Consider the following 288,358-nt stretch of genomic DNA (forward strand, 5'->3'; position numbering starts at 1 on the left):
AAAAACCGACATTGTGTAAACGATCTTACCGCGGTTGAAGATGAGTGAAAGCAAATCTCTAAAACTTTATATAAATTAATTAAAAATAATAAAACCCAAGATGATGGGTTGCATTAGTAATGGCGTGCTCTAGTAAAATACCTGTAAATAATTGTTGTGAAAGTGTAGTGACACGGACCCACAACAGGGGGCGCAAATGAACGGACAATAGGAGAAGTTAAATTTGAACACTTTACTGTTGTGAATGCCACAACTACACACAGCAGATTATAGAATGAATACAAAGTCGATTAATAAAGGTGTCGTGTGGGCAGGCTCGACGATAGGAGACGTCCGTCTGGAGAAGAACCGAAACCACACGATTTCCTCCGCCACCGAACCAGGAGGATACTGGAGCCGCCAGGTCCCGAGTCCCCCAGGTGGCCACCGTCTCCGCGTGTCGGATCTGGTACTGCTGGCGAAGAGCAAAAACAGTCAGGTGTGGGTGTGTGTACACCCCGTAACAAGGATGGTGGTTATTCCACCTCCACCTCTAATCACACGCTTGTGCAGCTCCTGTCTAATTACTTATCTTTTGGAATGCAGAGCGAAGCAGTCACAGCATACGCCGGTCCTTCGGGAAGACAGCTGCAACAATGTATCGACTGAAAACAACGTTAGGAATTCTCAGGCTGAGAGAGTTACCTCCTTGGAAGAATGATATCTCGGCGACGTGGTGGAGGTGTCGTCCTGCTTTTATTTGGGGTGAGGCGCAGATGATTGGTGACAGCTGTCATAGCCGATGAGTGACTGAAGCCCGCACTTCAGACAGGGCGCCCTCTGGTGGTGGGCCAGCAGTACCTCCTCTTCTGGCGGCCCACACAACAAATAATAATCAGTTTTATTGCCAGTTTTCTTCAGACAAGTCAGGGGATGGAAACATGAACATTTCCAAGTCACTGAATATGTCTTGGACTTTATTTACAACAATTATGAAGAAATGCAACATTTTCCTTCACCAAACATCAAATCTAGGCTTGCATCTCAGATGTACTTTCTGGCAAATTGTAGTTGAACTTTCAGGTCTTGTTTTTAAGAAAATCCTCCTCTACACCACTTCATCAGGAAGCTGGATTTTATATTTTTAATTAATTTATATGAAGTTGTGGAGATTTGCTTTCAGTTTGAGTTTAAGGAAGATAATTTTAAAATTTTATGTTTGAAACGGCATAAACACATTAAAATGTGTGAAATACCAAGTGTTCCAATACTGTTGAGTACAGCTGAGAAACACTGAGGGTCATGTGTATTTTTAAGTGAAATGCATCATCCTGGTGTCGCTCAGAGAGGAAAATTAAGAGGTTATTTAAAAAAGTCCTTCCAGTCCTTTTTGGACTTCAACTAAATTCAACTGAACATATGCTTCTTGATCATGTTTCTTCAAATAACTAAACTAACTGCCTTATCAATACAAGACTCAAACTGTAGATGTCTTGTGCTGTTGAACACAACCGCTGTTAATCATTAAATAAGGTGTTACTGATGTAACTCACAGGCTTTTGTTCTCCACTCTCATAACACAACAGCACCGTGTTGAAGTCCAGAGCTTTTATGCAGAACAGAGGAGTAAAGTAGCTGTATTTTACTCAGCCCAAGCATCTTACATCTCATATAAGCAAACAGAGCATGAATCAGCTGATGTCTGCTAGTTTTATTCATCTAAAATCACCAGAGAAACGTGTATATATAAGGCAACCCAAGTTAAAGGAAAAATGCCGCTGTTAACAACCTGGACCTCATTTCTGGCATAAAATACGGTCATTTACTAACTGATATAACTTTGGTGGATGTGTTTGGATGCATTAGGATTTCAGCAATACATTCAGGATTTGATGCACATTAGTGGAAATACCCTGGAATTGGTTCTTGCACATGGTATTGCTGTCACGAATATTGACATCATGCCTCTTGCATCGGTGGTCTCTGATCACTCACATATTACGTTTACAGCTTCGCTGCTGTGTTTAGTGGAACAACAACCTTATTTATCAATGCGGTGATGCATTAACTCTTCAATTACAACTGAACTTGAAGCTTCACGTTTGGACACACAAGATTTCTTGGATTATGTTGAGAAGAAAATAGAAGACATCAGGTTAAACATATCCCAGCATGCCTTAACCCAGCCACTACACCCTGCTATTGAGGTGGGCGCCATTACTAAGGTATTACCTGCATTTATAGAATTTGATAGTATCTCACTTGGCGTGGTTGACGAAACTCGTAATGACTGCAAAAAGCACAACCTGTTTATTTGATCCTATACCAACAAAACTGTTTAAGGACCTGTGGCCCACTCATGGGCCGACTGTGCTGGAAATGATTAATCTCTCATTAACTTCTGGATCTGTTCCTAAATGTTTCAAATCTGCAGTGATTAAATAATTTCTTAAGAAATCTAATCTTGACCCTAGTGTATTGAAAAACTATAGGCCGATATTAAATCTATGACTTTGCTCTAAAATTCTGGAAAAAGTGGTTTCACGGCAGCTCGTGGACCACCTTACTGAGAATAACCATTTTAAGCCACTGCAGTCTGCTTTTAGAAAATATCATTCCACAGAGACGGCTCTCACTAAAGTGGTGAATGATCCTCTGCTTGCAGTGAATTCAGACACCACTATGGTTCTGGTGCTGTTAGATCTTAGTGCTGCGTTTGATACCATGGATCATCATATTCTACTCGATAGGGTGGAGAATCATTTTAGGATTACTGGGAGTGCCCTTGCATGGTTGACATCATACCTGACCAGTTGTTATCACTGTTTTGTACAATAACACTACCTCTAACCTTAGTGACATGAAATTTGGGGTTCCACACGAGTCCGTCTTAAGCCCCCTGCTTTTCTCCCTTTTAGGGATGGTTATTGATAAGATTTTATCTATCAATTCCGCTTATCAATTCGATTCTTTATCAATTCCCTTATTGATACCGCTTGTGAATTTTCTGTGTACTAAAAGTAGGCTTTACCGGTTTTCTATGTCAATAACATTTTAAATTGTTCACTGGATCCTTGATCTCTAGACATAAATAAAAATAAATAAAATCTGTAGTTTTTGTCAAAAGCATTTCCTTTCAGACATTTTTGCATGAATGTCTCTCCATGCCTCTGAGCTGAGCTCAGCCGGCTGGTGCACATCAGCGCAGGACGTCTCATTTTGGGAGGAAAAATGTTTTGATTGATTGCATTTTGTTTGTATTACAACATTTGGAAATAGGTGTCATTTGATTCAAGCGATGTTTTGTTATTAATTCTGACTGGACTCTATCATTCTAACTTCAATCGGCAGAGAGCTGCATAGTGTTTGGAGCTGTGTGAACAGAACGGAGGACGATTCTCGTGAGTCATGAGTGACTCACGGTTGACATATTCTGGGATGAAAGTGGTGATGTTGTATGGCTGGGGTGCCTGGCTGCCTTTTGTTTCTGTCTTCTGTTCTCTGTCTTTTGTTTTTCCTTCCAGGTGGCATGCGTTCAGGACTGAGTGGCTGTGTGGCTGAGTTATCAGGACCTCACCCTGATCACCTGAAGCTTGTCATGTGCAGCTCGTCAGGACTCACAGCTGTGGTGCATCTTTATGGATTGGGGTGTTAAGGATTTTATATATATATATATATGTTATCACTGTTAAACATTTGTACCTTTGTCTTCTTTCTTATGAAAACGTTATTGTGCTGTTATGCACCTGTCTTAAAAGTAACCCTGAGAATGTATTTGTTATTCAACCTTGTTTTTAGCATGCTGGGGTCAATCTGAACTGGGAATGAAGAGCTGGATGTACTTATTATTATTATACAACTTGTTTTTGTAGCCGCTAACGACTGGGAGTGAAGCATGACGGGGTCAGGCTGAACTGGGAGTAAAAGAACTGAAGGTTGTTTTGACTGTTGTGATGTGATGCTTAGTGTGAAGACCAGGACACTCCAGGCAGATGCACAACAGCTGATAACTGCAACAGACGAACGGGATGTGCTGACCTTCGACGATAAGAGTAAAAGAAAGAAACTGTTTTTCCTTACAGCTGCACTTATTGACGTATGTGTTTATGTTACGGGAAGAAACTTGTCTCGCGTCGTCCCCCCCCCCTTAGGACAAGTTTTATGATGTAATGAGGGCTTCTCTAATAAAAAGAGCGGGAGCACAGGCCAGACTTTAGTGTAGCCTTGGTGTACAGTCTGGCCGCACTCCGCGCGTGATTAATTTGACTTTCTGTCTCACTGGTGTTTCTTGACTCTGTTTGTCTTATCAAAGGTTTTAAGAATGTTTGGAGGAGAAAATACCCAACATTGACTGGGGGCTACGTCCGGGATCTCAACAACACCGGAGGTGTCCGGCGGGGGTCGCCAAGTCCAGACGTAAATCCTTGGCCAAGGTCCGATCGATTGATCGTGTCTGCAATTGTCGACCACCGTTGGCATCGTCTGGTTGACGAGATTTTCCCGAAGAAGACAGACAGGAGGTCGAGTCAGTGAGTAGAATTTCTTTGTAACAGTACTGAGTGAGTGGTGATCAGATCACATAAAACAGTTAAACTCCGTAAGCGATGGCGTGGAATCGTCTGTTAATGTAAAGCAGTTAAAATCCGCGAGGAGGGCGGACTCCTCTACGGTTGCGAGGGACGCCCGTAGTTAAATTCCGGAAGGAGGGTACGGACTCCTCTGTTTTAATACGTAAAGGAAATCCCGGGTAGAAATACGTGCACTGTAAAAAAGCAGTTAAATCTAGCAGGGACGGCGGAGTCCCCTAATGCAGGACATTAGTTAAATTTCACGGGAGGGCGAGCTCCCCTGGCCTAAGAATACGCGTACGGTTATTAAAAGTGTTTCTATGTATTTGTGTAAATAAAATAACTGTGTGTGAGTGTAATAAAGGTGACTGAGTGAGAGTGTGGAGTCACTTCGACTCCCCTCTATGAAAATCTCACAGGAAAGTAAGTAGTAAGTTTTGAGAAGAAGCAAAGGCAAGGCCTTCCCGTGCCCTCCGGGGTGGCGAAAGGGAACGCACTTCTCAGAATAGTTGATTACTACCCTGTGATTGTAACAACACCAGTGGATTAGGACCCTGTAGGGGCAAAACCATCACTGGTCTAAAACGTTCTGAAAACACAAAATGGGTAAATCTAACAGTAAAAATGAGAGACCTAAGTCCCGGGACGATCTAAAAACAAAAAATTGGATATACATGAATAAAATTGATCCAAATTCAACAAAACACTTAGATAAGTGGATAAAAGATCATGGATTTGATGGACGCCTGCAGAAAGAGTCATTAACTAAACTAAAGAACAGTATTGAGAAAAAGTGTGGAACAAGTAAAAAAAAAAAATTGAAAAAAAAAAAGAAGGTCAAGGTGAAATTGTAGCATGGGAAAGAGAAGTTGAGAAACGAAAGAAGGGCCTTAGAGAAGCAAAGGAAAGACAGAAAGAAACAGTAAATGATAAGAAGGAGCAGGGGAACGTGATGTTTCACAGACAAGAAGATAATGAGACAGGGCCTGTGGCTCCAAAAGTAGAAATGGTAGTAAAATTGGATACTACAAAACACAGTCAGCCAGAAGCTGAAATAAAGGAGAATAAACTCTATCCAGATTTACCACAGGGACAACCCCCATCATATGTAGACCCTACACAACACGTCATGAGAACACGATCCAAAACACCAAAAGATGAAGAAAAACAACCTGGACCATCAGCCCCACCGGCTGATCAGGAACCAGGTGGATCAGGAGTCTATCCAATGATTCATGTGGCAAATCCACATACGTCAGGACCAAGAACTATTCTTGTGTACCGAACTTGGACACAAGCAGACGTTAAGGCAGCTGTGGAAGGTGTAACTCCCCCACGAGAAGATGTAGCCCAGTACATTATTGACGTAACCGCTTTGGTTAAATCCTACAATCTTAGAGGGGATGAAGTTCAACAAGTCATAATGGCAACTGTGACAAAGGATTGGGCCGATGTAAAAGGAGATTGGGATCCTGCAGAGGCAGACCACACTCCATTAGCCCATGATAGTCAGGAATTGGAAGATCGATTGGCCGCACTATTGCTGAGAATTAAGCAGAAATACCAGCAGAAGTCAAATTACACAGAAATAAATCGCACAAAACAGAAAGATGATGAACCATTCGAAGACTATCGATATCAAATGGAAAAAGTTTTTAAAGTGCACAGTGGTCTTCTACCACTGAAAAATGATAGCGTGTATGAACAACAATTGAAAAATGCACTCCATGCCAACTCCAGATCAGATATCCGAGCATGGGTAGACAAACACATGATAACGTTCCCAACAGCTGGGTTACAAGAGTATGTAGACCACGCCATACACGCAGAAAGAAATCTGAAAACAAAAAAGGCAGCCCGCTACTGTATATACAAATTTGGCCCAGGCCTGGCAGCGCTCTTTGGATCTGTCGGAATTGAGACAAACTGAACAATTATTGGAGGAAGGTCTGATGACCTGTGAAAACAGAGAACATGTAGTAATGATGTCACCTAAAGATCTACACATAACTATACTATTCACTCCACAAACGGATGAAAGGTATGGAGCAGGATTTCTGAAAATTCCATCAGAATTACAGACAGTAGCACACCTATACACAGACAGAAAAACCACCTCTGTGTGTAGTGTAGTGCTGACCCAAAGTGCAGACAAATGGTACAGAGGAAAACCTGAGGCTGTGCCGCATATTTCACTGATAAGGGCAGACACTCAGTCCTGGAAGGACCTTGGAGGAATTGTTAAGATAGCTGAGGAAGCAACTGATTGGCATGAAGCAGATGCAATGTCGGTGTGGGATTTCAGTCCATCCACAGGCTTGTATCGGAAATACAAGTTTGTAAGTGCTTGAACGACACCGGTGATACATGAAGTAGATCTGGATGATTGAAATTTAACAACATCTGTGTTGTTGACACAGGAAGATGAGACTTTATTGGCCAAACTGCCTCCTCATCTCTGGGTGAAAGCACCCACAGATGTAGGACTGTTGAAAAATATTCCGCCAGTCAAAATTAAGCCACGATCTGATTGGAGACCACGGATCAAACAATATCCGTTAAAACCTGAAGCAGAAAAAGGAAATGATGACTTTTCTAGGTATCTGTAATTATTGCAGAGCCTGGATTCCATGTTATGCAGAGATGGTGCAGAAATTGCAGGATTTAATACACTCTATACCAATGGATATGACTGACAAAATACAGTGGAATAAAGAAGCTGAAGAACAGTTTACAGCTCTTAAACAAGAACTTGTGAGTTCCACAGTATTATCTCTGCCCAATTATGCCAAGCCATTCACTCTCATGGTGGACACAAAACGGGGATTCTTGTGTGCAGTCTTGCTACAACAACATGGTAAAAAAATAAACCAGTTGGCTATTATTCCAAACGTTTGGATACATTCTTATCGCCTGCCAGACAGACAATGAACCATTAATAGATTCTGACCTTTTATTGGATATGCAAAAACAGGCACCAGCGCAGGAACGACATTTGTGGTTGAAAAATGGGGCAACCCCAAACCCCAAAGGACTTTATTGTATACATAACAAACCCATCCTAACCAAAAGCTTATTCAAAGCAGCTGCAATTGCGACACATGGGTGTGTCGACAGGGGGGATGGTATATATGGTAGACCAATACTTTACTACCTATGGATTTAATTTATACTCAAAAAATTTTTGTAAAGCCTGTGTTACCTGATTGAAACACAACCCACAGGGAAGTATAAGACCCCGGAGAGGGCAATTCCCAAAACCACAGTATCCTTTTCAAATTGTTCATATGGACTTTATTGAACTAAATCGATGTGGACCTTATCAATACAGTCTAGTATTAATTGATGCCTTTTCAAAATGGGTAGAAATTGTTCCATCACAAAAAGCAGATGCTTTAACAGTAGCAAAAGCACTGTGTAAGACAATTATTCCGTATTATGGAATACCAGAGACATTGTACAGTGATAATGGAACACATTTTGTAAATGAAGTTGTACAAAGAGTAGCAGAACACATGAAAATTAAGTTAAAACATCATTGTGCTTATCATCCACACAGTGCAGGATTAGTGGAAAGGACAAAGGGCACAATAAAAATAAGATTAAGGAAATGTATAGAAGAGACAAAACGAACCTGGATTGAATGTTTGGACCTAGTAAAATTGTATATGAGAATAACACCAACACCATCAGGGTTAACACCATTTGAGATACTTTATGGACGACCATATCGTCTACCAATTTTGACATGGATACTAAAACAGCAGATGAGGAACAAACATTAGCAAATTTTATGAAAAAGACATTAACACAGAAAGAGATAACTTAAACACATTTACTGCCGAATAATTTTGATCTTCCACAGGACGGCCTTCCAGTAGTCTAGCCAGGAGACTGGGTGTTCATCAGAGTGATTAAGAGGAAGAACTGGTCCAGTCCTCGTTGGGAAGGTCTATACCAAGTGCTGTTAACAACACCAACTGCAGTAAAGATAGCGGAGAGATCAACGTGGATACATCACTGTAAGATACAGCGTGTGTTGGCTGCCTCCACAGTGTAAGGGGAAGTCTGGCTACAAAGGGAGTCTATTTAATTAGCAATAGATTGTCTCAATGCCAGTGAAGCAGGGAGATCCTTGCACTATTAGGTGAGGTGGTTAACAACACTGTATCCTAGCAATCATGACTGAACTACAGCAGACCCCGGAGCGGCATGCTCAGCGCCGCCGCTGCCGGACTGTTGGTAGGGCAGCCGGTTGCGTTGTGATCTTAGTGTGTTTCGTGCTCCTCTGATTCCTGGCCTGGTGGTTGACCCAAGAATTGCAGCTCACTGTGGACCGAGCCAGAGAACAACGCAAGCAACGTCAGAAGAGGTTTATTCATAATGTGAATGAGACAGATGGACACCCTCATATATACCATACTAATATGTGGTACAGATATGTTCATTTATTGGCTATGGAATTACGTTACTAATTGTTATGTTTGTTCGCAAATACCTATATCCTCAACACACCCAGCTCTGACGGCTAAACCGTACCCTGCTAGGGTGACAGAATGTCTTATCATACGGATGCATAATCAAACTGTATTTCGGGGGCAGCAGTTCTCAGCAAATCTGATAAGATGTAACACCACTTGCCTCAGTGCAACCACTTATATGATAGGGATTTCAACAGAGGACGTACAAGCGTGCCCAAGTGCTGCTCCATTGACTAGACTGAAGGGAAACGCAAAAATATCATCACGTTAACTTGTCATCACAACGGCCATTCCCAATTTGCTTTTACGGGACAGGGAATAAAACTGTAGGTAAAATTAAGAAACGTCTGTGTACCCAAACGTATGTTTTATCAAATAATTTAAGCCTAACCAAAACATAATATGTGGATGGTACTTATCTTCTTCACATTGGATGGGGATGTAATTATACAGGCTCCTGTCCATGGGGAACGGATGAATCATGTGCTTATGTTAGTAAGTTTTTGCTACCACCTGTAAATGGTACTCCGGTGTATGATGACATCTATTGGCTTTGTGGTTCCAGACTGTACATGAGTCTCCCACCAAATTGGGGTGGTGTGTGTGCACCTACCCAGGTGACTGACCATACATATGTGGTAGTGCCAAGGACCTCCACAGAGAAGAATGGCAGCACCAGACGGAGGAGATTGATATACCCAGATGTGTTACCACATGATCACATGTGGGGCTCGGATGTACCAAAGGACCAAAAATTGTGGTCTGTAGGAGATAAAATAGCACATTCATTGTTCCCCTGGATAGGAGTGGGGAAAAAAAAAAAAAATTCATTAATGATTGAAACACTGGATTATCGATTGGGTCTGTTCATGAATGTAACTGAAAAAAATAGTAGCAGCTCAAAACACTGAAATAGATGCTTTACGTACCATGATGAACCTCTTAGTGAAAATCTCAAGAAAGAAGTGCTAAGCTAGGTGATAACTACTACTATATGTTTAACAGGCAATAAACAGGTGGGAAATGTTAAGGATTTTATATATATATATATATGTTATCACTGTTAAACATTTGTACCTTTGTCTTCTTTCTTATGAAAACGTTATTGTGCTGTTATGCACCTGTCTTAAAAGTAACCCTGAGAATGTATTTGTTATTCAACCTTGTTTTTAGCATGCTGGGGTCAATCTGAACTGGGAATGAAGAGCTGGATGTACTTATTATTATTATACAACTTGCTTTTGTAGCCGCTAACGACTGGGAGTGAAGCATGACGGGGTCAGGCTGAACTGGGAGTAAAAGAACTGAAGGTTGTTTTGACTGTTGTGATGTGATGCTTAGTGTGAAGACCAGGACACTCCAGGCAGATGCACAACAGCTGATAACTGCAACAGACGAACGGGATGTGCTGACCTTCGACGATAAGAGTAAAAGAAAGAAACTGTTTTTCCTTACAGCTGCACTTATTGACGTATGTGTTTATGTTACGGGAAGAAACTTGTCTCGCGTCGTCCCCCCCCCCCCCCCCCTTAGGACAAGTTTTATGATGTAATGAGGGCTTCTCTAATAAAAAGAGCGGGAGCACAGGCCAGACTTTAGTGTAGCCTTGGTGTACAGCCTGGCCGCACTCCGCGCGTGATTAATTTGACTTTCTGTCTCACTGGTGTTTCTTGACTCTGTTTGTCTTATCAAAGGTTTTAAGAATGTTTGGAGGAGAAAATACCCATGGTTGCATTTAAGTCTGGAGTACACAGTGTGTATTGGCCAGAGACTCGACCTTGTGACCAGACGGGTGAGATCGTCGTCTAGAGAGCCATCTCATCATCATGGATGCAGAGACCGTACCAGGTTTGATGCCATGGTCTGTGAAAGAGGAGGGGGTGAGGTCTCACGCTCGTCAGCACACTTCCTGAGGTACTTTAGGTTTTGTGACTAACATGAGTACAGTCAGTAAATGTGGTGTCCCTCACACCTTATTATATTGAGCTGTTATGTTAGTCGTTTAATCAGCTTCCACTGCAGTGGAGAATTGAACTGGGTGTTCCATGCCTGCAGGGTGGGAAGCTGATTGGTGATTAAGCCAGGAAGTGTTTGCTGTTTATGTACACCTTTGAGTGGTCTCTCTGTGTGTGGAGTGGTGGACTCACATGATGGTTTCTTCTTTCACAGACTCGGTTGGTCGCGGCCACCTGGGGGGTGTCAGCGGGGTCCTTGGGTCCGAACTGTTCTGGCTCCGGACCGTTTGTGCTGCTGGGAGCGCACCGTCTTTCCACCTCGCCAGACCGCGCACTTATTTGTTTGTAATTCAACACTCACTGTTATGTTATTAAATTCTGTTATCCTTTGAACCGTGCTCTGCTTATTTTATACTGGGTCCTTCAAACGCTGGTCGGTCCTCCGCCTGCGTCCGACACATAACAGGTGAAAAACTAAAAAAGCTGAAACCCAACATTACCCCCCGCCACCACTTGCATGAAAATTTTTTAATTCTTGAAGCTCTGAAATGCAATCTGGGGCTTTTCCAGACAATAAACTGCAGTGAGTGCAGCATCCATTTTGGTGAGAAAAAAAACAGCTTTCCTTATTCACATTCATTCCAGTAGTATTCTGCTCTTACTAGGATGCAGCGGTTTTCTAGCTTGGCAGATAGTTCTGGAGGAAATCATTGAAGAAATTAGCAAATTGAAAATATGGTTTGACCAAAACAAATTGTCATTAAACTTAAATAAAACAGGGATGAAGTGGAGGTGTACGAGCCACTAGGTGTTCACAGGAAACAGTTATTTATTTCTATATTCATTTATTTATGGGTGATTCTTAGACTACGGGCACTTATTATGTCCTTTGATCATATTGTATGAAAAACAGAAAAAAGGGGAAATTTCACACTTTTATAGTTATCTTTACAATGAACGTGTGTTAAGAAATTTGTTCTAGTAGTCTATGATGACTTTTTCACCTTTTTTCAGCATCATTATATGCAAATATTGCCGTTTTGTGCTTGTCCCACACCCAGACTTTTGATCTTCAATGATAAAAATGAATGGTAAAGAAACGTTTTTTCTAATGTTTTAAAATATCTCTGAATAACATATCAGTAAAATAATCAAAACATAATCGGGGTATTCAATGTCATACAACTGTTGTGATTTTTTTAAACACAATGTAGTTGTCCCACACTATTGCCATAATTTCCACCACAACACTGTAATGTCCCTTTAAACAGTTTGTATGAAAGATTGTTTGGGTAGTTTCTATGGAGATAAACAGTGACATCAGAGCACATGTACTGTATATAGCGCCAAATCACAACAAACAGTTGCCCCAAGGCGCTTTATATTGTAAGGCAATGGTGTGGTGGAAATTACATTTACAAGGCCAATAGTGCCCGTAGTTAAAGAATCACCCTTATGTTCATTGTTAGTTGGTTTTATCTTTTCTGTTGTATTGTTTTATCAGGGTCTTTTTGCCTCTTTCTCTAAAATTGTATTGTAGCATTATTAGTCTATTATTATTGACTATTCTTGTCTATTATGTAGACTATTATTAGCAGGGGTGGTGGCCAAGTGGTTAATGCGCCTGGTTTCAGTTCAGAAGGTTCCGGGTTCAAATCCTACCCCTGCCACATTTCTCTATGTAATGTGGAGTTGCGTCAGGAAGGGCATCCGGCGTAAAACTTGTGCCAATTCAACATGCAGATCCACCTTGGATTTGCTGTGGCGACCCCAAGTGCAAACAAGGGAGCAGCCGAAGGGACTTACTATGTAGACTATTATTGTTGTTGCTATTATTATTAATATATAAATAAAAATACATTTAAAAAATATTACAATTTGTAATACATTTAACTCTTTTACAGCAACAAATGCTGAACCATTAATTATTATACAGAAAACAAATGCACACAAATGTATAGAGATGTGAACAGCTTAATGCTAACTTTAACATTGAAAACGCCATAGACATGCTAATGCGTTAGCATCTGTCCCGTTTTTAAGTTATAAAATACATCTATCAACTGTTTCAGAAGACCATAACAGGTCGGTTTGGCATAAAAAAGTAAATTTTACTCGCAGATATATGCTCTTTGGGGTTTTAGCGGGGGAAAATTAAGATAAAGTGAAATAAAACAAAGAACCAACGAAGCAGCATATCGAAGCACTGCTTCATTGCTTCAAGGTTCAAAGCAAAGTTGCGCTGCAGAAACGGTTGATTACAGACCTGCTGCAGAGAAATGATCATTTTCCTGACGAACACCCCCAAAAACAACGGCATTGATGGCGATGGATCGAATCATTTCTTAATGATACCCGAAAAGAACCAGTTCCCGATACCCATCCCTACAGCCTTTATATAGTACCCCTTTGGCACATATTGTGGCGTTTTGGGATTACCTTTCATTGCTATGCTGAAGATACTCAGCTATACATGCCGATAACTGCTGGAAATCTCATCCACATAAAATCCTTAGAAGATTGCCTTGCATCAGTGAGAAGTTGGATATCTGGCACTTAACTACTTTTAAACTCTGACAAGACTGAAATGATGGTTCTTGGTCTAGTGAGACATCGGCATCAATTTGACCAGTTAACACTTCGCGTAGGCTTGTGTGTCATACATCACACTGACAAAGTGAGGAACCTTGGGGTCATTTTTGATCCTACATTGTCCTTTGACCTACACATTAGAAATGTTACAAGGACTGCTTTCTTCCGCCTGTGAAATATACCAAAGATTCGTCCCATCCTGTCTATGGCTGATGCTGAGACCCTGATCCATGCGTTTATCTCTTCTAGATTGGACTACTGCAATGTCCTATTTTCTGGTTTACCGCAGTCCAGCATAGGGGTCTTCAACTGGTTCAAAATGCTGCTGCCAGACTTTTGACACGAAGCAGAAAGTTTGACCACATTACACCCATTTTGGCATCCCTTCACTGGCTTCCTGTCCCTAAGAGGTCAGAGGGAGTTTTTCCTTACCACTGTTGCTCTGGGGGTTGGTAAGGTTAGACCTTACTTGTCTGAAGCGCATTGAGGCAACCTTGTTGTGATTTTGCAATTGTGTCCCTTAAAAGTGGGAAAGCACCCGGTCCCAATGGCTTACCGGTGGAACTTTACAAAAAATTTTGTAGTATTCTTACACCATTTCTTCATAGAATGTATGAACAAGCTCAACTGGATGGTACACTGCCACCAACACTAACTCAAGCAACAATCACAGTTCTTCATAAAAAGGTAAAGATGAATTAAATGTAGGCTCATACCATCCAATTTCCCTATTAAATATAGATTATAAAATATATACAACAATCCTAGCAAATAGGTTAAACTCTTTAATGAATACATTCATCCACTGCGACCAAACTGGCTTTATAACAAACAGAAACTCAACATTTAATCTACGCCAACTGTTTAATAGTTTATATACCAACAGAAAAAGGCATAATGATCTAGCTATTTTGACTCTTGATGTGGAAAAGGCGTTTGATCAGATAGAGTGGGAATATTTGAAGTACTTAAGCGATTTAACTTGGGTGATAGGTTTATAAATTGGGTAAGGCTCTTGTATACAAATCCTAAAGCACAAATTCACACAAAGCCTGTCTACATCTTTTGTTTAGAGGAATGCGCCAATAAGCAAAGTGCACATCTCGGGCCGCACAGTGTATTATGGGTACGCCAAATTTTTTGGCTACCAGTCCACATGCTATAATGGTGGAAAGCAGCGAGGAGTGCTATGATTTGGATCATTTCAACCGCTGGAAAGTTGACGATTTAAAGCGTTTTTGTAAGCTCCGCGGATTGCCTGTTACAACCAGGACTACATACGGCAGTGGACAGAAACGGAAAGAATTGCTGGCTGCGCTTGTGTATGCTGCATTGTTACAGAAACTACAGTTGGTGCCGACAAAGGAGGAAGAGAGAGCTACTGTAGAAAATGACCAGTCCTCCTTGATAGTTGGAGACAAACAAATTTATGATCCCTTGGAGGCAACTGACGGATGGTTAGACGAAGTCCAGAGTCTGAAACTGTGGATACTGCAGAATATTTGCTAAGCAGGGATGAGAAATCGCTACTCCGCCGGCTTCATAATGACTACAAGGAAGGTGGGTCTCACATATAACCTCTTTGGTGTCACGTCTGTTTTGATAAGTTGACAGACATATGATATGTGCATGCATACAGTTCGTTTATAGAACATGTCAATATTACAAAATTACGCGCCACGTCATTCATGGCGTGACATTACAGTCATAAACCAATGCACAAAAATGGCGTCATCAGCCACATTATAATTTGGCACAGTTTCAGGATAGTGACAAAATAAATGTGTGCAAGAAACTTACAATTTTAGTCCATCTTTTACATCCGTCTGGATATTTCTTTTCTGTGGGGAAATTGTGTAGAATGAACGGAGGTTTACAACCACATTTCTTCTTTCCATCTTTGGGTGGACTCGGCGGAGCCTTGCAATCGTGTGTTTTCCGCACTTTCAAGCCTATAAATTCCGTTTGAGCATTTGAAAACAGCACAATGTGCACCTGTCATTATTGTATGCGTCGCTTAAGGCTTAAAGCCTTTGAAACAATCCCTGTAAGCCTTAACTTTTACAGTCCGCTAATGCTACTGTATACGAAATTCAATGGGAGCGGTGTGAGTTTGGTAGCTGGAATTTTTGCCCCCGTTTGACCCATGCATGCACAGATGCATTGCGCACTTCGCTTATTCTGCCTTTTGTCGAACCACTTGCGCAAAGTATCCACTTAGATCCCCAAATACACGGTTATCAAAGTAAGACAACAACTGCTAAAATAACATTACTGGATAAACTTAGAAATAAAATTCAGTTTTGGAAAACTCTGCCAATATCATTACTCGGGAGAATAAATGCAATCAAAATAATTTTTCTGCCACAAATATTATATTTTTTGAAAATATTCCTGTATTTCTAACAAAATCCTTTTTTAAGAAAATTGACTCGATTATCCAACCTGTCCTGTGGAATTATAAGACTCAGAGAATCACCAAAAAACAGTTAACTACAAACTTCATAATGTATTACTGGGCATGTGCCTTTAAAAGTTCCAATTTTTTAACTATCATTCCTAACACCATCCCTACCTATTACAGACTGTGATCCATATTCACCTGCTGCCTTTGTACTTTCACCAACCTCTCCTGACAAATCAAAATATAGGCAAAATCCAATAATATATAACTTAATCTGCATTTGGAAGCAAATTAAATCATACTTCACTTGCAAATCAATGCCCCTCTGTTTACCAATCGCGAATAATCCATCTTTTGCCCCTTCTAAACTCAATTTGACATTTTGTGTTTGGAGCAGACCAGGAATACATTGCATTCGCGACCTGTATAATGAGAGTAAATGTGCTACTTTTGCACAACTACAGACAAAATTTAAACTCCACAGTAATATTTTTTTTTAGATACTTGCAAGTTAGGGATTATATACGAAAATGTCATTTTGAAACAGAACCACAGACTATATGATTAAGCACACCCCCACATAAAGATAAATTTATCTCTAATATATACAATAATCTACGAACGACTGCCCCCCCCCCAATTAATATAAAGACAGTTGGGAGAAGGATATGGGCATCCAAATTCCTGATGATATTTGGGAAGAATCACTTGAACACATACACTCCTGTTCCAATAACACCAGACACTGTCTTGCACCACAGACTAAAACAGTTAAATGTGGTCTATTAAACATTAGGTCTCTTTCTTCTAAGTCCCTGTTGGTAAATGATATAATAATTGATCAACGTATTGATTTATTCTGCCTAACAGAAACTTGGTTACAGCAGGATGAATATGTTAGTTTAAATGAGTCAACACCCCCGAGTCACACTAACTGTCAGAATGCTCGTAGCACGGGCTGGGGCGGAGGATTAGCAGCAATCTTCCATTCCAGCTTATTAATTAATCAAAAACCTAGACAGAGCTTTAATTCATTTGAAAGCTTGTCTCTTAGTCTTGTCCATCCAAATTGGAAGTCCCAAAAACCAGTTTTATTTGTTATTATCTATCGTCCACCTGGTCGTTACTGTGAGTTTCTCTGTGAATTTTCAGACCTTTTGTCTGACTTAGTGCTTAGCTCAGATAAGATAATTATAGTGGGCGATTTTAACATCCACACAGATGCTGAGAATGACAGCCTCAACACTGCATTTAATCTATTATTAGACTCTATCGGCTTTGCTCAAAAAGTAAATGAGTCCACCCACCACTTGAATCATATTTTAGATCTTGTTCTGACTTATGGTATGGAAATAGAAGACTTAACAGTATTCCCTGAAAACTCCCTTTTGTCTGATCATTTTTTAATAACATTTACATTTACCCTGATGGACTACCCTGCAGTGGGGAATAAGTTTCATTACACTAGAAGTCTTTCAGAAAGCGCTGTAACTAGGTTTAAGGATATGATTCCTTCTTTATGTTCTCTAATGTCATATACCAACACAGAGCAGAGTAGCTACCTAAACTCTGTAAGGGAGTTAGAGTATCTTGTCAATAGTTTTACATCCTCATTGAAGACAACTTTGGATGCTGTAGCTCCTCTGAAAAAGAGAGCTTTAAATCAGAAGTGTCTGACTCCGTGGTATAACTCACAAACTCGTAGCTTAAAGCAGATAACCCGTAAGTTGGAGAGGAAATGGCGTCTCACTAATTTAGAAGATCTTCACTTAGCCTGGAAAAAGAGTTTGTTGCTCTATAAGAAAGCCCTTCGTGAAGCTAGGACATCTTTCTACTCATCACTAATTGAAGAAAATAAGAACAACCCCAGGTTTCTTTTCAGCACTGTAGCCAGGCTGACAAAGAGTCAGAGCTCTATTGAGCTGAGTATTCCATTAACTTTAACTAGTAATGACTTCATGACTTTCTTTGCTAACAAAATTTGACTATTAGAGAAAAAATTACTTATAACCATCCCAAAGATGTATCGTTATCTTTGGCTGCTTTCAGTGATGCCGGTATTTGGTTAGACTCTTTCTCTCCGATTGTTCTGTCTGAGTTATTTTCATTAGTTACTTCATCCAAACCATCAACATGCTTATTAGACCCCATTCCTGCCAGGCTGCTCAAGGAAGTCCTACCATTATTTAATGCTTCAATCTTAAATATGATCAATCTATCTTTGTTAGTTGGTTATGTACCACAGGCCTTTAAGGTGGCAGTAATTAAACCATTACTTAAAAAGCCATCACTTGACCCAGCTATCTTAGCTAATTATAGGCCAATCTCCAACCTTCCTTTTCTCTCAAAGATTCTTGAGAGGGTAGTTGTAAAACAGCTAACTGATCACCTGCAGAGGAATGGTCTATTTGAAGAGTTTCAGTCAGGTTTTAGAATTCATCATAGTACAGAAACAGCATTAGTGAAGGTTACAAATGATCTTCTTATGGCTTCGGACAGTGGACTTATCTCTGTGCTTGTTCTGTTGGACCTCAGTGCTGCTTTTGATACTGTTGACCATAAAATTTTATTACAGAGATTAGAGCATGTCATAGGTATTAAAGGCATTGCGCTGCGGTGGTTTGAATCATATTTGTCTAATAGATTACAGTTTGTTCATGTAAATGGGGAATCTTCTTCACAGACTAAAGTTAATTATGGAGTTCCACAAGGTTCTGTGCTAGGACCAATTTTATTCACTTTATACATGCTTCCCTTGGGCAGTATTATTAGACGGTATTGCTTAAATTTTCATTGTTACGCAGATGATACCCAGCTTTATCTATCCATGAAGCCAGAGGATACACACCAATTAGCTAAACTGCAGGATTGTCTTACAGACATAAAGACATGGATGACCTCTAATTTCCTGCTTTTAAACTCAGATAAAACTGAAGTTATTGTACTTGGCCCCACAAATCTTAGAAGCATGGTGTCTAACCAGATCGTTACTCTGGATGGCATTTCCCTGATCTCTGGTAATACTGTGAGAAATCTTGGAGTTATTTTTGATCAGGATATGTCATTCAAAGCGCATATTAAACAAATATGTAGGACTGCCTTTTTGCATTTACGCAATATCTCTAAAATCAGAAAGGTCTTGTCTCAGAGTGATGCTGAAAAACTAATTCATGCATTTATTTCCTCTAGGCTGGACTATTGTAATTCATTATTATCAGGTTGTCCTAAAAGTTCCCTAAAAAGCCTTCAGTTGGTTCAGAATGCTGCAGCTAGAGTACTGACGGGGACTAGCAGGAGAGAGCATATCTCACCCGTGTTGGCCTCCCTTCATTGGCTTCCTGTTAATGCTAGAATAGAATTTAAAATTCTTCTTCTTACTTATAAGGTTTTGAATAATCAGGTCCCATCTTATCTTAGGGACCTCGTAGTACCATATTACCCCATTAGAGCGCTTCGCTCTCAGACTGCGGGCTTACTTGTAGTTCCTAGGGTTTGTAAGAGTAGAATGGGAGGCAGAGCCTTCAGCTTTCAGGCTCCTCTCCTGTGGAACCAGCTCCCAATTCAGATCAGGGAGACAGATACCCTCTCTACTTTTAAGATTAGGCTTAAAACTTTCCTTTTCGCTAAGGCTTATAGTTAGGGCTGGATCGGGTGACCCTGGACCATCCCTTGGTTATGTTGCTTTAGACGTAGACTGTGGGGGGGTTCCCATGATGCACTGTTTCTTTCTCTTTTTGCTCCGTATGCATCACACTGCATTTAATCATTAGTGATCGATCTCTTTTTCCTGGTTCTTTCCCTCAGCCCCAACCAGTCTCAGCAGAAGACTGCCCCTCCCTGAGCCTGGTTCTGCTGGAGGTTTCTTCCTGTTAAAAGGGAGTTTTTCCTTCCCACTGTGGCCAAGTGCTTGCTCATAGGGGGTCGTTTTGACCGTTGGGGTTTTTCATAATTATTGTATGGCCTTGCCTTGCAATGTGGAGCGCCTTGGGGCAACTGTTTGTTGTGATTTGGCGCTATATAAGAAACAAGTTGATTGATTGATTGACTGTCTAATTAAATTCAAAATAATACATAGACTTCACTACTCTAAAGTAAAGATTCATAATATTTTTTGACATTTAGCACCAATTTGTGATAAATGTCAGTCCTTTAATGCAGCGCGCTTTCATGCCTTTTTTCCCTGGCCCAAAGTTGCCACCTACTGGTCAGATGTGTTCAAAACACTGTCAAGCATTTTTAATACTACACTGTCACCAGAACCTTTATTAATCATTCTGGGCACATCTCAGATATCCAGAAAACTCAAAATCCAGAAAAGCTCATTTCCTATTGTCTCATCACCACAAAAAAAGTTACTTCTGACATCATGGAAAGGACCAGCAGTACCCAACGATAAAATGTGGCTATGTTCAACACCTTACATATCGAAAAAATAAGGTATCTGTTGAAAGACAATCTGTCATTGTTTCAGAATATTTGGCAACCCTTTATAGGTTTCTTACAATCGGTGTCTATATGAAAACCTAACTTATTTGTGGACTATATTATTAATATTATTATTATCTCCGCATCGTTTCTATTTTTGCAGTTTGTTCATTTTTTTGCTTTTATTCTGTGTTTTCTTAATTTTTATTATTATTATGCTTATACAAAAAAGTATTGAGCCATACTCTGACTTAACCCTCTGGGGCCAGTGCCCTCGTATACGACGGCTAAGACCAAGCTTTACTAAATTAGAAATAACTTTTTAATGACATGAGATAGAAACGTATTTTTTTTTATTATTTTTTTGCTGAAACGTTAACTCCGCGGACCTTCGAACCACCGTCCACCATCTTTGTACTCCTCATAGTAGCTGTGTGATGACGTGACCAATGTGAGTGTCCAATCGGAATTGGTTCACCATCACATGGTTTTCCAAAATCCAATCATGGGCAGATTCACCTCACGTGACACCCCAAAGATTGTTTTTAGGAGTGATGTGTTACTAGTTGGCCTGTTTGAATAGCCCCCTGGCTGCTCCAATGCGCCCTGCAGCCATTACGTACAGCGAAAGTGAAAGTGAGCAGACAGAGAGCCTCTCATACAATCTCACGTGCTCAAACTGTGTGTGAGTATCAGGATTGCTCGACTAGTTTGCCTGTGAATGTTACTGGATAATTCTGTGGCAAGCTCTCTCACTCCGGCATAAAGCACTGTTTACCATATCAATGGAGCGAGGGGGAGGGGCCGCTCCTCAAACTGAATGAGCCTTGAAATGTGAATGTTGCTTTCAGAGCAGGAGAGAACAAAGACACAGTCAACTTCATAGTAGAAGTTTGTGATGTGACCTTTGTGTAATAGCAGACAGAAATTATTTTGAGATGAAGACAAACAAAACGCAGAGACCATTTTGTATATATTGTTCAAAATGTGCATTTGTGTTTATTGTTTGAACCTTTTTGTGGTCACACGACGGTCCCACATCACCACAGCGTTCACTATGGAATGATCTGGTCATTTCAGCATGTTGATGGCCGCCTGGAGTGCGGCGTGCTCGCCATCGTTGTGAGGCCGTCTTTAAACCGGTTGTACCACTCCTTAATCTGTGTGATGCCCATAGGATCGTCACTGAAAGCCGTCTGAATAATCCGAATGGTTTCCACCCAGCTGTTGCCCAGTTTCTGGCAAAATTTGATGCAGTCGCGCTGCTCCAGTCATTCCGCCATTTCCTTGCAAAGCAAAAACGACGAGAGACTCCACCCATCCTCACACAAAGGCTGCTTACAAGCAAATGACGCAACCGACAGGCGTGAAAAAAATCACGCATGCGCACGATGGTTCAAGGTTGGCTAATGCAAGCACACGTGATTCAAATCTATCAGGTTTTTGAAAAAAATAAAAAGGTTAGATACTTTTCTAACAGACCTCGTATATTTTGAAAGTACAGGTTGCCCTGAAAAAAAAACAGACATAAAATTTGATTGTGGGATGCAGGGAGAGCTGTTAACTGCAAGAATAAAACATTTATGCCAGGCGAGTGAACTGTCCAAAAAATGCCCTCGGACCCCAGAGGGCATTTAAAGTGCTCAATAAAAATGTTGTGATTAAATAATAATCCGTTTTATTGCCAGTTTTCTTCAGACAAGTCAGGGGATGGATACATAAACATTTCTTCTGTGTCTTGGACTTTATTTACATCAGTTATGAAGAAATGCAAACAGTATGGCACTCTATGGTAAATCTGCATGGAGTAAGTTCTCAAAACCTGAGTGACTATACAAGAAGGAGAATAGTGAGAAAAGCCACCCAGACAACCCAGAAGAAGTTATTGGCTTCTGGAGCTGTGATTGCAGAAATTGTGCACAGTGCATGGTTTGCATTTTGTATCCCCAGTTATACAGCTTCATGATGAAATGGTATAGAGGGTTTTCTTTCACCAAAACATCACATCTAGGCTTGAATCTCAGATGTACCATCTGGCAAATTGTGAAAATCCTCTGATATATATACACACACAGCTGTATGCAAAGGTTTGGGCACCCCTGATAATTTTCATGATTTTCCTTTATATTATTGGTTGTCTGGTATTTGAGAAGGTAAATTAAGTTTCTAGTATTTACATCTCTTCTAATGAGTGGCAACATGAGAGCCTCTAAACAACTCTCAAATGACCTGAAAACAAAGATTGTTCAACATCATGGTTTAGGGTAAGAATACAAACAGCTATCTCAGAGATTTTAGCTGTCAGTTTCCACTGTGAGGAACATCGTGAGGAAATGGAAGACCACAGGCACAGTACTAGTTAAGGCCGGAAGTGGCAGGACAAGAAAAATCTCAGATAAGCTGAAGCAAAGGATGGTGAGAACAGTCATAGTCAACCCACAGACCTGCTCCAAAGACCTACAACATGACCGTGCTGCAGATAGTGTTTCTGTGCATCGTTCAACTATACAGCGCACTTTGCACATGGAGATGCTGTAATGTGGAGGAAGCCTTTTCTGCGTACATGCCGCTTGAGGTATGCTAAAGCACATTTAGACAAGCCAGCTTCCTTTTGGAATAAGGTGCTGTGGACTGATGAAACTAAAATTGAGTTATTTGGACATAACAAGGGGTGGTATGCATGGCTGAAAAAGAACACAGCATTCCAAGAAAAACACTTGCTACCTACAGTAAAATTTGGAGGTGGTACCATAATGCTGTGGGGCTGTGTGGCCAGTGCAGGTACTGGGAATCTTGTTAAAGTTGAGGGCCACATGGATTCCAGTCAATATCAGCAGATTCTTGAGAACAATGTTCATGAATCAGTGACAAAGTTGAAGTTGCGCCGAGGCTGGATCTTTCAATGATACAACGACCCTAAATACTGCTCCAAATCTACTAAGGCTTTCATGGAGAGGAACAAGTACAATATTCTGGAATGGCCATCTCAGTCCCCAGACCTGAATATTATTGAAAATCTGTGGTGTGTTTTTAAGCGGGCTGTCCATGCTTGGAAACCAACAAACCTGAGATGTTTTGTAAAGAAGAATGGTCCAAAATACCTTCAACCAGAATCCAGACTATCATTGGAAGCTATAGGGACTGTTTAGAAGCTGTTATTTTTGCAAAAGGAGGATCTACTAAATATTGATGTATTTTTTCTGTTGGGGTGCCCAAATTTATGCACTTGCTTAATTTTGTTTAAAGAATTATTGCACACTTGCTGTAAATCCTGTGTTTGTCTGCTATATGATATATGTAACTGAAATTGCTGATCCAAACAACCAATGATTTATAAAGGAAAATCATGGAAATCATCAGGGGAGTCCAAACTTTTACATTCAACTGTATATATAGTGAGGCAAAAAAGTATTTGATCCACTATTGATTTTGTGTCTTTTGTGTACATTTTCTATATACACAAAAGACCTATTTGACAGGCAGGTTACTCACGGATGTTTGGACACAAATGTGAGGCTCACACAAACAGCTCTTGTTGTAGAAAGACTTTAGTGAGGTGGATAGCAGTGGTTGGTACATGAGAAGGCAGTCCAAAAAACATGGCAGCAGTCCAATAATCATCAGGCTTAGGGGAGGTCAGAAAAAAAAGGCAGTAGGAGGTTGAAAACACAACAAGACAGGCAGGACTATGGAACATGAGATCAAGAGCTGGAGAGAAAACACAAGGCACATCAATCTGGCTAGGAGCAACAGCACCCAGTGATCTTATATAACCCCAGGTGATGAGCTGCAAATTAGGAACGTGTGCATGGAAAGCACCACAATAAAGGCGTGGCCAGAGAGAGAGAAACGCCCACCGCAAAGAACCCAGGGACAGACAAGAGAGACAGAGACAAACCCAAGCAGAAAAACCCAGCAAGAGAATTAACACACAGAAAACCAATGAATCAAATAAAACAACAAAACACACCAAACAAAAATAAAACAGACAAGCAAACAAAATCTCAAACCCTGACACTATTTCTCTCAAATATTGTTGACAGATCTGTTGAAATCTGTGTAAATGCAGCAGTGGTGGGCACAGATAACCAAAAAATTAACTTCAGTAACAGATAATCAGATAACTGAAAAGTTATCTTCAATAAAGCTACAAGGTCTGTCCAAAAAGTACGAGGTCTATTAGAAAAGTATCCAACCTTATTATTTTTTCAAAAACCATAAGGATTTGAATCACATGTGATTGCGTCAGACAAGCTTGAACCCTCGTGCGCATGCGTGAGTTTTTCCACGCCTGTCGGTTGCGTCATTCGCCTGTGAGCAGGCTTTGAGTGAGGAGTGGTCCACCCCCTCAGCGGATTTTCATTGTCAGGAAATGGCGGAATGATGTGGGCTTTTTTTCCATCAGAATTTTTTCAGAAATTGTTAGAGACTGGCAGCTGGAAACCATTCAAAAAATGTATCTGGCTTTCGGTGAAAATTTTACGGGCTTCACAGAGAATAAGGACTGTTACTACAGCTTTAAGGACAGCTTTAAGGACGGCTTTAAGGATGCTCGGCACACCGCGCTCCGTGCCGCCATCGAGAGCCACAAACCACCGGACGCACGGAATTCCTCCGCACGTCTGTCTCAATGTGCCGAAAAAGTGCTGATGTCCACGTCTTTTCACAATTCCTGTACTAGTCAGACGACGTCCCGGATAAAACACAGCGTCCAGTTTGGAAATGAATGGCACATTCTACTGTTACAGGAGTTTTTGTCATGGAAAGAGGAGCGGAGGCTTTGTGCGTCGCGGCGGTGCCGCATGGCGCACAGCAACGCCGTGATGAAGCTTCACGGGACATGTTCTGGCATGTCCAGGCACTTCCACAATTTCTCGGATAATCACTCGATTGAAAAACCACCGACAGCTGTCTGAACGCCATCTCAAAGCCGTCCTGTGAGACCAAAACGGAGGTGTTCCTTTGTCTCGCTCCATCAGCAAATCGGTCGTGACGCACGAAGCCTCCGCTCGGCTTTCCATGACAAAATCTCTTGTTAAAAGTGAAATCTGCCGGAAAATGGCTGATGTCCAGCTCTTGTGATAACCAGAGAAAGTGCACATGACGGTCTCGGATCCACAGAGCCATCCGTTTAGAAATGATCCGGTGGTTTGTGGCTCTCGATGGCGGCACGGAGCGCGGCGCGCCGAGCGTCCTTAAAGCTGTAGTAACAACCCTTATTCTCTGTGAAGCCCGTAAAATTTTCACCGAAAGCCAGATAATTTTTTCGAATGGTTTCCAGCTGCCAGTCTCTAACAGTTTCTGAAAAAATTCTGATGGAAAAAAGTCCAAATCATTCCGCCATTTCCTGACAATGAAAATCCGCCGAGGGGCTGGACCACTCCTCACTCAAAGCCTGCTCACAGGCGAATGACGCAACCGACAGGCGTGGAAAAACTCACACATGCGCACGTGGGTTCAAGCTTGTCTGACGCAATCACACGTGATTCAAATCCATATAGTTTTTGAAAAAAATAAAAAGGTACTATACGAGGTCTATTAGAAAAGTATCTAACACAGACAGAACCTTCGTGCGCATGCGTGAGTTTTTCCACGCCTGTCGGTTGCGTCATTCGTCTGTGGGCAGGCTTTGAGTGAGCACTGGTCCACCCCTCCTGTCGGATTTCTTTTGTCTGAGAACTTGCTGAGAGACTGCCGCTTTGCTCCATGAAATTTTTTTTCAGAAACTGTTAGAGACAGGCAGTTGGAAACCATTCGATAGATTCAGTTGGATATCGGTGAAGATTCTGTCGGCGTCACGCAGATTATGGACTGTTAAAACCTTTTTAAAGATGGCCCACAGCGGCGGAGGGCGCGCGGCGCACCGAGCGGCCATCGACAGGCTGGATCGACCAGATCATTTCTAAACTGAACGCTGTGTTGATCCGGGACATCATGTGACTACCACAGAAATGGCAACAGAGCTGGACATAGCACTTTTGCGGCACATTCCGCTGTTACAGAAGAGACGTGCGGAGAATTTCGCGTGTCGTCACGAAGCAGCTCAGGATGCACAGCAAAAAAACACCTCCATCTTGGAAGTCTCACAGGACATGTTGGGGCATGTCCAGCTGTTACACAATTTCTCGGATACTCACTCGACTGAAAGCCATCGAAAGCCGTCTGAATCTTCTGAATGGTTTCCAACACGGAGGTGTTTTTTTTTTTTCAAGCTTGGCTGATGCAATCACATGTGATTCAAATCCATATAGTTTTTGAAAAAAATAAAAAGGTCCGTTACTTTTTGGACAGACCTCGTAAAACGATAAACCACCCAAAAATGTATCAGAAGTTACAGATAACCGATAACTTCTAGTATTGTCTCAGGTACACTTGCAACTACTAAACAAGCTGATTTTGAGTTTTAACACAACAATCGCTTTTGGAAGCATCAAAAGCAACAACAGACCCAAACAATGAGTCAGCACTTCTGTCTTTGAACATCCTCCCCCCTGCTGGAAGCTTTGGTTTACTACATGGCTTCCATCACAAAAGCAACAAAGAGGAGCCACAAAGCTCAACTCTCTACCCAATCACAACGCTGCCGTCAGGCCGAGGTCTTGGAAAATAAAGCAGTGCTGAGTTATGTTTGGTGTCTAAATAAAATGAATACTGATAGAATTAATGCCAATTCTGTCATTTGTGCAAAGTTAAGATATAACATATAACTTTTAATGTTGAATAATGCACTAATTCTGAAGTTTTGTAACTAACACAGACAGATGGCATTCTGGGTAAAATGTGCCTCTTCTCACACTGATTGGTTGATTCATTCTAAGTAAACCAACACATTAATGTGAGGTGTGTCATGTGCTGGTGTTTACAGATAAATGTGCTTTTGTAAAATATGCCATTTTTATTTGTAAAAAAAAAGGCATTTAAAAAAAAGCCACGTTGTAATTAGATAACTGTCTGATATAACCGGTGTCAAAATAAATAGGACACTGCCATGATCTACTGTTGCCAGTGCGAGTTTTGGCCCTTTTTCAGCTGATTTTTGATTTGTGCGAGAATTTTTTGGATCGCACAGTTTCAGGTTAATCGCGCGTCCTACATTGTTTAGTATACATGGAGTAACGAGCTACGTTTAACATCTCACGACCACCTCCTGATCGGCGATCGTATGGTCAGATGAAAATCAAACCTGTTTGTTATTCTGGTCGGCCTTCTTGAGGATATCCCGCTGCTGAAGCGCTACAAGCATCCAACCTCTTGCACTGTGCCTGTGCAAACACCGCAGACCTGTCTTGTAATGTTTTTTTTGTTTTTTGTTTTTTTAAACTTTGATGTCTCCCATCGAGAGTTTTTGTAAATTAAATTTGAAAAAAAAGGTTCTGCTTACGTTTTGCTTCTGGAAACACGAGTCTGATGTGTGGTTTTTGAACGTACAATGTGTGTGAGAACATAAATCGGGCGCTCTGAACTTTTACACCATGCGGTTCTGTGGTACAGTGTCTGCCCAGCTTCAGTCTGAATACTGCCATGAACACTACTAGCCAGTAGATGGCAGTAGAGACCTTGAAAACTTGCAAACACAAAATTGTAGATCATCTGTGTTGGTACTTGCTACATTTAAAATGCGTGGAATTTAATAAAAGCAAACACAATAGCAACGTCTATAAACCCAGAGAATATATTCACGAGAGTTTAATGCTGTTGTCCTGATCAGAGTGTCTCAAATGCATTCTCCTCTCGTGAACGTACTGAGATTACCCTATCACCCATAATGCACCTGGACACAGCATGCCCACACTAAAACCTTAAAAATTAGCGCATTACTTTAAAACTAAATCATATATCTGATATTTTCACTTTATAAAACTTCAGAAGTGACGTTAATTTAAATAACTTGTCCGAAATAAGTTTGGTTAAAATTTGAACCATAAGTTAAAAATGTATGCCTCTGGATGACTTGGGTGATATTGTCTGTTTATCAGTATGGGGTTAAAAGAAATTAGTTTTTTGTGTGACCAGTTCTCCTTTGCCTGTAGAGTGGTTTCGTCTAGAAGCAGCTCTCCTCTGTTTGCAGAGGGTAGAACTACACATCTGTTCACCTTTGTTTACCACGTTAACGGTCTAAAAATTATCAGACACAAATTTATTGGAAGATAATTAGTTTGATAATGGTTTTCAACGTTATCTGAAAAGATAATCCGATAATGAAAACTTTATCTTCGATAATTATCGGATTATCAGAACTGTGCCCACCACTGAAATGCAGCCATTAATCCAGATAATTTTGTAAATTCCTTTCATTATATACACAAATTGTACCATGCTTCTTATGCTTTCAAGGTTTAAATAGGCTATTTTATTTGTTTACCCTGCTTCTATACACATTGCAAGAATGACAGTTAAAATTGTTTCTTTGGTGCAATTACAGCATTTGGCCACCTGTCTGGGGGGGTGCTGTAATTTCTTTGTAAATATCTGTTAAAAAGGAAGTTATACAGGATTTTTGGGAAAATGGTGGGAAACGACAGCAGGATGTCACTAGCACAGTCATTAGCAGGTGTGTTGAAAACTCTTTCTTAAACACAGAATGTTTGTGTGTGACTGTAAATTTATTCTGCTTTCTTTTGAGTTGTGATGATTTTGAACATAATTCTGCAGGCAAGCTTGGACTTATAGGGTAGCTGTACAGTATATTATGTTTTTATGGGATTGTAATTTTGCATGAGTTTAAAAGCCCAACTAGGGACAGGAGTTGGAAATTAGCTATAGCTAATACTCTATATGCAGTATGTGTGTGCATACTGTATGAGGGCTGTTTCACAGTCAGGGTACACAAATATGTGCCACTGGCACTAAAAAAATCTAAGTGGTTACTTTGGTCAAGTTATTCATCCATATCTAACTGCTGACTTAACTGCCCAAAGTTTCAGACCTGTCAGATGTTTGAATATATATTTATTTCAAGATTGAAAATAACAAGTGCACCCTTTCCGGACATTGTTTGACTAAGATAGAGGTGATGGTCGAGTGGATAAGCGTTGGGCTTCAGACCAGAGGATCCTCTGTTCAAACCCCAGCCTGACTGGAAAATCACTAAGGGCCCTTGAGGAAGGTCCTTAATCCCTGAGTTGCTCCCCTTTTGTGTAGTGAGTACTTTGTAAGGCAGCATGTTGACATCGGTGTGTGAGTGTGTCTGTGTGAATGTGGGGCATCATTGTAAAGCACTTTGAGCGTCTGATGCAGATGGAAAAGAACTATATAAATGCCGTCCATTTAAGATAATTGTTGTGTAAATTATACAGACTGACATTAGTGCAATCTACCCATACAGCTCATGGTATGTACTCAGAGTATACAACTGCTATTGTGTTTCTGCATTCTCACATAGTGATGGTCAATAAGCATTTCTGGAGAAGACAGTTTTGACGAACCGAGAATTACACCCCAATATTAAAGACATTTGAGTGACTTAGGTCCACATCATTTTGTGGCATCACAGATAATGATATTTTCTTTCAAACAAACAATTCCTGACATGCATCCGTCTGCGAGAGACAGTGGTGTAGCATCCAGTTTGTTTGTTTGCTTTTTTTGTTTGTTTGTTTTATACACTTTTTTCAATTCAATTTCAACTTATTTCATTTATATAGCACCAAATCACAACAAAGTTGTCAAGGTGTTTCACACACAAGTAAAGTCTAACCCTACCAACCCCCAGAGAAAGCACACAGGTGACAGTGGTAAGGGAAAAACTCCCTCTGATGATTTGAGGAAGAAACCTCAAGCAACCAACACAGCAGTGACGTGCAGTGAGGTTGATTGCTGGTGAGGCACTGACTTCATTATATCAGATTTGCAAACATATGAACAGTCACCGTTTGATTGGCAGCAGTTAACATGTTATGTGTAAAATCTCATATCAGCATTCTTTACACATACAAACTGTAGCACACAAAAACCCACATTTAATTAAAAAACATTGTTATGGTCTTTCGTTTACTTATAAATGAAGTCCACATGTGCCGCTCCTTCTGAACAAAAGCATCAATGACTTGTTTGTAAGTGTTCCTTATTTTCCTTCAGTTTTAAAGTCTCTCTGTCTCAGTGGAGATCACTGCCAGGGAAGAAAGTCCATCTTTCTGGCTTTGAATGTGAGTGGTTGACCACTCATGTTTGATGGGAAAATTCTTCAGGTCACAATATCCCATTTGAGTCCAGACAGTCACAAGTTGAAAAAAGAAGGTAGCAGAAAAGGCTTTTTCTTGCTGGTTGTCGACACAGCCAGACTTTACATGTCCCACTCCATTTGAAAAGAGCAGGTCTTCTGTCCCGCAGCCCTTCCTTTAATTATTACGTCCTGCTTTGATTTGAAAGTCCAGTTTTAAAAAATGTTTCAGTTTGGATATGTAATCCTCCATTCTGAAAGTAAAATAAATAGGCAGTGGCTCTTAACTGCTAACTGTAAATTGTAGCCTGCTGTCACTTACTCTGGAGCTGAGGAGTTGCTGCAAGAAGAATCCCTGGGATCACTAGTGCCCCCTAACATGAGGCAGGAGAACTGCGTGCCTCACCTGGTGCCTTTTTGCATCCGTTTTGTGATCGCTCAGCACATGAAACACATTACACAAACATACAGTTGTTGACAATAAACACTGTACATTATGTACATCAGCTAAACTATGGAATTTAAGCAGTGGTGGGCACAGTTCCGATAATCCGATAACAGATAATTATTGAAGATAATGTTTTCATTATCGGATTATCTTTTTAGATAACTTTTAAAACCATTATCCGACCAGTCTGACTGCACAGCATGCCAGCAGTTAGCCCAGTGATTGTGCAATCCAAGATGAGGCACGGCTGGCTGCTGCCTCACTGCACATCTCTGCTCAGTATTTGAACAGCAAATGGGAAAATTCAGCAATTATAAATAAAAAATAATCTAAATCTGGTGAAGTTAAAAGGAAAATAACTTTATAGTTCAAATCACTGGATAAATGTAACCATTTAATTTATGTTTTCATCTTACATTTTATCTTTCCAGGTGAAGCACAGCCTCATCTGCTTTCCCTGACCACACATCACTGCGACACAGTTTACAATACAAATAAACAGGAAATTTTTGTCTTTTGTTTCTATCTGCACCTGCATGAATGACTTATGAGTCCAATGTGTACTATGATGCCTGCTGAGGCTGCTGCTGTCACGCCTTCCTCCTACGTAACTCATTGCTCAGTAAGGCCTTGGTTCCTCTCATGCTCAGCGACAAACAGATAATTATTATTCACATAACACTGATGCTTGAGTTTGAAGTGCACTCAATGTCTGGAGAGGACATTTTTGACAGGCAACTCATTTTATTTTTGAATGCCTGTTTCAAGTTGTTTCCCCACTGCGAATAATCCTGGGAGTTAGATTGTTATACAGTAGGCTTTGATCTGAAAATTTGCATTTCTGGCAGCCCATCAAAATTAGACATGGAAATGACACTTTGGTAAAAACCGATATAATTAGAGTTCTGATGGTAAACAAATGGTGAAATCAAACCAAGTGACCGTTGCTGCTGGCAGACCAGTCTTAGTTATCCATTTACGGAAAACTAAACTTTGTTGGTCATTTCCACCTTGTCATTAAACCAAACTTTATCTTTGAAATCGACTTATGTACCCTGATTGTAAAACAGCTCTTATACACAGACACCATGTAATTATATTCATTCATTAAAGGGCTGTTGCTGAAAGCTGCTGAGATGAAGGGATTCTTTTACATATTAAAGATAGAGACTGCGTGAAAACACTAATGTGGAGCAAGAGTCAATAACGTGGAGTCAGAAAACACAAACGCGGAGCGCGAGTCAATAACGTGGAGTCAGAAAACACAAACGCGGAGCGCGAGTCAATAACGTGGAGTCAGAAAACACAAACACGGAGCGCGAGTCAATAACGTGGAGTCAGAAAACACTAACGCGGAGCGAGAGTCGATAACGTGGAGTCAGAAAACACTAACGCGGAGCGAGAGTCGATAACGTGGAGTCAGAAAACACTAACGCGGAGCGAGAGTCGATAACGTGGAGTCAGAAAACACTAACGCGGAGCGAGAGTTGATAACGTGGAGTCAGAAAACACTAACGCGGAGCGAGAGTCAATAACATGGAGTCAGAAAACACTAACGTGGAGCGAGAGTCGATAACGTGGAGTCAGAAAACACTAACGTGGAGCGAGAGTCAGACTGCTCTTGATTCTGTTTTGTGTAAACATCCCTCATGGAAAAATTAAAGAGGAAGAGCAGCTGAAAGTGAAAACATTTATTCATGTTTGTTCATCACATTAGCAACAAAACTGACATTTTCTTAGTGTTACAACAAAATGATGACAGCAGCTGACACACAACCATCGTCTGATTCAGTGATTTTTTTTTTCTTTTTTTCAGTGAGTTTTCTCATCAAAATTTGCTTAGGGGAGCACATGAGCTATGGGGGAAATCACCACTGTATGGCCCAAAGCAAAATACTATTATACACACACACGTCCACACAGACAAACACACACACACACACACACACACACATACACACAAACATAGAAACACACTCTCTTTCACACACACACACACACACACACACACACACACACACACACACACACACACACACACACACACACACACACACACACACACACACACACACACACACACACACACACACACAGACAGGCACCCTAACCCGTTTTCCTGGTTTTTATCTCAACATTTTCCGCTATACAGGAAACATCCGAAACGAACAAACATACAGGCCGCAGTATGAAACCTGACCACTAGATGTCATTAAAACCACCTTCAACTTGACAAAATGTCCCTTTTTAAAACAAGAAAAATGTTCCAGCTCTCCATTTCACCTACTTTTTGTTTAAATAAAAAATATGAATAAATAAATAAATAAATTTATATGTCAAAACACTGAATCTGTCCACAGACACCACAACTCAGGACAGGAATCTGTCCACATTCATCCGTGTGTGTGTGTGTAGCATTTATTTTGAGGTGGGGGGATGAAGGTCTGCCTACAAAAACATCTCCACTAGAAACTGATGAATCACTTTTGGATTCCATTTGTGATGTGACATTTTCACTTGTGTGGTCTTTTCTATGTCCACAGGTGAACGTTGGTTTTGAAATCACACTCCTGGATTGAGGAAACGTTTCAAAATCTGAACACACGGTTCAGCTTCCAAAGATCCTTGAGGTTTTGTCTGATTGGTGGACATCAGACCACAGTCTTGTGGACCATTTATCTCGACCCCAACAAACCTGATCACTCTTATTCTCAGTCTTTGTGCGCACAGAGTTATTTCAACACCAGTCAGTGAGTGTCATGTCATTATTCATGGACAAGCAAACACACACACACAGGATAGGGGGCCCAAAGTCACGGGGAGCCCAAAGTCACAAGGAGCCCAAAGTCACAGGGGACCCTAAGTCACAAGGGGCCCAAAGTCACAGGGGACCCTAAGTCACAAGGGGCCCAAAGTCACAAGGGGCCCAAAGTCACAAGGGGCCCAAAGTCACAGGGGGCTTGAAGTCACAATGGGCCCAAAGCCGTAGGGAACCCAAAGTCACAAGGGGCCCAAAGTCACAAGCGCCCCAAAGCCACAGGGGGCCCAAGTCACAAAGAGCCCAAAGTCACAAGGTGCTCAAAGTCACAGGGGACCCGAAGTCACAAGGGGCTCAAAGTCACAGGGGACCCGAAATCACAGGGGGCCCAAAGCCACAAGGAGCCCAAAGCCACGAGGGGCCCGGAGTCACATGGGGCCCGGAGTCACAAGGGGCCTGAAGTCACAAGGAGACCAAAGTCACAGGAGCCCAAAGTCACACACACACAGGACTGAAAACACTCCGGCATGCACACAGCCATAAATATCTGGGATTTATTGACTTTCAGTGATTTCGCAAAACCTTCAGATTTTCTGCACCAAGATCATCATCATCACTCATCTTCAACCGCTTTCCCGGGTTAAGGTCGCAGGGGCAACAGCTCCAGCAGGTGACCCCAGAACTGCCTGGAACACCTCCCTTGGGAGGCGCCCAGGAGGCATCCTTACCAGATGCACAAACCACCTCAGCTGGCTCCTTTCAATGCGAAGGAGCAGCGACTCTACTCCGAGCTCCCCACGGATGACTGAACTTCTAACCCTATCTCTAAGGGAGACACCAGCCACCCCCCTGAGGAAGCCCATTTCGGCTGCTTGTACCCACGATCTAGTTCTTTCGGTCATGACCCAACACTCATGACCATAGGTGAGAGGAGGAATGAAGATTGACCAGCAGATCGAGAGCTTCACTTTTTGGCTCAGCTCCCTTTTCGTCACAACAGCACGGTAGAGCGAATGCAATACCGCCCCTGCTGCGCAGATTCTCCAGCCAATTTCACGCTCCATCGTCCCCTCACTCGTGAACAAGACCCCGATGTACTTGAACTCCTTCACTTGGGGCAAGGCCGTATTCCCTACCTGGAGTAGGCAATCCATCGGTTTCCTGCTGAGAACCATGGCCTCAGATTTAGAGGTGCTGATCCTCATCCCAGCCACTTCACACTCGACTGCGAACCAATCCAGCGAGTGTTGGAGGTCACCGGCCAATGAAGCCAACAGGGCCACATCATCTGCAAAAAGCAGTGATGAGACCCTGAGCCCACCAAACTGGAACACCCCCCCCCCCCCCCCGACTACGCCTCGATATCCTGTCCATGAATATCACAAACAGGATTGGTGACAAGGCGCAGCCCTGGCGGAGGCCAATCTCCACCGGAAAAGAGTTTGACTTACTGCCGATCACCCAAACACAGCTCTCGCTTTGCGAGTACAGAGATTGGATGGCCCTGAGAAGGGACCCCCTCACTCCATACTCCTGCAGCACCTCCCACAGTGTCTCCCGGGGTACCCGATCATACGCCTTCTCCAAGTCCACAAAACACATGTAGACTGGGTGGGCATACTCCCAGGCACCCTCCAGGATCCTTGTGAAAGTAAAGAGCTGGTTGGTTGTTCCATGACCAGGACGGAATCCACATTGTTCCTCTTCAATCCGAGGTTCGACTATCGGTCAAACCCTCCTTTCCAGCACCCTGGAGTAGACTTTTACCAGGAAGGCTGAGTAGTGTGATGCACCTATAGTTGGCACACACTCTCTGGTCCCCCTTTTAAAATATGGGGACCACTACCCCAGTTTGCCACTCCTTAGGCACTGTCCCAGACCTCAACGCAATGTTGAAGAGACGTCTTATCCAAGACAATCCCTCCACACGCAGAGCCTTCAGCATTTCTGGATGGATCTCATCAACCCCCGGGGCCTTGCCACTGCGGAGTTGTTTGACTACCTCAGTGACTTCCACCAGGGAAATTGATAAAAAATAAAAATCCTCCACCAGCTTCCAGCTCTGCCCCAACTATAGAGGGCGCTCCAGTCTGATGCAGGAGATGCTCAAAGTGTTCCTTCCAGCGCCGGATTACATCCTCAGTTGAGGTCAACAGAGTCCCATCCTTACTGTACTGCACCAAGATATAAGTGTGTAATAACTCTGATCATGTGACAGGATTGAGTGATTGAGTGTGTGCACGCTGAAGGTGTAAAGTGATGTTTTGTCTGATGATGGACACAGAAGTAGTAGATTGAGTAAGGTCACCAGATATGATCTGACCTCGTTTATGTACACAGGAAGTGGTAAGATGGCTGCTGACGGCAAAGGCCAATACGAGCTGCGTGGAGGGGGTGTCTCCCAGCAGATGTCACAAAAGCAGCAGCTGAACATGTCCTTGCCACTGTGTGACATCAACCAATCAGAGCGGCAGCTGGAGTGTAGCAGATGCATGGCGTTGCAGTGTCAGGGATGCAAAGACATCAGCACTGACCCATCACGGAATGCGTCGACACCCAAGCTCCCTGAGGTGAAGCAAACTGCAGGGTGAGGGGTGTTTACACATATGATGTCACCTCTCTCAGGGAGTGAGACAGACAGAGCAGCCACAGTCCACTGTCATGTTAATGGACCACTGCTGCAGGTGTGTGTGTGTGTGTGTGTGTGATGTTTGGTGGCTCCCTGGACACTGGACACTACGTCTCAAGTTAGGAAGTTCGAATTTCACAGAGGCAGGCGTTGGGTGTAAAATGAGGACTGCATCAGTGACACTCTGAAATTTGCACTGCTTTAGGCCAAGACTGATCCAGGAGGAGACAACAGCTGGTCCACCCCTCAGACAAACAATACAAACAATGGTGTGGGCTGGGCTATCCACTGTGACAGCTGATTCACAAAAAACCTTTTTCTATTCATCAGACCTTCAAAACACCATTTGATAAAAGTGAACACAAACAAGCAAGTCTAAAAGGACAAATAAATCTGGTGTGTGCATGTGTCTCCTCATATACATTCACACCCACAGCAAGATTTGGACATGCTTCCCATGATGCTCTGTGTTTGTCTCAAAAGGTCAGTGACACTAGCATGAGGTGGACACACACTGATGACTACACAGAGCTCATCCAGAGACGTGACGGTGGGTAAAGTGGACACTGACTGGGTGTCTGTGTGTTGTCCTGCTGTCTCTTTGTTTTGCAGCAGGTGTGAATTTTTCTCACAATATTGTGATTTGAAGTGTAAAAAGTGGCAGTTTTGTTGGTCCTGAACTTGGAGCATGTGGGCGTGGCTACAGTGCTCCCAGCATGTGCAGGTAGGGGGTGTTTCAAGACGACGACAGACTGCAACATTTGGGATGAAGAGAAATGGTTGCCTGTACAGCTGGTTCCAGCAGATGGCGCTAATATCAATGGATGTAACTGAACTCACTCTGTGCATGCTTTAGTGCTGATATCAGTACAAACAGTGTCTGTTTAAAGGTTAGCACTCAGCACAGTGGAGCACAGAGGCATTAACACTGTTACCCTGGTAACATGTTAGCATTAAGCGACCAAATCTATGTTCAGTTTATAAAAAAGGAACAAAGTTCTACTTGGATGTTGTGAAACGTTCAACATCATTCTCAGAAAGCACTACAGAGTGTACTGTTTCCTGTTTATACAGCACTTTATGCTAACATGGTCATGTACAGGCGGTATGTGAGTGTAATGAACATATTAATAATGCAGCCATGGGCGCGTCAGTAGTAACAAGGAAAACAGCATCTTGTGGACTTTTACAGCTACACAATCCTTCAGAAGACAAACAATTGAACAAGCAAGGTGTCTGTCTCAAAGCCAACACCGGGACTTTAGCACGATGCAGAGATATGTTTATGCTCAGACGTCATCAATACAAACGTCGTCGGTGTATCCTAATGCTAGTGCTAGTGTATTAGCTATCCCAGAGAAAAGTCCAAACCTGTGTGTGGCGGCTGCACTCTGCGTTGTGTTGTTATGACTCCGCCCATTTGCTCCCCTCGGGACGCGAACTCACGATCCTCGGCATGGAAGTCGGACTCTCTAACCAGAAGGCTAAAACCCAGGGCTCTGGCCTTGTGACCAGAGAATCCTTTTGAGCTGTTGGGACTGAGATTTACTAACTACATCTGCACAGCAACACCTGCTGGTCTCTGTTATGCCAACGTCATTGCGATGTCCTAATGCTAGTGCTAGTGTGTTAGCTATCCCAGAGAAAAGTCCAAACCTGTGCACCACTCTGTCAAAGGTGACACAACCAATACAACCAATCACAGTCAGGGGAAGGGGTGTAACATAAAAAATACGAGCTGTTCATAGTATGACACATCAGAAGAAAGGCGTGGCCCGTGTGCTGACTGTTCCACCTTCACGTCCACTGTGACCACAGTCAGGACCCGTCAGATGGATGAGTTGGCAGAACAAACATTTGGATGGGACCAAGCTGTGATGCCCTGCCTAATTCCTTAGGCCCACATGTATTTGGACACTGACAAAGCTGTCAATCACACAAAGCATAAAGTAAGTAAACAAAGTGACCCCGACCCTGCCCCAAAACAGGTGACCCTAGTCCCACCCCAAAACAGGTGACCCTATCCCTTCCCCAAAACAGGTGGCCCTATCTCTGCTCCAAAACAAGTGACTCTAACCCCACCCCAAAACAGGTAATGCTATCTCAACCCCAAAACAGGTGACCCTATCCCCACCCCAAAACAGGTGACCTTATCTCTGCCCCAAAACAGGTGACCCTATCCCCGCTCCAAAACAGGAGACCCTAACCCCCCCCCCCAAAACAGGTGACCTTATCTCTACCCCAATACAGGTGACCCTATCCCCACCCTAAAACAGGAGACCTTATCTCCACCCCAAAACAGGTGACCTTATCTCTGCCCCAAAACACAAGACCCTATCCCCACCCCAAAACAGGTGACCGTCTCTCTGCCCCCAAAACAGGTGACCCTATCCCTACCCCAAAACAGGTGACCCTATCACTGCCCCAAAGCAGGTGATCCTAACCCCACCACAAAAACAGGTGCCCCCAGCCCTGCCCCCAAAACAGGTGACCCTGTCTCTGAGCTGCTTTCTATCTAGGTCATATTGAACTTTTGTCTAACCTTTACCGGAAAATTTGTCCAGACCTGTTGTCTGTGGACCTGACAGTGAAATCATACTTTGTCAGTGTCCAAACATACAGCATACCTCTCTAATCTACTAGGAACAGGTGGGCTGAGGGACCCAGTTCCCTGATGGATGTCAAGGTTCCTGCTCACTTCTTCATGAAGGCACACATTATGTGAAAACCTTGAGAGTCCGGTTTTTGTCATGTTCACATAGTGGACTGAGCTGTTTGGAAACCAGCTGTGTGGTTGACGAACTAAAAATGAGGCAGGTTGTGTTAGTTCCACAAACATGTTGGGCCCGGCTCGGCAGCTCAGGTGCTTTGGACTGGATGGATGGAGCAAGCAAAGGATAAAGGTCATGTCGAAATGGATTGTGTTTATGTTTTGGGCGGGGCTATAGAATTCCATCCATGAAGCTTGTGTCCAACCGCTGGATCAGCACCCGGATGAAAGACATCTCCTTGCGTGTGTTTTCAAAGATAACCCTGGGGTCATCGGACTGGCAGCGTAGGCAGTTTGGCGCCATCACCATGGCCAGGTTATTCACGTCCATCTTGGTGATCACCACGCTGGCAGGCTGAGCGAACACCTGCACAAACAAAACAGATTCTTTACTTAAAGCGACCATCACTGGTTGGGTTAGGGTTAAACCAATATATATATATTTTTTTATATTTTTTATTCTGTAACTGTGAAGCACATTGGGAAGCTTTGCTTGTTATAAACATGCTATATAAATAAACTTGACTAAACATTTTGAAATGATCTTTCTGGTCTGTTGTGGAATTAAACTCAGGTTCACCTGCCTTGCTCATATAAATAATGTGCTGACATTGAGCAACCATGTTAAAAACCCGGTGGTTTAGAACATTTGATATAAAGGCTGAGTGGATCCTTGTCATTTGATTGGTGGGTTGTACGTCACGTGACATGGATTATTCATCCCATTTGTGTTGCATTGCATTTAGAGTGCAATTTGTTTCCATTTAGCACGCAAAGTGCTGTATTTGTGGCACTGTTGGCTTGCCATACTAGTGGGGGTGCGGCATTTAGCTAAACATGCAGAGTTTGTGTTGCTGACGGATGATGGTTTGAAGGAGCTACGAGCTCCTTTGTAGCTCCTACGGTACTAATTCTTCTAAATCACACACAAAAAACAAATCCACTACGCTGTTAACCGTCTGGAGGCATGAAAAGGTGTTAGGATGAAAAGGTGGACTAATTTCTGATGTTTTTTGTTTTGTTTTTTTCGCTGCACCAAGTATACAGTCCTTTTTCCACTCTTTTTTTCTTATTTTTGGAAGTACACGAAGTCGGTGCACGGCGTCACAGATGACTGTTTTCCAATTTGACTGAGAACAATTGTGGACTCCTATTTAAGGTTTGCGTTGGACTATTAAGCAGCAGTGACACACTAAAATGTAAGTCCCTTTTCTGTTGTCTATAAATGAATAAAATATCAAATGACAAGGATCCATTTTAGCCATTATATAAAACCAATAATGAATGTTTTTACACTCTTTCAATGGTATGAATATTTCATGAGGTGAAAGCTGAAATGTTCCATTCAACGAGGCAAATAAACATTCATTATTTGTATAGTAAGACTCTGGTCTGGGTGTCAGCACAATTAGAAATGCTCTCAAAGACCTTTTTTTTTATAAACAATTCATCTGTTCTTTTTGATAATTTAAAGTAGTGTGAGTGGCTCACTGCGGCGTTTACCGAGCATGCAGACTGAGTAAGCGCATCGGAGGCAGTGAGAGCAAGGCGTCGGGGAAGAATGTCACCCGCTGTCGATGTCGCCGCTGATCTGAGCATGCAGAGTTGTATCTCGCATTCACTGCGGCTTACTTTTGGATGTTGAAACCAGGATGTGTATAACAGTAACATTACTAACAGATAAAATCAATTTCAATGCGGGATCGGACTGAAGGCGCGAGTGCTCCGTCTTCTCCCTCACGTCACATCAATGTCCCGGATGTACAAACAGTTTTCACAGAGGGCCAAATTTTAGCTGCAAATTTGTCATTTTTAAATGAAGATTTCTCCACTGAATTGTTTACTGGAACAAAAAAGAACAAATAAAAAAAAAAAAAAATTAACACAGACTATACAAAAGTTCCATGTGTCTGACATCTGGGGTGGGGGCGCAGGTCACACACCCCGGTCACGCATCGCGTGCACCCATGCCAAGATATGCCTGATTAAATGCAGCTTCCACCACCGTTACTTCCTCAAGGATCAGTCGGATGCTGTAACACCGCTGTGACTATTTAAAAATGGTGGGTTTGATTCTCGTCTTGGAGAATTCGACATTCTCTGACCAATCAGTGGCCGGCAGCCTGTTGACGTCACATTTTAGTATCGGCTCGGCTCGCTTGGAACCACTCCTGAGCAGGTACCAAAAAAAGCACCCGGTACCAGGTACTAACCCTAATGGAAAAGCAAAAAAAAACCCCCAAAAACGAGTAGAGTCGAGCTGAGTAATGCCGAGTAGTGCTACTTTTGTGTAGTAGAAAAACGCCTTAATTGTTGAAGCTTTGTAGGTGGAATTCTTTCCCATTATTGCTTGATGTACGACTTCAGTTGTTCAACAGTCCGAGGTTTCCGTTGTATTTTGCGCTTCATACTGCACCACACATTTTCAATGGGCGCAGGTCTGGACTGCAGACAGACCAGTCTACAGGGCTTGACATAGCCATATGCCTGCTGACCTGGCGCAGATTTGGCCCACTTTCGGGCCACGACGGGCCAGTACAATTTATCAAATAATGGCCCGCTCAGACCACTACACAAAATTCTATTTATTTTACCATATTTTGCGGTGGCAAAGTCAAATTTCTTCATATCTCCATGTCATCAAACTTCAGTGAGTCCGCCATGTTTGTTTTGGTCTTCTTCTTCTTTGTTTGTTTTGGCCTCGCACCACGGACCACATTTCGCATCTTGATCGCATCAGAAATGATTCGATCCACCGATATCAATAGTCTTTTTGCTTAACAATTCCCTTATCGGTCCTTCAGAGCGGCCGTTGTTTTGGAGAGTCTTTGTCAGGAAAATGATCATTTCTCTACGTTGATTGCAGACCCTGCAGTAGGTCTGTAATTAACCGCTTCTGCAGAGCGAATGCACTTTGAAGCATGAAGCAATGGTTCGATCCGCTGGGTCGTTGGGCTTTATCTTAATTTTTCCCCGCTAAAACCCTAAAGAGCATATCTCTGTGAGTAATATATACCCTTTTATGTTAAACCAACCTGTTATGGTCTTCTGAAACAGCTGATAGATGTATTTTATAACTTAAAAACAGGACCGATGTTAACGCGTTAGCATGTCTATGGTGTTTTCGATGTTAAAGTTAGCATTAGCTGTTGGCATTTCAGCACATTTGTGTGCAATTGTGTTCTGTATAATAATTAATGGCTCAGTGCTTGTTGTCGTAAAAGAGTCAAATGTATTAAAAATTGTAATATTTTTTCATTTATTTTTATTTATATATTAATAATAATAGCAACAACAACAACAGCAATAATAGTAATAATAACTCTTCAGAAGTGGCAAGTCCGCTTTTTAACTCCTCTCAAAGCCATTAAAATATGTCAATCGTGAGTGACTGTGAGTCACTTTTGTGCAGATTAAAGTCATTAAGTGGGATCTTGTCTTGTGGCAGTCAAGAAACGAGAATCGTCCTCCGTTCTATTGGCACAGCTTCAAATGCTGCACGGCTCTCTGCAGAGACAGAGTCCGGTCTGAATTAATAACTTCAAAACGAAATGCCCCTTTAAATAAAATGACACCTCTTTCCAAACGCTGTAATACAGAAAATAAACTACAATCGACTAAAACATCCTGCATTCTTTATGAATTAAACTGATGCTGATGTGAAACACAGCCAGCTGCAAGAGTTCAGCTCAGAGGTATGGAAAGACATTCATGCCAGTAATGTCTGAAAGTGTCAGGATCTGCCCCAGCCTGGGGTTCATGTCTGGGTTTTCCCCTTATTTAGTCTAGGCTTCCACTGAGGGTTTTATAGTTTTACTTTTCATATTATTATATATGGTCATGTAAGTCTTGGTTTGGTTCTGTTCGTTTCGTTACTTTGTGTAATGCTTCTGTTACCGGTTTTATTCTGTGTATCATTTATTTATGGTTTAGTCATTCATTGCATTACCTAGTTCCTGGTTTTGATTTGTTCATCATTTATTTCCTATTCTGTCAGTAGTTTGTTTTGTCATGTTTAGTGTATTCACTTCCTGTGTCACGTCCTCTCGTTTTAGTTATCACTGGTTTTTCACTCCTCGACTCGCCACCTTAGTTTTAGTTTCACCCCCTCTGTTTTGTTCGTGTTTATTATGGTTAGTCAAGCACGTTGCATTTTGCACCGTTGGTTTTTCTGTCATTTAATTATCTTGCCCCAGTTCACGTTGCTTTTGCCTTACTGCATTCTCTTGCACTTACCTTTGTCTTCCCTGGTCACGCCTCCTTCCAGCACTCTCTGCACACCTGTTCCTCATTTCACACTCTGATTCTTCCACTAGTATTTAAGCCCTCACAGTCTCACAGTCGCTCGCCAGATTGTTGCATGTTGCACTTTCCAGCCTCACGCCTTTGTCCTGTTTTGCCTCGTAATATTTCTGACCTTGCCTATGTTACCGACTTCCGCCTTGTTTTATCCCTGAACTCTGCTCGTTTTTGACTTTGCCTCTGCCCTGTGAACTCCTGTCGCCGTGTATTTGGAACTGTGCTTGTTTTTTGGACTCCGCCTCAGCTTGCTACCTGCCTGTACCTCCACTACGTTGACTGATTTCCTGTGTACTGAACCTATTGCCAGCTTACCAGATAAAGTTATTTTTTCTTACTCCAACACCTGTGTCTGTGAGTCTGCATTTGCCTCCTACAACTTCCAGGGTCAAGCCACCACGAACCATGACAGAAAGGAAATGCTTTTGACAAAAACTACAGATTTTGTTTATTTCTATTTATATTCAGAGATCAAGGAGCCACCATGTAGAGTTTATTTAGGTCCAGAGTTTAAGGATCCAGTGACCAGTTTCATATTTATTTACTTTAAGACTCAAAAAATGTTGTTGACATAGAAAACCTTTAAAGCCTACTTTTATTATACAGAAAATTCACAATAGGTATCGATAAGGAATCAGATCGATAAGCGGAATCGATAATGGTATCGATATCGATAAAATTTTATCAATGCCCATCCCTAACCACGTTCCATGCTCCCGCAGAATCTCACGCATACTGAAATGTATGTTGTCGATGCGTGGAGTGTGTGATTGGCCGTTTCCGTCACAGATCTTCGGCAATGTTAGCTGACATCTTTAAATGCGCGGGAAGCTGCATGAAACAAAGATGAACAAGACGCAAATCTAACAGAACGCTTTGAAATTTGAACTGAAATATGTTTAAACAAGTAAGTAAAGTATATGCTTGGTCCTGGTAGACCCTGGCTGTTTTGAAGCTAGTTTAAAAGTCTAACTAGCTTGCCTTTGTGGAAACCCCACGGTGACAACATTAGCAAAGGAGCCAAGCATTTTTTTTTTTTTTTTTTTTTAGATCTATAACTCCAATCCAGACAAGGCATACTTTTTAGTTTTGATATGGACCTACATCTGCATTTTACATTTCTGACTGTGAGTTAGTCAACTCTGAGGGTTGCTTAAAAAATGCCCCCTAAATTTTATGGGAGTCACTTTATTTTTTTACACTTGAGAATGCCCTCTGATAAATTCTATTTATAACCTGTTATGGTTTTTCCTAAAGGAACTAGAAAATGAGTTCCTATAACCTAGCTTTTTGAACTTTGCATGTTCCTCTTGTGAAAGATGAGTCTCTTGCAGGAAAATAACCCGTGTCTTCCCTCTTCTAAACTTTGCTAAGGCTTTATCTCTTTTTTGATTTTGTTTATACGCGTACATTAACATTCAGTGACACCACCATAATGTCATTATGTTGCATTGTTAACGTCCTGTAAAATGGTTAGTAGCCCCCCCGGCTGCAGTGCTTCCCACCAGTATCTTCCTATAAACACAACAAATACACACAAAAACAAACTGAACTTCCCAGCCAATGTGGTCCTGCTCTCTGCAGGCCCATTCTCCCTGTTGCTGGGAGTGAGGGATAACCTTTTCTGGACAAAAGGCCCCCCTAGTGGTCTGGGGTACACCTGAATTAGGCTTTCTCATTCAACTAGATAGTCCAACAGTTGCTGGTTTAATAGCTCCTCCTGTCGATTCCATTTTAAGCTATATAAGTGTTAAGTAAATGGAGGTACAAACAAGGTTCTCTGCTTTAAGTAGCTGAGGGACTACATCTCTCGGCTGGCTTGGGAACGCCTTGGGGTTCCCCCGGAGGAGCTGGGGGAGGTGTGTGTGGATCGGAGGATCTGGGCGGCTTTGCTTGAGCTGCTGCCCCCATGACCCAACTCCGGATAAAGCGGAAAAGGATGGATGGATGGATGGATGTTACATTAAATTTAGTGGGGAGATAGGGAGAAGGGGAGAAAAAAATTCTCACTGTATGGTAAGGGCGAGGTGGAACATGGGAGCTACGTTCTTTGGCATTGTGGTGATCAAAATTAATCCCCCAACCCTTTTTATTCTTTAGCTTATTAAATAAAAAAAAAACCCTCTTTTTCTTTTCTCTTCCTTCCCCCCTCCCCCCTTCCTTTTTTGAGGGGGGCTCACTTTCTCTTTACCTCCTTGTCACCTTTTGTCCATTGACCTGATTGTCCATAGTCTCTTCATCTTTTAAACTCCTGCAGCCTTTCCTTTCGCTCAGTTAGCTGCATTTTGATTCACATCTTCGGGTGCGACAGCTCCTCTGTTTATCGCCTGCCTCCCTCCGGCACGGCACCACAATCCCCGGATCTGCTCCTCCAATGAGGGGCCGCCACCGCCTGAGCCGTTGTGCCATCCGCCGATCTCCAACCCTCTTTTCCTCATGTCTTGCTCTGCATCTTCAGCGCTGTTGTAGATCTTGGGCCCGTCTAACCAGTGGATCCGTATCCTGCTCAGAGGTGTCTGAAAGCGTATCTTTTTGTCTTTGAGAGCTTTTTTGATCTTGGAATATGATTTGCGTTTCATCATTACCTTGGTGGGATAATCATGATAAAAAAAAATCCGTCTCCCCTCGACTTGGATTTTTTCTTTCCAGGCTTTGGTCAGAATTTTCTCTTTGGTTTCATATTTCAGAAAGTTGACAACAATACAATAGGTGCTCCCGGCGGAGGCTTTCTTCCGAGACTTCTATGTGGTCGCTGGACGTGTAGATTGGTACCCTCTGGTATTCTGAGCTCCCAGCAGAGGAGATCCTCCACCAGCTCCAGGACAGATTCATTGTCCTTTTCGGTCACGTTGTAGATTCTCAAGTTACAGCGTCTTCCATGTCCTTCCACTTCAGTCAGCTTGTCTTGTAGTTTTGTTTGTTGCTTTAGTAGGGCGAGGATTGCTTCTCTTGCCTCCGTGCTCCATTCTTCTAGCTCCGCCATCCTCACCTGTGCTTCAGCTGTGTCCTTCCGCTGTTGTTGGATATCGGTGGCATTTTGGGCTACTTTTCACTTCATTTCGTCCTTAAATACAACAAACTCTTGTCTCTTCTCCTCCTTAAAGTCATCCTTGAATTTTGAGAGATCCTCCTTCAGCTGCCTTTTGAGGTCTCGTATCTCTGTCGTAATTGCGGCGAGTCCCTCCAACAGCGAGCTGGTTTTTCCGCAGTCGCCGTTATCCTGGTCTGCCGCCCTGTCTTCAAAATCGCATTCTTCTTGGTCTTTGGACATGTTTTTCTTCCTTATACTTCTTTGTCCTCGTCCCCCGCTGATTTCTTGTCAGTTTAGTTTCACATTTTCAATCTTTCCATGTTTTTTTTGGGGGGGGGGGGGGTTGCTCTCAAATCAGCTCAGGAGCTCAGCATTATGCTGCTATCTTGTTCCTCGCTGCCTCGGAAGTCTCGCTTGTTGGTATTTTGACCTTGCCTGTTTTTGACCTCGAGTTTGTCTTGCCTCTGATAGCCCAAACACTGTGCATTTTGACCTGTGCCTGTTTATTGACTACGCCTCAGCCTCTCGTCTGTCTGCTACCTCTGCCACGCTGCTGGCTCACACATGTACCGACCACCTGCCTGTTGTACCCATTAAACCTCTTTTGAACTTTATCAGTTGTGTGAGTTTGCAGTTGTGTCCATACCATTTGTGCCACACCTGATAAATAGGGAATAAAAAGGGAAACAAATCGTTGTTCCCCTGAACTTCATGAACCCTTTGTGGGTGAAAGAGATCCGGGAACCACTGCAAATAACATTTGATTGCTGTGTTCACCTGTTCATTCATTACACTGTGATATCATGACGTTTTTAAATGGAAAATGGAAAAATAATGTTGAATAAAACAAGAAAGCTGCTGAATCGATACAGGTCAACATTAAATCTCACATTTTTACAGTCTGATTGCACCACAAAAAAGGAGGAATTATTTATCTAATTTATAGTGGTTTACGGCCTCAAGACAATTAATGCCAAAAAAGATATCAAGAGAAAAACAATTTCCAAACAAAAAGTTCAAAAGTAACTATCAAATGTCAAAGGTTTGCTGACTGTGCCACCAAAAAAGTAAAATAATAAAATAGCAAAGATGTATTTCCAGGTTCAGGCGGTGGAGGACTGCCACAGATTTTTCAAAATTTCATCCATATGTAGACAGAAAAATCACAAACTCTAACATCCAAAATCCTCTGGCACCTCTAGAAGGGTCAATTTCTTGAGAGCTAAAATTGGACTCAAAGATTCAAAACTTCAAAAATTAGCTGTTGAAGTTGAAATATCTCATTACACCAAAGACTGCTCATCTTAATTTTGACAAATGCCAATCTGTGATTGGTGGAGTTCCAGAAAACAGCTCATTCTCTGTGGGTGGATGAGGATTCAGTGACAAGGGGCGCTGAAAAGACTGCTTTTTGCTGACATGACACTTACTGTATGTTGGAGGTGCCTCGGAACAACTCCCTCAACAAGCACTGAGGTAAGTTGATGGAAAATATGAGACCAAAAGCAAGCAAATACTACGACATTTGAAGTTATTGTGTGAAACAGAAGGTGGGAGAACATTGCTGACACTGAAGTGAGGGCTTTTTGAGGGCACAGAGTGGAGAGGCTGAGCCAAATTAATAAAACTGTCCATGCGACTCATCTCCACATGACAAGCCAATTTGGAAGAGTGCCCCCAATGGACCCAATGCCCCTCAAGGACAAATAGGTGAGGCAGGCAGCCATGAGGGATGTCCATCAAACCTGCTGACTGATTTTCCAGGAGACAGATCCCCCTACACAGATGGGGAACAGGGTGTGGACTTCTTGGGGGGGGTTGAAAACTGATGGAAGAGAGTATCTAATATAATATTGTTAGAGCTATGGCAACAAAACAAGGTACAACTGAAACATAAAGAACAAACCCACTGGGACTGTCTGGAGTTTTAAGTGCTTGGCTGTTCTGATGTATTCAAGGTTTGTGTGAACAATCCACATCTGGAAGGGCTTTGGCCCTCACAACCACTGTCTTTACTCTCTGAGAGCTAATTTAATGTCTATCAGCTCTCAGATGCGAGTGTCATAGTTAAGTGCCTCTGGTGATAGCTTCCTAGAGAAGAAAGCACAGGTGTGCACCTTGTCATCTCCAGAGGAGTGGTGAGAAAGAACTACCCCCACTCACATTAGGCTAGGCATGGAAAGAATGGGAGAAGAGGACAAATGGTGCTTCATGTCTGCAAAGTGGGACTCAGCCTGCTTGTTCTAATGGAACCCAGAACTAGAGGACATCATTGCATGTGGGGAAGTGGTAATATTACTGTATTTGTGAATGAATCACCTGTAAAAATGGGTGAACCCCAAGAACCGTTGCAATGAAATACTGCAGTAACCTTGTCTGGATCCAACCTTATGCTTCCTGGCAGGATACAGAAGCCGCCCACCAAAAAAAAAAAAAAAAAATTGAGGACCTGTGAAATTCACATTTCTCTATCTTCATGAAAAACTGGAATGTCCAGTAACCATTATAACACCCAATATACATGTCCCATATGGTCGTTGAAGTTCCCAGAAAAACATAAAATATTCTCCAGATATGCAAACACAAAAACATTTAATATATCCCTGAGAATGTAATTTATCAGACAGTGGAATACTACTGAAGCATTAATTACTCCAAAAGGCATCACAAGGTTCTCATAATGTCCACTAGCGATCTTTGAATTGGTCTTTCACTCATTCTCCCTTATCATAGCAATGTGGTAAACATTTCTAAAGTAAAGCTGAGTACAAATCATAGCAAGTTGTAGAAGTTGGAAAGCAGAGGAGAGGAGGTGAAGAGAGCACTTATTTTTCATTGTGATCATGTGTATTTTTCATTGCTCCTGGTGTGTAATGAGCAGTGGTGGGCACACTTCCGATAATTCGATAACAGATAATTATCGAAGATAATGTTTTCATTATCGGATTATCTTTTTAGATAAATTTAAAAACCATCATCGGACTAATTATCTTCCGATGAATTGCCGTTCGATAACTTTTAGACCGATAACGTAGCAAACTAAGCTGAACAGTGAAAAACAATTTTGAAATTATTAAAGCAGTTGAGACCTACCTGTTGAAAGTTTCCTAATAGATACGTCATTGTAGCCTCTGTAAGCAAAGGAGAACTGGAGACCAAAAAAAAAAAAAATTTCCTTTAATACCATACTGATATAATCGCAATATCACCAAGTCATCCAGAGGCATACATTTTTAACTTATGGTTCAAATTTTAACCTACTCATTTTGGACAAGTTATTTAAAATTACTGTCATGTCTGAAGCTTTATAAAGTGAAAATATCAGATATATGTTTTCGTTTTAAAGTAATGTGCTAATTTTTAAGGTTTTGTGAGCACATGCTGTGCCAGGCAGCAATGCATTATAGGTGGCATAGGGTAATCTCAGACATTCACGACAGGACAAATGCATTTCAGACACTCTGTTCAGGCTCCACGGATAACAGCATTAAACTCTAGTGCATAAAACTCTCGTGAATATATTCTCTGGGTTTATAGACGTTAGTGTATTTGTGTTTGTTAAATTCCACGCATCTTAAAAGTTAAATGTAGCAGACGGATTATCTGGAATTTTGTTTGGCAAGTTTTCAAGGCCGCTACTGCCATCTACTGGCCAGTAGTGTTCATGGCAGTATTCGCCCCAAGAAGTACTAAGCATCTGGGACCAGTAGATGGCAGTGTTCTATTTATTTTAACCCGGTTATATCAGATGGTGGTCAAATCAACTTTTTGGCTTTTTTTTTCTACAAATTAAGTTTAAAAACAAAACAACAACAAAACATTACAAGACAGCTCTGCGGTTGGATGCATGAAGCTCTTCAGCAGCAGCAGGTGGTCGTGAGATGTTAAAGCTTGTTACTCCACTACACGATGCAGGACGCGCGATTAACCTGAAACTCGGTCCAAAAAATTCTCACACGAATGAAAAATCATCTGAAAAATGGCCAAAACACGCACAGTGTAAAGCCAACATTTATGTGTCAAGATAAGGCTTTTCAGAACTGACCAATTGTTAACCTTGTCCTTTGTTTTATCTGTTTTCATTATTTATCATTGCATTTTAACCTGTGAAGTGCTTTGTGACTTATGTCTGTGAAAGTGCATGTTTTACAACATCATAAAAGTTTTAAAACATGCACACATCATCAAACGTGTGCACGGCATTAATAAAACATGCGCACATTCTCTCCACACGCAAAACATTTTGCGATGACACTTCCAGGGCTCCGTAAAAATGCCTGTTTTTACAAATAAAATGGAATATTTTACAAACCCACATTTATCTTTAAACCAACACACGACACACGTCACATTAACGTGTTGGTTTACATAATGAATGACTGAACCAATCAGTGTTTAGCAGAGGCACGTTTACCCAGAATGCTTTGTGGTCTGTGTTTGTTACAAAACCTCAGAATTAGTGCCTTATTCAACATTAAAAGATATATGTTATATTTTAACTTTGTACAAATGACAGAATTGACATTAATGGAGTTATTCTATCAGTATTTTCATAAAACCATACGTTAGTATGACTTTATTTTTCAGTGTTGTTGAGTGTTGTAATTGATAGAGAGCTGGCCTTATGGCTGCTCTCTGGATGCCTCTGTGTTGGGAGTGATGTAATAAACAAGTGCTTCCAGCAGGGGCAGAATGTTGAAAGAAAAATGATAATGATTAGTAGTAGAAAGCTGATTTTGTGGGTGCTCTCAGGATTAGTCTATGCTGTGTTCTACAGGGGGCAGCATAGTCAAACATTCTGGCTCATTCTTTGGGTCTTTGTTAAAAGATTGTGTTAAAAATTAATTTCAGCTTCTTAATAATTGCAAATGTACCAGAGACAACACCGGAATTTATCGATTATCTGTAACGTCCGATACATTTTTGGGTGGTTTATCGGTTTATCTTTATCAAAGATAACTTTTCAGTTATCTTATTATCTGTTATCAAAGTTAATTTTGTGGTTATCTGTGCCCACCACTGGTAATGAGTGCCTTGTATGGCAGCACCCTCACATCGGGGTGAATGTGAGGTATTATTTGTAAAGCGCTTTGAGCGTCTGATGCAGATGAAAAAGTGCTATATAAATGCAGTCCATTTACCATTTATCTCATCAAGACCATGATAATCAAAGCAGGAGCATAGAGCTTGCCTCTTTTGTCCACAAACCTGAAACCAGCCCCCAGCAAGGGATAGCAATATACGGGTGATCCCTGTTGCCCACCTCTCTTGTTGGAAGGAAGCATTCACATCATATAGCTTAGGGGCTAAAGCCCCTGTCACAGTGGCGTATTCGTAGAGCTGCTCATTACAGCGTATTGTCTATGCTGTAATGAGCAGCTCTCTGTCCACTTCACGTGGAGTTTTTTCTCAATACGCAGCAGTATGTTGAGGGCTACGCTCGTAGGTTGGAAGAAATTAAACATGTTTAATTTTCTTCGGCGTACAGCACAGCATGGAGCCTTCACGCGAGTACACGCAGCGCCGTGCTACTGTCAGCTATTGTGAACCCGCCCACGCTTCAACGCGGTACTGTACACCATTTCACATCTCCCTGTTGTTCTTCTGGAGCTATAAATACTGCAAGATCATTGCTTCACTTTATCATACTGGATTAATTATATGAGGACTGTTCACAGTGTTGTTGTTTCATAAAAGCTCTCTCTCTCTCTTTCTCTCTCTCTCTATGTGTGTGTGTGTGTCTAATCAGAGCTGTGACTCTTTAAAATAAACACACACACGCTGCATGTCGGTGCGCTCATCAAACCCCCTGATCGGTCAGTCTGATCAAAGCTGAAAAGAGCTGTGACTCTTTAAAATAAACGCGCATTCGCTGCATGTCGGTGCGCTCATCAAATGCCCTGATCGATCAGTCTGATCAAAGCTGAAAAGAGGGGGGAAGCTTCCGGTGACTCCATGTTGGCTGCAGCCTAGAAGACACGCTCCGTCCAGATTAGTTTATTTCCTAACTAAATCAGCAAATTACTCGGCATTTCTTTTCTCTTTTTACTAAATAGACATGGCATCATCTTTGAGAGTTAAAGGACAAACTAGGCAGGATTCTGCCAAGGAGAAAGGTGACAATTTGAAACAGCTCACGCTGATGCAAACACCGAGCGAGCCTACAGTTGCTAATGCTAACATCCGTGACTCTGAGTCAAAAATACTGGCTGAACTTGAGAAACTAAGGAAAGACAACCAAGAGGGCCACACGCAGACACAACTTTCCTTGACAAGACTGGAGACGTCATTTTCCGATCTAAAAGATTTCACAGAATTGCAGAAGCGAACTGCAGAAGCGGAGGACCGCATTAGCGCCCAGGAAGCCACTGCTAAACGCCATGAGCGAGCACTTCATTATCTGCTGCACAGAGAAATGGATTTGACTGCAAGATATGATGAGATGCAAAATCGACTGAGGCGTAATAATATAAGAATTTATCAAGTGGCTGAAGACAGTGAGGGAAGAGACATCAAGCTTTTCATACATGAGCTGCTTAAATCCGCTCTTTGCCTCCCCCCTGACCTTAACATTGTCATAGAGAGGGCCCACAGGGCCCCTGCCGGTAAGCCATGGAGCCCTGAAGCTGCCCCGCGCTCTCTGGTTGTCAGATTTTTGGACTTCTCAGTCAAAGAAACCGTGTTACGACAGGCCTGGGAGCAGAGAAAAGTCATGTACAATGGAAGACAAATCTACTTTGACCACGATTTCTCTCCCGAGTTGCAGAAAAAGAGAGTGCTGGTGCGGGTCACAGTAAAGCAGCTAAAACTGAAGAACATCAGAGCAAAGTGTATTTTCCCCACACAGCTCAGAGTATTCATGGAGGACGGCGTGAAGACCTACCCCACACTGACTGATGCTTTGCTGGCACTTGAGAAGCTGGGGATACACGCACGAGGGAATGAACGGGAGCTGCTGGAAACGGAGCTGTCCCGAGACGGGTGGAGCACCGCAGGAAGGAGAGCAAGTCGGGGCCCAGTGGTTCTCTCCCACACCGAGATCAAGACTTTCTTTAATACTGAGGGCTGATTTACACTCCGGCCGCGTTCATCTGACTGATTTAACCAGTACACATTAGGAGAGAAAAGTGAATATTTTCAGCATGGACGGGACGTGAGAAACAGAGAGTGGAGTGCCACCAATCCACAGGTAAAGTCGCTCCAAAATACTCTGGAAGCGACAGCGACAGCGCACACGTTGTGCCTTTTCTCCTCGGAGGACCAGTCACCATCCTCCGCCCAGGATAGGTCGGGGGTTGGGTCTTTTCTGACTTAATCAGGTTTGAGCGCTAGAGTTTGTATATATTAATAATTCAGGTTGATCCAGTCGGGTATGTGGAAGCACATACTGTTCATTTTGTCCTGAGACTCAAATTGGGCCATTATTCTGTTATAAGCAATGATTCTTTATGTGAATTGTTTGTGTATGGGTGGGTGAAACAAGATAGGGTACAAATTACAAAATATTTGGCATAACATTTAATGACTGATATAATCTGTGTTACTTATAACGTTAAGGGCTTGGGTAACCCAATTAAAAGAAAAAAAGTGTTAAATCAGCTAAGAAAACTTAATTGTGCTGTGGCGATGCTCCAGGAAACACACCTTTCAGAAAAAGAACATATAAAGTTGAGAAGAGAGTGGGTAGACCAGCAATACAGCTCATCATATCAAAGCGGGAGGAAAAGGGGTGTCGCAATACTTTTCAACAAGTCCATATATTTTTGTCATGAGGAAACCTTCAGTGACAAGGAGGGGAGATATGTAATGGTGACTGGCTGTGTGGGGGGCATTAAAATTACACTACTTAATCTGTATGCTCCAAATGAGGATTGCCCAAATTTCTTTAAAAATATTGCATCCTTTATAGCAGATAAAGCAGAGGGAATTATTCTTATAGGGGGTGATTTCAACTGCGTTTTGCAAGCGTCTATAGACCGACTACCTGCTGACTTTGGTCCAAAGTCCAGAAAATCTCACACACTTTGCGCACTGAAGGATGAGTTGGGTTTGGTAGATGTGTGGCGCCATCTGCATGCCAGGGAAAAAGATTTTAGTTTTTTCTCACAGGTTCATGGCAGCCACTCAAGGTTAGACATGTTTCTGATGTCAGGAGCGGACTTCTACAGAGCAACCCAATGTGATATAGAAGCAATTACCATCTCAGATCATGCTCCAGTCTCCTTAAAAATAAGGATGGGTTCAAATAATATTTTTAAATACTGGAGAGCAAATGTATCTATTCTAAATAATGAAATGGTTTTACAGACAATTAAAAAGGGGTTAATAGAGTATATTCAATTTAATGACAAATGATATGGGAGGGGGCTAAAAGTGTTCTAAGGGGAAATATAATTTCAATCTCATCTAAAATAAAAAGAGAGAGGCTTGCAGAGCAGTTAAAATTGGAAAGTAAAATTAAAAACTTAGAGGTAATATACCAAATAACACAAAACAAAGACACACTTAATATGCTAAAAGAAAATAGACAGAAATTAAACGATTTACTAACATATAAAGTAGAGGGACAGCTCCGAATCACAAACCAAAAATATTCTGAGTTTGATAACAGGGCCAGTCAGTTGTTGGCATTTCAGCTGCGAAAATCGCAATCAAGCAGAGCAGTTCATAAAGTTAAATGCCCAAAGTCTGGGGATATGATATTTCAGCCCAAGGATGTGGCAAATGCGTTTGCCATGTACTATCAAGAACTGTACAAGGAAGAAAGCTGTCAAAATAAAGGGGATAAAGTTGAGACCTTCCTAAATTCAATAAATCTTAACAAACTGACCGAGGAGGAGGCTAATGCAATAACAGGTCCAAATGCAAGAGAAGAAATTAAAAATTCTATTCTAAAACTTAAGAACAATAAATCCTCAGGGGTGGACGGTTTTCCAGGAGAATATTACAAAGTACTGGTCCAAGAGCTTGTCCCACTTTTGGATAAAGTGTATAAATATGCACTTTCAGAGGGTGATCCTCCTCAGTCATGGTCTGAAGCTATTATAAGCGTCATCCACAAAGATGGTAAAGACCCGACTCTGTGTACATCTTATCGACCCATCAGCCTCCTGTGCGTGGACCTTAAAATACTTACTGCCATTATCGCAAACAGAATACAAAAGTATATTAGGAAGCTTGTGAAACCTGATCAAACTGGCTTTATCGCCCAGAGACATGGAACTGATAATGTTCGAAGAGCTTTAAACGTCCAAATAGTTGCACAGAAAAGAAACACCCCATCAATGCTTCTCAGCTTGGATGCTGAGAAGGCATTTGATCGGGTAGACTGGGACTTTCTACAGCAGACACTAAGATACATGGGCTTCAATGAGGTGTTCATAAAATGGGTCCAGACTTTTTATAAGAATCCAAGGTCACGAGTGAGGGTCAATGGTCATTGCTTTGATTTTTTTTTCATTGGGACGCGGCACTAGGCAGGGTGAAATTCTCCCTCTTTATTTGCTCTGTATATAGAGCCATTAGCCGAACTTATAAGATCCATAAACTGTCGCTTTTTGCAGATGACATTTTGTTATTCCTGGAGAATCCTATCATTTCTGTTCCTGCTCTGCTCCATAGTCTTGAAGAGTATAGGTTGGTATCAGGTTATAAAATCAATACTAACAAGTCGGAAGCTTTAATGATTTCAGGGGATTGGCCATCATAATTGAATAATCTGGTTTCATTTAGACACTCCAAAGAAGGGTTCAGATACTTAGGAGTAATTCTCACATCTAAGACCATACAGTTATTCTCATCTAACTATGATAAATTGCTGAAAGAAATTAAGATGGACTTAAACAGATGGGATGTACTACTGCTCTCTCTCCTGTGGAGAATTGAATGTATAAGAATGAATATTCTTCCTAGACTATTATTTCTGTTCCAAAACTTCCCTGTTTTAATCCCACAATCCACTTTTAAATTATTGAATAAATTAATTTTAAAATTTATTTGGCAGAACAAAAGACCACGAGTACGTCTTAAAATTTTAATGACTCCTAAGGAAAATGGAGGATTAAATCTGCCTAACTTCAGACTGTATTAAATTAAAGCTATGGTGGTGTTGTGAAAGTGTAGGAACACAGACCCACAACAGGGGGCGCAAATGAACGGACAATGGAGAAGATAAATAACAAGTTTTACTATTGTGAAACGAGCACAACCAATACAACAATCAATAATTTGGGGTTAAGCCGAATTCTGCTGGTGTCGTGTGGGCAGGCTCGAAGGTAGGGGGACGTTCGTCCAGGTCGAACCGGAACCATCCAGATCTCCTCTGCCACCGAACCCTGGAAGTACTGGAACCGCCAAGTCCCGAATTCCCAGGTGGCCACTGCCTCCGCTCGTCGGATCCGGTACTGCTGGCAAGAGAGAGCAACAACACACAGGTGTGGATGCGGCTGCACCCAATAACACGGAGAGGGGAGAAGCTGCCTCCACCTCTCGTCCCAAAAAAGCAGGAAGGTGAGTACTTATCTAATCACTCGGCCTGCGGTAGTCAGCTGTCCTGAAAGGTTTAACAAGTTTATCAATTTAACACAGAATATGCTGCAGAGAATGTTACCTCTATCTCAAGGCGATATCTCGGCACTGAGGTGGAGACGCCGTCCTGATGATATACCTCCGTGCTGAGTGGAGCCAGCTGTGTCCAGTAATGGGTGACAGCTGTCACCCTAGCTGCTCTCATCAGGCGGCAGCGCCCTCTGGTGCCTGGAGCCCGCACTCCAGGCAGGGCGCCCTCTGGTGGTGGTGGGCCAGCAGTACCTCCTCTTCAGCGGCCCACACAACAGGACCCCCCCCTCAATGGGCGCCTCCTGGCGCACGACCGGGCTTGTCCGGATGGCGACGGTAGAAGTCGGCCAGGAGGGCCGGGTCCAGGATGAAGCCCTTCTTCACCCAGGAGCGTTCTTCGGGGCCGTACCCCTCCCAGTCCACCAGGTACTGAAAACCCCGGCCCATTCGACGGACATCGAGGAGCCGGCGCACGGTCCAAGCCGGTTCCCCGTCGACGATCCGGGCAGGAGGTGGTGCCAGACCCGGGGTGCAGAGGGGTGAGGTGTGATGGGGTTTTATCCGGGAGACATGAAACACTGGGTGAATCCGCAGCGAGGCCGGAAGCTGAAGCCTCACTGCGGCGGGATTGATGACTTTGAGGATCTTGAAGGGACCGATGTATCGTTCTTGGAGCTTGGGGGAGTCCACTTGAAGGGGAATGTCCTTGGTGGACAACCACACTTCCTGCCCAGGACGATACGTGGGGGCCGGGGCCCGCCACCGGTCTGCATGTGTCTTCGCCCTCGTCCGGGCCTTCAACAAAGCAGAGCGGGCGGCACGCCACACCCGACGGCACTTCCGTAGGTGGGCCTGGACCGAGGGCACACCGACCTCTCCCTCGACCACCGGAAACAAGGGGGGCTGATACCCCAAGCACACCTCAAACGGGGAGAGGCCGTGGCTGATGACACTTGGCTGTTGTGGGCGTACTCGATCCAGGCCAGGTGGGTACTCCAGGCCATCGGGTGCGCGGCAGTCACACAGCGTAGTGTCTGCTCCAATTCTTGGTTGGCCCGCTCTGCTTGCCCGTTGGTCTGGGGGTGATACCCGGACGAAAGGCTGACCGTGGCCCCCAGTTCCCGGCAGAAGCTCCTCCAAACGTGTGAGGTAAACTGGGGACCGCGATCGGAGACGATGTCTGATGGTATACCATGCAGACGGACGACGTGGTGGACCAGGAGGTCCGCTGTCTCCTGGGCCGTTGGGAGCTTCGGGAGGGCCACGAAGTGGGCCGCCTTGGAGAAACGGTCCACTATCGTGAAGACGACGGTGTTTCCCTGGGACGGCGGGAGACCCGTGACAAAGTCCAGGCCGATGTGGGACCAGGGGCGATGAGGCATGGGCAGTGGCTGTAGCAGCCCTGAGGTCTTTCTGTGGTCGGCCTTGCCCCTGGCGCAGGTGGTACAGGCCTGGACGTAGTCCCGGACGTCGGCCTCCAGGGATGCCCACCAGAAGCGTTGCCGGACGACTGTCACGGTCCTTCGCACCCCAGGGTGACAGGAGAGTTTAGAACCGTGACAGAAGTCCAGGACTGCAGCCCTAACTTCTGGTGGGACGTATAGTCTGTTCTTTGGTCCGTTTCCGGGGTCCGGGTCACGGGTCAGGGCCTCCCGGACGGTCTTCTCCACGTCCCAGGTGAGGGCGGCCACGATAGCGGACTCCGGGATGATGGGATCCGGGGGATCCGACGGTTCCGTTTTGACTTCGTCTTCGTGCACCCGGGACAATGCATCCGATCTTTGATTCTTGGTCCCGGGACGGTAGGTAATCCGGAAGTCAAAACGGCCAAAGAACAGTGACCAGCGGGCTTGCCTGGGGTTCAGCCGCTTGGCGGTCCTGATGTACTCCAGGTTCCGATGGTCAGTGAAAACCGTGAATGGCACGGCTGTTCCCTCCAACAGATGTCTCCACTCTTCGAGGGCCTCTTTCACAGCTAGGAGTTCCCGATTGCCGACGTCATAGTTCCGTTCAGCGGGGGTCAACCTGCGGGAAAAATAGGCACACGGGTGAAGAACCTTATCGGTCTTCCCGCTCTGGGAGAGCACCGCTCCTATCCCTGAGTCCGAGGCATCCACTTCAACCACTAACTGGCGGCTAGGATCGGGCTGCACCAGAACTGGTGCAGACGAGAAGCGCCGTTTCAACTCCTTGAACGCGGCTTCGCACCGATCCGACCAGGTGAAGGGGACTTTTGGTGAGGTCAGGGCTGTCAGGGGGCTAACTACCTGACTGTAGCCCTTAATGAACCTCCTGTAGAAATTAGCAAAGCCGAGGAACTGTTGCAGCTTCCTACGGCTTGTGGGTTGGGGCCAATCTCTCACCGCCGCAACCTTGGCCGGATCAGGGGCGACGGAGTTGGAGGAGATGATAAACCCCAGGAAGGACAAAGAAGTGCGGTGGAATTCACACTTCTCGCCCTTCACAAACAGGCGGTTCTCCAACAACCGCTGCAGGACCTGACGGACATGCCGGACATGAGTCTCAGGATCCGGGGAAAAAATGAGTATATCGTCCAGATACACGAAGACGAACCGGTGCAGGAAGTCCCGCAAGACATCGTTTACTAACGCTTGGAAAGTCGCGGGAGCATTAGTGAGACCGAACGGCATGACCAGGTACTCAAAATGACCTAACGGGGTGTTAAATGCCGTCTTCCATTCGTCTCCCTTCCGGATCCGAACCAAATGATACGCATTCCTAAGATCAAGCTTGGTGAAGATTTTGGCTCCATGCAAGGGGGTGAACACTGAATCCAACAAGGGCAACGGGTATCGATTGCGAACCGTGATTTCGTTCAACCCCCTATAATCAATGCATGGACGAAGCCCGCCATCCTTTTTTCCCACAAAAAAGAAACCAGCACCCATCGGAGAGGTGGAATTCCGGATCAACCCGGCAGCTAATGAGTCCCGGATGTAGGTCTCCATTGATTCACGCTCCGGCCGTGAGAGGTTGTACAGCCTACTGGACGGGAACTCACTGCCTGGAACCAAATCAATGGCACAATCATATGGGCGGTGGGGAGGAAGCGTGAGAGCCAGATCCTTGCTGAACACGTCAGCGAGGTCATGGTACTCCGCCGGCACCGCCTTCAGATTGGGCGGGACTCGGACCTCCTCCTTAGCTTGGGAGCCGGGAGGAACCGAGGAACCTAGACACTCCCGATGGCAGGTTTCGCTCCACTGAACCACTACCCCGGACGGCCAATCGATCCGGGGATTGTGTTTTAGCATCCAGGGAAAACCCAAAACCACACGGGAGGTGGCCTGAGTCACAAAGAACTCGATCACCTCCCGGTGGTTACCTGACACCACCAGAGTTACTGGAGGTGTCTTATGCGTGATTGGTGGGAGTAGGGAGCCATCTAGTGCCCGAACCTGCACCGGCGAGGTAAGAGCCACCAGAGGGAGCCCTATCTCCCTGGCCCATCTACTGTCTAGCAGATTCCCCTCAGAGCCCGTGTCCACCAGTGCTGGGGCCTTCAGGGTTGAATCCTCAAACAGGATCGTGACTGGGAGTCGTGTAGCAATGTGGGTGTGTCCCACGTGAATGTTTCGGCCCACCCCTGGCCCAGTCTCTAGGGGCGGGCGTTGGAGTTTAACCGCTCGGGGCAGTCGTTTGCGAGATGCTCACTCGAGCCACAAACAAAACAAGCTCCATAGGCCCGCCTCCTTTGTGCTCCAGGTGCCCTAAATGTTGCCCTGCTCGTGTCCATAGCTTCGTCAGCAGGGGGAGCCGTAGGCGCACGGAGCGCAGGAACAGAGGAGCGTGGGGAGGGCGGAGCTCGGTCGGAACCGGAAGGGAGAGGGACGACGCGTGCCTGGCCACGCCCTTCGCCTTGTTCCCGACGGCGTTCCTCTAGCCGGTTGTCGAGTCGTATGACTAGATCGATGAGCCCATCTAAATCCCGCGGTTCGTCCTTCGCCACCAGGTGCTCTTTTAGGACCAGTGACAGTCCGTTTACAAAGGCGGCGCGGAGGGCAGTGCTATTCCAGCCGGATCTCGCCGCCGCGATGCGGAAGGCGACTGCATAGGCAGCTGCGCTCCGACGCCCCTGTCTTATTGACAGTAGCGCGGTTGAAGCGGTCTCTCCTCTGTTGGGATGATCGAACACCGTTCTGAGCTCCCGCACAAACCCATCGTATGTATGAAGGAGCCGTGAGTTCTGCTCCCAGAGCGCTGTAGCCCAAGCGCGTGCCTCCCCGCGAAGCAGGTTTATTACATAAGCTACTTTGCTAGCGTCAGTCGCGTACATCATGGGACACTGTGCGAAGACGAGCAAACACTGCATCAAAAAATCCGCGCACGTCTCCACACAGCCTCCGTACGGTTCTGGAGGGCTTATGTATGCTTCTGGGGACGGAGGGAGGGGCCGTTGAACGACCAGTGGAACGTCACTATTACGCGCAGGGTCATCGGGAGGGAGAGCCGCAGCGGCGCCCGAAGGGCGTGCTTCCACTTGTGCGGCGAGAGCCTCCACCCTGCGGTTTAGGAGAACGTTCTGCTCGGTCATTAAATCCATCCGAGTGGTGAAAGCGGTGAGGATCCGCTGCAACTCACCGATTACCCCTCCCGAAGACGCCGACGCTCCCTGTTCTTCCATTGGCCGTTCAACAGCCGGTTGACGCCCCTCGGGATCCATGACGCTGGCCGAGATATCCTGTTGTGAAAGTGTAGGAACACGGACCCACAACAGGGGGCGCAAATGAACGGACAATGGAGAAGATAAATAACAAGTTTTACTATTGTGAAACGAGCACAACCAATACAACAATCAATAATTTGGGGTTAAGCCGAATTCTGCTGGTGTCGTGTGGGCAGGCTCGAAGGTAGGGGACGTCCGTCCAGGTCGAACCGGAACCATCCAGATCTCCTCTGCCACCGAACCCTGGAAGTACTGGAACCGCCAAGTCCCGAATTCCCAGGTGGCCACTGCCTCCGCTCGTCGGATCCGGTACTGCTGGCAAGAGAGAGCAACAACACACAGGTGTGGATGCGGCTGCACCCAATAACACGGAGAGGGGAGAAGCTGCCTCCACCTCTCGTCCCAAAAAAGCAGGAAGGTGAGTACTTATCTAATCACTCGGCCTGCGGTAGTCAGCTGTCCTGAAAGGTTTAACAAGTTTATCAATTTAACACAGAATATGCTGCAGAGAATGTTACCTCTATCTCAAGGCGATATCTCGGCACTGAGGTGGAGACGCCGTCCTGATGATATACCTCCGTGCTGAGTGGAGTCAGCTGTGTCCAGTAATGGGTGACAGCTGTCACCCTAGCTGCTCTCATCAGGCGGCAGCGCCCTCTGGTGCCTGGAGCCCGCACTCCAGGCAGGGCGCCCTCTGGTGGTGGTGGGCCAGCAGTACCTCCTCTTCAGCGGCCCACACAACAGGTGGCATGGATCATTAGTGATCCAGAGAAGCAATGGGTCTCTATGGAAGAATATTCTGTACCAGGATTTTCCCTCGCACAACTTCCATTTCTCAGCATGCAGGCAATGTAAAAAATTAAAATTACAAATATTTGGGTCAAACATACCTTAAGAATTTGGAATAGGATTCAAATGCAGTTAAAGGGAAAGGTTGTCCTCTCATGAGCTATGCCCATTAGTGGAAATATTGAGTTTTTTTCCTTCCTTATTAGATAGTGGTTTTCGTGGGTGGGCCAAGAGGGGACTCATCACACTGAATCAGTTATTTGATGGAAATGTTATGAAAAGTTTTGCACAACTAAAAGCTAAATTTGAGTTACCAACAAGCGATTTTTATAGGTATTTACAAATAAGAAGTTACATCACAAAACATACAGACTGGAAGATGAAAATTTGATTTTTCAGAACACCATTGAAGTCCTTCCACTTCCAAGTAAATGTCAATAACAAGTGCTGGAGAAATTGTGGGTTTGTGGGTGACCAAACTCACATCTTCTAGGACTGTCCCAATATACAGAACTACTGGAAAAATATTAAAAGCAATGTGGAGAATTTAATGAAAGTGAGCATCTCTCTGGACCCTATTATTTTCTTATTGGATGTTTTTCCAGACAACTTTTCTCAGGATCAAAAACTTCTGCTTCACCTTCTTTTGATGACCGCAAGAAAAATGATCACAATTTATTGGTTGAAACCGGAATCTCCCACAGTTGAACAATGGACTCAAAAAATCAAACATATGTATATGATGGAGCGGTTGACAGCTCAACTTCATTTAAAGGCTCCGGTCTTCGATAGAAGATGGGGGCCGATTATTGACTTTCTTAAATAGAGCATAAGCCTACACCTTTGTTTTCGATTTTTAATTGTATGTATTTTTATGTGATGCCCAGTCTCAGGACAATGTTATTGTTATCGTCTTTGAAATGACAATAAAGTTCAAAAAAAAAAAAAAGCTGAAAAGAGCTGTGACTCTTTAAAATAAACTCGCACTCGCTGCATTAAAAAAATTTAAAAAAAAAAATAATAATGTTAAACTAGAAGCACTCAGAGAGTGCAAACCTCCGCCAAGGCCATGGGGTCACTGACACCATAACATCTACTACACGTCGTGGAATCATTGAACCTAAGAAAGTCTAATGATGTTTGCTCAGTAGTAAAAAAAGTTTCATCTGCTGTGACTGGATAGCATGTATTCTTAGCGCTTGGCATCACAGTTTATTGCAACTTGCACCTTTCCCAGAAGCTACTGTCATCTGAGCACTGATATTGATATTGCATGTGCTTATAGACAAAAACAAATAAGAGACAAAATTCAATTTATTATTCAACTAAACTGCAAATATATGAATTTTTTAACATTTATGAAACACTTTTCTAAACAAGGCCATAGGGTCACTGACCCTAAAGAGATTCCCTCCTTGGCACAGTGATCTATTTCTTTTTGTCTCTTTCTCTAAAATTGTATATAATAATCATTAGATTATTAATATATAAACAAAAATAAATTTAAGAAATATTACAATTTGAAAACAAATGCACCCGAACGTGATGAGAGCTGCAACTGCTTAATGCTAACTTTTAACATTGAAAATGCCGTAGACATGCTAACATGTTAGCATCGTGATTCGGATCACCACTAAAATTGAATCACTTGTTCCTCTTGTCATTTCCAACCACTCCACAAAATTTCATCAAAATCCGTTCAAAACTTTTTGAGTTATCCTGCTGAAAGACAGACAAACAAACAAACAAACGCAACCGAAAACATAACCTCCTTGGCGGAGGTAATGACTCTGTTTTTGAGCCGCACCACACCATGCAGTAGAGAACAGAGCGCACTTCCACGGAGGCAGAAAATAGCACTGAACTGGTTTAATAGCGGTATGGTACACGCGACTGTGTGCACACATTAAAACGTGAACACACGTAGCTGCAAGTATGAACAAACACTGAAAAAGGCTGAGTACGCGCGCATTTCGGGCGTATTTAAATGAAACACAACGCCGCAATGAGCAGCTCTACGAATATGTCACTGTGACAGGGGCTTAACAGCAAATAAAGCCATCCCCTGGGGAGTGTTGTATTAGAAAGTAGTCAATGGCCCAATTGCAGTAACAGTGAAGTGTCAAGGATGTGGCTTGACTTTTACATACGAGGGCTGTCCATAAAGTATAGGTCCGGCGGCACAGGAAAAACACCTCCGTGTTGGTAACCATTTGTAAAATCCAGGCGGCTTTTGATGGCTTTCAGTGGAGTGAGTATATGAGAAATTGTTTAACAGCTGGACATGTTCCAACTTGTCCTTAAGGCTTCCAACAGAGGTGTTTGTCCTGTGGCGGAGCGTCGCAGCGGCTGTGAGCCGACGCGCGGACCCGTCCGCATGTCTTTCATTAAAAAAATCTCCTTTAACAGTGGAATATCCGGATAAAATGCTGAAACCGACTTCTTCTGAAACTTCTCTGTTCTCTCACGATGTCCTGGATCAATAGAGCCTGAAATGTGGAGGTTTTCAGCTTGAAACAGGCTGATGACGCCGCCTGAGAGCGCTGTGCGACGTCTCGCACAGTGGGAAGTCCTTAAAGCGACAGTGTCACCTCAAAATCTCTCATCAGCCGTTAAAATTTTCACTGAAAACCAGCTTAATTTTTCGAACCATGTCCACTTCGATGTGTCTCACAGGTTTAGAAAAAATTTTGATCAAACAAAGCGCCAGTCTCTCAGCAACTTCTCAGACAAAGGAATTCCGTCGAGGGGCTGGACGACTCCTCCCACAAGGAGTGCTCACAGGCGAATGACGTCACCGACAGGCGTGGAAAAACTCACGCATGCGCACGAGGGTTCAAGCATGTCTGACGTAAAAACATATGAATGAAATCCATATAGTTTTTGAAAAAAATAAAAAGGACCTATACTTTATGGACAGACCTCGTATTTAGATGGAATGCCTGAGAAAATGGTGCGGCTGCTTGGGTCAAGTACGCTCAGATGAAGAAGCAAAGGACAGATATGACACACCATACTGTGACCCTCACCCAATGATACAAAAGGACAATTCAATTTATGCATCATGTCTCTGAAGATGGACACACTCCAGGATTACTGGATGAGTCAATCACGAGGAGCTGTCGGAGATCACTGTGTTACCTGCAATTTGAAGCTGAACAGATGCAATCTGGTGGGTGACAAGACAAAGTAAACCATCTAAATCTCTAGCCAGCAGTGGTTCTTAGAGAGTCTTCACTGGTATGACCAACTGCTGGAACAGAGCCCATTCTATGAAGCACTCATCTGCCTTAGAGTCTACAAGGACAGCCACTTCCAGTGGCCCATAGAAAGCCAGCATTTGTGACAGAATCAAAGGACCTGTGGGAGAGGACAATGCAGGGGAATGACTTATCATGCATTCTGCATTCCCTGAGGAGTGGTTTACCAGGCAGGCTGCAATGAAAAGCCCTTGCCTGCTACAGTAGATACAGAGTCTATCCCGAAGATGATGCTGATGTTCCTACGAGAGACACAGGAGTCCTCCACCTGCATTGGCTCCTCCCCGGAGCAAGAGGGTGCTGTGGGATTCACTTGAGGTAGGAAGGAATGGGATGAGGGCTCTGAGGGACCATGTATGAAGGTGTCAATAAGAGAAGCCGTTTGGGGAATGCCCATAGGTGAGAGGTTAAGGTACGCACCACATGCTGCATGGGTACAGAAGCTGATGAACCAATCCAATACACTAACTTCATTGCACCACCTCTCTTCCTGGGGTGTTGAATATGACACCTTCCTTATAGCTGATGAAAAGTCCTTTGTGATCCGGCAGATGGGAGAATGACGGTCCTACTCCACAGAGAAGTGGATGATTGTTAAAGCCACATGGGCAGCATGGTAAGGGAATGAACTTGTCTGCAAACTGAAAGTCATAAACATGGAAATAAAGGACTTACAAGTTGCAATACTATGGACATATGGTGAGGAAATCAAATATAAAGCTCCACTTGCACCACAATACCATTCTAAGTTAACACTGATGCTCAGAAATTAGAAGTGGATGATAAGACTGCTATTGGCTGCTGACCAGACAACTGTCTTCCTTGTGTCTCATATAAAGGGTAGAGCTAAAGCAGAACCTTGAAAATGTTGTCAAGATGTGGGTTGTGGTTCAGACAGCCCTCAGCCTAGGTGCCAGAGAGCACTACGCACCTCTTCCTACTCCAGAAGGTCACACATGGCCAGTACATCCTGAAACAGAACTGGATTTACAAATGACATCAATGTAAACAACAAATATCAAGGTGAGTCCAAAGTTCTTTAACCTCAGTTCTTAAAATCCTTGTTAGACGGGGGCGGAGTCTGTTCTGCATTCCTTGTGCCAGCACAAAATCACTGAGAACACCAGAGGATGCTGAAGATGCCAGTACACCGCCAGCTGAGGGCAGGTGCATGTATAATGCCTGCAGCAGGTGTGTGTATAATGCCTAAAGCAGGTGCATGTATAATGCCTGAGGACAGTTGAGTGTATAATGCCTGCAGGCAGGGGTGTGTATAATGCCTGAGGGCAGGTGAGTGTTTAATGCCTGAGGGCAGGTGAGTGTATAATGCCTGAGGGCAGGTGAGTGTATAATGCCTGAGGGCAGGTGCGTGTATAATGCCTGAGGGCAGGTGCGTGTATAATGCTTGAGGGCAGGTGAGTGTATAATGCCTGAGGGCAGGTGAGTGTATAATGCCTGAGGGCAGGTGCGTGTATAATGCTTGAGGGCAGGTGCGTGTATAATGCTTGAGGGCAGGTGAGTGTATAATGCCTGAGGGCAGCTGAGCATATAATGCCTGAGGGCAGGTGAGTGTATAATGCCTGAGGGCAGCTGAGCATATAATGCTTGAGGGCAGGTGAGTGTATAATGCTTGAGGGCAGGTGCGTGTATAATGCTTGAGGGCAGGTGAGTGTATAATGCCTGAGGGCAGCTGAGCATATAATGCCTGAGGGCAGGTGAGTGTATAATACCTGAGGCCAGGTGCGTGTATAATGCCTGAGGGCAGGTGCGTGTATAATGCCTGTGGGCAGGTGAGCATATAATGCCTGAGGGCAGGTGAGTGTATAATGCCTGAGGGCAGCTGAGCATATAATGCTTGAGGGCAGGTGCGTGTATAATGCTTGAGGGCAGGTGAGTGTATAATGCCTGAGGGCAGGTGCGTGTATAATGCCTGAGGGCAGGTGCGTGTATAATGCCTGAGGGCAGCTGAGCATATAATGCCTGAGGGCAGGTGAGTGTATAATGCCTGAGGGCAGCTGAGCATATAATGCTTGAGGGCAGGTGAGTGTATAATGCTTGAGGGCAGGTGCGTGTATAATGCTTGAGGGCAGGTGAGTGTATAATGCCTGAGGGCAGCTGAGCATATAATGCCTGAGGGCAGGTGAGTGTATAATACCTGAGGCCAGGTGCGTGTATAATGCCTGAGGACAGAAAATGAAATCAAGCTGGTCTGAACATGAGGTGAATCTGACTAGTCGGGTTCCAAATCGGCAGGGAGTTGCTGGGAACCAGGAACTACAAATTGCATCACTGTAAAACTGATATTTAGTTTTAAAACAACAAACAAAACAGCTGTAGCTTTGAATGTGTCTGCCAGTTGCACCTTCATGTCTCTTTTCTTTCCCATGTTGTTTCTGTGGGGGGTTTTGTCCTGGAGGACATTAGTTACTTGTGGCTGGGTTGAAAGGACGCTGAAGCTGTGCTGAATACTGAGTTGTGAGTGTGTACCTGGAGGAAGCGGATGAGGTAGCAGAGCACCAACTTGTTGATGTGTGGCAGGCCCAGAACAACACTGACAGCAGCCTCGGGGTCGTCATAGTGACTGATACACTGCTCATAATACTCATGAGGGATCAGTGGCTCCTCCAGCTCCCTGTACCAGAACTTCAGGAGAGATGCTGCAGGACAATGAGGAACACAAAACAAGCAGGTTGTGGCTTCTGAAGTCTCATTTCAGAATCAGAATCTTTTTTAACATTATATAAAAAGTGTAACAAAATTGTATGCAGTCCCATTCAGTGCAAGACAGCCATCAGACGATCTTCACCAAACAATTTTCCTATGTACAAAGATTACAAAATATACTAGTGCATTGTCCGTGGGGATCCACGGACTCTAGATTGGGCCGTGTTTATAAAATAGGTAGCTGACATTTTTCAAGGGTGGTAATAAATAAAGTAATGAGTTGGAATGGTGTGTGAGTCCAGAATGTTTTCAGAACCTGTTAGAAATTGTAAATACGAGGGCTGTCCATAAAGTATAGATCCTGTTTATTTTTTTCAAAAACTATATGGATTTCATTCATATGTTTTTACGTCAGACATGCTTGAACCCTCGTGCGCATGCGTGAGTTTTTCGATGCCTGTCCGCGCGTCGGGATGCAGCCGGTGCGGTGCGGCGGCACAGGAAAAACACCTCCGTGTTGATAACCATTTGTAAAATCCAGGCGGCTTTTGATGGCTTTCAGTGGAGTGAGCATATGAGAAATTGTTTAACAGCTGGACATGTTCCAACTTGTCCTTAAGGCTTCCAACGGAGGTGCTTTTCCTGTGGCGGAGCGTCGTGGCGGCTGCGAGCCGATGCTGCAATCCGCCCGCACGTCTTTCATTAAAAAAATCTCCTTTAACAGTGGAATATCCGGATAAAATGCTGAAACCGACTTCTTCTGAAACTTCTCTGTTCTCTCACGACGTCCTGGATCAATACAGCCTGAAATGTGGAGGTTTTCAGCTTGAAACAGGCTGACGATGGCGCCTGGGAGTGCTGCACGACGTCTCGCTCCGTGGGAAGTCCTTAAAGCGACAGTATCACCTCAAAATCTCTCATCAGCCGTTAAAATTTTCACTTAATTTTTCGAACCGTGTCCACTTCGATGTGTCTCACAGGTGTAGAAAAATTTTTGATCAAACAAAGCGCCAGTCTCTCAGCAACTTCTCAGACAAAGGAATTCCGACGAGGGGCTGGACGACTCCTCCCACAAGGAGTGCTCACAGGCGAATGACGTCACCGATCACGCATGTGCACGAGGGTTCAAGCATGTCTGACGTAAAAACATATAAATGAAATCCATATAGTTTTAGAAAAAAATAAAAAGGACCTATACTTTACTGACAGACCTCGTATATGTTACCAATGATAATGTCTCTATCCTGATTTTTCATATACATTGTATGTTTGTGTGAATTTTGTGTAAAATTGTAAAAATTGTAAAATGCCCTCTTGCTGCCTTGAGAAATGTCTGAGAGCATAAATCTTGTTTACTGAGCACAGTAGTACGTTTAATTAGCTGACTTTCCTTGAACAGGAACATTGCGCCCTGTGAAAGCCAGCCGGAGCCGGTCCTGTTTTGACTCTGTAGAAAAAAAACATAATAATGTTATATCTGTATGAGAACAGACTTTGAGACTCCAAGATGTTTTTATGCTATTTTTCTGTATGTGTCTTTGCCTCAATAAAAGCAGGAGAGTTGGGGGCGGGCCCTTCAGAGCTGAGTGGTGAAACGGTGAGGGAGGGGTTCTCGCCAATGGCTCTCCTTGTGCAGGCAAGAAATTCAGTGTTTCTGTGTGGTCATTTTCTGTGATACAACCCCTGGCAATAATTATGGAATCACCGGCCTCGGAGGATGTTCATTCAGTTGTTTAATTTAAAAAAACAGGAAAACGGGTTAGGGTGCCTGTCTGTGTGTGTGTGTGTGTGTGTGTGTGTGTGTGTGTGTGTGTGTGTGTGTGTGTGTGTGTGTGTGTGTGTGTGTGAAAGAGAGCGTGTTTCTATGTTTGTGTGTATGTGTGTGTGTATGTGTGTGTGTGTGAGCGTTTATCTGTGTGGACGTGTGTGTGTATACAACCCCTGGTAATAATTATGGAATCACCGGCCTCGGAGGATGTTCATTCAGTTGTTTAATTTTGTAGAAAAAAAGCAGATCACAGACATGACACAAAACTAAAGTCATTTCAAATGGCAACTTTCTGGCTTTAATAAATTCTATAAGAAATCAGGAAAAATAATTGTGGCAGTCAGTAACGGTTACTTTTTTAGACCAAGCAGAGGGAAAAAAATATGGACTCACTTAATTCTGAGGAATAAATTATGGAATCACCCTGTAAATTTTCATCCCCAAAACTAATACCTGCATCAAATCAGATCTGCTCGTTAGTCTGCATCTAAAAAGGAGTGATCACACCTTGGAGAGCTGTTGCACCAAATGGACTGACATGAATCATGGCTCCAACACGAGAGATGTCAATTGAAACAAAGGAGAGGATTATCAAACTCTTAAAAGAGGGTAAATCATCATGCAATGTTGCAAAAGATGTTGGTTGTTCAGTCAGCTGTGTCTAAACTCTGGACCAAATACAAACAACATGGGAAGGTTGTTAAAGGCAAACATACTGGTAGACCAAGGAAGACATCAAAGCGTCAAGACAGAAAACTTAAAGCAATATGTCTCAAAAATCGAAAATGCACAACAAAACAAATGAGGAATGAATGGGAGGAAACTGGAGTCAACGTCTGTGACCGAACTGTAAGAAACCACCTAAAGGAAATGGGATTTACATACAGAAAAGCTAAACGAAAGCCATCATTAACAGCTAAACAGAAAAAAACAAGGTTACAATGGGCTAAGGAAAAGCAATCGTGGACTGTGGATGACTGGATGAAAGTCATATTCAGTGATGAATCTCAAATCTGCATTGGGCAAGGTGATGATGCTGGAACTTTTGTTTGGTGCCGTTCCAATGACATTTATAAAGATGACTGCCTGAAGAGAACATGTAAATTTCCACAGTCATTGATGATATGGGGCTGCATGTCAGGTAAAGGCACTGGGGAGATGGCTGTCATTACATCATCAATAAATGCACAAGTTCACATTGATATTTTGGACACTTTTCTTATCCCATCAATTGAAAGGATGTTTGGGGATGATAAAAATCATTTTTCAAGATGATAATGCATCTTGCCATAGAGCAAAAACTGTGAAAACATTCCTTGCAAAAAGACACATAGGGTCAATGTCATGGCCTGCAAATAGTCCGGGTCTTAATCCAATTGAAAATCTTTGGTGGAAGTTGAAGAAAATGGTCCATGACAAGGCTCCAACCTGCATAGCTGATCTGGCAACAGCAATCAGAGAAAGCTGGAGCCAGATTGATGAAGAGTATTGTAACAAAATACTAGTGATGTGTTGGAGTGTTCTGTTTTTCATGATTCCATAATTGTTTCCTCAGAATTGAGTGATTCCATATTTTTTCCCTCTGCTTGGTCTAAAAAAGTAACCGTTACTGACTGCCACAATTTTTTTTTCCTGATTTCTTATAGTGTTTCTTAAAGCCAGAAAGTTGCCATTTGAAATGACTTCAGTTTTGTGTCATGTCTGTGATCTGCTTTTTTTCTACAAAATTAAACAACTGAATGAACATCCTCCGAGGCCGGTGATTCCATAATTTTTGCCAGTGGTTGTATGTATGTTTGAGTTATGTTTCCTTTCAACAGGTTCAACGCTGACATTTTCTTGGTCCTTCGAGCCGGATGCCAATAAACCTGGGAGTCATCAGCCCAAGAAGGAGGACTCTGTGGCAGACTACAGCCGCGACTACATCCCGCTGAAGACCCTTTCCGGGGCGGACTCCTCCCTGACAGGTCGGCATTCATCAGGGTGAAGGCATTCGAATTTCAGCAACAGAGATGGACCACGGGTGAGAACTGTTTTTCTTGGTACAAGCTTGGGTGTGTGACTGGGAGTCACCACGTGAAAAAACCCTATAATGTATTTTGACTTGTGTAGTGACTGTAAGATCGTCACACTTGTCTTTTGGCTGTAAGGTGTGAGAAAAAAAGTCCTCTTACCGGTCCGGATCAGCGTGTAAAATCTGTACAGTGTCGGGTCGGTAAAACCTTTGGTGGGCGGGCCATAAAATTCTGGGATAAACGCGTTCCCTCAGTGTTGTCCACTGGAAACACTGAAAAACGGTTGGTGGAAGTTATTAAAGTGTGGTAAAAACAGGTGTGAATGTGTTTGTGTGTGTTTTGTGTGGATGAGAGTGCTCACAACCGAATCACGGGTGCCCTGACATCTGTCTAACCAGCAGACAAAAATAAAGCCACTGTTCTGTGAAGTAGGTTGTGAACATTCTATACTGTACCACACCTGTCTGGAAACCCACGAACCTGGAAGGATGCCTTAAGCAAAGTACACCCACCTCTCAGAGGTAGAAGTGGTGACACTTTTCAGGTTGATCGGTGACCAGACAGTAAAAAAGGAAACAACAACCCGTTCGTTTAGATCTCCCTATGAGATAACCCCACAAACAGCTAAAATGGGAAATTGTTGTTGTTCCTGCTGCACAGACGACACACAGCTGCAGTCTACTGATTACAGATTCATGGAGGTCAAATACCCAGGGTCGTCCAAACATCTAAAAATGTGGCAAAAGAAGTTTAACTTCTCGGGAAAATTACAGCCAGACGCAACAACAGAATTGGTTGATAATATAAAAGATAAAACTAAAGATTCTGCAAAAAAGCAAAAAAATATGGGTCAGAAAATGCACAGAAGTGGAAAAATGAAGCCCACAAATGACGGGAGGCTGAGAATAGGGCTAAAGAGAAATTAAGACAGGAACAAGATAAAATCAAAGAAATCTTCTTTAATAAAAAAGAAGCCGATAATGAAACACTGGGGAGATCCAAAGACCACCCTTAAAAAATCCGGATGCGGTTCTCTATCCACCTTTAGATGATGTTGGGGCTGCAGCGAGTGAACTGCTCTGCCTTTTCCACCCCCCATACTCTCATCAGATAACAGATGATGGACTACCACCTGTGTTAAAACATTACACTGAAGAGCACCCTTCTCTGACCCCTCCAATAAAGTTGAGGGACGGTAAAGTTTTACCTCCACTCCTGCTTCCTTAGAACCCACCGAAAAGATGAAAGCCTAATCTCAACATCATCAATGATCTGAAACTCCTTAGAAAGTTGTAGCACCATGGCCTCGATTCATCCTGATTAAATAAATATATTAATGCTGTCTCAACAAAAACCTGAGTTTTCAACTGGAGACAGACTGTGCTTCCACTCTCAGTTGAGAAATTCCTAAGTCATCTGGTCATCTTCAGATAAGTTTGGAAACATTCCCCAATGGTCCAACACTGCTTCACAGAGGAAAAACAAAACTGTATTTCAAAGTTCTTCAAAGGGGAGCCCTTGCCTTTTTATCGGTTAAACTCTGGTCATTATGAATTACATGACATTATAATGGCTTCACGTCAGAATCTGAAATTGCCCATGCCCGAAGAACCCACTTTTATGGTCCCACACTAAGGCCAGAATCTCTCAAGACTGCAAAACTTCCCCCACGACAAGATGTGGTCATAAACTTTGTCTTGACAATCAGCTTTTATCCCGAGGTTTAAAGCAAAGGAAAAGACCTTGGGTTTGAAATAAAAATTAGATTAGTATTTCTTTAATTTATATCTAAAGACCTATAATGTTTGTTTGTACTGATTATTCAAACAAAATGCTTTGCATGTAGTCATTCCATTTATCGATATGTGGTCTTGCCATTGATGTTGTTTAAGTGTGATTCTGCCCCACCATCAATATGTTGATGAAGTATTCTGTTTTAACCAAATGAAGTGTTTAAGTGTCCATTAATAATGTGTGTCCATTTGAGTGTCTTAGAATAATAGTATACCACGACAGTTAATATGTTTAAATAATTGAATCATTTGTCTGCACTGTGACCACATGAAGTTTCTGTGAAGTTACACATCCTAAATGGGCGGAGTTTGGTGATGTCAGTCCCCCTTTAAAAAGTTAGAACCAAGTTTTGCTCACTCTCTTGGAGCGCTCTACAACTCTCTTTGCTTCTCTCTCTTTCCTTAACGTTTCATTTTTTTCTTGGGCCAAGGCCCCATAGCTAAGATAAGCTAAGCTACCACGTGGCATTCATTCATTCATTCTTTACTTTTGACAAACTTAAAGTTTAACCTGACGCTTTAAGGTGCGTCAAGTCTTTTGAATTTTTAAGAGAACTTCCGAGCTGAGCTTTTCAAATTAAGAGCGAATTTACAGAAAAGTGACTTTTCCTTTTCATTATCATTTTTCAACGCTCTTAAAGTTTTACCTTTTTTCTAAATTCACAAAGACTTTTAATCTGGCTCCAACAAACTTTTTTAAAAGCTACCAGAAACCATTTTCAACAAACACCTTCTACCTCGGGGTTCCTGCAAGTTGACGACGGAGCTGATTTCAAACCAGCAGCTAACCTGTCGGTAAAGCCAGCTGACACCAGCCTTGGGATCCGACGGGGAGACCGCTAGGTTAACCCCTTGACCCAAGTGAGCTCACGCTGCCCAGAGCATGAACATCCATGACAGACGGATTGGACCGTCCAAAACAACTCTTCAACAGCAGCTAAGTGACCCAGTTGAAGGTTCCAGGAAAAAAATTTGTTGTCAGTGGATACAGGTGGCTCCTTTGGCTCCTTTTTAAACATATTCATGTTTGTTTAATAATTTCTTAAAATTAATTGGCTTCAAAATTCATCACTAAATTCCAATCAGATTTATTTACTTAAAGTTTTAAGCTTTATCTCTCTTTCTTCCAACGTCTCATGAGTTAGTAAGAATTATGCCCATAAATGAACTTATTTAATCACTGTCCATAAAATGCCAGTAAAATGTTAATTTCTTGTAGAAATTGTAAATAAATTGTAAATATTTCTGCTGTGGCTCATTCTGTGTTCAGAAGGAAACCCTTAGTCAACCATATCGTGTGAATTCAGACTTCAGATCAGAGACCGATTAAATTAAATTGAGACTGAGTAATTAATTTGAGACTGATCAATTAATGAATGTATAATTAAAGTACCTATGCTTCAAATAGGTGGTGCCCCGAGTGAGAGCTCAACAAAGGATCAGATGGTGGAAGCTGAAGGAGGAAGACTGTTGTGTGAAATTTAGCGAGCAGGTGAGAGAAGCACTGGTTGGAGGGGAAGCAATTTTGGACAACTGGAAAAGTACTGCAGATGTGGTGAGGGAGACAGCTAGGACAGTACTGGGTATGACATCTGGACAGTGGAAGGAAGACAAGGAGACTTGGTGGTGGAATGAAGAGGTCCAGGAAAGCATAAGGAGAAAGAGGTTGGCGAAAAGGTTTTGGGATAGTCTGAGAGATGAAGAAAGTAAACAGGAACACAAGGAGATGCGGCGTAAGGCAAAAGGGAAGTGGCAAAAGCAAAGGAAAAGGCATATTGCGAGCTGTACAAGAAGTTGAATAGTAAGGAAGGAGAAAAGGACTTGTACCGATTGGCCAGACAAAGGGACAGAGCTGGAAAGGATGTGCAGCAGGTTAGGGTGGTAAAAGATGCACATGGTAATGTGTTGACAAGTGAGGAGTGTGTGCTGAGAAGGTGGAGGGAATATTTTGCAGAGTTGATGAATAAAGAAAATGAGCAAGAGAAAAGGCTGGATGATGTGGTGAGAGTAAATCAGGAAGTACAAGAGATTAGCAAGGAAGAAGTGAGGGCTGCTATGAAGAGGATGAAGAGTGGAAAGGCAGTCGGTCCAGATGACATTCCAGTGGAGGCATGGAAATGTCTAGGAGAGATGGCAGTAGAGTTTCTAACCAGATAACAGATGTGCCTCTGGATGCGAAGCTGTGTTCTACAGACCAGACAGTTCTGCTGTCACTCTTCCCCTGGTTGGGTGTGGGCAAGGTGATGTTACGGGTGGAGACTCTAAATTATCGATTTAGTTATTTTGTGAACTCCACTGTTGAGGCTCTTAGGGGCATAAAGGCGGAGTTGACAGCTCTAAGGATCATGGAAATGCAAAATCAGATGGTTTTGGATCAATTAACTGCAGCCTCAGGTGGTGTGTGTGCCATGGTGGGAGAAAGTTGTATGTTCATCCCTGACAACGATGATGATGGAGGTTCAATAGGGCTGGCCATCCAGAATTTAACAATGTTAAGAAACACTGTGAGTAAGGATTTCATTACAGATAATAGTTGGTCCTCATGGTTTTTTCTGGACCGTGGTATCAAATCCTGTTAAAACTGCTTACCCCAATTATGGTAATACTAAGCCTGCTGAGTGTTATGGTATGCTGCATAATCCCGCTCATCCGATCATTAATTCTGCAAATGATTTCGAGCACAGTAAAGGGCTTGTTACTAGATCATGATTATATGGCTCTGTTGCAGTCTGATCCTGATTCTTGTCACACCACTTAGGTGGAAAATATGATTGTTGTGACATTTGGAGAAAACATTGCTTCCTCCGAGTGTAAGATTTCGATGTTTCTATGAACATGATCAGACTACAGAAAATCCAGTGCTGGAAGTGGTGGCTCTGTGATAATGAGAATATAGACATTAAAATTGATAAACAGGGCGGAAAAATGTTAGAAATTGTAAATACGAGGGCTGTCAATAAAGTATAGGTCCTTTTTATTTTTTTCAAAAACTATATGGATTTCATTCATATGTTTTTACGTCAGACATGCTTGAACCCTCGTGCGCATGCGTGAGTTTTTCCATGCCTGTCGGTGACGTCATTTGCCTGTGAGCACTCCTTGTGGGAGGAGTCATCCAGCCCCTCGTCGGAATTCCTTTGTCTGAGAAGTTGCTGAGAGACTGGCGCTTTGTTTGATCAAAATTTTTTCTAAACCTGTGAGACACATCGAAGTGGACACGGTTCGAAAAATTAAGCTGGTTTTCAGTGAAAATTTTAACAGCTGATGAGAGATTTTGAGGTGATACTGTCGCTTTAAGGACTTCCCACGGTGCGAGACGTCGTGCAGCGCTCTCAGGCGCCGTCGTCAGCCTGTTTCGAGCTGAAAACCTCCACATTTCAGGCTCTATTGATCCAGGACGTCGTGAGAGAACAGAGAAGTTTCAGAAGAAGTCGGTTTCAGCATTTTATCCGGATATTCCACTGTTAAAGGAGATTTTTTTAATGAAAGACATGCGGACGGGTCCGTGCGTCGGGACGCAGCCGACGCGGTGCGGCGGCACAGGAAAAACACATCCGTGTTGATAACCATTTGTAAAATCCAGGCGGCTTTTGATGGCTTTCAGTGGAGTGAGTATATGAGAAATTGTTTAACAGCAGGACATGTTCCAACTTGTCCTTAAGGCTTCCAACAGAGGTGTTTTTCCTGTGGCGGAGCGTCGCGGCGGCTGCGAGCTGACGCTGCAATCCGTCCGCACGTCTTTCATTAAAAAAATCTCCTTTAACAGTGGAATATCTGGATAAAATGTTGAAACCGACTTCTTCTGAAATTTCTCTGTTCTCTCACGACGTCCTGGATCAATAGAGCCTGAAATGTGGAGGTTTTCAGCTTGAAACAGGCTGACGACGGCGCCTGAGAGCGCTGCGCGACGTATCGCACCGTGGGAAGTCCTTAAAGCGACAGTATCACCTCAAAATCTCTCATCAGCCGTTAAAATTTTAACTGAAAACCAGCTTAATTTTTCGAACCGTGTCCACTTCGATGTGTCTCACAGGTTTAGAAAAAATTTTGATCAAACAAAGCGCCAGTCTCTCAGCAACTTCTCAGACAAAGGAATTCCGACGAGGGGCTGGATGACTCCTCCCACAAGGAGTGCTCACAGGCGAATGACGTCACCGACAGGCGTGGAAAAACTCACGCATGCGCACGAGGGTTCAAGCATGTCTGACGTAAAAACATATGAATGAAATCCATATAGTTTTTGGAAAAAAAAAAAGGACCTATACTATATTGACAGACCTCGTATATGTTACCAATTATAATGTCTCTATCCTGATTTTTCATATACATTGTATGTTTGTGTGATTTTGCTTTCTAAATGAACCATTGAGCATTTCACACGGTAAAATGTCCTCTTGCTGCCTTGAGAAATGTCTGAGAGTGTAAATCTTGTTTACTGAGCACAGTAGTACGTTTAATTAGCTGACTGTCCTTGAAGAGGAACATTGTGCCCTGTGAAAGCCAGCCGGAGCCGGTCCTTGTTTGACTCTGATAAAAAAAAAAACATAATAATGTTATATCTGTATGAGAACAGACTTTGAGACTCCAAGATGTTTTTATGCTATTTTTCTGTATTATTCTCTATTTATTTTTAAAAGAAGAAATCAACCTTTTTATTTTCTGATAATTACATAATTTTTAATGTTAATTTGATGTCCTAATGTATTTATACATTGTTTAGGTTCCTGTTACTATATACACACTATTATTATTGTCATTATTATATTTATAATTATTATTATTAATACGTATATGTCGCGGACATGAACGAGTGAAGCTCTTCTGCATCTCAACATGTCATTTAGGTCCTTCAGACTTTTTTCAGTAAATGCTTCTGGGGAGCATTGGCATGACTCAAAACCTTCACCTTCACCTCCCAGACCCCCCTAACTGCAGTCCTCTTAACCCCCTGCCACTTAAAGCATTTCTTTAATGTAGATGTAAATTAATATTCAAACTTTTCTGCTAGTTGACAGTACGGCTGCACAGTTTATTGTATCTATCAATTTATTGTATTGTATCAAATTATTGCATCTCAACATTGAAGCAAATATTATATCTCTACTGATGTGATATACGATATGACTAAGATCTCACACAAAGTGCAGCAACACTGAAAATTAAACATTCATGAACAAAACAATAATAATGCCACACTCATTTTGCACTCATCACAAGCTTAGGATACTGTGCCCTCCAAAAATATTGGAACACTTGGTATTTCACAGATTTTACTTTGTTTATGCCATTTCAAATACAAGAAATACAAAAAATATAAAAAATAAAACTTTCTAAAATTATCTAAAATGATGTGGCCCGGGAAAGGGAAGTCTGGGGTCCCCTGCTAGGGCTGTTACCCCATGACCCGATCCCGGATTAGCGGTTGAAGATGAGTGAAAGCAAATCTCTAAAACTTTATATAAATTAATTAAAAATAATAAAACCCAAGATGATGGGCTGCATTAGTAATGGCGCGCTCTAGTAAAATACCTGTAAATAATCAGTTTTATTGCCAGTTTTCTTCAGACAAGTCAGGGGATGGAAACATGAACATTTCCAAGTCACTGAATATGTCTTGGACTTTATTTACAACAATTATGAAGAAATACAACATTTTCCTTCACCAAACATCAAATCTAGGCTTGCATCTCAGATGTACTTTCTGGCAAATTGTAGCTGAACTTTCAGGTCTTGTTTTTAAGAAAATCCTCCTCTACACCACTTCATCAGGAAGCTGGATTTTATATTTTTAATTAATTTATATGAAGTTGTAGAGATTTGCTTTCATTTTGAGTTTAAGGAAGATCATTTTAGAATTTTTGTGTTTGAAATAGCATAAACACATTCAAATGTGTTAAATACCAAGTGTTTCAATACTTTTGAGGGCAATTGAGAAACACTGAGGGGCAGGTGTATTTTTGAGTGAAATGCATAATCTTGGTGTCACTCAGAGAGCAAAATTAGGTTAATTTTAAAAAGCCTTCTTAAAAAAAAGTCCTTCAGAGAGTGAAATTAAGAGGGTTTTATATATATTTGCGTTCATTGTATGTGTGTTTCTCAAGCTCGGGTCCTCTACAGAGGTCTGGGAGTTTGAGGGTTCGGCGCAGTACCTTAGCTGTTCCTAGACTGCACCCTTCTGGACAGGAATCTCAAATATTGTGCCTGGAATCTGCTGGAGCCACTGTTCCAATCTGGGGGTTACCACTCACAGTGCTCCTATTATCACTGGTAGAACTTTGGACTTTACCTTCTACATCTGCTCCAGTTGTTCCTTCGCTGGTCTCTTGGGCCTTCCTGCTTCATCGCTGTGCCTGGCACAAGCAAACTGCCGCCTACCAGCCGCACCTGAGCTCAAAGCTTCACTCACTGTCAAACAAATCAACTGAAGCTAAAGCGTCACTCTGTGACAGACCAAAACTAAGCCACATCTCTCCAGCAGGAGATGGACCGTATCACTGTAAGATTCAAAGATTTTGTGACAAAAAGAACTGTTTTTGAACTGAGGACATTATAAGGAACTAAACTAACCGATTTCCACTTTGTACTCATTTACATATTTTCACAGCTCGGTTTCCTGTCGATTGACTTTGTGTGTTTTCTTCAATAACTTACTGCTAAATTACTTTAAACATTTATTCAGAATTTCTTCCTTTTCTTATAAATGTTTATATAATTCCCAGCATCTGCTCCTCTATATAGATTTAAATTTTCACTTTGGCCCATTTTGAACTGCCCTACAATGGGGCATGGGGGTTCGTACCTGGGATGTGTGGGTCTTCCAGTCCAGTCGGGATTTTCCATTGGTCAACTTGCAGCTTCAATGCATTGACAGCATCGATGTCCCCTGGTACCCTGGAAGTCAAGGGTAACAGGTCAGTCAGACGTGATGTAATCTAACCCTGCTGTGTATGTGGGATGATGCATGAATGTCTGTTGGGCTGTTGTTTGTCTAAATATCGTGGATGGAAGCATAAGTAAGGCTCAGAAAAAGGAGAAAATAATCATGTTAGGTAAACTTGCAATGCAATTCCATGTTTCAAAACTGTTTTGCAGTACATTTGTAAGGGCCCCTTCACACATACTAGGAATTAGTACAACTCAGGGTGACTCAAGGCAGAACAGCTTGTATGAGCGAACCACGAAAACATTGAGCCGACGGGCAGGTGTGCATGATGCTGCCGCAGCGGTTTGTGAGCAGCTGTACGATGTGGTTACACATTGCGCACCTGCTGCGAAGAAAAATAAATAAAAAATACATGCTGCGATGGTTTCACGTACGCGGGAACACACTACGATGTGTAACCACATCATGCAGCTGCTGTGAAATTAAAAAAAAAAAAAAAAGAAGCAGGATGCTCTCATCATGTCCACATCTGCTGGTGGTGTGTCCAGCCAGCCCCGCGCGCATGTCCTGCCCGACACGCATGTCTTGTGGACGGCGCGCCACAGGACCAGTGGCGCTTTATTAATCTTTCTTTCAGGGAGGAACAATCAGCTCCTTGGTTACTGCCTCAAATTCGATGCTTGGCACACTTTTAGATTTCTCCCCTCCACCCAAAAAAAATAACAGAAATTTATGTTTACACTAGCCATTATGTTTGTAACTAATTTATGTCACAATGTCTCATAAAGAATTTACTATTACTATTATTATTATTATTATTATTATTAATAGTAGTAGTAGTAGTAGTAGTAGTGCATTCATCTGAAAAAGTCCAGTTTATGCCATTTAGCAGTGTGTAAAATAATAATTGTAAAAAGCCTAACAATTTCTGTGTCAGGATGTGAGGTTTTGTCTTGTTTTATTTTGATGTTTTGGTTGATTTTGTATTGTTCGGTTGCTTCTCTTGCTGGGGTTTTTCCTGCTTGGGTTTATCTGCCCCTGTCCCTCTTGTCTGTCTCTCCTGTCGCTTGGTAGTGGGTGTTTCCCTCTCTCTGGCCACACCATCATTCTGGTGCGTTCTATGCACACCTGCTCCCAATCTGCACCTCACCTGGGTGTACTTAAGCTCCTAATTTTGCCCTGCTCCCTCGCCAGATTGATGCGCCTTGTGCTTTCTCTCGAGCTGTTTTTGTGTATTCCTGACCTGCTTGCCTGTTGTGTGTTATGACCACCTGCCTGTATCATTGTCCACACCTAAGCCTGATGTTCCATGTACTTCTGCTCTTGTTGGACTGCCTTATTGTGTACCGGACCACGTTAACTGCTTCAGTAAACTGTTTTTACTCACAGAGCTCTGTTGTTGAGTCCCGCATTTGTGTCCAGCCTTTCTGTGGAACCAGACCTGATACTCTGACCATTTTGAGTACAATTTTATGGTGAAATTAAATCTTGTCTTTGTTAAGACTGAATTATTGTAATATAAGCAAACATCATAGCAAGAAGGCAAACAAACCACCACCACCACCAAGACCACTTCAGTGAGCTAATTCCACCCCCCCACCCCAATTACAGCAGGGGTGGAGAGCCTTTTTTGAACCAAGATCTACTTTTTAAAGTTGACAGTGTATCGAGATCTTCCAAGCCATATCAAACTTTTTTTTTTTTTGCTTTAGTTTTCTTAAGTCTGGTATTTATTTTTGACAAAGACCACTATTTGTTTTTTATTTTTTATAATTTTTTGCCTTTGTTTACTTAAGTCTGGTATTTAGTGCAGTGATTTATTTTTGACAAAGAAAAAACTGCCCAGAATTGACATGACACGCAGTTAGGGCATTTATTTATTATTTTGCTGTTGTGGTTTAATTTTGCGGGTCAATGAAAAAATACAGCACTTGGGCCAAGAACAATTTATGAATAGAATTTTAAGTGCTGAAAAATAAACATGTACAGTTGCTACGATTTTACACGTATTGCATACGCATGCAATCTTCATGCGCATCTGTGAAGGGGCCTTAAAAGATGATAAACTCGCACTATTGTTCTGTTTTTGCGCAGGACTCATAAAAGAGCTGTCCTTGTTCTTTCACATAGTCCAAATAGGTTTTCTTCTTTTGTTTTATTCAAGAGTGTGGTCTTCCAATTTAAGAGTAACTCATTATTTCTTATGACCAAAGAACATTGTTTTTCTTCTTCCTCCTTCTACACACTATGTGTTTAGAAGAAGAAGGTAGCCTTTGGTAGTATATTAACACAAGTATTTGGGACATGTCTGTTTCGTGATGGGACTAAAGACTGAAGACTGGATTTGATCTGAGTCTCTTTGCACAGCGTGGACTCTGCCGTTTGCGAATATTCTGGTAGGTCTTTTAATAACTGGCGATGGATTATCAAACGTGAATCATTATGAATAGTTTCAGTTGTGGATTTCTTTTGTATGTGAAGCATTTCCATATGGACACAAGCAGTATTGCTGTATTTTTTCTGTAAAGCCAAAACGTACATGGGTTTTCTTTGGTGGAGAAGCTAAACGCGACTGATGAGGTGTAGATTTCACCAGTCGCATTGAACGCAACACAGGTGAGCGGTTCGTGAATTGTTGTGCTGCTGCTGCAATGCATTATGGGAGTTTGGGGTTTGTTTGTTTTTCTTATTGTTATTGTAGTTCATGTTGGTTTAGTGGTGTTGTTAGTGTTCTAGATTTGTTGTGTTTTTATAGTTCAAGTAGTGTCGTCCATTTGGTGAAGAGTTATGCTGTCACCATGAGTGAAAAGTGCCTTGCGTTTGATGTCTTCTGCTACCGTCTGTGTTGTTGTGTGTGAAAAGTAAATGACACTTCTTTGAGACAGCTGGCCTGCCTCCTTCTGCTGGGGGAGGGCTGAGCTCTTCACAGCGGCCTGACTGTTGCAGACACACAATGTCTAAGAACTAACATATTTGACTTCAGGGTTTACAAATGTTTTTGATCGTTAAGCTTTACTCACTTTGCCGGAAAAAAAATGTTAGCGGACTGAAAGTTAATGGAACTAAATTTAGCAGAAGGTAATTGGTCCATTGATGGTTTTCAAAGTTAGCTGAAAAGCTAATCCACTAACGAAAAAGTTAGTTTTGCTAGTTAGCAGATTAGCGGAACTGTGCCCACCACTGTTCCACATTAAATTCCTCATCAACGAATAGATCAGTCAGATTAATCCACTTCTTTTTGTTTTTTGATTGTCAGTATGAGACAAGTTAAACCTGATTCTGGTCTGGTTGTCCTCTCGCTTAATTTCATGTGTGCATTGTTGGTGTTGGTGAAGCGAACAGCCAGTCTATGCTCAGCACAGAGCGCAGTGCATGTGTTAAAAGTGTATTAACACACTGTTTCACTTTAATTTAAATATTCTATAACTCTATTTTATTGACACAAATCATTAACAGCGCACTTCAGTCTCACTGGTTCATAGCGCTGACAGACTGTGCAGCCAGAGCAGTGAGTGGTGGAGATATGCCCCCCCCCCCCCAAAAAAAAACCACCTTCCAGGAAAAGTCCACTTTTGAAATCATTTATTAAAAGACATCTTTGGCACATAATAATAATAATCATCATCATCTTTTTGTTTTTTGGCTACTCCCGTTAGGGGGCACCACTGCAGATCAATCGTTTCCATCTCACCCTGTCTACTGTAACTTCCTCTGTCCAGTGGCGGTTCTACACTGAATTACTCCACAGGTGAGACCCCCTCCAAGTGCCCCCCACCACCACCACCAAAAAAGCAGCCATTTTCTCTTATTTTATTAATATTTTTAAATATTTTAGAAGTGCCCCTGAAATTGCAACTGACATGAAAAGACAACAGGCTACAATATAACTCTTATATAAAATATCCATGGATTGCAATTTTTAAGAAACACACCCTCACATGCTAAATGTCTGTCATTAGACACTTTATTAATCAGTCTTTCAGGAAGGAACAATTAGCTCATTTATTAAGGTGCATATCTGTCTCAACACTTAGCTTGATGTTTGTAAAGCCACCTAAAACAGTTCTGCATTTTTAAAGGTGAAAAGTGGTCTCACCATTTTCTTACTTATTTCTATCTGTTGTCAGCCATCAGTCATATTGACTCTGCTGTAGCACCAGAACCATCATCTTGTATGACTGTGTGGATCAATCTTAGATTTATGTCCTCTGTGACATTTCTAACGTATACAGATGCCTGTTGTAGATGCCAGTAATTCTGCAGCGCTGGATTCATCGTTAGTTTCTGATGACAGTCCGTCCATTTCTGAGTCGTAGTGATATTTGTTCCTGAATCTTTTTTGTTTTACAATTAATTGTATATTTTGTTAAATTAATTATATATTTTGTTCAACAGCCAGGTTATGTGGTGAGGGTTAACAAAAAATTATATTAAGCACATATAAGTTGTAATTTGTTAAAGTGTACACTGCATCACGCAAGCACACACAAAAAAGGTCAGATTCAAGTCACTTCAGCTAGTAATGTGAACGCAGCTCAATTTCTAAATCCTCAACAGGCAGGCTCTCCTTTCTCTAAACCTTTTTCCATGAGTGGGGGGTTTGTCCTCTCTGGTGAAATTCGAACCTGTTCTTACACTCTGTCTGTCTGCTTTCAAACGCCTTTTCTGGTTTTATGCTCCGTCCTCAGTGGACTTTTCCTGGCTGCCTGTGGAGCCAGACAGCAGAATCCTGCTGAGCGAAACAGCGGAGAAACAGGAGCACTGCAGGATGTTCCGTCCGAAGTGAGAGCGGAGCAGAGCGCATGCGAGGACAGTACCTGTCTGAGGGGACAATGCAGGAGACAACTGCCGAACCGGTTACACTGGTTCTGTTCTGTGTACCTCAGCAAGCAGGGGCACGTACAGCTGCAAGGAGGGAGCACCAATTTGCGAATTCCCCACACAGTGATATAATAATGCTTTGCGGCAGAGATGATTATTGATTTTTTCTTAAATGTTTGTGCTCATGAAAAAAGCGCCCCAGGCGGCTGCCAGTTTGCCCGTATCAAAAACTGCATCTGCCTCTGTCTCACCAGTCACCTGCATGTTCTCCGTCAGCACATCCACATACCACAAACATCCTCCCTCCCACATCCTCCCTCTTCTCCTCCTGCCTGGTGGCTGCATCCTCAGCATCCTTCTCCCTATATACACTGGGTCCCTACTCTGCACATGTCCAAACCATCTCAATCTCACCTCTCTGATGTTGTCTCTGTTGGGGGTGGATTTTCCCAATTTTTCAAAAGCTGATAGGAAACGGACTTTAATTTTAGATGTTGTGAAAGATGTTGGGGTTTGGTCTGTGGCTAGGGTTTTTTTTAGTTGTCCGTGTCTTACTTCTCTGATCTGATGTCCTGTTCCCTCATCACTCATGTCTTTCTGTGAGTCCTTGTGTCATGTCTGACTCACCTCTGGTTTGCACACCAGTGCATGTGGAATTGTGCTACACATCCCTTTTCCACTCTGTCACTGTGAGTGTGGTGGGCATGGATGTCTTTCTGTCACATCTGGTCTGTTTCCTGTGTGCACCTTAGTCTGTCATCTGTGGGTGTGTGTGACGTTATTTGGATGAATGCACTGCTGTTTTATCATTGTGTGTGCATGCTTGTCTTTTGTTCCGTCTGCCAGTGGTCTGTGTGCCTGCTTTCAGGTGTACTCTTTTCTTATTCAGTTTTAGTGTAGTCTAGTCTTTATGTCTCATTATGTTCATTTTCATTACATTGCATTTCCCTTATGTAGGATTTTTCCTGTGTGCATTTTCATGAGGTTTGGTCAGCTTCATGTTTGGTTGTTTCTTAATCTCTGCTGCACTCTGGTGTTCTCTTTTGTTACTACATGTTCTGCCATGTAATCAGCACACTTGTGTTCAATCAGTGCAGCTGGTTATTTAAGGTCACAGTTTGGGGTTGGTCTTTGGAGGTCCATTGTTGTGTTGAGCAGTCTTGTTCTTATGTGTCTTCCAGAGCTCCTGTCTCAGTGAGTAGTAAGTTTTGGATTTTTATTGCACTCCCTTTTTGTACTGACTGAGTTCTGGATTTTTGCATTCCCCTTTGGTGTTGGTTGTCTTAAGAGTTTTTCCTCACTTCTTCATGTCCCAGATTTCCCTCGCCCTTTCTGGGTTGAGTTTGTATTTTTGTTGAACTCCAGTCCTCACCTTTTTGTATTTTTGGGGGGTAACCTTCACTTCAATGAATATTGACTGTTTTTGTTCAGACCTCCTCACCTTTGGATGGAGTGCTTTGTTAATAAAACACTGTCTTTTGGAATTCACCTTTTGTGTCCTTGCTGTCCTGCATACTGAGGTTTGATTTTTGATTAGTTCCTTGTTCCCACATTATAACAGAAAGATGTCTTCACAAAACAGAAAGTGGCTACCTCAGCTTGCAAGCTGAACACACATCACTCTGCCTCCTCCTCTTCTGCCTGCTCTCCAGTCGGCACCCAGATGGGCAGGCCGTTGCCCTCAGCATGGATCAGTAAAGGCATGTGATTGGTTGAAAGATGTTGCATTTATGTGGTGACTGCTCACACTGTATTATTTAAAAAGGTATATGTAAAAGTAAAACTGTTTTGTCTGTGTAGTGTGGTAAGCAAAAAAAACAGTATGCATCATGGTGTTCCAGAGGAGATATGAAGTTAGCAAAGCAGCAAATTGGCCATGAGACATACAGCCCAACAACTTCAAGCCACCATCTCTAAGCTGTCCAACATAGTTGTTCTCACTACTGTCTTGTAGACTTTCCCCTTCACTCTTGCTGATATTCTTCAGTCACAAATCACGCCCGCCACCTTTCCCCACCCACTCCACCCTGCCTGCACTCTTCTTCACCTCTCTACCACACTCGCCATTACTTTGGACAGTTTTAAGTATTTAAACTCATCTAGTTTCACCACTTCTACTCCTTGTAACTGCACTATTCCAATGGGCTCTCTCTTTCACACACATGGACTTAGTCTTGTTCCTACTGACTTTCATTCTCCTGCTCTCCAGAGCGTATCTCCACCTCTCCAGGCTAGACTCAACCTGCTCTCTACTCTCACTACAGATCACAATGTCATCTGCAAACATCATAGCCCATGGAGACTCCTGTCTGATCTCATCAGTCAACCTGTCCATCACCATTGCGAACAAGAAAGGACTTAGAGCTGATCCTTGGTGTAATCCCACCTCCACCTTGAATGAGTCTGTTATTCCTACTGCACATCTCACACTATCCTTGTACATGTCCTGCACCACCCTCACATACTTGTACTTCTCTGCCACTCCAGAATTCCTCATACAATACCACAACTCTTCTCTTGGCACCCTGTCATAAACTTTCTCCAAATCAAAACACACAATGTAACTCCTTCTGGCCTTCTCTATACGTCTCCATCAGTACTACTTAGAGCAAACATTGCATCTGTAGTGCTCTTTCTCAGCATGAAACCATATTGCTGCTCACATCTTCACCTGTTTTCTAAGCCGACCTTCTACTACTTTTCCCCATAACTTCATGCAGTGGCTAATCAACTTTATGCCTCTGTAGTTACTGCAGCTATGTACATCATGATTGTTCTTAAAAATAGGAACCAGCACATGTCGTCTCCACTCCTCAGGCATCCTCTCACTTTACAAGATTTTATTAAACATTTTGGTTAGAAACTCCACTGCCATGTCTCTAAGACATTTACATGCCTCTTCTGGACCAACTGTCTTCCCGGTCTTCATCCTTGCTAATCTCTTGCACTTCCTGATTTACTCTCTCCACATCATCCAGCCTTTTTGCTCTCATTTTTTCATTCATCAGCTCCTCAAAATATTCTCTCCACCTTCTCAACACATTCTCCTCACTTGTCAGCACATTACCATCTGCAACTTTTACCACCCTGACCTGCTGCACATCCTTTCCAGCTCTGTCCCTTTTTCTGGTCAGTCGGTACAAGTCCTTTTCTCCTTCCTTACTATTCATCTTCTTGCCTTTACACATTACACCGTATCTCCTTGTACTCCTGTCTTCTTTCTTCATCTCTCCAACTATCCCAATTCTTTTTCACCTACCTCGTCGTCGACATCTTCGTCCCACCACCAGATCTCTGTCTTCCTTCCACTGTCCAGATGTCTCACCCAGTACCTTTCTGTCTCGCTCTCAACAACACATCTGCAGCTGTCCAAAACTGCTTCCTCTCCATCCAGTGCCTCTCACCTGCTCACTGAATTTCACACAAGTCTTCCTCCTTCAGCTTCCACCATCGGATCCTTTGTTGAGCTCTCACTCTCCTCTTTTTCTTTACCTCTAAAGTCAATCTACAAACCACCATCCTATGTTGTCTAGCTACACTCTCACCTATCACCACCTTACAGTCTCCAGTTTCTTTTAACTTGCATCTCCTACACAGAATGTAGTGCACCTGCCTCCACTCTTGTCACCCTGTGCTCCTTCTTTTCTTAGTGTTCACCACAGACATTTCCATCCTTTTTTCAAAATAATAACCAGGATTCTACTTCTTTGAAAAAAATATATAATTTTTTTTCTGCTATTGGTGAATGTGCCGCCTCACACAATTATTTCATTTTATTATTTACAGTGCTTTTCCTGTGCACAGCCCTGTGGAGAGCCGGTACTCAGTGTGCGAGTAGAGGAGAGGTGGGGGCCAAGTCTCACGGGCTGGGGCGGGTTGGTAAGGAAATCCTTAATCCATGCACATGTGAGAGATGGAAGGCCAAGGGTGACCAGTTTTGAAATGAGTACGTCTGGAATAATGGTGTTGAAAGCTGAGCTACTGTCTATAAAGAGCATCTGGACGTAGCTCTGCTGCTGCTCCAGATGGCTCAGTGGAGAGCTACAGCGATGGCACCCTCAGTGGATCTGTTCTCCCGGTAAGCGAACTGGTGGGAGTTGAATTCTGGTGTGTTAGAGGACCAGTCTCTCAAAACATGGGGTAAGAGCCACTGGACAGTAGTTGTTCAAGCTTATGATGGGAGCTTTCTTTGGCACTGGAATTATTATGGCAGATTTGAGGCAGGGTGGGATAACTGCCTGGGCCAGGGAGAGGTTGAAAATCCTGGTGAAGGTGTATGTGAGCTGATTGGCGCATGCTCTAAGCACCTTCCCTGGTATTCCATCTGGACCAGCAGCTTTCCTAGGATTCACTGACAACAGCACTCTTCTGACATCAGGCTCCTGAACAGTGAATGGTGAGGTGCAGGAGCCTGGTGGGGGGGGGGGGGGGGGGATGTCTTTATTTTTTAAATGTATTTCTGTATTTTATTGTGACAACCGAATGGAGACGACAAAACCTGGTTGCAGCACGGGCGAATTAAGGGAATGACGAAACTACAGTTATCAATTTCATAGTCTACAACGATCACACCACATGAAGTTAAGCTCAGCGCTGCTCTGGCTCCAGGCTCGAAGTCTGGAGAAAAATGCGAGCAGCGCTTTCTTTGCAGTAATGCTGTGGCCACGGATCATGCTCCATAACAATCCCGCAAAGGCAGGATTTGTATTGATTATTGTGTAGTATAATCAGGAAAGTGTTATTTATGTAACATGCATTGATTTGTATAAGGGCACTGTTTATCATGTTGATCATCTTCATTTTTATGTGGATTCCAGCGCTGGTTCATTTTGGTGTATAATTTACGCCACCTCTCGACCTGGTGTATATTTTCAGCGCAGCGTACACTAACGACCACATTGATAAATGCCAAGTAGCGCAGCCGTTTTGGCGTACACGCTCAAATATCGCAGTACGCAAAGTTGATACATGAGGCCCAATGTCTCACAACCATGCAGTTGATCAAGTTAACGTGGATGAGTGTGACTAGCACTTGGAGTGTACAGCTGTGGTCAGAGGTTTACATACACTTATCGCGGTAATTTTTTGCTTTTAATGATGTGTTTGAGCTGTTCTTTTGTCAGGGTGGAATGATGGTGCAGCAGCACACATCATAAATGACTAAACAAAAACTGGGTGCACAAGTTTGAATTCATTTTGGATCTCCTCTAATCCAGACAGGACCAAAATTATATATACAGGTTCAAATACAGTTGTGCTCAAACGTTTACATACCCTGGCAGAGTTTTTGATTTTTTTTTTGGCCATTTTTCAGAGAATATGAATGATAACAAACTTTTTTTCCACTCATGGTTAGTGGTTGTGTGAAGCCATTTATTGTCAAACAACTGTTTCCTCTTTTTTTTTTTTTTTTTTTTTAAACCATAATGACAAAAACAACCCAATTGACCCTGATCAAAAGTTTACATACCCTGGTGATTTTGGCCTGATAACATACACACAAGTTGCGGACATTGGCATGAAAGCAAGGCTGCTTAGAAAACGGCAAAATTCATTCAGTCTGGGTCACAAGGTTTTTATCAAACTAAAGGATGCAACTGAAAATGCCAGAGGTCTGTGCATTAGGAATATGTCAGAACGCTTTGAAGAAGGATGTTTCATCCTGTGTTAAGGGATAAATCTTAAAAAATTCTGCACCATGTTTAGCTTCACATTGTGAAGCTAGTTTTTTCTAAGTTACATTTCTTGGACTGTGGATTACATTTCTTTTTTTATAATGACAACTGAGTTTTCACAATTTACTCCTGCACAGGAGCTCAATTTAAAAAAATTTTGAAGACACCGAACATAGATTTCACAACACTGAAAATAATATTGATCTGGATTGTTTCTTTCTAAAAAAAAAAAAAAATCGTAATTATTTTACTGAGGAACAATTTAGGCACTATTCCTTCAGAAACGGGGCATTCTCTATTATACGTTTTAATAGCAGAAGCCTTTCTATGAATTGTTTCAAAATTCAGGACTACTTAAAAATGTTTCAGTTACTGCAGTTACTGACTGATTCTGTCCAGTTTGAGGGTTATGGCTTTTTTTTTTTTTTTTTTTGCCAGAAAGAGGACAAACGGGGTGGTAGCATAGCTCTTCATGTCCGATCTAATTATCGGTGTGAAATTGCTCCAAATGTCATTTTCTTTGGATGGTGTTATGGAATGTCACTGTGGAGATTACATGTGGAAAAATAAAAAAGCATACAACCCCAATTCCAATGAAGTTGGGACATTGTGTGAAATGTAAATTAAAACAGAATACAATGATTTGCAAATCCTCTTCAACCTACATTCAATTGAATACAGAACAAAGACAACATATTTAATGTTCAAACTGATAAACTTGTTTTTATGCAAATATTTGCTCATTTTGAAATGGATGCCTGCAACACTTTTCAAAAAAAGCTGGGACAGTGGCAACAAAAGACTGGGAAAGTTGATGAATGCTCAAATAGCACCTGTTTAGAACATTCCACAGGTGAACAGGTTAATTGGAAACAGGTGAGTGTCATGATTGGGTGTAAAGGAGCATCCCCAAAAGGCTCAGCCGTTCACAAGCAAAGACGGGGCGAGGATGGCAGATTGCAGTCGATCACCTTCTCTGCTGTGTGGATGATACGCTGCAGTCTGCTCCTGTCCTTAGCAGTGGCAGCAGCGTACCAGATGGTGATGAAAGAGGAGTTGATGGACTCAATAATGGCAGTGTAGAAGTTTACCATCATTGTTTTTGACAGGTTGAACTTCTTCAGCTGCCTCAGCAACTACATTATCTGTTTTGCTCTCTTGACGATAGAGCTGACGTACAATTCCCGATGGTGATCACCAGGTAGCAGAAGGACTCTACAATGGTGACTGGGGAGCCACACAGGGTGATGGGGTTGGCCAGGACTGGGTTCTTTCTGAAGTCTTGAGGGTGTTGAGCTCCAGATTGTTCTGTCTGCACCAGGACTCCAGGTGGTCGTTCTCCTGTCTGTAGGCAGACTCATCCCCATCAGAGAGTCCGATGAGGCTCATATCAGCCGCGATCTTCAGGAGCTTCACAAACTGGTGACTGGAGGTGCAGCTGTTGTGCATCATGTGCACTGCCATCTTCTATACCAATTATCTTCACTTCATGTTGTCTGTATGTTTGCTGCCCTCTGGTGTTTCATTAGATCCATTACATCTCCTTAGCCTCTGACTGATTCCACCTGTTTGGGTCTACACCTGCAACTGATGAGGGTGTCTATATATAGTGACTCCTGCTTGCCTCTAGTTGCTGGCCCATTGTAGGCATTTTTGTTTGTACATTGTTGGTTGATGGCGTCATGCATCTGGGGCCACTTTGGCCACTTTGGTTTGTGAGTATAGAATTATTTTTATGCATTTTTTTTTTTTTTGCATTTGCACTTCCTTCTGCAGCCTCAGCTGTGTGAGTTTAGGACTCAACCAGCGTTTGTCATTGCTAAACCTCACTGTGGTGCATGATGGTATGCGCCAGTCCTCACAGAAGCTGATGTATGAGGTCACAGCATCTGTGTACTCATCCAACCTGTTTCTCCACAGTCTTACTGCTCCACTGTTTAGATGTCCTCACGACAGGTTTGCAGAGCTTTAGTTTCTGCTTGTAGGAAGGAATCAGGTGCACCATGGCGTGGTCAGAGTGGCCCAGTGCGGCCCGGGGGTTTGGCATAATAAGTATTGTTCATAGTTGTGTAACTGTGATCCAGAGTTCTGTCCTCTCCGGTTCTCATCCTGCTCCATGGGTCGTATCCTCGACCGACCGATCTTCCACCTCCAGCCATCCTGGAGTCCACGCCTCCTCCTATGCTGCCGAAGAACCCATGCAAGAGGGTCGCTGTGTGGAAGGGCTTTGCTTTTACTGTGGACAATCAGGTCATGTAATCACACTCTGTCATGTTAGGGGTGCCCCAGTGCGGCCGAGATTGGTAATGCGGGTGAGTCAGAACACAATCTCGTCCTCCTCTCAAAATGGGCTAACAGCAGAACTTAAGTCTGATTATACTACGCTGTTCTGTCCTGTGTTTATTGATTCAGGAGGCGATTCTAATCTTATGTTATCCTCTCTTGCCAGGTCCCTCCACTTTCATGGCCCTTGGTGGTTCTTGCAGTGGATGGTCGCAAATTGGTCCAAATTATGTTCCGCACACAGTCTGTGCATAAGACCATTCCGGATAATCATTCTGAAAACACTGTTTCCATATTTCTGATAAAATGACTCACTCTGTAATTCTGGGGTGCCCCTGGCTACAATGCCACAAACCCAACCTAGACTAGCCTCAGGGAAGGATAGAGTCGTGGGGACCTGCATGTAACAATTCCTGTCTGACAAAGCCTGTTGTCTCATCTAGTGTTAATGTCAGATCTGGAAGGGGTCCCAATCTGCTACCATGATCTCGCTGAAGTCCCCGGAAAGGTGTTTATTCTATGTGCACCTGAACGAGTGGCAATGAACAGATATATTCAGGAGTCTCTTGTGGCCAGCTTAATTCGTACCTCGTCTTTGCCCGCAGGGGCGGGGTTTTATTCACTGAGAAAAAGGATAAATCCCTCCTCCCTGTATTGATTACAGAGGTCTCAATGACGTCACGGTTAAGAATCGGTACCCTCTGCCACTATTCTCTTCCACTTTCGAGCTCTGAGAGGGGGCAAAGATTTTTACTAAGCTGGATTTGCGCAGCACATACCCTTTGGTGAGGATTCGCCTAGGTGACAAATGGCCACTATGAGTATCTTGTGATGCCGTTCGGACTCACAAATGTGCCTGGTGTTTTTTTTAGATCCCAGTGAACTGGGATCTGAAAAACTGTCTTAAGAGAGTACCTCAACAAGTGTGTTTTTGTATATTTAAATGACATTCTCTTTTTTTCGCCTAATGTTGAGACCCACACCCAGCATCTCCGTGCCATGCTTAAAACATTGCTTCAAAATGATCTTTATGCGAAAGTGGAGAAATGTGAAATTCACCAATCCTCTGTATCCTTTTTGTGTTTTGTACAACCCCAATTCCAATGAAGTTGGGGCGTTGTGTGAAATGTAAATAATATATATATATATATATAATGACTTGCAAATCCTCTTCAACCTATATTCAATTGAAAAGACAAAAGACAAAGCTATTTAATGTTCAACCTGATAGACGTTTTTGTTTTTTGTGCAAATACTTGCTCCTTTTGAAATGGATGCCTGCAACACGTTTCAAAAAAGCTGGAACAGGCATAACAAAAGACTAGGAAAGTTGATGAATGCTCAAAGAACACCTGTTTGGAACATTCCACAGGTGAACAGGTTAATTGGAAACAGGTGAGTGTCATGATTAGCACAAAATTAAATCTGCTAAAAAAGATTGCCCAGCGGGTCAGTCGCGCGTTAAGCCGCTTAGCTGAAGGGAGATATGCCAGGTTTTTGTGGTATGTCCAAACAAGGAAAGGCACCTGTGCCCCCTCCAACCAATGGCGCCACTCCTCCAAGGACACTTTAACTGCGAGCAGCTCGCGGTCTCCGATGCTGTAATTACGCTTGGCAGCCGAACGTTTTTCAAACAGAGCACAATGCAATTTATTGTCACTGGCCTTGATTTGGGAGAGAACGGCCCCAACGCCAATGTCAGATGCATCAACTTCAACCACAAACTGCCGGACGGGGTCAGGAAGGAGCAGCATGAGGGCCATAGTGAAATTATTCTTTAGGTTCCGAAAAGCGTCCTCACACTCTGGTCCAAACAAAGGACCGGCGCAAGAAGGTGAGGTCATGTAAGGGCGCCGCAATGGCACTAAAGTTGCAAATAAATTCACAGTAAAAATGAGCAAAACCGAGGAACCTCTGGACATCCTTCCGGCAAATGGGAACCTCCCAGTCCCGGACCGCAGCAATTTTAGTGGGATCCATGCGGCTCTCTCCCTCAGAAATTACAATCCCAATTCCAATGAAATTGAGACGTTATGTAAAATGTAAATAAAAACAGAATACAATGATTTGCAAATCTTCTTTAACCTAAATTCAAATGAATACACCACAAAGACCAGATATTTAATGTTCAAACAGATAAACTTTATTGTTTTTGTGAAATTATTTGCTCATTTTGAAATGATGGCTGCAACACATTTCAAAAAAGCTGGGACAGTGGCAACAAAAGACTGGGAAAGTTGATGAATGCTCAAATAGCACCTGTTTGGAACATTCCACAGGTGAACAGGTTAATTAGAAACAGGTGAGTGTTGTGATTGGGTGTAAAAGGAGCACGCCCAAAAGGCTCAGCCGTTCACAAGCAAAGATGGGGCGAGGATGGTGGTACATTTACCACTGTGTTACATCACCTTTCCTTCTAATAACACCCAATAAGCATTTGGGAACTTAGGACACTAATTGGTGAAGCTTTGTAGGTGGAATTCTTTCCCATTCTTGATGTACGACTTCAGTTGTTCAACAGTCCGGGATCTCCGTTGTCGTATTTTGCACTTCAGTGGGCAACAGGTCTGGACTGCAGGCAGGCCAGTCTAGTACCTGCACTCTTTTACTACGAAGCCACGCTGTTGTAACACGTGCAGAATGTGGCTTGGCATTGTCTTGCTGAAACAAGCTGGGACATCCCTGAAAAAGACGTTGCTTGGATGGCAGCATGTGTTGCTCCAAAACCTGTATGTACCTTTCAGCACTGATGGTGCCATCACAGATGTGTAAGTTGCCTATACCATGGGCACTAACACACCCCCAAACCATCACAGATGCTGGCTTTTGAACTTTGCGCTGGTAACAATCTGGATGGTCTTTTTCCTCTTTTGTCCGGAGGACACGACATCCATGATTTCCAAAAACAATTTAAAATGTGGACTCATCAGACCACAGCACACTTTTCCACTTTGCATCTGTCCATTTCAAATGAGCTTGGGCCCAGAGAAGGCGGCAGCATTTCCGGATGTTGTTGATGTATGGCTTTCGCTTTGCAGTTTTAGCTTGCACTTGTAGATGTAGTGAAGAACTGTGTTAACTGACAATGGTTTTCTGAAGTGTTCCTGAGCCCATGCGGTAAGATCCTTTACACAGTGATGTCTGTTTTTAATGGAGTGCTGCCTGAGGGATCGAAGTCACAGGCATTCAGTGTTGGTTTTCGACCTTGCCCCTTACGTGTAGAAAGTTCTCCAGATTCTCTGACTCTTCCGATTATATTATGGACTGTAGATGATGGAATCCCTAAATTCATGGCAACTGAATGTTGAGAAACATTGTTCTTAAACTGGTGGACTATTTTTCACATAGTTGTTCACAAAGTGGTGATCCTCGCCCCACCTTTGCTTGTGAACGGCTCAGCCTTTTGGGGATGCTACTTTTATACCCAATCATGACACTAACCTGTTCACCTGTGGAATGTTCCAAACAAGTGTTCTTTGAGCATTCATCAACTTTCCCAGTCTTTTGTTATCCCTGTCTCAGCTTTTTTGAAATGTGTTGCAGGCATCCAATTCAAAATGAACAAACATTTGCACAAAAACAATAAAGTTTATCAGTTTGAACAATAAATATCTTGTCTTTGTGGTGTATTCAATTGAATATAGGTTGAAGAGGATTTGCAAATCATTGTATTCTGTTTTTATTTACATTTCACACAACGTCCCATCTTCAATGGAACTGGGCTTGTACATGTCTGTTGTGTGTGAACACAGGAGAACTCAGCTGGATCCATCTCTGAGGGTTTGGATTTACAGTAGTGTTCAGAATAATAGTAGTGCTATGTGACTAAAAAGATTAATGTTTTGAGTATATTTCTTATTGTTACATGGGAAACAAGGTACCAGTAGATTCTCACAAATCTAACAAGACCAGCATTCATGATATACACACACTTAAGGCTATGAAATTGGGCTTTTAGTTAAAAAAAAAAAAAAAAAAAAAAAAAAAAAAAAAGTTGAAAAGGGGTGTTCACAATAATACAACCAACCCCTGGCAAAAATTATGGAATCACCGGCCTCGGAGGATGTTCATTCAGTTGTTTAATTTTGTAGGAAAAAAAGCAGATCACAGACATGACACAAAACTAAAGTCATTTCAAATGGCAACTTTCTGGCTTTAAGAAACACTATAAGAAATCAAGAAAAATAGATTGTGGCAGTCAGTAACGGTTACTTTTTTAGACCAAGCAGAGGAAAAAAATATGGACTCACTCAATTCTGAGAAATAAATTATGGAATCACCCTGTAAATTTTCATCCCCAAAACTAACACCTGCATCAAATCACATCTGCTTGTTAGTCTGCATCTAAAAAGGAGTGATCACACCTTGGAGAGCTGTTGCACCAAGTGGACTGACATGAATCATGGCTCCAACACGAGAGATGTCAGTTGAAACAAAGGAGAGCATTATCAAACTCTTAAAAGAGGGCAAATCATCACACAATGTTGCAAAAGATGTTGGTTGTTCACAGTCAGCTGTGTCTAAACTCTGGACCAAATACAAACAACATGGGAAGGTTGTTAAAGGCAAACATACTGGTAGACCAAGGAAGACATCAAAGCGTCAAGACAGAAAACTTAAAGCAATATGTCTCAAAAATCGGAAATGCACAACAAAACAAATGAGGAACGAATGGGAGGAAACTGGAGTCAACGTCTGTGACCGAACTGTAAGAAACCGCCTAAAGGAAATGGGATTTACATACAGAAAAGCTAAACGAAAGCCATCATTAACAGCTAAACAGAAAAAAACAAGGTTACAATGGGCTAAAGAAAAGCAATCGTGGACTGTGGATGACTGGATGAAAGTCATATTCAGTGATGAATCTCGAATCTGCATTGGGCAAGGTGATGATGCTGGAACTTTTGTTTGGTGTCGTTCCAATGAGATTTATAAAGATGACTGCCTGAAGACAACATGTAAATTTCCACAGTCATTGATGACATGGGGCTGCATGTCATGTAAAGGCACTGGGGAGATGGCTGTCATTACATCATCAATAAATGCACAAGTTTACATTGATATTTTGGACACTTTTCTGATGTTTAAGGATGATGAAATCATTTTTCAAGAAGATGATGCATCTTGCCATAGAGCAAAAACTGAAAACATTCCTTGCAAAAAGACACAGGGTCAATTTCATGACATAGGGTTAATGTCAACGAGCAGATGTGATTTGATGCAGGTGTTAGTTTTGGGGATGGAAATTTACAGGGTGATTCCATAATTTATTCCTCAGAATTGAGTGAGTCCATATTTTTTTCCTCTGCTTGGTCTAAAAAAGTAACCGTTACTGACTGCCACAATCTTTTTTTCTTGATTTCTTATAGTGTTTCTTAAAGCCAGAAAGTTGCCATTTGAAATGACTATTTTTGTGTCTTGTCTGTGATCTGCTTTTTTTCTACAAAATTAAACAACAGAATGAACATCCTCCAAGGCCGGTGATTCCATAATTTTTGCCAGGGGTTGTAGTAGCATCTACTGTTGACGCTACAAACTCAAAACTATTATGTTCAAACTGCTTTTTGAGCAATCCTGTGAATCACTAAACTAGTATTTAGTTGTATAACCAGTTTTTCATGATTTCTGCGAGGCATTAATTTTGTTGGTTTGGAACCAAGATTTTGCTCGTTTACTAGTGTGCTCATTGTCTTGTTGAAACATCCATTTCAAGGGCATGTCCTCTTCAGCATAAGGCAACATGACCTCTTCAAGTATTTTGACATATCCAAACTGATCCATGATACCTGGTATGCGATATATAGGCCCAACACCATAGTAGGAGAAACATGCTCATATCATGATGCTTGCACCATCATGCTTCACTGTCTTCACTGTGAACTGTGGCTTGAATTCAGAGTTTGGGGGTCGTCTCACAAACTGTCTACAGTCCTTGGACCCAAAAAGAACAATTTTACTCTCATGAGTCCACAAAATATTCCTCCATTTCTCTTTGGGCCAGTTGATGTGTTCTCTGGCAAATTGTAACCTCTTCTGCACATCTGTTATTTAACAGAGGGACTTTGCGGGGGATTCTTGCAAATAAATTAGCTTCATACAGGCGTCTTCTAACTGTCACAGCACTTACAGGTAACTCCAGACTGTCTTTGATCATCCTGGAGCTGATCAATGGGTGAGCTTTGCCATTCTGGTTATTCTTCTATCCATTTTGATGGTTGGTTTCCGTTTTCTTCCACGCGTCTCCATTTTTTTTTTTTTTTTGTCCATTTTAAAGCATTGGAGATCATTGTAGATGAACAGCCTATAATTTTTTGCACCTGCGTGTACATTTTCCCCTCTCCAATCAACTTTTTAATGAAACTACGCTGTTCTTCTGAACAATGTCTTGAACGTCCCATTTTCCTCAAGCTTTCAAAGAGAAAACCATGTTCAACAGGTGCTGGCTTCATCCTTACATAGGAGACACCTGATTCACACCTGTTTGTTCCACAAAACTGATGAACTCACTGACTGAATGCCACACTATTATTGTGAACACCCCCTTTTCTACTTTTTTTTTTTTTTTTTACTAATAGCCCAATTTCACAGCCTTAAGAGTGTGCATATCATGAATGCTTGGTCTTGTTGGATTTGTGAGAATCTACTGGTACCTTGTTTCTCATGTAACAATAAGAAATATACTCAAAACCTGGATTAATCTTTTTAGTCACATAGCACTACTATTATTCTGAACACTACTGTATTACTTTGTGCTTCTCAATTTTATTTACATGATGTCAGGTTTTTCTGAAAACAAAAAGTAACCAGAATTGATATGCTGTTGTAAATCTGAGCATCAAATTAAATGACTCAAATTCAGTGAAGTGACCTTCAGCTCTCTAAAAGCAATGCACCAGTATCCCAGTGTGGGTACTGATGCACTGCACAAAGTGGATGGAATAATGAAGGAGGACAACTATCTCCAAATTCTTTGTCACCTCAAATCAACAGGTGGACTGCTGAAACAGCCACAATTGGGTGTTCCAACAGGACAATGACTACAAACAAACATCAAAACTGGTTTTAGGTTGGATAAGGCAGGCTCACATTAAGTTTCCAGAATGGCCTTCCCAAAGCCCTATTGGAAATTTGTGGACTACATTTAAAAGTCGGGTCCCTGCCAGGAAGCCAACCAATTTAAATGAACCCTGCCAAGAAGAGTGGTCAAATGCCAGCCAGAATAATTCCGGAAGCTTGTTGATGGTGACTAAAAGTGTCTTGTCAAGGTGCAGCTTGCTAAGGGACATTCAACCAAATATTGGTGGGGGTGTATGTATAACCTTGACCCTGTGTGGATTAGAGAAGTTGCAAAATGAATTCAAATATGTGCACCCAGTTCTTCTTAAAGTCATTGCAGATGTCTGCTGTACAACCATTAAACCCTGACAAAAGAAAAGTCCAAAACTACCATGATTGCATGCAAATGTCCAACCACAAGTATAATTGTGTATCCTCACTCTGGACTTACAACTGGCGGGGGGTACCAGACCAAGGCTTTGAGAATGACAACACTGACCAGTAAATTCATTTCAAGCAGCACATAACTTTGTCACCTGCTCCTAATTTCCAACTGCACGTGATGATAAGAGTATTCCCTGCAAACAGTGTATAGCAGGAGACACAGATTTTTAATGTATGACACAAGCAAACTAACTTGCTTTTTACACTCGTGGTGTGCCAAAGGTCGCCAACATCTGTTCAGTTAGGCATCAAAGATTTGGAAAATTACAAGATAGCATTTATTGTTTCTGAATTGCAGATTCAACAAACAGGAGGTGACTCCTTTAACAGGACAGATCATTCAATCGCTCACTGACTTTTAGAGTTACATGCTGAAGAAGGATTAGAATAAGGGTGAGATGATGAGCACATGAATAGTGCAGTCGTGGGAAGTGATTAACACTCCAACCACAGGTTGACTCAAAAGCAGAAAGTTTCATGAATCCACCAGCCTCCCAACCAAAAGGTTTCTGGTTCAGGACCAGCTGTGCCCCTCCCATCCCATGTTAATCTGGTCCCCACTAATCCCAAGAACAGGGGAACCCAAAAGAAATGAGTTTACCAGCAGAATGGGGAGAATGTCTTCAAATAGCACCTGAGCATTACTCACCTGAAGATTCCTTCTGTTTGATCTCCGTTGAGGCACAGAACCTCTTCTGAGAGGCGAGTCTGTACCCAGGGCAGCTGGTGGTCTGGATATCGTTCCTTTTGGAGGATCATCACCTCCTCCAGGGAGGAGCCAAACATAGAGACGCTGAAGATGGCATTTCTGGCATATGTGATCTCCTCTAGGCAGGGTTTCTGCAAGCCCTAAAGCCAGCAAGAGACCAAGCAGGTAACAAGACAGGCTGCAGAACACTGAATGCTACAAACCTGAAGTGGTCAGTCCCTGTCCTAGTACACAGTAAAATCACCAGTGTAAAACTAACACTGCCATATGTACACTGTCAGTGTACATATGGTCCCTCTCTGACCAGAGTAGGGCCATATGTACACTATCAGTGTTAATTTAACACTGGTGACATTACTGTGTATAGGCATTTAGTGACAAAAAGGAGGTGAACCTAGGAAAAGTTGCAACAGAAACTCTTTAAACTTTTTTTAGCCTCATAAACATGTTGGTTATAACAAAAGTCCTAAGAAATCCCAGTGGTGGAAAGTATTGAAAAATGCTGAAATAAGCGATGTCCCAATTTCCCTTTGAAGCCCATGTTAAAAACATGATTTATGCATGTTTTCTTGTCTTATGTCCTCGGAAAAGGTTCAGTACTGTTCACAATTGCCCAGAAACAGTGTTGGGTGCAGTATAGTGCAAAAGGAAATTACTAATAGTATAGGCATTTTATGAGAAAAAAGGGGTGAACCTCACACAAATTAAACAGAAAATTGGACACATTTGTTCCTCCTTATAATTGTTTTTATTGCTGACAAACACAATGTCACAGAATGTTGTATTTTCAATTTTATTGTAGTCACGTACTGTTATTGTAGTAGAAAGTACACTGTCCATGGCCCTGAAGGAGTGGCACTGTCCAATGGTACTGAAGGTCTGGCCCTGTCTGGGTTACTGAAGCTGTGGCCCTGTCCGTGTTACTTAAGGTGTGGCACTGTCCATGGAACTAAAGGTGTGACACTGTCCATGTTACTGAAGGTGTGGCACTGTCCACGCTACTAAAGGTGTGACACTCTCCATGCTACTGAAGGTGTGGCCCTGTCCATGGCACTGAAGGTGTGACACTGTCCATATTAGTGAAGGTGTGGCACTGTCCATGCCACTGAAGGTGTGACACTGTACATGGCACTGAAGGTGTGGCACTGTCCATGGTACTGACGGTGTGGCACTATCCATATTACTGAAAGTGTGGCACTGTCCATGGTACTGAAGCTGTGGCCCTTTCTGGGTTACAGAAGGTGTGACACTGTCCATGGCACTGAAGGTGTGACACTGTCCATGGAACTGAAGGTTTGGCCCTGTCCGTGTTACTGAAGGTGTGACACTGCCCATATTATTGAAGATGTGGCACTATCCATATTACTGAAGGTGTGACACTGTCCATGGTACTGAAGGTGTGGCACTGTCCATGTTACTGACGTTGTGGCACTGTCCATGTTACTAGAGGTGTGGGACTGTCCATGGCACTGAAGGTGTGACACTGTCCATGTTACTCACGTTGTGGCCCTGTCCATGTTATTGAAGGTGTGGCCCTGTCCATGTTACTGAAGGTGTGGCCCTGTTAGGGTGGTCCATAACAATGGTCTCACCCTCTAAATTTGTTGTACCTAACATAAAAACACATCATGTACAATTTCATAAAACTCTAATAATTTTTACTGGTAGCACACAGCCCTTAAAGATTTTGCTCGCAATAACTTTGTCATATAGTATGGTCATTTCCAGATATTTCCAAATTATTTCTGTCAGTTTAATATTGATATGTCAGAAATTATGGCAATACATTGGAAAATCAAATCTTTTCATATCCCATAAAATAGTTAACACTAAAACATGAATTGTGAGATGCAGTTCTTCTCGTACATATATCATGCTCCTACAATACCTACATACTGGGGTAGCGAAGATTTTGTAACAATCAAACATTGCATTTTCATTTTATTGATGAAATACTGTTTCATTATTGATAAATTTAAATAAGTCTATGCTTTATATATTTCCACATATATTTTGATCTAGCACCAAACAATAATATTCTTTATGCCTTGCAGTACTTAATATTCAAAAATGTATGAATCAGCACAAGAACCAATTATACAGCTGTGTAACATAAGAGAACATCCTTTACATGATAATGATAAAGTTGCTTGCATCATGACCAAGACTTGCTGCCGTTTCAGTCAGAATATAGGTGGCACTTCTGTCTGTTGTTTTGGTCCTATCCAATGCTGCTGCAAGTCCTGGTGTTACAACAGCTTTAATGTTACTGGCTTTTTGTGGCACTGGCATAACAAATTCTTCATCTGGACTTTCTGTGTTCTCTTCACTCTGGCTGGAGACAGTGTCAGGTAGTGAGACATTAGATGGTCCAAGCTCCTCCAGTTTCTCTTTGTATTTTGCTTCTGCAGCTTTCCTTTTGGCAGTTTGTATTTTATCTATGCCTGTCATGCATCCTCTACCTTTCTCTCACTGAGCAAGTAGGAACTGTCTGTCATCTTCAAACTTTATCACTGTTAGGACATCCTGATGTGCCATGTCAAACAAGTCCTCCAAAGATTCACAAAACACTGTTTCGTCTTTCTTCTGCTTGTGTGTATTGTGATTCTTGGTCTTTTTCAATGTTTTCCATTTTCCGAACACCTTTTCTAACTTTGTGATCAGATGCTGCTTTGCCCTCAGTGGGATTCTAGCTCTCTCCCAAAAAGGAATTGCCATGTCTATAGAGGTCACAGCAGCATCATGGACAGTTTTCTTCAAATCAGTGTGTTTGAAGAAAAATACCTTGAGTATTTGCCCATTTGAGGACAATTTGTTTCCCTTTATTTCAATCGGTGGAACCAATAAGGTATACAAATGTTCTACTTCTAGTAGCTGACATGTTTTACTGAAGTTTCCAGTTAATGGTTAAGCATGTTAATTCAGCAAGTGTCTCTTTTTACATTTATCTCATGTTAGATTCACCATCACCAAAGATCTGAAAGAAAAGAAGCTGTGAATTGAAGCAAAATTTTCAGCTTGTAGCCTAAAATAACATTTTTGAAAGTATGTTGTTTGTGAGAAATATTTAAACCCAGGTATAGTTTTAAATTGAATATAAAATTATACTTTAGTTACACTCAGGTGGTTAACTTCTATCCTCTTTATAAGTGATGTGATTAGATACTGGATAATGGATAACCTATTGCACGGGCACTCGGGCAGCGATAATTGATATATTTACAACCTTCAGCTATGATGTGCTACCTCTAAATATTAATGTATGACAAAAATATTTGGCAGGCTTTCTTTTTTCCCAAAGCATCATAAAATGAAGGGGTGAGAGTAATGAATTTCCAACTTTTATTTTTTTGAACCACCCTAGGCCCTGTCCCTGGCACTGAAGATGTGGCCCTGTCCCTGGCACTGAAGATGTGGCCCTGTCCCTGGCACTGAAGATGTGGCCCTGTCCCTGGCACTGAAGATGTGGCCCTGTCCCTGGCACTGAAGGTGTGACACTGTCCATGTTACTGACGGTGTGGCCCTGTCTGGGTTACTGATACTGTGGCCCTGTCCGTGTTACTTTAGGTGTGGCACTGTCCACACTACTAAAGGTGTGACACTGTCCATGGTCCTGAAGGTGTGGCACTGTCCATATTACTGAAGGTGTGGCACTGTCCATGGTACTAAAGGTTTGACACTGTCCGTGGTACTGAGCTGCCAATGGACCCAAATCAACAGGGGAGGGTACACAGGAGCCGCAAACACAATCACCTCTGTTTTTTATCATTAAAATTTAGGAAGTTTAAGGCCATCCGGGCCTTAATATCCTCAAGACATGAGGAGGTTTGAGAGAAAAGGCATCACTTTTCCACAGTGAAAAATATATCTTGCTGCATCTGCATAACACTGAAAAGTGACACCATGTTTTCTGAAGATAGATCCTAGACATCCTAAGCATATACAGGGAGAAAATCAAAGGTGCTAAAATTGAACTCCGTGGGACCCCTTGTAAGAGTGGAGCAGAGGAGGATTCACCAATCTCAAGACCAGCACTCATAGTCCTGTCTGCGAAATAGGACCTAAACCAGTCCAGGGCACTACCACCAATGCCCACTAGCTGCTGCAGATGATTTAACAAGATACTGTGCTCTACAGTATCAAAGGCAGCGGTCAAGTCAAGCAAGACAAGAACAACATAGTTGCCACTATCATTTGCAATTAAAATATTAAAAATTTGCTAAAATGGCAGTTTCCATGCTATGCAACATTTTAAAACCACACTGAAAAACCTCCATGATGTTGTGTTTGTCAAGGAAATTTTTTAGTTGTGCACAGATAATTTTCTCCAGAATCTGAGACAAATAGCAACTTGGGGATTGGCCTGAAATGATCTAAAATGGTGGTGTCAGGGCCAGGCTTCTTCAGTAGAGGTTGTATTACTGCATGTTTGAAGCTTTCAGGGACAACACCAGAGGACAGGCTGCTATTTCTAATAGTCAGAATGGACTGCCCTAATGTAGAGAAAACTTCTTTACAAAAGTGGGGAGGGACCACATCACGAGGAGAACCTGATGGTTTTATGTGGGTTTTATGTATTCTACTAAAATACGGTGTTATTACTATTTGATAAAATCAGAATTATTCAGTTACTCAAGAGTTATGTGCAATATTGTTGAACATCTTGTGCAAATGTCATAAAAAAACATTGTTCATTGTTTACTGTCACTGTTTCGGTACTATGGCTAAATAATTTCCATCGGGATAAATAAAGTTTGTTGTGGTCCAGTCCTGGTAGGTTCCTGTCTTACCTGGGTTAGTCTGTCTTCTCTGTCCTCAGGTTTTAGTTGAGTTATCTGCTTTGTCCACCTATGTCTGCCTTCTCTTTTCTCCACTCTTCTAATCTGTCTTCTCTCTGTGTCACTCTCTCTCCCCCTGGTGTTAAGTTATATTACTACAGGTCTTAGTCTCTGTCTTGGTTTTACCTCCCTCTGCTGTTCTGTTACATTTCCTACACATCATTAGTCCCTAATTTTCACCACCTGCTTGGGTCTGACCCTGCAACTAACTGATCAGTGAGGCTGTTTATAGTGAATCCAGCTTGTCTTCAGTTGCGGCTTCATTGTTTGTGTGTGGGTTTCTGTAAGTGTACATGATATGTTTGCGCAATGCCGCTTGACTGCTTCCGTTTCTCAGTGTTTCCTGTTGTCACCTGTGGATTGTGAGTACTGAGGGGTTTTTGCACCTTGGAGTTGAAGTCACTCTTTTTTTTTTAATGTGGTGTGCGTGTGTGACCTTCATCTGATCTTCTTGATCAGCCTATAACATTTTATTTGAAGCTAACATATAACTTCTATAAGGAAGGGCTGACCACCAAAACAACATGAAAACAGACAAGGAGGAAAGACAAGTGACAGTAATAACTGTGAAATGATGAAAAGTGAGACACGAAGGAGACGGAACCCCAACAATACAACATACCGGGACAAACAACCACACACAAGCAAGCAGTGACAGCAACAGTCTGTTGTCTAGTTAGTGAGCATCCATACCCTATTCTAGGACACCAGAGTCTTGAGCTGCTTGAGAACACCCAAAACCAAATTGTGCTGATGGCCACAAACACCTAACCATCCACACACAGAGACCCAGATCACAGCTAAATATCCAATCACTACTGTGGATGGTATGTTGGGCCAAGACAAAAGTACAGAACCTTACCATATGATGTGGACCACTCCAGCATGCCAGGAGCCATAAGGGTGATTGCATGCAACTGATGGAAAGGGGCCCAGGATGCAGGGCCCCAGGAGAAACAAGGAGAAAAAGGACAGTAGAAAGGCACAGGGGCCAGGAAGGGCACCCACCAGGGCCACCGGGGCAGCCCGACAAACCGCCAGAGAAACAGCCCAGGCAGAGCCAAAACACATCCCCACCCCTGTATGAATATAGTTTTGAATGCCGGCATGAAGTCATAAGACCTGGTACTTCACCCATTCCCCCTTAAGGTTTTCCCACAGTATGAAGTCCAGATACTTAATGCCCCTCCCCCACAGCCTTCCAGATGTCTGTATCTCCCAGGATACAGACAACACTTAAGGATTTTAAGAAGAAGAGACCTTTGGTTTAACCTGGTTTTTATCAAGAAGAAGAGACCTTTGGATGAATCCTATTTTGATCAAGAACAAGAGACTGAGTCCTGTTTTTGGTTTTCACTTCCAAGAAGTAAAAGACATTCCTTGCTTTAATCTAGTCTCTGTGTTTATCTCACCTTTTATGAAGAGACTTCCTGTGTTGAAACTCTCCTTTAACCTTTAATGTCCTCACAATTTTCAGGAGAATGTAGGAGATATCAATATGCTCTATGAAACAGGTGAGTAAACACTGAAAGGTTAAGAAGAAGGATTTCTTAGTTGAATGTTTTTGCAGGCTTTAAATTCCTCAGTTATCTCTGTCTGTGTTTGACTCTCACCTGCTACAGAGGAAGGAGACAGTTGGATTCTAGATTCCAGGTTCTGAATTCACCAATTCTGACGAAGACACCTCTGAGGCACTCCCCTGTTTGCGAAGGATTCCTCTGAGTTTCTCACCTGGTTATGAAGAGGATCCCCTTTGCCTCATCCTGTCTTCACTTTTGACTTTGTCTTATTCCCTCTGGTAACTAATAAAACTGTGTTTTAATGCCATTCTCCTCATCTGGGCTGTCCTGCATTTAGGAGTTCTACCTACTCTGTCTCAGTCCTAGGTTTTATTAGCTGTTCCCACGCCCAACCTTAACAAAAGTTGATCTTATTCTTATTCAATGACCACCCTTGACCATTTTCTCATTCAGAGATCAGCCAAGACCTTGGTGACTGGTCACATGCTCATTTCACGACTGGTCCAGCGATTTCTCAAATTGTAGGTCTTGGCTAATTTGTAACCTGGTCATGTGTTTGGTGTGACCCACCCCTAAGTCTGCAACAGTGGTGGAAGAGCTGAAGCCACTGGAGGTGTGCGGTATCTTCAGGCGGGTGGAGCTGCTGTTCTCCTGGTGTTCAAGCAGCTGTTGCTTCCATTTGGGAGCCTGGCAAAGAGCACTAGCTGCTCCTCTGTGGAAAAGAAAGGGTGCTACCCTGGACTGGTATTACACTATGTGCTCTGATGTGCAAATTGCTGATGGACTCACTGAGACTCTGACTGACATGGCTGCTTCTGGGGACAGCAGTGCCACATAAGCCTGGTCTGTGTCACAAGTATTCGTTCACAGAAACACCCCAAACAATCCAGGATAGGTCACCCACGGCATCATGGCACCTTCAGCATTTAACCACTGTTGTTTTAAAAAAACAATTTTGCTTTTTTGAAAGAAGCAAAATTTGAGCAGCAAAGATAGAGTGATGGAAGAGAGCAGCTTACCTTTTTGGCCCCGGTCAGTGCAGCCTTGGTTAGCTTCCTGTAGCAGTATTTAGCATAGCTGCTAATAGCCACTCCTGCAACATGACACAAAAGAAGACACTCAGCAGGAGTGCTGAATCGCCAAATGCCCCAGACCATAAACACGCTGGTGGTCAAGATCAGGAGAAATGGTGTCTTTGTAGTCCAGTTTTAGGTGGTGTATGATTTTAATTCATAAAACAATAAAAAGGTCAAGATGGTGAATCATGAGGGAAGCCACCAAGGCACCAGATAACTGAAGAAGTTACAGACTTCTGTGGTTGTGACTGGAGAAATTGAAACAGCACATGGGAGAATATAGCCTCAACATGATCTGTTTTCCTGGTTGAAAATACTTCCCTGTTCCACCATGAAGCTGTATAACTCCTGGTGCAACAGGTAAAAGTTTTCTTTCCACCATTCCACCATTTTTCCAATCACAGCTACAGAAGGCTATAAATCCTTCAGAGTTGCCTGGGTGTCTTGGCTTCCCTCACTTGTCTCCTTGTTGCACAGACAGACTTAGCATACAGTACTATACTGTTTGCATTTCTTAATGATTTAATGGAAATAAACCAGTACAGTGAAGGCTGTGCAGAGCAAGGCCAGAGCCTCTGAACTTTTCCCAGTAAATGCTGATATTCCTCTGGGGTGTGTTCTGGCTCCTACGCTGTTCAATTATTGCATGGACTGGGTGTTGGACTGGGTCTTGGTGGGTGCTGAACTGAGTTTTGCAGGGTACTGGACTGGGTCTTGGTAGGTGCTGGACTAGGTATTGGTGTGTCCTGGACTGGGTCTTGGTGGGTGCTGGACTGGGTGTTGGTGAGTGCTGGACTAGGTCTTGGAAGGTGCTGCACTGGGTGTTGGTGGGTGCTGACTGGGTATTAATGGGGGGTGGACTGGGTGTTGGTGGGTGTTGGACTGAGTGTTGGTGAGCGCTGCACTGGGTGTTGGTGGGGGTTGGACTGGGTGTTGGTGGGTGCTGGACTAGGTCTTGGCGGGCGCTGGACTGGGTCTTGGCGGGCGCTGGACTGGGTCTTGGCAGGTGCTGAACTGGGTGCTGGTGGGTGCTAGACTATGTTTTGGAGGGTGCTGGACTGGTACTGATGGGGGCTGGACTGGGTGTTGGTGGGGGTTGGAGTGGATGTTGGTAGGTGCTAGACTAGGTCTTGGAAGGTGCTGGACTGGGTGTTGGTGGATTTTGGACTGGGTCTTGGAGGGTGTTGAGCAGGTTGTGGAAATAAGTGGCTAGGTGCTTTCATTGATGACAAAAGTTTTACTGACCTTGACTTTGTCGACAATGCTGTGATTTTTGTGAGATCAGTGGATTGTGATTCCGGCACATGAGGAATCAAGAGTGTCTGGGTTTGTGATGTTCCTGGATACAGCTTGAGATCAAGGCTTTTAATGACTTCCAGGTCATCAGAAGTGTATCTGTATGTGGTGAAAGTGTTGAACTTGTACATCCATTCACTGATCTCAGCAGTGGCGTTTGTGTCTCTGGATCCTCAGCCTTGTAGATCCAGAGACGCTTGGGAAGATGTTATGGAGTCAAGAGGTCAAAGGTCAGAGGCGTTTGCTGATGCTGATGTCTTTGCAGGAAAATCAGGATCCACGTCTCTACAGTCCTGATGCTTCCTGTCTTATTGTCTGGTTGTAAGACCTGAACTGTAACTAGTGACCTAAAGTGACAAATGGATGTCTTTGGTACCAGGTCTCTATGGAGGATCCTTTGGTCCTGCTGAAATGACTTTGTGTCCAATGAACAGTTACTTAGTCAGACTCAGATGAGTAGGAGCACTGACACTGTGAGGGAGCATCAGCAAAGACTTTTGTCCCTGTACTGTTATTCTAAACATAATCCAGCATACAGGTGCCTGAATGTTGAGGACCCCAGCAGCTGGAAAAGCCGGCTATAATAAATAGATGCTTCCTTTTCTAAAGAGAGGTTGGTTGCCATGCGGGATCCAAGGTTTTTCCCATGACGTGGTGAATGTGGTGACTGGTTACATGTACCTGAAACCCAGCATTGGAAACTAGAGACACAACAGGATGTGGTAATGGCATGACCGTCAAGAAGGTAATTACAACCTTCAGTTACTTTAATTATCTTCATCTAAACACGAAGGAACACACCCAGACTCTGCAAGGACCGCTAAACCGTGATGTCACAGTGGATGGCTTCTCTCTCTGAAATCTTATTTGTATTCTGCATGAAGACATTTTGACAAACACATAGGTCCACCCTCACCCTTGGTGTCATTGAGTGGGTCCATGTGTCGGAAGATGTAGCCCTCTAAGTAGGTATGAAAGCGAGGTGTGGGAGGGAAGAAGGCCAGACAGATAGCCATCAGCTCCCAGCCTCGCTCCAGACTGTCATAGCGGAAGTTCTCTGTGGTCTGACGACACAGCTGGATGTACAGCTCATCCCGTAAACCCTGGTTACTCCACCCGCGCACCACCACCTGCAAGGACGCCAGGACAGGCGACACACACAGCACAAATACAGTCAGGTAGCTGCCAATCACATCATCATACTCTCCAAACTACGCAACTGTGTCTCGGGGACTAAACAAAATGGGGACAAATGTAAATGGACGAAACAAAACTGGACCAAAGCTAAATGGGCCAAACGAAAATGGATCAAACATGTGGGTGATTCTTTAACTACGGGCACTATTGGCCTTGTAAATGTAATTTCCACCACACCATTGCCTTACAATATAAAGCGCCTTGGGGCAACTGTTTGTTGTGATTTGGCGCTATATACATGTGCTCTGATGTCACTGTTTATCTCCATAGAAACTACCCAAACAATTTTTCATACAAACTGTTTAAAGGGACATTACAGTGTTGTGGTGGAAATTACGGCAATAGTGTGGGACAACTACATTTTGTTTAAAAAAAATCAACAGTTGTATGACACTGAATACCCCAATTATGTTTTGATTATTTTACTGATATTTTATTCAGAGATATTTTAAAACATTAGAAAAAACGTTTTTTTACCATTCATTTTTATCATTGAAGATCAAAAGTCTGGGTGTGGGACAAGCACAAAACTGCAATATTTGCATATAATGATGCTGAAAAAAGGTGAAAAAGTCATCATAGACTACTAGAACAAATTTCTTAAAACACTTTCACTGTAAAGATAACTATAAAAGTGTGAAATTTCCCCTTTTTTCTGTTTTTCATACAATATGATCAAAGGACATAAGTGCCCGTAGTCTAAGAATCATCCATAAATGGACCAAACAAAACTGAGCCAAAGATAAATGGACCAAACAAAACTGGATCAAACATAATTGGACCAAAGATAAATGGACCAAACAAATTCCTGACGCAACTCCAGTATTACCTGGAGAAACACACACAGCCCCTGGTTTCTCCCATCCAAGTATGTCTATCTATCTATCTACATACAGTGGGGAAAATTAAGTATTTTCCCCCTGTCAGTTTTGCAGGTTTTCCCACCTACAAAGAATGGAGAGGTCTGTAATTTTTATCATAGGTACACTTCAACTGTGAGAGACCGAATCTAAAAAAAAAAATAATCAGAAAATCACATTGTACGATTTTTAAATAATTAATTTGCATTTTATTGCATGCAATAAGTATTTGACCCCCTACCAACCAGCAAGAATTCTGGCTCTCACAGACCTTTTTTTTTTAAACTTTATGTTTATTTAAGTTTTAGTTTTTTCAAACATAACAAAGAAAACACAAATCATAATTAAACAACATAATAGACCGATTTTACCAAAAATAAGATACATTCAGAAATAAAGATATTGAAAGCCATCATACGTTGCATCATCTCTATGTATGTCTGTGTCATTAAACAATTGCTTACATCAAGAGTAAATATGTCCATTTTTCCCAAAACAGTTTCCCTTTGTCCAAAGATTGTCTCAGAGAAAAGTTATTTTTTCCATCTCATATATTTCGTTAACAATGTTCGTCCATTCTGTAAAGGTGGGGGGTTCTTCTTGTAGCCATCTTCCGGTTATTGCTTTTTTGCTGGCTGCCTGTAATATCTGAAGGAGGTAACGATCCTTTTTTCTCATCCCGGTAGGTATATTTCCTAAGTAAAATACACTGAAAGTTTCATGTATTTGAAGTCTGGTTACAGTCTTGATTATTTTTATTATGTCTGCCCAATAGGTGGCGATTTTGGGGCAATTCCAGAATATGTGGTAATGTCCAGCTGATGACTGTCCACAATTCCTCCAACAATTGCCCTGTATATGGCTTTTGGTCTGATGTTCTTTGATTTTAGGTGTTGTAAAATATCTCATTGTGTTCTTCCACATAAATTCTCTCCACAAATCTGAGCTTGAGGTTGTCGTGATAGTTTTACATATATTTAGCCAATCATCTTCTGTTAATTTAATTCCAGCCTCTTTTTCCCATTTCTGTTTTATGTACATAGTTGAATTTGCTCTTCTTATTTGCAAAACAGAATATGTGGAGGAGACATACTTTTTAGTAAGTTTCCCTTTGCATACGTCCAAGATAAGTCCGACCAAGTCATCAATTTCTTGTTTTGTATTTTTGATATTATTATTATTGAGGTGATGTCTCAACTGAAGGTACCTGTAGAAATCATCCTTCTCCAAGGCGTAATCAATTGCTAGTTGTTGGAAGCTTTTTATGTTGCCATCTGATATTTTCCAATACGCAGTTATCCCTTTGTATTATACCAAATACCAGTACTGGAATTTGCTATCAAATTTGGAGGGAGTAAATTGTGTATCATAAGCAGGCCAACACAAAATTCGTGCAGCTTTTTCAAAGGCCTCTTTTCTAGATTCTTTAAACCAAATATTTAATGGTGTTTTTATGTAAACATTTACACTGTTTAAAAGTAATTTAATTTTCTGTTTGTCTCCCAAAATAGAGGGAAGGGGAACACCAGTCTCTGCTTGATCAATTCCTTTCCATTTGGCATCCTCAGTTGAGTCACACCACAAAACCAAAACTCTAAGCTGTGCGGCCTTGTAATAACTTTCGAGACAGGGGAGAGCCATGCCTCCTTCGCTCTTACTTAATTGCATGGTTTCGTATTTTATTCGTGGGCGTTGTTTATTCCAAATGAAACTAGAAATCATTCTGTTCCATTCAACAAATTGCCTGGAGGACACTTCGATTGGTAATGCCAAAAATAGATATAGTAATTTAGGTAATGTGGTCTTTTTTATCATTTCAATTCTATGATACATGTTCATGGGGAGGAGCAACCATCTCTTTAAACCTGCTTTAATATTGTTTGTCAGGGGATCATAATTGTATTTGAAAAGGTCATTTGGATCCTTGGGTATTTGGACCCCTAGGTATTTAATTATACAGTTGTTCCAATTACACTGTAAGCGTTTTAGGACATTTTTACTCGGTTTATAATTGTAAGTGAGGATTTGAGGGGGAATGGTATAGTGATTTGAGACATTGGATGAATTGATCATCAAAGCCAAAACGTTTTAAGGTCAGAAATAAAAACTCCCATTAGACAGAGTCAAAAGCCTTTTCAGCATCAAGGCTTAAAAAAACTGACTCTGTGTTTGTCATGTATTTTACAAGGTGAAGGGCTCTGCGGATGTTGTCATGTGCCTGTCTCCCTTTCACAAATCCCGTCTGATCAGTATCTATTAATTCTGAGATAATGTGTTCTAGTCTTTTTGCCAGGATTGTTGTAAATATTTTATAATCTACATTTAGTACTGATACAGGCCGATATGAGCCTCATTCAGTTGCATCTTTCCCTGTTTTTGGTATTACAGAGATAAGGGCTTGATTCCAGGATGTAGGTATTGTACCTCCTGTGAGCACATAAAGCAAGATTTAAGCAAAGGTATAATTTTTTGTCTAAAATATTTGTACCACTCTGAGGGAAACCCGTCAGAGCCTGGCATTTTGTTTCCCTTTAAGTTTGAAATTGCTTTATCGATTTCTTTTTCTGTTATTTTTTGTGTAAGTTTTTTGTTTTGTTCTCTTCCTATCAAAGGTAAGTCTAATTTTGTAAGAAAATTCTCTACTATAGTTGCATCTGCTGCAGATGGCTGAGAGTATAAATTTGTATAATAAGTAATAAAGGATGTCTGAATCTCTTCTAAATTATATTGTACTGTGTTATTAACTGGGTCTCTTATCTTGTGAATATTGCGGCTGGCTTATAGTTTTCGTGTCCTCCAGGCAAGTAACTTTTTAGCTCTTGGTCGATTCTCGTAATAATTTTGTTTAATAAATTTTGCTTTCCTTTCTATGTGATCGTCATATAGATTGTTTAATATTTGTTTAACTGAAAGAATTTTTTGCAGCGTATCGTTGTCTTTGTTTCTCATGTGTTGTTGTTCTAAGAATTTTAGTTCAGCAGTCTTGTCTGAAATTAGTTTCTCTTTCTTTCTTTTTAATTGATGACCACATTATAAGCCTTCCTCTCAAAACTGCTTTTGCTGCGTCCCATATCACACTAGGTGAAGTTTCATCGTTATCATTATGATATGTGTAGTCTGTTAATTGTTCTTCTACATATTTTTAAGGTCTATATCATTAAGGAGGTTATTGTTAAGTCTCCAAAGGGTTTCGTTTCGCTTGGTATCTAAATGTAACGTCAAATATACTCCTGCATGGTCTGAAACATCTTGTACTCCAATTTTACATTGAATAATTCTGTGCCTGTCTGAGCTGAGCATGAAAAAATAGTCTAGTCTAGATAACATAGTACATGAATGAGAAAAAAAGGTAAAGCATTTCTCATGTGGATGAAAATCTCGCCACACATCTTTCATACCCACTTCTTTAAGCAATTTGTTAATCAGTATTGCTGGAGGTTGTATCCTCATATTTGTGGAAGAGTCAAGAGAAGGGGATAAATGAGCGTTCCAGTCTCCAGCACATACTAGTACTCCAGATATTTCAGTATATATTAAGTTGAATATTTTTTTAACAAACTGCTTATCATTTCCGGTAGGGCGATAAACATTAAGTAATGTCACTTTTTTATGATCAATCAAACCCCCACTAGCACATATCTTCCTTCAGTGTCAGAAATTTGCGAAGTGAACTCAAAGTTGATTTTGTTTGAAATAAGAATTGCCACTCCTCTCGCATTTCCTTTTCTGAAAGATGAATAGTAAGTATGATTGAACCATTTTTGAATTTTTTCATGCTCAGATTTCTTTTATTTATTACTCGACCTTGTCTCTGTGACGCTCTGACTCACTAGGACATGGGGGGATGGCACTGGGGTGCAGTGGTGGGGTCAAATTTGCCCGTATGCCTACATGGTAAGGCAGTGTATTGATCTAACTGGAGTATTGGATCATTGTCTGGAATTGAATTGTCATATTGAGATCGGCCTGCGCGTATTAATCGATGTTAATCAATGCTTATCATTCATCCAATCAATCAATTTTGAAATGGCTGGACTGGTTAATAATCATTTTGTGACATTTGGATTTCAGGCATATGCAAAGCATTACAGTGGAGCATGTTTAATCTGTGCGAAGCACAATTCACAGGGTAATGAGAGACCAAAACGAGGGAAATTTCTAACACCTCAATACCCGTTTCAAATGGATTTTATTGAATGAACCAATGTGAAGGGAAAAATATTGCCTAGTATTGATTGATGCATATAGCAAATGGGTAGAGGTGTTCCCTGTTAAACATGCAGATGCTCTTACAGTGGTGAAGATACTTTGTAGAGACATAATTCCAAGACATGGACTACCCGAAACAATGTACAGTGATAATGGCACTCATTTTGTAAATAAGATCACCCAACATTTGACAGAACATTTGAAGATAAATGCAAAAACACATTGTGCTTACCATCCTCAAAGTGCAGGTTTAGTGGAAAGAACAAATGGGACAATTAAAAGTAAGCTCAGAAAATGTATGGAGGAAACAGGAAAAAAACTGGGTTTATTGTTTAGATTTAGTGAAACTGTACATGCATATAACACCCAGCTCAGAGAATGGCCATTCGAAATTTTGTATGGCAGGCCCTACAGAATACCAGATTTACAGAAAATAGCTGGGCCTGATAGCGAGGATGAGGAATTAGTTGATTACATGAGACGAGTATTGTCCCATAAGAATGTTATACATTCTAACACGATACCAGACACTCCTATTTCTGTGCAGGGCCCTGAGGGTCAGATCCAGATCGGCGACTGGGTGCTGATAAAGACTATTAAGAGAAAGAACTGGTCATCTCCAAGGTGGGAAGGTCCATTCCAAGTGCTGCTAACCACCCCCACCACAGTGAAAATTGCAGAGAGGTCATCTTGGGTGCAGCTATCCCACTGCAAAAGACAACGATACCTGAAAGATCCCGAGCAAGACAAGGGGAGCGACATGTAACTGTGACGGCTGATGGCCTATAGGCCCAGTAACGGCTGGAAGCGCGTCACAACAGAGACAGACAGCGACCAGGAGTGAACAAAGACAAAGACCAGAGGCTGAAGCAGATACCAGGGTCCTGAAGCAGATGAGAAACCAGCTACAACCGAGGAGAATCCTGTCCACGTAATCCAGGATTAGAAGCAGATGGACTACAAGCTTGAAATAAGAGCACTGACGTGACCAGACCAGGAGAAAAGAAGCAGACAAAACTCCATCTTTGAGAACGGGAGACAATCCTGTTCTATTCTTGTGCACCTGTGTTTGAAGAAAACATCAAGAACAGGGCACAGGACAGAGTACATGACACATTATTTTAATTCTACTTGCAACATGCTTTACACATACTGATGATAGTACAGATTTATGCACTACAGCTGAAGGGAACTAACATAAAAAGAGTTCCAGATTCCCTCAGTCCCTTGCTGAACAGAACTGAGACTGTGAACTGTCACCTTCAGCCCCTAAGCCCAGACAAATTGAACCTTTTGAACTGTCACCAAAGAAAGAAGACATCTTCAAGACCAGAACTGTTGTCTCTCTCTCTGTCCCTAGGAAAAAAAAAAAAAAAAGAGAAAACCTCATGACAGGGGTATTTTGAACAGGTTGTTCAAAATACTGTTTTAGCTATGGAGAGCTTTGCTGCCAGAGCAGGCTGCAAATTACGCACCCTGATGATGATTTTTACAATTATTGCTGTGATTGTGGTGTTTACTGTGTGGTGGTATGAAAAAATATATGAACCACGTTACAATTCAGACCAGAAGGAAGTGATACTTATATTCAAATTTGGTGACAAGCATCTTTACTAACTATATGCATGTGTCTTCTCAAAAACAGCAGAAAAACTTTGCAATAACAGATTATTGGACAATGCAACCTGCTTAATGATAGTCAATATAGGTTAAGATGCAATAGAAGCGATTAATAAACACATAGAGTTTGTTATAAGTTATAAGTTATGCATATTGTATATCGATGATTTATGTAAAGTCTCGGATCTGTTTAGAGCGAATTTGCAGATGATACGAACTTATTTTGTTCAGGAGATAATTCATAACAATTATTAGATGATCTGGGATCGAAGATGATAAAGTTGAAGAGTTGGTTCAGTTCGATATGAACAAACTGTCACTAAGTTGGTCTAAAAAACTAAAATAATGTTATTTGGAAACTATAAAAAGGATGAACAAATACAGTTAAACATACAGGGAGTAAATGTAGAACCTGTCAGAGAGAATAAGTTGTTAGGGGTGGTCATCGATGTCAGGATCAACTAGACAGCACATATCCAACATAGTCAAGAGAAAGCACTACATACTCTGTGTTGCACACTGATTGCACCTTACTTGACTTATGGTGCTGAAGTATAGGGCAATAACTACAACACTGTAGTACAACCATTATTCAACCTTAGAGAGAGAGAGAGAGAGAGAGAGAGAGAAAAAAAAGAAAGAGGATTAAGAATAATTCATAATGCAGGTTATTGGGATCATACCAGTCCACTGTTTATGATATGCAATGTCCAAGCATGAACCAGTTCAAACAGGGGTACAAAAATATGTTTTTTTCTAGGTATAGGGAGGAGGAAGGGTAATGAGGGTTAGGGTGTTTTTGTTTTTTGCTTCGGCTTGTAAATATATAGTATTTTGTATGTAAGTAGGTATGTGTAGGTGTATATTTATGTTTGTGTATATATATGTGTATATATCTGTATATATGTATATGTGTATGTATATGTGTATGTATATGTGTATGTATATATATATATATGTGTATGTGTATATATATATATATATCGGTTTAGGTGTGTAGGAATCTATGTGTATATGTGGCAAAGGGTATTACTGGTTGTGGGGAAGAAGGGGTAGGGATAAATAAGCTGATGCTTCACCCTACCCCTTTTCGGACATGTTGGGTACACAGTAGGAACTTTTTTGTTGTTGTCTTTACTGATCTATCTTGTAATTGTTGTTGTATCAAATGTTCGAAATAAACAGTTTTCATTCATTCATTCATTCATTTATTAATCATAGATTTTAAAACTCCATGACATGATTTAATTTAAGACTATTCGATTGATGTATAAAGTAAAACATAAGCAAGTACCTTTCAGAATTCAAGGATATTTTATGCAAAGAGAAGGAATATATAATTTAAGGGATTTGTATCATTTTAAAGTTGCGGGCACAAGGACGACCAGGAAATGCTTCTATGTCTCTGTTTGTGGTCTAAACTGTTGTGTGTGGGCCGCCAGAAGAGGAGGTACTGCTGGCCCACCATCAGAGGGCGCCCTGCCTGAAGTGCGGGCTTCAGGCACGAGAGGGCGCTGCCGCCATGGACACAGCCGGGGGTGACAGCTGTCACTCATTACCTCTTGACAGCTGTCACCCATCTACTCAACGTCCTCTCACTCCATAAAGACCAGACGTCATCTCCACCTCGTTGCCGAGATATCATACTTCATTGGAGGTAATATCCTCAGCCATTTGTGATTGCAATATTTGTATATTGTGAGTGTTTGCAGGAGTACTGGTACCTCCGTCGGTGAAAGCTGAGAGAGCGTTGAAGGCACTCTTTTCCCCTGAGGAATCTACAGTACTCTGCAGTTATTGAGTGAGAGGTGGAGGTGGCATTCCCACCGCTGTTGTTACTGGGTGTACACACACCCACACTTGACTGTCTTTGTTCTCGCCAGCAGTACCAGATCCGACAGTCGGGGACGGTGATCACCTGGGAATTCGGGACTTGGCGGCTCCAGTATTCACCAGGTTCTGTGGCGGCGGAAATCGTGTGGTTCCGGCTCTTCTCAGGACAGACGTCTTCTATCTTCGAGCCTGCCCACACGTCACCTTTGTGGATTGACTGTAATTATATTCTGAGATTGTCTGTATGTTCGTTGTGCACATTTCACAACATTAAATTGTTACCTTTTGGCTCATCTTTTGGCCGTTCATTTGCGCCCCCTGTTGTGGGTCCGTGTCACCACACTTTCACAATAGGATATCTCGGCCAGCGTCATGGACTCTGAGGGGCGTCACCCGGCTGTTGAACGACCAATGGGAGAGCAGGGAGCGCAGGCGTCTGCAGGAGGCGTGATTGGTGAGCTGCAGCACATTCTCACCGCCTTTACGGCTCGGTTGGATCAGATGACCGAGCAAAACATCCTCCTGAACTGCAGGGTGGAGGCTCTCTCCGCACAGATGACGGCGAGCGCTCAGGGCGCTGCTGCAGCTCCTCCTCCTGCCGACCCTGTGCAGGATATGAACGTTCCAGTGGTGGTTCAACAACCCCTCCCACCAACCCCTGAAGCATACATAAGCCCTCCTGAGCCATACGGAGGTTGTGTGGAGACGTGCGCGGACTTTCTCATGCAGTGTTCGCTCGTCTTCGCACAACGTCCCGTCATGTACACGTCAGATGCTAGTAAAATAGCTTATGTGATTGCTCTGCTTCGGGGTAAGGCACGCGCCTGGGCTACGGCGCTCTGGGAACAGAACTCACGGTTGTTATCAGCATACACTGGGTTTGTGGGGGAGTTCAGAACAGTGTTTGATCACCCTAACAGAGGAGAGACCGCTTCAACTGTGCTGCTGTCAATGAAACAGGGACGCGAGAGCGCAGCCGCTTATGCAGTCAACTTCCGCATCGCGGCTGAGAGGTCCGGCTGGAATAACGTTGCGCTCCGCGCCGCCTTCATAAACGGACTGTCGTTGGTCCTGAAGGAGCAGCTGGTAGCTAAGGAGGAACCGCGGGATTTAGATGGGCTTATCGATCTCGTTATACGGTTAGACAATCGGTTGGAGGAACGCCGTCGGGAGCGAGGCGAAGGACGTGACCGGATACGCGCCGCCCCTCTCCCTTCCGGGTTCGAAAAGGGGCCGCCCTCCCCACGCTCCACAGCCGCAGCGCTCTGTGGGGCAACAGCTCCCCCTGCTGACGTTGTTAGGGAAACGCACAGGGCCAAAATGAGGAGGCTGATCCGCGGGGAGTGTTTTCTCTGCAGCTCAAAGGAGCACACACAGAAAAACTGCCCCAAACGGCCAAAACAACAACCGCCCTCAGAGACTGGGCTAAGGGGGGGGTCAAAACATTCATGTGAGACACACACAGATTGCCACACGACTCCCAGTTACAATCCTGAGCGGGGATTTAACCCTTCAAGCCCCAGCACTGGTGGACACGGGGTCAGAAGGGAGTCTGCTAGACAGCAGATGGGCAAGGGAGGTAGGGCTCCCTCTGGTGGCGCTTCCTTCGCCATTGCAGGTGCGGGCACTAGATGGCACCCTCCTCCCTTTAATCACACACAAAACACAACCAGTAACTCTGGTGGTGTCTGGAAACCATCGGGAGGAGATTGAGTTTTTTGTAACTCCTTCTACCTCCCGCGTGATTTTGGGCTTCCCATGGATGTTGAAGCACAATCCCCGGATTGATTGGCCGTCTGGGGTGGTGGTTCAGTGGAGCGAGACCTGCCATCGGGTGTGTTTAGGATCCTCGGTTCCTCCCGGTTTTCAGGCTAAGGAGGAGGTCAAAGTCCCTCCCAATCTGACGGCAGTGCCGGTTGAGTACCACGATCTTGCTGACGTCTTCAGCAAGGATCTGGCACTCACCCTTCCCCCGCACCGTCCGTACCATTGTGCCATTGATTTGGTTCCAGGCGCTGAGTTCCCGTCCAGCAGGCTGTACAACCTCTCACGACCTGAGCGCGAATCAATGGAGACCTACATCCGGGACTCATTAGCTGCCGGGCAGATCCGGAACTCCACCTCCCCGATGGGGGCAGGTTTCTTTTTTGTGGGCAAGAAAGATGGCGGACTCCGTCCATGCATTGATTACAGGGGGCTGAATGAGATTACGGTTCGCAACCGATACCCGTTGAAATTGTTGGATTCCGTGTTCACCCCCCTGCATGGAGCCAAAATCTTTACTAAGCTGGATCTTAGAAATGCGTATCACCTGGTTCGGATCCGGAAGGGAGACGAATGGAAGACGGCATTTAACACCCCGTTAGGTCACTTTGAGTACCTGGTCATGCCGTTCGGCCTCACCAATGCCCCCGCGACATTCCAAGCCTTGGTTAACGACGTCTTGCGGGACTTCCTGCACCGATTTGTCTTCGTATATCTGGACGATATTCTCATCTTTTCTCCGGATCCTGAGACCCATGTCCAGCATGTACGTCAGGTCCTGCAGCGGTTATTAGAGAACCGACTGTTTGTGAAGGGCGAGAAGTGCGAGTTTCACTGCACGTCTTTGTCCTTCCTGGGGTTTATCATCTCCTCTAACTCCGTCGCCCCTGATCCGACCAAGGTTGCGGCGGTGAGAGATTGGCCCCAACCAACAAGCCGTAGGAAGCTGCAACAGTTCCTCGGCTTTGCTAATTTCTGTAGGAGGTTCATTAAGGGCTACAGTCAGGTAGTTAGCCCCCTGACAGCCCTGACCTCTCCAAAAGTCCCCTTCACCTGGTCGGATCGGTGCGAAGCCGCGTTCAAGGAGTTGAAACGACGGTTCTCTACTGCGCCAGTTTTGGTGCAGCCCGACCCTAGCCGCCAGTTCGTGGTTGAAGTGGACGCCTCTGACTCAGGGATAGGAGCCGTGCTATCCCAGAGCGGAGAGACCGATAAGGTTCTTCACCCGTGTGCCTACTTTTCACGCAGGTTGACCCCGGCTGAACGGAACTATGACGTCGGCAATCGAGAACTCCTTGCGGTGAAAGAGGCTCTTGAGGAGTGGAGACACCTGTTGGAGGGAGCGTCTGTGCCATTCACGGTTTTCACTGACCATCAGAACCTGGAGTATATCAGGACCGCCAAGCGGCTGAACCCCAGGCAAGCCCGCTGGTCACTGTTCTTCCGACGTTTTGACTTCCGGATCACCTATCGCCCCGGGACCAAGAACCAGAGATCGGATGCCTTGTCCCGGGTACACGAAGACGAAGTCAAAACGGTGCTGTCGGATCCACCGGTGCCCATCATTCCGGAGTCCACTATCGTGACCACCCTCACCTGGGACGTGGAGAAGACCGTCCGGGAGGCCCTGGCACGGAGCCCGGACCCCGGAACCGGTCCGAAGAACCGTCTGTACGTCCCACCAGAGGCCAGAGCTGCAGTCTTGGACTTCTGTCACGGTTCCAAGCTCTCCTGTCATCCAGGGGTGCGAAGGACCGTGGCACTTGTCCGGCAGCGCTTCTGGTGGGCGTCTATAGAGGCCGACGTCCGGGAATATATCCAGGCCTGCACCACCTGTGCCAGGGGCAAGGCAGTACATAAGAAGGCCCAAGGACTCCTCCAGCCGCTGCCGGTGCCTCATCGCCCCTGGTCCCACATCGGCCTGGATTTCGTCACGGGCCTCCCACCGTCCCAGGGCAACACCACCATCTTCACGATAGTGGACCGATTCTCCAAGGCGGCCCACTTTGTGGCCCTCCCGAAGCTCCCAACAGCCCAGGAGACAGCAGACCTCCTGGTCCACCACGTCGTCCGTCTGCATGGGATACCCTCCGACATCGTCTCTGATCGTGGTCCCCAGTTCTCCTCACACGTCTGGAGGAGCTTCTGCAGGGAACTGGGGGCCACCGTGAGCCTCTCGTCCGGGTACCATCCACAGACGAACGGACAGGCAGAGCGGGCCAACCAGGAACTGGAACAGACCCTCCGCTGCGTCACATCTGCGCACCCGACGGCCTGGAGTAACCATCTGGCCTGGATCGAGTATGCGCATAACAGCCAGGTGTCTTCTGCCACCGGCCTCTCCCCATTTGAGGTGTGTTTGGGGTATCAGCCCCCGTTGTTTCCCGTGGTGGAGGGAGAGATCGGTGTGCCCTCGGTCCAGGCCCACCTGCGGAAGTGCCGTCGGGTGTGGTGCTCCGCCCGTTCTGCCTTGTTGAAGGCCCGGACGAGGGCGAAGACCCATGCAGACCGCCGGCGATCCCCGGCCCCTGCTTACCAGCCCGGGCAGGAGGTGTGGCTTTCCACAAAGGACATCCCCCTCCAGGTGGACTCCCCGAAACTTCAGGACAGATATATCGGACCATTCAAGATCCTCAAAGTCCTCAGTCCTGCCGCAGTGAAGCCGGGAGTTGGAGCTTCACTGCACTGGATCCATCCGGTTTTTCACGTGTCACGAATCAAGCCTCACCACACCTCACTCCTCTGTGCTCCCGGACCGGCACCGCCTCCTGCTCGGATCATCGATGGGGAGCCGGCTTGGACGGTGCGCCGGCTCCTGGACGTCCATCGGATGGCCGGGGGTTCCAGTACTTGGTGGACTGGGTGGGGTATGGACCCGAAGAACGCTCCTGGGTGAAGAGGAGCTTCATCCTGGATCCGGCCCTCCTGGCCGACTTCTACCGTCGACACCCCAACAAGCCGGGTCGGGCGCCAGGAGGCGCCCGTTGAGGGGGGGGTCCTGTTGTGTGTGGGCCGCCAGAAGAGGAGGTACTGCTGACCCACCATCAGAGGGCGCCCTGCCTGAAGTGCGGGCTTCAGGCACGAGAGGGCGCTGCCGCCATGGACACAGCCGGGGGTGACAGCTGTCACTCATTACCTCTTGACAGCTGTCACCCATCTACTCAACGTCCTCTCACTCCATAAAGACCAGACGTCATCTCCACCTCGTTGCCGAGATATCATACTTCATTGGAGGTAATATCCTCAGCCATTTGTGATTGCAATATCTGTATATTGTGAGTGTTTGCAGGAGTACTGGTACCTCCGTCGGTGAAAGCTGAGAGAGCGTTGAAGGCACTCTTTTCCCCTGAGGAATCTACAGTACTCTGCAGTTATTGAGTGAGAGGTGGAGGTGGCATTCCCATCGCTGTTGTTACTGGGTGTACACACACCCACACTTGACTGTCTTTGTTCTCGCCAGCAGTACCAGATCCGACAGTCGGGGACGGTGATCACCTGGGAATTCGGGACTTGGCGGCTCCAGTATTCACCAGGTTCTGTGGCGGCGGAAATCGTGTGGTTCCGGCTCTTCTCAGGACAGACGTCTTCTATCCTCGAGCCTGCCCACACGTCACCTTTGTGGATTGACTGTAATTATATTCTGAGATTGTCTGTATGTTCATTGTGCACATTTCACAACATTAAATTGTTACCTTTTGGCTCATCTATTGGCCGTTCATTTGCGCCACCTGTTGTGGGTCCGTGTCACTACACTTTCACAACACTAAACAATTGGAATAAGCTACCTGAGAAACTCCAATGATGTCCAAATATCAATCAGTTTAAATATTTATACAAAGAAATGGTGTTCAACGGGTATGTATCTGATGGAAACCACTGAATTGACTTACTATGTGTTATGATTTGTTGTATGATTCCTCTTGCTTGATCAATGGCTCATCGGATGATTTCCACCACAGTTGATGGCTTATTGCTGGACCATTACTATGTTGCGTGATTGCTATCGGAGACTGAATTATGTCACCCCGTCCTGACGGGGAAAACTGGTGGTTAAGTACACTGTTTGTAAGTTTTTGATGTTTCTACGATGATGATGTTAGGCGTGTAGATATTAAATTCGATAAACGGGGGGGGGAAGAATGACAGGGTTTTTCTCTATATTGTCAATATATGTATTATCAAATATTAATGTCTTCACTTTGATGTACTCTCTGTAATCATGTCTTTGATTCTGTTCTCTATTTTTCATATATATATATATGCATGTGTGAAAGTTCATGTACCATTATTCCTTTAAATACACTCAACAAAAATATAAACGCAACACTTTTGGTTTTGCTCCCATTTTGTATGAGATGAACCCAAAGATCTAAAACTTTTTCCACATACACAATATCACCATTTCCCTCAAATATTGTTCACAAACCAGTCTAAATCTGTGATAGTGAGCACTTCTCCTTTGCTGAGATAATCCATCCCACCTCACAGGTGTGCTATATCAAGATGCTGATTAGACACCATGATTAGTGCACAGGTGTGCCTTAGACTGCCCACAATAAAAGGCCACTCTGAAAGGTGCAGTTTTATCACACAGCACAATGCCACAGATGTCGCAAGATTTGAGGGAGCGTGCAATTGGCATGCTGACAGCAGGAATGTCAACCAGAGCTGTTGCTCGTGTACTGAATGTTCATTTCTGTACCTTAAGCCGTCTCCAAAGGTGTTTCAGAGAATTTGGCAGTACATCCAACCAGCCTCACAACCGCAGACCACGTGTGACCACACCAGCCCAGGACCTCCACATCCAGCATGTTCACCTCCAAGATCATCTGAGACCAGCCACTCGGACAGCTGCTGAAACAATCGGTTTGCATAACCAAAGAATTTCTGCACAAACTGTCAGAAACCGTCTCAGGGAAGCTCATCTGCATGCTCGTCATCCTCATCGGGGTCTCGACCTGACTCCAGTTCGTTGTCGTAACCGACTTGAGTGGGCAAATGCTCACATTCGCTGGCATTTGGCACGTTGGAGAGGTGTTCTCTTCACGGATGAATCCCGGTTCACACTGTTCAGGGCAGATGGCAGACAGCGTGTGTGTGGCACCGTGTGGGTGAGCGGTTTTCTGATGTCAATGTTGTGGATCGAGTGGCCCATGGTGGCGGTGGGGTTATGGTATGGGCAGGCATCTGTTATGGACGAAGAACACAGGTGCATTTTATTGATGGCATTTGGAATGCACAGAGATACCGTGACGAGATCCTGAGGCCCATTGTTGTGCCATCCAAGAACATCACCTCATGTTGCAGCAGGATATTGCACGGCCCCATGTTGCAAGGATCTGTACACAATTCTTGGAAGCTGAAAATGTCCCAGTTCTTGCATGGCCGGCATACTCACCGGACATGTCACCCATTGAGCATGTTTGGGATGCTCTGGACCGGCGTATACGACAGCGTGTACCAGTTCCTGCCAATATCCAGCAACTTCGCACGGCCATTGAAGAGGAGTGGACCAACATTCCACAGGCCACAACTGACAACCTGATCAACTCTATGCGAAGGAGATGTGTTGCACTGCATGAGGCAAATGGTGGTCACACCAGATACTGACTGGTATCCCCCCCCAATAAAACAAAACTGCACCTTTCAGAGTGGCCTTTTATTGTGGACAGTCTAAGGCACACCTGTGCACTAATCATGGTGTCTAATCAGCATCTTGATATGGCACACCTGTGAGGCGGGATGGATTATCTCAGCAAAGGAGAAGTGCTCACTATCACAGATTTAGACTGGTTTGTGAACAATATTTGAGGGAAATGGTGATATTGTGTATGTGGAAAAAGTTTTAGATCTTTGAGTTCATCTCATACAAAATGGGAGCAAAACCAAAAGTGTTGCGTTTATATTTTTGTTGAGTATAATTACTTAGTGTCAAAAGCAATCATATACGCTGAATGGTTCAAGTGATCATTAAGACTGTCAAACGAGAAAAGTGAGCAGATGATCTTTGACCATTCAATGTGCAGATTGTTTTGCCAGAATGTGCAGACTGGTTGGCTAGGGTCATGATTGGCTAATCGCAGATGTGTACTTTTGATTAATGGTTCAGCCTTGAAGAAAAGCATTGTAACTGGAACACAGTTCAAGGGCTGGACATTGTTATGGAAAGCTTAGGAGACTGAGGGCTCAAAAGCCATAACAGTTTTCATATCAATGTGAGACCAGACTTTGTGTCTTTCCATTGTTTTGTGATATTGTCACTCCTATATGCTGTATGTAACGATATTCAATAAAAAGGAGAGGCAAATGGGCGGGACCTTTAGGACGGACGACAGTTCTTTCTGAAGGAGCTTCTCATTGGTCCTCTCCTGTACAGGACAAAGAAATTCAGTGTCTCTTGCGTGATCATTTCTGTGTATGTAAACTGAGTAGTTGTTCTTTTCAGGTCCAACTCTGAACAACTCTGACATCGGGTTTCAGCCTTCCTTACCTTGGCCATGTCTCTGAGCACTGAACACCTTGTACTTCTGAACACTACAGGTAAATCACAGTTCTGGAATATGACAGCACTGGAGGATAATGTGTTCCTGGTTGTTTCACGTTTGACTTTTCTCAAACTTTGGCAGTTAATTTGCATCTTTTGTTATAAACACATTTCTTGTGACCCTGTTGACTGTTTACAACAAAATGTTTGATGGTTCAGTGATCACACCCCAATATCTTAATAATTTCAAGAGTGCTGCATCTCTCTGAAAGATATATTTTTTTTTTTTACTTTTCAGACTCTGAAAAATCTCTTTTTTGGTCCATTTTGTCTGAGGAAAAGAAGCTGCCTAATAATAATGCAGAAATTGATTTTGGGTGTTGATCTCCTTAGACCACACCCTCCCTCATTACACAAATACACATCACCTGATGTCATGTGGGACTGAGTATATGTTTTGTTTGGTGAACTGCTTGTCTTTTGGTTTGGGTTTGTGCTCACTGAGGCCTCTTGTCTTGTGTCTGGGTGTGTTTTTCCATCTGTTTGCCACACCCCATTCCTGAATCTTCCTTCACACTTGTCCCTCATTTTCCTCCATCACCACCTGCACTATTTAAGTCTTCTGATTTCCTCATGTCTCCATTGTTCCTTTGTGTCATTTCAGCCTTCCTTTCAGTCCTTGTTTTGCCACACCGTATTTTTGAACCTTTGCCTGTTTTTTGACCTCGTTTCTTGTCTCATGATTTGGATACTGCTGCTGTTCATTGTCTGCCTTCCCGTGTACCGACCTCCACTTGGGTTTGTATTAAACCCTTTTTCTCACACCTTGGCGAGTCTAGCAATTGTCTCCTGCATTTTTGTGTCCAAGTTTATGATAACCTCATATGCTTTAATCCAAAAAGCATTCAAGTTTATACAACTTGGAGTTGGAAAATGTACATAAAAATGATTGATGATATGGTCAAAATACTCATTTGCCTAATAATTGTACATGCAGTGCAAATATAGTACATACAGTCAACACTTTTTACATACATGGAGTCTGTAAACTGAGAGCAAGACATAAATCATCTGAAAATGCAGATACTGATTTTCAAGAGTTATTTATTACCAGGAGAACATGCGATTGCACAAAGTCTTCTGGCTGTTATAGCAGACAGCATGGCAGCCTGCCGGTGGCTTTTGACCAGCCATACAAAAACACTCTTGACATAAATGATCACACATGCCTACAACTTTTCACATGGGCTCTCAATGTCATAATCTACCTAAATATTGTTTGTGATAATAATTAATTATATTATATTATATTATATTAAGTAGTAGAATCTGGTTAAAATTATCATTATGTGCAGTGCTTAATTTGTAAAGTGGGAGGTCCCGGAGCGCAGAGGATGGGTGGCTCCGGTGCAGAAAAAAAAAGAAGGGTGGGGGGTGCTTGCGAACAACGCTGTGCGCCACACCAAAAATAAACTGGGCATGTATTGTAGGCCTAATAACACTAGTAGTCACACCAAATCCGGATAGAGTACAAATTCCTGTTTAATGATGTACAGTGGTCCCTCATTTATCGCGGGAGTTACGTTCTCCGCGTTCACACCGGGTGCGACGCGAGCGACTGCAGCCACAGGTTGCCATGTAATCCCTATGTAAGGACGCGTTTTGGCGCCAAACCGCGCAGCACGACGCGATGGACGCGAGTGAAGCGATTTTGAGCGTTTTGCGCGTTTGTGGCACGATATTGCTTCACGTCACGTTGCCCTCCTCCCCAAGTTGAAAAATCTGAACTTTTTCGTCTCTTCGCGCCGCGATGACCAATCAGGGACTGGATATGTAGTGACGTGGAGATGTCTGGAGTTTGACTGAAGATGTGAACATGTCCTGTATCTGATAGCAGCCTGTGAGTAGGACTTATGTCTCTTTTGCCCTTTATTTCACAATTATGAGAGAGTTTTTGGAGCAAGCAGCAGCCCCGCAGCAGGGGGGAGAGGAGTTTCTTTTTATTTTTATTTTATGTGTGCACGCGAGGGTCCATGGAGATTATTTTACTTATTAACTACACAGATGTATAATGGTGACTAGTTTCTAAAGACAATTATGACAGAGTTTTTTTGGGAAAGAGCGAGGAGCAGCCTCACAGCAAGCAGCGGAGTTTCTTTCTTTCTTTCTTTTTTTTTTTTTTACGTGGGCGCGAGTGAATCGTCTGTGTGGAGAATATTTTATTTATTAACTACACAGATGTATAATAAAACAAATGGTGACTGGTTTCTAAACACAATTATGACAGAGTATTTTGGGGGAAGAGCAAGCTGTAGCAAGCAGCGGAGTTTCTTTTTTTTTTAAATTGTTTACATGTGCGCGTGTGAACGGGACAGTTGGTCCTCAAGCTGGGTCCCGCAGAGGCGGAAGGACCACTGAAAGCGGCCGTCATCCAGACGCAGCTCCTGCAGCAAATAATGATACTCCCTGTATTGGGAGCTTTTCACAACAACTCGCTCCGTGTGATCAAGGTCTGTCATGATGACTTGACGCCGAGCGGAATGGAAGCTCCTCCTATTTGATGACGCATTGGAGCAAATTTTCGCAGCGAAGGTCCACCCAAGCAGAGCGACACACCGGGCGAAGGAGGCACGTCCTTCGACCCCCGCTAATTTGTAGCGTCTGATCGCGCCCGGTATGAATGCAGCATAAAAGTAACCCGCGATAAACGAAATCCGCGTAGTCAGCGCTATTTTTTTATACTTATTATAGATGTTTTAAGGCTGTAAAACCCCTCACTACACACTTTTCTCAAACAGGCATTAACATTTTCTCACTTTTCTCTCTTGTGTAAACACTCTCTTTTTTCTTCTGTGCGAGAAGATTGTAAACAGCCACATGCAGAACACAATGCGCGTACTCTCCCTTCACTCACTGCCTCCGGGGGTACAGATGCGGGACCCGCAAAGAATCCAAGTCCTCTCTCGGTGGCGACGGAGCTCTGCGGCTACGGTGTTGTGTGGGACGCCCGAAGAGGAGGTACTGCTGGCCCAACACCAGAGGGCGCCCTGCCTGAAGGCGGGCTTCAGGCACCAGAGGGCGCAGTCGCCGCATAGGAGCTCCAGGAGCCCGGAGCTGACAGCTGTCACCACTCATCAATCATCATCACCATAAAAGCCTGGAGGAGACACCACATCTCTCCCGAGAAATCGTCTTACCAACAGGTAAAACTCTCAGCCGTGTCTGTGCCGAACGCACTTATCATTGTCTTTTTGAAACCTTTGCAGGAGTACCTGTTATCTTCAGTCAGCTGGGAGCTGGGTTATGGACGTAGAACAGTGACGGACTTCACTCCTCTTTCCAAACTAGAGAAGTAACAGTCGGTCTCTGCACGTTTCTGTGTTTTTGTGTCGGAGGTGGAGATTCTCCCACAGAAGGAACTGAACTGAGTTGCTGATTGTTTTGCTGGGTGGCACACACCCACTGATCTGTTTTTGCTTCCTGCCAGCAGTACCCGGTTCGACAGCTGAAGGCGGTGGCCAACTGGGGACTCAGGACTTGGCGGCTCTGGTGGCTCTCGGGTCTCCGCTGGCAGTGGAAATCGTGTGGGTCCCGACTCTTCTCTGGACAGGCGTCTCCTATCCTCGAGCCTGCCCACACGACACCGACTGTGTAATTGACTGTTGTTTAAAACCGTATCTGTATACCGTTGTGCACATTTCACAACATTAAATTGTTACTTTTGGCATTTCCATTGTCCGTTCATTTACGCCCCCTGTTGTGGGTCCGTGTCATCACACTTTTCACAACATACGGTCAACATCTGGATCAAAACAGCGAGTGTAGTCTCTGGACCTGTTGCCAGATTTGGCGCAATTCCGCACAGCAGGCGTTGATTTTTTTTTTTTTATATATATATATATTTTGTTAGTCAAGAGAGGTGGCGGATCACGGATCCAGTATAAACAGCTGGCGGAGCCAACGTCAGAGGTTCTGGAGCGCGCGTCCGAGGTTCCAGAGCGCGCTCCGGATTGGTCCCCCTCAAATTAAGCCCTGATTATGTGCAAAAAGTCTTCAAAAGTGGACCATTGAGGAGTTTGGGGGGCCTTTCCCACTTATGGAGACAGCCAGTCCCGTTGTGCAATATATACACAGCATAACTTCACATGGAAAAAATGATGGACTATTTTGTTTTTGGCTGCAATCACAGAAGCAGTCGCAAAAAGTGTTTTTTGTTTCTGTTCCCAGTGGAGAAGGGAAGACGAGGCAAGACGAGGTTGCGTTCTCTCGCCTGCAAAACTGGCTCCACATGTTTGAGCTCCGGGTAATAAACAAACCACAACACATGTCCACTTTCCCACCGCATCGTCATTTTTTCTTTGCATTCTCACCTTGTTTGCATGTAATTTGGCCAAAAACTCAGAGAAAATGCTGTGTTTTTCCCCCAAAAGTGGAGAAATAATGTCATATGCGTCATATTTTACCACTTTAGCGCCTGCCCTCAAACGAGACTGCGGTGCTCATTATCTTGGTCAGGGTTTGGTTTGGGCAGGGTTAGGCCGTGTTAAGCTTATAAGCAACTCAGTTTCATATTTTTTTGCTATTTGTTTGTTTTTGTAAAGTTGTGGTCTTATTAAATTTCCAACTCCAGATTCAATTTATAAACTTAAAACTTTTGCCACTCATCCTTGCTGTGGTGTTATTGCATAATATGGTGTTATTACATAATGAGCTGAATATTTATTACATTTTGTTGAGTTGTCACTGATTGCATTATTTGGTTGTTATGCTTTAGTCTGTTTTCTTCTGTGAAGTATTTCCGGACTATAAGTCGCACCGGAGTATAAGTCGCACCAGCCACTTTATCCATTATAAAGAAAAACAAACCATAAATAAGTCGCACCGGAGTATAAGTCGCACCAGCCACTTTATCCATTATAAAGAAAAACAAACCATAAATAAGTCGCACCGGAGTATAAGTCGCACCAGCCACTTATCCATTATAAAGAAAAATAAACCATAAATAAGGTCCACTGGACTATAAGTCCCATGGACATACAGGTATGTTAACATGAAAAGTTCAGATGATAATATTGTGACGGCTACCGTTTTCGGATGCATATTTCACCAGTCGCAACTTGTAATCTGCAGAGTATGATTTTCTTTTTGGTGGCCTTTTTTTCGGGCCTTCTCCGTTGTCTTGTTATGTTATCAGTAACGTTAACATTTTTATTTTTCTATGGTAGTCAGAAGTCGCAGGAACAGTCACACAAGCCTCGAGTGCCCTCTCGTGAGCTGCATTTTACCTACGGATATGTTTGTATTTTGCGGACCACATTGCGAGCCAAACCATGCAGCGCCTACCTGCACAGCTCATGACCGGCCAGCGGTGTCGATACAGCTCCTTCCAAGTGCAGACGCTAATCCTCCGCCGTCGCTCAGTGCTCCCATGCAGCTCTCAGCGTCAACTCTGCTCACACTGATATCCAAGGGTTGAAGCTGTCTTGTTAGCCGTCCCGGAATAAACACCATGTTCGTCTGCTTCAAACGCTTTTCACAATCATCGACGCCAGCTCCTTCCAAGTGCACACGCTAATCCTCCGCCGTCGCTCACCCAATGCTCCCACACAGCTCTCAGCGTCAACACTCTGCTCACATTGATATCAAGGGTTAAAGCTGTTCTGTTCGCCATGCCGGAATAACAGCAAGCACCGTGTTCATCAGCTTCACACGCTGTGGGTGAGGTGAGGAATACGCATCCAAAGTTCTGTTCTCTGATTGGTTATCGCGACCAGTGTGAACTATAGGATGGCCGTCATACTACAGTGCCCATGATGCATTGCATTCCTTTTCCGGTGGCCATTTTCAAACATAGATCGATTCTGTCACTTAAATTGTTTTGTTACAGTAAATTAATTGAGATCCTACGGTATATTTTTCATTATAAGTCGCACCAGAGTATAGTCGCACCCCCGGCCAAAACATGTAAAAAGTGCAACTTATAGTCCGGAAAATACGGTTATACTTTTGTCTCTGGTTTTGTTTTCAGTTATCACTTATTTTTCTGTTCAGTCATTTTTTGGCATTATCTATTCTTCTGTAGTCTGGGTTTGTTTTCTATTTAGTCTATAGGTTGTTAGGTTAGGTCATAGGTTGTTAACATTTATTGTTTTTTGGTCATTTCTTTCCATGGCATGTTATGTTGTTCACTATTGGTTTTTTTTTCTCTCTCTTTTCTTTTGTCTCTGTCTCACTGCACTAGTCTCTTATTTTGTCCTTTCTGTTTTTCTTTTCTCCTCAGGAATATCTTTTGGTTTTTGCTGTTCAGTCTTTTTGCACTTAGTCACGCCCACCTGAAGTTTCCATATATCTCGTTGCCACACCCCCTTTTTGATTCTTCCAACACACTTTTTCTCACTTTCCTCATTTCCACCCTTGTTATTTAAGCCCTCTGTTTTCACTCGAGCCTCGCCAGTTCATTGATTTTCACAGTCCCTCGTACCAGCCTTTTTTCATAGCTCTGCCTTGTCTGCCGTGTACTGACCCTGTTCTGTTTTGTGACCTGTCTTGCTACTGCCACGTACTTTGTCTGCCTGTGTAAAGATCTGAGCTTGCCATTTTGATGATGCCTTGCATGCCGACTACCTGTACCTCTGCATCATTGACTGTCTGTGTACTGAATCCCAGCTCGTTTTGCCCGATAAAGCCTTTCTATTTCAACACTGTCTGAGAGTTCTTGCATTTGGGTCCACAACATTCTGTACCACGTCACCTCGAGTTCATGACAGCTTCTTCGTGTTTCAACAGGACACAGTGATTCAGACACGGTAAAATCTGTAACATGTCTGTCATTGGCTGCTGCCTGTACGGACGGGACCTCGCGATAAATGGGATGTGTTACATTTATTTTTCAGTCTTGGACATTTCGTATGAAGACATGGAAATGCGAGACTTCATATCCAGTATGGCGTCTCATGGAGATGCTTCCAATCAATTTTACAACAGTACATTGTTCTGACAAATACGCACTTGACATCTAATTCCCATCCCTCCAGAAAACAAGAAGAAAAAAAAAACAGCAAATACTGCCACAGACAGAAAAACACAGACCGTGGGAATGAAGATCACATCACTGTTTAAAGGGAAAAAGAGCATTAATGTATTTTTTTCCTCAGTGGTGCCTTGAACAGGGTCCCCGCAGAACATAAAGGTCTGTGACCAGGTTGCGTCTTTGGACCAGCACTAAGCCAAACAGTTCACTCACCTCCAGCGCCACAGCAAGTGGGTCGGCTTTGGACCGCCGGTCTCCCATGTAGTCTGGATGAGCTTAAAGAGTCCACCGCTCTTTCTTCACGATGCGATCAGCTGTAACGATCATGGGCTTCTTGATGGGCTCACTGCTCCAAGCAAGCATGTGGCGATTGACACTTTCCTCCTAAACAGTCCCTTGAAAGGAGACAAACGTAGGACAGATGCCTGGTTGTACCAACACATGGACAGAACCTCTACTGGAGAACATCACCATCTTGCCAGAATAAAAGGTGGATTCTGTCCACTGGAAGACTTGGAATTCTTAAACAGGTCATTTGATGTTTTGGAATTAAAGCTGAAAGTGACACTGGAGGAACTTCTGACTGTCTCATTTTAACTCCACTGTGGGGCTGAAAAAAGGTGACATACGGACTAAGTACTATGGGCAAATGTATGCTGACTTTTCTTAAAACCAGCTGCCATGAAACACGAGAACACACACGACAACACACCGAACCTCATCTGAATCTCAACCATCCCATGTCTATTAGTGTCACAGAGCCAGAGACAAATTTTCAAAATGGTTTTGGTTTGTGCAATTTTAATTTATTGATCTTTTATTTGTGTCGGATATTTTCATATTTTTCCATATTCTTATTCGAGTGTCTGAATACTGACTATGAGAAGCTCAGTGCTCTCTTATTTTCTCAGTAGATCAGCAGGGATGCTCCCTGGTAAAAATACCACTCTTCATAAAAACAATGGCTCTATTCCAGCACCTTGTGTGGGCCAACACGGTATGCAGGGCCACCCTTATTATTTCCAGAATGCAGGCAGAGCCACCCTCCATGCCTGCTGGATGCAGTGAATGATTATAACACTTATTTATCTTACTGTCTTAACAATGCTACATCTTCTGTTGTCAGGTATGTGTATTTGCTACATGGGAGCGAGCTGAATAAGAATAATAACAAAAAATTCATAATTATTGCAATCAAATGTCTATCATATTTTGAAATATCTGAAGTCAATAATAAACTGGTCAAAATCAAACTTGGTTTCAAATACAGCATGGTTCAATCTGTTCACTGGAAGAAAAATCTGTTGTTTTCACTCTAAAAAACTCTGTTCTGAACATTTTGATATGCAACACATGGGCATTATATGTTTCTAATTGATTTGTGTGTTTTTTGTAATATTAACATGTAGTTCATTATGTACATTAAATCTACTTCTAAAATGTGTTCTGAATAAAAAATATAAATGATGACTCATCGGAACACTCCAAATACACCTCTGCTTTAATGGATCCTCACAAATTAATACATAGAGGATTTCTACCAGACCAGCTCCCATTATTGTGCTGCTGCTACTCTCTAAATATGTATCCTCATACGCTGCAGAAATACTTCTGAAGAATAACAGAATTAGACTATTTTTATCCTGTTGCCATGGTGAATCATGTTAACTGATGTGGGCTCTTTTTTCCTCGTGCACGTGCTGAGTCAGAGTTAAATGAAGTCAGAATAAACTAACTCAGATCTGTAACGACATCTATCACCTGTTCTGACATGAAAGAGTGTCAGTTTGTGAGCTTAGAGTTCAGGTTTCTCAAACTAGCCCAGAATTGTAAGTGCGGTATGGAGATGGAGCTAATGGAAGAGCACATAGATGTACCTGCGTATGCTTGTTGAAGTGCTTTGATGCCCAGTTCTCGATGTCAGTTTCTGAGGAGGGTTTTCTTAAACTGAACTCTGGGAAGATACCACAACTGGCACTCGGCATCATGTTCCTGGCGTTCCGATGGACATCAAACTGAACGCATGCTCCAAGGTCCTCTGACTGAGGATCAAAGAAGGGTTGAGAAACAAATACATGCTTCAACAAGATGATGAACATTTTATTGCTGCAAGCAGGTCATAGAAATGATATCAGGTTCAAAACAAACAGGAAAAATAAGGTTGAAAACTTTTTTGTGAAAAGGTTAAAGACGTACAGTGCAAGAAGTTCTACAATGATGCTGCCATGAAGATATAAAAGGCCAGAGCTGGGTCAAATACATTTAAAAGTACTTGAGTACACGTACTTTTAAAAGTACTTGGACCAAGTACAGTACTTTTGGTATTCTGCAAAATGTACTTGAGTCCAAGTACATGTATTTTCTCAAGTACCCAAGTACAAATGTAACAGGTAATAATATTACTTTGAGTAATGCTTTGAATCCCACCAAATCAGTCATTAATGTTATGCACATTAGTCATAAATCAGTTATTGTTGTATTAGTACCTGTTTGAAATGGACAGTGAGTATATCGGTTTGCATTTGAATGCAGCTCATGTAGCAGTCACGTAGGCCCGACGCACACGAGAGTGGGTTAATACTGCTTTTGGCTATGCGAGAGGTAAGATGTGCAATACTTTGGGTCCTGATATAAAACATTTTTCTTGGTTGATTCATGGTTTATAGGTGATATATTTGTACATCTAGTTGAGTGAGAATGTCTTTTTTCCCACAAAGTGCTATATCGCAAATCTGACCTGAAATCACTGTTTTATTTGAATGTACAGTAAGCTAACTCGAGTTGGTGTTTCACAGTACTGTTACAGTTAGCTTAAAATCTGCGGCACATTTTGTACACATTTTTCATTATTTTGTACCTTATTTTCTTCTAAAGGGAGGTGTCTTGGACCCTGATTGTATGAAGTACTCACTGCAGTTTCTCTTTTGATATCTCAAACAGGTACGGGTTGCTTAAATGTCATTTATTTTGTTCAAAGCTTTGTCTAATTTTGTTATTACTGTTATATTACAAGGGTGACTGAATGTCATTGTCTGATATAAATATATATTCTGTAATTCAATTTATGTCCATATGCACCTTATGTTTAATGCTGCTTTTGGCTATGCGAGAGAGAGGTGTCTTGGACCCTGACTGTATGAAGTACTCACTGCAGTTTGCTTTTTGATATCTCAAACAGACAGTAAATCACAGTCAACCCAGAACCTGCCTCTGTCCTCCTTCATGCACTGCAGAACACAACGCAGAGAAAAAGGGTGAACCGGTTACACAATACCGCCACCAACTGGCATGTACGATCATTGCGCATGAGGAACTGACCTGCTCCGGTGACGACGTGTCTATGATCGACAGTGTTACTTGTCCAGTCACATGAGGAAAAGAAACACTAAAACAATATAATTTGCTGTTAATAAACAGTGGGAGTGCCTGGGCTCAGTTCTGTGTGCCCTGAAGACAAAAATGAGGCAGCCAATCAGAGCAAAGCATCAGGTCACATGCTGGGCACAAGTTCAAGGCTTGGCCTTGACTGCTGTTAGACTGGCAACCCCGCGTTAATAAATGATGTATTCAAAACATTGTAGGTATTAAACGTCTTTTATTAAATGATGAAAGGTGCTGACAAGCTGTCATTTTATGGTAAAAGTAAATGCTTATTTCCATTTTTTAATATAATATTATGACAAATTTTGCTATGTTTATATAGATTTTCCTCAAATTTCAGAGGGGGTGGTGCCCCAGCGACAAACCCTACTGAGCCCCTACTGACAAACCGCCACTGGTTTGATTATTGGATTGCCTTCTTTATTGTGTTCATCTTCATGTTTGTTTTTCTATTGTTGCCATTTTATTTCTATGCTGAGCTCCACATTGGTTTTCTGTTAGAGTTCTAGACTTAGTTTTTGGTTTTGGTATTTTGTTATTTGAATGGTTTTTCATGTGTTAGTTCTTAAATAAATACATTTTAATTAAATTTATTTATTTCATTTATACAGCACCAATCACAACAGAAGCTGCCACAAGTCACTTCACACAAGTAAGGTCTAACCTTCCCAACCCCTAGGGCAGGGGTATTCAACTCGTTCCAGAAAGGGCCGAGAGGGTGCAGGTTTTCTTTGCAACCAGCCAATTCACCAGATGATTTCACTGATTAACTGATTCTATCTGCTCAAAGTGATGCTAATGGTAAAGAAAAACTCCCTCTGACGATATTAGCCTCACCTCAGTTCCTGTTTGTCTGCCTGTTGTTTCTTGTTGCTTCCTGCATTCTGATTCCCTGTGTTTTTGATTCATTTCCTTGTGACTCAGTTTGGGCTTTTGTGTTTTTGGACCCTTTTCCCATGCCTCACTTTTTTTTCCAGGGTTTGGAGTTTTGGACTGTTGTTTGGACAAAAAAAATCAGCTGTTTTTTGCACGTACCACTTGACTCTTGCTGCCTGCTTGGGGTTCTATCAGACATTGTTTTAAAGCACTTTTACAGCCAGTTTTCTTGAGAACAGTCAGGATGAACACATGAACATTTCCACGTCACTGAATATGTATGTCCTGGACTTCATTTCCATCAATCAATAAGAAATACAAACAATCTGATGCTGTAATGGCAATCTGTCTGGAGGAGTGACTAGTGCGGGAAGCCACCAAGACAGTCAGATAGCTCTGAAGGAGTTATAGGCTTCTGTGGCTGCAAGTTGAGACACCGTACAAAGTTTTACATTTTGCATCACCACTGACAGCTTCAAAGTGGAATGGTGCAGAGAATGATTTTTATAGCATCTCCCATGCACCTTCTGGCAAGTCTTCTTTTTAAGAAAATCCTCCTCTGTGCCAGTCCACCATAAAGCTGTATAAAAGACAAGAGGTGAAGCTGAAGACGCTGCGACTCTCTTTGGGAGTGACGAGGATAGACAAGATTAGGAATGTGCACATCAGAAGGACAGCTCAGGTGGGACGGTTTGGAGAGAAAGTCAGAGAGGAGAGACTGAGATTGATACTGCAGAGTTTTGGGATTGCCTTTCATTGTTACGCTGATGATACTCAGTTGTACATGCCGATAACTGCGGGAAATCTCACTCCCATAAAATCCCTGGAGGACTGTCTTCTATCAGTGAGAAGGTGGATGTCTAGTAACTTCGTACTTTTAAACTTTGATAAGACTGAAATGATGGTTCTTGGTCCAGCGAAACATCGGCATCAGTTTGACCAGCTGGCGCTCGGCCTGGGTTTGTGTGTCATGCAAAATGAGGAACCTTGGGGTAATTTTTGATCCCACGCTGTCTTTGACCTCCACATCAGGGATGTTACTAGGACTGCTTTTTTCCATCTGCGAAATATAGCGAGGATCTGTCCTATCCTGTCTATGGCTGATGCTGAGACCCTGATTCATGCTTTTGTTTCTTCTAGATTAGATTATTGTAATGTTCTGTTTTCAGGGTTACCGCAGTCCAGCATTAGGGGTCTTCAGCTGGCTCAGAAAGCTGCCGCCAGATTTTTGACACGTAGCAGAAGGTCTGAACATATCACACCCATTCTGGCATCTTTGCACTGGCTCATTGTCTCTGTAAGAGCAGATTTTAAGGTTTTGTTATTGACTTATAAAGTTGTTCATGGACTGGCGCCATTTTATCTGGCTGATCTGGTGGAACTTTACGTGCCGGCCCAGGCTTTGCAGTCACAGGATGCAGGACTTCTCTGTGTTTCCAGGGTGAAGAAAAAGTCAGCAGGTCAAACATCCTTTTCTCATCTTGCACCCACCCTATGGAACAGTCTTCCTGCAACCATGAGGTAGTCAGAGTCCGTGGACATTTTTAAGTCAAGACTGAAAACCCATTTTATTCTCTTTCTTATAAATAGTTTTAAATTTTTTTTTATCTGTTTTATTCTTTTACTTCTGTTTTTAATTATGTATGTAAAATGTTTTATTCATTTTTTATTTTTTATTTAAATATTATGTTGAATTGTTCCGTGTAAGGCACCATGAGATGGCTTTTGCTGTGATTTGGTGCATTATAAGCTAATTAAATTAATTCAATTAAATTAAAATTAACTGAGATGGTTTGGACATATGCAGAGAAGGGACCCAAGGTATATAGGGAGAAGGATGCTGAGGATGGAGCCACCAGGCAGGAGAAGAGGGAGGACAAAGAGGAGGTTCATGGTTGTGCTGAGGGAGGACATGAAGGTGGTTGGTGTGACAGAGGAAGATACAGAGGACAGGGTAAGATGGAGATGGATAATCTGCCAGAAGAAGACTGAAATAGAAAAATTCAAATGATACCCAAAGCTGCTGCTGCTGCTATCATCATATCTTTACACAGTCACTGTGTGGTTACAAACACTGACCCGTTTATGGACCCTGAATGGTGAGTGAATTTTCCCAGCATGCTGCAGTACCTGTGAGGGGTGCAGGTAAGGCTCAGGTGAGGCGAGGTTAGTCTGAACAGAGAGACTTTTCTCCAGCAAGGCCTGTGGAAAGCCCAGTCGATCAAAGGTACTGCGTTTCCAGTGGTGCCCATCACTCTGCGCCAGCGCCTCATCCTCACTAAATGCCCTGACCACGGGTCCAGGTAATGGTAGAGGCACCGCACCATCACTCTCATACCCATCCTTAGAGCTACCACATTGTGCTGTTCCTCCTCCTTGCCCAGAGTCCCAACTGCTCCTTTGCTTCATCACCTGCTGGGCCTCCCAGGCTAGCCTTGCTTGAGCCAGCATTGCCTCAGATGCTGTACTTGCTAACTCCCCCTCGGGTCCACCACAGTGCCCCAAGTCTTGAGGGAGTGATGGCTTACGGTTCTTGCGTTTGCGGTTTCCACTGGGAGAGAACACCCTATGCACACCTGTAGAGGATGAAGAGAAAGAGTGATTCTGGTTGGATGCCCAGGATAAGGAGTCTTCATAGAGCAACCGCTGCCCAGTGTCTCCACCTTCCACATTACAGTCCAGCAGGAGGCGTGGGTCTCTGATCAAAGACTGGCTGTGTTGTAGTGTAAAAGATCCCCCAAATGAGCCACCATAACCCCCTGTAGTCCCGTAATGCAGCAAACGGTCTGTGGTCTTGAAACGAGGGCTTGAAGACGACTGCTCCACATAGACCAGCTGCTTCACATACTCCTTCCCCACAGGGCTGTACTCCAGACTCTGGGTCTTTTCTGAGCACTTCTGCCGTGTTAGAACCAGCTGGCCATAGGGTGACTGGCTCTGCTTTGGGGAGTGATAAAGTGGGGCAGAAGACTTGTGAGTAGGAGACCTTCCAGTACCATAAAAAGAGGAGGGGTCAGAGAGCTGCATATCAGTGGGTGGCTCCTCATAGATGGGAGGGGACTGGTATTCTGAAGGTGGCTCTTCATACAGAGGAGGTTCATAGGCATAACGCGGTGAGGGGGGCTGAGAGTCAGCAGAAGAACGACGAAGGGAACCAGTGCCACCAAGCTCAGCCCGCTTCATGAAGGAAGACTGACGCCGGTCAGCATAAGTAACAGGGGAGCCATCTGGTTCACAGGCCTGGTTACCTCCTGAAGAATGACGAGTCCTAGAAGTGGTGCCAACCCCAGGGGGAGCACCAGGGGTGGAGGGCTCACATCCAGAATAACCATTTCCCTGGTGTGCTAAGAAGCTAGGTTCTCTGTCTGTCACCTTGATCAGAATCCGCTCTTTTGTACCAGTGTTCCACCTGAAAGGAGAATTTCTGGAAGAGAAGAAGACAATAGATTAAATCATCAAAGAGCAGGATGGTGAAAAGCTGAGCACCAGTTATACAACTCAAGTAAGTGAGATGAGCTTCTGGAGCTTTGACTCAAACCAGATTTGAACATAAGACACCTGCACCTCTTCACTGGCTTCCTGTAACTTTAGGAGCTGATTCTAAAAGGGAACTCTGACATTTTTGAACCTGGGTCTAAAATTTTCAGGTTTTACTGAGCAAACTTTTCTCTTAGAAAAACAAAAACCTCAATAAGAAGTAAGTCCTATATAGGCCATGAGACCTGTTGGTGGTGGTACTTATCTCCACAACAGTCCGATGCAGGATACTTCCCTAGGCAAGGCCAGTCCCCATTTACAATTTGGTCAACTGAGATACTGGAATTTACAACCTCAATTCCAATGAAGTTGGGACGCTGTGTAAAATGTAAATAAAAACAGAATACAATGATTTGCAAATCCTCTTCTACCTATATTCAATTGAATACACCACAAAGACAAGATATTTAATGTTCAAACTGATAAACGTTATTGTTTTTGTGAAAATATTTGCTCATTCTGAAATGGGTGCCAGCAACACATTTCAAAAAAGCTGGGACAGTGCCAACAAAAGACTGGGAAAGTTGATGAATGCTCAAAGAACACCTGTTTGGAACATTCTACAGGTGAACAGGTTAATTGGAAACAGGTGAGTGTCATGATTAGGTATAAAAGGAGCATCCCCAAAAGGCTCAGCTGTTCACAAAGATGGGGCGAGGATCACCACTTTGTGAACAACTGTGTGAAACAGTTTAAGAACAATGTTTCTCAACATTCAATTGCAAGGAATTTAGGGATTCCATCATCTACAGTCCATAATATTATCATAAGATTCACAGAATCTGGAGAACTTTCTACACATAAGCAGCAAGGCCGAAAACCAACACTGAATAACCGTGACCTTTGATCCCTCAGGCGCCACTGCATTAAAAACCTACATCATTGTGGACAGGATCTTACCACGCAGGCTTGGGAACACTTCAGAAAACCATTGTCAGTTAACACAGTTTGTTGCTACATCTACAACTGCAAGTTAAAACTCTACCATGCAAAGTATATCAACAACATCCAGAAATGCTGCCGCCTTCTCTGGGCCCGAGCTCATTTGAAATGGACAGATGCAAAGTGGAAAAGTGTCCTGTGGTCTGATGAGTCCACATTTCAAATTGTTTTTGGAAATCATGGATGTCGTGTCCTCAGGACAAAAGAGGAAAAAGACCATCCAGATTGTTACCAGCGCAAAGTTCAAAAGCCAGCATCTGTGATGGTATGGGGGTGTGTTAGTGCACATGGCATGGGCAACTTGCACATCTGCGATGGCACCATCAATGCTGAAAGGTACATCCATGTTTTGGAGCAACACATGCTGCCATCCAAGCAACGTCTTTTTCAAGGATGTCCCTGCTTCTTTCAGCAAGACAATGCCAAGACACATTCTGCACGTGTTACAACAGCGTGGCTTCGTAGTAAAAGATTGCATGTACTAGACTAGCCTGCCTGCAGTTCAGACCTATCGCCCATTGAAAATGTGTGGCACATTATGTTGAACAACTGACTGTTGAACAACTGAAGTCGTACATCAAGCAAGAATGGGAAAGAATTCCACCTACAAAGCTTCAACAATTAGTGTCCTCAGTTCCCAAATGCTTATTGAGTATTGTTAGAAGGAAAGGTGATGTAACACATTGATAAACATACCACTGTCCCAGCTTTTTTGAAACGTGTTGCAGGCATCCATTTCAAAATGAGCAAATATTTGCACAAAAACAATAAAGTTTATCAGTTTGAATATTGAATATCTTGTCTTTGTGTGTTGTAATTTTCTTGTCTCAGGACACAAACAGGTAAAATGAGCAGGATTCAAACCCAGGTCAACATATTGACAGGCAAGCTCCTTACCATTCAGAGACATTTCAGAAGGACTGATTACATGTGCAGCTTCTTAGCACCATCCATGCTGATCAGTGACTCATGCTTTGCTTTTCATTTCACGAACTGGTTCAAAGCCTTGCATTTAACAAGTGACAATGTAGTGAAGGTGAATAGGTGAAAACAGGCCAAGTATTTTTCAGTTCTCCCTCACGTGGGATGATTACTCTCATACATAATTCCGACCATTTCACTTCATTAGTGTTGATGAAATTCTCTCACGTTAAATCTTGTCAATTTATATGGACCCAATAACGACAACCCTTCCTTCTCCAGAAATGTGTTCTTGTCCCTGGATGACTTATCTGGATGTTTCATCATAGGTGGAGATTTTAATTGTACTCTCCAGCATGATGTAGACAGTTTTACAGGTGTCGATACCTCTCACTCCCAGAGGAGAAAGGAACTGTTATAATATATTGAAGAGTTTAATTTAATAGATATATGGAGAAAGGACCATCGTGATCAGCCAGCCTTTTCATGTTCTTCTGCCACCTCCCAGACATCCTCCAGAACTGATTTCTTTTTGGTCTCTGCTTCTTTAGCATCCAGAATCTCAAGAAGGAGGAATTACAGCCTTATAATTTCAGACCAAGATATGGTTTCATTTAGTTTGAACATGTCACAGTCTCTGAAACACGCCACAAGGTGGTGCCTCCAGTCATTGTGGCTTAAAGACCCATAAGTCATGGGATACAAATTGGTGATTATTTTGACAATAACACAACCCAAAGCATTTAAAGCCTTCCTGAGTGGTCAGATGACAAATTTCACAAACTCTAAATACAAATCTTGGAGGGCAGAGATGGAAGTTAGAAAAAAAGACAAAAGAAACTGAAACAGACTACTATAATAAACATACCCAAGAGCCATTTAAAGAACTTAATCAACTTAGAGTTAAGTATATAATGTTTTATCTGTAAATAAGGAAACCAAAGGTCTGTTGAAATAGTCCTACTATATTAACGAGAATTTCTTTTCCAATCTATCCCACCTGCTCCCCACTTTCACTTTTTCATTTGCTTAAAAAACTTTTTTCAAACTTTATGGAACAACAAGTTTCCCACACTCAGGTATCCTGCCCCCTGCTGGAAGCTGTTACTTACTACACAGCTTACAGCACAGAAGCAAGCTGAGAGCAGCCACAAAGCCAGCTCTCTACCAATCCCAACGCTCCGGTCAGGCGGAGGTCTTGGAAAATAAAGTCATGCTGACTTATGGTTTGGTGTGAATACTGTTAGAATAACTCCATTAATGTCAATTCTGTCATATGTACAAAGTTAAGATATAACATATATCTTTTAATGTTGAATAATGCACTAATTCTGAGGTTTTGTAACAAACACAGACAGATCGCAAAGGATTTTGGGTAAAAGTGCCTCTGCTAAACATTGATTGGTTCAGTTATTCATTATGTAAACCAACACGTTAATGTGACGTGTGTCGTGTGTTTACAGATAAATGTCCTTTTGTAAAATATTAAATTTTTTATTTGCAAAAACAGGCATTTTTACGGAGCCCTGGAAGTGTCATTGGAAAATGTTTTGTATGTGGAGAGAATGGGCGCACGTTTTATTAGTGCCGTGCGCACGTTTCATGATGTTGTAAAACATGCACTCAATATTGTCTTGACACATAAATGCTGGCTTTACACTGTGCGAGTTTCGATCCTTTTTCAGATGATTTTTCATTCGTGCGAGAATTTTTTGGACCGAGTTTCAGGTTAATCGCGCATCCTGCATCGTGTAGTGTACATGGAGTTTGACATCTCACGACCACCTCCTGATCGCCGATTGTATGGTCAGATGAAAATCAAAGCTGTTTGATATTATTCTGGTCGGCCGCCGTGAGGGTATCCTGCTGCTGAAGAGCAACAAGCATCCAACCGCTCGCACTGTGCATGTGCATACACCTCAGACCTGTCTTGTAATGTTTTTTTGTTGTTGTTTTGTTTTGTTTTTAAACTTTGATGTCTCCCATCGAGAGTTTTTGTAAATTATGTTTGAAAAAAAAAGCTTATGTTTTGCTTCTGGAAACACGAGTTCGACATGTGGTTTTTGAATATACAATGTGCGTGAGAACATAAATTGGGCGCTCTGAACTTTTACACCACGCGGTTCTGTTGTACAGTTTGAAATGAAACAGAGTACAGTGATTAAAATATCATACAGTGTCTGCTCAGCTTCAGGATGAATACTGCCATGAACACTACTGGCCATTAGATAGCAGTAGAGGCCTTGAAAACTATACATCTGTTAGGAAACTTTTAACAGGTAGGTGCTCCACTGATTTTAAATTTTAAAAATGTTTGCCACTGTTCAGCTTTGTTTACTACATTATCGGTCTAAAAGTTATCGGACAAAAATTTATCGGAAGATAATTAGTCTGATAATGTGTTATCGGATTATCAGAACTGTGCCCACCACTGATGTTTACAGAGGTGGATTACAACTTACAAATCTTGACTTGTATTACTGGGCAGCACAAATTAGAGCAGGAATGCTTTACTTTGAGAGGAACCCCCCTCCAGCCTGGGTTTCAACTGAATCACACTCAAATAGCATTTTTATATTTACTCTGCAAACAAGCGAAAACTCATCAAACACCCCCGTCAGTCCCTGGACCCCCGTCATTCCCTGGACCCCCGTCAGTCCCTTGATCCCCATTAGCCCCTGGACCCCATGTCATTCCTGTTATATTGGATTAATTCAATCTGCATTTCTGCAACTGATGTCAGCTATCTCCTGTCTTGGCCTCCCCCTGCTGGCCACATTCTACTAGTAAAATTTTTAGTAATGCAGTTTTTACTCACTAAACCCAGGAATCCCGAATGTGAAGCCTCTGTTTTGAATCTGCTGCTGACAAACTGAGGCTCCATTTAACAGCTCATGATGTCTTCCTTTTGACATGGACTTGGAACATTTACAAACAGGTTTTGGACCACTCCGGAGCATGTTTCGAGTTAGCATCACAGAGTCACTGAACTGAACACTCTGGCTCGATCCTCAGCCACATGTTCTATCTACTGTTATACAACACATCGGCAAAGTGGCCATAGCAGGGTATTGTTTTCACTGATATGTGTGTGTATGTGTGTGTGTGTGTACAACTCAAGAGAACTCAAAAACGGCTGCACAGATTTCCTTCAAACATGGTGGGAATATCACTTGGATATCAAGAGCTGATGACACTTTGCAGTAATTTAGTCAAAGGCCAAGGTCAATGAGAACATGGTCCAAAACCAGCCCAGTCTCACTTTTTTCGTCCTCCCGTCACGAAATGAGTAAAATTTTTGTGACGGGGTTTTTTTTTAAACTCACTATTACGAACCGTACTCCTGCCCCCAACTAGTGGTGGGCACAGTTCCGCTAATCCACTAACCGCTAATTACTGAAGATAATGTTTTCATTATCGGATTAGCTTTTCGGATAACTTTGAAAACCATCATCGGACCAATTATCTTTCGATAGGTTTTGGTCCGATAATTTTCAGACGTGGTAAACAAAGCTTGACAGTTACAAACATTTACAAAGTCCATAATCAGTTAAGTACCTACCTGTTAAATGTTTTGTAGTAGATACGCAATTCTATCCTCTGCAAACAGAGAAGAGCTGGTTCCAGAAGAAACCACTCTATCCTCTGCAGGCAAAGGAGAGCTGAAAAAAATTAACTAATTTCTTTTGACCCCATACTGATACGCTGGCAATATCACCCAAGTCATCCAGAGGCATAGAGTTTTAACTTATGATTAAAATTTTAACCAAACAAATTTTGGACTTCTTCTTCTTCTTCTTGTCTTTCGGCTGTTCCCGTTAGGGGTCGCCACAGCAGATCAATCGTTTCCATCTCACCCTGTCCTCTGTATCTTCCTCTGTCACACCAACCACCTGCATGTCCTCCCTCAGCACATCCATAAACCTCCTCTTTGGCCTCCCTCTTCTCCTCCTGCCTGGTGACTCCATCCTCAGCATCCTTCTCCCTATATACCCTGGGTCTCTCCTCTGCACATGTCCAAACCATCTCAATCTCGCCTCTCTGACTTTGTCTCCAAACCGTCCCACCTGAGCTGTCCCTCTGATATGTTCATTCCTAATCTTGTCCATTCTTGTCACTCCCAAAGAGAATCTCAACATCTTCAGCTCTGCCACCTCCAGCTCTGTCTCCTGTCTTTTTGTTAGTGCCACCATCTCTAAACCGTACAACATAGCTGGTCTCACTACTGTCTTGTAAACTTTTCCCTTCACTCTTGCTGATATTCTTCAGTCACAAATCACTCCTGCCACCTTTCTCCACCCACTCCACCCTGCATGCACTCTCTTCTTCACCTCTCTACCACACTCTCCATTACTTTGGACAGTTGACCCCAAATATTTAAACTCATCTACTTTCACCACTTCTACTCCTTGTAACTGCAATATTCCACTGGGTTCCGTCCCATTCACAAACATGTACTCAGTCTTGCTTCTACTGACTTTCATTCCCCTTCTCTCCAAAGCATATCTCCACTTCTCCAGACTAGACTCAACTTGCTCTCTACTCTCACTACAGATCACAATGTCATCTGCAAACATCATAGTCCATGGGGACTCCTGTCTGATCTCATCTGTCAACCTGTCCATCACCACTGCAAGCAAGAAAGGACTCAGAGCTGATCCTTGGTGTAATCCCACCTCCACCTTGAATGAGTCTGTCATTCCGACTGCGCATCTCACTGCTGTCACACTATTCTTGTACATGTCCTGCACTACCCTGACATACTTCTCTGCTTCTCAAGACTTCCTCATACAATACCACAGCTCTTCTCTTGGCACCCTGTCATAAGCTTTTTCTAAGTCCACAAATGCACAATGTAACTCTTTCTGGCCTTCTCTGTACTTCTCCAACAGTATTCTCAGAGCAAACATTGTATCTGTAGTGCTATTTCTCGGCATGAAACCATATTGCTGCTTACAGATCTTCACCTGTTTTCTAAGCCTAGCTTCTACTACTCTTTCCCATAACTTCATGCTGTGGCTGATCAACTTTATGCCTCTGTAGTTACTGCAGCTCTGCACATCACACTTGTTCTTGAAAATAGGAACCAGCACACTTCATCTCCACTCCTTAGGCATCCTCTCACTTTTATTAAACAATCTGGTTAGAAACTCTACTGCCATCTCTCCTAGACATTTCCATGCCTCCACTGGAATGTCATCTGGACCAACTGCCTTTCCACTCTTCACCTCTTCTTCATAGCAGCCCTCACTGCTTCCTTACTAATCTCTTGTACTTCCTGATTTACTCTCACCACATCATCCAGCCTTTTCTCTCGCTCATTTTCTTTAGCTCTTCAAAATATTCCCTCCACCTTCTCAGCACACACTCCTCACTTGTCAGCACATTACCATGTGCATCTTTACCACCCTAACCTGCTGCACATCCTTTCCAGCTCTGTCCCTTTGTCTGGCCAATCGGTACAAGTCCTTTTCTCCTTCCTTACTATTCAACTTCTTGTACAGCTCGCAATATGCCTTTTCCTTCGCTTTTGCCATTTCTCTTTTCACCTTACGCCACATCTCCTTGTACTCCTGTCTACTTTCTTCATCTCTCCGACTATCGCAAAACTTTTTCGCCAACCTCTTTCTCCTTATGCTTTCCTGGACCTCTTCATTCCACCACCAAGTCTCCTTGTCTTCCTTCCACTGTCCAGATGTCATACCCAGTACTGTCCTAGCTGTCTCCCTCACCACATCTGCAGTACTTTTCCAGTTGTCCAAAATTGCTTCCCCTCCAACCAGTGCTTCTCTCACCTGCTCGCTAAATTTCACACAACAGTCTTCCTCGTTCAGCTTCCACCATCTGATCCTTTGTTGAGCTCTCACTCTCTTCTTCTTCTTTACCTCTAAAGTCATCCTACAAACAACCATCCTATGCTGTCTAAAGACACTCTCTCCTGCCACCACCTTACAGTCTGATTTCTTTTAGCTTGCATCTCCTATAAAGAATGTAGTCCACCTGTGTGCACCTTCCTCCACTCTATGTGACCCTGTACTCCTCCCTTTTCTTAAAGTAGGTATTCACCACAGCCATTTCCATAATTTTTTGCAAAATCAACTACCATCTGTCCTTCCCCATTCCTATTCTTGATACCATATCTACCCATTACTTCCTCATCACCTCTGTTCCCTTCACCAACATGCCCATTGAGGTCCGCTCCTATCACCACTCTTTCATGCTTGGGCACACTCTCCACCACCTCATCTAACACACTCCAGAAATCTTCTTTCTCCTTCATCTCACAACCTACCTGTGGGGCATATGCACTGAAGATATTCATCATCACCCCTTCAATTTCCAACTTCACACTCATCCACCTGTCAGACAGTCGCTTAACCTCCAACACACTTTTAACATACTCTTCCTTTAAAATGACCCCAACACCATTTCTCTTCCTGTCCTCGCCATGGTACAACTTGTACCCACGGCCAATGCTCCTGCTCTTACTTCCCTTCCACTTGGTCTCTTGCACACACAATGGGCCTCATGTATCAATGTTGCGCACTTGTGGCGTAAATTTACAGCGTAAACTTGAAATACACCAAAGTCACCCTGACATGTATCAAGCAGTGCGCACCTGCCCATTTCTGGCGTACGCCTGACGTGATCTTGATAAATGCGGCGGGTGGAAACGATCGTAATTATAATAAACACGGCCATAAATATTCAGACTCCGCTTCAGACACACCCTCATTTTACGACATGGAAGACGGGAAGACGGCAATGAAAAAGAACTCCACCAATCATGACGCGTGCCAATAGAGCGTCAAAAGCGGCCGTCGTATCAATTGTTTTGTAGTATATAATCAATAAAGTGTTACAGTGGTCCCTCATTAATCGCTGGAGTTACGTTCTAAAAAATAGCCCGAAATACGCGAAACCGAAATTTTTTACAATTATTATAGACGTTTCAAAGCTGTAAAAACCCTCACTACACAGTTTATACACGTTCTCAATCAGGCATGAACATTTTATCACTTTTCTCTCGTGTGTAAACACTCTCAAAGTTCAAACCTTAGTAGGAAAATAATACCAAACTGTTTCAGGCCCAAACATTTGTTTGAGAAATAAAAATAGAACGTTTTCCTATAAATAATTATGATGGCATTTAGAACTAACGAATTAATTTTAACGATCAACGAACGAGGTCGGACACATAAGAAATTATTAATAGTGACTGACCAGTATTTCACAGATCGGGCCTCTGCGTCCGGGCGCTGCGCCTTTTTCCACTCACACCTGGCTGCAGCAGGTGTGTGTTTCCGTGTGACAAACACAGTTATGAGTAGTTGTTGGCGCTCTTTTCTCTTCTGGGCAACAAGATTGTTATAAACAGATATGCAGAACACAGAACACTGTAAAAAAAAAAAAAAAAAGGCATGCAAAATTGGAATACTCCGCGAGACTCCGAGGCCACGACAGGTCAACGGCGTTATAGCGAGTGACCATGTCAATAATTCTTGACATGTGGATATTTGCTCGCTCATTTAATAAGACACGCCTAATCTGTCAGATTTCTTTATTTTTTTAAATGTATTTCTGTATTTATTTTATTGTGACAACCGAATGGAGACGACAAAACCTGGCTGCAGCACGGGCGAATTAAGGGAATTGCGGAACTACAGTTGTTATTATCAATTTCATAGTCTAAAACTGTTGTGAAAGTGTAGGAACACGGACCCACAACAGGGGGCGTAAATGAACGGGCAATGGATAAGCCAAACAGTAACAATTTAATGTTGTAAATTGTGCACAACGGAATACAGACAACAACAAGTTTGGAACTACAGTCAATTACACATTGGGTGACGTGTGGGCAGGCTTGAGGATAGGAGACGCCCGTCCAGAACCGAGCCGGATCCCACACGGTCCTCACTGCCAACGGATCTGAAGAACACCGGAGCCGCCAAGTCCTGAGTCCCCAGGTGGCCACCCTCTCCAGCTGTCAGACCTGGCACTGCTGGCAGAGAACAGAAACAGCACAGGTGAGTGTGAGTACGCACACTCAGTAATCCCACAGTCTGTGTTCTTTTGGGAGGGAGCACCTCCACCTCCAATCACACACTCGTGCAGCTCCTGTCTAACCACTTATCTGGTTGGGGTGTGAAGCGAAGCCGTCGCTGATCACACCAAACGCCAATCCCACAGATAAGGCAACACCACAGGAAAACGGCTGCAAAGAAGTTCAGACTATAAGTCAGCGTTAAATACAGCAGAGAAATTACCTCCAAGATAGCTGATTACTCGGCGAGGAGGTGGAGTTGCAGTCTGGCTTATATGGTGATGTGGATGAGTGACAGCTGGTGCTGATGACGAGTGACAGCTGTCACTCCCGGTTGCTATGACGCCCTCTCGTGCTTGAAGCCCGCACTTCAAGCAGGGCGCCATCTGGTGGTGGTGGGCCAGCAGTACCTCCTCTTCAGCGGCCCACACAACAAAAACGATCACACCACATGAAGTTAAGCTCAGCGCTGCTCTGGCTCCAGGCTCGAAGTCTGGAGAAAAAGGTGAGCAGCGCTTTCCTTCCTGTCAGCGCTGTAGCCACGGATCGTGCTCCATAACAATCCCGCAATAGCGGGATTTGTATTGATTATTATGTAGTATAATCAGGAAAGTGTTATTTATGTAACATATGCACTGATTTGTATAATGGCACTGTTTATCATGTTGATCATCTTCATTTTTATGTGGATTCCAGCGCTGGTTCATTTTGGTGTATAATTTACGCCACCTCTTGACCTGGTGTATATTTTCAGCGCAGCGTACGCCAAGGACCACATTGATAAATGCCAAGTAGCGCAGCCGTTTTGGCGTACACCCCATATCTGCTCAAATATCGCCGTATGCAACGTTGATACATGAGGCCCAATATAACTTTGGTGTCATTTGGAGTCTGTGGTTCGGACAAAGTGTTCAGTTTCAAATCTCAGTCAACCATTTTTCTTCTTCTATTAAGGTGGCTTAGAACATTTTGTGGTACACAGCGCCAGCTACTGTACAAGAGGGACCTAGCAGTCAATATGTGTCACTGATTTCAAAATGCAGCTCTTTTCAACCAGATGTGCGGTGCAGTGACATGTCAATCATCTGTGTCCAACCAGAATTCAGGGGACTCCAGTGCAAACTTGGCCTCTGCTATAGCTCCGCCCACGCCAGGAAGTGTTTAACATTCCTGTTTGGGACTTCCTGTTCCATGAGCGAGCTTCGTGCTGCTGTGCGGCACGTGTTTGTTTTTTTAATGTTTCTGTCAAACTCTAAATTAATAAAATAAATTACAGTTTGTGGTGGTTTCATGTAGCAACCTGCCCAGCTGGGGTTCTTTTGGGGATTATGTCTGTATTCCATGCTAGTCTGTTGCATGGTTTAATTTCACCCTGTAGGTCACACCCCCTCGTCATATGTCTCGTCTGTATTTGATTAGATTTGTTGCACCTCTGAGTCCTTGCCTGTCTGTCTGGATTTGTCTTCATGTTGCGCTGTGCACCTGCTCTCCTATCTGTCTTTGTGCGTGTGTGTGTGTGAAATGCGATACACTTGGTCTTCTGTCTATTTGTGTGTACGTACCTTAACCTGTGCACTTGTCACCTTTCTTCCATCTTGTCTCTGTCTTCTTCACCCGGTCTCTTGTGTCTTATGTCGACTGTCCACTCAGCTTGTATTTCCTGTGCTCATCAGTTAGGTCTTTCATTTTCTGTGTTCGGCCTTTCTAGTTTTGATTACCCAAGTTAGGTGGTTTTATGCCCTACACAGATTTTGTTCCTTTTTTGTGCCATGTTGTATATGTAGCCATAAGGTTATTTTAAGGTCCTGGCTTATATATTATATTCAGTGTAGTTATAGCCTAGTAAGTAAAACATTTTCTGTATTTTATGTTAGGAGCATAAATGTATGTGTATATTTTGCCTGTTGAAATAAGCTAACTCCAGGTTAAAAATACTTATCGTTTTATAGTGAGTAGATTTTATACCTTACTACGTTCGGATGAACAATTTATACATTTACTTGCCCATCAAAATAAGCGAACTTCGTCAAGTAATTTTTTCAGTGCACACATATGCAGTTACGCGAGGAACCTCATCTCAACGATGCACCTCATCTCGACAGTTATCTGTCGAGCGTAGGTGCCACGCACCTCATCTCGACGGCGCACCACATCTCGACAGAACACCCCCATTTCATGCCTCTTTTGTATTTTCTTGTAGGTAACTTTGCTTTTGTTGTTTGAGTTCTCTCTAGGTCTTTGATTGTTCCAGGTTTTGTTTCTATTTTGCTCTTCAGGTTTGCATTTTACTGTTTAGGCATATATTTGATATTCTGTGTATATTTTGATTCTGAGTAGTCTTGTGTTATGTCAACCTGGTCTCACGGAAAGTCGTGTTTCAGCAGCACGAAATATACATTAATCTACTGGTTCATGATATTGTGACAAAAAGCACCTAATTTTCATCATGGCAGCATAAATTCAATCCGTGATGGCTGCACGAAATTAAAAGTGAAGCAGGGGGTTTGGGGTGGCTATGGTTAGGGTTGTGGGGGTGGGTAACATTAGGTTATGGTTAAGGTTAGGGTCAGGGGTTGGAGTAGGGTTAGGAATAGTGAGTTAAAAAAAAAAAACCTGTCACGAAAATTTGACTAATTTCATCACGGGAGCACGAAAAAAAAAAACATGAGACTGGGCTGGTTATGTTTGTCTTGGCAATGCCTTGGTTTTGCTGCCCTCGTGTGCTGATTTTCAGTACTTCACTTCTCTGTTTTATTTAGTGATTACTCACACCTGTGTCAATTAGTGATCTTATTTATACCACGACTTGTTTGTCTTGAGTTGAGGGTCCATTGTCTTTCTGTGGATGAAATCAGAGCTCTGTATGTTCCTCTGTGTAGTAAGTACTGGGTTTTTGATTTTGTTTTTTCCCTTGAACAAGAATTGTACTTTTGTTAAGTTTTGTACCCTGAGTCCCTCACCGTTTTCTCCCATACCCCTGTTGGCTTTAACAATATTTGCTGTAAACAAATCACTTCTGGAGTCTGCCTCTGCATTTGGAGTTCTAAATCCTTTCATTCCAAGTCCTGATCATAACAACAGTTACTACATGGAATGAAAGTGTTTGTGCTTTATTATTGAGTGTGTTTTTTTCTATAAAACTTACCTGTTTTCCATTTCGGATAAAAGTGAGATGCATGCTTCTGTTTCTATTTAGTCTTAGCTGCTACATTAGTGCAGGAATGTAATGCCACATCAGATGACTGTGATGAACATGGCTGAACATCTCCTCATTCTCCTCCTCTTTTCCGGTTTGCGTTTCCTCCACCAAAGTAGTCCTCAAGCTTCCGTTGTGCCACGATAAAGAACCCAACGTAGAATTTAAAATCCAAATAAACAAACAAAAATCCTCCATTATTGCGCCTGTGCATGAGTGAATAATTGTCAAAATGTGCTTTCTTGTAGTTTAACCTTTCACAAAATCAATACATAAGCTTAACATGGCTCGCTATTTTGCAATGACCATCTCGCTTCAGGGAAGGCTAGAAGCTATGCTATCCCATAAGCAAGACAGACATCTGGAACACTGGTCATGTGACCTGCATGGCAACGTGGTTTCCATTTTTTAGTAAGTGAAAACATAGCAAACTTCTCTGTGTGTTTTGTAGCAGGTCGAGAGATATCGGAGCTCTATTGCTGGTTATACAGCCAATTAAATACAAGATTAGGGCCTAAAGCAATTGACAGCGTTTTCTGCTGAGCACAAAGTAACACTGTCACCTGTTTAAAACTCCACACATTTAATCGGTAAGATGCTCTCACCGCAGGTTTTACCACTCACTTATTCATCAACCTTCATCAAAGCCATTTAAAGATGTCATTCGTGACAAAAGTCGCAAACCGGGACTTTTGTTGTGGCCAAGAAACGAGAATCGTCCGTGACACACCAGACAGTTTTTATTTGTTCCTCATTAACGTGCATTTTTCGAGGGGCAGCCAACTCTCAGGAACATTATCTCCCACTTCGCCAGTTTGTAAACTGAAGCTACAGTCCCTCATGTAAAGGAATAATAATAATAATAATAATAATAATATTATCCTTCGTACATTATTTTTGTGGGAGTTCACTGATTAAGCACTTTTCCTGCCAATGCTGTCGCTCTCTGTTGCTGCCACCGTCTGTTAAGGTCTGTTACTGACTGCGCCTTTGTCCTCCAGGTCGAAGCTCCCTCCCTCTCCGCTCACTCCTGCTCTCTTCCGGCCCGGTTCTGAATGTCCAAGTATTCTCTTGCTTCGGGCTGTCTGCTGGAGCATGTCTGAAGCCCGGTTGCGTAGAAAATCACTAACAAATACAACCTCTATTACTACGAGAAAACAGTAACATGATCATGACGACACGCCGTTTGCTAACTCCTCACCAATGAAATTATACTGGTAATGGTAGCTCATTTTACAAGTGAAAACCCTCCATTTCTATTGAAATTTGTTAAATCCCCGACCACGTGAAAGCATGAGTGAAACGCACACATTCACCAACAATGAAATGGCGCTGCTGTTACCATGACAATCACGCAACAATGACATCACACTGTCTTCCTCCATCATGTGATGGCCACAAATGCGTTAGAGATCAGTTTTTAGGGGAATCCCAGAAGGGATTCAGTTCATTTTTCGGAAAATCTGTGCAGGGCGGAAATTTGCGGTACTGAATGGTGACGCCCAGTGGCACCCGCTGTGGTTAGAACGCTGTCTGTGACCACTCTCTGGGTGTGAACGCCATCATGTAAATACCTTGGACATTTGGGCTTTTCAAAGTGGACACTTTTATTCTTTCAGAAGCTTTTGTTCCAGGTTTTGACAACAGGAATATCCCTCTCCACCTCACACAAATGCTTTGTGTGTGTGTGTGTGTGTGTGTGTGTGTGTGTGCGCCTGTATGTGCACCCCTCTGTGGCACTCTGCCTGTAATAACATGTATATAACACCACATCATGATGTTATGCATGAAATTGAACACGACATGACTGAACTGATACAGCGCTGCCTCCTCCCAGTAGCGCACACGGTCCCCCTGTAACTTGGTGTGATGTGGTCTGGTATTATACCAATTTGTAGGTGGTATTGCCAGCTTGAGTTTTTCTATTTCAAACATCGACGCTGCACAAACTCCCTATGACACCATTCTTACCTTTCAGACTCGTCTCGGCTGCCTTGTTTTTCAGACAGCTCCTGCTCCAAAGACGAGGATGTGCTTCCCTCTCTGCTGACCCCGCTGTTCCGTCCTGGGCTGTTGTCGGCTGATGCTCTGCTGCCTCCGGCGGCACTCGCAGCCTGGGGGCTTGTGGAATCAGTGTGCTGCTTTAGAGTTTGCAGTTTGGCCAGGGGGATGATGTCACAGCCCTGAGGCCGATGCCACACTGTACGCTGGGTTGAGGCATTGTAGTAGTAGAAGCGTGAAGTGTTGGGGTCAAAGAGCTCCCACCACTGGTTGTCACCAGTCCGTTTGATGTAAACACCCTGTGGAGGGTCCCACACACATTCTCCCGTCAGAAGGTTGGCATACATGCGCTCCCGCGTACGTGGTTCAATGATTTCCACCCACTCCAACCTGTAGGGGGAGAGTTCAGAACAAGGTTTCAAACACTGACATAAACATGTGCTTCCCAAACATTTTCTGTGAGCCCCCACTTCACATTCAAAAACCATCATGTCACATCTCCCACCATTCTGTCTAAAATGAAACACGTTTGCAGTAACTGCATCACCAAGGGCTGTGACAGACGCACACGTGGACACAACTCACTTCACTGTCCCCTTTCTGGAGGGCAGGGGACAGAGAGGAGAGCAAATTAATACGATAAACACTACTTTGACATCCAGGAAGAAATAAAGTGCAGAGAGCTAAATGACCTGAAATCAAGGTCCAGGTGGAATAAAGTCCGACTAGACCCAGATCAACCACAACATTGTGGCCACCTGCCTAATACTGTGGACATCCCCACTTTGCCACCAAAACAGCCCGAACCCGTTGAAGCACAGACTCCACTGGAGCTCTGAAGAGGTGCTGTGGTACCTGGCACCAAGATGTCAGGAGCAGATCCTCCACATGGCTAAGGATCAGTGAGCTTTGGCTGCCCATCACCCTGTCCCTGTTTTATTGGTTTTCCAACTTTGAAAGACTTTAACAGACAGGATGCTACCGTAGTCGTCAGAAGCTAGCCCCCTGCTTCACTCACAGACCAAGAATTTAGAGCAACTGAAACTGAAACCTGCTCTGCTGTCAGCAGCATAATTAAGATGGAGGGGAAAATGCTTCAATTCAGCACTAATATCTCAGTCATATGAAAGGTAAAACTGATCAGTTTTTAATCTGGACTTGAATGTCTCCAGAGAATCAGACTGTTTTATCTCAGGAGGCAGACTGTTCCGCAGAACAGGTGCACGGTGAGAGAACGCTCTGTGGCCTGCTGACTTCTTTTGAACCTTTGGACCACACAGTAATACTGCCTCCTGAGAACACAGAACACAGGTCGGTATGTAAAAAACCTTAAAAATCGGACCTCATGCAGACAAGAAGCCAGTGAAGGGAGGACAGATTCAAGGTAATGTGGTCAAACATTCTGATTTGGTGGGCGCTAGTGAGCCAGCGATGGTGCAGGAAGCAAAGAAAAGTGCTCTGCAAAAATCCTCATTAAAAATATCCTTTTTGGGTGATATCATTGGATATACCACACCCATAGCTATTTTAATCACTTCTGCGAAAGCCAGTTATCATGCTTTGTTAATGGCGTCAGTTACACAAGTAACTGAGAGGATTGCCGCTGAAGAACCAAACTCACCTCGGGTTGAAAGTGCTTCCTGCAGGGCCACAAAGCGTTCTCTTAATTATTTGGGAGCAAATCGATATGTCGGATCTGAAGGCTGAGATTCTTTCATCACTTAATCAGAGCTCTGAACTGGTTTGAAAATGGGACTTCAGTCTACTTTTACCACAGAGTTTGAAACTATTAAAATTGAACTGTCATCTGTAAAGATGGTGTTTGCCAATACTATTGCTCTGAAGCACTCAGAGCTGGAGGGTATGAAGATGACCCTGCGGGTGATGGAGCAAGGAATTTCCACCCGATATGACAACACCCCTGTGCTGCAGACGGTGGTAAGAAAACTCAAATTTACTGTGAAAAACCTGTATTAGAAATGTCTTGATATGGAAAGGAGCATGAGAAGATCCAGAAGAGCCAGATTCCAGACCTCTGTGGCAAAAATGTGAAAAAGAGGTTTTGAAGCTTGAGAAGGAGATTCTGATCAATAGGTCTCACCACAGCTTGCAGCCCAAAAGACCAGACAGAAAACCCCGACCTGTCCAGCCCACTCTCACCCTTTTTTTTCATGCTCCCATCATGAAATGAGTCACATTTTCGTGATGTGTTTTTTTATTTAACTATTTTTAACCCTCTCACTTCCCCTCACCATAATTTATTCGTATGTGGGTTTGGAGTCACTGTGATCTCACAGGTGCCTTGCGGTAGAAAATATGCACCGAATAGTTTTTTGTGTTTTATTTATTCATTTATTCTTCTTTCTATTCCCTTTATTTTTCTTTTCTGTCCTATGTTATCATGTGCAAGTCTCATATACCAACTCAAATGACTTCTCAATGCCAATGTTTTAAAAATATTCTTAATCCTATAAACATGACATTGGATATGTCACCCATATATAATCCAACTGACTGCCAGGTCACATTTACAACATGGAATGTTAAATCTTTAAATAACCCTGTGAAGAAACGACCGATCACATTTGGACAATCTGGATGTTGGAATAGAATTCCTCCAACAGACGTACTTAAAAGTGTCTAACCGCTCCAAACTTAGAGGCAACTGGACAAGACTTTCATTCTGGATTCAATTCCAAGGACAGAGGATCTGTAATCTACCCTGTATAGTGTCCCATGTTGAGACAGACCCTGCTGGCCGGTTTGTTATAGTTGTTGGCCAATTACACAATTTTCCCATCATTTTAGCTAATGTTTATGCTCCCAATGTGGATGATGATGCATTTTTTAAATCTTTTTTCCATCTTACCAAATCTAGATACACATCATCTCATTCTAGGCGGAGAAATGAACTGCATAATGTCACCCTCACTTGATTTCAACATGCCACAAACTACAGGAGACCAAACAGAGAGGGTGCACCGATCATTAACAGCTAAACCACACAAACCCTCCACTGCACCAAGATCACTGATGCTCAAATTTGTGGACTTATCAGCGAAAGAAGCTGTCCTGAGACAGGCATGGAGCCAAAAGACTCTTTATAAAGAAGCTCCAATATTCTTTGACCATGATTATTGTCCGGAGCTGCAGAAAAGGAGAACACAGGTGCAACTGAAGCAGAAAAACATCCGAGCCAAATGTGTATACCCCACACAGCTGTTGTATGGCTGGGGGGCCTGGCTGCCTTTTTGTTTCTGTCTTTTGTTTTTCCTTCCAGGTGGCTTGCATTTGGGACTGAGTGGCTGTGTTGCTGAGGTTATCAGGACCTCACCCTGATCACCTGCGGCTCGTCAGGACTCACAGCTGTGGTGCATCTATATGGATTGGAACATGGTGGCATTTAAGACTGGAGTGTACAGTGTGTATTTGCCAGAGACTCGACCTTGTGACCAGACGGGTGAGATCGTCGTCTCGGGAGCCATCTCATCATCAGTGGATGCAGAGAACGTCCAGGGTTTGATGCACAGTCTGTGAAAGAGGAGGGGGTGAGGTCTCACGCTCGTCAGCACACTTCCTGAGGTACGTTAGATTTTGTGACTAACGTTTATACAGTCAGTAAATGTGGTGTCCCTCACAGCTTTATTATATTGAGCTGTATGTTAGTCATGTATCGGCTTCCACTGCAGTGGAGTTTTGTGAACTGGATGTTCCATGCCTGCAGGTTGGGAAGCTGATTAGTAATCAAGCCAGGAAGTGTTTGCTGTTTGTACACCTTTAAGTGTTCTCTCTGTGTGTAGAGTGTGGACTCACATAATGGTTCCTTCTTTCACAGACTCGGTTTGTTGCGGCCACCTGGGGGGTGTCGGCGGGGTCCTTGGGTCCGAACAGCTTCTGGCTCCGGACCGTTAGCGCTGCTGGGAGCGCACCACGCCAGACCGCACTTTCTTTTGTTGTTTTTTGTATCACTGTTATGTATTAAATTCAGTTAGCCTTTGTACCGTGCTCTGCTTATTTCATACTGGGTCCTTCAAACGCTGGTCGGTTCTCCGAGCTGCGTCCGACACATAACAGTCTCTGGCCAAACATCATGGACCCAGCGGTAGCAGAGACGGTAACGCGCCGGGAAGGCGGCAGCAGACGTTCAGAAGTTATCCTGATCAGTTGCGGGTGCTCTCCGCCCGGATGGTGCGCGTTGGAGAACCCATTACCGAATACTGATTTGAGCGCTCATGCAGCCATGTTCCTGTGTTTGTGCCTTATCCGAGGGTCGTGGTGGAGTGTGACTGGCGACGGCTTCGCGTCACGCTCCGACCGGATAAGAGGTTTAAACGGGAGCTGCAAGAGTGTGTCTGTAATGGGTGCACGCGCACGGCGGTGCTCTGTGGCACGGGTCGCTGTGCTTCCCGTGTGACAGTTGTAGCCCCGTTTACCCGGATGAAGATAACTACTGCGTCTGTTGTGTCAGCTCCGGTGTTATTTAGTTGAATCACATTTTTGGTTGTGTGTTGCTCACAGCTGCGCACAGAAAAGCAGCTCGTTTGTTTTCTCTGTCACCAAAGGGGGTTTTTTATTTTTAGCACTCTGGCTCCCTCTGTTGGTGACTGAGTCACATTACCGTCAAGCTCTTAAGTTGGAACAGGTGTGTTCCATTTGTTTGAGCTTGACGGTATAAATCACTTATTTGTTTTCAATCAATTCAATCAATTTTTTTTTTTATATAGCGCCAAATCAATCAATCAATCAATCAATTTTTTTATATAGCGCCAAATCACAACAAACAGTTGCCCCAAGGCGCTTTATATTGTAAGGCAAGGCCATACAATAATTATGTAAAACCCCAACGGTCAAAAACGACCCCCTGTGAGCAAGCACTTGGCTACAGTGGGAAGGAAAAACTCCCTTTTAACAGGAAGAAACCTCCAGCAGAACCAGGCTCAGGGAGGGGCAGTCTTCTGCTGGGACTGGTTGGGGCTGAGGGAGAGAACCAGGAAAAAGACATGCTGTGGAGGGGAGCAGAGATCGATCACTAATGATTAAATGCAGAGTGGTGCATACAGAGCAAAAAGAGAAAGAAACAGTGCATCATGGGAACCCCCCAGCAGTCTACGTCTATAGCAGCATAACTAAGGGATGGTTCAGGGTCACCTGATCCAGCCCTAACTATAAGCTTTAGCAAAAAGGAAAGTTTTAAGCCTAATCTTAAAAGTAGAGAGGGTGTCTGTCTCCCTGATCTGAATTGGGAGCTGGTTCCACAGGAGAGGAGCCTGAAAGCTGAAGGCTCTGCCTCCCATTCTACTCTTACAAACCCTAGGAACTACAAGTAAGCCTGCAGTCTGAGAGCGAAGCGCTCTATTGGGGTGATATGGTACTACGAGGTCCCTAAGATAAGATGGGACCTGATTATTCAAAACCTTATAAGTAAGAAGAAGAATTTTAAATTCTATTCTAGAATTAACAGGAAGCCAATGAAGAGAGGCCAATATGGGTGAGATATGCTCTCTCCTTCTAGTCCCCGTCAGCACTCTAGCTGCAGCATTTTGAATTAACTGAAGGCTTTTTAGGGAACTTTTAGGACAACCTGATAATAATGAATTACAATAGTCCAGCCTAGAGGAAATAAATGCATGAATTAGTTTTTCAGCATCACTCTGAGACAAGACCTTTCTGATTTTAGAGATATTGCGTAAATGCAAAAAAGCAGTCCTACATATTTGTTTAATATGCGCTTTGAATGACATATCCTGATCAAAAATGACTCCAAGATTTCTCACAGTATTACTAGAGGTCAGGGTAATGCCATCCAGAGTAAGGATCTGGTTAGACACCATGTTTCTAAGATTTGTGGGGCCAAGTACAATAACTTCAGTTTTATCTGAGTTTAAAAGCAGGAAATTAGAGGTCATCCATGTCTTTATGTCTGTAAGACAATCCTGCAGTTTAGCTAATTGGTGTGTGTCCTCTGGCTTCATGGATAGATAAAGCTGGGTATCATCTGCGTAACAATGAAAATTTAAGCAATACCGTCTAATAATACTGCCTAAGGGAAGCATATATAAAGTGAATAAAATTGGTCCTAGCACAGAACCTTGTGGAACTCCATAATTAACTTTAGTCTGTGAAGAAGATTCCCCATTTACATGAACAAATTGTAATCTATTAGACAAATATGATTCAAACCACCGCAGCGCAGTGCCTTTAATACCTATGGCATGCTCTAATCTCTGTAATAAAATTTTATGGTCAACAGTATCAAAAGCAGCACTGAGGTCTAACAGAACAAGCACAGAGATGAGTCCACTGTCCGAGGCCATAAGAAGATCATTTGTAACCTTCACTAATGCTGTTTCTGTACTATGATGAATTCTAAAACCTGACTGAAACTCTTCAAATAGACCATTCCTCTGCAGATGATCAGTTAGCTGTTTTACAACTACCCTTTCAAGAATTTTTGAGAGAAAAGGAAGGTTGGAGATTGGCCTATAATTAGCTAAGATAGCTGGGTCAAGTGATGGCTTTTTAAGTAATGGTTTAATTACTGCCACCTTAAAAGCCTGTGGTACATAGCCAACTAACAAAGATAGATTGATCATATTTAAGATCGAAGCATTAAATAATGGTAGGGCTTCCTTGAGCAGCCTGGTAGGAATGGGGTCTAATAAACATGTTGATGGTTTGGATGAAGTAACTAATGAAAATAACTCAGACAGAACAATCGGAGAGAAAGAGTCTAACCAAATACTGGCATCACTGAAAGCAGCCAAAGATAACGATACGTCTTTGGGATGGTTATGAGTAATTTTTTCTCTAATAGTTAAAATTTTGTTAGCAAAGAAAGTCATGAACTCATTACTAGTTAAAGATAATGGAATACTCAGCTCAATAGAGCTCTGACTCTTTGTCAGCCTGGCTACAGTGCTGAAAAGAAACCTGGGGTTGTTCTTATTTTCTTCAATTAGTGATGAGTAGAAAGATGTCCTAGCTTTACGGAGGGCTTTTTTATAGAGCAACAGACTCTTTTTCCAGGCTAAGTGAAGATCTTCTAAATTAGTGAGACGCCATTTCCTCTCCAACTTACGGGTTATCTGCTTTAAGCTACGAGTTTGAGAGTTATACCATGGAGTCAGACACTTCTGATTTAAAGCTCTCTTTTTCAGAGGAGCTACAGCATCCAAAGTTGTCTTCAATGAGGATGTAAAACTATTGACGAGATACTCTATCTCCCTTACAGAGTTTAGGTAGCTACTCTGCACTGTGTTGTTATATGGCATTAGAGAACATAAAGAAGGAATCATATCCTTAAACCTAGTTACAGCGCTTTCTGAAAGACTTCTAGTGTAATGAAACTTATTCCCTACTGCTGGGTAGTCCATCAGAGTAAATGTAAATGTTATTAAAAAATGATCAGACAGAAGGGAGTTTTCAGGGAATACTGTTAAGTCTTCTATTTCCATACCATAAGTCAGAACAAGATCTAAGATATGATTAAAGTGGTGGGTGGACTCATTTACTTTTTGAGCAAAGCCAATAGAGTCTAATAATAGATTAAATGCAGTGTTGAGGCTGTCATTCTCAGCATCTGTGTGGATGTTAAAATCGCCCACTATAATTATCTTATCTGAGCTAAGCACTAAGTCAGACAAAAGGTCTGAAAATTCACAGAGAAACTCACAGTAACGACCAGGTGGACGATAGATAATAACAAATAAAACTGGTTTTTGGGACTTCCAATTTGGATGGACAAGACTAAGAGACAAGCTTTCAAATGAATTAAAGCTCTGTCTGGGTTTTTGATTAATTAATAAGCTGGAATGGAAGATTGCTGCTAATCCACCGCCCCGGCCCGTGCTACGAGCATTCTGACAGTTAGTGTGACTCGGGGGTGTTGACTCATTTAAACTAACATATTCATCCTGCTGTAACCAGGTTTCTGTTAGGCAGAATAAATCAATATGTTGATCAATTATTATATCATTTACCAACAGGGACTTAGAAGAGAGAGACCTAATGTTTAATAGACCACATTTAACTGTTTTAGTCTGTGGTGCAGTTGAAGGTGCTATATTATTTTTTCTTTTTGAATTTTTATGCTTAAATAGATTTTTGCTGGTTATTGGTAGTCTGGGAGCAGGCACCGTCTCTACGGGGATGGGGTAATGAGGGGATGGCAGGGGGAGAGAAGCTGCAGAGAGGTGTGTAAGACTACAACTCTGCTTCCTGGTCCCAACCCTGGATAGTCACGGTTTGGAGGATTTAAGAAAATTAGCCAGATTTCTAGAAATGAGAGCTGCTCCATCCAAAGTGGGATGGATACTGTCTCTCCTAACAAGACCAGGTTTTCCCCAGAAGCTTTGCCACTTATCTATGAAGCCCACCTCATTTTTTGGACACCACTCAGACAGCCAGCAATTCAAGGAGAACATGCGGCTAAACATGTCACTCCCGGTCTGATTGGGGAGGGGCCCAGAGAAAACAACAGAGTCCGACATTGTTTTTGCAAAGTTACACACCGATTTAATGTTAATTTTAGTGACCTCCGATTGGCGTAACCGGGTGTCATTACTGCCGACGTGAATTACAATCTTACCAAATTTACGCTTAGCCTTAACCAGCAGTTTCAAATTTCCTTCAATGTCGCCTGCTCTGGCCCCCGGAAGACAATTGACTATGGTTGCTGGTGTCGCTAACTTCACATTTCTCAAAACAGAGTTGCCAATAACCAGAGTTTGATCCTCGGCGGGTGTGTCGTCGAGTGGGGAAAAACGGTTAGAGATGTGAACGGGTTGACGGTGTACACGGGGCTTCTGTTTAGGGCTACGCTTCCTCCTCACAGTCACCCAGTCAGCCTGCTTTCCCGGCTGCTCGGGATCTGCCAGGGGGGAACTAACGGCGGCTAAGCTACCTTGGTCCGCACCGACTACAGGGGCCTGGCTAGCTGTAGAATTTTCCACGGTGCGGAGCCGAGTCTCCAATTCGCCCAGCCTGGCCTCCAAAGCTACGAATAAGCTACACTTATTACAAGTACCATTACTGCTAAAGGAGGCCGAGGAATAACTAAACATTTCACACCCAGAGCAGAAAAGTGCGGGAGAGACAGGAGAAGCCGCCATGCTAAATCGGCTAAGAGCTAGTAGCTACGCTAAGCTAGCGGATTCCTAAAAACACGCAAAGTGAATAATGTGTAAATAATTTAGAGGTGATTCAGCAGAATGAGTGCTTTAGTTAAGGCATGTAAAGATTACACTGGGAAACAAATCGTAATCTAGATAACTAGATCAATCTAACTGCGCAGATTAAACAGCTAACAGAAACAGAAAAACACCGCTGTGCTCCGGAACAGGAAGTGATACAATACCGCAGTGAGAGCCAACCACCAGTTAGTTAGTTCATTTTGTGTGGGTGTTTTTTGAGTTGGTTTTTGTGTGGGATTCTATTTTTTGTTTTTCACTATTTAGTGTCTGGGGTCGTGACCCTGCAGTTCTGCCAAAAAAAAAAAAAAAAAAAAAGGACCCGAGCAACCTTATGTCAGTCTGTTAGTCTTTCTTTTTATTTTTTTTTTTTCAGTTTCACCTCCCAGGGTTTGATGGGACGGTCCCCTGGGGGGTCATGGGGGGGGGGGTATTTGGGTTGTTGTTTTTTCTTTCTTTTTTTTTGTTTTGTTTTTTGTTATGCCCTCTCTTCTCCTCTAACTCCAGCCGTGTGAGCCGTAGTGTCGGCGTTGCTGGAGTGGTGCAGTTAGGTTGTGCTGGGCGTTTCCCAGGTAACCTCTGCACCCGGGAGGGGAGGGGGGGTTTGGGGTATTTTCTTTTTGTTCCCTCTCTTCTCCTCTGGCTCCAGCCGTGTGAGCCGTAGTGTCGGCGTTGCTGGAGTGGTGCAGTGTGGTTATGCTGGGCGTTTCCCAGGTAACCTCTGCACCTTGGGGGGGGGGGTGTTTTCCCCCCAGTTTCCGCCCTCAGGGTTTGACTGTGGTGCCCTCTGGGGGGGAAAAGGGCTGTGGGTCCATCTAGCCATAGGCGGCCGAGGCTGGGTCCGTTGGTCGTGAGGGGAGGCGTCTCCTGGGGTTGACGAGTGGTCCTCTGGGAGGCGCTGGGAGTCCCCGTGGGTGACGTTGGATCCCAGAGGGACCTCGGCTGTGGTTATTGCTCCTGGAGCTGGCGGGAAGTCCTCTGGGGGGTGTTGGTCCCTACATGTCGTTGGGGGGGGGGGGGGGGGGGGTTTTATCGCTTTTATTTGTAAGCTTAAGTTTGGGGTTTGTCTTTTCTCCTCATCCCGGGGTTTGATGGGACGGTCCCCTGGGGAGGGGGGGGGGGGGGTGGTTTGGTTGTTTGTGTTTGTCTTTTTGTTTTATGACTAATGACTGCACATGGTTGGATAAAGGCTGACCGCACAGGTATAAGAACTCCTGGCCACACCTGTGCTAAGTGACTGACTGAAACAAAGGCAAGGATGCAGCCAGAGGAGAGGACATCAACCATTCTGTTGGAAGACGAATGCAGATGCGGTTTCCGGCCATGGTCCCTGGAGGGGGGTGTTTCTCCTGGGCCAGGTTTGTGTGGTCGCCGGGAGGCTTCCCGTGAGGGTGGGGTACTGTTGTATGGCTGGGGGGCCTGGCTGCCTTTTTGTTTCTGTCTTTTGTTTTTCCTTCCAGGTGGCTTGCATTTGGGACTGAGTGGCTGTGTTGCTGAGGTTATCAGGACCTCACCCTGATCACCTGCGGCTCGTCAGGACTCACAGCTGTGGTGCATCTATATGGATTGGAACATGGTGGCATTTAAGACTGGAGTGTACAGTGTGTATTTGCCAGAGACTCGACCTTGTGACCAGACGGGTGAGATCGTCGTCTCGGGAGCCATCTCATCATCAGTGGATGCAGAGAACGTCCAGGGTTTGATGCACGGTCTGTGAAAGAGGAGGGGGTGAGGTCTCACGCTCGTCAGCACACTTCCTGAGGTACGTTAGATTTTGTGACTAACGTTTATACAGTCAGTAAATGTGGTGTCCCTCACACCTTTATTATATTGAGCTGTATGTTAGTCATGTATCGGCTTCCACTGCAGTGGAGTTTTGTGAACTGGATGTTCCATGCCTGCAGGTTGGGAAGCTGATTAGTAATCAAGCCAGGAAGTGTTTGCTGTTTGTACACCTTTAAGTGTTCTCTCTGTGTGTAGAGTGTGGACTCACATAATGGTTCCTTCTTTCACAGACTCGGTTTGTTGCGGCCACCTGGGGGGTGTCGGCGGGGTCCTTGGGTCCGAACAGCTTCTGGCTCCGGACCGTTAGCGCTGCTGGGAGCGCACCACGCCAGACCGCACTTTCTTTTGTTGTTTTTTGTATCACTGTTATGTATTAAATTCAGTTAGCCTTTGTACCGTGCTCTGCTTATTTCATACTGGGTCCTTCAAACGCTGGTCGGTTCTCCGAGCTGCGTCCGACACATAACAACAGCGACGAATTTTCCTGGAGAACGGAGAGAAGACATACTTGATGCTCACAGAGGCATCCCGGTGCTGAAGGAGCTGGGGATTAATGTCAGGACGGATGAGAAGGAGCGGATGGAGAGCGAGATGTTTCGCAACAGGTGGATCGCAGTGGGAGGGAGAGGAAAGGAGCCGGGGGTGCTACGAGCCAGAGGCAGTCGAGGCTTTTTTCAGTGGAGATGAGTAATGCTGACTTTTGATCCATGGGTTTGGAAAAAAAAAAAAAACAGCTCTTAGGATGTTAACATAAAGCCTAGTTCTATATTTGACGGACCTTTACGGAGCGCGAGTAACGCTCGTCCATTGTGCGGCAGAGCTTGCACCAGGAGCCGGCACAGGCAGCGAAAACACTATGTGTGATTCCCATGGAGGAACAGTTACCCTTCTCTGCCCAGGTGACACCGGGGTCTGGTATTCGTTCAGGGTTGAAGTACTTGAACCGCCCAGTTGGAGAATGTGGAAGTTCATTTTTGCCAGTTTAATGTTATTTGTTCAGTGTTTAGAGATTTGTTCCGGGCCTGTCATCATGCTGCATTTTTGTTTTTGTACATATTTCATATGTAAGAGATTTGAGGGTGGAGAAGCTTAAAAAAATCAGAATTAATATATCAGTAATCTTAAATGCTTTAGTTATAATGTGAAGGGAATAAATAGGTGGTCCAATTAAAAGGAAAAAAATTCTAGCCAAACTTAAAAAATTGTACTGCTCAATAGCTATAATCCAGGAGATCCAAATGTCACAAAGAGAGCTCTTAAAGTTAAAAAGACAATGGGTTGATCAGATTTACAGCTCATCTTTTGTGAAGGTGAGGAAGAGGGGAGTTGCAATTCTATTAAATAAATCGGTTTACTTTAGTCATAAAAAGACAATCTGTGACGAAGGTGGGAGATATGTTATGGTGATAGGAGCTATTAATGGTACTAAAATCACAATGCTCAATCTATATGCGCCAAATTCTTTAGAGTTCTTTAAAAAGATAGCATCCATATTAGATAAGGCAGAGGGAATTATTCTACTAATAGGCGGGGCTTCTATTGCATTTTGAGACAAGCAGTAGACAGGCTTCCAGCAGGAGTGGGCCCAATGTCTAAAAAAGCAATCCCTCTGCATGCAGTAATAACAGAATTAGGTCTGGTGGATGTTTGGTGCCACCATCATCCAAGAAAAAAAGACTTCACATTTATGTCACAGGTACATGGCTGCCACTCTAGTTCTGCCAACACAAATGTTAGCAGAACTAGTGAGTGCAACATAGAACCAATTACCATATCACATCACGCCCCTGTCACTATGAAAATAAAGATAGGACCATATGCACAGTTTAAATATTGGAGATTGAACACCTCACTGCTTAACAATGAAAAAATTAAACAAGAAATTCTCAATAACCTAACAGACTACCTTAAATCCAACGATAATCACACAGTCTCCATCTCTAGTCTGTGGGAGGGAGCCAAAGCAGTGATGAGGGGTAATATCATGGCTATCTCCTCCAGATTAAAAAACAGAGGCTAGACCAACAAAACAAACTGAAAACAGAAATAAAACAAAAACTAGAGATAGATTATCAACAGTTAAAAAACAGGAACTACTTCTACAACCCCAATTCCAATGAAGTTGGGACATTGTGTAAAATGTAAATAAAAACAGAATACGATTTGCAAATCATCTTCAACCTATATTCAATTGAATACACCACAAAGACAAAATAGTTAATGTTCAAACTGATAGACTTTATTGTTTTGTGCAAATATTTGCTCATTTTGAAATGGATGCCTGCAATACGTTTCAAAAAAGCTGGGACAGTGGTATGTTTACCACTGTGTTATGTCACCTTTCCTTCTAACAACACTCAATAAGTGTTTGGGACCTGAGGCCACTAATTGTTGAAGCTTTGTAGGTGGAATTCTTACCCATTCTTGCTTGATGTACGACTTCAGTTGTTCAACAGTCCGGGGTCTCCGTTGTCATATTTTGCTCTTCATAATGCGCCACACATTTTCAATGGGCGACAGGTCTGGACTGCAGGGAGGCCAGTCTAGTACCCGCACTCTTTTACTACGAAGCCACGCTGTTGTAACACATGCAGAATGTGGCTTGGCATTGTCTTGCTGAAATAAGCAGGGACGTCCCTGAAAAAGATATTGCTTGGATGGCAGCATGTGTTGTTCCAAAACCCCTATGTACCTTTCAGTATTGATGGTGCCATCACAGATGGGTAAGTTGCCCATGCCATGGGCATAACAATCTGGATGGTCTTTTCCTCTTTTGTCTGGAGGACACGACATCCATGATTTCCAAAAACAATTTGAAATGTGGACTCATCAGACCACAGCACACTTTTCCACTTTGTGTCTGTCCATTTCAAATGAGCTCGGGCCCAGAGAAGGCGGCGGCGTTTCTGGATGTTGTTGATGTATGGCTTTCGCTTTGCATGGTAGAGTTTTAACTTGCATTTGTTGATGTAGCGAAGAACTGTGTTAACAATGGTTTTCTGAAGTGTTCCTGACCTCAAGCGGTAAGATCCTTTCCACAATGATGTCGTTTTTTTAATGCAGTGCTGTCTGAGGGATCAAAGGTCACGGGCATTCAATGCTGGTTTTCGGCCTTGCTGCTTATGTGTAGAAAGTTCTCCAGATTCTCTGAATCTTCTGATTATATTATGGACTGTAGATGATGGAATCCCTAAATTCCTTGCAAATGAATGTTGAGAAACATTGCTCTTAAACCGTTGGACTATTTTTTCACGCAGTTGTTCAGAAAGTGGTGATCCTCGCCCCATCTTTGCTTGTGAACAGCTGAGCTTTTTTGGGATGCTCCTTTTATACCCAATCATGACACTCAACTGTTTCCAATTAGGCCTTCTCATTCATCAACTTTCCCAGTGTTTTGTTGCCCCTGTCCAAACTTTTTTGAAACATGTTGCAGGCATCCATTTCAAAATAAGAAAATATTTGCACAAAAACAAAAAGGTTTATCAGTTTGAACATTAAATAGCTTGTCTTTGTGGTGTATTCAATTAAATATATGTTGAAGAGGATTTGCAAATCATTGTATTCTGTTTTTGCTTACTTTGTTTTTGTTTACTTTTTTACTCACATAAGGTCCCAACTTCATTGGAATTAGGGTTGTATCACTTGAAGAGAAAAAGGCAAAGGCTAGATGAACTACTGACATACAAAGTAGAGGGAGCATTAAGATTTACAAATAGAAAATAATGAGTTTGGGAATAAAGCAAGCCGTTTACTTGTTTTCCAACTGCGGAAAAACCCAGTCTGAGGGAATAGTGTTGTATGGCTGGGGGGCCTGGCTGCCTTTTTGTTTCTGTCTTTTGTTTTTCCTTCCAGGTGGCTTGCATTTGGGACTGAGTGGCTGTGTTGCTGAGGTTATCAGGACCTCACCCTGATCACCTGCGGCTCGTCAGGACTCACAGCTGAGGTGCATCTATATGGATTGGAACATGGTGGCATTTAAGACTGGAGTATACAGTGTGTATTTGCCAGAGACTCGACCTTGTGACCAGACGGGTGAGATCGTCGTCTCGGGAGCCATCTCATCATCAGTGGATGCAGAGAACGTCCAGGGTTTGATGCACGGTCTGTGAAAGAGGAGGGGGTGAGGTCTCACGCTCGTCAGCACACTTCCTGAGGTACGTTAGATTTTGTGACTAACATTTATACAGTCAGTAAATGTGGTGTCCCTCACACCTTTTTATACTGAGCTGTATGTTAGTCATGTATCGGCTTCCACTGCAGTGGAGTTTTGTGAACTGGATGTTCCATGCCTGCAGGTTGGGAAGCTGATTAGTAATCAAGCCAGGAAGTGTTTGCTGTTTGTACACCTTTAAGTGTTCTCTCTGTGTGTAGAGTGTGGACTCACATAATGGTTCCTTCTTTCACAGACTCAGTTTGTTGCGGCCACCTGGGGGGTGTCGGCGGGGTCCTTGGGTCCGAACAGCTTCTGGCTCCAGACCGTTAGCGCTGCTGGGAGCGCACCACGCCAGGCCGCACTTTCTTTTGTTATTTTTTGTATCACTGTTATGTATTAAATTCAGTTAGCCTTTGTACCGTGCTCTGCTTATTTCATACTGGATCCTTCAAACGCTGGTCAGTTCTCCGAGCTGCGTCCGACACATAACAGTAGTCTCTGGCCAAACATCACAGACCCAGCGGTAGCAGAGACGGTAACGCGCCGGGAAGGCGGCAGCAGACGTTCAGTAGTTATCCGGATCAGTTGCGGGTGCTCTCCGCCCGGATGGTGCGTGTTTGAGACCCATTACTGAATACTGATTTGTGCTCTCTTGCAGCCGTGTTCCTGTGTTTTTGCCTTATCCGAGGGTCGTGGTGGAGTGTGACTGGCGACGGCTTCGCGTCACGCTCCGACCGGATAAGAGGTTAAACGGGAGCTGCAAGAGTGTGTCTGTAATGTGTGCACGCGCACGGCGGAGCTCTGTGGCACGGGTCGCTGAGCTTCCTGTGTTACAGTTGTAGCCCCGTTTCCCCGGATAAAGATAACTACTGCGTCTGTTGTATCAGCTCCGGCGTTATTTAGTTGAGCACATTTTGGTTGTGTGTTGCACACAGCTGCGCACGGAGATGCAGCTCGTTTGTTTTTTGTCACCAAAGGGGGTTTTTCATTTTTAGCACCTTGGCTCCCTCTTTTGGTGACTGAGTCACATTACCGTCAAGCTCTTAAGTTGGAACAGGTGTGTTCCATTTGTTGGAGCTTGACGGTATAAATCACTTATTTGTTTTGTGTTAGTTCATTTTGTGTGGGTGTTTTTTGAGTTGGTTTTTGTGTGGGATTTTATTTTTTGTTTTTCACTATTTAGTGTCTGGGGTCGTGACCCTGCAGTTCTGCCAAAAAAACAAAAAAAAAAAGGACCCGAGCAACCTTATGTCAGTCTGTTAGTCTTTCTTTTTATTTTTTTTTTTCAGTTTCACCTCCCAGGGTTTGATGGGACGGTCCCCTGGGGGGTCATGGGGGGGGGTATTTGGGTTGTTGTTTTTTCTTTCTTTTTTTTTGTTTTGTTTTTTGTTATGCCCTCTCTTCTCCTCTGACTCTTCTTGCTTGCCTCTACTGGTGGTTGGCTCTCACTGCGGTATTGTATCACTTCCTGTTCCGGAGCACAGCGGTGTTTTTCTGTATCTGTTAGCTGTTTAATCTGCGCAGTTAGATTGATCTAGTTATCTAGATTACGATTTGTTTCCCAGTGTAATCTTTACGTGCCTTAACTAAAGCACTCCTTCTGCTGAATCACCTCTAAATTATTTACACATTATTCACTTTGCGTGTTTTTAGGAATCCGCTAGCTTAGCGTAGCTACTAGCTCTTAGCTGATTTAGCATGGCGGCTTCTCCTGTCTCTCCCGCACTTTTCTGCTCTGGGTGTGAAATGTTTAGTTATTCCTCGGCCTCCTTTAGCAGTAACGGTACTTGTAATAAGTGTAGCTTATTCGTAGCTTTGGAGGCCAGGCTGGGCGAATTGGAGACTCGGCTCCGCACCGTGGAAAATTCTACAGTTAGCCAGGCCCCTGTAGTCGGTGCGGACCAAGGTAGCTTAGCCGCCGTTAGTTCCCCCCTGGCAGATCCCGAGCAGCCGGGAAAGCAGGCTGACTGGGTGACTGTGAGGAGGAAGCGTAGCCCTAAACAGAAGCCCCGTGTACACCGCCAACCCGTTCACATCTCTAACCGTTTTTCCCCACTCGACGATACACCCGCCGAGGATCAAACTCTGGTTATTGGCAACTCTGTTTTGAGAAATGTGAAGTTAGCGACACCAGCAACCATAGTCAATTGTCTTCCGGGGGCCAGAGCAGGCGACATTGAAGGAAATTTGAAACTGCTGGCTAAGGCTAAGCGTAAATTTGGTAAGATTGTAATTCACGTCGGCAGTAATGACACCCGGTTACGCCAATCGGAGGTCACTAAAATTAACATTAAATCGGTGTGTAACTTTGCAAAAACAATGTCGGACTCTGTAGTTTTCTCTGGGCCCCTCCCCAATCGGACCGGGAGTGACATGTTTAGCCGCATGTTCTCCTTGAATTGCTGGCTGTCTGAGTGGTGTCCAAAAAATGAGGTGGGCTTCATAGATAATTGGCAAAGCTTCTGGGGAAAACCTGGTCTTGTTAGGAGAGACGGCATCCATCCCACTTTGGATGGAGCAGCTCTCATTTCTAGAAATCTGGCCAATTTTCTTAAATCCTCCAAACCGTGACTATCCAGGGTTGGGACCAGGAAGCAGAGTTGTAGTCTTACACACCTCTCTGCAGCTTCTCTCCCCCTGCCATCCCCTCATTACCCCATCCCCGTAGAGACGGTGCCTGCTCCCAGACTACCAATAACTAGCAAAAATCTATTTAAGCATAAAAATTCAAAAAGAAAAAATAATATAGCACCTTCAACTGCACCACAGACTAAAACAGTTAAATGTGGTCTATTAAACATTAGGTCTCTCTCTTCTAAGTCCCTGTTGGTAAATGATATAATAATTGATCAACATATTGATTTATTCTGCCTAACAGAAACCTGGTTACAGCAGGATGAATATGTTAGTTTAAATGAGTCAACACCCCCGAGTCACACTAACTGTCAGAATGCTCGTAGCACGGGCCGGGGCGGAGGATTAGCAGCAATCTTCCATTCCAGCTTATTAATTAATCAAAAACCCAGACAGAGCTTTAATTCATTTGAAAGCTTGTCTCTTAGTCTTGTCCATCCAAATTGGAAGTCCCAAAAACCAGTTTTATTTGTTATTATCTATCGTCCACCTGGTCGTTACTGTGAGTTTCTCTGTGAATTTTCAGACCTTTTGTCTGACTTAGTGCTTAGCTCAGATAAGATAATTATAGTGGGCGATTTTAACATCCACACAGATGCTGAGAATGACAGCCTCAACACTGCATTTAATCTATTATTAGACTCTATTGACTTTGCTCAAAAAGTAAATGAGTCCACCCACCACTTTAATCATATCTTAGATCTTGTTCTGACTTATGGTATGGAAATAGAAGACTTAACAGTATTCCCTGAAAACTCCCTTCTGTCTGATCATTTCTTAATAACATTTACATTTACTCTGATGGACTACCCAGCAGTAGGGAATAAGTTTCATTACACTAGAAGTCTTTCAGAAAGCGCTGTAACTAGGTTTAAGGATATGATTCCTTCTTTATGTTCTCTAATGCCATATAACAACACAGTGCAGAGTAGCTACCTAAACTCTGTAAGGGAGATAGAGTATCTCGTCAATAGTTTTACATCCTCATTGAGGACAACTTTGGATGCTGTAGCTCCTCTGAAAAAGAGAGCTTTAAGTCAGAAGTGTCTGACTCCGTGGTATGACTCACAAACTCGTAGCTTAAAGCAGATAACCCGTAAGTTGGAGAGGAAATGGCGTCTCACTAATTTAGAAGATCTTCACTTAGCCTGGAAAAAGAGTCTGTTGCTCTATAAAAAAGCCCTCCGTAAAGCTAGGACATCTTTCTACTCATCACTAATTGAAGAAAATAAGAACCCCAGGTTTCTTTTCAGCACTGTAGCCAGGCTGACAAAGAGTCAGAGCTCTATTGAGCTGAGTATTCCATTAACTTTAACTAGTAATGACTTCATGACTTTCTTTGCTAACAAAATTTTAACTATTAGAGAAAAAATTACTCATAACCATCCCAAAGACGTATCGTTATCTTTGGCTGCTTTCAGTGATGCCGGTATTTGGTTAGACTCTTTCTCTCCGATTGTTCTGTCTGAGTTATTTTCATTAGTTACTTCATCCAAACCATCAACATGTTTATTAGACCCCATTCCTACCAGGCTGCTCAAGGAAGCCCTACCATTATTTAATGCTTCGATCTTAAATATGATCAATCTACCTTTGTTAGTTGGCTATGTACCACAGGCTTTTAAGGTGGCAGTAGTTAAACCATTACTTAAAAAGCCATCACTTGACCCAGCTATCTTAGCTAATTATAGGCCAATCTCCAACCTTCCTTTTCTCTCAAAAATTCTTGAAAGGGTAGTTGTAAAACAGCTAACTGATCATCTGCAGACGAATGGTCTATTTGAAGAGTTTCAGTCAGGTTTTAGAATTCATCATAGTACAGAAACAGCATTAGTGAAGGTTACAAATGATCTTCTTATGGCCTCGGACAGTGGACTCATCTCTGTGCTTGTTCTGTTAGACCTCAGTGCTGCTTTTGATACTGTTGACCATAAAATTTTATTACAGAGATTAGAGCATGCCATAGGTATTAAAGGCACTGCGCTGCGGTGGTTTGAATCATATTTGTCTAATAGATTACAATTTGTTCATGTAAATGGGGAATCTTCTTCACAGACTAAAGTTAATTATGGAGTTCCACAAGGTTCTGTGCTAGGACCAATTTTATTCACTTTATATATGCTTCCCTTAGGCAGTATTATTAGACGGTATTGCTTAAATTTTCATTGTTACGCAGATGATACCCAGCTTTATCTATCCATGAAGCCAGAGGACACACACCAATTAGCTAAACTGCAGGATTGTCTTACAGACATAAAGACATGGATGACCTCTAATTTCCTGCTTTTAAATTCAGATAAAACTGAAGTTATTGTACTTGGCCCCACAAATCTTAGAAACATGGTGTCTAACCAGATCCTTACTCTGGATGGCATTACCCTGACCTCTAGTAATACTGTGAGAAATCTTGGAGTCATTTTTGATCAGGATATGTCATTCAAAGCGCATATTAAACAAATATGTAGGACTGCTTTTTTGCATTTACGCAATATCTCTAAAATCAGAAAGGTCTTGTTTCAGAGTGATGCTGAAAAACTAATTCATGCATTTATTTCCTCTAGGCTGGACTATTGTAATTCATTATTATCAGGTTGTCCTAAAAGTTCCCTAAAAAGCCTTCAGTTAATTCAAAATGCTGCGGCTAGAGTGCTGACGGGGACTAGAAGGAGAGAGCATATCTCACCCATATTGGCCTCTCTTCATTGGCTTCCGTGTCAATTCTAGAATAGAATTTAAAATTCTTCTTCTTACTTATAAGGTTTTGAATAATCAGGTCCCATCTTATCTTAGGGACCTCGTAGTACCATATCACCCCAATAGAGCGCTTCGCTCTCAGACTGCAGGCTTACTTGTAGTTCCTAGGGTTTGTAAGAGTAGAATGGGAGGCAGAGCCTTCAGCTTTCAGGCTCCTCTCCTGTGGAACCAGCTCCCAATTCAGATCAGGGAGACAGACACCCTCTCTACTTTTAAGATTAGGCTTAAAACTTTCCTTTTTGCTAAAGCTTATAGTTAGGGCTGGATCAGGTGACCCTGAACCATCCCTTAGTTATGCTGCTATAGACGTAGACTGCTGGGGGGTTCCCATGATGCACTGTTTCTTTCTCTTTTTGCTCTGTATGCACCACTCTGCATTTAATCATTAGTGATCGATCTCTGCTCCCCTCCACAGCATGTCTTTTTCCTGGTTCTCTCCCTCAGCCCCAACCAGTCCCAGCAGAAGACTGCCCCTCCCTCAGCCTGGTTCTGCTGGAGGTTTCTTCCTGTTAAAAGGGAGTTTTTCCTTCCCACTGTAGCCAAGTGCTTGCTCACAGGGGGTCGTTTTGACCGTTGGGGTTTTACATCATTATTGTATGGCCTTGCCTTACAATATAAAGCGCCTTGGGGCAACTGTTTGTTGTGATTTGGCACTATATAAAAAAAAAATTGATTGAAATTGATTGATTGATATAGAAAACTACACCATATTATTTGCCTGATCATAAAGCTTCCAAAAAAGGTATAGTTTGTGCAATCTGTGACTGAATGTTATGAGGTAAACGCAACAATAACAAAGGTCAGTTTCAGTTTGTACAGGGGTCAAAAGTTAAAGTTGCTCCATTAATTTTGCTCCAGCTGTATTTGTGCTGAATTTGATGGTTGTATCACCATTTGAAGGATTGTTTCAGTTATCTGCTGCACTAATAAGCCAACAACAATAAGCCACCCGAATTAAAGGAGAAATGCTGCTTTTAACAACCTGGACTTCATTTCTGGCATAAAATACGGTTGTTTACTCAACAATATAAGTCTGATGTGATTAGAAGTCAAACACTTGAACATTTCCTGTTTTACTGTGGATTTGAAAATGGGCAGTTCCTGTTTAGGACGCCCTGTACCATGAGCGAGCTTCGCGCCGCTGCGCGACACTTCGCTCATATTATTGGGCAGCTCAGCTATGTGCAGTAGCAGCATGGGTGGTTGGGGATCCAGATACTGAATGAGTTTCTATTGAACAAAACTCTATGTATGGGATGCCCCATCTATACTCCCATTTCTTAGTCTGCAGTCACACAGGAAAATTTAAATCAACAACAGGTGGATAAAACACACACTGAAAATATGGAACTCGGTCCAGAAAAAATAAGAGGTGGGGTATTCCTATCAAGAAGTATGCCAATTGTAGGAAATGTAGCGCTTCTACCATCTATGTCCGACAGGGCATTTAAAAAAGGGCAGAGAATGGATTACTCACAATTAATCAGCTTCTGGATGGGCACGCATTTAAATCTTTTCCCAACTTCAAGATGAGTTTGCTCTCACCTCAAAAGATCTATATAGATTCTTACAAATTAGACACGATGTCACCTAGAATACACACTGGGAGAGAATTCGAGAAGACCCATAAATATAGAGAGCCAGTTTATAGCCCTGTGTAAACGCCATTCATCAGTAAAAAACAGATATCAAAGATTTATAAGAAACTAAGCTTGGACGTGGTAGACAATACATTTCATGTGCACCAACAGTGGAACTTGGAGATGAATGTTGTGACAGGTGACTCTTGGGAGTGCATATGTACCACATGTCATCAAGGGATCAGAAGTCAACAGTGGAAGGGGTTCATTTGGAAGGTCAAAATGTGATTTTTCAGAACACCTCTTGTAGTTTATCTGTCAAAAAACAATCCAAGCAACAAGTGCTGGAGGAAAGGCGGTATGGTTGGTGATTATACACACATCTTCTGGGATTGTCCGAAGATTTGTTTCTTTTGGAGGAAAATTATACAATGAGAATAAAGAATCTGAATCTGTTCTTTGTGTTTGGTGTCTGCCTGCCTGTCATGTAGCCCGACAACTGGCCCTGAATTGGGCCAGATACTGGCCTCTTTCTCCTAGCCTGTGATTGGCTGGCAGCCGAGATGCTGATGTCAGCCCATGTGTCAGCCTCACGTTGATGTGGCGCAAGTGCTGCTCTCCTATTGGTTGTTGAGGAGTGGGAAACGTCACTCCAAAATGGAGGCCAGTATCCAGCACAACTCATAGCTGGTCCGGTTGTCGGCCTACCTGTCATGTTCCTCTGCCTCCCCCTTGTGCCTGTCCTTGGTTTTGTATTTGGGTTTATTTCTGTTTTGGTTCTTGTTCTCTGACTCCGCCTGGTGACTGTTCCCAGTGTTGTCAGTATCTAAGTCACTGAGAGCTTTAATGCCTGTTTGACCGTCTGTGCCCATGTCTGTCATTGGTTATTTTATCACTGGTCTGCAGTTTAGTGTCCGAGTTGTTGTAGTCTGGTCTCATTGTTTCATTCCTGTGTTTATTTGATTTTGGTTGTGTTTCTATATTTGTGGTAGTTACTTCTTCCTGTTTATTCTGGTGATCTTGGTTTGCTTGTATGTTTTAACTTTCTTCCCGTGTCTCTCCCCAGCTGTTGTCTAGTTATAATTTCCCACACCTGTCATTCGTTTGTTTATTAGTTCCTTTGTGCATTTATATCTGCACCATTCCCTTGTTTAGTTGCCAGTTTCTTCTCATTGTTTTGCCCGTGACTGCACTGGGAGTATTCTGGTTTGTCTTTGTTTTTGTACCCTGAGGTTTGGGATTTTCTTTGTCTCCCCCTGTGGGTGTAGCCCAGCCTGGGTTATTAGTTTTTGTTGGTACTAGGGATGGGTACTGATAAGATTTTATCTATCAATTCCGCTTATCGATCTGATTCCTTATCGATACCTCATGTAAATTTTTTTGTGTACTAAAAGTAGGCTTTACAGGTTTTCTATGTCAACAACATTTTATTCATTTTTGTGAGTCTTAAAGTAAATAAATGTGAAATTGGTCACTGGATCCTTAAACTCTGGACATAATAAACTCTACATGGTGGATCCTTGATCTCTGGACATGAATAGAAATAAACAAAATCTGTAGTTTTTGTCAAAAGCATTTTCTTTCAGACATTATTGGCATGTATGTCTTTCCATACCTCTGAGCTGAGCTCTTGCAGCTGGCTATGCTGCACGTCAGGATGTAATTCATAAAGAATGCAGGACATCTCATTTTGGGAGGAAAAAACATTTTAGTCGATTGTAGTTTATTGTCTGTATTACAGTGTTTGGAAAGAGGTGTCATTTTATTTAAAGCGGCAATTCATTTTGAAGTTTCTGACCGGACTCTCGGTCTCGGCAGAGCCGCGCAGCGTTTGGAGCTGTGTCAACGGAATGGAGAACGATTCTCGTTTCATGGCTGCAACAAGACAAGAGTTCCAGTTAGTGACTCACGATTGACATATTTTAATGGCTTTGAGAGGGGTTAAGAAGCGGACTTGCAGCTTCTGAAGAGCAGCGAACCAAAGAACCAATGAGCCAGCAGTTCGAAGCATTGCTTTGTTGGTTCACGCTTCAAAGTGGAGTCACGCTACAGAAACGGTTGATTACAGACCCGCTGCAGGGTCTGTAATCAACGTAGAGGAATGATCATTTTCCCGACAAACACCCTCAAAAACAACGGCTGCTCTGAAGGACCGATAAGGGAATCGTTAAGCAAAAAGACTATTGATATCGGTGGATCGAATCATTTCTTAACGATACCCGAAAAGAACCGGTTCTCGATACACAACCCTAGTTGGTACCTTGAGACCTCCGTTTTTATTTGCTCTGTTGTTGGAGACTGTGGTTGTTTTTGAACTCTGTGACCCCCTGATTTCAATCCCACCGAAAATCTGTGGGTGGACTGAAGATCAAGGTCCATGTCAGAAGACCATCAAATCTGGAGGAGCTTGGGAGATTCAGCAAAGAAGAATGATCTGGTCCTCCTCAGGAGACGTGTCTGAGACTTGTTGAAAATTACAACAAACAACTGCAGGCTGTTATCCAGGAAAAAGGACACACAATTAGCATCGTGGGAGGGCTAATAATTTTTGGGTTTTGTGAAATAATTCTGTTCCTGTGTGCAAACTCAAATAATTAAAACATCCAAAATAAAACTAGGATGTTTAGAAATGTTGTGTTGAAAATTCCTTAGGAAATTTTTGAAGAAAACTTTAAATATCATAGGTGGTTTCAAATTTTGTCCTCATCTTAATACCAAAAAATCACACATTTGTTATTCATAATAATAATTATAGTAACTATTTACATAGGTCCTTCACAGGAATCAAAGTACAAAATAAAATAAACTTCAATAATAAAAGAATGAATGCCAATAATCAGTACACTACAACAATGCAAGAAAATCCCAAACTAATGGGCCGATAATACAGAAAAAAAGGTGACATACTCATGAAAATACAGTATATTGAAATTTCTATTAAAACCTACAGTAAATAGTGGAAACAAGTGGAAAAAACCTTACATCTTTCCCATTCATTGGATCTGCTCCAAAGGTTCAAGAAAACCCATTCAGTAGTTTGTGCATAATCCTGCGAACAGACAGTCTGCATAGAAAAGATCACCGCACAGGACGGGAGCATCAGAGAAAACATCCTCAGCACTGGGCAGGACTGTGTGGAAGGCTGGATCTGACTGGGGAAAGCAGGATTACTCAAAAACAAATGAATTCTTCTTCATGAAACCTGGCATAACACTTTGGTCCTTTTGGGAACTCTTCTGAGCTCTGGGAGGCGGACAGGCATGTTGACGGTGGTGTGTGTGTGTGTATAAGTGATACAAAGAAATGATCCATCAGCTGTCAGACTGGATGTTTGTCAAACGGACCATAACCCAGCACCTAAACAGAAAGATCCGGCGTGGTCACACTCAGATGACCTGATCATCTCTGCTGGATGTGTTGGTGTTCCAGCTGACCCACTTTATCCTTTTCTCTGCAAAGAAAAGCTCTGTCCCAATAAATTAGGGATGCACCAACACAGAATACCAGTGGCAATAGCAGCAGTTCCACACCCAGTCCCCTGGCACCACACAGGCTGGCAGAGGACTAAACTCACCTTGTTTGGGTAAAGCTGGGAAGGGTACGATATGTGTGGTACTATGGCTTTCTAAAGGGGAGGACTGTGACACACCAGGATGGAGGTGGGACCTGCTTGATCTACTCTACTAGAACACTAAAGACTGCCCACTTGATTTTTGGCACTGTGCTTGGGTAGAGCTGCCAGATAACATCAGCATGATTAAGAAAGAAAACATTTTAATCTGAAGCCAACAGTGAAGCTGGAAACCGTTCTGCAGTTTCTTTTTAACCACAGCGGTTCCATCTGCATTCTGTTCCAGATCCACTGCATAGGCCATGTATAACTGCCACACTAGCCAATGCTTGCTAACCCACCAACGGTGCACTGGCACATTTCAGTGCAAGTACAAGTAAATGTACATTCTGGTTCACTTCAACTATGCACCAAGTCCATTTCTGATGGACACCACAATTGATACACACTTTTCGCTCCTTTTTCCCATCATAGCTTCTCATCACAGAGCTTGCATTACTGTATGTGGGAGAACTCGGACAGACCAACCCAAACATGATCTGATGACAGATTACAGAGATGCAATCAAGTCTCACTTCACCAATCACAGTGTGGTTGCTGAATTTTGGGCACTTTGACACACAGACAGACAAGGCCTTCGTTACCAGGTAAAACTCCAACATGGCCAAGAGTGGACAGGAAGTCACTCAGAGTCCACATACAGAAAATAACTATGAGGAAAAATGTATTTTTACCTGAGGCCATCAAATATGGCCATCAGGTATTGTGAAGTCCTTGTGTCAATCCATCTGTCCGTGTTTAGAATAAGTTTAGTCCTTTTACTGCCAGGGTCTTCAAATTCACAGGGAAAAATTCTTGGAACACAAACTTTGGACAAGTTCAAGTTAAAAAGTCGCATTCTGTTCCTATTTTTATGGTATGATCTTGCCGACATTAGCGTGGTGTCGCTAGCTGCTAATTTTGCTTCATTTTTGGCTAAATATGTCAGGTCCGTCCCTGTCTGGTCCTTGTCACTTTCTGTCTGCTTCCGCTTTACACTTTGATCCTGTTTTTTTTTTTTTTCAGTTTTGCATTACTTTAGTCAATGGTTTTATTTTGCATTTTACCACTAGAGTCACTGCTTGTAATTTGTTAGTTTTTGCTTTTGTCACATATTAGTTTCAGCCCCTGCCTTTAATTGTCTTGTTGATCACTTTCCAGTTCTCACCTTTGTTTTTCTTCATTTTGTTTCTTTGCTCCTTCAGCAGGGGTGGTGGCCAAGTGGTTAGTGCGCTTGGTTTCAGTGCAAAAGGTTCCGGGTTCAAATCCCACCCCTGCCACACTTCTCCATGTGAAGTGGAGTTGCGTCAGGAAGGGCATCCAGCATAAAACCTGTGCCAATTCAACATGCAGACCCACCTTGGATTTGCTGTGGCGACCCCGAGTGCAAACAAGGGAGCAGCCGAAGGGAGTTACTTTACTGTTTCTTTGCTCCTTCCATGTGTAGATTCATTTGCATTATATTTAGGATTCACCTTTCAGTTTATTTCTGTCTGTTTAGTGTTCACTCTACTGCACTCTCTTGCACCAGCTCACCTCATCTTTGTCTCCTCCCTCCACGCCTCTATTTCTGTCTGCTTTGCTTTTTGTCTCACTGCACCTTCTTGCTCTCATCTTTGTATCTTTGTTCCCCACACCGGTGCCTTGTTTGCTGTGACTGCCACCTTTGTTATTTAAGCCTCATGTGATCTGTGTGCAATGCCAGTTTGTTGTCTTTTGTAAGCTTCGTTCCAGACTCTTGTTCATGTCCTGATTGCCTTGCTGTTTTTGACCTTGTTCTGATTTTCGGATCACGCCATTGTCTCAGCCTACAGTGCTCTGTATTACTGTGTTTGACTTCAGCCTGTTTTTTGACCATGCCTCCGCCTCATGCCTGCCTGATACCTCTGCCACGCTGACTGCTACCCTGTGTACCAAACCTCTGCCAGCTTATCAAGTAAAGCCTTTTTGATTGATCCTACGCCTCTGTGTGTGAGTCAGTATTTGTGTACCCACACTCTCTGAGCCACGCTGTCTTACAGTATGACAGAACAAACAAACTGGCCTGACCCAGGACACAGCAGACTCACGTCCTGCCTCGCCCGGGAGCATTCCTCCTGTCGAAAACTAGGACTTGACCATAATTAAGGAGATTTTCTCAGATATCCACTTCTTTTTTGTCTGTTTTTGCAACAGCTACACACCCCAAGAGAAGTTTGATTATCTGGATCAGGCGTGGGAGCTAGTTGAAGCCAACATCTGACTATACAAATTCTTCCCTGAACTTTCCTCTCTCGGACTGCGACTTAGATTGGGTCGATTTGGATGATGATTCTCCAGAGGCAGAGAAGTCAGCACTCCAAGAGACGGCAACATTCTTTTTTATGATTCAGGACCTACTTTTTGATTACTGGGACAATCCAGGTTGACAGAGCAGGCAACAAGTGTTTTCTACCCTTGACCTGCTCCTTCAAAGCTCCTGAGGTTGTGTCAGCTAATCCTGAGTTAGCCAACATAAAAACCCTATTCAAGCTGTGTCAGTTACATCCATGCATTGAGGACCCCATTGATTTTTTTTTTGTTCAAGTCAGACATTTATACTGCTTGTTCAGAAGAACCACAGTCCATAACCCTGTCTTACGTAGCAGTCACACCTCCACGTTTTTCACCACTGCGCTCTGCAATCTGGAATCCAGCTGTGCAATATCAGCCTTCAGGACCATCTCTACGGGCGTATGCAGCACCAACACTGGCCACGCCTCACCAACCCCTGCCAGCCCCATGCAAGCCGTGCGCACCTCAGTTGCTGCATCAAACATTTTTGAGCTCCACGCCCTTGCAAACAGAAGCTCATTTGTTGCCTGACACCTTTGCGGCAGTTACACCTCCAGAATAACTCCCATCTCCTAAACTGCCCACCAAGCCATCAGGAGAAGTTACATCACCACAACACTCAGCCGAATGCCTGCATTTGGAAACATCAACGTCCATGCCTTTGGTTCATGTAGAGCCACTCACATCCCTCGCAATGCCGGCAGAGGAAGGAGGAGCGTCCACATCCTCGCAACTCAGCCCAGAGTTCACATTACCTGAATCACCAGCAGCATCTGCCGAGACCTCTTCAGCACACGTGCCACCTGAACCATCTGCCGTATCCCCAGAGTCCTCGTCTGTGGACGCATCTCACGATCCAGTAGTGCTGGCCCGCCAGCAGCTTTACCATTGGAATCCACGCCTTTACAGCTTCTAGCCCCGCACAAGCAAACTGAAATAACGATGGCACGGCCACCTCCATGTCCAGCTGCTGTGCTGGCTATGTCATCAGCAGAGACAGCAGACACCCCCACCGAGCCTCTGCTTCCGGATCCATCAACGCTGACTCCATCTTCTAAACTGTCAGCAGATTCAAAGGAAAGACTCACGGCATCACTGCCCTCAGCAGCGCACATCCTACGGGGAATGGGAGAGGGGCGCACATCCCCAAGTCCCCAAGCACCTGTTAGATCTCCCACGACGCACTCTACTCCACAAGCTTCAGCCATGCTAACATCTCCTAAGATCCTGCCTCAGCCCTGATCATCGGTGCCAGTCCCAGAGATGACCACAGACATCACAGCTTTCTGGACAGTTAGTCTTTCTTTGTTTTGTTTCTTCGCTAATCTTTTTTTTTCTTTTCTCGATGTGCTCATTGGACAAACTGCTGTATGCACTAAGTAAATATCTGGTTATGTCTTCTCTCTCTGTCAACACCCAGTTATTTGCCATTTTCTCCTATCTACTATGTTACAAGTATGTTCCATTTTTTGGCCCACTCATGAAATGCATTTTTGGTTAAAATGGTTTGGTACCCCACCTCATTGGTTTTGTGATTTGTCTTTCAGTCTGTCAACAGTTTTTGAGTGCTCCCTGAGGTTATGTTATTGTTTTTTTCACTTTTTGCATCCATTTGTTAAGCTGTTCATGCCCTGTGTAGTCCTTTTTTGTTTTTTATTTACCATGATTCTTGTATTGTTTCAAGTCAGTGGTTGCTTTTTTTTTTGGTTTATTAAATTAAATTATTTCCTCACATCATTACTCACTGTGCCCCTCTTTCTGTTCTTTTGTCAGTTTTTCCATTTTTGATGGCGCCCTAAGTTGGTTATGTTTTTTTTAACCTTTTGCAATCTTTTGGCAGTTTCTCCATTTTTGATGGCTCCCTACGTCTGTTCCGTTGTGTTTTTTACCTTTTGCATTCCTTTGTTGGAAAGTTCTGCTCTCCATGCAGTTCTTTTGTTTGTTTGTTTTCCATGACCCTCGTAATGTTTTGGTGTGTTGGTTTCTGTCTGTTGTATTTTTATGATTGGACAGGTCTCTTCCTCATGTTTGGTCACTGTTTGTTGTTTTCGCTGTTCAGATGTCGAGTCATTGGAATATTTATCTGCGCAGTAGATCGTTATATTGGTTTTCTCGTACTATAGGTTCTGTTTTTACTTGTTTTTTTCCTCCTTGTCTTCCATCTGTTTGTCTTGGTTTATCGGGCTTTTGTTAATCGGTTATTTGTCCCATCGGTTTCCCCATGTGGTGTGTCCCCTCCTGAAGAGGGTTTCCCCCACTTTCGGCCCCGCATGTGAATTGGCTTCTCCCAGCTATCTTCACCATCTCAGTGCAGCTATTTCGGGTAATGTGTCTGACCCTGGTCCTCCTTCGGCTCCCGTCACTGTATTCAGTCATCTCCCTGACTCCTCCATAGTCCGTAGTAGATTCCCAGACCAACCCCTCGACTCACATATGGACATTTATGGGCCTCGTGGCTGACCCCCTGACTCCTCTGTAGCACAACATAGTCCTCAAGACCGACCGTGTTACTCGCCTGTAGACTTTCATTTCTCCTCTGCTTTGGACTCAGGTCGGGCTGCTCGGTCGTCATGCTGATGTGTGTTCTGTCCCTTGTCGGTTTTTCAGCCATTCCCTGTTATGCTCTAGTGTTATGGAGGTCTTGTGGTTCCTGGTTGGTCATGCTTTGTCACATATTATGTAAAAGCTAGCGAGAAATAAACACTTTGAAAACTGGAAATACTGTTTTTATAACCTGATAAAATCTATGGAGTGATTTACAAGACAGGATCTTAATAATTAATGTCAATAACAATAAATGTATAATTAATTTCATATGATACTGTTGACTTCGTGATATTAAGATCCCAAGTACAGTCCGGAAACAAACTGTTCCTTAGTTTAGATGTATTCAAAGTTACGGTGAGATTTACAGATCTGGGTTCTTACGAATTTCACTTACACAAGAATTTCATTTCGCTAAGAACAAAGAACAAAGAAAGACAGAACTTTTTAGAGAAGCAGGTGTTACAACAGCAGCACGTCTAAGCGATCAGAGCTCTCAGATGTTTTCTCTATATTATCAAATATTAATGTCTTTACCTTGATGTACTCTCTGTGATCGTGTCTTTGATTCTATTCTCTATTTTTCATATATACGAGGGCTGTCAATAAAGTATAGGTCCTTTTTATTTTTTTCAAAAACTATATGGATTTCATTCATATGTTTTTACGTCAGACATGCTTGAACCCTCGTGCGCATGCATGAGTTTTTCCACGCCTGTCAGTGACGTCATTCGCCTGTGAGCACTCCTTGTGGGAGGAGTCGTCCAGCCCCTCGTCGGAATTCCTTTGTCTGAGAAGTTGCTGAGAGACTGGCGCTTTGTTTGATCAAAATTTTTTCTAAACCTGTGAGGCACATCGAAGTGGACACGGTTCAAAAAATTAAGCTGGTTTTCGGTGAAAATTTTAACGGCTGATGAGAGATTTTGAGGTGATACTGTCGCTTTAAGGACTTCCCACGGAGTGAGACGTCACGCAGCGGTCCCAGGCGCTGTCGTCAGCCTGTTTCAAGCTGAAAACCTTTTCAAACAAGGAGTGATCACAGGCGAGTGACGTCACCGACAGGTGTGGAAAAACTCACGCATGCGCACGAGGGTTCAAGCATGTTTGACGTAAAAACATATGAATGAAATCCATATAGTTTTTGAAAAAAATAAAAAGGACCTATACTTTATTGACAGACCTTGTACATGTATGCATGTGTGAGAGTTCATGTACCATTATTCCTTTAAATAATGACTCATTGTCAAAGCAATCACTGTTCAAGTAATCATTAAAACTGCCACACGAGAAAGTGAGCAGATGATCTTTGGCTTAGTCAATGTGCAGACTGTTTTGCTAGAATGTGCAGACTGTTTTGCTAGGGTCATGTTTTTGCTAAGCGCAGATGTGCACCTTTAATTCTTTAACGGTTCAGCCTTGAGGAAAGAGCATTGTAACCGGAACATTGGTTCAGGGCTGGACATTATTATGGGAAGCTTAGGAGACCGAGGGCTCAAAGCCATAACAGTTTTCATATCAATGTGAGACCAGACTTTGTGTCTTTCCATTGTTTTGTAATATTGTCACTCCTATATGCTGTATGTAACTATATTCAATAAAAAGGAGAAGCAAATGGGCGGGGCCTTCAGAGCAGATAACAGTTCTTTCTGAAGGAGCTGCTTGTTTGCCCTCTCCTGATCAGGAAAAGAAATTCAGTGTCTCTTGTGTGATCATTTTCTGTGTGTGTGTGTGTGTGTGTGTGTGTGTGTGTGTGTGTGTGTGTGTGTGTGTGTGTGTGTGTAAACCGGGTTGTTCTTTCCAGGTCCAAATTCCGAAAAACTCTGACATAGGCCATCAGTCTCATCCAGCATAAGGACCCCTAACAAATCATTGGTGCTGCCATTTTGAATGGTCACATATGCCATCCATTTCATCTGCCATGAGGATCCGAATTTGGCGACGTCACTTCTGGTTTGCGTCCGCGTCAGATCGCAGAATGTCACGTGTCACGTTAGTGCCCAACTCATACACCTAAAGGACCCCAAGAACCAAAGGTCATATGATGTGACCTAAAATAGCGTGGGGGAAGAACTGATTTGGCAGCGGCAAAAAAAGTTTCATTCGCGACATCACTTCTGGTTTGCTTCAGTATCCGCCTTGTCCACGATGAGGACCCTGTCGTGGCTCCGTCACTTCCACTTTGCTTCCGCATTACCTTAATCTCTGGAATTGCTAAAACCTCACAGACAGCGTGCCGGATTTGTGACTGAGTCAACAGACCGAAAACGCGTCTCGGATTTCAAAGTTAGTAGCCACATTTGTATTTGTTGTCTTTCTGATGCCTGATTCTGTTTTTTTCTCTCTGTTTGAGGTGCGGCTCCATCCAGAGATAGGTGTGGTGTCTGTTTCTGTAACCCTCCTGCCCTGTGTACCGGCAAAATTTCTTGTATATTCGTTTTTGTAAATTATGTCAGTAGCATGACCCAAGCAGAGGGTCACCCCTTAAAGTCTGGTCTGCTTAATGTTTCTTCCTCAAATCTTCAGAGGGAGTCCTTACCACTGTCCCCTGTGTTCTTGCTCTGGGGGTTGGTAAGGTTAGACCTTACTTGTGTCAAACGCCTTGAGGTAACTCTGTTGTGATTTGGCGCTATATAAATGAAGCTAAATTGAAAACAAAATTACATGGTCATTAATGTTGGTGACATGAAACATTATTGTCATGAATACCTTTAACAAACCTATATGTATGTACCATTGAAGCCTACAATAGTTTATCATTAAGAAATTGTGTCAGTCTATTTAAAATACCTTCATCTCGAGACCTTCATACACCCAAGCAATTCTGAATTATCTGTATCACATACAATCGAAATGATATATTTACATCGACCTACGTCGATGTTCGGTCCAAGGCCAATACTCTCGGCCGTATGAGCCTTGTCTTCTTTAGTTCTTTATAATTTATAGTTGTTTAGTAATTGGTATCCCAGTGCAAAGTGTGTATATATATATATATATATATATATATATACACTCAACAAAAATATAAACGCAACACTTTTGGTTTTGCTCCCATTTTGTATGAGATGAAGTCAAAGATCTAAAAGTTTTCCACATACAACCCCTGGCAAAAATTATGGAATCACCGGCCTCAGAGGATGTTCATTCAGTTGTTTAATTTTGTAGAAAAAAAGCAGATCACAGACATGACACAAAACTAAAGTCATTTCAAATGGCAACTTTCTGGCTTTAAGAAACACTATAAGAAATCAGGAAAAAAAAAAATGTGGCAGTCAGTAACAGTTATTTTTTTAGACCATGCAGAGGGAAAAAAAATATGGAATCGCTCAATTCTGAGGAAAAAATTATGGAATCATGAAGAACAAACGAACGCTCCAACACATCACTAGTATTTTGTTGCACCACCTATGGCTTTTATAACAGCTTGCAGTCTCTGAGGCATGGACTTAATGAGTGTCAAACAGTACTCTTCATCAATCTGGCTCCAACTTTCTCTGATTGCTGTTGCCAGATCAGCTTTGCAGGTTGGAGCCTTGTCATGGACCATTTTCTTCAACTTCCACCAAAGATTTTCAATTGGATTAAGATCCGGACTATTTGCAGGCCATGACATTGACCCTATGTGTCTTTTTGCAAGGAATGTTTTCACAGTTTTTGCTCTATGGCAAGATGCATTATCATCTTGGAAAATTATTTCATCATCCCCAAACATCCTTTCAATTGATGGGATAAGAAAAGTGTCCAAAATATCAACGTAAAGTTGTGCATTTATTGATGATGTAATGACGGCCATCTCCCCAGTGCCTTTACCTGACATGCAGCCCCATATCATCAATGACTGTGGAAATTTACATGTTCTCTTCAGGCAGTCTTTATAAATCTCATTGGAACGGCACCAAACAAAAGTTCCAGCATCATCACCTTGCCCAATGCAGATTCGAGATTCATCACTGAATATGACTTTCATCCAGTCATCCACAGTCCACGATTGCTTTTCCTTAGCCCATTGTAACCTTGTTTTTTTCTGTTTAGGTGTTAATGATGGCTTTCGTTTAGCTTTTCTGTATGTAAATCCCATTTCCTTTAGGCGGTTTCTTACACTTCGTTCACAGACGTTGACTCCAGTTTCCTCCCATTTGTTCCTCATTTGTTTTGTTGTGCATTTTCGATTTTTGAGACATATTGCTTTAAGTTTTCTGTCTTGATGCTTTGATTTCTTCCTTGGTCTATCAGTATGTTTGCCTTTAACAACCTTCCCATGTTGTTTGTATTTGGTCCAGAGTTTAGACACAGCTGATTGTGAACAACCAACATCTTCTGCAACATTGCGTGATGATTTACCCTCTTTTGTTTGATAATCCTCTCCTTTGTTTCAATTGACATCTCTCGTGTTGGAGCCATGATTCATGTCAGTCCACTTGGTGCAACAGCTCTCCAAGGTGTGATCACTCCTTTTTAGATGCAGACTAAAGAGCAGATCTGATTTGATGCAGGTGTTAGTTTTGGGGATGAAAATTTACAGGGTGATTCCATAATTTATTCCTCAGAATTGAGTGAGTCCATATTTTTTTCCCTCTGCTTGGTCTAAAAAAGTAACCGTTACTGACTGCCACAATTATTTTTCCTGATTTCTTATAGTTTTTCTTAAAGCCAAAAAGTTGCCATTTGAAATTACTTTAGTTTTGTGTCATGTCTGTGATCTGCTTTTTTTTTCTACAAAATTAAACAACTGAATGAACATCCTCTGAGGCCGGTGATTCCATAATTTTTGCCAGGGGTTGTACACAATATCACCATTTCCCTCAAATATTGTTCACAAACCAGTCTAAATCTGTGATAGTGAGCACTTCTCCTTTGCTGAGATAATCCATCCCACCTCACAGGTGTGCCATATCAAGATGCTGATTAGACACCATGATTAGTGCACAGGTGTGCCTTAGACTGTCCACAATAAAAGGCCACTCTGAAAGGTGCAGTTTTGTTTTATTGGGGGGGGGGGATACCAGTCAGTATCTGGTGTGACCACCATTTGCCTCATGCAGTGCAACTCATCTCCTTCGCATAGAGTTGATCAGGTTGTCAATTGTGGCCTGTGGAATGTTGGCCTTTTATTGTGGGCAGTCTAAAGCACACCTGTCTAAAGCACACCTGTGCACTAATCATGGTGTCTAATCAGCATCTTGGTATGGCACACCTGTGAGGTGGGATGGATTATCTCAGCAAAGGAGAAGTGCTCACTATCACAGATTTAGACTGGTTTGTGAACAATATTTGAGGGAAATGGTGATATTGTGTATGTGGAAAAAGTTTTAGATCTTTGAGTTCATCTCATACAAAATGGGAGCAAAACCAAAAGTGTTGCGTTTATATTTTTGTTGTGTGTCTATATATATATATATATATATATATATATATATATATATATATATATATATATATATATATATATATATATATAGTTTTTTTTATAGTGATATATAGTTATTTTTCTTGATCGCAAAGCCATGGCGTTGGCTTTGCGATCAAGACATCATTGGTGAATTGCTATAACCTGGCCCCAACCACCATAAATGAACGTCTTATGACTCTCCGCGTGCCGCTCCCCGACAACAACCACATGACTCTGATCTCAGTCTACACCCCAACCCTTGACTCAGAGGATGACGTCAAGGGGTCATTCTATGCTGCCCTGAACAGTGCCAACCAAGCCATTCCCAGCAGAGACAAGTTCCTCGTGCTCGGAGACTTCAATGCCAGAGTCGGTTGTGACCATAGACTTTGGGAGGGCATTCTGGGCAAGCAGGGGCTTGGATCCTGCAACTCCAACGGGCTTCTCCTTCTTGGCATATGTGCTGAAAATGAGCTGACTATCACTAATACTCTTTTCCGGCTTCCAAATCGTCACAAAACCACCTGGAAACAACCGCAGTCAAAGCACTGGACCATCCTTGACTATATCCTTACTTGATTACGTGACCGGAGCGATGTCCTTGTGACCCGCAGCATGCCTGGGGCAGACGACTGTTGGACAGACCATCGCCTCCTGATAACTTGTCTCAGACTCCGTCTGCGGAACCTCCCCCTCTACAACAGCGTAAAGAGGGCACGTCGCTTTAACGTCATGAGGCTGAAGATCCCTGCAATTCAGGAAGACTACTCCAATCATCTCACAGAGCTTCTCAGTGAGGCTCCACCATCGGCACATCAGCAAGAGTCAGTAGAAGCAGACTGGTCAATTCTCTGTGGCACCATCAGTAAGGCTGCAGAGGACATTGTTGGCTACTCCAGTCATTTCCATCAAGACTGGTTTGATCCAAATGATGCCGATATCCGAAAATTGATTGACCAGAAGAGATCTGCTCGCCTTGCATGGGAGAATCACTCTACCCGTGCCAGCTTGCGACGATTCCAAAACGCAAAGCAGAAGTGCCAGCGAAGGGTCAGAGAAATGCAGAACCTGTGGTGGCAAGAAAAATCAAAGGAGATCCAGTCAAACGCTGACAACAGAGACCTCCGGTGCTTATACGCTGCAACAAAGGAAATCTTTGGTCCCCGTCGCAGTGGTACCAACATCCTCCAGTCTGCTGACGGGGCAACTACCCTTACGGATGATCAAGCCATCCTTCAAAGGTGGAAGGAACAATTTCAGATGCTTCTGAATCGTCCATCTACCGCAGCTGAGGACTTGCTCCGTAAGGTACCCCAACACCCTGTCAGGCATTGGACGTCACTCCCTCCCTCCTACACCGAGTTTCAGAAGGCATTGAAGTGCATGAAGGCATGGAAGTCCCCCGGGCCCGACAACATCCCCTTGGAACTCATTTCTCATGGAGGCATAGCCGTGAAGACCAGGCTTTTCATGTTGATCCTGCGCATATGGGAGACAAAAGCCATTCCTGCAGACCTGAAGGATGCCACCATCATTACCATCTTCAAGAAGGAGGATCGCTCCATCTGCGGAAATTACCGTGGCATCTCCCTCCTCAGTAGTGCCGGAAAGATCTTTGCACGGGTTCTGCTTGACAGGCTCCTGACCGTCGCTGAAGAGGTCCTTCCAAAGTCACAGTGCGGTTTCCGGCCATCTCGTGGAACCAATGACATGATCTTCTGTGCCCGCCTGCTACAGGAGAAGTCCAGTGAACAGCGAAGACCTCTCCTTTTCCTCTTCTGGGACTTGGAGAAGAGTGTCCCAAGACCAGCTATGTGGGCAACCTTGAGACGTTTCGGCTGCTCTGACCACTTCACGGACCTTGTACAGGCCCTTCACGATGGGATGACTGGCCATGTCGTAGACAAGAGCAGCATCTCTGACTCCTTCCCTATCACCCCTGGTTTGAAGCAGGGCTGCGTTTTGGCCCCCACCCTCTTTTCTCTCTACCTTGGGGCCATGATCCACGAACTTCCCGACACGGCCCCTGGCATCCGACTTCGCTGCAGAATGGATGGAGGTCTCTTCAACACTGGGCGCTTTCGTGCCCACCAACTCACCACTCTAGTTACAGTACGGGAGCTACAGTACGCTGATGACAATGCGACCCCTGCGGACACAGTCGCCGTGCTCCAGGCCACTGTAGATCTCTTTGATGGTGCCTACTCTCACTTTGGGCTTACCTCCAATACTGGAAAGACCAAAATCCTTGTGCAGGGAGTACCAGGTCATCCCCCTCCAGACACCAGCAATGTACGACTCCATGGTGAAGTCCTTGAGACCGTGGAAGCCTTCCCCTACCTAGGAAGCTACCTCTCTAATGACTGCACTATGCACAAAGACATTGATAACAAGATTCGTACCGCACATGCAGCATTTGGGAAGCAGAAACGGGTATTTCTGAACCACAATCTCAGTCTCCAGACGAAAATCATGGTGTTCCGAGCCATCATTCTTTCCACCCTCCCCATGGTTCTGAGTTGTGGGTCCTGTATACAAGTGATATAAAAAAGCTGGAGCATTTCCAACAGCAGAAAATTAGTGCAATCTTGAAGATCAAATGGCAAGACCATGTCTCCAATGAATCTGTGCTTCTCTGAGCCAATCTCTCTAGCATTGAGACCACGATGGCCCAAAATCGCCTCCGCTGGGCAGGGCACATCAGAAGAATGCCCGCAACCCGACTCCCCCTCCAGATCCTCTTCTCACAGCGCGAATCAGGCACAAGGTGTGCCCAAATGTCGATTCTGCGACCAACTGAGCGCGACACTTCATCGCTGTAACATCAACTATGCCAACTGGGAGACCCTTGCCGAAAACCGCACTGAGTGGAAGCGCACCATCATTAAGGGAATAGCCCACATGGAGAAACAATGATGCTGTGAAGTAGAGTACAAGAGACAGCAACGTAAAGAGTGGCTTCTCCTTCCTCGCTCACCACCCACTGTTCCCTGCACAACGTGTTCCCGACTCTTCCATTCTGCTCTAGGTCTGAGCAGCCACATACGACATCGTCACCCCTTTAACAACTGAGGTTGATCTGACATGGTCCTTTAATGCTCAAAAACAAGATTATGCCGATGATATATATATATATATATATATATATATATATATATATATATATATATATATATATATATACAAGGTCTGTTAGAAAAGTATCCGACCTTTTTGTTTTTGCAAAAACCATATGGATTTGAATCACGTGTGACTGCATCAGCCAAGCTTGAACCTTCGTGCGCATGCGTGAGTTTTTTCACGCCTGTCGGTTGCGTCATTCGCCTGTGAGCAGGCTTTGTGTGGGCAGTGGTCCACCCCTCTCGTCGGATTTTTATTGTGAATAAATGTCTGAGCGATTTGGAGCTTTGCTGCATCAAATTTTTCCAGAAACTGTGAGAGACCTCCAGGTGGACACCATTCGTAAAATTCAGATGGCTTTCACGGACGATTTTATGGGGATTACACAGATTAAGGAGTGCTCCAGCCGGTTTAAAGACCGCCCACAGCATCTGAGAGCGCGGCGCACTCCGAGCGCCGATCGACAGGCTGACACCCCGCTGAAACAACCAGATAATTTCCAACGTGAAGTCTTTGTTGAGCCGGGACGTCGTCTGACTTCCACAAAAATGGCAGAAGACGTGGACATCAAGACTTTTTCTGCACATGCCACTGTTACAGGAGTTTTTTTCATGGAAAGAGAAGCGGAGGGATGCACCACCGTGCCGCTCATGGCACGGGACAAAAGCACCTCCGTGTTGGTCTCACAGGACGGCTTTCAGATGGCTTTCGGTGGCTTTTCAGTCGTGTGACTATCCGAGAAATTGTGCATGAGCTGGACAGGCTTCATCACGGCGTTGCTTTGCGCCATGCTGCTCCACCGCGACACGCGGAATTTCTCTGCTCCTCTTTTCATGACAAAAACTCCTGTAACAGTGAAATGTGCCGTTCATTTCCACACTGGACACTGTGCTGATCCGGGACGTCGTCTGACTTCCACAGGAATTGCGGAAGACGTGGACATCTGCACTTTTTCAGCACATTGAGACACGTTGGAAATTATCTGGCTGTTTCAGCGGGGTGTCAGCCTGTCAATCGGCGCTCGGAGTGCGCCACGCTCTCAGATGCTGTGGGCGGTCTTTAAACCGGCTGGAGCACTCCTTAATCTGTGTAATCCCCATAAAATCATCCCTGAAAGCCATCTGAATTTTCCGAATGGTGTCCACCCTGGAGGTCTCTCACAGTTTCTGGAAAAATTTGATGCAGCAAAGCTCCAAATCGTTCAGACATTTATTCGCAATAAAAATCAGATGAGAGGGGTGGACCACTGCTCACACAAAGCCTGCTCACAGGCGAATGACGCAACCGACATGTTGTGTGGGCCGCTGAAGAGGAGGTACTGCTGGCCCACCACCACCAGAGGGCGCCCTGCCTGGAGTGCGGGCTCCAGGCACCAGAGGGCGCTGCCGCATCATGGGAGTAGCCTGGGTGACAGCTGTCACCCATCACCAGACACAGCTGTTCCACTCAGCACAGAGGTATATCAGGAGGACGGCGTCTCCACCTCAGTGCCGAGATATCGCCTAAGACTAAGGTAGTATTCTCTGCATTTATATATATTAACCAGCTAAACCTATTAAACCTTTTCAGGACTGGTGACTACAGATAGCTTCACTGTTTTGGATAAGTACTCACCTTCCTGCTGTTCTTTGACAAGAGGTGGAGGCGGCTTCTCCCCTCTCCGTTACTGGGTGCGGTCATCCACGCCTGTGTGTTGTCGCTCTCTCCTGCCAGCAGTACCGGATCCGACGAGCGGAGGCAGTGGCCACCTGGGAATTCGGGACTTGGCGGTTCCAGTATTTCCAGGGTTCGGTGGCAGAGGAGATCTGGGTGGTTCCGGTTCGACTGAGACGGACGTCTCCTACCTTCGAGCCTGCCCACACGACACCAGCGGATTCGACCCCAAATTGTGTTTGTTATATTAATTGTGCCTGTTTCACAGAAGTAAATCTTGTTATTTACCTTCTCCATTGTCCGTTCATTGCGCCCCCTGTTGTGGGTCCGTGTTCCAACACTTTCACAACACGACAGGTGTGAAAAAACTCACGCATGCGCACGAAGGTTCAAGCTTGGCTGATGCAATCACACGTGATTCAAATCCATATGGTTTTTGCAAAAAATAAAAACAGACCTCGTATATATATATATATATATATATATATATATATATATATATATATAGTTATTTTTTTACATTAATTATTCAATAATTAGTGATAATTTCACAATGGAAATAAGTGTTTATAGGACACCCTATACATGAGCTTTTGAAAAGAGCGGAAGTTAGCTTCGACTGCATGCAATGCGCATGCACGCTGACGTCAACGAGATGTGTTGTAAATGACTCCAGAGGTGTTATGATTTTGTCATGGTTCTCTCCTGCTCATGTTTTTATCGTAGTTGTAGTGGATTAGTTTCTCCCCCACGATGGTGCACTCAGAGCTGTTTCCCACCTGCCACGTTTCTCCACTCATCACAGCCACAAACCTGACGTGTATGAACGGCTGATGAGCGGCAGTCTATTTAAACTCGGACTTTCAGTTTGTCTGTTGCCAAATACGTGGTGCTTCCACCAGATACTTGCAGATACTTGTAGATTCTGCTGATACTTGTGGAGCTTCTTGCAGATTCTTCTTGAGACATCCTGTTCCTTACAGATGATCCTCCTGGTGTTCCAGGCCCGCCTGGAGCTCTCCACATCTCTTGACCTTGACCTTGTCTTCAGCTGCTCCCAGGCACCTAGACATTGAAGCTTCCCGCAGCTTAACTCAAGGTAACCTGGCTTACTCTGTAATTCCCGTATTACAGCGAATGTCTTTCCTGGTGTTCCAGACGCTATCATGCGTGGGTCCCACGCTGCCCTGGTTCCTGGCTCCTGGCTACCGGCATACCAACATCACTTTGGAACTCTCCGGCTCTCCCTTCAGAGCGAGCAACTCTGCTCCACTCCAGTTAAGTTCCTTCATGTCTCAGTGGGATTCCGTTCTCACTCATTCCTCCCTGTCACTGTGCACATTAAAGAACTGTTCCAAGGACTCTTCCTAAAGAACTATATGAACTCTGACCTTGAATGATTAAGATTCAAGTCCTGCTAATAGGAACCGCATCACATGACCTCTGAAGATAATTCATGAACTGTGAACAATTCCTGAACAGTAAACCTTATTTCCTAAACAGTGAAGATTATTTCCAGAACTGTGAACACTTCTGTTTTAAGCCTCCTGTGAAATATGAACTGTTAAAGGCTTCCTGTGTTACGAGTGCATTCACTCACCATGTTTTTCCTCCTCTTCTCCTAGTTCCTGGTCCCAGCTCTGTGCGTCCCACCTGGCTCCTGACTTTGTTCCACTCAGTTCTCAGTTCATGTTCAAGACTGGCTCGGGAACCTGCAGCTCCCTACTTTCCACCACCACAAGCGGGCTGACTCTCCACTCTGCAGGCACCCCCCAGCGCAGCATATTATTTCTCCTTTTTGTAAATAAATACCTTTTCGTTCATAAATCGCTCAGTTCCTTGCTCCCAGCATTTGAGTCCATAGCCTGTACTGGGCCCATGCCGTCCGGACCTCTAACCATAACAGTTTTCAGTTTTAGAAGTGTTTATTTCTCGCTACTTCTTTTATAATATATGAGAAATGTGTTACATTTACCCAAAAACGAAGCGGTTTTAGAGCACCAGAGACCAGCCAGTGATGTCACAGGGCCACTGTACTCTGAATGGCGCCCCCCCCCCCCCCAAAATGGGAAAAAGAATGTGACATTTTAACCTCTAAAATAGGTCCAGGTTAGCCATCTTTGAACTTGTCCAAGGTCTGTGTCCTACGAATGCTTGCTGTGAATTTGAAGATCCTGGCAGTAAAAGGACTGGAGTTATGTTGAGCACAGACAGACAGAGAGAAGGACAGACGAATGGATGGACGGATGGACACAAAGCCTTCGCAATACCCGATGGCCATATTTTGATGGCCTCAGGTAATAACTGAATTACACACAAACACTGGACCCTACAATTTATGAATGAATTCAAATAAAATGAATATAATCAGGATTAAGCATATAATGTATCGATATCCTGATTAATATCACGATCCAATGATACATATCATGTTGAGTTTTCAGAAACAATATAGACTCCTATGTCTCAGCATCCTTCCCCAGCATCATGTTCCAGCATCATGCTCAAGAATCATGACCAAGCATTACATCCATCCATCCTCTCACCAGCATCATGTCCCTGCATTGTCTCTCCAGCATCACGTTCCATCATCATGTCCCTGTATTCTTTCCCCAGCACCATGTCCCAGCATCCTGATCCATCATCATGTCCCTGCATCATCTCCCCAGCATCGTGTTCCATCATCATGTCCCTTCATCCTCTCCCCAGCATCATCTTCCAGCATCCTGATCTATCATCATGTCCCTGCATCCTGATCCATCATCATGTTCCTGCATCATCTCCCCAGCATCATGTTCCATCATCATCTCCCAGCATCCTGATCCATCATTATGTCCCTGCATCCTGACTCTGCATCTTCTCCTTGTTTAACCTCTGCATTATGTATGTCTCACTTCACTCTGTCGCATGGGAGGCGGACCCTCTGACAAGAATGCTAAAACCCAGGCTCTCACCTTTGTGGCCAGATAGTCTCTTAGCTGTCAGGGGGTGAGGTTTTACTGATTACCACATACACAGTGACTAATGCGGGAATATGGCCTCTGTCACACTTGCATCTTGTCACTGCATCCTGTACCATCAACCTGTTTCTGCATCCTGTTCCAGCATCTGGACCTGCTTCCTGGCCCAACATCATAACCCACTATACGGTCCCTGCATTCTGATCCAGCATCTTGATTCCTGATTCCTCATCCAACATCCTCTCCCAGCCTCCTGTCTAAGAAGCCTGTCCTTGCATCGTGACACAGCATCCTGGCCCTGCATCCAGTTTCACTATCTTGACCCAGTATCTGATCCAGCATTCAGTCCGAGCATCCTGTCCCAGCGTTCTGTCCGTACATCCTGATCCAACATCCTGTCCCTGCATCCTATCCCAGCATCCTGTCCGTTCATCATGATCCAACATCCTGTCCGGTGGGCACAGCTAACCAAAACATTTTGATAACAGTTAATCCACTAAATGAAAAGTTAACTTATATGAAGCTAAACTGATACACCACTAAAAAAATTAGCGGAAGTTACAGCTAAAACCTAAACAGATAACTTTTAGTATTGACTCCAGTACTCCAGCTACTGATACTACTGAAAAAATTCAAAGGCAATCATAAACAGCAGCGAGCCAGCACTTCTATCCAAAGAGAAAGGAAGGGAACAAAAAAAGAAGAAAAAAGATAATTTATTTTCACAGCCATACAATCTTTCAGATGTGTCACAAGCAGTCATGCGCAGCATGGCAGTTTTGACTTATGTTTAAAATTTTAAACAAACTAATTCCGAACAATTTATCAAAATTAACATCACCTCTGTCGTTTTTACAAAGTGAAAATATCAGCTATATGTTTTAGTTTTAAAGAATGCACGAATTCGGAAGGTTTGAAGTTAAACAGACACGTGCTGAAAAGCATTATGGGAAAATTCAAATGACCTGCTCTCATTACTCCCCCACACCCCACCCCCCCACCCCCGTCAAAAATGCAGAGAACACTGCCATCTACTGGATGGGAGTGTAAATAGACCAACTGTAATTTGTGTGTGAAGTTTCAAATCCCGCAAGACTGTCAGGAGTTCGTATTGAGACTGTCTGATCAGACTGGAATTTAACCGCTCCATATGAACAACAGCATTAACGTCATCCCAACATAAAACTCTTTGTATATATAGGATTATAGTTGTAGTACATGTTACCAATAAGTATCTGGTGATGGGTCACTTTCTAACCATCGTGTTAAGTGGTCAGTGACGGATCACTATATAGCTATTGTACATAATTACACGTCATTCTGTGTTGTAACACTCACATTTGTCTCTTGCAGAATAAACGTGTGAGCATTGCTCGCTGGCAAGTTGAGTAAAGAGTTTGGCACTCATTTATGACCTTACCCGCACATTCGCCTCTCTTTCAAGCAGTACCGAAGCCATGGTCCTTCAGAACATGAAAACACTTGCTGTCCGCCAGGAGAACATCATGGTAGCTTACGTCCAACTTCACAATATGCGACAGGACAGGGATGAACTTAGAACATTCACCACCCACTTAAGAGGACAGGCTCGTGTATGCAATTTCTCAATTACATGGCCCAAACCTGGCTGTGCAAAGGATGTGGACTATAGTGATGATATGATACAAGATGCACTGATACCTGGAATCTGTGATGATGAAATCCGTCTAGACATCCTTGGCCAATCTAATCAGAAATTGAAATTAGAGGACACTATTCAAGCGTTCGAGGCCAAGGAAAGCGGCAAGCACTCGGCTGGGCGCCTCTTCCTGGGTAGTGACACAGCTACTGCAGCAGCCACCAGGTCCTACAGGTGTCAGGAGAGGTCACGTTTACAGACCAGGAGTAGCAGCACTCCTCATCTCAACCAGGGCAACCCCCCGTGTGACTATTGTGGCAGGCAACGTCATTCTGGCAGTAGGAAGGAACGCATGAAGGCATGCCCCACCTATAATCACAAATGCACTAAGTGCGGTCTACTGCATCACCATGAGAGTGTCTGTCTCTGCTTCCAGCGGCAAAAAGCACCTGAGTCCACCCCAGCCCCAGGTGGGGCCACAGCAGTGTTTGAAACCCTGTGCTCCATTGAGGCCCTCTCCTCAGGCTACACTACTCGCCAACCTCCCGATGACCCCACAGTGGCCCAAACTATCAAACGGGAACATCATGTGTTTAATGAACTGTGTGAGGCATGGGAAAAGCGTACATCTGACCACCAGCCCTTCATAGAGGTCTCTGTCCAGGCAGTCCCCTCGGACACCAGTGATATTGGCCTTGTCCCCACATTCCTTAGCCCCTCCATGCCTGTCACTGTCCCCGTTATAGCGGACACAGGGTGCCAGTCCTGCCTTACTGGTGAGTCAGTCCTGTTGAAGCTTGGGTTACAGTCCCGACATCTGATCCCCACTACAATGAAGCTGTCTGTGGTCAACAGCCAATCAATTAACATACTAGGAGCTATACCTCTCCGTATATCAGGCACCTCCCCAGCTGGTGATCCACGCACTACTCATCAGCTTGTTTATATCACACCATCAACTAACAGATTCTTCCTGTTCAAACAGGCCTGTGTCACGCTTGGAATCATCCCCTCCAGTTTCCCAACTGTTGGTGCGGCACACTCTCTCACTAGTCATACCGAGCCCACTTCACGTGATGCTACTGTACCGCTCAATGAAAAACTGTGTGATTGCCCTTGACGACAGGCTCCACCCCCACGCCATACATCTCTTCCATTCCCTGCCACTGAGGAAAATCGCGATAGACTGGGGAAGTGGCTGCTGGACTACTATGCATCAAGCACATTCAATGTCTGTCAACATCAGCCCCTCCCCATGATGTCAGTCCCCCCATGCACCTCATGACAGATCCAGATGCTACACCAGTGGCCCATCATACCCCCATCCCGGTCCCAATACATTGGCAGGAAGAGGTCAAGACGGGCCTTGAGCAAGACGTCCATCTAGGAGTCATCGAACCTGTACCAGTGGGAACGCCTGTAACATGGTGTCATCAGATGGTTGTGTGCCCAAAGAAATCAGGCAAGCCCCGATGCACAGTGGACTTCCGGCACGTAATCGCCACGCTACCAGAGAAACACACCACACCCAGTCGCCATTCCACCAGGCTCACGGCATTCCACCAAACACTATGAAAATGGCGTTCGATTCCTGGAATGGGTATCATAGTATCCTGCTGCACAAGGAGGACAGGCACTTGACAACGTTTATTACACCCTGAGGTCGATATCGATACCGTGTACCCCCCCCCCCCCCCCCAAGGCTACGTTGCCTCAAGTGATGCATACAGTCGGCGCTTCAATGAATTCGTCACCAACATCCCTCATAAGGTGAAGATCATCAGTGACACTCTGATGTGGGTGGATGATATCCATGGCATCTTCTTCCAGGCTGTTGACTGACTTGACACCTGTGGATGTAATGGCGTCATTCTGAACCCCACCAACTTCGTATTTGCCAAAGAGTCTGTCAAGTTTGCGAGCTTCCAAATTGGCCCTACAACAGTGCGACCCTGCCATAAATCTATTGAGGCCATTCAGAACTTCCCGATCCCAAAAAACATTACGGACATGCGTAACTGGTTTGGGTTGGTCAATCAGGTGTCATATGCCTTGCATCTGCAGAGAGAATGCAGCCATTCCACCAGTTCCTGAAACCGGGAATCAGGTTTGACTGGACCGACAACATGAACAGGCTGTTTGAGGAAACCAAAGCCCTCATCATCAACGAGATCAAAAAGGGTGTAGACATTTTTGACAAATCTAAACCCACATGTCTGGCCACAGACTGGAGCAAGGATGGCTTAGGGTTTTGGCTCTTCCAAAAGTATTGCCCATGCATGCCCCTCATCGCAGTCATTCTGCTGCCCAGATGGAGTCCCCCCAGTCGGCAGCAGATTTACTTCAGGCGCAGAGTCCAGGTATCGAAGGGGAAGCATTAGCCGTTGTGGACTCCCTGGACAAGGCCCGCCATTTTGTCATTGGTTGCCCCGAACTCATCATAGCCGTCGATCACAAACCCCTCCTTAAGGTGCTAGGTGACAGGCAATTGGATGACATCCCAAATCCTGACTTGGGAAAGCTGAAGGAGAAGACCCTGCACTACTGCTTTCACATTGTTCACATCCCTGGAGCCTGCATGCTGCTACAAATGCCCTGTCCAGACACCCAGTTGGGAGGCCATCACACTTGGAGCTACCTGATGACTTGTCTGCTTTGTGCATCACACCAACCCTACACCCCGATGTCCTGGCCCAACTATGTTGTATCGACACGATGATCTCTGAGGTATGCTCTTATAACTCCACTGATAACACAGTGATCAAATCAGTCTCATGGGATGATGTCCGCCTGGCCACCTTGAGTGATCCAACTATGGTGGAATTACTGAATCTCATCTCATGGTTTCCCAGAGTTTAAGACATGCCTCCCCCCAGCACTCAGACCATACCATCAATATAGGAAATATCTGAGCAGTTTTGACAGTGTCACCCTCTACCATGACCGAGTCATCATCCCGGTGTCCCTGCACAATAGGGTGCTTGAGGCCCTCCACTCAGCCCATCAAGGCATCACCCAGATGTGCTCCAGGGCAGAGTCCTTCTTCTGGCCAGGTATGACCCCTGCTATCACAGAGCTACAAGAACAATGCACTGCCTGCAACCGCATGGCTCCTTCTCAGCTTGGTGCTCCTCCCACGCCCCCCTTACTGCCTGTGTACCTGTTCCAATGTGTTGCGGCTGATTACTTCTCACACCAAGGCAGACACTTCCTCATGATGGTTGATCGCTACAGCAACTGGCCAATGGTGGAGGAAAGTGCCAACAGAGTATTGTGCTTGATCACAGCCCTTCGTTGCACATCTGTCACCTATGGAACTGCAGAGGAATTGTCATCTGATGTTGGACCAGAGTTCACGACACTCTCAACAGAACACTTCCTTAGTGATTGGCACGTCCAACACCACCTCTCCTCTGTGGCATTTCCTCACAGAAACTGTCGTGCGGAGGTGGGTGTCAAAACTATCAAATGCATGATAACTGACAATATAGTTAATGGGTCGTTGAACACTGACAAATTTCAAAGAGCCATGTTGCAATATCGTAATACGCCAGACCGAGACACCCATCTCTCCCCAGCCATGTGCCTTTTTGGAAGACCCATATGGGATTTCATTCCCATCCATCCAGGCGTTCGACACTTGTAGCCAGAGAGGAAGCGTTGCGCAATCGCCACATGCATGATGCCGAACGCCTCTCCGAACACACATGCACATTACCCCCCTTAAAGGTTGGTGACCATGTCTGCATCCAAAACCAAACCGGCCCTCACCCAACCAAGTGGGACAAGACCGGTATTGTCATCGAAGTGCAACAGTTTAATCAGTACGTGATTTGGGTTGATGGATCAGGCCATGTCACTCTGTGTAATCGCCAGTTTCTACGGCAATACACTCCAGTTGTCCGGTAGATCACTTGATGATGGCCCCTGGTCTGCCACTGATGGCCCAGTCTGACAAGACCCACGAAGCTCCGCCCGAGCAGATGCTTCGCAGGCCACCTGCAGCTCAGATCCTGGCAGTCCCAGGGCCTGCCGATACTCCTCCTGCAGGTACGGTGGAGCCTACCCCACTGGATTGCTCACCAAGAGTGTCCACACCGCAGTCGCCAGGCCCTTCCCCGCTGCAGACCGATTGTGTCCCATTCTCTGGACGCATGCCCCGAGCCCTCAGAGCTCTCCAGGACTTCAACTCACCGGGACTCAAGGAGGATGTACTCCCAACCACTGCTGCTGGGCGTTGTACCCGCCATGGCCTGCCCCCTCCCCTTTAGCTTATATAGAGGGCACTGTAATGCCCGGGGAGAGGGTAGTCTATCCTTGTGACCCTTCTGAATCCTGTTCCGCTTGCCCTGCCCCCATACATAGCCTGCCCATTCACTGTCCATTGTCCTTTTTCATTTAAATTTGAGACACTTATTTTATGACTACCACTGATTGTGCTTCAAATATCAGTCTTTGTCATATCGTTCCAAAGACTTGGGGGCAAATAGGATTATAGTTGTAGTATATGTTACCGATAAGTATCTGGTGATGTGTCACTTTCTCACCATCGTGCTAAGTGGTCAGTGATGGATCACTGTATAGCTATTGTACATAATTACATGTTGTTCTGTGTTATAACACCCACATTTGTCTCTTGCAGAGTAAACGTGTGAGCATTGCTCGCTGGCAAGTTGAATAAAGAGTTTGGCACTCATTTAGTATACTGTGCCTAAAACTCTCGTGAATATATGATCTGGGTTTATATACGTTGTTATTGTTTTCAATTTTTTTTCATTTATATTGTGCCAAATCACAACAGAGTTGCCTCAAGGCGCTTCACACAAGTAAGGTCTAACCTTACGAACCCCAGAGCAACAGTGGTAAGGTAAAACTCCCTCTGAGGAAGAAACCTCAAGCAGACCAGACTCAAAGGGGTGACCCTCTGCTTGGGCCATGCTACAGACATAAATTACAGAACAATTCACAAAATGAATATACAGGAAATGCTGTTGGTGCACAGGACAGGAGGGTCACCAGCACAAATACAACTCCCATCTCTAGATGGAGCTGCACCTTAAACAGAGAGAAAAAACAGAAGCAGGCATCAGAAAGACAAGAAATACTGTATAATTTGCCAGCAATAATCAACAAGAAAAACGGAAATACTAAGGTGATTGCCGGCCACTAGCCCTAAGCTTCACTAAAAGACCCAGAATTTAGATAAAGTTGAGGCCACAGCACGGTCCGTTTACTAATAAAATGAATTAAAAGGTAAAAAGCATAAACTTTCTGCTTCATGTCAAAGGTCTGGCTGCAGCATTTTGAACCAATTGGAGAGCCCTAATGCTAGACTGTGGTAAACCAGAAACCAGAAAATTGCAGTAGTCCAATCTAGAAGAGATAAACACATGGATCAAGGTCTCAGTATCAGCCGTAGACAGGATGGGATGAATCTTCGCTATATTTCGCAGGTGGAAGAAAGCAGTCCTCGTAATATTTCTAATGTGGAGGTCAAAGGACAATGTAGGATCAAAAATTACCCCAAGGTTCCTCACTTTGTCAGTGTGATGTATGACACACGAGCCTAGGCTGAGCGTTAACTGGTCAAATTGATGCCATTGTCTCACTGGACCAAGAACAGGGCTGTGAAATGAAAATTTTGAAATCTGAGGAAAACTTGCAGGAGGTCTGGATGGCGCAGCCCCTCAAGAGTCGGGGTTTAGGGCCCGTGGGGCCCCAGAAACCAAGTACATTTTGTATCTAATGATACATTTTCAGCATCTCCTGGAAGAAAAAAATCTCAAAAGAAGTGCATATTTAAATGACCCTGTATTCCACCTTTCATTTGAACAGTCAATGATCATGTTGAAATAACAGAATATGACACAGAATATGACATGGAAGTAGGACCTGGAATGATTTTCCTTTTAATTGTAAACCAAATTATGCATTAACTCAGAACAATTAAATTACATGAAATTCATGAAGACTGAAAAGACTGTTAAAGCATTTCAAAAACCAGAGCTGAAGCTTGGAGAATATTTGAAAATCAGGGTCAAATATCAATAACATACCTTATAGTAAAAAAGCCGCATATATTCTTGTGTAAATTCCTGTAAATCCACTCAAAGCCACAATGTTTTTTTTTCCAATCAAAGAAAGTCGAGATTAATTTTAAAAAGTCATATAATCTTGTATGAAATCCTGTTTGAACAGCACGTTTTTTTTCCAGAGACAAAAAATTCTCACCGTGTTTCTTGAGGGCACAAGATGCAGTGAGCTTTTCCAGTTTATTTTATCTGCATTCATGACGAACTTTAAATTCAATGTAGCGCCAATTCCACGGATTCTTGTCTGAATAAAAACTTTTTCAAACTGTCTTTCTCGCCATCCTCCCTCTCTCTGACGTCGCTGTGTGACACAGACATGCCGCAAAATTCTTTTAAAAGCTTGATCGTTCTTAAAGTATGCGATGTCCACATGCTACATTAGCTTAAAGAACAGCGTCATGGAGCATCGCCGTAGCAACCAATCAGTCCCGCTTTATGACAACTGTCACAACAGCCACGCATTTTTTGTGAGAGTGGCATTTTTTTCCATGGATTTCCTCGAATCCGAGGACACAGATTTGTATCTGTAACATACAGACAGTGTCCACGGACGTCTAAAACTTGCACAATGTTGTAAAAAAAGAACGCTTTATGATAGGCAGTTTAAGAACTCAGTGATGATCACGATTACAGAGTACAACACTAACACCCCCATCTGAGGAATTCCTCGGATCTGAGGAATTCGAGTTTTCACAATCCTGCAAGAACCATCATTTCAGTCTTATCAGAGTTTAAAAGTATGAAGTTTCTAGACATCCAACTTCTCACTGATGCCAAGGCAATCTTCTAAGGTTTGTTTTATGTAACCTGCGAGAAGCTCAGGTTGTTTCTCCATTATTTACAGTGGACGGGGAATCGTGGTGAGCCACGAGCACTTCCTGTTCATCTCATTCTGTAGGAAACTGAAGTTTGCTCTTTAACATCCTGCTTATTGTCCTTTACAGCACTGTTTGTTCCAGAGTAATATATGTAAAATGTTTGAAATTCGGTTTGTGTTTATGAAGTTCCACACAGGTTAAACGTAGCCAACACGGAATATTTGTTTGAGCAAGTTTTCTTAAAAAGTTATGAAAGGCATAAAAATTACATTTTGGTTGTATAATGTTCATTTGCAATTGTCATCATGTAGTTTCTCAGTGTTATTTTGAATGCAGCAACTCTCGGGTGCGTAAGGGATTATGGGATATCTCAATGGGGCGAATTGTGGTACTTTAAAATGATATACTGTCGTGAAACTGAAATAAACCATAAAACATATTCCAAAATATTTTACAAAGAATGATGTTGATATTGATAATAAAAATGAAATTGTTAATTAATTTTGTGATTATTTCATAAATATTGGCCCTACCTTGTCACAGCAAATTCCATATGGACATTTTGATAGAGAAACAGTATTAGACAATGTTAGCAGTGTTTTTCTGGAAGAAGTACAAGTGAATGAAATTTTGACTGTTGTCCAGAAATGTGCCAATAAAAAAATTAACTGATTATACAGATATAAATATGTCACTGATAAAGAAAATATAGGTGAACTCATTGATCCTTTACATACAGTACTGTATATCTGCAATGTATCATTTAGTTCAGGGATATTGCCGGATGCCATGAAAACTGCCAAAATAATCCCACATTTTAAAAAGGGAAATAAACATGATTTTTCGAATTACAGAGCCATATCATTACATCCACAGTTCTCTAAAATTCTGAGAAGTTATTTGTGAATAGGCTGATACATTTTAAATAATACAATATTTTAAGTAACTCTCAACATAGATTTCATTCTAATCACTCAACTGCTACAGCAGTTATGGAATTGAATGGGGATATTTCAAATGCTATGGATAAAAAGCATTAATTTGTAAGTATCTTTGTAGACCTTCAAAAAGCAGTTCATACTTTGGATCACACAATACTGTTGCATAAATTATATAAATATGGTATAAGAGGTGTGGCACATGAGTGGGTTACCAGCTATTTAATAAATAGAAATCAGTTTGTTGAAGTTAACAACATAAAATAAAAAAATATGATATTGTTTGTGAGGATCAGTCCTTGGGCCAATACTTTTTCTGCTTTATGTAAATATTATCGTGTCTGTCTTGAAATTACTTAAGTGTATCTGTTTGCAGACATACCACTTTAGTTATTCTGGAGAAAATATAAAAGATATAATGCAATAGTAGAGAAAGAATTTCAGAAAACTATGAAATGGTTTAATGCTAAGAGAGTGTCTTTAAATATTAGTAAAAAGTAAGTTCATGTTTTTTGTAATAAAAAGAAAGAACTGATGTATCGTTATTGGTTCAAGGATCAGCGACTGAGAGAGTACATGAGATAAAGTTTTTAGGTGTTATGATCGATGAACACTTGTCATGGAAATTCCACATTGATAATGTCAAAGTAAAGGTAACCAAATTAATAGCTGTGTTACATAAAGTTAAGATTCTCTAATAAAAGTGCACTGTTTCTAATGTATTGATTGTTCCATATCTGACCTATTGTACTGAAGCATGGGGAAGTGCATGTAAAACCTATGTTAACCCACTTTTCCTTTTACAGAAAAGGGTAATTAGAGTCATCAGTGGAAGTGGACATAGAGATCCAACAAATCCATTATTTAAAGAATTAAAGACCTTGAAATTTAATGAATTGGTTGAATACAACCCTCTAAAAGTTATGTATAAAGCTCATAAAGAAAAATTACAATTTGCAAAACAAATTTGCTAAAACAGAAAGTAAATATCAACTAAAAGGAACTGAGTCCATTTATGTATTTAAAAAAATTGAAGTCTTCTCTTTGCAAAAAAAAAAAATAACTGTAGAGTAGTACTGTTGTTTATTATTATTTATTGTTTTATTATTGTTATTATTGTTATGATTATTCGTCATATTATTTGTCATGTAATATTTTGAAACTGATTAGATGTCTGTGTGAGCAGCTTAGATGAACTGGGGCTGTTGATTTTGTGTTTTAAAGGGGGCAGATATGATAAGCTGTTGCTTCTTTCTGCTCCTTTTCATTCATGATGAATGCTGCTGTTGCATTTGCCTTTTAAATTAACTAAATAAATAAATAATGAAATAATGAAATGAAATGAAAATAAACAAAAAAAAAACAAACATGTCAATTGTGACACCTCCTGTAAAGTTACTGGAACTTGTTGGTTTTTACAATGGTTGTGAACTGTGATCCACTTATATTCAGACGTTCTGAATATCTTGGTCTATTTACACTCCCATCCAGTCGTTGCTGTTATTTTCCCTAAACTGTCTGGAATTAAACCATGAGTGAAAGGTGCTTTGCCACTCTGTGAGTATCGGCATATTGAAAGCAAATGACGTTTTTTTTTCTTCTTTTTTACAATAGCAGCTGGTCCAGCCACTTTTACAGTGGGAGGACTGAGCTTCTCACAGCAGTCTCTTTATTGCAAAGCACACAACAGAAACTAATGACCCAGTCACACAGCACTTAACAAAGGGCAACAAAGCCCAAACGAACAAGAAATCTGGACTTTCGCTGACTTTTGTGGCATCGTTTAACCTTCACGCAGCTTCGTTCCTGCAGCTGGCGCTTCGTCAGGATTTTTAAACTGTTGAAAAATTTGAACAAAGGGCAACAAAAACCTCAATTCATCCGTGTTTCGTTTTGCTGTCGTTCTTGATGTTTTTTAATCCTTTGTTTAGTTTTTGTAACGTTATTGTTTAGTTTGACTTCGTTCAACCAGCTGGATGTTTTCATAGAGTACAGAAGCCGGTTTGTGAGCACTGCTGTTGCTGCATTCATGTACCATCGAAAATTACAGGGCAAACTCAGCCTGTTTGCTTGGATTTTTTTATCTGGGTGGGGGGTTCAACTTCAATGGGTTCAGGCACCTTATACAGGGAAGAATTAATCTTTTGTGTGGATACAATTAATTATTTTGCCACAAGCAACTGCTGAATTTGAACCAACAAAAAAGATGTGTAATTTCCGACAGTACTTGAACGCAGCGGCAGCGAGAGCAGCTGCTCCTGCGTGCGCTTATTTATTTATTTATTTTATTAAATATAACAATATGAGTGTAGGAATGACAATCCAGCCCTTATGTACATGTGGCAACAGGTAGATAATTCAAATGATTATATATAAAGAGGTGTTCTGCAAGGCAGAATTCACATTGTGGATCATCTGTAGCTGGTGGAAACAACCGCACATGGGGAGTCAATGCACATTCACATGGACTGATCAATTTACTGCTCTGATATATTCAGTCATCTTTACACTTATATTAATTCCCTGTTTTAAATCAATATATATATATATACAAGTATATATGGCTTAGTAACGTAATACAGTGATAGAGCAGTGACCACGGCACACCAGTTTTTTTTTTGTTTTGTTTTTTTTAATTGGAGCAAGACAGAGTGTGCAGCGTGTCGTCAGACAGTGAGATTCTGATGACGAAGGAGATGATCCTTCTTTGTTCTGGACGAGGTACCAGAGCAGGTGGGTCACCGACGTGCACACAGATCTCCACAGCTTCTGTTGCAGTTTCTCCAGGACTCAGGCCGCTATGAGCTCCGTCCCAGCACCGAGTCCTGGAACACAGAGATGGAGACACACACTGCTCCAGCAGTGACTCCAGGTGCGTTTCGTTTAAAGCATCGAGATCGTTAGCTTCAGTTTTGTTTAGTTCCTCTTTCGTCCCTTTTGTGCTCTTACTTTGCAGGCTATTTGGTTATAAAGCTCTTTCGTCCACCTTTTCTCAATGAATTGTGACTTTTTAACTTTTTTCCCTTCATTCAGGAATCATTGTGTGCCGTGCGACTGGACCATAACATGTAGGATTTTAGGTTTACAATGTTTCTGACTGTTCAGCTTTATCTCTATGCCAGCAAAAAAAAAGTAAGCGGACTGAAAGTTATCAGAACGAAATTTAGCGGAAGCTAATTGGTCCGCTGGTGGTTTTCAAACTTAGCTGAAAAGCTAATCTGCTAACAAAAATGAAAAATGTTAGCTTTGCTAATTAGCAGTTAGCGGATTAGCAGAACTGTGCCCACCACTGCCAGCATCCGGTCCTTGCCTCGTGATTCAACATCCTGTTCCTGCATCATGATCCAACATCCGGTCCCTTTATCCTGTCCCAGCTTCTTGTCCCTGCATCATGATCAAACATCCTGTCCCTGCATCCCATCCATCCCGTCCCAGCATCCAGTCCATGCATCCTATCCCAGCATCCTGTCCCTGCATCATGAGCCAACATCCTGTTCCTGCACCATGTTTCAACATCCTGTCCCAGCATCCTTTCCCTGCATCATGATCCAACACCCTGTCCCTGCATCCTGGCCCAGCATCCTGGCCCTGCATCATGATCCAAGCTCCTGTCCCAGAATCCTCCCAACATCCTGTCTCTGCATCCTATCCCACCATTCTTCCCTGCATCCTATCCCTGCATCATGATCCAACATTCTGTCTCTGCATTCTGTCCCAGCATCCCGTTCCAGCATCCTGTCTCTGCATCATGATCCAACATCCTGTCCCAGCATCCCTTCCCAGCATGCTGTCCCTGCATCATGATCCAGCATCCCGTCCCAGCATGTGGTCCATGCATCATGATCCAGCATCCCGTCCCAGCATTTGGCCCCTGCATCCTGTCCCAGCATCTGGCCCCTGCATCCTGTCCCAACATCCTATATCAGCATCCTGTCCCTGCATCATGATCCAACATCCTGTCCCAGCATCTCTTCCTCAGCATGCTGTCCCTGCATCCTGTCTCAGCACCCTGTCCCAGCATCCTGACCCAGCATCCCGTCCCTGCATCCTGTCCCAGCATACTGTCCCAGCATCTTGTCTCAGCATCCTGTCCCTGCATCATGATCCAACATCCTGTCCCAGCATCCCTTCCCAGCATGCTGTCCCTGCATCATGATCCAGCATCCTGTCTCTGCATCCTGGCCCTGGATCCTGTCCCAGCATCCTCTCCCTGCATCATGATCCAACATCTTCTCCCTGCATCATGATCCAACATCCTGTCCCAAAATCCTGTCTCTGCATCATGATCCAACATCCTGTCCATGCATCCTGTCCCAACATCCTGTCTCTGCATCATGATCCAACATCCTGTCCCAACATTCTTTCCCAGTATCCCGTCCCTGCATTCCGTCCCAGCATCCTGTCTCAGCATACTGTCCCTGCATTCCGTCCCAGCATCCTGTCTCAGCATCCTGTCTCAACATCCTGTCTCTGCATCCTGTCTCAGCATCCTGGCCCTGGATCCTGTCCCAGCATCCTCTCCCTGCATCATGATCCAACATCCTGTCCCTGCATCATGATCCAACATCCAGTCCCAGAATCCTGTCCTAACATCCTGTCTCTGCATCATGATCCAACATCCTGTCCCAGCATCCTGTCTCAGCATCCTGTCCCAGCATCCCATCCCTGCATTCCGTCCCAGCATCCTTTCTCAGCATACTGTCCCTGCAGTCTGTCTCAGCATACTGTCCCTGCATCCTGTCCCAGCATCCTATATCAGCATCCTGTCCCTGCATCATGATCCAACATCCTGTCCCAGCATCTCTTCCTCAGCATGCTGTCCCTGCATCCTGTCTCAGCACCCTGTCCCAGCAACCTGACCCAGCATCCCGTCCCTGCATCCTGTCCCAGTATCTTGTCTCAGCATCCTGTCCCTGCATCATGATCCAACATCCTGTCCCAGCATCCCTTCCCAGCATGCTGTCCCTGCATCATGATCCAGCATCCTGTCTCTGCATCCTGGCCCTGGATCCTGTCCCAGCATCCTCTCCCTGCATCATGATCCAACATCCTGTCCCAGAATCCTGTCTCTGCATCATGATCCAACATCCTGTCCATGCATCCTGTCCCAACATCCTGTCTCTGCATCATGATCCAACATCCTGTCCCAACATCCTTTCCCAGTATCCCATCCCTGCATTCCGTCCCAGCATCCTGTCTCAGCATACTGTCCCTGCATTCCGTCCCAGCATCCTGTCTCAGCATCCTGTCTCAACATCCTGTCTCTGCATCCTGTTGCAGCATCCTGTCTCAGCATCCTGGCCCTGGATCCTGTCCCAGCACCCTCTCCCTGCATCATGATCCAACATCCTGTCCCTGCATCATGATCCAACATCCTGTCCCAGAATCCTGTCCTAACATCCTGTCTCTGCATCATGATCCAACATCCTGTCCCAGCATCCTGTCCCAGCATCCCATCCCTGCATTCCATCCCAGCATCCTTTCTCAGCATACTGTCCCTGCAGTCTGTCTCAGCATACTGTCCCTGCATTCCGTCCCAGCATCCTTCTCAGCATCCTGTCTCAACATCTTGTCCCTGCATCCTGTCTCAGCATCCTCCGGCGCGCGCTCTGCGGACATTAAAGCATCACGTTGCTCACAATGAAAATTGTTGAATGGAGGAGCTAGCTAAGAGCCGGTTAGCCTGATTGCTTGTGTGTGACATGACGCGTCAAACAATCAAAAGAATAAATAAAGAGACTCAGTGACGTAAGTGACGTTCACCTCTCTGCCATCTTCCACGCGCCTCTTCAAATTCTTTCACCGTAAATCCGACACTGTCTCCATGTTGCCCAAATTGCAGTGGCCGCAGATACTCCTTCACAAGTTAGCTTCAGTAAGCAGCGCCGCGTCCGGTTGGCGCCTTCACAATAAATGCCTTGCTGGGAAAAACTCGTCGTCGAAGTTATATTTACAGCTGGATAGCACGACGGAGTTTTGATGACAAACGAAAAAAAAAAGTTTGTTTATTTAGTCAATCAAAATGTTTACAGTAAAGTCAAACATTTGAATTCTCACACACTCATCTCCACAGGGACGGAATTAAGGGTAGTCTGGGCCCCTGGGCAAAGAGTTCGAGTAGCCCCCCCCCCCAAAATCGTTCAAAATAAAAATCATCAAAAACACCTAAATGCTATTGTCGCAGTGCTAAATCCTTCCCAGACCAGTTAGCAATACTGCATACCATATACGAGGTCTATTAGAAAAGTATCCGACATTATTATTTTTTTCAAAAACCATATGGATTTGAATCACGTGTGATTGCGTCAGACAAGCTTGAACCCTCGTGCATGTGTGAGTTTTTCCACGCCTGTCGGTTGCGTCATTCACCTGTGAGCAGGCTTTGAGTGAGGAGTGGTCCAGCCCCCTCGTCAGATTTTCATTGTCAGGAAAATGGCGGAATGATTTGGGCTTTTTTTTCCATCAGAATTTTTCAGAAACTGTTAGAGACTGGCAGCTGAAAACCATTAGAAAAATTTATCTGGCTTTCGGTGAAAATGTTACGGCTTGGTAGAATAAGGAGTCGCTTTAAGGACGGGCCCCCAGTGGGCTGTGGGGTGCGCCGCTCCGAAGCCGCCATCAACAGGCTGAACGACCATTTAATTTCTAAACGGATGGCTGTCTGGATCCGTGACCATTGTGTGCCATTTCTCTGGTTATCACAAGAGCTGGACATCAACCATTTTCCGGCACATTTCACTTTTAACAAGAGATTTTGTCATGGAAAGCCGAGCGGAGGCTTGGTGCATCACGATGGATTCGCTACTGGAGCGAGACAAAACCACCTCCGTTTTGGTCTCACAGGACGGCTTTGAGATGGCGTTCAGACAGCTGTCGGTGGTTTTTCCATTGAGTGATTATCCGAGAAATTGTGGATGTGCCTGGACATGCCAGAACATGTCCCGTGAGGCTTCATCACTGCATTGCTGTGCGCCATGTGGCGCCGCCGCGACGCGCGAAGCCTCTGCTCCTCTTTCCATGACAAAAACTCTTGTAACAGTGGAATGTGCCATTCATTTCCAAACTGGACGCTGTGTTTTATCCGGGACGTCATCTGACTAGCACAGGAATTGTGAAAAGACGTGGATATCAGCACTTTTTCAGCACATTGAGACAGACGTGCGGAGGAATTCCGCGCATCGCGGCGGTACCTTATGGCGCACAGCAACGCCGTGATGAAGCCTCATGGGACATGTTCTGGCATGTCCAGGCACATCCACAATTTCTCAGATAATCACTCAATGGAAAAACCACCGACAGCTGTCTGAACGCCATCTCAAAGCCGTCCTGTGAGACCAAAACGGAGGTGGTTTTGTCTTGCTCCAGTAGCGAATCCATCGTGACACGCGAAGCCTCCGCTTGGCTTTCCATGACAAAATCTCTTGTTAAAAGTGAAATCTGCTGGAAAATGGTTGATGTCCAGCTCTTGTGATAACCAGAGAAATGGCACACGAAGGTCACGGATCCAGACAGCCATCCGTTTAGAAATGAAATGGTCGTTCAGCCTGTCGATGGCGGCTTCGGAGCGCGGCGCGCCCCACAGCCGCTGGGGGCCGTCCTTAAAGCGACAGTAACACTCCTTATTCTCTACCAAGCCCGTAACATTTTCACTGAAAGCCAGATAAATTTTCTAATGGTTTTCAGCTGCCAGTCTCTAACAGTTCTGAAAAAATTCTGATGGAAAAAAAAGCCCAAATCATTCCACCATTTCCTGACAACGAAAATCCGACAAGGGGGCTGGACCACTCCTCACTCAAAGCCTGCTCACAGGCGAATGACTCAACCGACAGGCATGGAAAAACTCACGCATGCGCACGAGGGTTCAAGCTTGTCTGACGCAATCACACGTGATTCAAATCCATATGGTTTTTGCAAAAAATAATAAGGTCGGATACTTTTCTAATAGACCTCGTACTTTAAAACAAATCGTGTGCTTGTTTGAACGTGTTGCTTGTTTACGTCTTTCCGAAAAATACTGCCTGACAGTGGCACATACAGCCATAACGTCTCAACGGAGTAGCCAGAGTTAAATGCAAACCCAGCAGAAATACCTTTAAAAGTGCAGCTATATGCAAACGACCAAAATCGAAGCAAATTCAAAGATGCATACAGAAATTGTAAAGTAAGTGCAATCAGAAAGACTAACCCCTTGTCAATAAAAAAAACAGCAGGTTTACATGTGGGTTGTCAGGACAAGTGCACTGTGTCATGTAGGCTACTAGTTGAGAGGTGGGAGTGCACTAGATTCATAGGCGTAGAAGGTGGGGTCTATTTGGGGGACGACACCAAATTTGCCAGAATTTCAGAAACCCCCAGCGCATTTCTGAAATTTGCGGATCCTAAAACCATTAATATATATATATATATAAAATCTTATTAGGGTCCGAGTAGGCAACGTCCTATGAGGACCCTATTGTAATTGCGCTGTTTATTATTAGGGCCCGAGTAGGCAACGTCCTATGAGGATCCTATTGTAATTGCGCTGTTTATTATTATTATTATTATTATTATTATTCTCACTTTTGAAATCGAAATTTCGGCCTCTTCCCATGCTCAAAAACTCACCAATCTTTCCAAAGTCGTCCGGCCAGATCCAAAATTCGATATTTTGGGGGCGTCGCACATGGTCGCAGAAAAATCGCGAAATAGCGCCCTCTAGAAATTTTCAAAAACCCCTCCTCTTTGGGCTTTTTTCATCGTAGCCTCATAAAATTCGGTACACATATTTACCATGCCAGGACTGTCATGGTGAAATATCGACAGGAAGTCAGCCATTTTGATTTTAAATTTCGATTTTGAGCAAATTTTTGCCATTTTTGGCCATTTCCACTACTTACATTTGAACGAACCCGTCCTAGGGATTTCATCCGATTGTCTTCAAATTTGGTCAAAATCATCACAACACAATGGTGATCAAAAGTTATCAAAAGATTCTAATTAAGTCAAAAGGCGTGGCTGCTAGGGGTCGTCAAACTTTGGCGAGCTTTTCGGAGCACGCCATTTCACTTCGAATGGCTGTCACGCCCACATACTTCATCGTAGATCCTTAAAACTTGCTGAACATGAGGAAGGCTCTGCCTTGAACGTCTACATATCTTAAGTTCCCACCTGCGCCATAGCGTCCCCCGGTGGTGGCGGGAAATGTCCTATTTTTTACTTTAACAGGTCCTGATGTCACATGCTTAACCCAATCAACTTCATTCCACTTCTAAAACATGCAGAATAAATTGGTGAACGTAGGCGATGAACACCGTGAAGTTATAAGTAACGGCGTCCGTGTGGCGGCGTGCCGAATATTGCCCATTCGCCATGAAATTACGTTCTTCCTTTTGACGGCTTTAATTGTGTCACATCATCATGAAAATTGATACACAGGTCGAGCACGACAACCTCTTACAATTCATAGGGGCGTCAACCATGGACGGGGCAAAATGCCTCAATAGCGCCCCCTTGAATCTTTCAAAAACCCCTCCCCATAGGGGTTTTTTTGGAGTAGGGAGATGAAAATTGGTACACATGTGTGACTTGCATAGACGTACAAAAAAGTCTCTTGCACCATGGGTCTGCTCCAAACAGGAAGTCGGCCATTTTGAATTTTCTTCTCATTTTGGCGTGATTTCCACATGTTGTATTTGAACGAACTCCTCCTAGGGATTTTGTCCAATGCACTTCAAATTTATTTAACAGCGTCCACAGATGATACTGACCAAAAGTTATCGAAAGCTTCTCTTTATGTGCAAGAGTGTGGCCGCTATGGCGCCGCCATTTTGACCCTTCGCCATGGAACATTATACTTAAACAGGTACTGATGTCACATACTTAACACCATCAACTTCCTTCCACTTCTAAAACATGCAGAACAAGTTGGTGAACATAGGCGATGATCGCTGTGAACTTACGAGTAACGGCTTCTGTGTGGTGGCGTACTGAATATCGCCCTTTTGCCATGAAATTAAGTTCTTCTTTTTGACGGCTTTAATTTTGTCATATCATCATGAAAATTGATGCACAGGTCAAGCATGACAACCTCCTACAATTCATAGGGGCCTCGCCCATGGGCGGGTCAAAGTGCCTCAATAGCGCCCCCTTGAAAATTTCAAAAAACCCCTCCCCATAGGGGTTTTTTTTGGAGTAGGGAGATGAAAATTGGTACACATGTGTGACTTGCATAGACGTACAAAAAAGTCTCTTGCACCATGAGTCTACTCCAAACAGAAAGTCGGCCATTTTGAATTTTCTTCTCATTTTGAAATGATTTCCACATGTTGTATTTGAACGAACTCCTCCTAGGGATTTTGTCCAATGCACTTCAAATTTCTTTGACAGCATCCAAAGATGATACTGACCAAAAGTTATCGAAAGCTTTTCTCTATGTTGAAGGGTGTGGCCGCTATGGTGCCGCCATTTTGACCCTTTGCCATGGAACATCAAGTCATGATAACTCCTTCATGCTTTGCCTGATTGACTTGAAACTTCACATGTATGATGACGGTTGGCCCCTGAACACACCCAGCCCCTCTCTTTGTACACTGAGCGCCCCCTAGTGGATGACAATCAACATGTCATAACTCCTTGATGCATTGTGTGATTTGTTTAAAATTTTAACTGTGTGATGAGTGGTTGCCCCTGCGTGCACATGCCCACATGTGCTCACAAGGGCACCCAGTGGCCTGGGTAGGCGGTTGCGTGGAATGAGGGCCCGTATATGACTGCTTGCAGTCCTAGTATTATATTATATTTTTACACAAGTATCCTTTATTGACTGAGTTTCATTCATGAAGTCAGTGGTGTGTGTAAGTGAAGAGTTAAAGCTCCATGTCCTTGGACGACACAGGCACGGGCAGGAAACATACACCTGTTTATCAACCAAATGTCACAGACAAAATGACAAGAATAACCAAAACCACTTATTTATGGAAGGAAATATTGTGTCTCTTGTTCCTTCGTTTGTGGGATTGCCAACATGCACAGCTTTCCGGCATATTCCACCTGTTTCTTGACGACACTAATTGAACTTCTATCCGTGCTGTCTCCTGACTTGCCCAGAATTTTATGGCAACCACACCTCCTTGACCCCCTGTCAGTTTTGCAGGTTTTCCCACCTACAAAGAATGGAGAGGTCTGTAATTTTTATCGTAGGTACACTTCAACTGTGAGAGACAGAATCTAAAAAAAAAAAAAAAAAAAATCCAGAAAATCACATTGTATGATTTTTAAATAATTAATTTGCATTTTATTGCATAAAATAAGTATTTGACCCTTTAGAAAAACAGAGCTTAACAATTGGTACAGAAACATTTGTCTGCCATTACAGAGTTCAGACATTTCCTGTAGTTCTTGACCAAGTTTTCACACACTGCAGCAGGGATTTTGGTCCACTCTTCCATACAGATCTTCTCCAAATCTTCAGGTTTGGAGTTTCAGCTCCCTCCAAAGATTTTCTATTGCGTTCAGGTCTGGAGACTGGCCAGGCCACTCCAGGACCTTGAAATGCTTCTTACGGAGCCCCTCCTTAGTTGCCCTGGCTGTGTGTTTGGGGTCATTGTCATGTTGTAAGACCCAGCCATGACCCATCTTCAATGCTCTTACTGAGGGAAGGAGGTTGTTTGCCAAAATCTCGCAATACATGACCCATCCATCCTCCCTTCAATACGGTGCAGTCGTCCTGATCCCTTTGCAGAAGAGCACCCCCAGAGTATGATGTTTCCACCCCCATGCTTCACGAGTGGGATGGTTTTCTTGGGGTTGTTTTCACCCTCTAAACATGGTAAGTGGAGGTGATTCCAAAAAGCTCTATTTTGGTCTCATCTGACCACATGACCTTCTCCCATGCCTCCTCTGGATCATCCAGATGGTCACTGGTGAACTTCAAACAGGCCTGGACATGTGCTGGCTTGAGCAGGGGGACCTTGCTGCCCTGCAGGATTTTAAACCATGACAGCATCATATGTTACTAATGTAATCTTTGTGACTGTGGTCCCAGCTCTCTTCAGGTCATTGATCAGGTCCTCCTGTGTAGTTCTGAGCTTTCTCAGAATCATCCTTACCCCACAAAGTGAGATCTTGCATGGAATCCCAGACCGAGAGAAATTGACAGTCATCTTGTGTTTCTTCCACTTTCTAATAAATAATCATAACAGTTGTTGTCTTCTATCAAGCTGCTTGCCTGTTGTCCTGTAGTCCATCCCAGCCTTGTGCAGGTCTACAGTTTTGTCCCTGGTGTCCTTAGACAGCTCTTTGGTCTTGGCTATGGTGGACAGGTTGGAGTGTGATTGATTGAGTGTGTGAACAGGTGTCTTTTGTGCAGGTAACAAGTTCAAACAGGTGCAATTAATACAGGTAAAGAGTGCAGAATAAGAGGGTTTCTTAAAGAAAAATTAACAGGTCTGTGAGAGCCAGAATTCTTGCTGGTTGGCAGGGGTCAAATACGTATTTTATGCAATAAAATGAAAATTAATTTTTTAAAAATCATACAATGTCCGACCGCTGGGACTTGATCCTAAACTCGATTCATAAATCGTCACTGTGTGCAAGACACTGCCTAATCCAATTCAAAGTGGTCCATAGAGCTCACAGATCAAAGGCGGAATTAGCTAGCATATATCCCGATGTTACCCCCACCTGTGTCAAATGTAAATTAGGCGATGCCGCCCTTTTCCACATGTATTGGTTATGCCCCCATTTACAAACCTTTTGGAGTGAGATTTTTCACACTATTTCAAATATCCTGAAACGTGAACTCCATCCAAATCCTATGATGGCCTTATTTGGTACCTTTGGGCCTGACGATCCCCGACTGACTTCGGCGGAGCACCACATGGTCTCCTTCTCTCTCCTGTTGGCCAGGCAGGCCATTTTGCTTAAGTGGAGGGAGGCAACCTCGCCCACACATACTCAATGGCTGAGGGATATTATGCACTGTCTTGCTCTAGAAAAGATGCGCTTCTCACTGAAAGGCACTGAGGGTAAATTCTATAAGACTTGGAGATCCTTCCTAACCTACTTTCATGATTCGTACGCGTTGTAAAATACGATTGCGGAGTAGGCCCCTGACATCTAAGTAGCTCAATATCTGAAGAACGACAAGCCTGCTGACTACTGTGTGTGCCTTAGCTGTATTTCTTTGGGGGGGGTGCAGGTTCAATGTCCTACCTCTATCCTGATAAGATCAAGAGGAGTCGTCATACGCTCCTACATAGGTGTTTGCATAACATTTGGGAGGGTAGAGCACTTAACTGTACTTTCCATACCGGTACCTGCCTAATATTGGGAAGATATGTTCTGTTGTTGTTATTATTGTTATTATATTTGTAATATACAATTCCAAGGTGCATCTGCTGCCTTTTTTTTTCTTTTGTTTTTTCCATGTGTGTAGGTACATGTATATACATGTATGTACGAGGACTGTCAATAAAGTAACGGTCCTTTCTATTTTTTTCAAAAACTATATGGATTTCATTCATATGTTTTTACGTCAGACATGCTTGAACCCTCGTGCGCATGCGTGAGTTTTTCCACGCCTGTCGGTGACGTCATTCGCCTGTGAGCACTCCTTGTGGGAGGAGTCGTCCAGCCCCTCGTAGGAATTCCTTTGTCTGAGAAGTTGCTGAGAGACTGGCGCGTTGTTTGATCAAACTTTTTTCTAAACCTGTGAGACACATCGAAGTGGACATGGTTCGAAAAATTAAGCTGGTTTTCAATGAAAATTTTAACGGCTGATGAGAGATTTTGAGGTGATTCTGTCGCTTTAAGGACTTCCCACGGTGCGAGACGTCGCTCAGTGCTCTCAGCCGCCGTCGTCAGCCTGTTCAAGCTGAAAACCTCCACATTTCAGGCTCTATTGATCCAGGACGTCGTGAGAGAACAGAGAAGTTTCAGAAGAAGTCGGTTTCAGCATTTTATCCGGATATTCCACTGTTAAAGGAGATTTTTTTAATGAAAGACGTGCGGACCGGTCCTCGCGTCGGGACGCAGCCGCCGCGACGCTCCGCCACAGGAAAAACACCTCTGTTGAAAGCCTTAAGGACAAGTTGGAACATGTCCTGCCTGTTAAACAATTTCTCATATACTCACTCCACTGAAAGCCATCAAAAGCCGCCTGGATTTTACAAATGGTTATCAACACGGAGGTGTTTTTCCTGTGCCGCCGCACCGCGTCAGGACGCAGCCGATCCGGATCCGTCCGCACGTCTTTCATTAAAAAAATCTCCTTTAACAGTGGAATATCCGGATAAAATGCTGAAACCGACTTCTTCTGAAACTTCTCTTTTACTACGGTTTATTAAAGGGGAAACATGAAATTAGTCAAATGGCTTGTTGTTTTCACATAAGTGAAATCACACCCTTGGCCAAATTCACTCAGCAGCCATCAGACAAATTGCTTGTTTTAATTTTAAATAATTGCAAAATTGCTAAATTAATTTGTGTCTCTTTGCTTAAGAGAAATTGAACATAAAAATTCCGAAACAATACAAATTCAGAAACATTAAGTAAGGGCATCAATCAATCAATTTTTTTATATAGCGCCAAATCACAACAAACAGTTGCCCCAAGGCGCTTTATATTGTAAGGCAAGGCCATACAATAATTATGTAAAACCCCAACGGTCAAAACGACCCCCTGTGAGCAAGCACTTGGCTACAGTGGGAAGGAAAAACTCCCTTTTAACAGGAAGAAACCTCCAGCAGAACCAGGCTCAGGGAGGGGCAGTCTTCTGCTGGGACTGGTTGGGGCTGAGGGAGAGAACCAGGAAAAAGACATGCTGTGGTGGGGAGCAGAGATCGATCACTAATGATTAAATGCAGAGTGGTGCATACAGAGCAAAAAGAGAAGAAGAAACAGTGCATCATGGGAACCCCCCAGCAGTCTACGTCTATAGCAGCATAACTAAGGGATGGTTCAGGGTCACCTGATCCAGCCCTAACTATAAGCTTTAGCAAAAGGAAAGTTTTAAGCCTAATCTTAAAAGTAGAGAGGGTGTCTGTCTCCCTGATCTGAATTGGGAGCTGGTTCCACAGGAGAGGAGCCTGAAAGCTGAAGGCTCTGCCTCCCATTCTACTCTTACAAACCCTAGGAACTACAAGTAAGCCTGCAGTCTGAGAGCGAAGCGCTCTATTGGGGTGATATGGTACTACGAGGTCCCTAAGATAAGATGGGACCTGATTATTCAAAACCTTATAAGTAAGAAGAAGAATTTTAAATTCTATTCTAGAATTAACAGGAAGCCAATGAAGAGAGGCCCATATGGGTGAGATATGCTCTCTCCTTCTAGTCCTCGTCAGTACTCTAGCTGCAGCATTTTGAATTAACTGAAGGCTTTTTAGGGAACTTTTAGGACAACCTGATAATAATGAATTACAATAGTCCAGCCTAGAGGAAATAAATGCATGAATTAGTTTTTCAGCATCACTCTGAGACAAGACCTTTCTGATTTTAGAGATATTGCGTAAATGCAAAAAGCAGTCCTACATATTTGTGTAATATGCGCTTTGAATGACATATCCTGATCAAAAATGACTCCAAGATTTCTCACAGTATTACTAGAGGTCAGGGTAATGCCATCCAGAGTAAGGATCTGGTTAGACACCATGTTTCTAAGATTTGTGGGGCCAAGTACAATAACTTCAGTTTTATCTGAGTTTAAAAGCAGGAAATTAGAGGTCATCCATGTCTTTATGTCTGTAAGACAATCCTGCAGTTTAGCTAATTGGTGTGTGTCCTCTGGCTTCATGGATAGATAAAGCTGGGTATCATCTGCGTAACAATGAAAATTTAAGCAATACCGTCTAATAATACTGCCTAAGGGAAGCATGTATAAAGTGAATAAAATTGGTCCTAGCACAGAACCTTGTGGAACTCCATAATTAACTTTAGTCTGTGAAGAAGATTCCCTATTTACATGAACAAATTGTAATCTATTAGACAAATGTGATTCAATCCACCGCAGCGCAGTGCTTTTAATACCTATGGCATGCTCTAATCTCTGTAATAAAATTTTATGGTCAACAGTATCAAAAGCAGCACTGAGGTCTAACAGAACAAGCACAGAGATGAGTCCACTGTCCGAGGCCATAAGAAGATCATTTGTAACCTTCACTAATGCTGTTTCTGTACTATGATGAATTCTAAAACCTGACTGAAACTCTTCAAATAGACCATTCCTCTGCAGATGATCAGTTAGCTGTTTTACAACTACCTTTCAAGAATTTTTGAGAGAAAAGGAAGGTTGGAGATTGGCCTATAATTAGCTAAGATAGCTGGGTCAAGTGATGGCTTTTTAAGTAATGGTTTAATTACTGCCACCTTAAAAGCCTGTGGTACATAGCCAACTAACAAAGATAGATTGATCATATTTAAGATCGAAGCATTAAATAATGGTAGGGCTTCCTTGAGCAGCCTGGTAGGAATGGGGTCTAATAAACATGTTGATGGTTTTGGATGAAGTAACTAATGAAAATAACTCAGACAGAACAATCGGAGAGAAAGAGTCTAACCTAATACCGGCATCACTGAAAGCAGCCAAAGATAACGATACGTCTTTGGGATGGTTATGAGTAATTTTTTCTCTAATAGTTAAAATTTTGTTAGCAAAGAAAGTCATGAAGTCATTACTAGTTAAAGTTAATGGAATACTCAGCTCAATAGAGCTCTGACTCTTTGTCAGCCTGGCTACAGTGCTGAAAGAAACCTGGGGTTGTTCTTATTTTCCTCAATTAGTGATGAGTAGAAAGATGTCCTAGCTTTACGGAGGGCTTTTTTATAGAGCAACAGACTCTTTTTCCAGGCTAAGTGAAGATCTTCTAAATTAGTGAGACGCCATTTCCTCTCCAACTTACGGGTTATCTGCTTTAAGCTACGAGTTTGCGAGTTATACCACGGAGTCAGACACTTCTGATTTAAAGCTCTCTTTTCAGAGGAGCTACAGCATCCAAAGTTGTCTTCAATGAGGATGTAAAACTATTGACGAGATACTCTATCTCCCTTACAGAGTTTAGGTAGCTACTCTGCACTGTGTTGGTATATGGCATATAGAGAACATAAAGAAGGAATCATATTGTTATATGGCTGGGGGGGCCTGGCTGCCGGTTTGTTTCTGTCTTTTGGTTTTCCTCCCAGGTGGCGTGCGTTTGGGACTGAGTGGCTGTGTTGCTGAGGCTGTCAGGACCTCACCCTGATCACCTGCGACTCGTCAGGACTCACAGCTGTGGTGCATCTGGATGGATTGGAACATGTTGGCATTTAAGACTGGAGTGCACAGTGTGTATTGGCCAGAGACTCGACCTTGTGACCAGACGGGTGAGATCGTCGTCTCGGGAGCCATCTCATCAGCAGCGGATGCTGAGAACGTCCAGGTTTGATGCACAGTCTGTGAAAGAGGAGGGGGTGAGGTCTCACGCTCGTCAGCACACTTCCTGAGACTCGGTTGTTGCGGCCACCTGGGGGGTGTTGGCGGGGTCCTTGGGTCCGAAACAGCTTCTGGCTCCGGACCGTTAGCGCTGCTGGGAGCGCACCACGCCAGGCCGCACCTTTTTGTTATTATATTATCACTGTTATGTATTAAATTCAGTTAGCCTTTGTACCGTGCTCTGCTGATTTCATACTGGGTCCTTCAAACGCTGGTCGGTTCTCCGAGCTGCGTCCGACACATAACACATATCCTTAAACCTAGTTACAGCGCTTTCTGAAAGACTTCTAGTGTAATGAAACTTATTCCCTACTGCTGGGTAGTCCATCAGAGTAAATGTAAATGTTATTAAGAAATGATCAGACAGAAGGGAGTTTTCAGGGAATACTGTTAAGTCTTCTATTTCCATACCATAAGTCAGAACAAGATCTAAGATATGATTAAAGTGGTGGGTGGACTCATTTACTTTTGAGCAAAGCCAATAGAGTCTAATAATAGATTAAATGCAGTGTTGAGGCTGTCATTCTCAGCATCTGTGTGGATGTTAAAATCGCCCACTATAATTATCTTATCTGAGCTAAGCACTAAGTCAGACAAAAGGTCTGAAAATTCACAGAGAAACTCACAGTAACGACCAGGTGGACGATAGATAATAACAAATAAAAACTGGTTTTTGGGACTTCCAATTTGGATGGACAAGACTAAGAGACAAGCTTTCAAATGAATTAAAGCTCTGTCTGGGTTTTTGATTAATTAATAAGCTGGAATGGAAGATTGCTGCTAATCCTCCCCCTCGGCCCGTGCTACGAGCATTCTGACAATTAGTGTGACTCGGGGGTGTTGACTCATTTAAACTAACATATTCATCCTGCTGTAACCAGGTTTCTGTTAGGCAGAATAAATCAATATGTTGATCAATTATTATATCATTTACCAACAGGGACTTAGAAGAGAGAGACCTAATGTTTAATAGACCACATTTAACTGTTTTAGTCTGTGGTGCAGTTGAAGGTGCTATATTATTTTTTTCTTTTTGAATTTTTATGCTTAAATAGATTTTTGCTGGTTATTGGTAGTCTGGGAGCAGGCACCGTCTCTACGGGGATGGGGTAATGAGGGGATGGCAGGGGGAGAGAAGCTGCAGAGAGGTGTGTAAGACTACAACTCTGCTTCCTGGTCCCAACCCTGGATAGTCACGGTTTGGAGGATTTAAGAAAATTGGCCAGATTTCTAGAAATGAGAGCTGCTCCATCCAAAGTGGGATGGATGCCGTCTCTCCTAACAAGACCAGGTTTTCCCCAGAAGCTTTGCCAATTATCTATGAAGCCCACCTCATTTTTTGGACACCACTCAGACAGCCAGCAATTCAAGGAGAACATGCGGCTAAACATGTCACTCCCGGTCCGATTGGGGAGGGGCCCAGAGAAAACTACAGAGTCCGACATAAATTGCATATTTGCAACAAAACATCTGTTATGAAATATGGTAGCTCGCCTGGCAATTTGTAGGTTCCTAGAAAGTCAAGGAGCCATGGTAAATGAAGAAACCAAGACTCTGGTAGTGAGAGGGCTTCACGAGAGAACATAGAGCTTGTGTTATGCCTTTTTGAGCGTACTCATACTTGGTAAAGCACTTTTGCTCTCCCATTTTTTTTTACCCCCGGTTACAACTATGGGAAAACACAGGTCTCATACTACGATTAACACATTGCACACACTCTAATGTGTTAAAAAACTACCGGTTATTAACAACTTTCTCCATTGAATTTACATATTTGTTATTTGGAGTCTTGTCATTGAAGTCATGTTTGAGATCCATGCTGAGATCCGCCATGTTACAGTTAGTGATGACACAACATGTGTATCGAGCTAGAGTCCACCTCTTTTAAGCATACTAGTGTACCATAACCCGGTACTAAAGAACGATCAAATGAACCAGACTTTGGAAATCAAGTGCACTTGGGTCCAGTATGGATTGCCTTGTGTGAGTAGGCCCTTAGCAAAGTCAGCAGCCCAGTCAAAGGACTGGGGGCCACTCATAGTCTATGAGGCCTTCCCACAACCACACCCACTCTTACCAAGTTCCCAGGGTGGGGGTGCTTTCAGTGGGCTCCATGGCTGACTAGCAGGGCCAGCTGTGGGGCCCACTGAAAGCACCCCCACACAACCCAGGGCCCTTGGTAAGTCAGAGGTCCCTGGTAGGGGCCCTTGTAATCAGGGGGCCTTCTAAAAGAATGCCCCCCTCCTCCCTAGGACCCCTGGTAGCCAGAATTCAGGGGTCCTGTAGTAGAGGCCCTTGTAATCAAAAGGTCCTCTGAAAGTAAGTCAGAAGCCCCATAGTAGGGGCCCTCGTAATCAGAGGGCCATCTAATGGTATGCCCTGCTCCTCCTTAGGGCCTCCTGGTAGGGGCTCTCATAAACAGGGCCCTCTAAAAATATGCTCCCATCCTTCCGAGGATGCCTGGTAGCCAGAAGTCGAAGTCAGAGGAGCGCCACACCTCATCCATTTTCATAAGGGGCCCAAAAGCATGGCTAGGCGCCCTGGTAGTCAGAAGGCCCACTGAAGGTACCCAACTGGAGGTCCAGGGCCCCCCCCGGGCGCTGCCCCTGGGTGCTGGCTATGCTGGTCCGGTCTGTAATCCATCCATGCTTCTCCAACCGCTTAGTCTAATTAAGGGTCACACGGCCTGGAACCTATCCCAGCAGTCACAGAGCACGAGGTGCTTCACGCTGGACAGGACGCCAGTCTGTCACAGGGACAAAAAACTCAACAAACACATCCACACACTTACGGACAATTTAAAGTTTCCATTCCATCTAACCTGCGTGTCGTTGGATGTGGGAGGAAGCCGGAGGGAGCCCTCACACACAACGGGGGAGAACACGCAAACTCCACACAAAAGGCCACAGGTGGGAATCGAACCCATGACCTTCTCTCTGTGATGCAACAGTGCTAGCCACTAATCCACCGTGCTGCCAATTATAATATTATAAACAAAAAATATAAATTAGATTGTGACATTATAACTAAAAATTATAAAAAAGATTAAGATATTTATAACCAAAAAATATAAATTAGATTGTAATATTATAGCCAAAAAATATAGAAAGATTATGAAATTATAACTAAAAATGTAAATTACATTGTGATATTATAGCCAAAAAATATAAAAAGATTATGATATTCTAACCAAAAAAAATATAAAATTAGATTGTGACATTATAACCAAAAAATATAAAAAGATTACGATACTATAACCAAAAAATATAAATTAGATTGTGATATTATAGCCAAAAAATATAAAAAGATTACGATATTATAACAAAAATAAATATAAATTAGATTGTGATATTATGGCCAAGAATAAAAAAAATATTACAATATTATCACAAAAAATAGAAACTGGATTGTAAATTAGATGATGATATTATGAGAAATACTCGTAAGATTATGATATTACAACCAAAAAATATAAAAAGATAAGAATAAGAAATCTTTATTAATCCTGAAAGAAATTATTCTGCCAAAACATCCATCCATCCATCCATCCATTTTCTTCCGCTTTATCCGGGGTCAGGTCGCGGGGGCAGCAGCTCAAGCAAAGCCGCCCAGACCTCCCAATCCACACACACCTCCCCCAGCTCCTCAGAAGTCGGTTTCAGCATTTTATCCGGATATTCCACTGTTAAAGGAGATTTTTTTAATGAAAGACGTGCGGACAGGTCCGCGCGTCGGGACGCAGCCGGCGCGGTGTGGCGGCACAGGAAAAACACCTTCGTGTTGATAACTATTTGTAAAATCCAGGCGGCTTTTGATGGCTTTCAGTGGAGTGAGTATATGAGAAATTGTTTAACAGCTGGACATGTTCCAACTTGTTCTTAAGGCTTCCAACAGAGGTGTTTTTCCTGTGGCGGAGCGTCGCGGCGGCTGCGAGCCGACGCTGCAATCCGCCCGCACGTCTTTCATTAAAAAAATCTCCTTTAACAGTGGAATATCCGGATAAAATGCTGAAACCGACTTCTTCTGAAACTTCTCTGTTCTCTCACGACGTCCTGGATCAATAGAGCCTGAAATGTGGAGGTTTTCAGCTTGAAACAGGCTGACAACGGCACCTGAGAGCGCTGCGCGACAGTATCACCTCAAAATCTCTCATCAGCCATTAAAATTTTCACCGAAAACCAGCTTAATTTTCAAACCATGTCCACTTCGATGTGTCTCACAGGTTTAGAAAAAAGTTTGATCAAACAAAGCGCCAGTCTCTCAGCAACTTCTCAGACAAAGGAATTCCGATGAGGGTCTGGACGACTCCTCCCACAAGGAGTGCTCACGCATGCGCACGAGGGTTCAAGCATGTCTGACGTAAAAACATATGAATGAAATCCATATAGTTTTTGAAAAAAATAAAAAGGACCTATACTTTATGGACAGACCTCGTATATAAATTAGATTATGATATTATTACCAAAAAATATTAAAAGATTATGATATTATAACCAAAATATATAAATTCGATTATGATAAACCAACATATATAAATTAGATTATGATATTATTACCAAAAAATATAAAAAGATTATGATATTATAACCAAAATATATAAATTAGATTTGAATATTATAACCAAAAAGTATAAAGCATTATGATATTATAACCAAAAATATAAAAGGTTATGATATTATACATAAATTAGATCATGATATTATAACAAAAAATATAAAAAAGATTATGATATAATAACCAAAACAATAAAAAAGATGATAATATGAAACAAAAAATAAAACAATTATGATATTATAACCAAAAAATATAAAAAGATTATGATATTATGCATGAATTAGATTATGATATTATAACAAAAACATAAAAAAGATGATGATATAATAGCCAAAACAATAAAAATATATAATATTATAACAAAAATAAAAACCAAAAAATATTTAAAAAGATATATTACTGTATATATAAATTAGATTATATTAACAAAAAATATAAAAGCATTATGATATTATAACCAAAATCTAAATTAGATTATGATATTAGAACCAAAAAACCCCCAAAACATTAGATTATGATATTAGTACCAAAAGAAATATAAAAAGATTATGATATTATAACCAAAAAAATATAAATTAGTTTATCCACTCAACTCAACTCATACTTTTTTTATAGAGCACATTTAAAACAACCGGGGTTGACCAAAGTGCTGTCCAAATTAAAAACAAGATAATCACTAAAATGCAGCAATTACAATATATATCATAATAGCCAAGTGACCTCTGTGTGTGTGTGTGTGTGTGTGTGTGTGTGTGTGTGTGTGTGTGTGTGTGTGTGTGTGTGTGTGTGTGTGTGCATGCGCATGTGCATGTATGTGTGTGTCCTTCATTTAAATGCAGGAAGCTGCTTCCTAAGGGCCCTGTCCCACTGGCGTTTAGGAGGATTTGCGGATGGAATGCGCACAAAAGTGGCCCACATCCGCCAAACAACCGCAATAACCGTGTAACATTCCTGTATGAGTCGGCCGCCATCTGAACACGTCCGTGATCATCCGCAGAGGCACGCATGTCCGTAGCTAGGATTTTTGAGCGGCTCAAAAATCCTGCTGCGGATGAGATCCACATCACTGCCTGAACACATACTGAAGACATACACAGGACATACACAACCAACGCGCCGCATATCCCCTGTCATCCGTTGATATCTGCAACCGATGGGTTGGCGCAGCTTGGCGGCGGACCAGGACAGCGTGCAAAACAGATATGACGCGTGCCCAGCATGGCCACATCACGGTCGCAAATGGTATGTCGCGCATGTAGACAGAGTGGGCACGGATGGAGCGAGTGCATCACGGCCGCTGTGCCCTTCATGGGGGCGCCTCCGCAGTCGCCTTCACTTCTGTTCCCTGTTATATCCGCTTTTCTTCCTCATTATTCGTTGATCCACCCCGGGACATTTGTCATTTCCGCCCACCTTTGTTGCAGACGCTCAGCTTTTGTCTCCTCATTTCATGCACAAATCCTCCTAAACGCCAGTGGGACAGGGCCCTAAGATTGAATTAGCAGGAATCTGGGTACAAACAACGGAACCTGATGTCCCGTATTGTCTAAAACTTGGTTGAGTAAATCTATCTACAACTACAATGTTTTCCATTGTGACTGTCCCAGGAAAGGTGGAGGTGTAGCCATTTATGTAAAGAACAGGTTTAATGTGACTCTCCTCTCCTCTGTTTCGATTATCAAACAATTTGAACTTCTGGCACTGAAGCTTGAATTCCAGCAGGGACCATTCCTCACAGTCAGGGGCTGTTACAGCCCCCCAGCCCGCTGCCAAGCTCTAAGCTCACTAAATAACTGTAAACCCTGGTGAGCTTGTGTGAGTGGGGAATCTAAACCTTGACTGGTTGTCTTCAGCTTCAAACAGCCTAAAACCCATCTGTGATTCACTGAATCTGAATCAGTTGACTGACAGCTCAATTCAGCCCAACATCAAACACCCTTCCAGATTGTTGCTAATTAAACGCCCCCCACAAATATCTTGAAGTCTGGGTATTCAGGAATGATCTGAGTGATCATTGTGTGATTGCAATAGTCAGGGACACCAAACTACACAGTAAATTTTGCTGAGTAAAATATACTCTGCTGAGACATTTGGTCCCAGTCTAAATAGAATAAATTACACTCTATTATATAGAGTGAAATCAGCTCTATTTGTGTCGCCAACCGAATGGTCCCCTAAAAATTGGCCCGCACTGCCTCCACTGCGCATGCCTCATTTTGGACCTCAGCCGCTCCTGCGAGACAGACTCTCCTTATCCAAAACAATCAAAAGGATGAATGTGTTTATTAACCATCAGATGACAAAGACAAACCTCTTAAATCATTATAAAGTCAGTTTTAAGCAGAAACGAGGAGATATTCAGTGATGTTTTGAAATGATGTACACGCAATGAATGTGGCAGCGAGCAGCTCGTGTGGCTGTGGTGCTCTGATCGCTTCCTCCATCTTGTCTGATGAAATAATGCTGAAGTTATGTGGAAATGATTGTTAAACAACCCTAACCCTATTACTGGGAGTTCCCTTGCATGGTTGACATCATACCTGACCAGTCGTTCTCTGACAGGCTGTATGGTTTGGACGCAAATGCAAGGCTCGCACACGCAGCTCTGGTGGTTGAAGGACTGTAGTGATGAGGACAGCAAAGGTTAAAACATCAGGCTTAGACAAGGTCGGAATAAATAGGCTGGAGGTCGAGAACACGATGAGGCAGGCAGGACAAGAAAATACAATACCGAGAGCTGGTAAGAAGGCACAGGGTGCATCAATCTGGCGAAGAAACTAGAATCAGCAGCAGTATATACAACCCCTGGCAAAAATTATGGAATCACCGGCCTCGGAGGATGTTCATTCAGTTGTTTAATTTTGTAGAAAAAAAGCAGATCACAGACATGACACAAAACTAAAGTCATTTCAAATAGCAACGTTCTGGCTTTAAGAAACACTATAAGAAATCAGGAAAAAAAAAAATTGTGGCAGTCAGTAACGGTTACTTTTTTAGACCAAGCAGAGGGAAAAAAAAAATATGGAATCACTCAATTCTGAGGAAAAATTATGGAATCATGAAAACAAAAGAACGCTCCAACACATCACTAGTATTTTGTTGCACCACCTCTGGCTTTTATAACAGCTTGCAGTCTCTGAGGCATGGACTTAATGAGTGACAAACAGTACTCTTCATCAGTCTGGCTCCAACTTTCTCTGATTGCTGTTGTCAGATCAGCTTTGCAGGTTGGAGCCTTGTCATGGACCATTTTCTTCAACTTCCACCAAAGATTTTCAGTTGGATTAAGATCCGGACTATTTGCAGGCCATGACATTGACCCTATCTGCCTTTTTGCAAGGAATGTTTTCACAGTTTTTGCTCCATGGCAAGATGCATTATCATCTTGAAAAATGATTTCATCATCCCCAAACATCCTTTCAATTGATGGGATAAGAAAAGTGTCCAAAATATCAACGTAAACTTGTGCATTTATTGATGATGTAATGACAGCCATCTCCCCAATGACTGTGGAAATTTACATGTTCTCTTCAGGCGGTCATCTTTATAAATCTCATTGGAACGGCACCAAACAAATGTTCCAGCATCATCACCTTGCCCAATGCAGATTCGAGATTCATCACTGAATATGACTTTCATCCAGTCATCCACAGTCCACTATTGCTTTTCCTTAGCCCATTGTAACCTTGTTTTTTTCTGTTTAGGTGTTAATGATGGCTTTCGTTTAGCTTTTCTGTATGTAAGTCCCATTTCCTTTAGGCGGTTTCTTACAGTTCGGTCACAGACGTTGATTCCAGTTTCCTCCAGTTTCCTCCCATTCGTTCCTCATTTGTTTTGTTGTGCATTTTTGATTTTTGAGACATATTGCTTTAAGTTTTCTGTCTTGATGCTTTGATGTCTTCCTTCGTCTACCTGTATGTTTGCCTTTAACAACCTTCCCATGTTGTTTGTATTTGGTCCAGAGTTTAGACACAGTTGACTGTGAACAACCACCATCTTTTGCAACATTGCGTGATGATTTACCCTCTTTTAAGAGTTTTATAATCCTCTCCTTTGTTTCAATTGACATCTCTCATGTTGGAGCCATGATTCATGTCAGTCCACTTGGTGCAACAGCTCTCCAAGGTGTGATCACTCCTTTTTAGATGCAGACTAATGAGCAGATCTGATTCGATGCAGGTGTTAGTTTTGGAGATGAAAATTTACAGGGTGATTCCATAATTTATTCCTCAGAATTGAGTGAGTCCATATTTTTTTCCCTCTGCTTGGTCTAAAAAAGTAACCGTTACTGACTGCCACAATTTTTTTTCTTGATTTCTTATAGTGTTTCTTAAGCCAGAAAGTTGCCATTTGAAATGACTTTAGTTTTGTGTCATGTCTGTGATCTGCTTTTTTCTACAAAATTAAACAACTGAATGAACATCCTCCAAGGCCGGTGATTCCATAATTATTGCCAGGGGTTGTATACATCCCAGTGATTAGCAGCAAATTGACAGTAGGTGTGCGTGGAAGGGCCGGGAACAAGGGCGTGGTCAGGGAAAGAGAGACATGCCCACCACCAAGAGACACAGAGAAACCAACGCAGGAAAAGATCTAACAGAGAAATAGACAAACAGGAGAGCAACCAAACAGATAAAAAGAAATCAAAGCAAAGCAGAGCAACCTCACACCCTGACATTCTCACTGTGTTTTGTACAATAACACTACCTCTAACCTTAGTGACATAAAATATGGGGTTCCACAGGGGTCTGTCTTGGGCCCCCTGCTTTTCTCCCTTTGTATAGCGCCCCTTGGGCACATAATGCAGGGGTTTGGGGTTATATTTCATTGCTATGCAGATGATACTCAGTTATACATGCCGATAACTACTGATAATCTCATCCACAAAAAAATCCTTAGAAGATTGCCTTTTCGGCAGTGAAAAGCTGGATATCTAGCAACCACCTACTTTTAAACTCTGATAAGACTGAAATGATGGTTCTTGGTCCAGTGAGACATCGACATCACTTTGACCAGCTAGCGCTTAGCCTAGGGTCGTGTGTCATATATCACACTGACAAAGTGAGGAACCTTGGGGTAATTTTTGATCCTACATTATCCTTTGACCTCCACATTAGAGATATTACGAGGACTGCTTTCTTCCACCTGTGAAATATAACAAAGATTTGTCCCATCCTGTCTATGGCTGATGCAGAGACCCTTGTTTCCTCTAGACTGGACTACTGCAATGTTTAATTTTCTGGTTTACCACAGTCCAGCATTAGGGGTCTCCAATTGGTTCAAATTGCTGCTGCCAGACTCTTGACAAGAAGCAGAAGGTTTGACCACATTACACCCATTTTGACATCTGTTCACTGGCTTCTTGTGTCTGTGAGATCAGATTTTAAGGTTCTGCTATTAACTTATAAAAGTATTCATGAACTAGCACCTCCTTACTTAGCTGACCTAATTAAACCCTATGTACCAGCCCGAGGTCTGCGTCCTCAGGTTGCAGGAATACTCTGTGCCCCTAGGGTGAATAAAAAGTCTGCGTGTCACAGAGCTTTCTCTTATCGTGCTCGTGTTCTGTGGAATGATCTCCCTATGGAGATAAAACAGTCAGATTTTATAGAGACTTTCAAGTCCAGATTTAAGATGCATCAATTCTCCCTTTTGTATGGCTGGCTCGCATACTGGCATTGTATGGAACTATGCTTCCCATCCTTTTAAATTATTTTATTAGTAATGGAACAGGTCTCGGCCTCGACTTTATGTAAATTCTGGAAAAGTTAGTGAAGCTTAGGGCTAGTAGCTGGCAATCACCTTAGTATTTTCTCTGCTTTCCTGTGATTTATACAGTGGCAGACAAGGGCCAAACGCACTGCAACGGTATCTGCTCTTATCTCCTGTCTGCTCCCATCTCTTTATGTTCTCATAGGTATTATTCCCAGCCTCTTATTTTGCATCACCTGTTTTCTCAATTCAATTTTCAATTTCTTCAATTTATATTGCGCCAAATCGTGACGTCGCCTCAAGGCACCTCACATAAAAACAGCTCAAGAACAATATACAATAATAAAAAACAATGTAAAACTAGGGCTGCAAGCAGTCATATACGGGCCCTCGTTCCGCGCGACCGCCTACCCAGGGCAGTGTGTTCTCTTGTGACCAGATGTGGGCATGTGCGTACAGGGGCAACCACTCATCCCACAGTTCAAATTTCAAGCAAATCACACAATGCATGAAGGAGTTATGACATGTTGATGGTTCATCCACTAGGGGCGCTCAGTGCAGAAACAGAGGGGCTGGGTGTGTTCAGGGGCCAACCGTCATCATAGATGTGAAGTTTCAAGTCAATCAGGCAAAGCATAAAGGAGTTATCATGACTTGATGTTGTATGGCGAAGGGTCAAAATGGCGGCACCACAGCGGCCACACCCTTCAACATAGAGAAAAGCTTTCGATATTTTTGGTTAGTATCATCTGTGGACGCTGTTAAATAAATTTGAAGTGCATTGGACAAAATCCCTAGGAGGAGTTCGTTCAAATACAACATGTGGAAATCACGCCAAAATGAGAACAAAATTCAAAATGGCTGACTTCCTGTTTGGAGTAGACCCATGGTGCAAGAGACTTTTTTGTACGTCTATGCAAGTCACATATGTGTACCAATTTTCATCTCCCTACTCCAAAAAAAAACCCCTATGGGGAGGGGTTTTTGAAAGTTTCAAGGGGGCGCTATTGAGGCATTTTGCCCCGCCCATGGGCAACGCCCCTATGAATTGTAAGAGGTTGTCGTGCTCGACCTGTGTATCAATTTTCATGATGATGTGACAAAATTAAAGCCGTCAAAAGGAAGAACGTAATTTCATGGCGAATGGGCAATATTCGTCACGCCGCCACATGGACGCCGTTACTCGTAACTTCATGGCGTTCATCGCCTACGTTCACCAATTTGTTATGCATGTTTTAGAAGTGGAATGAAGTTGATTGGGTTAAGTATGTGATATCAGGACCTCTTAAAGTAAAAATAGGGCATTTCCCGCCACCACCGGGGGGCGCTATGGCGGAGGTGGGAACGTAAGATATGTAGACGTTCAGGGCGGAGCCCTCATCATGTCCAGCAAGTTTGAAGGATCTATGATGAAGTATGTGGGCGTGACAGCCGTTCGAAGTGAAATGGCGTGCTCCCAAAAGCTCGCCAAAGTTTGACGACCCCTAGCAGCCACGCCTTTTGACTTAATTAGAATCTTTTGATAACTTTTGATCACCATTGTGTTGTGATGATTTTGACCAAATTTGAAGACGATCGGATGAAATCCCTAGGACGGGTTCGTTCAAATGTAAGTAGTGGAAATGGCCAAAATGGCAAAAATTTGCTCAAAATCGAAACTTTAAATCAAAATGGCCGACTTCCTGTCGATATTTCACCATGACAGTAAGAGACTTTTTTGTGCGTCCTGGCATGGTAAATATGTGTACCGAATTTCGTGAGGCTACGACGAAAAAAGCCCAATGCGGAGGGGTTTTTGAAATTTCTAGGGAGCGCTATTTCGCAATTTCGCTACGACCATGTGCGACGCCCCTAAAATATTGAATTTCGGATCCAGCCGGACGACTTTGGAAAGTTTGGTGAGTTTTTGAGCATGTGAAGAGGCTGAAATTTCGATTTCAAAAGTGAGAATAATAATAATAATAATAATAATAATAATAATAATAATAATAATAAACAGCGCAATTACAATAGGGTCCTCGTAGGACGTTGCCTACTCGGGCCCTAATAAAATTAAAACATAAAAAAAAACAATTAAAAGTTGACAATAAAACACAATAAAAAGTAAAAGAACTTAAAAGAATAAACAAAAGGATGCTAGCCATAAGACTGGGTAAAAGATGTGTCTTCAGTCTTTTCTTAAAAATCTCCACAGAATCCGAAAGTCTTACTGAGGCCGGAAGAGCATTCCACAAAACAGGAGCACGGTACGAAAAAGCTCTCTGTCCCGCAGACCTTTTTCTCACGCTTGGGACACAGAGCAGTCCTGCATCCCATGAAATCTCGGGCCGGTACATAAGGCTTAACTAAATCAGCCAGATAGGCCGGTGCAAGTCCATGAATAACTCGATAGGCCAACAGCAAAACCTTAAAATCCGACCTCGCACAGACAGGAAGCCAATGAAGGGATGCCAAATTGGGGGTAATATGGTCAAACCTTCTGTTTTGTGTCAAGAGTTTGGCAGCAGCATTTTGAACCAGTTGAAGACCACTAGTACTAGACTACGGTAATTCAGAAAATGAAGCATTACAATAATCCAATCTAGGAGAGATGAATGCATGTACCAAAGTCTCAGCATCAGCCATAGACAGGATGGGACGAATCCTCGCTATATTTCACAAATGGAAGAAAGCACACACACACACACATACATCTTCAACTGCTTAATCCAATTGAGGGTCGTGGGGGGCTGGAGCCTATCCCAGCAATCATAGAGTGCGAGGCAGGGTACACCCAGGAAAGGATGCCAGTCTGTTGCAGGGCCACAAACAGACAAACAAACACAGTCATACCCACACGCACACCTACGGAGAATTTAAAGATTCCAATCCACCTACCTTCCAATCTGCATGCCTTGGGATGTGGGAGGAAACCGGAGCACCCGGAGGAAACCCACGCAAACACGGGGAGAACATGCAAACTCCACACAGAAAGGCCACAGGCGGGAATTGAACCCATGACCTTCTCGCTGTGACACAACAGTGCTAACCCACTAAGCCACTATGCTGCCCAAATGGAAGAAAGCATTCCTCATAATGTCTCTAATGAGGAGGTCAAAAGACAACATAGGATCAAAAATTACCCCAAGATTCCTCACTTTGTCCGTATGATGTATAACACATGAACACAAGCTAAGCGCTAGCTGGTCAAATTGATGCCGATACCTTGCTGGACCAAGAACCATCATTCCAGTCTTATCAGAGTTTAAAAGTAGGAATTTACTAGACATCCAACTTCTCACTGATGCAAGGCAATCTTCTAAAGATTTTATTTGATTGAGATTACTAGCAGTTATCGACATGTACAATTGAGTATCATCAGCATAGCAATGAAAGGCAATCCTAAAACACCGAGTATATGCCCAAGGGGTGCTACATACAGGGAAAAAAACAGGAGGCCCAAGACAGATCCCTGTGGAACCCCGAACTTCATATCACTAAGATTAGAAGTAATGTTATTGTACAAAACACAATGAGAACGACTGGACAGGTGTGACGTCAACCACCCAAGGGCACTTCCAGTAATCCCAAAATAATTCTCCAGCCTATTGAGTAAAATATGATGATCCACAGTATCAAATGCAGCACTGAGATCTAACAGCACCAAAACCATGGTGGTGTCCAAGTCCATTGCTCGCAGAAGATCATTCAACACTTTACTGAGAGCTGTCTCTATGGAATGATATTTTCTAAAAGCAGACTGCAGTGGCTCAGAAAGATTATTCTCAGTAAGGTGGTCCATGAGCTGCTGTGAAACCACCTTTTCCACAATTTTAGAGCAAAATGATAGATCTGATATCGGCCTATAGTTTTTCAATATACTAGGGTCAAGATTATAGGTGCTCATAGGGGGTCGTTTTGACCGTTGGGGTTTTTCATAATTATTGTATGGCCTTGCCTTACAATATGGAGCGCCTTGGGGCAACTGTTTGTTGTGATTTGGCGCTATATAAGAAAAAAGTTGATTGATTGATTGATTGAAGATTAGATTTCTTAAGTAATGGTTTAATCACTGCAGATTTGAAACATTTAGGAACAGATCCAGAAGTTAATGAGAGATGAATAATTTCCAGCACAGTCGGCCCAAGAGTGGGCCACAGGTCCTTAAACAGTTTTGTTGGTATATGATCAAATAAACAGGTTGTGCTTTATGTAGACATTACGAGTTTTGTCAGCACGCCTACTGAGATACTATCAAATTCTGCAAATCTAGGTAATACCTCAGTAATGGCATCCACCTCAATAGCAAGGTGCAGTGGTTGGGCCAAGGCATGCTGAGTTATGCTCAGTATCTTCTATTTTCTTCTCAAAATAATCCAGGAAGTCCTGTGCTGTAAAGGGAGAGTGAATGAGAAATGCTGCTGTGCCAAACAAAAACTTTGAGTTATGCTTGTTTTTAATGAATCAAATCAGAGTAATAGGTCCACTTTGTACCCAAACCTAAACCTTCTGCCTAAGTCACGCAAGTAACCACTGAACCAAGGCCACTGTGCCTTGGGAAGGTGTGACCTTAATAGAGGAGGCACAATCATATCAAATGTGGTTTTGAGCGCTGAAGTTAAGCTATCCGCAAGACTGTCCACTGACTGAACATTCACCAAACTTAAAGTTAAAATTTCAGGTAGCCTTGCTTCGAGTTCAGTCATAGCTGAAGGTTTAATACATCAGTAATAGACAAGGTTGTTGCTCCACTAAACATGGCAGTATAAATGTAAACCTAATAAACGAGTGATCAAAGACCACCGATGCAAGAGGCATGATGTCAATATTCGTGACAGCGATACCATGTGCGAGAACCAGATCCAGGGTATTTCCACAAATGTGCATCAAATCCTGAATGCATTGCTGGAATCCTAATGCATTCACAGTTTCCATAAATGATTTGCAAAGGGGATCAGAGGGCTTATTTATAAGAATGTTAAAGTCACCAATAATCAAAATGTTGTCTGCACTAGTTAACAGACTAGAGATGAATGCACCAGATTCATCTAAGAAGTCAAGAGTAAGGCCCAGGAGGCCTATAAACAGTGACAAAATAAAATAACTAATTTCCATTTTTATGACCCTGACAGTACGTAGCGTTGTGGGCAGAACGGAGAATCAGATGCTCAAACGAATTATATTTATGACCCCCAACAGTTAATAAGGTGAACCTGGATGTATGAATAAAAGCAACATCCCCGCCTTTCCTCCCATCACCAGAAACGTAACTAAATATTTTTGCTGGTGAGCAGGCCTCATTCAGAGGAAGGAGAGCTGTGGATTTAAGACAGGTTTCACATAACCCAAGCATATCCAGACGATGATCCACAATTAAATCATTAACCACCAATAACTTTGAAGCCAATGATCTAATGTTAATGAGACCCAAACCAAGGATCTCAATGGGGTCAACAGTTTTTGGTGAAGCCATGTGGAGATTTAGCTCCACGGTCACCAGTGATGCAGCGTGTTTCAGCAGCCGAAGGAGCTCAAGTGAAACGCTGCATCTGCGGCCCCTCAGCCAACAGCACCGGCACAGAACCTCGGTGAGAGAAAGCAGCAGGAAACTCCAGCGAGGATGGTCTCACAGGGTGGGCAAAGTTAGTCCAGTCATCAGAGATGATGGTCCAGGGAAAACAGGATGGATCCAACAGTTCCTCAATGAGCAGCGAGCGCTCCCACGCACAAAAATAGCATCCATCCCAGAGGAGGCGAGGATCAAACCCTCCAGCGAAGGCTGCCTGGTAAGCCTTAAATTTTCTGGTCTGTTATTCCCTGCATCTTCCAGCTTCTTATTTTGTATCACTTCTTCGCATTTTGCCTCTTCTCTGGTTTTTCATTATTCTCTGATGTGCAGTTATCATCTTCAGTTTCAAGCAATATCTTTATCTGCTGCCAACTGGTTTTCCCTTTTGTTATCTTCCGTTTTATGTAGTGTCTGAATGTTTGCTGCCCTCTGGTGTTTTCTTAGATTCCCTACATGTCATTAGCCTCTGATTAAGTTCACTTGTTTGGGTCTGCACCTGCTACAGTTTAGGCTGGCTATATAAAGTGACTCCTGCTTGTCCTTAGTTGTGGCTCCATTGCATCAATACATGCTTGAATACTCGTCTGGTGTACATTGTAGGTTGATGGCTTAATTTCCCTGGTGTTTCCTGTTGCCACTCTTGGTAGTGAGTATTGTATTGGTTTTCTGCACTCTAAAGTTGAACTCATTGCTTAGAAGGGAAGACTATTTTGAGTTAACACCGGTCTCTGGGTTTGAACCTTTTGCTAAGAAGAAAGACTCCTTTTGGTTGAATCGTCTTTGAGTTAGTGATCCTCTTCTAAGAAGAGACAGACATTCCTTAGTTCAACCTCATCTGAGTTTTTACTCATCGGTGATTAAGTATTTTCCTTCCATGTGTTTTTCACATTTTGGTTATGAAGATTCATCAGTTGTTCCCCTCCTCTTAGGAGAGAGACGTCTCAGTTTGCACTCCTTTATTATGAAGAAATTATCATCAGTCTAATTCTGTTTGTGTTGACACTTGCCTTCCATGAAAAAAGGAACTCTGTGTGTGTTGAGCTCACCATCTTTGAAGAAAAGAAACTCCTTGCTTAATTCTGTCTGTGTTTGGAACTCTCCAGTCTCGAGAAGAAGACTCCTTAGTTTGATCAATCCAGTATGAAGATTCTTCAGTTCGTATGCACCAGTTTATGTAAAGGATTTCCTCCGCCAGTTTTGTCTTCATGCTGACTGTTTGATTCTCATTTGTGTTTATTAAAACTGTGCTTTAAGACCATCCTCTGTGTCTGAGCTGACCTGCATCCTGGGGTTCTACTCTGTCTTCCTAAGTCCTGGTTCCAGTTAGCTGCCATAACTCCCAACCGTAACAAAGATTAAAGACCCAAAATGGGCTGCTAATTTAATTTCAAGTTTCATCTGTTTAAGAAATTCATGTAAGCTCTGTAAAAACCTTGTAACTGTTATGGCCTAAGCAGTGGGTCACCACTGCAGCTTTGTTTGATTTGGCACTACATAAATAAAATAAATTGAATTGGAGCATTTTGAATATTTAGGCATCCAAATTTTTCCTGCACTTGAACAGATTGTTAAAAAAACAACTACTTAAGGGAAGTCACTAACAAGTCAGTGGATGTCACTACTGTTATCAATAATGGGAAGCGTTAATATTCTGAAAATGAAAATATTACCAAGTTTGTTATTCCTATTTCAAAATATTCATCTGCCAGCACCTCCATAACTGTTCACATGGATTAAAAAAGCTATAGTGGGTCTTAACAATACTGCAGGTTGTTCCTCGCTGCTGCTGTCATACTGTACAATAACACTATGAAATAACCATATGCAATAATATGTCCACAAATCACGTGCAATATTAATATGTCCACAAATCATGTGCAATATTAATATGTCCACAAATCATGTGCAATAACAACTTGCTTACAAATCCCAGCACTAGTGTCACCTTATCACACTTAAATTCCACTTCACATACTGTAAATAAGATGCTCCTATTTTTTAATTCCAAACATGTTTATATGTATATGCATATATAAGGCATATATTTTCTATTTCTACCTCATTTTCTTATTTTATTGCATTGTTACAAATATTATTATTATTGCTTATCTTTGCACACACTGTTTGATGAACAATTTCCTCTACTCACAGTCATCTTGTGTGTTTTTTAAGAGCTGATGTAACATGTGAATTTCTCCACTGTGAGATCAATAAAGTCTTATATGGAACAAAGGATGACCTACATTATGTCTCTCCCTGCTTTATTTACCGTTTGATTGGGGAGCTCTAACTTGTCCTAACTTTAAGTGGTACTACTGGGCTGCACAACTGAATTTGATAAGGCATTTGGCCCTAACAGATGAATGTAAATGGTAAATGGACTGTATTTATATAGAGCTTTTCCATCTGCATCACATGCTCAAAACGCTTTACAATAATGCCTCACATTCATCCCATTCACGCTCAATACACACTGGGAGCAACTAGGGGATTAAGGACCTTGCCCAAGGGCCCTTAGTGATTTTTCTGGTCAGGCTGGGATTTGAACTGAGAATCCTCTGTCTCAAACCCAACGCTTAACCACTAGACCATCACCTCCAGTGTTGGGAGGTGATGGTCTAGGGTGGACCATGGAACTGCAGGGTGTACATTCACCCTGCAGTTCCATGGTTGAAGTAAATATATGCGCCCATTCTTTTTCTGGATTCAGATTCTCACATTCTTGGCCAAACGAAAAAGCTGAATTACTTTAGACAAAAAGAGACGCTTTGATTACTTTATTTTAGTTTTATTTACTCATTTTTCTTTTACTTTATTCTTTGTGCTTTTGTGTATTTCTGATGTTCTTGTTTGAATATAAATACCATGTAGCATGAAGCAACAAAATACCATGAAGCAACAAAATCAAAAGTGAGACTGATGTGATTGTTGTACTGTCATGGACAAACCTTTAATGTTGTGATAAAAGAAAAAAGAAGAAGCCTGTCAGCTGTCCTTCTGTTCCAGGAGGCTGACTAGAGAACCGAGGCTGTGGGATCGACTGTACATGAGTTGTCCCTGTATGCAAGCTGGTGGGAACCGAATGTCAGTGGAAATCCTTGAATGATGTGATTTTTGTTTCTCCAAACACTTCATAATGACTTGAGTCACTGGCTGGAAGTCATTTAGGCTGTTTGCTCTCATTGTTTCCTCTCTGTGTTTTCTTTGTATTTCCTCTATGTGTTTCATCTCTGTGTTTCTCTGTGTTTGCTCTCCTTGTTTCCTCTGTATTTTCTCTCTGTTTCCTCTGTGTGTTTCATCTTGCTGTTTGCTCTCTTTGTTTCCTCTCTGTGTTTACTCTCTGTGTTTCCTCGCTTTGTTTCCTCTGTGTGATTCCTCTGTGTTTTCTCCCTGTGGTTCCTCTCTGTTTCCTCTCTATTTACTCTGTGTTTTCTCACTGTGTTTCCTCTCTCTGTTTGCTCTCTTTGATTCCTGTGTTTTCGTGCTAGGTTTCCTCTGTCTGTTTACTGTCTGTGTTTCCTCCATGTTTCCTCTCTGCTTTCTCACTGTGGTTCCTCTCTTTGTTTACTCTCTTTGTTTCCTGTCTGTGTTTTCTCACTGTGGTTCCTCTCTCTATTTGCTCTCTTTGATTCCTCACTGTGTTTTCTCACTGTGTTTCTTCACTGTGTGCCCTCTCTCTGTTTGCTGTATGTGTTTCCTCGCTGCTTTTCCTGGCTTTGTTTTCTCTCTGTGTTTTCTCTGTGTTTACTTTCCGTGTTTCCTCACTTTGTTTTCTCTGTGTTTGCTCTCCTTGTTTCCTCTGTATTTTCTCTCTGTTTCCTCTGTGTGTTTAATCTCGCTGTTTGCTCTTTGTTTCCTCTCTGTGATTCCTTGCTTTGTATCCTCTGTGTGATTTCTCCCTGTGTTTTCTCCCTGTGGATCCTCTCTGTTTCCTCTCTATTTACTCTCTGTGTGTTTTCTCACTATGTTTCCTCTCTCTGTTTGCTCTCTTTGATTCCTCTCTGTGTTTTCTCGCTGTGGTTCCTCTGTTTCCTCTCTGTGTTTTCTCCCCGTGGTTCCTCTCTGTGTTTCCTCTCTATTTACTCTCTGTGTTTTCTCTCTGCATTTTCTTGCTGTTTCCTCTCTCTGTTTGCTCTCTTTGATTCCTGTGTTTTCTTGCTGTGCTTCCTTTGTCTGTTTACTGTCTTTGTTTTCTCTCTGTTTCCTCTCTCTTTTTGCTCTGATTCCTCTCTGCTTTCTCACTGTGGTTCCTCTCTCTGTTTACTCTCTTTGTTTCCTCTCTGTTTTCTCGCTGTGGTTCCTCTCTCTATTTGCTCTCTATACTATACACATATTTGCTCTCTGTATGTGTTTCCTCTATGTGTTTCCTCGCTTTGTTAACCATCTGTGTTTGCTGTTGGTGTTTTCTCTGTTTCCTCACTTTATTTCCTCTGTGTTTTCTCTCTGTGTTTCCTCTCTCTGTTTCCTTTCTGTGTTTCCTCACTTTGTTAACACTCTGTTTCGTCTCTGTGTTTGCTCTTGGTGTTTTCTCTGTGTTTCCTCACTTTGTTAACTCTCTGTGTTTTCTCTCTATTTCCTCGCTTTGTTTCCTGTCTCTGTTTTCTCACTTTGTTTCCTCTCTCTGTTTGCTGTCTCTTGTTTCCTATCTGTGTTTTCTCGGTTTGTTTCCTTTCTGTGTTTTCTCTCTGTTTCCTCGCTTTGATTCATCTGTTTCCTCGTTCTGTTTCCTCTCTGTGTTTCCTTGCTTTGTTTCCTCACTTTGTTTTCTCTCTGTGAAAACAAAGTGAGGAAATGTCGCCGCTCTCTCAATTAAGGCACATTAGTCCAACTTGAAGTGGTGGCCAGTGATTGTTCACATTTCGCAGTGTATGCATTGGTATGTTAATTGCATGCTAATGTTGTGAATGACGTAGTAGGTACTGAGTTTCTGATTGGCTGGGAATTTACATACTACAAATAAAATACTCGCAGCCCAACAACCAGCCTGAATTAGACCGGATACTGGCCACTATTTAGGAGTGGGCAGTCCCACTCCTAAACGACCAATAGGAGAGCAGCGCTCACCCACACCAAAGTGAGGCTGACGTCAGCGTCTCGGCCGCCAGCCAATCACAGGCTAGGAGAGAGAGGCCAGGTCCTAATTCAGGCCGGTTGTCGGTCGCATGGAAATATAGTCTCTATTTCCATGGTCGGGCAAGCGCGGAGAGGCGGGAATTAGTCAGAAGATTCGCCGGCACCAGCCGCTAGGGGGCGTGTTGGAGGTGTGGAGGAGGAGGTGCGTTTCCGCAGCAACAAGGAGGATGGCAGCGCTCACGTCTCTGACCCAGGTAAGGATGGAGCTGCGGTTCACGGTTCTGACGCCAGGATGACACCGTGCGCACCATCACGGTTCGGTTTGGACCGCGGACACACCGTCAGTGAGCTTGAGGCCTGCAGCCGGACTGTTAGCATGTAGCAGTGTTCGGCGGAAAGGAGGCGCTATGGCGATAATCTAATGTTTTCAGTCGAGCAGCGCAAGCTGTATAAACCTCAGCTCACACCCCAACCCGTTCCCGGCAAGCAGTCCATTCGACTCCCTGTTCAGTTTGTCATCGCGATGAACGAAGCAGTCCATTCGAATCTCTGTTTATTTTGTCAACGCGATGAACGAAGCAGTCCGCTCGAATCTCTGCTCAGTTTGTCAGCTCATTGAGTGAAACATTTGAATTTGTTCATGTACTCAACCTTTATTTGTAAAGCACGTTTAAAACGACAGCAGTCGACCAAATTAAGTGCTCTACATAATTGAAAAATGGGCACCAAGTTACCACCAATTATAAATAAATGAATTAAAAATAATAAAATTACATCCGGCAATAAAACAAAAGACAAAGTAAAACAAAGAGTAAAAAGTAGTAGGAAATAATTTAATTCGATTTAATTTATTTTATTTACATAGCGCCGAATCAAAACAGCGCTGCCTCAGGCGCAACACATAAGCAAGGTCTAACCTAGAGTGCCTTTAGAAGAGAGAGTGGTGACATGACGAGTCAAAAACAAACAAAAAATCAGTCAAGTGACTCATGGTGCCATCTTGGGGCAAAAATAGTGTTGGCTATTCGTGTGTCTGCATGTAGATTCAGCTATTTTATTTTATTTATTCAATGAAAATACGGGTTGCTGTGCATTTGGATGCACAAATAGCCACAACAAGGGCTTTTTCTTTCCCAAAAAAAGATGAGCAGCAGCGTTCTGAATAAGCTGGAGGCGGTTTAAAGAGGCCTGATCCAAGCCAACATACAGAGAGTTACAGTAATCTAGTCTACTTGTGATGAAGGCGTGGATAACCTTCTCAAGGTCAATACTAGAGAAATATGGCTTGGACTTGGCTAGGAGATGGAGTTGGAAGAAATTTGTTCTAACAACAGCACTAATCTGCTTATCAAATTTAAAATAGCTGTCAAAAATCACCCTGAGGTTATTCACACAGGAGTGAATGTTGGAACCCAGGGGACCCAGGACATCAGCAGAGCAGGCTCTGGAAGTGCTCCCCCCAAACCAGATAACCTCCATCTTGGATTCATTAAGATTTAATAGGTGAGCACTCATCTAAGATTTCACCTCACTCAAACAGTCCAATAATGGCTGCATTGGGTCATTGCCTAATGACCTTAGTGGCAGGTAAATTTGGACATCATCGGCAAAGCAATAGAAAGATATTTGGTATTTTCGAAAGATACAGCAGAGAGGCAACATGTGCAAAACGAAAAGATAGGACCTAAAATGGAGCCTTGAGGGACTCCACAGGTCAGTGGGGCCACATCTGAAGAAAAGTGGCCCAACTGGACAGAAAGGCTCTGCTCTGTGAGGTAAGAACTGAACTAGGTGAATGCCCACACATTGCTCGAGACGTCGCAGCAGAATGGCGTGGTCCACCGTGTCAGAGGCAGCTGACAAGTCTAAAAGCATCAGGATGGCAGGACTACCTGAGTGAGCAGCTAAAATTAAATCATTAAAAACTCTCAGTAGAGCGGTTTCAGTGCTTTGTCTGGGTTTGAAGCCAGACTGAAACTTTTCATAAATGTCATGCTGGACTAAAAATGACTGCAACTGGATGTAGACCGCTCTCTCCAACACCTTGGATAAAAAGGGGAGTTGAGATATAGGTTTAAAATTAGTAAGGCTGGAAGGATCGCCATCCTTCTTTTTAATTAATGGTTTCACCACAGCAGGTTTAAAAGCTAAAGGCACACAGCCAGAGCTGAGACTGGTATTAACCAGCAAGAAAATAGTGGCTCCCACTGAATCAAAAACTTCTCTGAGGAGACGAGGAGGAATGATCTCTAAAGAACAAGTTGTAGGACGCAGATGATTGATTACGTCAGAAAGTTGGGAGAAGGACAAAGGCTTGAACTGATCGAGGGCAGAAAAATCAGAGTCTGTGATGGGCCTAACACCTAAATGAGCTGGTCTAAGGGCAGACACTTTAGTGATTAAAAAAAAAATTGTAAAAAATTGTTACAAAGTGTAGGCATTGGCACAAGAGGCGAGACATCACTGGGATTAATAAGAGAGTTCGACCTTGATCAGGACCTGAGGCTTATGGAAATTATTTCTGACTAAAGATGAGAAATAAGTTGCTTTGGCAGGTTTGACAGCTTTCTGATAAGCAAACATACAGCCATGAAGATTTTGTCAAGATACAAAGAGATGATCTTTTTTCCATTTTCTCTCACCAGGTTGTTATTGTAAATAAGATTTTTTTCTTAATAACTTACCTGATTAAATAAAGGTAAATCAGAATAAATCAGCGCATCTACATATACGTCTGAGTGCGCACATTGACTCATTTAACCATGCTGGTGAGTGTGTTTGAGAGCACCTTGGCCTAAGAGTAGTCACACCCTACACCCTGCACCCTGCTCAGCGTGCCGCTGGAGCGACATCTCTGCTATTTTGGCATTGTGGGATAGCTTGCCCACAGATTGAGCTCGCCGGACTACTTTTGCCACCCTGCTCAGCGTGCTGCTCTCGTTGGAGTGACAACATACAGAATGTGTCTCTTCCCAGATAGATCTCTTTCAGTGCAGCTTCTTCTTCTGACTTTAACACAAAGTTAACACCCAAGTCTTTCATCACAGATTGTAAACGGGAATCAAAACATTCCAATCATATCTTTATTTTTTTTTCGTCAATCGTAACTTTCTGAACTTTTCCACATCAAAATCCATTGTGTCAATGTTTACAATGTGCTTGAGCGATAACAGGTGAAGTTGCTCATAAACTTTAAGTTTCTTAAATATTTGTTACAGCCACTCTTAAAACTTCAGTTATCTTTATAATTTTATTACTAGTAAATTTTAAAATTAATTTAGATGAGATATACTCATCTCACAGGAATTATCACATTTATCTGGGAACTGCTTTGTGCGCAGGAATTCATCAAGCATGTCGGGCGCGTACTAACAGAATACCCAGAAACTGGCTAGAAGTTCGGCCAAAACGAGAGCGTCCACTTTTGGCTTGCCATAAGCTAAGCTAGTGGCGCTCGTGAGAGTGTGTGCTGAATGAAACATTTGACTCTGTGTTTATTCCATGCTTTGTCAGTTTGTCAGAGTGCTGAATGAAAAATTTTATTCTCTGTTCATTCCGTGCTTTGTCAGTTTGTCAGAGTGCTGAATGTGTTTTTGTCAAGACTGTGTCCCCAGCTGCCACTGATGATGTTCTTTTTCCTCCACAGTTGTCCAGCGGGAACCCTGTATATGAGAACTTTTACAGACAGGTAGGAAACTAAAACAATGGGTCAAGACCACCTGAAGCAGTTCCAAAGGGACTCTGCAGGAATTGGATGCAGTAATAAAATATAAGTTGGCACATTCTGAGTGTCAGTCTGAAGCCCTCGTAAATTAGTTCAGATGAAGGAAGGGGCTTCATATCTCAAAGGTTCCTTGTCTGTGACAGAAAATGATTTGATTTATATCCTGATGTATTTCGATATCCACTGACATGAAAAAAATTATCGTCTGGGTATTTTGTTTCCATATGGCTGTACAAATGCTGGATGTCCAGCAGTTTCTTACTTTTCAACTCGGACAAGACTGAAATGATGGTTCTTGGTCGAGACATCTGCATTAGTTTGATCAGCTAAACGCTTAACCTAGGCTCGTGTGTCATTTACACTAGAGTCCCTTTATACAGAGAGTAGTGACATGACGACACCCCCCCCCCCCAAAAAAAATGGTCACGTGACTCCTGGTGCCATCTTGGGGTGAAAATAGCGTTCGCTGTTAATCTGTCTGCATGTAAATCTAGCTCTTTTATTTATTTATTCCTGAAAATGCCAGGTTTGGTGCATTTGGATGCACAAATAGACACAACAAAGGCTTCAAGATTTCCTTCAGATCTGAACAGAAGAAAAATTTGGGAAAATAAAGTCAGCCGTGTGGGATGGAAGCAACTTCATCGTCAAAATTTTACGAGGTTTAGTGTTCAGTCCCATGTCCCAATAACACTCACCTAAACCGTCATTGTATAAACCGGATATTTTCCATGTAATAAATACCGTATACAACCCATCTGACCGCAATGCATTTCCATTTAAAAACCCCTCACATGTACCTCTGTGTTCATTCATTACAGAGCTATGAAATGAAGTTCAGCATTGACACTCACTGATTTGAGGAAACTGGGTGCTGGAGTTACTTCCGTGATTAAAAGCCCGAGCCAGGCTTTTAATCACGGAAATGATCACGCCTGTGAGTTTTTAGACATGGGACCCGCAGCCTGAAGTGCACCTGCTCAAAGGGCTGTGATTTGACACTCTTCTGATTTCACTCCTTCTTCTCCCATCGTATTTTAATAGTTTTTACTGTTCGAATGCTCAATACATTTTGATAATGGATCAAATATGTTTAGGGATGGGTATCGAGAACTGGTTCCTTTCGGGTATTGTTAAGAAAAGATTTGATCCGCCGACATCAATAACCTTTTTGCTTAATGATTCCCTTATCGGTCCTTCAGAGTAGCCGTTGTTTTTGAGGGTGTTTGTCAGGAAAATGATAATTTCTCTACATTGATTACAGACTCTGCAGCGGGTCTGTAATCAACTTTTCTGCAACACGGCTTTGCTTTGAACCTTGAACCAATCAAAGCAGTGATTCGCAGATCGAAGCAGTGCTTCGTTCTGCTATTTGTTGATTCATTGTTTTATTTCGCTTTATCTTAATGTTCTCCACTAAAACCCTAAAGAGCATATGTCTGTGAGTATTATTTACCTTTTTTATGTTAAACTGACCTGTTATGGTTTTCTGAAACAGTTGATAGATGTATTTTATAACTTAAAAACAGGACCAATGCTAACGCATTAGCATGTCTATGGCCTTTTCAATGTTAAAGTTAGCATTAAGCTGTTCGCATCTCAGCATGTTTGTGTGCATTTGTTTTGTGTATAATCAATGGCTCAGCATTCGTTGTCGTAAAAGAGACAATTTGTAATTTTTTTAAATTTATTTTTTATTCATATATTAATAATAATAGCAGCAACATAAATATAATAATAATATATAATAATAATAACAATGCTACAATACAATTTTAGAGGAAGAGACAAAAAGAACCTGATGAAACAAAACACAACAGAAAAGATAAAACCAGCTAACAATGAACATAAATAAATAGATATAGAAATAAAATAAGTGTTTCACCACCTAGTGACTCTTATGCCGCGTTCACACCAGACGCTACGAATTCGCGGGGGTCGCGTGACGACGGACGCGCCTCCTTTGCCCGGTGTGTCGGTCTGCTTTTGCTGCGAAAATTCGCCCCGGTGCGTCATCAAATAGGAGGAGCTTCCATTCTGCTTGCTGGCTCCGGTTGTCAGTCAAGTTAACATGATGGACCTTGATCACATGGAGCGAGTTGTTGTGGAAAGCTGACAAACGTCATGAGACGTTCCCAATTCAGGGAGTATCATTATTTGCTGCACGAGCTGCGTCTGGATGATGGCCGCTTTCAGTGGTCCTTCCGCCTCTGCGGGACGCAGTTTGAGGACCTCCTGTCCCATTCACGCACGCACATGTAAACAATAAAAAAAAAAAGAAAGAAACTCCGCTGCTTGCTGTGGGGCTGCTGCTCGCTCTTTCCCAAAAAACTCTGTCATAATTGTGTTTCGAAACCAGTCACCATTTGCTGTATTATACATCTGTGTAGTTAAGAAGTAAAATAATCTCCATGGACGATTTTTTTTTTTTAAACATATTTTTATTATGATTTTTTTAAGATTTGAACATCAACAGAGGAACATGAACATTATAACCCCACCCAGCAACAGCAGCATCGATTTAAAAAAAAAACAAAAACACAGTGAGATAAATCAAAGGACATTAATAAAATAAAATAAAATAAAGTATACTCCAAAAGGGTCACAGCAGTGTATAAGATCCAGAACTTGTTATTAATCACGGCTCAGGGTTGTGAGATTCCAGAAAGTCCATATAGGGTCTCCATAAATGAGCAAAGTTTTTTTTTCTTTTTTAATATATATGTTAGTTTCTCTAGTGCGAGGCAGGACATCAGTTCTTTAGTCCACATTCCAATAGAAGGCACGTCCATACTTTTCCACAGTAATGCAGTTATTCTTCTGGCTTGTAAAAGACCAAAATCAATAAGCAATGATTGCCGTTGAGGCACAACAAAATTCTCAGGGTATATTCCCAACAAACATATTTTAGCCTGCAATGAAATATCTCTTCCAACTATAAGACTGATACAGTGTAATACATTTTTCCAAAATGGGTGTATCTTTGAGCATTCCCACAAACAATGAATTAGAGTGCCTTTTTCTTCTCTGCATTTCACACAAGTATCAGGTACATTAGGGAATATATGATTCAACCTGCAAGGTGTAAGGTAGGTGCACATTAACCACTTATATTGTAGCAGTTTATATCTAGTGTTGACTGACTGGGTCTGGGCCTTAAAACAGGCCCTTTGCCATTCAGTTTCTTGGATATCTTCCTTTAAATCACTCATCCATGCCTCCTCCATGGACGATTTGCTCACGCGCGCACGTAAAATAAAAAAAAAAAAAACCTCCGCTCCCCCTGCTACGGGGCTGCTGCTCGCTCCAAAAACTGTCATAATTGTGAAATAAAGGACCAGAGAGGCATACGTCCTGCTCACAGGCTGCTACCAGATACAGGACATGTTCACATCTTCAGTCAAACTCCAGACATCTCCACGTCACTACATATTCAGTCCCTGATTGGTCATCGCGGCGCGACGAGACGAAAAAGTTCAGATTTTTCAACTTGGGGAGGAGGGCAACGCGATGTGATGCGACGCAATATCGCACCACAAACGCACCAATCGCTCAAAATCACTTCACCCGCGTCGCTTCACTTGCGTCCATCGCAGCGCACTGCGTGACTTGGCGCCAAAACATGTCGTTCCATAGGGATTACATGGCAACCTGTCACTGCAGTCGCTCACGTCGCGCCCGGTGTGAACGCAGCATAAGAGGTAGAAGATGAATGAATGAATGAATGTTCTGGATACTCAGGTGAAGAGAGGGGCAGAGCTGTCAACTGATCACCATCTGGTGGTGAGTTGGATCAGAGGGTGGGGGAGGACTTTAGACAGACCTGGTAAGCCCAAATGGATAGTGCGGGTGAACTGCGAACGTCTGGAGGAGTCCACTGTCCGACAGATCTTCAACTCACACCTCTGGCAGAGCTCCTCTAGCATCCCTGTGGAGGTTAGGTGCATTGAACCAGAATGGGCAACATTCAAAGCTTCCATTGCTGAAGCTGCAGCAGGGAGCTGTGCCCTGAAGGTCTTAAGTGCCTCAAGGGGTGGCAACCCTCAAACACCGTGGTGGACACCGGTGGTCAGGGAAGCCGTCCGACTGAAGAAGGAGTCCTTCCGGGATATGTTATCTCAGAGGACTCCAGAGGCAGTTGCAGGTACCGAGAGGCCCGAAGGGCAGCAGCCTCTGCTGTGGGGGGTGGCAAAGCAGCGGGTGTGGGAGGAGTTCGGAGCAACTGTGGAGAAGGACTTTCGGTCAGCACCAAGGTGCTTCTGGCGGACCGTGAGGCACCTCAGGAGAGGAAAATGGGCAATCATCCAACTGTCTACAATAAGGATGGGACCCTGTTGACGTCAACTGAGGATGTAATCCAGCACTGAAAGGAACATTTTGAAGAACTCCTGCATCAGACCGGAGCGCCCCCTCTTGTAGGGGCAGAGCTGGAAGCTGATGGAGGATTTTCATCAATTTCCATGGTGGAAGTCACTGAGGTAGTTAAACAACTCTGCAGTGGCAATGCCCCGGGGGTTGATGAGATCCATCCAGAAATGGATGGATCTCCATCCATCCATTGGCTGAATCCATCCATTTGGCTGAATCCAGCCAAAACGTCCACTCAGGCAGGGCAGCAGCTGACCCAGGCCTTATCTCACATCTCCTCTTGGCGTGAGCAATCACACTTAACCCTAAATGTAAAGAAAACTGTTGCCGTTTGTTTTTCTATCAAATCACGACCTTTAAATTACCCCTTTGTCGTATCCATTAATGATGAAAGAATCCAAGAGGCATTAGAAACAAAATATCTTGGGATCATAATTGATAGTAACTTAAAGTTTCAAAGTCATGTAAAGTACATCTGTAAAAAAGTAAAACCAAACTTACGTTGCTTTCATTTCGTAAGACGGGAGCTGTCACATCAAGCTGCTCTGCTGTACTTACATGCCATGATCTTCTCCCATCTCTCATACTGTCTCACCTCATGGTCACAAACGTCTGCATCCACGCTCAAGCCTGTAATATTCTTTGTACAAGCAGGCTATCAAGGTGTTTGACAGAAAGCCTATGAGGTGGCACCATTGTGATAGCATCCGAAAGCACAAACGTTTTACATTTGAGAATTTTGTACATTTTTGCACATTGAAATTGTTTTTTTAAATGTCTACATAATCATGTGTCACCACTGTTCTCTGGTTTGGCTGTCGGACGTCAAGGCTCTCTCAGACCAAACACCAGAGCCTCTGTGAGTGGGGACTGTGTGGTTCCAAAGCACAGAACATCTTTTGGACAGTCCAGCTTCTCCTCTGCTGGAGCCCGACTGTGGAACTCACTCCCCACACATTTAAAACTGCAGACTGATATGACTACCTTTAATAGGTGTGTGAAACTGTGCCTAAAATCAGGACAGAACTGTGCACATGGTGATGTATAAAATGAAATGTATCATATATAGTAGGTGCAATTGTGAAAATGTTGTATTGTGTTAATTGTAAAAACTATCACAATTGTCAGATGAGGAAGGCAGGAGACAAATGCAGGACTCACTGGAACAGTTCTGGTTCAGAGAGGCTTTTACTGAGGCGCTTAGCAAGGTTCGGTACACAAACAGACAGTCCAAGAAGAGCAACCAAATCCGAAACATCAGGCAGAGGCGTAGACAAAAACACAGGCAGGCAGTCAAAACACCAAGAGACAGCTTAACAAAACGTAGTACTGAGCTTGAAGCACTGGCACAGGGCACAACGATCAGGCAACACCAAGTGCAACTAGTAGCGTCTAAATACTCCCGGAAACAAGTGTAGAAAGGCCCAGAACAGGGCGTGACCCACTCACCGAGTACCGCCCCCACCAAGCACAGTGAAGGCAGCCAAGAGACATACAGACCCAAAAACCCAAACACAAACCACCCAGCCACAAAAGGGAACAAACAAAAACCCCAACACTAACATGATACATGACAAAAACCCTCTATGGACAGTTGTTGAAAATTAGCATATTTTGCTATTACAACTAAAACATTGCATCTGGTTTGTCCAATGTCAATGTTATGTCCATATTAAATAAATAAATAAATAAATGCTGAAGTCTCTGGATGTGGAGGGATTGTCTTGGATGAAACGTCTCTTCAACATTGCGTTGAGGTCTGGGACAGTGCCTGAGGAGTGGCAAATGGGTGGTGGTCCCCATATTTAAAAAGGGGGACCAGAGAGTGTGTGCCAACTACAGGGGCATCACACTACTCAGCCTACCTAGTAAAGTCTACTCCAGGGTACAAGAAAGGAGGGTTCGGCCGATAGTCGAACCTCTGATTGAAGAGGACCAATCAGGGCATGACATAAACCAATTAGCCCCACTGGCCCACTGGGCCAGTAGAATTTAGAAGTTAGTGGCCCACAGTGTAGGAGCACTGGCCCTTGGTTTTGTGCGTGAGAGGTCATGATATTCCACTCTGAAATCCTGCAAATAAAACTTGCTATATAATATAAACCAATCCAGAAAAAAACATAAAATAGTCTATGGACCATGAAGTAAAAAAAAAAAATAGAATTTATCAGAGGGCATTCTCAAGTGTAAAAAATAAAGTCACTGAGGGCATTTTTTAAGCAACTTTCAGAGTTGGCTAACTCACAGTCAGAAATGTAAAGTACAGATGTAGGTCCATGTCAAAACTAAAAAGTATGCTTTGTCTGGATTGGAGTTATAGATATAAAAATAAAAAAAATTATGCTTGGCTCCTTTGCTAATGTTGTCACCGTGGGGTTTCCACAAAGGCAAGCTGGTTAGAGTTTTAAACTAGCTTCAAAACAGCCAGGGTTTACCAGGACCAAGCATATACTTTACTTACTTGTCAGCATACAACGGATAGGCCCTGCAGATTTGGCAGAAAACCTCATTCTACTCTTGGTCATGACCAAGCCACGGCCATTTCTGTGGCCAGGTCAGGACAAAACCTCTCTTCCTCTTGTTTCTTTCATATAGCCTGTCTCTCTCCCTTAACTCATCATCATTAGCTTCCTCTTCTGGCCAGTTCCTTTAGCAAAACTCTTTCCTGGTTGTTGTCCGGGTTTGGGTGGTTGTAGTTGTTTTTTTTTTTTATTGATTTTCACATATAATAAGCACACACATACAAAAAAATCAAACAAAAACACACCTCCAGAACACAAACAAACAGTGGAAGGTGGACACATCAGAACAACAAAAGGTGGTGACACTTTACAAGCAATTATACTGAAAAAGGAAAGTTAAACAATATGGAATGCATAAAAATAAATAAAAAGAAAAAAACCCCGAGTGCATATCATTTAAGTTTATCTATCAAACTGATTATTGGCTGCCATAGCTTATCAAAAACTCCTTCCCGACCAGACAATGTATACCTAATTTTCTCCAGGTGGAGAACATTTCCCAATTCCCTCAGCCACATCTCAAAAGCAGGAGGTTTATCATATTTCCAACAAAGAAGTATCACCTTTCTGGCCAAAAGTGTAATAAGAGAAATAATCTGTGCCTCATTTTTATCCCTCACCCAGCCCGGATCAGTCACCCCAAACAATGCTGTGACGGGTGTATAGGGGACCACTCTGCCAACCGCTTTAGTTAGAAGATCAAACAGTTTATTCCATAGGGGCTGTAGCTTTTGGCATTGTAAAAAGAGATGAGTCAACGTACTCTAGTCCTTTAAGCACTTAGCACAGAGAGGTGAAACATCCTTGTATATTTTTCCAAGTTTAGTGGGACATAAGTGCAGCCTATGCAAAACCTTGAATTGAATTAGAGTATGTCTGGTATTTATAGAACTACAGCATATATTCTTAATACACTTCTGCCATATTTCTTCAGTAATTTCTATCCCTAAGTCATTTTGCCATTGCGTCCTAAAAGAGTCGGATGTAGGAATGTGTATATTTACTAAAATATTATAAAGGCGAGACACAGCACCTAGAGTATGATTTAACAGACATAATGTTATCAAGGGCAGAATGCTGTGGGACAGTCTCATATTGTAGAATAGAGGCTTTGATGAAATCCCACAACTGTAAGAATCTGAAAAAATGCGATTTGGGGAGATTAAATTTCAGACTTAATTGTTGAAAAGATGCTAAATGTCCGTCAATATACACATCTTTTAGGGAGCATATCCCCTTTTGTCTCCATGTCGCAAATGCAACATCTTCCATCCCTGGCTTAAATGCATGATTATCACATATTGGGGCATCTAGATACATTTTAGGACCCTTCACTGTGCTCAAAACCTGATTCCAAACCTTCCTAGAATTTAAAATTATAGGATTTCTACTATAACGTGTATCTTTTACCTTTGTCGGGCTGTTAAGTAGGGCAGGGAGACAAGTTTGCCGACAAGATGTGTGTTCCATAATCAACCATGAAGGCTGCCCTTCTAAATCAGCTCCTGGTACGCATTTGCATCAAAAAGAAAAAATGTTTAGGTGTGCAGCCAAATAATATAATCTAAAGTTTGGGAGACCGAAGCCTCCACAAGTCTTATGTTTAATCATATGTTTGCTAGAAATCCTAGGGACCTTTCCTGCCCAAATAAAAGATGATATAATAGAATCAAGCTTTTTAAAGTACACCAGAGGAATGCATATTGGGATGGACTGAAAGATATATAAGAATCTAGGTAGCGACACCATTTTAATGGCATTAATTCGCCCCACTAACGAGATAGGCAATGTAGACCAAAACTCAATATTTTTCTCTAATTGATTAACCTTGCTATCCCAGTTCAGCTTCAATAGTTGTGATATATTGCGTGTAACTACAACACCAAGGCACTCAGACTTATCTAGAGCTAATCTAAACGGGGTACTTCGCAAATAAGCCATATTTGCCCCTCCCGACAAAGGCATAAGTTCACTTTTTGTCCAGTTTATTTTATATCCTGAGAAGGAACCAAATTCATCAATAAGCTGTGGTAAAGGGCCAATAGAGGACTCAGGTTTAGATATGAACAGAACCACATCATCAGCGTAGGCAGAGAATTTGTGAGGTAAACCTTGATGTATTATCGGTAATATGTGTTGTGTGGGCCGCTGAAGAGGAGGTACTGCTGGCCCACCACCACCAGAGGGCGCCCTGCCTGGAGTGCGGGCTCCAGGCACCAGAGGGCGCTGCCGCCGACGAAGGCTGCCAGGGTGACAGCTGTCACCCATTACTGGACACAGCTGACTGCACTCAGGACGGAGGTATATCAGCAGGACAGCGTCTCCACCTCAGTGCCGAGATACCGCCTTGAGATTAAGGTAACCTTCTCTGCAAGCTCATATTGAAGACTCTGATAAACCTTGGTAAACCTTTTCAGGACAGCTGACTACAGAAAGCTACTTGCTTGGATAAGTACTCACCTTTCCTGCTTCATTGTAACAAGAGGTGGAGGCGGCTTCTCCCCTCTCTGTCTACTGGGTGCTGTCGCACCCATACCTGTGTGTTTGTGCTCTTTCCCGCCAGCAGTACCGGATCCGACGAGCGGAGGCAGTGGCCACCTGGGAATTCGGGACTTGGCGGTTCCAGTACTTCTGGGGTTCGGTGGCAGAGGAAATCTGGGTGGTTCCGGTTCGACTAGGACGGACGCCTCCTACCTTCGAGCCTGCCCACACGACACCAGCAGATTTCGGCTTCAAACTCCAAATTGTTAATTGTTGTATTGGTTGTGCTCTTTTCACAACAGTAAAACTTGTTATTCACCTTTCTCCATTGTCCGTTCATTGCGCCCCCTGTTGTGGGTCCGTGTACCTACACTTTCACAACAATATGTCCTGATTTAAGCGGATATGAGCTGCTAGAGGTTCCACAACCAATGCGAACAGAAAAGGAGAGATGGGATCTCCTTGTCGTGTGCCTCTATGTAATCTAAAGGATTTTGATATATTATTATTAGTTATTACTGAGGCAGTTGGTTCTTTATATAAGATTTTTATCCAATTAATAAAAGAATCACCAAACCCAAATTTAGATAATACAGTAAACATATATGGCCACTCAACCTGATCGAAGGCCTTCTCAGCATCCAGCGCCACCACTATGGAGTCATCTGAGCACCTAGCCGGACTATATATGAGATTAAACAATCTACGTAAATGAAAATAGATGTGACTGAGAAAGTGACAAAGTTGTGACTATGACTGGGTGGTTGTAGTTTAAACATAATTCAATTTGAATTTCAAAGCGTTCTGTTAGATTTGCATCTTGTTCGTCTTCCTTTCCTGCAGCTTTCCATGCATTTAAAGATGCTAACAAGCATTGCCGAAGATCTGTGATGGAAAAGGCTGAACGCATGCTCCACGCATCGACAACATACATTTCAATGTGCGCGAGAATCTGCCGGCGCATGGAGCATGGTGTGATACCAAAACAAACATGGCAGACTTAATGACACAGAGATGTGAAGAAATTCGACTTTGCCGCCGCAAAATATGGTAAAATAAATAGTTTTGTGTATTTTTGTAGTGGCCCGAGCAGGCCAGCATTTGATAAACTGTAGTGGCCCGATAGTGGGCCAAATCGGCTCCGGGTCAGCGGGCAAATGGCTATGTCTAGCCCTGACAATGCGGGTTCCTGGTCGGAACAACCGACCAGCTCTTCACTCTCACAAGGATCCTGCAGGTTGCCTGGGAGTATGCCCACCCAGTCTACATGTGTTTTGTGGACTTGGAGAAGGCGTATGATCGGGTACCCCGGGAGGTACTGTGGGAGGTGCTGCGGGAGTATGGAGTGAGGGGGGTCCCTTCTGAGGGCCATCCAGTCTCTGTACTCGCAAAGCGAGAGCTGTGTTCGGGTGCTCTGCAGTAAGGACTCGTTTCTGGTGGAGGTTGGCCTCTGCCAGGGTTGCGCCTTGTCACCAATCCTGTTTGTGATATTCATGGACAGGATATCGAGGCGTAGTCGGAGGGAGGAGGCTTTCCAGTTTGGTGGGCTCACGGTCTCATCACTGCTTTTTGCAAATGATGTGGCCTTGTTGACTTCATCGGCCGGTGACCTCCAACACTCACTGGATTGGATCGCAGCGCAGCCGAGTGTGAAGTGGCTGGGATGAGGATCAGCACCTCTAAATCTGAGGCCATGGTTTTCAGCAGGAAACCGATTGATTGCCTACTCCGGCTAGGGAATACAGCCTTGCCCCAAGTGAAGGAGTTCAAGTACCTCAGGGTCTTGTTCACGAGTGAGGGGTCGATGGAGCGCGAGATTGGCTGGAGAATCGGTGCAGCAGGGGCGGTATTGCATTTACTCTACCGTCCTTTTGTGACAAAAAGGGAGCTGACCCAAAAGGCGAAGCTCTCGATCTACTAGTCAATCTTTGTTCCTACTCTCACCTATGGTCACGAGACTTGGGTCATGGCCGAAAGAACTAGATCACGGGTACAAGCGGCCCAAAGGGGCTTCCTCAGGAGGGTGGCTGGTGTCTCCCTTAGAGATGGGTGAGACGTTTGGTCATCTGTGGGGAGCTCGGAGTAGAGTCGCTGCTCCTTTGCATTGAAAGAAGCCAGCTGAGGTGGTTCGGGCATCTGGTAAGGATGCCTCCTGGGCGCCTCCCAAGAGAGGTGTTCCAGGCACGTCCATCTGGGAGGAGACCCCGGGGAAGACCCAGGACTATGTGGAGAGATTATATCTCCACACTGGCCTGAGAACTCCTCGGGATCCCCCAGTCAGAGGTGATCAATGTGGCCCGGGAAAGGGAAGTCTGGGGTCCCCTGCTGGAGCTGTTGCCCCCACGACCCAAATCCGGAAAAGCGGTTGAAGATGAGTGAGTGAGTGGGAAAGGGGACTTACATTTTGGTGTTCACCACTGGTGCTTTGACATCAACAGTCCAACATGAACTTTAAATCGGACTCCAAAATTGTTCTCAGTCAACTTGCAAAAACAGTCAGATATTTCAAAACAATTCTGACGATGTAGTCCGTGATTCCGTGCACTGACTTTGTGTACATCCTCATTCCAGTGAAAAATCGTGTCAAAAATTTGTCTGGCTTGTCATCCTAATTTCAACCTCTTCATCTTAACAGCTCGTCATGCCTCTAGACAGCTTACGGTGTAGATGATTTGTTTTTTCGTGTTAGAAGAATTAGCAGTGTCAGTTAGCTCCTTCAAATCGTCGCCTGTCAGCAAAATAAGCTTTGAAATGTTTAGCTAAACGCCGCCCCCACTAGTGTGTGCGCGTGCAGTGTACGCGCAATGGTACAAAATGTATGGACCCAAATTTTGCACGGTAAATGGAACACGACAAATATGGGACGAATAATCCATGGCACATGGCGTACAAAGCACCAATGAAGTGACAGTGATCCACTCAGCCGTGTATGTATATGTGTGTGTGTATATATATATATATATATATATATATATATATATATATATATATATATATATAACCCAGCACCTTCAAGCTGCCCTTGCAGTTTTGTTGTACTTGCATTTCTTTGTCCTGTGCATTGACTAATAAAAGCATTCTGTTCTGTTCTACTCTGTTCTGTCGATGAATAACTGTTGATGGAGTGTCATCTGAGGGATGGGAGATCACGGTGTTCAGCTTAGACTTCCATTTTGCGTTCCAGTGGGAGAAATATTCAAATGCCTTCAATCTTTTTTTGAGGAACATTGTTTTTAAATATTTCAGTAATTTTCTCACTCATTTCTTGACAAACTGCAGATCTTCTGCCCATCTTTGCTCCTCAGAGTCTCACCCTTTCATTTATACTGCTTTCGTACCAAATCATGATTCCAATCACCTGCTTCATTATTTTATTTTATTTATTTACCTCTTTACTAGTCCTAAAGTCTATTAACAAATGAAATGAAGCTGAGCACAAAAACATTATTGGTATCAGTCTGTCACATCTTGAGGTCAGTCTGTCTGCAGTGAAACAGTGGAAGAATCATTGCAGGTTCTTTTAAATTTGTATTCTCCGTGTCATTACATCTTTTTTATTTTGCAATTGTAGTTTCTAAAGTAAGCATTCTAGTTGATTTAAAATGTGTACGTATTGTTTGGTGTGCCACCAGTCAGAAGTTTGGACACACATTCCCATTCTGTGTCCAAAGGTCCGACTCGTGTACGGATGATGAAATGGAGCTTGAAGGTTGTTTTGTTTGTTTTTCGCTGAGACTATACTTGGAGAGGTAACCCCCCATGTTGTAAATGTGTGGTGCAGAGGAAGCGTTTTCACAAGGAGAACAAGGGGTCACTGCCATTTAACATTTGTTTGTCTTTTAAGGTGGATCCAGGAAACACAGGGAGAGTTGGACCGACAGATGCAGCCTTGTTCCTGAAAAAGTCTGGGCTTCCTGACATTACTTTAGGAAAGGTAGGTTTTGTTTGGCCCAATTACAGGATGCCCCCCCCATGCATTTGGAATAATATTTATGAAGACCAGCCAAGACACACGTGGGTGTGTCCTTGACCTTCTCTTGCTGCTGGAGTTCTCAACGCGACACCTGCATGCTTAATTACGAGGTCTGTTAGAAAAGTAACGGACCTTTTTATTTTTTGCAAAAACTATATGGATTTGAATCATGTGTGATTGCATCAGCCAAGCTTGAACCTTCGTGCACATGCGTGAGTTTTTTCACACCTGTCGGTTGCGTCATTCGCCTGTGAGCACGCCTTGTGGGAGGAGTGGTCCAGCCCCCTCATCGGATTTTCATTGTCAGGAAATTGGCTGATCGACTGCCGCTTTGCTTCATCAAAATTTTTTCAGAAAGTGTGAGACAGCCAAGTGGAAACCATTTGGAAAATTCAGATGGCTTTCGGTGAAGATCTTATGGGGATCACACAGAGTAAGGACAATTACAACTAGATTAAAGACGGCCCACAGCAGCGGGTTGCCGCAATCGACAGACTCAAACGACCAGGTCATTTCCAAAGTGAACGCTTTGTTGATCCGGGACGTCGTCTGACTACCAGAGAAATGGCAAGACAGCTGGACATAACACTTTTTCGGCACATTCCACGGTTACAGGAGTTTTTGTAATGGAAAGAGGAGCGGAGAAATTCGCCACGGAGCCGCTCATGGCGCGGAACAAAAGCACCTCCATGTTGGTCTCACAGGACAAGCCCTAACATGCCCAGCTCTTGCACCATTCGGAAAATTCAGACGGCTTTCGGTGGCTTTTCAGTCGTGTGACTATCCGAGAAATTGTGGACGAGCTGGACATGCCACAACATGTCCTGTGAGGCTTCATCACGGCATTGCTTTTTGTTCTGTGCCCTGCGCCTCCGTCCCGACGCGTGAATTTCTCCGCTCCTCTTTCCATTACAAAAACTCCTGTAACAGTGGAATGTGCCGAAAAAGTGCTATGTCCAGCTGTACATGTACAGTTTTAAAGATGGAGCGGATTTCCGCACTTCCAAAATATCACCAAGATCACTAAAAAATAAATGAATATTTGGAGTCAGTCTGGTTCAGGGATCTGCAAATATACTGTCAAAAGAGCCATTTGTGTCCCGTCTTCCACAAGTAAAATTCTTCTCGAGCCACAAAATATATTCAGCTTGGGACTCTGGCAAGGGCCGCCGCATTCCTCCCCTCTCCTCCTTTTCTCTTCTCCATCTCTGCTCTGACCTTCAAAGTCCCAGCTTCACCAGAATGAATTGTTTAAATTAAGATTTGGATTAACCATGGAATTGATCAGCTGGTCTCTCAACGCTATTGACACCATTTTTTTCAAGGAAATCATGGATGGGGAACCCTGCGTGCCCTGATGGAACCTACCCAGTGGGCTATGTTCTCGACACCTGGGAGAAATGGCACGTGGCGTGCTTGGCTCTGCTCTCTGTGGAAGACGTTGAGGATTTATTTCTATTTGCTTTTATGGTGGGAGGTTTGGCACTGAGTGGTTTGTGTGCTGCCCTGACCTCCAGGAATATTAGCAAGACGGCTGCTACCAGAATCTTGTCCCCTCATCTGTCCGTCATGATTAATGAGTTGGGCAAGGCAGTGCAATCTGACTGCATTAACTCTTGAACTCAAATGCAAAATGGATACCATCTTGGAGCATATTGCTGCATTGCAAAGGAATGTGCTGCTGAGGACCGGAGAATATTCTTCATAAGTTTGGACTCTAGCTGGTCAGAGGTGCAGTAAATGGAATTCTGTATCTCTCCGCCTAACATCAACATGGCAGTCTTATCGGCTCCTGAAGGTCAAATGCCTTGCTCTTCACCCAGAAGGATCTACGGCCTTGGTGAAGGAATTCGGCTCCCCCTTCTTATCTGTCTACCCCCCCTCCAGCCTGCTGTTGCCAAGCAACACCAGACTTCACGGACAGAAACTGACACAAACTTAACTCATCTGCACACGACGCACGTCTCCCTCCATCCATCCCTATTACCCCCCTCCCCTTGTGTCTTTCCACTCCTCTTACCCTGGCCTCCTCCCTGCCACCCTGGAGGTAGCACGGCTTTTGCTGCTGCAGTCTTCAATTCCCCAAGATGGGCGGCGCAGGCCCCTCCTGCTGCAGCCTTCACCCACTTTGCCTCAATTCGGATGACGGACTACTTCACGTTTAGTGCACATAAACAATGTCAAATGTATATGTTTGTCTTTAATTCTGATGTGTGCCATTATTACATTCACCTAGTAATAATTGTGGATTAATTACTGTATTTTGTCTGAGGTAATTGGAGTGTAAACATCATTTCATTGTTGTTGCACTCATGTAATGACAATGACAATAAATCTCATCTCATATTTGACCTTTAAAATAGATGAATAAAGATGATTCAACTTATAATGTTTTTTTCTATTATACAGTTCAGCTACATATATTTTAATTGTTCTTTTTGTTTTGTTTTTTTTTACAATTCCAAATCAGAAAAGTTTGGAGGATATGAAAAATGTGGTGGTGGACATGTAAAAGTAGAATGTAGAAGTATAAAAGGGGGTGTTCACAATAATAGTAGCATCTGCTGTTGACGCTACAAACTCAAAACTATTATGTTCAAACTGCTTTTTTAGCAATCCTGTGAATCACTAAACTAGTATTTAGTTGTATAACCACAGTTTTTCATGATTTCTTCACATCTGCGAGGCATTAATTTTGTTGGTTTGGAACCAAGATTTTGCTCGTTTACTAGTGTGCTTGGGGTCATTGTCTTGTTGAAACACCCATTTCAGGGGCATGTCCTCTTCAGCATAAGGCAACATGACCTCTTCAAGTATTTTGACATATCCAAACTGATCCATGATACCTGGTATGCGATATATAGGCCCAGCACCATAATAGGAGAAACATGCCCATATCATGATGCTTGCACCACCATGCTTCACTGTCTTCGCTGTGAACTGTGGCTTGAATTCAGAGTTCGGGGGTCATCTCACAAACTGTCTGTGGCCCTTGGACCCAAAAAGAACAATTTTATTCTCATCAGTCCACAAAATATTCCTCCATTTCTCTTTAGGCCAGTTGATGTGTTCTTTGGCAAATTGTAACCTCTTCTGTACATGTCTTCTATTTAACAGAGGGACTTTCCGGGGGATTCTTGCAAATAAATTAGCTTCACACAGGCGTCTTCTAACTGTCACAGCACTTACAGGTAACTCCAGACTGTCTTTGGTCATCCTGGAGCTGATCAGTGGGTGAGCCTTTGCCATTCTGGTTATTCTTCTATCCATTTTGATGGTTGTTTTCCATTTTCTTCCATGCATCTCTGTTTTTTTTTTTTTTCATTCATTCATTCATTCATTCATTTTCCATTTTAAAGCATTGGAGATCATTGTAGATGAACAGCCTATAATTTTTGGCACCTGCGTATAAGTTTTCCCCTCTCCAATCAACTTTTTAATTAAACTACGCTGTTCTTCTGAACAGTGTCTTGAACATCCCATTTTCCTCAGGCTTTCAAAGAGAAAAACATGTTCAACAGGTGCTAGCTTCATCCTTAAATAGGGGACACCTGATTCACACCTGTTTGTTCCACAAAATTGACGAACTCACTGACTGAATGCCACACTACTATTATTGTGAACACCCCCTTTTCTACCTTTTTTTACTAATAGCCCAGTTTCGTAGCCTTAAGAGTGTGCATATCATGAATGCTTGGTCTTGTTGGATTTGTGAGAATCTACTGAATCTACTGGTACCTTGTTTCCCATGTAACAATAAGAAATATACTCAAAACCTGAATTAATCTTTTTAGTCACATAGCACTACTATTATTCTGAACACTACTGTAAATAAATACAGAATACAATGATTTGCAAATCCTCTTCAACCTATATTCAGTTGAATACACCACAAAGACAACATATTTAATGTTCAAACTGATAAACTTTATTGTTTTTGTGCAAATATTGGCTCATTTTGAAATGGATGCCTGCAACACATTTAAAAAAAGCTGGGACAGGGGCAAAAAAAGACTGGGAAAGTTGATGAATGCTCAATGAACACCTGTTTGGAACATTCAGCAGGTGAACAGGTTTATTGGAAACAGGTGAGTGTCATGATTGGGTATAAAAAGAGCATCCCCAAAGGCTCAGCCGTTCCCAAGCAAAGACAGGGCGAGGATCACCACTTTGTGAACAACTGTGTGAAAGAATAGTCCAGTAGTTTAAGAACAATGTTTCTCAACGTTCAGTTGCGAGGAATTTAGGGATTCCATCATTTACAGTCCATAATATAATCAGAGAATCTGGAGAACTTTCTACATGTAAGCGGCAAGGCCGAAAACCAACATTGAATTCCCGTGACCTTCGATCCCTCAAGCGGCACTGCATTAAAAACCGACATCGTTGTGTACAGGATCTTACCACGTAGGCTCAGGAACACTTCAGAAAACCATTGTCGTTTAACACAGTTCGTCGCTACATCTACAAGTGCAAGTTAAAACTCTACCATGCAAAGTGAAAGCCATACATCAACAACATCCAGAAATGCCGCCGCCTTCTCTGGGCCCGAGCTCATTTGAAATAGACAGACACAAAGTGGAAAAGTGTGCTGTGGTCTGATGAGTCCACATTTCAAATTGTTGTTGGAAATCATGAACGTCATGTCCTCCGGACAAAAGAGGAAAAAGAAGATCCAGATTGTTACCAGCGCAAAGTTCAAAAGCCAGCATCTGTGCTGGTATGGGGTGTGATAGTGCCCATGGCATGGGCAACTTACACATCTGTGATGGCACCATGAAACGTGAGTTTCATTCTACTGAAACAGCCCTGTCGAAGGTGTCTAGTGACATGATGATGGCAGCTGACACTGGCAAATGTTCTGTGCTGATTCTGCTTGATCTGTCTTTGGCGTTTGATACCGTTGACCATGGCATTCTGATAAACAGATTGCGGGATTTGGTTGGAATGTCAGGTTGTGTTTTAGAGTGGTTTACCTCTTACCTGACTGGTAGAACTTTTAGTGTGACGGTGGGCAATGCAGTGTCGGAATCTGCAGATCTTCTGTGGGGTGTGCTGCAGGGATCGGTCTTGGGACCTGTTTTGTTCTTGTTGTATCTCCTTCCTCTCAGCAAGCTGATCCAGCAGTTCAGTGATGTGTCCTATCATTTGTATGCTGATGATCTGCAGCTGTACTGCTCTTTTAAGACAACTGAGCCACAGAAACTCTGCTCTCTCACAAATTGTTTGGTCAAAATTACGGAATGGCTCACTGAGAACAGTCTGCAGTTAAATTCCAATAAGACTGAGACTCTGATTGTAGCACCAGATAGTGCTGTACCTGGAATTAAGCAGCATCTCGGTAGCCTAAGATGCACGGTCAAAAGCAGCCTGCGTAACCTGGGTGTCATTTTGGATGGAGGGATGTCTCTGGAGCAGCACACAAATTACCTGGTTAAGAACTGTTTTTTCCAAATTTGGAACATCTCTAAGCTCCGTAATATGGTGACTTTAAAAGAGCTTGAGATGATTGTTCATGCGTTCGTCTCATCGCGTTTGGATTATTGTAACAGTCTTTTCACCTGTCTGAATAAGAAGGAGTTGGCCCGCCTGCAGGTTGTGCAAAATTCTGCTGCGCGCCTGCTTACCCGCACCCGCAGGAGGGACCATATTACTCCTATTCTTAATACATTGCATTGGCTGCCTGTCTCCTACAGGATTCATTACAAAATCCTGGTATTGACTTTTAGAGCTCTGCATGGACATGCACCGGAGTACATCAGGGACCTGATCCAGCCTTATGCTTCCTCCAGGAGCCTCAGGTCGTTCAATCAGAACCTGTTGATGGTTCCTCGGACCAGTTTTAAAACTCACGGGGACAGATCTTTTAAAGCAGTGGCGCCTAGCCTCTGGAATGAGCTTCCCTGTGCCCTTCGTTCTCTGGATTGTATAGATACTTTTAGAAGGCAACTAAAGACGCATTTCTTTAAGTTAGCTTTTTAGCCTAATATTGTATTTTATTGTTTTCGTATGTTATTTTTAGATAATTTTTGTATGCCATGTGCAGCGCTTTGTGACCCTGGTCTGTGAAAGGCGCTTTATAAATAAAGCTTACTTACTTACTTACTTATTTACATTTTACACAGCGTCCCAACTTCATTGGAATTGGGGTTGTACATCATTCAGAAATACAAACACTGTGGTACTTTATTCAATTTCTGCTTCTGAACATCACTGCAGAGTTTCTCCACATCAGGATTTTTTTAACACACGTGTGTGTGATTTTTATAACGTTCATTCATATATTCTCATTTTTAAGGAATTCTGACCATTTATTTCATCTCATAATTTCAGTATAACTGTCACCGACACACGCACATGGTGTGAACAGGGCGTACCGTCAGAACCGTCCAGGGTGTAATAAAGGCAGAGTCACATTTTTGTTTCTTTTCTTAATGTGTTGCTTCACTCTGCTCTCCGCGCGCTCTCTCTATGCAGTGACTGAAGCGGCTCATACCCCCCCCCCCCGCAGCAAGGCAACTCTCTCTCACACACACACACACACACACACACGGCTCCAGCGATCAGACTCAGTCCTAATTTTAGACTGCTTTAAACAAGCCGCCTGCTGTTTTTTCAGCCGTCTTTTTGAAAATTGACTGCCCAAATGACGGCAGGAGGGCTCGCTGTCTAAAACCTTGTCGGTGAGAGTAGGAATGAAGATTGACCAGTAGATCAAGAGCTCTGCCTTTTGGCTCAGCTCCCTTTTTGTCACAACAAAAAGGATGCTTATTCGCCGTCTTTGGACGGTTTTCCATCTTTTTGTAAATGCTTGCCATCTGAAAGAACGCTCTTTTGAAGGTAGTAAATGTGCAACGTATCGATGTTCCAAACAATTTCCTGCCTGCTTCCTGCCCCAAATCTCATAGCGTCGTTCAACAAATTTTCTACCTCATCCATTTCTCATCGTTTATTTCCAATTTTGCACAAAGTAGATACAGGTATGGCAATAATTTAACACTTGCAAATTCTGTGATATTTTGGTATTGTTGCATGATAAATGTAATGCTTAGTAAGGTTGGGTATCGAAACCCGGTTCTCTTCGGGTATCATTAAGAAATGAATCGATCCACCGACATCAATAGCCTTTTTGCTTACGGAGTGGCTGTACGCCCAACCGTTGGTTGGTTCAGTAAAGTAAATGCGCGAGCATATATACCCAACCACAACCGACCATTGAGCGCGCTTGTAAATTTACTTCCGGTTTCAACACGGGGGGAAAAAGACAGTTATTTTCTCACTGGCTGTGGGAGGGCTTGCAGCCCGCGGAGGGGCTGTGATTTAAAGCGGTTCTGTTTGGCTCATCACACCCAGGAAACTGTGTCAAACTAACACCATCTTACAGGCAACAAGCAGCATTTTGTTCAAAAACTGTTTGATTGTTGTTAACAGGCTTCCATTCAAAATGCTTATGAAGCTTGTCTGCTTTCATCCATTGCGGTGTTTTCACAGTAATTAAAGACGGCGCCGTTAAATGTGTCAAACATACGCCGCTTTTCACGCCGCAATAGAACCTTAAAAAAGTGGTGTAAAAAAACGTAGTTTAGATGCACAAAACGCGTCAAATACACAATCACGGTTGAGCGAATAAGGTAAGACATTATATTTATCTGCCCAACGGTTGGGCGAATAAGGTAAGATATTATATTTATCTGCTCAACGGTTGGGTGTGTAATAATACAATAACATGCTTTTGGAGGGCGGTATGCATTTTCAGAGGCCCAACGTCCATGCCCAGTCTCCCAAAATGACTGATATTCGCCCGAGTTAGATGAGGGCGAATATCGGTCCCAGCCCCTTTATCATGTGATTTACCCTAGAAGCACCTGCAGAGTTAATTCCACAAAGTGGAATCGAGGATTACAGGCTGGAGGATCACTGTTAAATAAGTCTTTCTCCTTAATACTTTTTCTTGAAAATTTTAGAAATATTTATTTTTCATTGGTATTAGTATATTTTACTTAAATTTTAAAGTTTTTCTTTGGTAGCCTTTAACTTCATTTTCCCCACAATTTTTTATCTATTTTATTTTTTAGTCTCTTTCCCCAACTGTATTTCAAGTGCTGGTCTGAAGGCTAGGTACGACGAGCAGGGGAGAGGCAGGAAGGGTGTACACCATAAATGTAATTTAGCTTTAAATAATGAGTAGGGCAGTCACATCTCCTCCTCTCCTGATCTACCGGGGAATTGGCAAGACGGCTGCGACCAGAGTCATGACCCCTCACCTGTCCATCATGATTAACGAGTTGGGCAAGGCAATACACTCTCAGACTGCATTAACTCTTGAACTCTGACAGAAATTGGATAACATCTCGGTGCAAATGTACGCCTTGCAAAGGAAGATGTCAGAGACCAGGGAATACTCATAAATTGGATTTGGTCAGTCAGAGGAGCTGCAGATGTGTTTCTCTGTTCAACCCTAAACATGGCAGGCTTATCAGCCTCCGAAGGTCAAAGCGCCCTGCTGTTTCCCTCCAGAAAAATTTCTACGGCCATGGTGAACCATTCGGCTTATTCCGTTTATCTTCTGCCCTCCCCGACAGTCTGATGTCAAGGCAACTACAGCCATTTTGCACACACTGACAGAAACTGATACAAACTCATTTGACTGATACAAACTCATCTCATCTGGCCACATGACGTACACCCCCTCTCCCACCACCCCTACCACCGCCCCCCCTTGCCTCCGCCCTGCCACTGCCCTCGAGCCCGTGGCTGAGCGGGACACTGCCCCCCCCCCCCCCCCCAGACACACACACACAAACACACACTCACATTGCCTCAATTCGGATGACAAACTGTGTTAAAGTTTAGTGTACATAAACAATCAAATGTATATGTATGGGTGTTCTAATTCTGATGTGTGCCATTATTACGTTCAACTTGTAGTAATTTTGTATTAATTGTATTTTTGTCTGATTAGGTGTGAAGAAATTTCAGTTCACTTAAAATGACAGTAAATCTATCTATCTTATCTATCTAATCTATCTATCTAATCTATCTGCCATTGTAGTCAAGACAATGCCTAAATGTAATCCAAACTATACAGTAGATTTTGCAAAAAAGGATGTAAATGTCTGCCATGAATATTTACATCAAGGAGGAGGAACAGCACAGAGTGATGTATGAGTGGAGATGGCGGTGGAGTTTCTAACCAGATTGTTTAATAAAATCTTGGAAAGTGAGAGGGTGCCTGAGGAGTGGAGAAGAAGTGTGTCTGGCTCTCATAGTCTGTCTCCATGGACTATGATGTTTGCAGATGACATTGTGATCTGTAGTGAGAGCAGAGAGCAGGTTGAGTCGAGCTTGGAGTGGTGGAGATATGCTCTGGAGAGCAGGGGAATGAAAGTCAGTAGGAGCAAGACTGAGTCTATGTGTGTGAATAACAGGGAGCCCAGTGGAATAGTGCAGTTATGAGGATAGAAGTAGTGAAAGTAGATGAGTTTAAATACTTGGGGTCAGCTGTCCAAAGCCATGAAGATTGTGGTAGAGAGGTGAAGAAGAGAGTGCAGGGAGGGTGGAGTGGGTAGAGAAAGGTGGCAGGAGTGATTTGTGACTGAAGATTATCTGCAAGAGTGAAAGGGAAAGTCTACAAGACAGTAGTGAGACCAGCTATGTTGGACGGCTTAGAGACGGTGGCACTAACAAAAAGACGGGAGGCGGAGCTGAAGATGTTGAGATTCTCTTTGGGAGTGACAAGGATGGACAGGATTAGGAATGAACATATCAGAGGTACAGCTCAGGTGGGACAGTTTGGAGACAAAGTCAGAGAGGTGAGATTGAGATGGTTTGGACATGTGCAGAGGAGGTACCCAGGGTATATAGGGAGAAGGATGTTGAGGATGGAGTCACCAGGCAGGAGGAGAAGAGGGAGGCCAAAGAGGAGGTTTCTGGATGTGCTGAGGGAGGACATGCAGGTGGTTGGTGGGACAGAGGAAGTCACAGAAGACAGGGTGAGATGGAGAATAATGATGTGATGTTGCGCCCCCTAATGGGAGCAGCCGAAAGAAGAAGAAAATATTGATATTTCAATATTCTGACAATGACATTTTGATGGAAGACTCTGTTGACGGTGGAGTTAGAAACTCAAACTCAACATATAACACAGATTTGAACCCTGAATGTGTTGTTTTCAAACGATGTGTTTTTCTGATTACAGTTTCCACATCCACTCCAGGAACAATGTTGAAACTTGGACGAGCTTTAAATCATCTGCTGGGAACTTACCAGCTGTGTTTTTTTTTTGAAACAGCAGATATCGGTTTTCATGCATAAATTGGAACACAGAATTTCACAAATTGCTTTCTGTGTCTCATTTCAGAGACAAAACACACACAGGGACTGTTACTGCATGCTAACCAGTTAGCTTATTAGCACTGCATTAGAAGACGGTGGCAAATTCTTTAAAACTGTGAAAGAAGGTGTTGTAAAAACACCAACAGTTAAATCCACCGTCAATCGTCGCTTTTAGCGGTGTGCTTTGCTCAGGTTGTCAGCCGCCATCAGAAATGAAGGAATCAAACTTTCCTGCAGGCTAGAACCACATTTCCCATCATGCATTTGCAGTTCTCCGGTGACGGACTGCCGGTTACGTGTCTTCTGGCGTGCCAGTCATTCTTGAAGGGAGGATCACACACGCTCCGTCCTGAAGGTGTCGCCTCATCGGACACTTTACTGATATGTACATATTCAGTCACCTGTCCAAAGAAAAGTGGCAGTAAAAATCATGATTTGTATTAATGACAATCAGTTTGTCCAACAGGGAGCTGGTCTGTCTAGAGATATGTAGACCTGTGGTCCAGTCCCACACAGGCCGTCCATCTGTGCCTTTGGACAAGACACGTAATCTGCATCCGCCTCAGTCACCCCCCCCCATTAGAGAACAGCACGTCCATGCCTGGGGATGTCACAATCTTTCAGTGTAGTGTGCGCCTGCGTGAATGGGCAGCACGTCTGTCGCTCCTCGTTCTGTCTTCTTTTTCATCCTGCTGCTATCTTTTTTTGATATGCACTGCACTAAAATTAGGTATGCAAGGAAGGACTTGCTGAAACTCTGGACAAATGCCATCGCTGGAGAAAGGCATGTGATTCCTACAGAGCTAAGGCAGATATACCGGGGAAGATGTGCTGGATACCAGCGCAGGGCCAAAGCTGTGGCTAGAGTCGCCAAACGGAGGATTTTTAAACTACCAGTCCCCTCCGTGGTGATGGGTAATGTCAATGCGCTGTCTAATAAGATGGATGAACTTACCATGTTGATCCGGTGCCAGTCGAGCTACATGGAGAGTAGTCTGCTTCTGTTTACGGAGACGTGGCTAACCAGCTACGTACCGGATGCTAACATGGATCTACCCGGCTTTTCCACCGTGCGCGCTGACCGGGATCCCAGGACCAGCGGGAAGAGCAAAGGTGGGGGCCTTATTTTGTACTCCAATAAGCGGTGGTGTCATCCTAACCATCTGACTGTCAAAACTGTAATATGTAGCCGGGATTTGGAGCTGCTGTTAGCATCAGACCGTACTACATACCATGTGAGTTTTCCCACGTCATCGCGCTCTGTGTTTACATTCCTCCGAGTGCCAATGCGGAGACAGCGCTAGAGTCCATCTACAACGTCACTACAGCGCTTCAGTCACAACATTCGAATGGTTTCTTCATTATTTCTGGCAATTTTAATCATGTCCTATTGGACACTACTCTGCCCTCCTTCCACCAATATGTCACCTGTCCCACAAGAAAAACTAAGACCATTGACCTGTTGTATGCAAACACCATCAATGCATATTCAGCTTCCCCCCTACCTCCACTAGGCAAATCTGACCATAATCTGGTCCACTTACAACCCACTTACACTCCTCTGGTTAAAAGGCAATCAGTGATAACCAGGTCTGTTCGAAAATGGTCACCTGAAGCAGAGGATGCTCTCAGGGACTGTTTTGCCACCACAGATTGGAGTGTTTTGCTTGATGCTCATGGAGAGGACCTCAAGGGGGCGGTGGGCTGTCTGTCGGATTATCTGAACTTTTGTATGGACCAGGTGGTACCAGTCAGAACTGTTAAATGTTTTGACAATAACAAGCCGTGGATCACAGCTGAGGTGAAGGGGTTCCTGAACAGGAAGAAGTGGGTGTTTAGGAGCAGGGATTGGGAGGGGGTGAGGGCAGTGCAGGGGGAGCTCAAACTTTGTTTAAAGCAGGCTAAAGAGGAGTAGGGTAAAAAGCTGGAGAGGACGCTGTCTAATATAAACATGCGGGAGGTCTGGAGAGGAATGAAAACCATCACTGGCTGTGGTAGTAAGGGCAAGCTGGGTTGCATGGACATTCAGAGAGCTGAGGAGCTGAACACCTTTATTAATTGGTTCAGCTCACCGCCCGACCAATCCCCCACAGCCTATTGTCAGCTCCCCAGACCACCCCCGTCCTGACTCTCCCCTATGTGCCTCTTTCTCTCCCTCACTAGCCCCCAACTCACCAAACTCAACTCACCCCTCCATTACCACAAACCAGGTGACTACAGCACTGCGACGTCTCCACCCTAGGAAGGCTGCGGGACCTGACTCGGTTTGTCCAAGGCTCTTGAAAGCCTGTGCTGTGGAGCTGGGAGAACCGCTGCAACGGGTCTTGGCTTGAGTCTGTGGCTGGGCAAGGTTCCCTTACTATGGAAAACTTCCTGTATTGTGCCAGTTCCTAAGATCAGTCACCCTTGCGAGCTCAATGACTACAGGCCAGTCGCCCTCACGTCACACGTGATGAAAACATTGGAGTGACTGGTTCTGCAGTTCATGCAGCCCCAGGTGCAGGCAGTGAGGGATCCTCTCCAGTTTGCCTACCGGGAGAGGGTGGGTGTTGAGGATGCGGTCCTCTATCTCCTACACCGTGTTCTTAAGTACCTGGATGGGGGGGGATGCACTGTGAGAATGATATTTTTTGACTTCTCCAGTGCTTTTAATACCATCTACCCCAGCCTTCTCCAGGATAAACTCAACATCATGGCTGTGGACCCCCATTTAGTGAGCTGGATCTCAGACTATCTTACCAATAGGCCGCAGTTTGTCCGGGTGGGGGACTGCAGGTCTTCAACTCTGACTTGCAGTACTGGAGCACCTCAGGGCACAGTGCTCTCTCCTCTCCTCTTCACCCTCTACACCATGGACTTTCGTTACAACTCCAATACATGTCACATGCGGAAGTTCTCAGATGACACTGCAATTGTGGCATGTATTCAGGAGGGTTACGGGAGGGAGTACAGAGGCCTGGTGAAGGACTTTGTGCAGTGGTGCCGGCTGAATAAGCTCCAGCTGAACACCACTAAAACAAAGGAGATGGTGTTGGACTTTCGCCGGGCGCCACCCTCTCTGCAGCCCATTAACATAGGTGGAGCAGAGGTGGAGGTGGTCTCCACGCATAAGTACCTGGGACTACATCTGGACAATAAGCTGAACTGGGCAGCCAACATGGACGCTGTTTATAAGAAGGGCCAGAGCAGAATGTATTTTCTCAGAAGGCTGGCCTCGTTCAGATTCTGCCCTAAGTTAGTGCACCTGTTTTATCTGGCTATTGTGTCCAGTGTTCTTTTTTATGCCGCGGTGTGTTGGGGGGGGGCAGTGCTTTTAAGAAGGACATTCATTGACTGAACCGGCTCATTAAGAGGGCCGGTTCTGTAGTGGGTCTGGGCTTGGACTCTGTGGAGACAGTGGTGGAGCAGAGAACACTCACAAAGACCCATGCCATCCTGTCTAATGAGAGTCACCCACTGAACTCTCTTCTCCATCCAGAGAAGTTCAGTAAGCTCGAGATTTCGGTCATTGAGATGTTCTACAGAGAGACTGAGGAACTCATTTGTTCCGCGTGCCATTAGGCTGCTTAATGAGGCCTCTGCTGGGAGGGGCAGGAGGGAGAATGTGTTTTAGCAGCTAGTTTTTAGTTATTATTTATTTATTTCTGTGGTGGGCTTTGTTCCTTCCATTTTATTGTATCTTTTAATTCTATTTATCCCTGGAGCACAGATAATGCACAATTTCCCTTGGGATTAATAAAGTATTTGTCTGTCTGTCTGTCTGTAACATGTGTCCAACTGGTGTCCTGACCACAGGGTGTCGTAGACTCTAGTCTCCTTCATATTATGGAATCAGGAGATAAGTTCCGGCACCAACAGACCTTGGGGACTACACAGGTCTGACTACGTCTCTTTTGTCTCTGAAGAAGAAGAGACAGTGTATCGAACTTTCTGTCCTTGCTGAATGGGTCACATGTTGTAGGAAGGGACATCAGCGCTTGTTCTGTCTCAGGAAACTGTCGTATTTTCACATTGGCCGAACCATGTTAACACTATTTTATCGTGCTTTTATTGAATCTGTTTTAGCTTTTTCTTTGGTGGCATGGTTTGGCAGTTTGACATTGAAGGATAGGAACAGACTGAGTCAGATCATTAAATGGTCCAGTCGGTTGATTGGTGAATCGCAGCTGAGTTTGGAGTCCCTGTACACTAAACAATTACAGCGGATAACCAACTGCATTATAGTTGATGACTCCCACCCCCTGGCTAATGAATTTCAGCTTCTACCTTCTGGCCGTAGGTTTAGAGTCCCAAGGTGTAGAACAAAACGCTACAGGAGTAGTTTTGTCCCAGCAGCAGTTGTGCAACTGAACAAATCTTGGTAGGTTTGCATATGCTTATATTTAGATATTTATATACTTATTTATTTATTTGCCCTTTGCACACTAGTTTTAAGCTGACCATCTTTTTAGTGGTTTTAAGGTTGTGAGTCCTTGGTGGTGTTTGTTAACTTGTTTTGTGTATGTTCTTTGTTAGTATTTTTAGTGTTTTTTATTGTTGTTGTTGTGTTGACTAACATGGACGCCTTTTTTCTGTTTTCTGTTTGCTGCAAGCCAAATCTACCTACGGGTACAAATAAAGTTACCTGAACCTGTTATTTTGTGAAACTGCTGAAGCGGAAAGTTGACACTGCAGGAACACCAGCACCATTATGGTGGTAGACGAAAACCACATCACTGTCTCCACTGTAAAATATCCAGTAACATACATTTACATGTTCACAAATCACAGTTCCAGCAGTTCACGTCATCTTTGTTGTGAGCGATGTCTAGGTGGTTTAACCAAATTGCGTGCTTTGGATTAATGGGGCTTTTGTTGTTGTTGTTGTTTTCAGATCTGGGATTTGGCCGATCCTGATGGAAAAGGATACCTGGACAAACAGGTACAAAACACTGTGTTATTCAGGGTTTGTGTCTGTGATGAAGTCATCTAATCTCTCTCTCTTTCTGTCTGTCTGTGTGTGTTACAATTTCAATTTCAATGGAGCTTTATTGACATGGGAAACATATGTTTACAATAATAATAATAATAATGTAATAAATTGTGCAAAGTTTCTATAATGAGTTGGAATGGTGTGTGAGTCCAGAATGTTTTTTGAACCTTAGACTGGCATCAGTACACAGCATGGATGAGAGTGAATGGCATCAGAGTGACGAATCAGCCCACATCTGTAAAGTGTCAAGGTGCAGTGTGAAAATGTCAGACAGCAGTCTCAGAGCAGTTGACATGGTTGAGCCCATTCGCGCGGCTGCTTTCTACTTCCCTTTCTGGGACAACCAATCACAGCTCTTAGATGACTGTGTCATACCCAGCAACGGGGTCAACCCTGCCTCCGCAAAGATGTTTCTGTCCCCTCCTTGCTCAGAGTTGCTCTCAGACACCTCCTGGATCTCTCTTAGGCTAAAATTCTTAGCCTAAGTTAGGCACTCTTACAGAGGACTCTGAGATGGTTCAAGGATATGGGCCCTGGCGTTCAGATGTTTCCATAGTGTGGTGGATGTGGTGACACGTGGCATCGGCGTGTACTCCAGACCCGTTCTACCAGAGTAGTCTTTTTCTCAGAATGTTGGGTTTTCCTGGATTCCTTGGTTCAGTCTGTTGTGTCATGAATTGGGGGTGGCTGATTATCTGTTTGTCTCTCAGGGGTTTTATGTGGCCCTGCGGTTGGTGGCCTCTGCTCAGAATCATCAGGAAGTCAGCCTGTCCAGCCTCAGCCTCACTGTCCTGCCTCCAAAGTTTGTAAGTATTAGTTTTCCATTAAAGCCTCACATTGTGATTACACTGATGTACATCTCTTTGAGCAGATGGGATGAGTTCATCAGTGAAATCACCTGCTGGCGTCAGTGGCTGCAAAGAAAACCTGCCCCCTCTTGGCCCTTTCTGGAATACTTTGGACACCACTGTCGTGGATCGTTATTCTCCGCAGCAAAACAACAGAATCACAGACAGCTCGCCCTTAGCTTCACTAACAGACTAATAACAGAATTTAGATATGATGACACTGAGACCTGCTCCATTCTTAGCAACAAAATTAAGATGGAGAGGAAAGTAGTTACGTACAACAGTAATATCTTGTTCTTAGTAAAGGAGAACCGATTGGGTTTCAATCTGGACTTGAATGTCTCCAGAGAATCTCAACAGGTAGACTGTTCCATAGAACAGGTGCATGGCAGGAGAAAACTCTGTGACCTGCCGACTTCTTTTTAACCTCCTGAGAACACAGAGAACAGGCCAGGACATAAGGTTTAATGTGGTCAGCCAGATAGGGAGGCGCTAGTCCTTCAAGGGTCTTGTATGTTAATAATGAAACCTTAAAATCTGACCTTGCAGAGACACGAAGCCAGTGAACGGAGGCTAACAGCGGGTAATATGGTCCAACTTTCTGGTTCTAGTCAAAGTTCAGTATTTAGTAATTGGTCGTTTGCAGTTTACTAGGTGAAAGTAACATTAAAAGACTAACTGATAGTAGCTAAGGGTACCAACTGACTGGGCTGCGACAGAGTGCAACAGCAGTTGAGAGGGAATATGCAAATTTTCACAGGAGTTTGCATTCTCCTTCTGTGAGTCACAGAGTCACTCTTTTTTTCTTATTGCACATTTTATTTTGCTTGCACATTTCATTTGCACACTTTTTTCACTGTGAATTATTCAGTGTTTAGTGTATATTTGTACATCAATCAATCAATCAATCAATTTTTTTATATAGCGCCAAATCACAACAAACAGTTGCCCCAAGGCGCTTTATATTGTAAGGCAAGGCCATACAATAATTATGTAAAACCCCAACGGTCAAAACGACCCCCTGTGAGCAAGCACTTGGCTACAGTGGGAAGGAAAAACTCCCTTTTAACAGGAAGAAACCTCCAGCAGAACCAGGCTCAGGGAGGGGCAGTCTTCTGCTGGGACTGGTTGGGGCTGAGAGAGAGAACCAGGAAAAAGACATGCTGTGGAGGGGAGCAGAGATCAATCACTAATGATTAAATGCAGAGTGGTGCATACAGAGCAAAAAGAGAAAGAAACAGTGCATCATGGGAACCCCCCAGCAGTCTACGTCTATAGCAGCATAACTAAGGGATGGTTCAGGGTCACCTGATCCAGCCCTAACTATAAGCTTTAGCAAAAAGGAAAGTTTTAAGCCTAATCTTAAAAGTAGAGAGGGTGTCTGTCTCCCTGATCTGAATTGGGAGCTGGTTCCACAGGAGAGGAGCCTGAAAGCTGAAGGCTCTGCCTCCCATTCTACTCTTACAAACCCTAGGAACTACAAGTAAGCCTGCAGTCTGAGAGCGAAGCGCTCTATTGGGGTGATATGGTACTACGAGGTCCCTAAGATAAGATGGGACCTGATTATTCAAAACCTTATAAGTAAGAAGAAGAATTTTAAATTCTATTCTAGAATTAACAGGAAGCCAATGAAGAGAGGCCAATATGGGTGAGATATGCTCTCTCCTTCTAGTCCCCGTCAGTACTCTAGCTGCAGCATTTTGAATTAACTGAAGGCTTTTTAGGGAAATTTTAGGACAACCTGATAATAATGAATTACAATAGTCCAGCCTAGAGGAAATAAATGCATGAATTAGTTTTTCAGCATCACTCTGAGACAAGACCTTTCTGATTTTAGAGATATTGCGTAAATGCAAAAAAGCAGTCCTACATATTTGTTTAATATGCGCTTTGAATGACATATCCTGATCAAAAATGACTCCAAGGTTTCTCACAGTATTACTAGAGGTCAGGGTAATGCCATCCAGAGTAAGGATCTGGTTAGACACCATGTTTCTAAGATTTGTGGGGCCAAGTACAATAACTTCAGTTTTATCTGAGTTTAAAAGCAGGAAATTAGAGGTCATCCATGTCTTTATGTCTGTAAGACAATCCTGCAGTTTAGCTAATTGGTGTGTGTCCTCTGGCTTCATGGATAGATAAAACTGGGTATCATCTGCGTAACAATGAAAATTTAAGCAATACCGTCTAATAATACTGCCTAAGGGAAGCATGTATAAAGTGAATAAAATTGGTCCTAGCACAGAACCTTGTGGAACTCCATAATTAACTTTAGTCTGTGAAGAAGATTCCCCATTTACATGAACAAATTGTAATCTATTAGACAAATATGATTCAAACCACCGCAGCGCAGTGCCTTTAATACCTATGGCATGCTCTAATCTCTGTAATAATATTTTATGGTCAACAGTATCAAAAGCAGCACTGAGGTCTAACAGAACAAGCACAGAGATGAGTCCACTGTCCGAGGCCATAAGAAGATCATTTGTAACCTTCACTAATGCTGTTTCTGTACTATGATGAATTCTAAAACCTGACTGAAACTCTTCAAATAGACCATTCCTCTGCAGATGATCAGTTAGCTGTTTTACAACTACCCTTTCAAGAATTTTTGAGAGAAAAGGAAGGTTGGAGATTGGCCTATAATTAGCTAAGATAGCTGGGTCAAGTGATGGCTTTTTAAGTAATGGTTTAATTACTGCCACCTTAAAAGCCTGTGGTACATAGCCAACTAACAAAGATAGATTGATCATATTTAAGATCGAAGCATTAAATAATGGTAGGGCTTCCTTGAGCAGCCTGGTAGGAATGGGGTCTAATAAACATGTTGATGGTTTGGATGAAGTAACTAATGAAAATAACTCAGAACAATCAGAGAGAAAGAGTCTAACCAAATACCGGCATCACTGAAAGCAGCCAAAGATAACGATACGTCTTTGGGATGGTTATGAGTAATTTTTTCTCTAATAGTTAAAATTTTGTTAGCAAAGAAAGTCATGAAGTCATTACTAGTTAAAGTTAATGGAATACTCAGCTCAATAGAGCTCTGACTCTTTGTCAGCCTGGCTACAGTGCTGAAAAGAAACCTGGGGTTGTTCTTATTTTCTTCAATTAGTGATGAGTAGAAAGATGTCCTAGATTTACGGAGGGCTTTTTTATAGAGCAACAGACTCTTTTTCCAGGCTAAGTGAAGATCTTCTAAATTAGTGAGACGCCATTTCCTCTCCAACTTACGGGTTATCTGCTTTAAGCTACGAGTTTGTGAGTTATACTCCGGAGTCAGTCACTTCTGATTTAAAGCTCTCTTTTTTAGAGCTACAGCATCCAAAGTTGTCTTCAATGAGGATGTAAAACTATTGACGAGATACTCTATCTCACTTACAGAGTTTAGGTAGCTACTCTGCACTGTGTTGGTATATGGCATTAGAGAACATAAAGAAGGAATCATATCCTTAAACCTAGTTACAGCGCTTTCTGAAAGACTTCTAGTGTAATGAAACTTATTCCCCACTGCTGGGTAGTCCATCAGAGTAAATGTAAATGTTATTAAGAAATGATCAGACAGAAGGGAGTTTTCAGGGAATACTGTTAAGTCTTCTATTTCCATACCATAAGTCAGAACAAGATCTAAGATATGATTAAAGTGGTGGGTGGACTCATTTACTTTTTGAGCAAAGCCAATAGAGTCTAATAATAGATTAAATGCAGTGTTGAGGCTGTCATTCTCAGCATCTGTGTGGATGTTAAAATCGCCCACTATAATTATCTTATCTGAGCTAAGCACTAAGTCAGACAAAAGGTCTGAAAATTCACAGAGAAACTCACAGTAACGACCAGGTGGACGATAGATAATAACAAATAAAACTGGTTTTTGGGACTTCCAATTTGGATGGACAAGACTAAGAGTCAAGCTTTCAAATGAATTAAAGCTCTGTCTGGGTTTTTGATAAATTAATAAGCTGGAATGGAAGATTGCTGCTAATCCTCCGCCCCGGCCCGTGCTACGAGCATTCTGACAGTTAGTGTGACTCGGGGGTGTTGACTCATTTAAACTAACATATTCATCCTGCTGTAACCAGGTTTCTGTAAGGCAGAATAAATCAATATGTTGATCAATTATTATATCATTTACCAACAGGGACTTAGAAGAGAGAGACCTAATGTTTAATAGACCACATTTAACTGTTTTAGTCTGTGGTGCAGTTGAAGGTGCTATATTATTTTTTCTTTTTGAATTTTTATGCTTAAATAGATTTTTGCTGGTTATTGGTAGTCTGGGAGCAGGCACCGTCTCTACGGGGATGGGGTAATGAGGGGATGGCAGGGGGAGAGAAGCTGCAGAGAGGTGTGTAAGACTACAACTCTGCTTCCTGGTCCCAACCCTGGATAGTCACGGTTTGGAGGATTTAAGAAAATTGGCCAGATTTCTAGAAATGAGAGCTGCTCCATCCAAAGTGGGATGGATGCCGTCTCTCCTAACAAGACCAGGTTTTCCCCAGAAGCTTTGCCAATTATCTATGAAGCCCACCTCATTTTTTGGACACCACTCAGACAGCCAGCAATTCAAGGAGAACATGCGGCTAAACATGTCACTCCCGGTCTGATTGGGGAGGGGCCCAGAGAAAACTACAGAGTCCGACATTGTTTTTGCAAAGTTACACACCGATTTAATTAACATTAAATCGGTGTGTAACTTGTAAATAACATGCCATACAGAGAGCGAGCAGCTCAAACCAAAGTCAAATTCCTTGTAATCTTGTGGATACTTGGTACGGATGCACCAGTACCACTTTTTTCCAGACTGAGTACAAGTACGAGTACATACATTTGTCTACTCGTCGATACAGAGTACAGACGGTTGCCCAGTTCCGGATCACCTTTTTTAAAGTCCCGCTGTACGGAGCCATAATGCAACTGAATGTCCTTTAATTGTGTATTGTTGTATTGGGTATTTGGATGTTATTTAGCTGAAAAAGTATGGGTGGAGTAGCGCTTCTACTTAAAGTGTGAAGCCACATTATGTGTGGTGCAAACATTTGCCAGAAATGGACCACTTTTGCCGGTTCCGGATCACGACACTCTGTGTCACTTTGGGGTCATTCCTGGCATCTGGCTGGAGCCCTTCTAAT

General features: G+C 43.2%; 2 protein-coding genes and 1 long non-coding RNA gene across 7 annotated transcripts in view; 2 read left to right on the forward strand and 1 right to left on the reverse strand.

The window, feature by feature from the left end:
* Positions 1-39,246: 39,246 nt before the first annotated feature.
* arhgap39 (Rho GTPase activating protein 39) lies at positions 39,247-217,495 on the reverse strand. Its single transcript, XM_034180178.1, is given in 12 exon segments — positions 39,247-39,535; positions 68,279-68,448; positions 80,831-80,922; positions 101,843-102,042; positions 109,280-109,353; positions 111,549-111,762; positions 135,843-135,994; positions 135,997-136,024; positions 137,507-137,671; positions 142,017-143,310; positions 158,498-158,917; positions 217,440-217,495. Coding segments are annotated over 12 exon segments (3,015 nt in total). The 5' UTR covers positions 217,451-217,495; the 3' UTR covers positions 39,247-39,340.
* LOC117518914 lies at positions 130,139-139,345 on the forward strand. The gene is made up of 3 exons (XR_004563116.1): positions 130,139-130,149; positions 134,538-134,541; positions 139,253-139,345. It is a non-coding gene; the product is annotated as an uncharacterized LOC117518914 (long non-coding RNA).
* A 32,664-nt stretch (positions 217,496-250,159) lies between the features above and the next one.
* eps15l1a (epidermal growth factor receptor pathway substrate 15-like 1a) overlaps positions 250,160-288,358 on the forward strand; it is a 260,935-nt gene continuing 222,736 nt past the window's right edge. For 4 of the 5 annotated variants that reach the window (XM_034180179.1, XM_034180181.1, XM_034180183.1 and 1 more), the window contains exons 1-5: positions 250,161-250,260; positions 253,653-253,694; positions 266,946-267,035; positions 282,283-282,330; positions 283,092-283,187. In XM_034180179.1, the coding sequence (XP_034036070.1) occupies positions 250,234-250,260; positions 253,653-253,694; positions 266,946-267,035; positions 282,283-282,330; positions 283,092-283,187 (303 nt within the window). In that variant the 5' untranslated portion in view covers positions 250,161-250,233. Of the gene's footprint in view, positions 250,261-253,652; positions 253,695-266,945; positions 267,036-282,282; positions 282,331-283,091; positions 283,188-288,358 lie in introns of all 5 variants that reach the window. The other variant, XM_034180180.1, reaches the window with a different exon arrangement.

The sequence above is a fragment of the Thalassophryne amazonica genome, chromosome 10 (genome assembly GCF_902500255.1).
Source record: "Thalassophryne amazonica chromosome 10, fThaAma1.1, whole genome shotgun sequence".
NCBI classification, from domain to species: Eukaryota; Metazoa; Chordata; class Actinopteri; order Batrachoidiformes; family Batrachoididae; genus Thalassophryne; species Thalassophryne amazonica.